General features: G+C 44.1%; 2 protein-coding genes and 1 non-coding gene across 38 annotated transcripts; 2 read left to right on the top strand and 1 right to left on the bottom strand.

The window, feature by feature from the left end:
• Positions 1-48,324: 48,324 nt before the first annotated feature.
• Positions 48,325-48,397, top strand: Trnak-uuu (transfer RNA lysine (anticodon UUU)). Its single transcript has one exon. It is a non-coding gene; the product is annotated as a tRNA-Lys (tRNA).
• Positions 48,398-60,531: 12,134 nt separating this feature from the next.
• On the top strand, positions 60,532-237,179 carry LOC4577453 (complexin). 32 transcript variants are annotated; one of them, XM_061652886.1, is made up of 7 exons: positions 60,542-60,682; positions 116,376-116,590; positions 192,583-192,594; positions 201,848-202,014; positions 225,263-225,395; positions 227,019-227,045; positions 230,529-237,179. In XM_061652886.1, the coding sequence occupies exons 2-7, from the start codon at positions 116,536-116,538 to the stop codon at positions 230,600-230,602; spliced, it is 468 nt and encodes a 155-aa protein (XP_061508870.1). In that variant the 5' UTR covers positions 60,542-60,682; positions 116,376-116,535; the 3' UTR covers positions 230,603-237,179. The 32 variants fall into 32 exon arrangements, with proteins under 32 accessions (XP_061508882.1, XP_061508870.1, XP_061508869.1 ...); XM_061652885.1 differs by having other exon boundaries at positions 60,582-60,751; XM_061652890.1 differs by having other exon boundaries at positions 60,624-60,648.
• Positions 80,041-85,158, bottom strand: LOC1270922 (nose resistant to fluoxetine protein 6). 5 transcript variants are annotated; one of them, XM_061652878.1, is made up of 6 exons: positions 85,011-85,158; positions 83,304-83,933; positions 82,936-83,081; positions 82,601-82,844; positions 81,752-82,425; positions 80,041-81,668 (listed from the first exon to the last, which is right to left on the bottom strand). In XM_061652878.1, exons 2-6 carry the CDS (start codon positions 83,416-83,418, stop codon positions 80,739-80,741), a joined length of 2,109 nt encoding a protein of 702 aa, XP_061508862.1. In that variant the 5' UTR covers positions 83,419-83,933; positions 85,011-85,158; the 3' UTR covers positions 80,041-80,738. The 5 variants fall into 5 exon arrangements, with proteins under 5 accessions (XP_061508862.1, XP_309648.6, XP_061508863.1 ...); XM_309648.6 differs by having other exon boundaries at positions 85,029-85,158; XM_061652879.1 differs by having other exon boundaries at positions 84,966-85,067.
• Positions 237,180-243,426: the final 6,247 nt, after the last annotated feature.

The following is a 243,426-nucleotide window of genomic DNA, read 5'->3' as shown; positions in this document are numbered from 1 at the left end:
TCTCGCTTCATATTAATATTTTTGTTTAAGGTAACGCTTCGGTAACGTTTCCTGCCGGTTACGGCTGACCGACACCCATCGACCGGGGAAGAAAAATAATAAAAAAGGATTGATTTCCGAAGGGTTAGTTGCGGATGGTCGATATGCATGAAGGAGTTTTTTTTTGCTAGGGAGAGTTAGCGTGCTCACTCTTCCTAGGGCGATCCAGAAATATTCCTCTTTGGGTGGTTTTTTTTCCTCTACTGTTTACTCCGATCCTCATGCAGAACGTTCTTCATGCTCGGGGGCATGGATAGGTGTTCCTAACAGGAAAAAATAGTTATAATCAATCTTCATTAACATTGCTCGGGTTAAAGGACATGGGGGAACGCAAAGTAGATAAGAAACTGAAAGAGAGGGAAAGCGTTCAAGCTGCAGTGGTGTCGGTAATTATTTACCACCCACATCCCGCTGCTGCTCCCGCATTCCATATAGTTCTCCACGACTCATTACATGTCTGATGGAACAGCTGTAATTGAAATGTATATTTATCAGCAGCGGAGCGGTGCGATAACTCAATTAAGAACCCCAAACATCTCACATCCACGTGTCCAGTGTGCCCCAATTTCCGGTGGTAGAATTAAATCGTTCTCCCCCCAAACGCCATGCCAGCTGGCAGTTGTCTTGTGTTTGATCCTTCCAAACACAAGCACTCAGAGGAGCGTCACCCTGTCACATCGCTTCAGCGCCACGCACCGAGGGGAGAAAAGTTAAAACTGTGTGAAGAGGGAAAACTTCGGTTGATGCTGCTGCTGCTGCTGCAGTTGAACGATAAATTTCCGCTTTATGAATGCTTCACTTCCGGCCTGTTTGTTCCGTCCGATAGGCCGTGCTGTGTTGCGTGTGTGCCATTAGTTGGGTGGATGGGTACCGGAAACAAGCGGCTTGTGCGGCTTGGACGAAGCAATATTCGATCGAACGTTGGGCGAGACCATTGCCGTCTCTTGACCCTCGTCACTCACGCAGCGTCCGGCAAGATCGGACCAATCGCACCGGCCAGAGACCCGGATCGTGACAATGATGTCGGTTACCGATGGTTTCACTTCATTCTTTCGGCTGTCTTGTTTTCTTCCGGAGTTTAAATGATATGCTGATTGGAGATGGAGCCGGTTCGGACAGCTGCAACAACGCAACTGCACACGAACCGGAACCGTTTGTTCGGTCGGAATCGAACAAAACGCAGCAAAGGAAGTTAGCTGTGGACATTTGAGGCAAAAACAATTGATGTACGAACATACTACGATGTTAAGCGTTGCCATTGGAACAAGAGCACAGTTATGGAGCATCGATCCTGCGACATGTCTCTGGGCGGGTGTGTCTCGGTAACCCAGAGCGCAATAAACAGCATTTATTTATTGCAAGGATTCACAGTTATTTCCATTCCAATTATGTCCGAAGACAACCGTGCCGGGTACAGTGCTTCCTAGCTGTAATGAATTTTCTATTTTCGAAAGAAAGGGCAGAACCGTCGGGCAGGGGTACGGCAAAGTTCATAAAACAATCCTAACTTTAAAGATGATATTTTATAGCACCACATGTCTCCCAGCCTTCGAGAGCCCAAATCACGCAAACCCTCCCAGTGGGAATCTTTCCACCAGTCTATCGCTTTGGTGTTTTCTTTGTTTCCTGGGTCACCCCGCCGTCTCTTGGCTATCCTTTGCTCGCACCCCGTTCGTCTCCAGCAGTGCCGTAAAGTGGCTCGATATGAAAGCGTTCAACTCTCGGTTCACCAGTATCGGGAAATGATTTACGGCCCCACAACAGGGCTGACAGCTTAAATTTAGTGGAAAATAGAGAAAATTTTATTCCTATCCCTCATCCCGCTGTGTATGTCTCCCCTTCAGCCTCCCAGCCAGTCGGCAGATCGGCTTCGATTGTTCGGTCGGCACACGCTCTGCCAAAGCAGACCGGTTCCGGTGAACAAGCTTTCAAATTAAACATGTCCCCAGCTTTCAGGAAAGCTCTCCCCTGGCCTCTTGCCGGCAATGGCATCCACCACGTACAGGGTGGGAGGATACCGATAAGATACAAACCATCTCCTCGCCTTACTGGAACGACTTATGGTGTTGGAGGATCCTTTTTTGAAATTGATTTTGTCCTCGCTGTCCCCCTCTCTCTCTCTCTCATTCTTCCCAAAAGACAACATTTACCATTGCGTCTCCATACCGTACCGCGTTATGAGGCAGGAGAAACGGTCGCTTTCCTCACTGTCCGGAGGCCAAAGGAGCAACGGCTACTACGAAACCGGTCATTTTATGGGTGGGCTTTAACTTCGCCGGACTCTCCATCCACCGTAGCGAACCGGTCCCGGCCGATAAGTACCGGGAAAGTGTAGCATTAAATTTCGTATTTCAGACCTCTCTTGCCATCCCTTTCTCCCCTTTTCGTCCCCCATCTCACCCCCCACAACCGCTCAAACGTTGGCTAGGGAAGGAGCAAGGGATGCTGGCATCGTAAATATGGCATTAAACTAGAATGTGTTTATGCCACGGGGTCGAAGCTTTCCAGACCAGAGCGGAGCGGAGGGTGTTGTTTCGTACCATCCCCTCTGATCCTCCCCACCTGTTCCGTTACGCTCTCAAGGGGGTAGGGCGTGAGAAAACGGGGAGCCGACGGGTACGGGAATGTCATCGTAATTCCATTGAAATCCTGAGTGCAAAGTTTCGCGCCTCCGCGTACCTGTCCGGTCGGTAGATGACCATCGGACCCGGTGTCCGTTTTGGGTTTGGCAGATTCCAACGCTTGATAGCGTTGTTTTTGTGTGAGTGTTGTGTTTTGTTGTGTGCTGTTAGTGAAGTGTGCCTGAAAAAGGAAGAAAACAAACAACTACACAAACACAATTTTTCTACTTTCGCGATACAACCCAATTGAAATATGAGGAGGAGAAGGATGGGGAGAGGGGAGGTGAAGAATGAGAGGGATGAAGGGAAGTTTCCTGGGAGGTTTATGTTGCATTAAACTCTTTTTTCGTTATTTCACCTTACGTGGCTGTAGGATGCTTTCCCACCGTGTTTTTTTCTGGGTTCCTCTTTTACCGATGAAAACTTTACGAGTGTCTATCCTGTCGCTTTAGGTAAGGTGTGTCCTTGATGTTGTTGTTGTCCGCAGCGTAATGGTTGCCGATATAAAGGGGGGGGGGGGGGGAGTTATTTATGCGTCAACGTTAAGGTAAGGATACTAATACTTCATTCCTTTAGCTGCCCTTGCTCGTTTCGTTCATTCATTAGGAGCATCTTAGTAGTGGCGGTATGAAATGTGGTCTTGTCATGCACTCAGACGGTTTAAAAGTTATATTCCATACAGCTCTGATAGCTTATTACACCCAGTTTGATATTGAGAAAAACAAACTTAAAATGAATTCAATTTTTTATGATCGCGGTGCTTTTGTTGTTTAAAAACAGAATGAGTTTTTCAAAACTTAATTTAATGAAAACAATCTCACAAGTGTTGTACAGCACGTTTACCTGAACGGCAAGTTTGCACTATCAATTTCTTTTTAATCATATTATACCCATCAAGCGTCCCACCGTCCTATGGGGCTAGTGACTCCAAATCAAATTTAATCCAGCATGTTTACCTTTTCTTAACTCAACCTTGAACGCTTTCCGTCCATTTCTTCTGACGCTATCGTATCGATTGACGGTCCTTCTCATGCGAAAAAGGGGCTACCGGTTAGAAGAGTTCTAACTTGGCTCTGACCAAAGGAGCGTACCAGCCACACTAGACACTAGACTGGCAACACATGGCATCCCGAACGTACGTTGTTCATGCATATAAAATATAGCACGTTTAGGTGAAAGCTTGGGAACACCCACAACGGTGGTGGCTTCCGGTCGGGGAGGTTCCTCATTGCCTCATAGTAAAAGGAACGTGTCTCTAAAAATATGTTTTTGAAAATGTTTTCATTTTTCCCTGCAAACCCGTGTGTCTCGTCGCACCGGCCCCTGTATGGGTTATCATTCGCTTTTGAAGTTAGTGATTAGATTGTGACCTTCAATATCTGAACCAGTATGTGCGTGTGTCGCTCGCTTCATTTTTGCTGATACTGTATGAATTCATTCGATCAGGGAGGTATCATAATTTTTGGTCATAATCTGAAAAGATACAGAAATTTCATTCCCAAACGAGATGGAAAATGGAGCTTTTGTGCGCTTTGATGCTCATGAAATGATCGAAGCATAAAAAAAAGGTTCATTCGGAAGGGAGATAGTAAAAGGAAGAAAGCACATCGAAAGCCAGCAGAGCTATAAAGAGGGTGAAAAAATGATGTGACTAGTGTGTGTGTATGTGGGGATTGAATAAATTGGGATTAATTAATTAAAACGGTCTGCAAATGGCACTCCAAAGGTGGTGGAGCACGTGTGTTATAATAATATATGCAGCTTTATGCGATGAATTGGCTGCTTATCGTATCGATGGGCTTTTATTAATGATTATGGTTTTATTTATTTCTAAGATTAGTTTGGATTGGCATTAAGCAGATTATAAGTGATGTGGGGGTATACATTTTCACATTTCTACCATCACCGAGACACAATACTTTGGCAGAAATGGCACTGTCTCTACTCATTAAGTAAACAAAGCAATGTTCATTGCAATTTTTTAAACTTTAATGCCATACAACAAGAAAAATGTTGCTAATAACATTGAATTATACCATTAAAAAATTAGAGATAATTTTTGAAAAGAAATTGTGGTTGCATTCCACGCATAATTTATGAAATAAGCGCATTCTTCCCTTTAATCCGCATTTACAGTTTCTCCCAGGGGCGGTCTCGTAGTACAGTTGTCAACTCGAACTACTCAATAACATGCCCGTCATGGGTTCAAGCCCAGAATGGACCGTTCCCCTCGTAGCAAGGATTGACTATCCGGCTGCGTGCGTGGTAATGAATAAAGTCTCGAAAGCCTGTATAGGCGTCCGCGTAGGGACGTTACGCCAAATAGAAGAAGTTTCTCCCAGAGAAAATTCTTATATTGCCAGTAGTATTACCAGTTTGTCCATTCCATTTGCCAGGCATATTTAAAGCCCTTTTTTAACTACGGGTAAAAAAAATGTTAGTTCCATTTGTAGATGACTGCGACATGGCGCTAACTCGGAAACACCCTGTCAGGAACAAAACCACCCTCTCGACACACACATACAATATCAGTGCACGCATTTCAGCGTTCAACACTTGTAATGTGACGTTTGGGCGCCATACGCATCACACGCTCGGCATGGTGCACGATCAGCACATCCCACCCGAACCCATCAAAAGCGGAAAAGGATCAAAGGCGAAAGCGATGCGGTAGCACTTTCGAGTATTTCGCCTGCTGGTGGTACTAAACCCTTGGTACACACCCGTCCCCTCTTTCGCCGGGTCCGGTTCGACTAGACTGTTTCCGGGCTGCAGAAAAGGGACTGTTGCACATTCCACCACGGAACTTTCCACTAGTCCCTCTCCCCGATTTCGCGGAAGTCAACCGTACGATCGGGTTGAGTTTCGAAACAGAAAGAAACCAGACCACGTCTTGTGCTTTGCGGGTGCGCTAGTCACAAAGGATGTCGTGGCGGGAACTTTGTTATTTCCACTTATTTACATACTATCCCGCCGTGGCGAGGGTCCCCATTTAAGTCGAGATGAGAAAGCAGCGAGGATGACGGTGGAGGTTGGGTGCGCATTGCAGCAATGGGGACTGCAGAAAGGGTTGTTGGTGGCTGTGGCAGTTTGGCAGGAAAAACTGTCAACCCGCATTTCTGTACTATGAAGAGGCGGCAAGTTGATTGGTTGGAACAAGGGCAGGGTACTAGGTGTGCGGTGTGCGGGCTGACGCCCGTCAGCTAGGGCAATAAACTAGGGAAACCGTGGTACGATGGGTTTAGGTCGGGTGGATCAAGCATTGTGTGGGGAGGGAAATAATATTAAGAAAAATGCCGCACCCAAAGATTCGCGTTTTGGGTTCGGTGGTGTAGCCGGTGGAGGCCGGAATGGAGAAGGAACTCAAACCTTAGAACCCTTTTTGTTTGGTGGAATGAAAACATAGGCAATGACATTTTGGGGGAAACAAAAACTGGAAATAGCATCAGCATCGGGACGTGAATATTTGCTCTCCTTGCATTCGAACAGACGGCACCGTAGAAAGATGGATAGATGAAGTAAGAATGGTTGTTCATTTTAGGTTATATTTCAGAGCTGGGCGACAATCATTCAGACAAAATGGAAAATGGCTAAAGGATATGATTGTTTTTGGGCTGAGAAAAGAAACATTCAAAGACCACTTCAATTCTTTGCTTTTTATGCTTCTTGATGCTTTTGGTGTATGTGTCCTTATTATTTCAAATAATTATCCTTTTTCTATTTTTTATTCTAAATAAAATTCTACCTAATCTTACCGATTCAATCCTAGGTATATTGATGTACCCCTGCATTGGAGATGGTTTTAGTTAGCTTTTATAGCCTCTCGCCGAAAGAAGCACATATGCGAAGGCGAACAAAAGTGTCAGTAAATGTATAATATATTTTGATGAGCGTGATCGGTTAACTGGGCGTAACTCGAAACGAAAGTATAAATGTGAGAGGGCTATAAGAAATGAGAATGAGAATAAAAGAGGGGAATAGAGAGAAATAAGAACATCAATAAACCTTCATGGCAGGTGTATCCTTCCAGTATCAATAATTTGAACAACGGATCGAAAGTGTCGTCAAGTAAGCTTGAATGCTCTATTTTGTTTGTTGGTAAAACGGCACATTGAGTTTTATATTCTGACATTATGGTAAGAAGTTCTATTAACTTCTGATATTCTTGAAATACTCAAACAAATAATAGTATACAGGCACATTTGGAGATTGAAAATCACGCTTTAAAATCAATCCAGAATTCTACCATCAGTGTTGTAGCTGTTCTGCTTTAAAGTAACGATCGGATGCTTTATCTCGGTTGAGTCTTTTCAACCTCCCGCTGAGACACACTCGGGGGAGGTGGGGCGTTGGGCGGCTGGATGATTTTCAGTTCCTTAATGACCCCATGGGGAGTGTTGTAAAGACCGCGGCTTTCGGCTGCTGCTGCTGCTGCTGCTGCTAGTGTGCAGAGGGGTAAAACCATCGAGTCGAAAGATTTTGTCAATCATTTGTCAATCAACAATCAGCGTGAAACCCGAGTGCTCGAGCTCCAAGCGAGCTCCACGCTCGATAGGAAATGAGCAAAACCGGTGAGTGCGCTTTGAGCGGCACGGAAGCTTACAAGGGAACAAGGGAACACGAACGCGGTGTCATTTTATATCTGTTCTACAAGCCGTAAAGTGTCGACAGCAACCGACGTGTGTGGGGGCCTGGTATGGTGGTTTGATGAAAAACACTCCACTCCACAGTAGCAGCGGAAACAGCAGCACGATGACATGCATTTGAGGCGAGTGGCGAGTGACACAAATCAATTTTCTATCCTTTCGACAACGAACTAAAAAAAAAAAAAACAAAAAAGCCAAGATAAAATAGAAACTGGCAGCAAAGTGAGAGCTGTTAGCGCATGTCCGCCGTACCCGTCCCATTCGCCCCATCACTGAGAACGATCGCAGGTGGTGAGCCGTGGACAGTAAATTAAAAGTTTACTCCCAGTGCCGGGCGACAGATGTGAAACTTTAATCGAAACAGGCAACGGGATGAGGCGGCCGGTGCTTTATTTTTTGTGCCAGTGTGCACTTTCCTGCCGTCGATCCTGGCGATGGGGCGATTTATCTATTCCATCCCGAGCAGCGCAAAAGGATTCATATTTAATGAACCAATCAAATATTATAATAGCCTATGACATCGAGCCGCCTGATCGCGTTTGGCTGCAATGTCACAGCGGCTTAGATGGTGTGATATCGAGCAAGACAAACAAAAAAAAGCCATCGCCCGACACGGGCAAAAAGGGGATTAATTTTGCCCGTGACGGTAACCGGGCACCGGTACTGCACGACTTTGACAGGAAGAATCTGCAAGCGTTGGGAGGAACATCCGTTCGGGAGGAGTGTTTCTGTCCTACCAACCCAGCCGCTTTGTCACTGTTCGATGTCATGTCGTTGTTTCCCGGTTCCGATCGAATGGACCGATCCGACCGGAAGCCGGACACGAGATGCTATTTATAAAGCCATTTATGCAAAAGCCCTGCCTCTTATCGGTTCGGATCTGAGTGACTACGAGGAGGCTACGAGAGGGGTATGGAAGGGAAGGATTTACTTTGCCCCGTCCTCCTGACACTAAATCTTTTGCGCTGTGTCGGCCTGTGTGGGGTTTGTTTTCCACGGGGAAGGGACGCGAGAGAGGAAGAGAGATGAAGTACTTTCACACGTTCTTAACTTCCTGGCGCCGTTGCTCCGTTGTCCGAATCGCGTAGCATCGCGATTGTGCTCGTAACACCGTTGAATTATTCAGCGAAAAAGTGAGAAGTGGGAAAATGTGGCCGCACACCGACAGGTAGGGATCATTAATTATTGTGGTTTCGAAGCGATTTTAAGGGCACGGTTGAATGTTTAAACGCAAGCATCGATCGAGCGTGACTTCGAGGTGACCTTCGTATCGGGCGGGAAAGAGGGTTGGTAGCCGTATTGGTGGTAGTAGATGAGTTTGAAGGAATATGCTCATTAATTAATTTTGGAAAATTCTGACCGATTTGCGATTCTGTTTTTAACATCCATCAATGTGGGCAGTGATGAGTGGTGGATAATGATACAATTGTTTTCATGCTGACAAGGTTGCGAAATGGACGAGCTAAAATTAAGCATCCATAAGAAAATGCCCGTTTATTTAAAATAAAATTTCGTATATTTTGAATAACATTTCGCAAATATTTGAAAGATTTGTGAGGCAACAACTCGTGAGATGTAAATGTTGCCATTTACATGGGAATGTTACTTTAAAACTTCTGCTTCGTTTTATGTGTTAATCTGATAAGGATGATCCAGTTACATGGAGAAGGTATGTAAGATCTTAGATGGACTATAAATAATAATTGAGTTAAATAGTATGACAAATTGCAATGCCACATCAAGCCAAAACAAAACCAAAAAAAGAGAAGTCAAAAACCTTTTTACTTACTTACTTATCCGGCGATACAACCGCTTTGCGGTCTTGGCCTGCCTCAGGAGTGTCCGAAACCGCTCACGCCCTCGCGCCTTCGTCTGCCAGTCCGTTATCCCGGCCTTAATGGCGGACGCTTCAACGCCATCTTGCCACCTCAGTTTGGCCTACCACGCCTCCTCTGTCCTTGTGGACGGCCTAAAAAGACTTTACGGGCTGGGTTGTCCGTTTCCATGCGTACAACATGGCCAGCCCACCGGAGCCTGGCGAGCTTTATACGCTGTACGACAGTGAGGTCGCCGTACATCTCGTATAGCTCGTCATTATAGCGGCTCCTCCATTGTTCTTCCACACATAGCGGAATTTGGGGCAAGTGTGCCATACGGGGCAAGAGTGCCACCAAGCATTTTTCCTTAAAAACTTTAGTTTAATGATCAATTGTGTATACAGTTGGTTGCTTTCCAATGACTAGGTATTCTGAGCCTAATTTCATATAGACCAATCGATATTTCCCATTGTTTTGAACTGATTTGTGTTGAGTTTCAAAATTGAGCAGAATACTATAATTTTTTAATCCAACCAAATAAGCTCTCACAAATCATGCGAACAATCAACCGAGAAAATATTTACACCACCGTATAGCTGAGAAAACGTGATATTTTTTGTGGGGTTAGTTGAAAAAAACTTTCTTTTTATCACTGAAAAATTCAATTTCAAAAAAGTTACAACTTTTGGGGCAAAAGAGCCATCTCTATTTGGGGCAAGTGTGCCACTATCTTTCATAGGCGCGAGCTGTCAAAAATGTAAACATTGTTGTAGCGTGCTGCGGAATGGTGCGCTATTGTGAGCGGATTCCACGCCAGAAAAACAGAACAGTAACAAACCATATTGTGGTACAATTGGTGGTCAAAAAGGGTTCATTGGTGACTAAATACATGTAGGAATACATACACTAGTGGTACAAACGTAATAATTTCCAATTATCTAAGAAATACGGTTATTTTAACCAGGTGGCCGTCTTGCCCCATACGAGTGGCACTCTTGCCCCATAGCCCAAAAAAGAACGTCTTTTTGGACCCTTTTTAAAACGCTTCAAAAACTGTTTTGTTTGCACATTTTTCAAGCGAAACGCATTTATAAGTGAGGAAATAGATGTAAAATGGTTATGAGATTTAAATCGGCTCTTGAAAAACACGTTTTAGTGAGTTATAACTTGAAATGCTTAAGGTGGCACACTTGCCCCAAGTTCCGCTACGGGGCCAAGTATCCTTCTGAGCATCTTCCTCTCGAACGCGGCTAAGAGGGTTTCGTCAGATTTGGACAGTGTCCATGTCTCAGAGGCGTATGTGAGTACCGGAACTATATAGGTACTATATAGTCCCAGCTTCGTTCGTCGCGACAGGTTCTTTGAGGTGAACTGATTTTTCAGGCTGTAGAATGACCGGTTGGCAGCCAGCATCCTTGCGCGCAACTCAGCTTCCATACTGTTGTCGTTGCTGACCTTTGACCCCAGATAGGTGAATTCTGGGACGAATTCAAAAGTGCGTTCACCTATCTGTACATCACGCCTACGTAGATTCTGATTATTTGTTGGTAGGCCCGCTGATGTAGCCACCATCAGTTTGGTCTTTGCCTCGTTTATCTGCAATCCGAGGCTCTCTGCCGCCTGCTCGATCCCTTGGTAGGCTTCTGCTACATAGGAGAGCCGCAGACCAATGATGTCTATATCATCAGCATATGCCAGGATCTGGGTTGACTTATAGAAGATGGTTCCCGTAGTCTCCACCCTCGAGTCGCGAATGGCCCTCTCTAGTGCCAGGTTAAATTGGAGACAGGCAAGCCCGTCCCCCTGGCGCAAACCCTTGGTGGTAACAAAAGGTCCTGAGAGTTTTCCATCCACCCTCACCTGGCATGTGACGTTGGTCATAGTCATTCTAACTAGCTTTATCAGTTTGGCCGGGATTCCAAATGAGCTCATAGCGTCGTACAGTTTTATCCTGGCTATGTTATCATATGCGGCTTTGAAGTCTATGAAGAGATGGTATGTGTCGTTTCTGTATTCAGCCATCTTCTCCAAGATCTGCCGCATGGTGAAGATCTGATCAGTGGTTGATTTTCCGTTTCGGAATCCTCTTTGATAGTTTCCGACTATCTCTTTGACGTGCGGGACAAGGCGATCCTGAAGGATAAGGGAGAATATTTTATAGGCGGTATTCAACCTTAAAACCTAAACCTTTTTTACATTGTGAATACAGTCAACTCTCTCTTATTTGAGAGGCGATGGGACTGTCGAATAAGAGGGGTTGTCAAATTACAGAGGTTGAAAATGAATGAAAGGTCCATGCAAACTAGAAAGAGACAGAACATTTAGTATGCAGCCTTAACCGTTGCTATGGGAAACTGCGAACAGAATCGCCAATTTGAGCATACATCTTTAAATAACCATGGCAACACCATACACAAATAAGAGTGTTGGAAACTGTTATAAGGTTCCAACGGATTGTCAGCCAAGGCGATGTTTTGTGCGCGCGAAAAGAGAAAAAAGGCAAGGAAATCACATAAACGGGGACAATAACAAGAAAATATCCAAAAGTGAATAAGCAATAGCAAGAATAAAAGTAAACTAATTTTTTGGTGCACCTGTAGTGCCAACCTAAGAAATTCATTTTATTCAATTTTTCCGAGTTAGAACGGCAGTTTTTAACAAAGAGGGATACAGATTTCAGAGGTTTTCCAAATTAGAGGGACAAAAATGTACTGGAAATCAAGGGACTGTGAAAAATGTTAAAAAAAAGAGGTTTCTCAAATTGGAGAGGTGTCAAATAAGAGAGGGTTCACTGTATTTCAAACAGAGATTTAGCTTAAGAATAAAATTCAAACCCCTTGAAAAGTAATTTGCAGTAAAGTTTTACGAGAAGAAAAGCATACTTCGGTGCTGCATTCTGATCCTAAAAATAGAGTGTTAAGCTGGAAGGTATTTGTTAGTTTGAGTAATTCCTGAGAACTTTTACATTGCTTGCTGCAGTCAATTTCATTCGCAAACGCATTTGCAATAGCCTGATGTATCAACCGATCGGTAATCGAGAACTGCAACACTGTACAAGTGCACTTAGCCGCACTGCCCAGCACACTGCACACAATCAATCAACGCTAACCGGTTCGATTGACGGTGAAATAGACTTAGATACTACCAGGAAGGAGGGAGGGTACTGTGTTCGCTTTCGAGCGCATTTCTGTTCGCATTGTTGCAGCACAAACACATTGGCTGGTTTGTAGAGTCGCTCTTCTATCTCGGTTCAATCCGGTACTACTGGTTCCGGCAGGCAAGTTTGTAGCGTTCGAACAAAAAGCTACCGCATCGAGAATCTTTTAACGTTTCGGGCGACCATTTCTTCTGATTTCCTCCGGCAAGTTGGATCGAGTAAAATCAACAAAATATCCCGTTTTCCCTGTTTCTACTGTTGCTATTGTTGTTCAGCGTTCTCTTCCTAGAGTTTGCTAGGACTTCCCTTTCTAACGGCTAGTTCCCTTTCTTCACGAATCTGATCGATGAAGTTACGTTACGGAAAGCTTCCTTTCGGCCGGGCCGTGTGTTTATTCAATGGATGGTCGAACGGGATCGCTTTTTACCGTACAGCACCACAAGTGTCGGTAACGATAGAAATAATTACAACGACCAACAAAACGTTTGGCTTTATAATCCATCCGTACCAGCCAGTAACCGTGCTGGGAAAGATGCGCCTTCTACGTGTCGTACCACCTTCTTGTGCCGGGGCTGGTTGGAAGGCAAGGAATAGGGTTTTCTTCATCGACCACCCAAACCCTAATCTTTGTTTACCATCCCACAATAAGTTTAGGTGTGTTTGCGTACACATGTGAAGCCTTGTCGTAAGCTTGTGGTTCCCCGCTGGTAAGGTGGATGTAATTTATTTTCCAACCCAGTTCAATTATTGTGCACTTATGGGGTAAACCATCGGTCAGCGTAGGATAGAAATGCGGTTGGGAAATGCGGTAAGAATCGGGCACCGTCCTTAATCGTGTGAATGTTTAGCAGAACTTAAAGAGCCTGCCTATGCTTTCAATACATTTGTTGTATTGAAATGCAAAAGAGCTGTATCGTTTCTTATCGTAGAACGTATAGAAAGTAGTCTAACCATGTATGATTTTAGTAACATTTACATAATTTTTAAAAAAGATAGCAATATGTGTTTGGAATCGCAACTGCTGTTAAATACTCCACACACCCTAATGCATCCTTATGGATTATACAGCTCGTTCACCAATCAGTGCATCGAGATTAGTAAATTCCATTGCCGACAAAATTCGATTTATCCTTGCATGGAAATCAGGCAAAAAGCTAAATCCATCATGATTAGCATCACAAAAAAAGCCTGAAAGGCTTCGTTCATGTTTTCAATTTACCCATGTGGTCACTTGCCAAATGCATGGAAACGTTGTGGCGCGTGTGTGTCGGAACACAAATGCACCAAATTCTATTTGCACAATAATCCAATCCACCGCAGCCATTAAGATTTGGCAGGTGTTCCAAGTGAGGCAGGAGGCAGGGCGGTGTAAAAAGCAAATGCGTGCCACATCGCGCGCATCGAATGGGCAGGGAAGAAGGAGAAGGAGTGTGATAAAATCGATATGTAATGTAAATGTAATATTAATTAACATATTGCAAATTGCATCCCGACTGCATGGGTTTGCCTGTGGGAGAAGGTACCGAGCAAGCAGCGGGAAGGGATTTACATGCGTAACCGTGTGCCAAAGTTTGAAGCTTTTTTTAACATACTTACAACTGAGAACACTTTATGTTGGCTACGGTTGCCACGCCGGGAGGTATCCGCGTGGAGTGGATCACAAATGATATTATAATGATCAACGTGCATGCGGATGACATAGCATAGCGGAGCAAGCGGTTGCTAATGGTACCCGATGGCGATGACGTTGGTCTGTGTGTGTGTTTGGGAAAAGGCAAAATGTATGTTGCTCCCACATTTAGGGTAGTGATTGTGTGTGAAAGTTCATGAAGGTTTAACAACCCAGTTTTTTTTTTCGTTCAAACTTTATCGACCAGGAAAATGTGCTGCATGTGCTGTTGCACATCAACAAGAGAGCTTTAAAAAAAAGTTCCCCTTAAGTGCAGGATAATTTCTGCATCTGTACAAAAGAGCGCCGCCTAACAAGGACTGCTGCCCTGTCGTGTGTAATTTGCATTTATCGCCCGAAGTGCTTTAAAAAGTTGTTCAAATGTTCAAATGCTGACCGGGGTGAGGTTAAACACTGTCGGCTAATGTTTGCTGTGTTGTATTAAATTCTGTGTAAATATGGCTCCATCGGCTTGTGTTTGGAAAAGCGTTGAACAAACCAGACTCTGCAAATATGTATGGGAAATTAACTACTACTTTTCGGTAGTTCGAGTGTGGGTTTTTATAGCTTGGATTTAATAAATGGTCCGTTGAATGAGGGTTTTACCATCCAAAGTTTTCCATATTGTTGTTTGGAAATGGAAAAAAATGAAGCTCTACCTTTATGTTTGATTCAAATGTTTGATAAATGTAGAGAATAAGCTCAAAGTCAATTCACCGATAAGAGTTTACTTCATTTTTGTAGCTAAAAACTATAAAATATTTTAATTTAGTTAAGTAAAGTAGAGTACAGATACAGAATGTTTCTATTGTCTATTGTTATCTTCTTACAAACTACACATTAGTGAGACACTACTAGGAGACAAAATTATTGGTTAAACATGATTCCAAAAACTATGTAACTTGTTGGCACAATAGAGAACCGACGGAAAAAAAGAAAAGCTTCTTGAGGCGCTTTCCTCCGGGTGTGAAACGAAAAGTGCCTACACAACACAAACGGTTGATGAATTTCGTCGATTCATTCCGGAAAGCAATAAATCTTTCCCGAAGCGTGATAAGTGACGTCGTCACCGTGAGATAGAACCGAGCATCGTTACCTCACCGCACCACAGGCAATCTAGTGTCATTTTTTTCTCTCCTCTCTCTTTCGTTTGAGACTCGTTCAATCATTCCATCAACCGGGGCGTTTCCCCCTGGTTTTCAAAACTGGGATCTAAACAGGATCCCGAGCTACGGCTTGCCCGGTGGATGATAAAGTAATGAAGTAGCATCACATATTTACCCGAGGTACGATCCCGGCCGGGCTGGAAATGGCCCGCAGCGAGCGCGTTTGCGTAAGAGCGAGTGCGACATAGTAGCCGCTAAAGGGCACGCGTGCGTCTAGCCTGATAGATACATTATCGTTATGATTAATCTTAATCTTTTTTATTGAATTTTGACATATTTTCCAGCCCGCTCGGGAAGTGCTCTAGCTGCCCCACTGCGCGCCCAGCAGATGGATTGGTATCTATCAGTGTTTCCACAAGCCTCTCGGAAAAGGTTTCGGGAAAGCGTACGATCGGTTGAAAAAGGCTGTGGCACGATACGGTTGAATGGTTTATTTTCACTTGCAGATTACTGGGATGGATGTGTGTCGGTGGGTGCGTGCTCGGTTGCGTTCCCCGGTCCCTTGTGCTGGTGGACAACACAGAGAGAGAAGGATATTCATTTTCATGTTGCTTCCCCTTGACAATGAACATTCGGAATGGCATCGGTCATCGTTTAGCGTTCTGGGCATAAATAATTGACTGCACTGCTAACCACCTCCACGTCGAAAGAATGTCACCAACCAGTCCTTGTGCCGGCCTAGGCCGGCCTTTTGTGGTGTGAAACATTCCATTACAGTGATGCTGCTGTCGTCGCCCTTTCAGCGGACTTGGAATGTTCGGTTGCTGTAGTTCTTTGCTCGAGCCTTTTTCTCCTCCTACCACTTCAGTGTGCTGTATTCTTCAAATCCATTAGAAAATACACATTTCTTTCGAGGTTTCCTTTCCATGTTCAGCAGAATGTGGCTCCCCATTCCGTTGAGGGATGGGGATTCGGTTACGTCTGAATTTATTCGCCCTAAAAAAAAGAGGAGAGAAAACAAGAAAACTCCAACCCATAATCCTGCGAGTGATGAGAAAGCACCATAATGCTTTTTGACTACCGCCACCGCTTTCGACGCGACAACTTTCACTGCCGCTTTTCTCCTCGGTGCATGCTTACAGCGCTCGCAGCAATATGATTCGAATGTGAATGGTGCTTTGTGGTGCGTGTGAGCACCACTGTCATATCACGTCCGCCATTACTCACGTCCATTCGCCATCGTCGGTTCATCAGCTAGCGGGGAGCGGGGAGAGGGAAGCCCAGCATGGGGCAGCATTCTCATCCTGGGCCACTCGGCACGGTATTAGCGCGACGTGCACAAGTTATGTAATCGTATTCGGTGTGGAAGGATTTTGGGGCATTTTAGAGCGAGCGAGAGCATCCGACTGGATGCATGTATACAGTATATATGTTTCTCCGTTATCGACCGTCGGTGTGATTTAGTACGGCAACAAGCTTAACGATTGTGGAGCCGACTTTTTTTTTTTGGTTCTTCCCTTGACACAATTGGGATGAATTAGTTCTATGCAGAAACAAAAGTTTTCCCAGACAGTGCTACGCAACGTTGTAAGTAAATGTTTTATGCTAATGGGTGGAAGGAATTAATTGGACGTTTGGGAGTGGTTCTAGGGAGGATTTTCCAGTCCAGCCTGATAAGCCGATTAACTTTAGGGATAGTTTGGCCATGATTGATATTTGAATGGATTGGCTTAGGATTAATTAACGTTGTTTTGGAAAAGAAAGGGAAGGCTTTACAGTACACGACATGAAGCGGAATTTCTGAGCACTATGATTTCATTAGTTTAGATGGGCTTTGAATTAGCGGAGATTTATGTATCGGAATAGAGTAACTGACTTTATTTTTTTATTAATCCGAGACTTTCAACTAATCTCACCCGATGCTAGCTTTTAATTATTTCATTAAAAAAGTTGATAAATAAAAATGTGTCAGATGATTGATAAGTTAGAAAATGAAATGAAATTGATGCAATCACTTTTCCACTTTGCATACTTTCAGGCGGTATGGAAATTGTATTTTATCATATTATAGGAACTTTAGAATTAACTGTAGGTATCTCACGACGTTCGAGCCACGATGGAGCTGAAATTGGTAACGAATTATTCTAGAGCAACTTACTTATTTACTTATACGGCGCTACAACCGCTTTGCGGTCTTGGCCTGCCTCAGGAGTGTCCGAAACCGCTCACGGTCTCGCGGCTTCGTGTGCCAGTCCGTTATTCCGGCCTTAATGGCGGACGCCTCCACGCCATCATTGCATAGCAAATCGCTAAGCTTAAACACTAGCTATTGACTGATAGTTATCCAAAGTTCAATCAATCAAGCATAAACTTTGTCGGTAATGCAGTTTTGGTGTGGAATGCTTTAATTTAGTTTAATTGATTCTCCGACTGGAATTCTACAACAACGTTCAACTCTCAAATGTTACATGAGGTAAAATATACAGCCTAATGAACTATTTGACAGGCGAAATATCTGTCAGATAACGCATCACAGCAACCAGGTGATGTGCAATGTAAACAAATAACGTGAACAAAATCGCAACTAAATTTATTAAATAACTTCAAAAAGTATTTCGTCAATTTTCAGTCAAAAATTCATCATTTCTTCCAATTAGGAAATGTTCTGCTTAAAAAGATATTCTTTTTAAGTGAATTTCGACAGCGGATGTTGTATCACCCCACCCATTAGCCGTATCTGTCAGAACTTTCACCTGTCAGTATAATTCATTTCTCTATATATTTCACCCTGTTTGGTCGTACGGTTAGAACATTTTAGAAGTAAAACTTTACAATTTATACCTTTAAGTTTTTTACAAACGAAGAGTTAACAAAAGTTAACGTTACGATGCTTTGCAATCGTCTCTATGTACAATTTTCCATAACTTTAAATGATAAAAAAATACATAATAATCACTGTACTGTTAAAGTATCCCATAGGCGTCTATATTGAATGATCATAATCCATCACCTTCTCAGCACAGTCGTTAGCAACCATTGTAAGCTGGCGTGCCTAATAATGTTTTATCATCCATCTAGGATAAGATTCATCTGCGCCGCATGTCAATTGAATGGGCTGAAAATCCCGGGGCTCGGGACATACCTTTGTCGAGCTTTCCCATTGCGTTATTGTTTATGAAAAGGTTCAGCTAAAGAAAGACATGAAACACACAACAACAAAAAACAAGCGCTACGATCCTCATTGGCGATACCATGGTTGATGATGAAGGTTTAATCGGGGTACAAAACAAAACAAAAAAAGCCTACAGTTTTGGGCGCAAAATTTTGGTTTTAATTTCACTTGTCCTTTTCCTCGCCTCCGGACAGGATTATTGCGTTGCTAATTTATGGAGAGCGCAGAAAAAGGATGCCTAATAAGCAATGGGTGACAACTCGCCGAGCCGAGCCAACTTCTTGGCCGTTGAGGCGGGTTTCCGTTTCCATCACCGTGGTGCAATCCTAGCTAGCAGAAGGTAGCTTTTTTATTATCATTATTAGGTGGCCATTTTTCGTTGCTGGCCCCAATAAGAAAGCACCCACACAGTAAAATGCAAACGAGTTAGGGAAAGCGATGCTGTATTATCGGAAGCAGTCACTTTCGAGGGGTGATAAAAACCTTGCCATAGATAGAAACAGGCGAATAGCTGACCGCTTAAGGAAAGAGAGACGGGGAAAACGACTGTTATGATGAAAGAACAATGTCGCAAAAGCGTTTCGCATTGCCATTCTATTCCGGTCGTGATAACAAGCAGAGCCTAATCTGTCCCGTGGTGGGTGTGGTGCCTTTTTAGGTTATTATTTCCATTTTTTTTTTGTTATTTTTGCAGCAGTTGCCTTTTCCCGCTGTTAATCTTTTCATCATTAAGGAACTCATTTTTGTTAAGCTTTCGATATTTCTGTCGCTTTTTCTCTTGTTGAAAAAGAAAAGAAAATCTTAAAGGTAAAACACTGCGAGGGTGCACAGCAAGAAAAAAGGGCAGAACAAAACGCCTCGATGAAAGATTTGCATGTAATCTATTATTAACATTCGAGTTTTGAGTTGGCGCGTCTTGTCTGGTGCTTTTCGCCATCAGTTTCTGGCCAATTGCTATTGTCATTATTTTCTATTTTCAAGCGATGATGAATATTCTTTCCCTTTGTGGAAATATTGTCTTTTGTACAAAAAATCCCTTCGCTTTAGGAAAGGAACCAATTGCTGGTTTGCATAGCCATCAGTTACATCCTGCACCAGCAAACAAGCGTGGTTTTTAATTCTTCCCACCGAAAATGTATTCTGTTCCGGTGGTAGGCGGAAGGTAACATAAACCTCATACCAGACTGTGGGTGAAAAGCCCGCTGCACACGCCCGGTGCCGTGTGCTGGTACGGTGTAGCACAACTCGCAAAGTATACGGCAATTAATCTCATCCTGCAAATGGTAAGTGCAGTCACTGGTGCTGCCACCATCGCCACCACGCCACGAAGTCCCACAATTGACCAACAAGCCGTAACCGATGCGATGACAGCCGGATGATGGAATGCCCATGATATTTCTGCTTTCTGCTTCGGATAAAATGGAACCGATTGTTCGGTGGTAAAGTGGAATGTAATGTCTCACGGGAGCAGCATTGTGGTTTTGTTGTGATGGAAGCATGCTGTGTATGCGAGGGTTTTTTCCCTCTTTCTACAGTACTCACAATTTTTCCCTTTCTCCGTGGTATGTTTTTGATGACAAATTACGGTCAATAATTCGTGGCCGGTAATCAACCAATCCTTTTCCTGGCACCCGGCAAGGGATTTCAAGCGTGACTTAGTGGGATGTACTTTCGCGTTCAGTAGGAATTGCTCAGCGTACTCTTCTTCTGCTTCCTGTGTGTGTTTTTTGTTGTTGTCTCCGTTGAGTTATGTTTATAATGCTGCACTTGTTTTGATTTCCTTTGAGGGTTTTCGATGCCAGTCTGCAACGACTGTGGGCGTTCGATGAATATGTCTTGGGCATAATCCATACAAACTGTTTGTCAGAAAGATCAGCTAAATCAGCAATGATTGTTATAAGGTAGTTACTAAAGCCGTCGAGTTTGGTTGGTAATAGATTGTGTCTCTTTGAGTTTAGTAAACAATGGCATTGTTTTCTCAACATTTCCATGAAAATAAGAATAAAAGTACATAATTATCTCAATACGGTATTTGAAAACGATTCAAACTAAATAAAAACCCATAATTGAAAATTATCACACCTTTTGTTCTCATAAAGTAATTCTGTGTGAAACTATCAAATAAAAAACAAAAATGCTTACAATTTGCTGCTTAATTGTACGTGAATGATAGCTGAGCAAGGACGCATTTCATCCCACCGGACAAACTTTTGCGAAATGTACACCCGTTGGTTGGTGCACACCAGAAGCGAATTCCCGGCAGCACAATTTAAAGTGTACATCAGCAAAATGGCAAGTGTCGGTTCCAAATGCGAAAGCGATAGTTCTCCCGCCTGTCCTGTCTTCCCTATGACCGTACCCGTAGGTGCGTCCTTGGTTGCTGAAAAAGAAGGGGCACAATTTGCGAATGGTGCCCATCTCCAACCGAGCCGGCTGTTTGTTCAATGATTCTATCGCATAAATCTACGCAAAGACAATAGTTTCAATTAGGATAAAGTTTCAGCTGCATACGCGTCGGAGGCGGGCATCGTAGCGCTGTAAAGAGCGAAGCTACGAAGAAGAAGGGCTGGAGGTCGTTAACTCTTTTCAGCTTGCGCTGATCTGGAAATCCGGACCGAGGAGATCAAGTTGGCAGAGATAAAACCCGGAACGCAGGCTCGCTACACCGACTCGCTACGACGGGTGGGTGTGACGATAAAGTTGAACCATTTTGATTGGTTGACAACATCTTTTCCCCAGTTCCGCATGGAACGGGGAAGAGCAGAGAGCGGTGGGAAGGCCGTAGGGCGGAAATCCGTTTTCATCCTTTTGTATTGGGGTCGCACGCGTTGCACAAAACGGCAGGCATAGTACACTTCCGTTCGGTTGGGTGCCGGACGGGCCGGAGTCGTGCCCGTGGCCAGGACAGTTGAACTAGTGAAAAACGCACCGGATCTGATGATGGCTATGTCACTATTCCGGTGCATGGTGAAGATGATGGCGTGATGGTGGCGTATTCTGTTGCGGATGCGGAAGCGTAATCGCACTCGAAAACTATCTTTTCATGATCGAGGGTTGGAGGGCAGAAAGTTTTGCTGTGCCAAAGTTGAAGAGTGAATTAATTAGCACACAGGATCCTGGGGAGGGTCCCATCACTAACCGTCCGATGTGCTGTCACATTCGAACGCTAGTGCAACGGGAATATTGAAGAGTATGATGTGATGGTTTTTGGTGTACGGCTTGGTTTCTAGTTTATCAAATTTAGTTTACCACAATCATCAATCGTGCTTGGTGTATAAGGTTTTTTTTGTTAGTAAACAGTTAGAATTCACCTAATTCGATTTATTTTAGGCTTTAGCGTTTTTGCTGTCTTAAACTGTGCTCGATGTCTGATGTACAAAAGTTTTGTATTTTACGGTGAAGTTTTTGTTTAACACTAACAGGACGGGTCGACCCCGTGGCCTTATGAGCTGAAATCATGCTCATCGTGAATCGTGCAAGACTTGGCCGACAATCGTTGTCACGTCGAATAAGAAAGATAGAAAATGCTTACACGTCAAAGTTTGTAGTTATATTTGATGAATATTTGAGATTGAATGCATCAAATTCCCAAGTTTATCCCTTTGCGGAAACGCTGGAACTGAGTATATAACGTTATCTGTTATTTCAAAATGTAAACGATACCATTGCATGTGGATTCACAAAATGACAATTTCAAAGTAATAAAATTGGCTAAAATAGGGCCCTTGCATAGCCTAAAATGTGGCCTTTGGTGATTTTGTAAAAGAAGTCTATTACTCTGAATAGTTTTACTTTTATTTTGAAGACGAATTATTTTAAGACGAAACAATCAAGCTACAATAATGTAAAGATCTAGAAATTGTATGAACATACCTAGTATTTTCATGTCAACACAGCTTTCAACAACGATAATGGCCATAAGGCCCAATAACTGAAAAGTTTGTAGACCACTGGCCTAAAAGACTTTCATAAAATGTACAATATTAATTATACAATTTAACTAATCCTATAACAAATTTTACAAAAAGGTTCTCATTTTCAATCTTTCACTATAGAGCGTTACTTTTTCACTCTATAGTGAGACGAAATTGGTTAGTGAGTTGATGTTAGGGGCGGATAGCTTGGATGATTTCTGTAGCGTGTTGGTTTTCTTGCACACTTTGTACCGACATAGCGATTCATCGATGTAGGCGTTGGACGAAAGACGACAAGGATGTTTTCGTCAAACGAACATACGAATAATAATATGTTGTGTAATGTTTATGAAGTGATCTAAATAGTTTAAAAATTAAATAAGTACAAGTAAGCATAACATTTATTGCTGCAGCTTCCATGGCATGTTTGTACGGGTAACCAGTGGATCACACACCGCTGCCAGACTGATATCGTTATTGACCGCATGGTGTACTGTTGATGTCTGGATTTTTGCAGGACGACACCAAAATATCCAGGAGCCTACAGGCAGCAGTTTCATTTGAAATTCTCAACATCTGCGTCACCTATTTGCCCTTATATTGTCGGAGGGAATGTCCCAGAATCCTCTTTTATTGTAGGACGCAAACGTCGTTCTGAAGACTTTTACCGGCGAAATCAGAGCCGGTGCACCGTACACACTCCGAGCAGAATCGGCTGCTGCGAGCTGTCAAGCGCCTCAAAGTGCTGCGACTCATTGATCAGCACCTGAGAGAAATAGCGCTTCAGAAGACGCTGACGATGTTTCCGAGTATGCCGCAGGTATCTGACTTTATGCAGATAGGACCAGACCTGCTACAATGCGCCTTATCTGTTAACGAAATATTTTCCCTGATGGACGCGGAGCACTCTTACAGGGTTTCCCACGATTTATTGGTTGGTTCCCACGATTTATTGGTGCGTTCCCACGATTTTTTGGTCATTTCCCATAATTTTTTGGTAGCAACCCACGATTTATTGGTCGGTTCCCAAATATTATTGGTCGGTTCCCAAATATTATTGGTCGTTTCCCAAATATTATTGGTCGGTATTATATTATATTATATTTGGGAACCGACCAATAATATTTGGGAAACGACCAATAATATTTGGGAACCGACCAATAATATTTGGGAACCGACCAATAAATCGTGGGTTGCTACCAAAAAATTATGGGAAATGACCAAAAAATCGTGGGAACGCACCAATAAATCGTGGGAACCAACCAATAAATCGTGGGAAACCCTGTATGCTATGGGTGTGCTGGACAACATATTAGTATACGTGAACCGTTTGAACAACGAATAATAAATTACGATGTAATTATCGCAGCAGTGGATAGTTACGGTTTAACAGAACATTCCAGCCGAGAGAAGACACATGGACATAACTTTTTCTTTGATGGACCTGGTAGCACCGGGAAGCCGTTTCTGTTCGAAACTATTATTGCGTACACGGGATGCCAATCAAAAATTGCAATCGCAGTGGCTCCAAGTGGAATTGCTGCTCTGCTACTGACCGGGGGACGTACGCTTCACTCTACATTCAAGCTATCGCTATACATGGACGCTAACAGTTCCTGTAACATCCATGTATAGTCAGCACAGGCTGAATTGATGCAAAAGGCATCACTGATCTTATGGAACGAGACATCAATGAGCCACGGCTATGCTCTAGAACAGGGGTCTCCAAACTAATAATAGGCTCTCCAGGGCCGCATGCGGCCCGTGGGCCGTAGTTTGGAGACCCCTGCTCTAGAGACTCGCGCCCTCTATCACGCCCTGCAGGACGTTATGGGAAATCGCCGAACGTTCGGTGATAAGGTGGTGCTGGTATGTGGCGACTTTCGACATATGTTGCCAATCGTTTCGCTTGGTACCAACGTTCAGGTCTTGCAGCAGTGCATCCGGCGGAGCATGCTGGGGAGCAAATTTAGGACATTGTGTTTGCGGGAAAACAAGCGTGTGCCGACAGCCCAGACTGTTCAAGATGCTGAAGAGCGGAAAGAGTTCGTAGAATACGACATACCCGGGATTCGATAAGGCGTATGCCAAGATACCACGGGACTTGATGTTACCTGGAACATATGATCCGAAAGATCAAATTTATCGCAAACAGTGGGCCTCATCGCGAACGAAAGTCGATAAAATTTATCCGATCGGTTAATTTGCTCGAATCCACCGGTGGAATTTATTTTCCACCGGTGGATAATTTTCTCCACCGGTGGATAATTTCTCCACCGGTGGATAACTCTTTCCGATTCGAGTAGCCATTGATTTTGCCTATCTGTCAATCACACTTGTTTGCATTTAGTGGTGTTGTTTTGCGGAATGAATAAAATAGTAAATTTTGCTTATTTACGGACCATCTAGTGAAGAATCCACACCAGGCCTTAGACAGTACTGACTGTAGGCCTATTCAAACAATCCGGGTAAAGTGTAAAACGGGTTGTAGGCTGAACAAATCTAGTTGAAACAAAATCGTATGAACTGGAGGACGAGGTTTGAATCCTTTCTGAGCTTGCCACCTTAACTGACGCTTGTCCTGCGCCATATACCATGTACGTCCATCAACTCCAGCCACCGCGAACGTTGGATCCGTGAATGTCCGTATTTTACGCCCTCGTGCAAAAATATATTGAAACAACGCGGTACACTTATTCCGTGCAATAAGGAGTGTCCGAAACCGCTCACGGTCTCTCGCCTTCGCCAGTCCATTATCCTGGCCTTAATGACTGACGCCTCCAAGTCATCTGGCCACTTAAATTTAAACCTACTACGCCCTCTCCGCAATTGCGGATTTAACCGTAAGCGGACTGATTGGCCGCAGGAGGCTCCGTGGATATAAAGTCCAGCATATATGGTGTGTACAGTAGTCTCATCGCGGGCCTCCATGAACGATAGAGGCTCCATGGACGAAGGGACTCAAAGACTACAGGGGCCCATATATGAGGGATTCCGACCAATACCCCCCACTCCCCCAAGAAAAAAATTAAAGTGTATTTGATTCAAAGCCAAGAGATGAAATCTCCCCCCACCCCCTCTCCCTGCACAACACCTGGGACGATCGTTTCCATGCCTTGAACAAGGACCGTCCACTGAAGACTGGCGAGCTTGATACGACAATGAGTGTGCTTCCACACGTACGATGATGATTGCGTCAGATTTGATAAAAATAAAATAACTACGTTAAAATTGTAATGTATGTGATTCAGAAGAGAAGCTATTCAAGTGTGCATATTCGTTTAAATGGATGAACAAAAAAATTCATTGGGTGACACGTTTGTCACGAGGCGTGGAACATAGCGATATGTGTGTCAATCCGAACACTCCCGGGCTGTACCCTTCCATAAGCGACCCTGAGTTTTTGGGGATAGTCCGGAAGGTACAAGTAGGCACAACACCTTCGATAGGTGCAAAACAACGCAAACGATTCCGACCGGAACTCACCGCTCCAACGGATATGAGTTGCATATAATTTCTTGTACCTAGTGATAATACTGGTCTTCCCAATCTCGTTGCATTTACGTGTCGGAACCGATTCTAACATGCCATAAAGCCATAACATAAGGTTGGATAAAAGAGAAGGATTAGCAGAAAAGGTTTTTTTTGGTTTCTTATTTCTTAGCTTGAACTATAAAAACTAGATACCTGTTATAAACCTAAATTTATGTGTTTTGATTATTTATTTAAAAAAAAAAACAGGTAAATTTATATTTTCTAAAAAAATAATATTTTAGCTAAATCGAGTGATAAAACATCTTAAATAACTCAAACAGCGATAAAACATCCTTTTTTGCGAGCTGTGAAACATGGTTTTTAATATTATTTAGTTTTCCACTGTTATATCAACTGGGGTGGAGCAGTAGATATGGCTAACCGACTGAAATGGTTTTTTTATATGAAGTTTTCAACTGCATATCCCACTGCTCGACTTTTTAACCACGTTGCTATGGCGGCAAACACCATTCCACTCCACTGCCAAACCGATCGGTTAGCGAAGATTCTGATTGAGAAAACGCAATTGGATAACATTGGAATTTTGCTAACCGATCGGCTAAATTATCCACTCCGTTATCGACTTTCGTTCGCGATGAGGCCCAGTGTGTAGTTTGATAAAAAAAAAAAAAATATTCCAACCGGTACTCCACTCACAATTCAATTTGTAGTACATTAAATAAAGAAAATTATCAAATCCTATACACTGCAAAGTTTGTTATAAATAATATTAGCACACAAAAAATTCTTTTACAAAGGATTCAAAAACAAAATGATTATTTGAAGTGCAATTCTTATATCGTTGATAAGACGTATATGCCCCAATAAACGTTGCGTAGCCCTGTAACCGGGCCATTTTAACTAGTAATATCAAACTTGAACCTCAAACATGAAAAATTTGATCATAAACATAACATGTTTGCTATATACTTCTTCGCTTGCTAAACATTATAATGCCTTTGAACCTTAGCAATACTTTCGTTACTATTATAGCTATATACGATAATATACATAAAATTGAGAATAGCTCAGAAGTGAGATATCTTCGAATTACTACCAACATCTGTTTAATTTATATTCCAACGTTAACAGGAAGTTTAACAATGTTTTGAATGTTTGAAATCAATGTTTATATGTGCATTTGAAGGAATCATTTAAACCAAATCACGCTTATTTCTTCTACTGTTTGATTTGAAATAAATTTTAGAAGTGAATTCCGAAACTAATAGGATTTGAAAAACAAGCTGAAAACAGTCTATTCCGGAGATACACAGAATCCGCGTAACTCGAATATCCGCGTATTACGAATTTAATGTTTTTTTTTCAGCTAGCTTTGATAACTTTGAATGTGATAACTCAGTACTTTGATTAAATTTAGTACTTTTTTCCACATTATCATTTATTTGATATGATTCGTGTACAAATTTCTGATATTTCGGACTTTTTAGCGGATAAAATTTTCTACCAAAAATGCAATTTTACTACAATAGACAATTTTTGAAGCAAATTGATGACAGTTGATGTGTCAAGTTTAGAAAACCGCGTATCTCCGAATTCGCGTTAGTCGAGAACAATTTAACTCGGGAACAGGCTGTACTGCCTTTGGAAATAATTTCAGTAATCCAGTAATTAGACACTTGTTAATTAATGTGCTTCCTTCAATTTGCCGAAAATTATACCCTCTTCATAACAGAACAAAATTAAAGCATAATAATATTTTGCACATCTTCGCAGCGTAGTGAATTCGCTTACCTTTGCTCAGCACAGGCAGAGCGAAACAAACATTACGGAAGCAAACGAATTCAGCGGCGCTTCCATTCACTTAGCCAAATGCATAAAACCGGTAGGACCGATCAAGCGGATCGGTAAAGAATGGTCTGTTTATGCGGGATTATATGTAACGGTCGTACAAATCGCATACATTTCCGTATCATTTTGTTTGCCATTTCACTTTAGAACGCGGGCAATGGACGGCGGCAGAAGCAGGGGACGCTTGAATTCATTAGATGTAATCCTCACACGACCGGGCACGCAAGGCGGCACACGCGCTAGGGCATAGTTCTTCCGCTAGTTGGCAAGTAGATTTATTCCAACAGCTTCTTCCCTCTTCACATCCCCAATGGTGTTGCCATTTGCACCATCCTCGTTTCGGTGATTTTGATCAGCATCAATCGTTCTTCGCTTTGTTCGCTCGCGTTCGTAGAGCTAGCAGCAGGGCACTAGTAGCGGTGGCTGCCTTCCTCACCTTTTTCATTAAATTAATGAATTTTCCATAAAAATAAGATTTATCTTTTACTTCTTCGAAACCGTACTGTGTGCGTTTTTTTCTGCTCTCACTCGAGTTTGTTCGTCTTTTGCAGGGCTTGCATGAGGCGAGCTATTAGATGCTATTTTTGTGCCACAATTTACGCCTGCCGAAAGACACACACACACACACACACACACACACACACACACACACACACACACACACACACAGATTGTTTCATGGCTTTCGGTTCGGGCTCACTCTGTGTTGGAGAAGCGGCGGTTTGGGTTGAGTAATTCCTTTCCTGTGGTGTCCCGTGGCGAACGCGGCAAAGCAGGAATCCAATAAAATGGACATTTTCTTCCACCTCGGCTTTGGTCATAAAGCGAACGTTAAGTGCGGGGGAGGGGGGGGGGGGTAGGTTAGAGGTGACGGTTGCCACATTGAAGCCGACACCAGCATTGAGACAAACGAAGTGCGCGTGAAAAAATATCGGCCCTTCGGCTTCAATTTCCGGCAATTGATTTTTATGGAGGTGTCCGTTTCGGTGCTGTCGTTTCCCATTAGCGTAAGGGATTGAGGTTGATCAAAAAGGTACGAGCTGTTGCTGTTTGCTTCTTAGTAGCAGATGTAGAAATAAGTAAAAGCGGGACAATTTTAATCAAGTTAGCAGCATTTTCAACTTGCAAGCGTTGGAAAGCGCCTGAATGTATGCTTTCTGTAGGGCAGTAGTGCGCGAATAACAGCATGGATGATTTTTTATCCAAAAACTTTACAGCACACCTAAAGCCACTGGTTTTCCTTTTCTTTTCGTGCACAATCAAGTCGCACACACACACACACCATCGAATGAGCTTGCGAAATTTCTCTCACAAGAGGGGTGTTGTTATAATGCGGTCCACTAGGAAATGAAATACGCATAATTTACACCAATAAAGCGTGACTTTTTTTTACGGATCCCCTCCCTGAGGTATAATTTGGTGAGGAAATTTTCACACCTCCATCTTCAACGGCTCGAGACGTTGCCCAAGTAAATGGAACATGGTGCATGGTTTGTAATGTTCGATAAATTATAAAACTTTCGCTAGGTGGAGAGCAATTCTGGCTCCTATTGTCCCCTCCCGGACTGAAATGTTGGGGTATTATTTTCAATGAAATTGAAATTTATCAATCGTTTAATGGCACCCCGCTCATTACTGGCAAATGGGCGCACATTGATTTGCGTACTAACATGCGTCACATTTGATGGAACAGTAAAACAAAAACAACCCACGTTACCATTACGATGTGAAGCGCCTCGTTGGTTTTTGCACCATTACTATAAGCATTATTGTGTTCCATTTGACTCAATCCGAGATACAATAAAGGGATTCAATAAACGGGCATTTCCGTGCATGCGTGTGTGTGTGTTTCGACATGTTCCAGCATCAAAGAGTAAGAGCAGGAACAGAGAGCTCGTTGGTCGTTTTCCTACCGCTTGTCTGTTCCGGGGTGCGTACGTTCCTTGCTTTGCATTTGCTGCTTCCTCTTCCAGTCACTAATGCGAGAGCTCACATAAACATCGTCCAGCGATTTATTTATCACCATGGTACGATGATTGCGAGCCACACGCTAGTCTGTCCTGGCTTTGGTCGGGCTTTAGAGCAATCGATTATGTTTGCCATTTGTACGGGTTCGTCGTCTGCTTCGTTCTGTGCCCCCTGGTGCACCAGCGTCAAGCAGGGACGATCAAACGCTGGGATGATATTTATCAATTTACATTCGAGCCACCGTGCCTAACCGGTATTCCCAAACAGGCACACATACGCACACACACACTCTCCCTCACATACACATACACGTGTGTGATCATCCGTAAATAGAAATCGGTTTCGAAGCGACTACAAAGCGTTGCCCAAATGCTTAACCATATCATCTAGCCCCGAAGCCCCTTTGGAGGGGGATGCGGTCCACGGACGAGAGAAGGCAGGACACAGTGGAACTTCTCATTCGAAGCTGCGTTCGCAGCTCAACTTTGAAACGATGTTCACAATATAGCAAATACGTTCAATCGTTCGCCTTGAAATTCATTGCCTCTATTTGTTTTTTCCGCCTGCTTTTTTGTATTGTTCTTTGCAGTTTCGTTATTTTCACGCACCACATCACTCCGAAACCGTTGCACGGGGGCTGAGTTTTGTGTGAAGAAAATGAGAACAAATGTAAACGATAAACGCGGGCGTACGGAGTACGTCCTGTTGGGATTGCGTTGAAGCTACCGGCTGCTGGTGGAACGCGATGCTTTGATCCGGTCCCGGGGGCTCCACTGGATTGGATTGCGGGGAAGGATTTTTGACTTCCGTCCGGCTGCAAACCCACTCCCTGCTCCTCGCTGCTTCCCACGTGCCCCGGAACAAACAGCGGCTGCCGGAAGCTCCAGGGCGGGCAATTTCGTGCCCGAGATCGTTTTCAATTTAATAAACGTTCATTTCGCTTGGCTACGAGCTTACGGTGGCAAGCGAAAGGCTTTTCCGGTTTTAGTTTGTTGCGGGGCGTTAACTTTTGGCTGCATTGCAAAGTTGGCGCTTTTGCTTCGTTTGTTCCGTCTTGTTCCATTGGCGAGACATTATCGACCTTGAGTAGTGTTGGGGGTAGTTTAATTTTAATAACTCCCCAAACTCCGCAACGGATTAACGTTAATTCTTACCACATTTAGGCAAAAGAGTGAAGCCGAAAAATACCGAGAGTGAGAGAGAGCAAAAGAGAATAAGAGAGAGAGAGAGATATATATAGAGAGAGAGAGAGAGCAAAACTACTTGCTTCGAACGCTTATTTAGTCATTGCAAATTAAATAACGAGCTTTTCCCACAGCTTTACTTCCAAAACGAACCCAAGCCGACGTATTCCGTCTGGCAGCATCAGGTCTGAGCGGATAAATAATGCGCTTCGTAAGGGTCAAAAGAAAGGGGCAAGGAAAACAAGGATGGATGAAAATTATGATCGGTGATTTTAAGTCGTTTTTCACAGCTCAAAAGCTACCATTTGGAGCGGGATTGAAGCTGGAAAGCGTTCAATCTGCCAACCGAAGTACGAAAAGGGGAGTAACAGTGCGCCGTGTTACTGTCTTCCACTTACGACCAACACAAAAACACTCACGATCATCACCATTATTATTATCATCCACACACACTGGATGGGTGGAAATGGGGCACGCCATCCACTGTATTATGTGAGATAAAAATCATATTTGTACCGGGCGAACGACATCGAAAAAGGCCCTTGGGCAAAGGGGTACCTTGCGAGACGGGAGGGCTACGGTCAAGGGGTCGTCGTCATAAATTATCTGTGTCACGATACAAATCCGTTATAAATTGCATGTTCCTTTTCTCTCTCGCGCTTTGTTTCGTCCTGCCGAAGGGATGCACAGGTCGCGATAGTGGCCGAGAGTGCGGTTGACAGTGTCGAAAATCCATTATCACCAGTCTCGGACCGCACACACACACACACACACCGTCGGTGGAATTCGGTCCACACACTCGGGCGTCCATTTTATTCCCCGGGTGTTGGCCTTTAAATTAGTGGAACGTAATCCTTCATCTTTTCCATCGGTAGCCTTTCGCGCTTTCTTTTCCCAGCGCTTTTCATTGACCGTGGGTTTTGCTGGAACGGAGGATTGGGCCCGCTTTAGCGTACGTGAGGTACGTGCGATGTGCGTGGGGACGTGAAAAGGGGTAGGGTAGAAAAATGTTGGCTTCAGCTCGTTTGCTCACCAAACGTATGGCTTCGTGTTTGATTTCACCCTCGTAATGCGCTTGTGTGTGGATGTATTTCCAGTGTTGTATCCTTTCTCTGGCCGTACGGTGCAGCACCCCAGTTCGCCTTATCGGGGTGTGATGGTTCTCCGCTTGGAAGGGCCATTTTTATTAGCAAACATTCACAAGGGAGCCCTTTCGCGACGGGGGCAGAAGTGTTTTCTGCCCCTTTTCCTCCCGCCCTGGAGGCTGGATTGCTTCAAAGCGTCCGACCAGGGCTGATTTTGATTTCTTTCACTTTATGTCGTTCGGAATGTTCGGAAGCGGCCTGCGGGAGCTGTGTTTCGTGAGCTGGATAAAAACGACTAACGGGCGGACGGTATTTGGACTTGCAGATAAATGGTTGCTTCACTCTTGAAAGCAGCTGGGCAGACTGCTTTTCCCGTTGGATTTAATATGGGCTATGGGGAAGGGAAGCATTTCTTTTTTTTTTCTGCTCTACATCTGTTCAATCCTAGTGAAATCTTGCACAAAAATTCCTTCCAGCTTAGGCAGTCGCTACATAGTTGCGGGTAGCGATGGGGGAGTATAATATATAGATTTTGATTATAACATTATCGTAAATCCTTCCTTCCCTTCGGCAAACGTAGCTTGCAGAGAGATCTGGAAGCTAGATTGAATGGATGGAAAAGGAAACACGGATCCACGATTCTGCAATCGAATTGTGCAATTGGAATACGCTTCGGTTTGCAATTTCGGCAATGATAGCTGTATCCGAAGGCCTCTGTTCCACTTTCTTGAACTCTGTTTGATTCTCTCTTTCCTTATAGCGTACGATGGAGAATGTTAAAAGCCGTTACGAAACTGAAACTGACTTTGCATTCATCGCCACGCGAATTTATGGTACTCGGTACTCCTGCTGTAAGAAGATTGTATGCCGCATGAAGGGTTCAAAAAGTTTTTGAAATACAATCTACACGGAATAGTATCGAATGGCGCTTAAAGCGCACCGGGTAGAGGTGATTACAATTGCAAAAGAAAAGCGCATACCGAGGAAGGCAGACTGGATAGTGTTTGGAATGGTGGAGGTGAACATTTTGGTGCAATGTTACAAGCACGGGTCTAGCCAGTCCTGTTTCCGGCTATTTGTTTTATCTTGGGAAAGCTCAGGTGCGGGCGATAGAAATATTGCCTTCTTTTAGTGTCCTCGATAAGGCAGACCTCGGTGAAGCGTATCGTTACCTTTGAGTGGTAATTTTTCTTGCTTGATTTTTGGGCAGAGATAGTGACTTTGTGGAAAACACTTTAACGTAGTATAGCAAATAAGATAAAATAGATAAATTGAATCATGTTTTGCTCCATTTCTTTTTAACTAAAGAGCTCTATTACTCTTCAATTCAATTTTCAATTAATTACAAATCAATTTCAAAAAATCATCTGTGTAGGTATTTTTAGTTTAGTTTGATAATACAAAAATAAATGATTCCATTGTGGTGTATTGTTTGAAAACGATTGTTTTGTTTATGACCGTTAACTCTTACGTATATACATAAAAATTATAAAAAATAGTATTTTTTACAAAAAATTTAGCTCCTCAATTGAACCTACATCATATTGAGGCTTTTGAAATAGTGGTGAATGTTTACCATAGCTATTTTTATGACGATAAGCAAGAAATCTGTTTCTTGCTTTCTGTTGTGTGAACCAAATGACTTTCATTTTAAACAATTCTATTCGTAGTACAAATGTTCCGGCCCGCGAAGAACTTTGTCGGGTAATTTAAATGAAGTAGAAATAGATTGTAGATTATAAGAACACATGTTTATCTAATGAGGAAAAAGGTTTCAACATTCAGTATCTTTAGTTCGATCAACGAAGTGTAAAGTAAGTTACACATTGTAGCATGTTTGGTAAGCATATATCTGGAGCATTGAATTCAAGCCTTCGCGGGCCGTATGTTTGGCATGCTAGACCTAGAGCACAATGTTCAGAGCAAAAAGAGAGATTTTTAAGAACAGAACTCATGCATTTTATAGTGCAATAGACAGTTGCCCTGAGACTGCGGAATATTTGCTTTATGTTCGCTATTTTTTATCACAAGCTTTTCATTTACTTTGTTATTAACATCGTATGTACAGCTGGGTTGTTTGAATCGCAAAAAAAAAATGAAATGTGCTATTTTTTCACAAATACTACTAACATTAATTCAACATTTGCTGTAGATAACAGGTCGGCTGATAAATGTTTGGGCTGACATATAGATGGCGCTGATAAATTTAAATCCATATTTTTTTTATTTTGTACCAACCTTGAAACGAGTTCTGTCAAAATTTGACAGCATTTGGACAATAACCTAGTGAGCTAGAGCATTTTGTATGACGCAAGTTTTGTGTTTCGATAAATCATGGAAAAGAAGGAATTTCGCGTGATGATAAAGTATTGCTTTTAGAAGGGAAGAAATACAGTTGAAGCCAAAAATTGGCTTGATGATGAGTTTTCGAATACTGCTCCAGCAAAATCAACCATAAAATATTGGTATGCTAAATTTAAACGGGGTGAAATGAGCACTGAGGACGGTGAACACAGTGGACGCCCAAAAGAGGTGATTACAGACGAAAACATTAAAAAAATCCACAAAATTATTAATGTGAAGTTGATCGAGATAGCTGACACCCTAAAGATATCCAAGGAACGTGTTGGACATATCGTTCACGAGTATTTGGATATGATAAAGCTCTGTGCAAAATGGGTGCCGCGCGAGCTCACATTTGACCAAAAACAACAACGAGTTGATGATTCGTAGCAGTGTTTGGAGCTGTTTGAGCGTAATAACTCCGAGTTTTTGCGTCGGTATGTTACCATGGATGAGACATGGCTCCACCACTATACTCCAAAGTCCAATAGACAATCACAACGCAAACGCAACAGCCATAAGCTGGCAAGGTTATGGCGTCAGTTTTTTGGGATTCGCAAGGAATAATCTTGATTGACTATCTTGAGAAAAGAAAGACCATTAACAGCGATAACTACATCAAGTTGTTGGAGCGTTTGAAGGACGAAATCGCTACAAAACGGCCACATTTGAAGAAAAAAAAAATGTTTCATCAAGACAACGCACCGTGCTACAAATCAGTGAAAACAATGGCGAAAATTCAAGAATTAGGCTATGAATTGCTTCCCTACCCCCCGTATTCCCCAGATCTGGCTCCCAGCGACTATTTTCTTTTTTCAGATCTTAAAAGGATGCTCGCTGGGAAGAAATTTTCGTCGGATGAAGAAGTGATTGCCGAAACTGAGGCCTTTTTTGAGGCAAAGGACAAATACTACTATAAAAATGGTATCGAAAAATTGAAGGACCGCTATACTCGGTGTATAGCCCTTGTATGTTGAATAAAAAAATATAAAATTGCAAAAAATTGTGATTTACTATCATAGGCCAAACAACTATCAGCCCACCTGTTAGTTATATATCTCAATGAAATGCTAAGCGTAATACTAAAACTAGTATTCCACACTAAGGGACAGTGATAAAACTCTATGCTGTCAATTTAAGCTGTCATGTTAAAATTTGTTCTTCATCGCCAGAGGAAAACATTCTGATCCATCTTCAAATGACAGCGTCAATTTCATTCCTACCGCAACGGCATCACAGCTTCAACCATAATCCTCTCGGGAGTATATAAGTAAGGAAGAATCTTTCCTTCCTAGTAACAGGCTGAAAAGAAAGTTTTAGTCGTAGGCACGAAAGCCTAAATCATCCACCTGCTGCCCATCGTCTGTGAACCGTGATTAATCATTAAGCAAGCAGACGCGCATAGTTGGGGCACGCGCTGAAGTTCGCCCCAAATGGTATTGTACTTTGCGTTCGTAGGTTGGTAAGTTTTTTGGCTACACAGTTTCTTATCCTACTTCTAGGAACGCTTATTTACCCCTACCGAAACAAAACCAAAAAAAAGTAAAAAAAACCCCATAGAACACCATCGCTTGCGTCAGACTTGCTACGGCGCTGGGAGGGAAAAAATTGGAGCAAAAAAGTAATTTGACCAATGCACATCACGAACGAAGAAGCCAGCAGTGCCGTGATGGGTGAACGGGGAAGCAAGTACACACACACACACGGCAAAGGAGGATAACAAGAAATGAGTACCATTGCCATCATTCTTTGTCGGCTTTCGGTACCTAAGCAACCTGGGGTCCCCCCTCTCTAGATGCGCGTAACCTAGATTGTTGCTGCTGCTCGGCTGGATTGATGCATGCGGATCCCTGGAGAGATGGAGCGAACGACGTGGGCAGTAAAAGGAAGGCTCTGGCAAAAATAGCCCTTCAGCAGAGCCCGGGCACACGGATGCGGTGGATATTTTATGCTCCCAGATAACTTTCATCCCACTTACGTGGCAGGTCATTGTTTATATTATCCTGCGCGTTTATATTGTCCGCTCGGTGGGGTGGTGTATTTATGGTTGCATGCATTTCAGGAGCCGTCGCATATGGTCATGTCCAGCAGGATCTGGGTGCGAAGCAGCGCTACGATACAAAGCGCCCCCTGCTATGGGTCCACATCGTCCACGGAGACCGGTATCGGAAGCATTGCCCACTGAAAAGGCTCCTCCTTTCTCCAGCGAAGGAAGGGTTGGTTAGATCACATCCGGCGGGCGGGATCGCTTGTTCGATCCCGAAGTACCATCAAAGGAATCATTCATGCGGAGCCGGTGCGATGTACACATCAGTGGCAAGGGTCGTGTTATGCAGTGGATGCTCACATGCACTACCATCCTTGTTGTGGATGTCTGTGGCGGAACGGTGTGGGCATCGTGTACTTGGTTAGCGTGCAAACAGGACAGTGCTTTATGGTGCTCTGCTTTTATCTCAGTTTTATTGAACACTCCATGGCATAACGTTTGCCAGGCATTGGAGCACACGGTTGGTCCGGGGGAAGTGTCCCTTCAATGATCATTGATGTTTTCCGCACCATTTTGCTGTTAGTTGAATAACTAAACAAGGATGAAGAAATATTTAAAGACAAGCAGAGTTTAAGTGCTGTACGTTTGTGCCCAAGAAGATGAAATAGAAAATTAAATTAATGAATGTTTTCAGCAATGCTATGCTTCATTTTAAAAACAATTCAATCGCACTTTACACGATTTAAACCGGACGCTGCTGCTCCGGAGCTTGGCATTAAGTGCTGAAAACATAATCTACTTTCAGGTTTTATAACTGCACGGTAACCGAGAGCTAAAGGATGAGTTGGCAAAGCAATGAACCTTTGGCAGCGCTTGTAATTTATGTGTAATGAAATGTTTTCCAACGGAACGCTTTGCCACACGTGTGCTTGGCGGAGTCATTCGTACCATTCCAGGAAGATGCCCGCGCGTTGTCTGCGCCTCACAAGCAGAGTGTGATAATGCTTGCTTTATTACGCCATTTTTCTCCCAACCCCTTGGCCGTTGATGGAATGAACGCGTATGTGTGGGAACAAAAAAAAACACATGTATGTTTGTGTGTGTATCTATTTCACCCTCTCGCCATGATTGTTATTCCCACGAAGTCCAGCATCCTGGAAGGTTTTGGCGCTGACCGGTAACGTGAAAAAAACGGAAGGAAAGAAACCGCTATCTGAGGCCGTATCAGTATGCTTCTCGTGTAGGGGAATGGTTTGGTTTGGCAGGAAGAGGTACACGATGTGTTATTTGAATTTTAGATTAACCAAACGATTGCAGCAAAACAAACAAAAACCCAGAACGGATATAAAACAGATCTGCCCGCCTCTCGCTGAAGGGTCGTCCAGATCGGACGGTATCGATAGGAATCATCAACTGGACCGGACTGGTGCGTTCGTTGGAATTGATGGGTACTTCCGGAGCGACAACAGAGCATTACACTCGTCCCCAGGAAGGGTGGAAAACGTTATTCACGAGCATAAAACGGCACTTTGTATGTTGTGCTGTGGCTGGTGTAAATTTCTTATAAATTAGTGCAATTACTTATCTCGACGCCACCTTCACCGACGGGGACGGGCACCGGACGGGATTGAGGCGAGGGAAACGGGGGAAGATGAATAGGGTAAAGCTTGTGGCGGGGCTATCTTGGGTCATATTGCTTCGTGGAAAAAGGAACACAACACAACAAAACCGTTGCTAAATATCTTGGCTGCTGAAAAATGGCTTCCCGAGCTAAGTTCACGGTTGGTTATGGGTATGGTTCTTGATGGTAACCCGATCGTGCGAGACCCGTCAAGAATGATGCTGTTAAGAGACAATGAAAAACACATTTTCTGACGTAGCAAAAATAAAACGAAAGAGAAGTTTTATATTTAAAGTGAAAAAATGTTGCTAAATGACATTGTTCTTGTAGAGTACAGCGCATACAATGATGTGAAAACTGTTGCTACTTCATTTACATTTTTTGTGTGTGTTCAAGGGTGAGTTCAGTGTCATTGAAAAATATTGATAAACATTGTATTTCATAAAAGTAATATTGTTTTCTTAAAATTAAAGAACAGAAGATACAGAAACTTCATATCAAATGCCTTATCAGTACCACACAACCTCGAGGAGGACGATTTTTGCAGTTTTTGCTTAGTGAATTATGTTGCACCGGTCTCGTGCTAGTGCGACTTAAAAACATACCTGTCATGTGTTGAAGACCCGAATGGACAGTGCCCCCGTACGTAGATCTGATGATCCTGCTATAGGTAATCACTTAATCACTGAAAGCCACAAGTCCAACGAACGGTATAGCCAGGCCTAGACCAACCACGGTTGTTGTGTCAAAGAATAAGAAGAATTATGTAGTAAAAAACATGAAATACGCTGCATCACTAAGTTGATAACCTAGGATGTAGACTTGGAACGAGAAACTGTGGTTCATTGGTGTAAACCCTTTATGACTATCTCTTGTTCCAGGGTAGCCAATTGATGTAATAAGCCTCTGATGTCGAATGTCTGTAGCTGGAAAGAGATTGATAAGCCATTTGTTAATCATTTAATTGCTTTGTTTTTGTTTTGTTCTATTGTTGGATATTGTACACCATTTCAAGGGCTTGTTTGATTATAGGAATTTTCAGACAAAGTAAGTAATAATCAACATTCATTTTGTGATGAAATTCAAACACACTTTAAAGTGAATTCTGAAGTAAAAGTGCCCTTAAGCAGCTTTGTAAAGAGGTGTCGGAAAGTCGGTGGTGTGAAAAAGTAATACCTAAATAAACAACTGCACGTTAATGTGTCTTAACAGATAGACAACCTCCAGCGTCATTTTTAACGCGTCTTAAAAAAAAACAGCTCCAGTAACAGTGACGATGCGTTGATGACGCTCGAAGCGTACTACCATGCCCATGCTTTCCTCTGGCAACCCGTACGTTCTGGCGGTGTGTTGATAAGCGGCAAGTTGCTTCCACCGGTAGAATTGGTTTCGAAGGTGATAGGGCAGCTGTAAAATAGCGTTCTTCTGCTAAGTGCTTCTCGCACCATGGCGTGTAGTGTGAGCGTAGAAATTGCGTACCATCTTCTGCCCTTCGTACACCCGATGCCGGTACACGGGCGACCGAGAGCTCTTTAGCTAGATTCCGATTTGCTGTACTTTGTAATTGGAACGCGCACAATAGCACTTACCCCTTCGCGTAAGATGGCGTTGAAAAGTCGCCTGACAGTTTGGCGCATGCAGTGTAGGGGCGAGGGCTGGCACAATCTGGCACAAGTGGCAAGCGGCACCGGGGCCTAGGGGGGGGGGGGGGGGGGTTATTATCTGCTTGATGGCTTCAAGAACCAGGCACGGTTCCGACCAATCCTTCTTCAGCGAAAGGCTGAAAATTACATCTTTTCTAGCTCCGTGCGCAAAGATAGTCGCATGGAGCGCTTGGCGCGTAACTTTTCCTCGCCCTTTCTTCCCGAATCGAGGTTCCTGAGCAGTAGAATGAAGAGGTTTTGCCCGACGGTTTTTGGGTAAGTGTGACGCGAAAAGTTTTGCCACACCGTAAAATTTGAAAACGGGGGGTTTGGGTCATAAATTTGAGATGCATTCAAGCAGTTTTTGCCACGGGAGGGCGGTATTTGAATGGAAATTTTAACTCGGTTAGCAACGTAGTCGTACGGTAACGATGAGGTGACTTGAAGAAATGAAACAAAAAACAAGAGTTTTAGCGAAAAGATTGCACTTTTGCAAATGGGTGAGCTTTTTATGTGTTACATTATGCATGGAGTGCTATGATCGAACGAGGTTGACGGTAATTATGAGCTAGTAGTTTAACATAGCGGTGCTGAAGCTTGGAGCTTTTTTCTTCCAGCAGGGAAAATTGATGTCGCTAAAATTTAATTGAAAAATGTATTAGCTCTTAACATTCAAAACAAGAATGAGAAATCTAAAATCTGAACTAAAGTGAACTATTAACTGAGTAGCGTATATCAAGCATATTTTGAGTAAAGTATTTAAGCGTGATACAAGTTGTAGTTAGTAGAGTTTCAGCAGTAACAGTACAGCTGTTTATTTCTACAGTGTTAATAATCTTGAACATACTTATTGCTACATGCCCTACAACACATGCACGCCATAACCAATATCATCAGGACATAAACTACTCGAATTAATCGAAATGAACACTTAAGAACAGAGAACTCAGAGTACTAGGTAAACTATGCAGCAAATCTATCATCAGCTAAATATGCGCTTTAAATACTGAATAGTAATTTAAACGTAGCGGTAAATTTATGACTCCATGTTCAATCTAACGATTTCGGTTAAAGTAAATAATTAGATAATTAAAGCAATTTATAAATTAGAGAAATTAGTAGAGAGTTTATTTCACGTAATACAATTATACTTATAAACTAATCGATCGTGCCCGTAGGTCCAAACTTGGACTTCAACTGATAGGGCTTTCATGCCTATGCTTGAACATTCCATAGCATTGAAAAGTGAAACAAGTAAAATCAAAATTTACATTAGTTGTAGCAGTATTTCAGTACTTTAGCTTCTAAAATTCCTCAGATTTCAATAACTGATGCAGAAATGCAATATAATGCATTATCATCTACTATATTGGCATCTGTAAAGTTAATACGACAGTAACATATTACACCAAGGTGCTTTAAGGGCAGATATAAAATAATAATATGCATATGACTTTTCAAGATCAAAATGAACACCAAAAGAATGTGTACACTAACAAAAGAATTCTAAAGGTGTAAACCACGCAAATATAATGACTCATTTGATTTTCTTGCACAAAAAGAACTAGCTGAGCTCATACAATTGCACATAAACGAAGTCTTAACCACATACAAAACCACAAACCACTGAAAAGCAGCTATCGATGCCATTAGGAAAAGACAAGGAGTGACATACTCTAGAGGACGCATCTTTAAAGAAGGATGAGATCCATTCGACGAAGAATGTAATTTGTCGGTGCATAAAAGGAACAATTCGAGTAATGAGCATTAACAATAGTACCAACGTATTTTTGCTGCAGTCCCATCCAATTGGATTTACTTGCAGCCCTTCAGCAAGGCGTAGTCTAAACGTTTTCTTCAACCCCCTTTGAAGCTTCCTTCCGCAGGCACACCGTACATACACTTAGTTCACAACAATAGTAAGCTCTGAAATCGGTGGTGAGTGGGGAGTGTCGGTTTTCTTCCCATTTTTTTGTGTCAGGTCGATGATGAAACTAGAGACCAAGCTGGCCCATTTCATTCCAACGCCATTGCCAATCATTACCACGACGATGGAGCCACTTTGGTGCATCATCACGAACAAAAAGTCCCTGCTGCTAGATGGATGTGGGTGTCTGCAATCATATTTTCTCCCTTCCTACGCTTATTTCCTATTGTCGGTGGGTTGTATCGTTATCAGCCCTTTCGCCGGACGCACTTCGAACCATCAGCATCAACAGCAAGCTAGTGTTTGTGTGTGCGCGTGTGTGTGTGTTGTGTTCGGATAAGCTGGAAGAGGCCGGGGCCACTTTACAGTTCAATTCCATTCCAATTTCAGCTTGAAAGGCCTCGGGATGGATGGATGGGCTGATGGGCCACGGTGCTGTAAATGGCAAACCGGATAGAAATCTCATTATTCTCGGTTCAACGAGCAGAATCAATCGGCAGCGACGAAAAATGGCGGAAATGGGTGGCTAAGAGCCCGCAGCTAACAGGGTCTCTCTATTGGAGCAGAAAAATGAAATGAAGGCTCTTACGGCACCGTCATCTCTATGCTTCCGTTCCTCTTCTCTTGCGTTGGTTTGCGATGGGACGCCCGATCAGCAGCTCGATCGCAGCCAAGACGCTGCCAGTGGCGCAACAATCTCAAGAGCCTTATCGTATCAGGCTGTGTTTTGCACAACCATCAATACACTACTTGATTGTTGACGGTTTTTGTTTCGACCGATCGTCGAGTTTTCTGCCAATTTTCGAACCATTTCGCCAGCCAACGTAAGTTTTGCTGCAGGGGTTCTCTGTTTGCGTTCGCGCACAACCGTCACAACGCGCAAGTGTGGTGTGGAAGGCAGAAAATTAATTAGCACACTGTCAAGCGTTTGTTTGTGCATATGGCAGCAAAGAGGTGTGGCAGGGGTTGGAGAGAAAAAAAAATCCAAGAGATGATTACACCGACCACAGCCAGCAGTTTTGCAAATGGCAAATGCCAAATGGTGCTAACCAAGAATTTCTGCTCTGTTCGCTTTCTGCTTCAATCAGCCAACTGTTCAAGGCGCTTTCGACAACTCATTGAGTTTAATTGATTTTTGAAAGTGAGGGGGTTTCGTGGTATTTTTCTCGCCCTTCCCTAATTGATTTAGAACACGTTCCTTAACACGTACTTTAATTGTGTTTAGTGGCAAAGGGACGTGTTCTGATAAGCGAAGCAGCAAGCAAGCAAGGGTTGGGTTTGGTGGAGTACAATTTAATACCCGTTTACGGTGATTACGGATGATGATGATGGGGCCTTACGGTCCTGCGAAACTAACAAACTCACCCACCGTTGGGTGTCTCCATTGAGGTTTGGTGTCTCCGGAATGGACCGGGCCAGCCGGGCGTCTCCTTTCAGAGTGTGTGTGTGTTTGTTGCCACAATCGCCTTACGATAATTGCCATAATTTTCTTGCCAGTCGCACTGCATAAATACACATAATTCTCACGCGTTAATGAGTCACGTGAGAGAACGACCAAAATGCGAACATGTGGGAAGGGGGGATATGCGAGGGGTATATTTAGGAGCTTTTTGCAAAAATGATACAAAAACATGTGCGAGAGTGTGAGAAGCATCCTCCGAGCGGGTGGGTCGATTTTCCATCACGCTTGTGTCGCCACACGTGCGCACACATATTACATCTCCACATTTCTTTCCCAGCTTACCGTCGTTTGGCACGTCGTTTACAGAAGGGCTCCAGTTCGCTGGCATTGGTTCTCTGACACTCAGGCTCCGTTCGCAGTTTTGGGGTTATTTGCATATTTAATGTACAATTTAACATCAACGGCGTTCCGTAGCCCTTGCCGCCGTACGCGATTTACTTCTCTCCAACGTAGAACGAGACGTTTACACATACACACACACAAAGTATATCTCACAGCTGGTTGGGTAAGGTTTTGTGGCAAGATTGCTTATTTTTTTTTTCTGGTTTCCCCATTTCAGCCATTTCTAAGCACTGGTTCGTGTCCTGGTACTTTACGTACGTATCACCACCACGTCACCATAACGAGCGCTTCGGAACAGGCTTAGGCATCGGAGTGCGAGCCGTACGACACAAGTTCCAGGTAAACATAATGAATTAGATTTTTATTCTACTAATTTTAATCATCATTACTTGCAGCACTTCGTTTAGTGCACTCGGTGGCTTGGCGTTTGTAGTCAGCGGGTGTCGGTGATGGTGGACCGTTGGCTGTCGGAGCGGGTGCTGATGATTTCTGGGAAAATTTGCCTCCCAGAACAGATTTATCGTAGGGTAGAACCTGGTGTAACGAGCTGGGTTTTAGTGTAAGATTTTTTTTTTCTAGGAGAACGTGCGCTTTTCGCGGGTCAACGCGTTAATTTAGGTGTAGTTAAATTTAACTTGTGTAACTGTCACATCAATAATGTTGGATGTTGAATTAAGAACGGATATGTTACATAACAGTATCACAAACCAGTATAAAATGTCACATGTTTTCTTGTTCATGCTATTGATCTGGTGAACCCGAATTAAAAGCTAAATATGAGAAGACTCCAAAAACTACACAAAAGTTATTTCTTTTTGGTTATCTAAAAAAATATCGCTTTAAAATATGGTATAATGCTAATGAATTGAATGTATGGAATTTAAGTAAATAAACTATAGTAAATTTGTTGAAATCCGAACATTTCATAAACTAAAAAAATAATAATAATTAAATCAAAATGGATAATTTTACACTGACTTATCACGTAACACAAAGGGGTCGAAACTAGTAGATCAGTCAAAATTAAAAAGTTAACGATATGAGGTTTTTGATTATATTTCTTAGTACAAAATATAAATAACTTATACAATTTAAATTATACGCTCTGGGCTAAATATACCAATGGTTAGGCAATTTGGAGTGACAATGATTTTTCTTCATATGTGTAGAAAAGGGTAATGTTAGCTATTCTAACATATTATGAGAAAATCATTTATTTTGTTAAAAAAATTGCCATGAAACACAACAAATTGATCGATTTTTTTCGATTGATCCAATGTACTCTTAACTGTCAGTAGTGAACCCGTCGAATTCTTGTCAAAATTGTATGAGTCTGTTTTATATTACTAGTCGTTCGAAGGTTTCGAGAGAAGAGATGATGTAGACAAATAGTAATGGGAGTGCATTTATATAGTGGAATTACAGGGTTTCCCACGATTTATTGGCTGGTTCCCATCAATTTTTGGTTAGTTACCATAAGTTTTTGGTTCGTTCCTACGATTTTTGGCCGTTTCTCGGATTTTTTATGGTTCAATTGCATTGATTCCTCTTGGACGATACCATTAAATTATGGGAACGAACCAAAAATCTATGGGATACGATGAATAAATCTTGAAACGAGCCCAAAAATTATGGGTACTGAACAATAAACCCTGTAATCAATATGACCGCATTATTGGATTTCCCCATTTGTGTACAAACAAAAAGGCATTTTTAAATTATTTCGATTGTTTCTGCTTGAAATGAGTTATAGTACTTTTAACACATTTAAAAATATCGTAACCGTTCTTAACCTTCCCTGACAACATATTTATCACTCATAAAAAAAAAATCATTCATGTCCTAACCCTATGATCGGCAAACCTTCCGACCAACAGAGTTCTACGTGAAGAGCCAAATCAATAACTCAACAGTTAAAATGTCTGAAAGTTCTATGACATATACGAACGACGAAGAGCCGCCATCTAGACAGCGAAGAGCCGCATGTGGCTCACTTGGCGTATTTTGCCTAACGCTGTCCTACTTGCTGTGGCCGAGCCAAGTGTCAAACTCAATATAAAGAAACTGGCTAGAATCATAAAACCGCACATAATGGGACTTAAATTTTGATGTTATTTCATATGAATAAAGAGGACTACTACCATAGTATTGAATTTGGCTAATAATGACTTTTGAAATTATAAGCAATCCAGAATAATGCATTAAAATTGCACTTTGTTTTCAGATTGTAATGTAATGGTAAACTTTATTTTTATTTTTTGAGTCCTTTGTGAAATACCAAATAATATGTTATACTCGAATACTAGAATAAGGCACATAATTTATTCCCATGTATAGTATTTAAGTGCGCTTCATCCACTATTGACGCTATCAGCTCTGTTGGTACGTTAACCTTATATCTCAGATTTTAAAGACAATATTTTCTATCTTTAATACGTTTGTATCAGTAAGCCGTATTCACTGCCGTCACTTGTGAGATCATTTTAAGGTAAACAAAAGTAGTAAAAAAAATTAATCACCTATATGAAAAAACAATCTCCACATGCGTTCTCCATATGGCCTCCGTTCATTATCCGTGCCATCTGAGTCCTTCATAAGCTTCGTCAATATTTCAAGTGCATATTGAACGGGTCACCCTTTCGGTAGGTATAATACAGCCATTCGGTGATATTTGCAAATTTTACATACATGTAAAAGAACCCCATTTTTTGTCGCTGTTCGCATCAGTACCAGTCGAGAGGATTCCAGTTTTTTTGGTACGGTCCTGCTACTTCATCGTTTTTTAATAACACATTACCGTACTTATCTATTCTTGAAACGTCTCCATTTGCAGGAATGGGTCACCGACCCTTATTAGTTGTGCAAAAGACTACTTATACAAACTGCTGCCTGGGTAATGTGGTACGGTACGGATCGATTGCCGGATATTATTGAATTTCCTATCGAAATTTAACCTCACTCGAAGGAAGGCGCTTTCCTGCGTGAAGGGGTTGTATGAAACGATTGTTATGCAGATGGCATGTACGTGGAAAAGGGATTGATGGTATATTGAAATTCAGAAATGGTGAGCACACGCATCACGGTTTTAATGGTACCGCAAATGTTAATACGCCATGGATTTGATAAACAAATGTTGCTTTTTACGATTTGTGTCAAAATTCGGTTAAAACCGTACAGATTATGCATCGGAATCCTGCAACGCTTTGATGCGATTACTTGGAAAACATGGCAAGCTAAACCAAAGTTTAACGCAAGTTATTTCGTTAATAAAAAAACATTTTTTTGTGCACATCCCTTTTTGTGCTCTCTCTCTCTTTCTCTCTCTCTCTCTCACTCTCTTTGAGGCATTATCGACGTGCAAAGTATTTGGAGTATGCCCTGCATTTATTTTATTTTTTTTCCTTCCCACTGTACCACAGCGTGTCATAGTGTGCGCCACATTTACGCGAACAAACGAACCCGAAAGAACACGTGGGTCGGCTGCTCAAAAGCGGCGAAAATATGTTGTCTGAAGAGCACCCATACCCGCTTGGAGAGGCTTTCAATGGCGTGTGCTTTTAAATCCAGTGCCGGCACACAACGGAACACACTGGTCTACATGCACAGGCGTACGGGGAAAAGTACACATTCCACGTTGCCCAGGCCCCGCCATCGCTTTCCCTTCCACTGCGCCGTACTTAAGGTCGTCCATTTTGTTGCTTTTGTTGCGACGCAGCTCTGGAAAATACATAGGGCCGGGCCAGCTATTGAGTTTATGCGAACGGTTCCTACTACGCCCATGCAGGGCTAACTGGTCGTTGAAGATAGTGGAACGGCGCCTGCCGTTAGAACCGGGCAAGCGGAAGGGGGAAGAGTTTGAAAAGGGAAAGGACACTTGAAAATATGTTTCGGACAGAAAGTACTGATATTTGCATGGAAATTTTATCTCCGGTTCGTATCTCCGACCTCCCGGAGCAAAGTTTCCGGCGGTGCGTCCTTCCTGCGCCGTCCTACTGGTGGAAGGTGAGTGTTTGTGTGTGTGTGTTTGTGTGTGTGTGTGTGTGCTTTTTTTGTTCAGTTGGCGTAGTTCTAACTGGTAATACGGACTAAAGCTTTTTTGGGTGCTTGCTAGTGGGTCATGGAACGCCCGCTCCCGGGTATAGAAATATGTGGAATATGTCAGACATTCCATGGCAATACGCTGTTGCGCGCCAAAACAGTGCCTGCGGACTCGAAAGTTAAGCAAAAGGGGTTTGTATGACGTTCTCTGGCTGTGAAAAGATGGGATCCGGAGGTACTGATGACATTTTGAAGCTGTGCTGCTGATAACATTACCACACACCGACACATACACATACAAGTACAACAGGCACGCTTAATAGCGTGTCAGGCGAAAGTGTGATCGAAGCAATGCTGCTGATTTCATCATATCGCGCCTGCACACATATTGCGATCGGTCCAGAGAGCGCGTATGCGTCGGTAGGATGGCCCTGCTGGTATGGAATGCATCGATGAAGGCCAACCACTCCATAATAATTGAGAGTGCCTGATTGCACTTTGCACAGCGCCAAACTGGCAAGCATTGTGCGAGTTTTCCCCGAGTGCGCTCCCAAAAGTCGAGCTAACACAATTAGGTTGACATTAAATTTTAGCTGACAAATTACGTTTTCCATGTCGGTGTCGGATGCCGGGTGATACACAGCATCAGCGCAACCGTGCTGCAGTCACTGTGGGAAACTGGTCGCTTCGAATCTCGATCCTGAGGGTGCCGAAAGACATCTGTTGATAGCGTAAGGGTAGTTAGTAGAGATTGTGTGTGTGTATGTATGTTTGCAAGGGGCAGCTGGTAGTGTCTGGGTTTGATGAAGCTGGTAGAAGATTTCTAATTCGAGTAATTGTTGAAACCTCGGCATATTTTCGATACCAAAGTATCGTTTTTCTCTTGTATCATACTCAACTCTCAGTTCAAAAACAGCTTGGAGACAACAGGAACAAAGAGCGAAGGACGACAAGCTTCTTTCAGGTTTAGTGTGATATAAGATATCATGTTTATGGAAATTGATACAAGGGATATGAAGACGAAGTTTCTTTGAACGCTGTTTCATGCTTCGTTCTGAGAGCTTTAATTTTGTAGTTCTATTTTGTCAATACAAACATGATAGATGTTTGGTCTTACGCTTTATAAAAAGTAAACAAAATTTGACTTAGGCAATACAGTAAAAACAGCATCACAGCTCCACTTGCGACAACGTCCCCGGTAACTTGAACCCTACTCTACCATTCCCTCTCTGCTTCATGTGCCCGGATAGCTCAGTCGGTAGAGCGTTGGACTTTTAATCCAACGGTCTAGGGTTCAAGTCCCTATTCGGGCGGTAATGAGATTGCTTTTTTATAATAACACATCTCTTGTGTACATAATATTGCCTTGTATAGCAAAGTCTAATTGTTGTAAATCACTTCCGTATCCACGACTGGACTTGTTTCTGAACCATAAACCTATTTAAAGTAAAATAAACTGAACCAAGTAAAATCAAAACAAAACTTTTCAACAATGATGCGCTTCATTTTAATGCCACCCGCAAAACAAAGGAGGTTTGCTAACTTTTTGGATCGAACAAACTCGTACGGAGGTTGGTGAAGCAAATAAATAAACACAAAACCCAAGTCTTCTTCTAGCATTGGTTTGGTTCTATTTTGTCTGAAAAGCTCAAATGCGTCGGCTTGAAAATCCCATGAAGGTAAACTGATTCTATAGGTACCGTCACCAAACACTACGGGCCCGACACTTCTTCCGCCGGCTTGTCATCTATTATTTTGGTTACATACGTTATTTACCGAACTTGGCTTTCTATATTCGTCTGCGGCTGGTTGAATTGATGTTTCCGACACGTAGTACGTGTGCGGTGGAAAACAAAGAATGGTAACGAATGGCCGTAAAACAAAAAAGAGAGAAAAAAACACCCAAAAGCCTTTGTGATTGTCGTCAAACGGATGCATGCAATATAATATCGACCGAGGAGAGACAGTACTACGTTGGGGGGAAAGTTTATCGAATTGGGATCTTTCCGATTCCGTGCACTCCGAGCATTTGGGGGCCAAATCCGTTTGCCACACCGCTTTTGTTCATAAATCGAAGCAGGAACATGATGATGTCACAACGAAGGAAGTCACCACAAAGGGATAATTCAGAATCGAAAGCTAGGCATGGGTTGGGTGGAGGAGTGAATGGAGCCGGTATTGTTTCGCTTAGCTTTTCGCGAGGGATGAGGAAGCAAGCACCTAGACGCAAACACGGCCCACAAATTTGTGATAGCGCCTGGTGGAGGCGGCCTGTGTGGGAAGTGGATAGAAAATGGAACTAAATCAAATTTCCGTAACAGTAAAGCCGCTTTGGGTAACCCGGTACTTCCTTCCGTTCGACATCACACTCCCAGCGGCACCCCGGCTTGAGTATTGACTTCGATTTCGATGACGGCATATCCGATTCGTGTTTCTGCTGTTTTGAATGGGGGGAAACCCGGAAGACGAAGGCACGATTCCCTCCCATGATGCTGGTGACTTATAAAATTTTGGCTCAATATCGGTGAAAAGAAAAAAAAAGTAAAATGTGGTTCATGCTCGGACAATGCTTTTGAATGTTATGGGACATTTTGGGGGGAGGAATGATTTTAGCATACGACGGCAAGTGTGTGTGGTAGATCATCTAAAGCAGTAAAATCAAATTTTGATCAATTTAATTTAAACAAATACTAATACCAATGAGGCCAAATGATGCTTCTTGCTGGAATCTTTCAAAATAGTTGTAACGAACGTTACATTTTCGATGGCAGTTCAAATGCGATTCCACCAAATCTCATACCTGCAGACGCTGAAGCGTAAACCAGCGTACATCGCCATACATTGTATCACTCATCCTGCGTACAATGTGGTACAAAATTTCGCAAAAAAAAAAACTCCACAGAAATGGTTATGATCCTGCTCCTGGCAAGCATAAAACAGTCGAGTAAAACTTTATTGTTCCCAAAAGGACACATGGAGGGTTTTGTCGTGTTCGTGTGTCCGTGTCTGCCACAGTCACCGGATTTATTTTGGACTCATCAAATATTTCATTTTATTGGTTCAATTCGGAAGATGATAGTCCAACAGAGTTTCGTTATTTTAGTTTTTTTCTGCTCTGAATTCTATCGTTCTCCTGCTCTCTCTCTCTGTCTGCTTTGTAGTGTTACAGGAACCAACTACCATTTGGTATGGATTTGTCATTTTGTAACAGCTGGTCGGTTTGGGAAATTCGGAACACAAAAGCAAACGAGCAATTGGCAAACGAGTTTCGATCGGTACACTTTGACTGGTGTCGTTTCCTGATACGTGTGTGCATGAACTAACACCGAAGTGTGGCTGTAGGTGTTTTGGGAGTGTTTTTAGTGTACAAAATCCAGTTACATAAGCACTGGTACACGAACTGGCCACACAACCGCAGCATGAATTCGCTTGTTAACCAGTGTCGTAATTTTGTACAAAGTATTCGAACGCCTTAAACCGTGACCATATTCCCTCACCTCGGATCAGGTGGCTTTCAACAAACGCTTTTGCTTGACAACATCATCATCATCCACCCGTCGGGATGGGCACGAGTTTAAATTGGTGACCATATACAGCGAGCACGTGTGCTGTTACGCTTTCAAGAAGTGAAAAATACTGCACACCACTGCAAGATCACCCCAGAAAAAGGCGCTCAGCGATGAAGCAACAAACGTGCGCTTACGATGTGTCCTGCTGAAACGGGAAGCGACAGCAAACGGTGCAGAAGCTGCCAGCGCGGACCTGAATGGCTATTGATATGATGAGTTTTAATATTGCGGAAGCTAACGAAGCGGAAGTGACGAAGCTCCACCGGGCATCTTGAACGGATGTGTTCGAAGCCCCTGATTGGGTGGTGGTAGTAGCACGATCATTGACGCGACTCGATGGAATTCCATTCCCGTGTGCAACTATTGAAGTACTATCAACTAGCTGCACTAGCTGCAGTTTTGTAACGAAGAAGCCCGGCAAAAAGCTGCTCGAGAAAAATAAGCCGGAAATATCGCATTTCGTTTGATGGTTCCCGCCGGTGCACAATGGTTTCGGTTTGCGCCAGGTTACACCGGGATGCATTATGAGTGCGGTTGCAATTGAAAGATGCATCGCCACGTCCTGTCTGTGGCCGTCCATATTCATTCCCGCTCTCTCCCGTTGCTCTTGTTTCCGTTTGTCCGGGTTTCAACCCATCCAGCGTTCCATGTTGCCTCGCAAACAATGTAAACTGAAGACGCAAACACGGTGGCGTAAAGCGTAAAACCTCCTGATGGAAGGATTTGACAAAGTGTGCACGGTGCCATTGTTGGTGTGCGAGGTGCTTGAATTGATGTTTTTTTTTGTATTGTTGTGCCTGTGCTGTCTATTTCTTTTTTGTTACTTTGGGTTTGCTACCTTACTGTTGTCCTTTTTTTAAAGGAGCTTTTCCCTCCATGCTGTTGTTGCCCAATTCTGTGGAGCTCCGTTTATTGGTCGGTAGCGAAAACTGCAGTTCAAGTGAGCGAACCAATTTTCAATTATCGCACCGTCACCCGGTTCTTATTGTGGAAATTAATTTGAGCATTTTTGCTTGATGCATTCGCCGGTGCCATTCGTTGGACGGTATCGTTTTATCGTACCGTTTTTTATCGTTCCGTACCGTTGAATAAAAAATGCAGAGCATCTTGGTACGGATGAGTAAGTATGGTGGTACGGTTCGGTAGTTTTTTTTATTGTTTCGCAGTATTGGGAAGGAAAATAATCACACAATTTAGTTTGAATGATTTTAGCTATTAAATAACGAAAATACGATTCATGTACTGTTTTTAAGAGCAAACTTAGTATGCTCTTAAATTCAAATAAGTATTTGAGATCAAATAAGTGAATGATTGAAAAGGTTATTTTTTCTAGTTTTATTGACTTTGAGCTGAATTGATTTAAAAGATAATAGAAAAATGTTTTAACAAATCTAAAATTTAAATATTTCATGTTCATATTTCGGAGAAGAATCTAAACAAATCTACCGACTAGTGCTAAAAAACTAGCTCTCCGATCTTCACAGCTCGGGATGTGAAATATTACAACTATAAAATCGATGGATCTTCTATTGACCAAACTGATCACATTAAGAATTGTGGAGTTATATTCCACTCTACGATGACATTTGAAAAACAACCAAATTAGTAAATAGTCAGATGTATTTAACTTGTGGTATTCTTGTTCCATTTTGGTAAAGGAACCGAGTTTTTGTGAAATTGTTGTTTTGTATAATATTTTATGTATTGAAATACGCTTGGGAAGTTTGGGAGCTCTCAATCTAACGACTAGAGTATACCTCTCTCTCTCTCTCTCTCTCTCTCTCTTGTTGGCCTGACCACGATAGAGCACGTCGGCCTGGTCAACAATCGTTCTCCAGGATGCTCGGTCGCTGACTGCAACCTACACCCGATCTCCGACATGTCCCGCTTCACCAGATCCAGCCATCGAGTTCGCTATGCTTCCCTGCTCCTTATGCCGCATTTGGGATCGGTATCGAACACCTTCTTGGTGAGGTATTAATTCGGCATCCTCAGGACATGCCCCAGCCATCGTATCCTGTCAGCCTTCGTCACCGTCAGGATGCTCGGTTCGCCATACAGCTCAGCAAGCTCGTGGTTCATCCTTTTCCTTCACGCTCCATGCTCGAACACACCACCAAAGATGGTCCGGACAATGCGTCTCCGGATTTCGCTGCTGATGTCGTTGTCCGAAGTAACGACCGTCCCGAGATAGCCGAACTCCTTTACTACCTTGAGATTGTCGCCGTCAACTAATACACTGCTTCCCAGATGGTCTGAATCTCTTGCAAGCAGGTACTTCGTCTTCGTCGCATTGATTCTCAATACAATTATTGCTAGTTCACGTTTGAGTCGGGTGTACGCCTCACACACCTTCGCTGTTGTCCTGCCGATGATGTCGATGTCATCCGCGAAGCCAAGAAATTGGAGAGACCGGTAGAGGATCGTGCCACGGATGTCGTTGTCTAGCTCCGCGCTTCGAATGACACCTTCTAGGGCGATGTTGAAGAGCAGACAGGAGAGTTCGGCACCTTGCCTCAGACCCCTGTGAGATTCGATCGATTCCGACGTCAAGTTTGATACTCTCACCTTGCAACGACTAGAATATATTCAACGCAAATTCTATTCAATGCAAACAATGTTGTGTTGTTATTTTAAAAATGGAATCTGAAACTACAGTCAAATGCAACAGCTAAATAGAAGTTGTTTTTGCCGATGACCCAACAAACATCCAAGTAAAGATTACAGCCAGAGAAATCAGTTCACCTGAAAGAAACTTTCGCGACGGACGAAGCTGGGACTATATACTATATAGTATATAGCACCAACATAGTACCGGTACTCACATACGCCTCTGAGACATGGACGATGTCCAAATCTGACGAAACCCTCTTAGCTCAGCTTCGATACGAAGATACTCAGAAGGAATCCTTGACTTCGTATGTGTGGAACGACAATGGAGGAGGTGTTATAACGACGAGCTATACGAGATGTACGGCGACTGCACTGTCAAGCTCGACAACCCAGCCTGAAAGACTTAGGCTGTCCACGAGGACAGAGGAGGCGTGGTAGGTCAAAATTGAAGTGACAAGATGGCATGGAGGTGTCCGCCACTAAGGCGTGGATAACGGACTGGCAGAAGGCGAAGGCGAGAGACCGTGAGCGGCTTCAGATACTGCTGAGGCAGGCCAAGACCGCTAAGCGGTTGTAGCATCGAATAAGTTAGTTAGTAATAGGAAGCAGAAAGCATCCAGAATTAAGGTATTCGATTTCATTCTAATCATATTTTAAACATAAAAGCCACCAACGCAAGGGCAGCAAAAACCCCGTCATAAAAATGATACATAATAATTTGTTGTGTTAATTTCTACTCATTATTAAGAAGTAAATTCATATTGTATACCCACCAATTCACAGTATATGTTGAACATTAGTCCCTTGGCTTGTTAGTTGTAAACGTTCGTTTTAAATGTAATGGATGCACTGAACACAATTTGGTTAATTATTTTAAACTACTCACTCGCGCGTCACTAATTCCGTGTCGTGATGCGTGCTAGATGTGCATCAACATTTCCATTCGATTCCACACGCCATCACACGGAAACCCACATGCCCGATCGCTCTAATGAGCCGTAAAAATTCAATACCGAAAATGGTGCTAATTGTGTGAATAGCGGTCACTAGCGCAGAAACGCAACCAAATACCGTCAGGACAGATGAACCTGAATGGCACAAAAAGCTACCACCACCGGAGACTAACCAATTGCCGCACCGTACCGATGCGAGGTGCAAATCCCAGTCCGATACATGCCAACTCTACCACGTTGGATTTCGGTATGTCAAACTTGCGATAAATGTCGTTCGAAACACAGAAACACACATATACACACACTCACAAAATATCCCGTCTGTTCCGAGGCGATCAGGGAGTACCAAAACATGGACACACAAACGAACACAGCGAAAAGGTCACATTTTGATGTTAACCAAACGCAGCGCCCGAATGGAGTGCAAATCCAGGTGAGTTTGAAAGGGTCGGGCCCCGTTGGGAATGATGCGCTCGCCCTTAAGGGGACAATGTCAGGGACAGGGGACATGTCGTATGTCCTACTGCGCCCGCTCGATGGTTGCAAACATTGCTGCGTATACAAATATTTCATTGTATCATCGACAATTCCCACCACATTCCCGGCCCGGACCGGTGCGCATTGGCGTACAGCGGACGGATGGTTTGGGGTATGTGTGTGAGAGTCTGAAGTTTTTTTTGCGTTCCTGGTTTCACATCCAATGTGCTTTACGGGTTGGGTTTTACGCAACGACACTCATTTATGGGTTAAAAAAAATCCAACAAGCAAAGAATACCAAGGTTTTGTGTGGAACAAAATGGCAATGGGCCGTCGGTAGGAAGTCGGTTGGGACAGTTGGCCGGATGTTGGCTAGTGGGGAACGGTCGTCGGAACGATCCTTTCCATAGTGTGGTGGCCTAGAACCGCGACGGAAGCAATTTATTTATTGCGTACACCGTCGCCAGACAAAGTTCTGGACCGTTTCTGTCCCGAACCTGGGAGGGTGGGCAGTGGCAAAAGTGGACCACGCAGCTGTACGGGATACGGTAGCCCTGCGAGAGGCTTTTTATGGGCCCCGTACAGGAGCAACCGTGATCCGTGTCGTTATCATTTGGACATGAAAATGTTTTAAAAAACTGTCGGAAGGAAGGATAGTGGCGAGAAGATTTGTTGGGCAGTAAAAAGTAGTCCTTCACAAAGAAACTCGAAACGGACGACCAAAAAAAAAAAAAGAACAGGATCGTAAACTTGTGCCAAGCAACACAGTTTTACGACGCTGCTGAATGAAAGTTTTGGGATGTGTTTAAAGTTGACCCAGTTTTGAATGGGTTTGAAGATGGCGATAATGTCCGTGTTATTATAATGAAATCATACGCACGCAGTTTTACTGGGTTGGATGTCCCCAATAGCTGAATAAGCTCATAGTATGCTGTTATATTTAAGATGTTATTTATTATTATATCTGAAGGTATCAATACTAAGCATTGGTTTTATTTCGCTGAGTTATTATAGACAATATATTAAAGTCCCTAGTAGTCAGTTACCCGTTTTACTAATCTTTACTCATAGGTGATTGTAGGTTCCGAGTGTTTCTGTTTTCATAGATAAAATGTATAAAAACTTAAGCTCTTTGCTGTCCAAAACTTCACCCCTTCAGGGGTAACAACTTAACGTTTTATTTTTGCTCGTTTATCGCTCTCAGGTATGCAGCATCACTCGTCCGAATGACAGCCCTGACCATTCCTGATACCTTTTCCGGTAGCGACATTAATGTCACTCACCACTTATCACCGCTGGAAAATGTGCTATCCGTTTGAAAAATCTTTAATTAGCAAAAACAAATTAAATTACCCCCCGTTGCGGCCCGCATTTCGCATCCCCCCCCCCCCACCACCACCACCACCACCACCACCACCACCACCTCCACGATTGCTTCAGTAGGACGTCAGCGTCAAAGCGTGTTTGACTTTATGATTAAATGTAGCATAACTTATACAGTGCACGTTAGCTTTTGCCAATAGAGTGCCCTCAGAGCGGCTAAGCAAGATGCTGGCAGACCATCGCATGTGCTTCGAAACAGACTCGGGGTGGACAGAGGCTCGGTGCGGGTTAATCCCCGTCCCCGGTAGCCGGCGTAGGAGTTTTCGGGGATGGATGCGATGTACCTTTTGTCAAGGAGGGAATAGCTTTCAGCCCTGTGTGACCCTAAGTGAACAAATGATGCATTAGTGCTTCAAAGACAAACTAGACAAAGTCGCTCATTGGCCCTGGCTTAATTGTGTTTACCTTCTGACCGTATGGACCCCGGAAAACAATGGATAGTAGCGATGCAAAGTACCAGGCCAGGCTAATGGTGAACAAGTTGGAGAAGATCGTTCGTGACCTCATGCGGGGGCAGAGGGTTTGTGATTAGATGATGGCTTCTTTAGAACATCAAGGGCTGTGTAAAACAATAGCTTAGCGTTGTAGTGATGGGGAACGGGAAGCGGCTAGTAGGCCTTTATGTTCACCATCCAGCCGACGGATTTGCAGCGAAATGCTAATTAATGTTCGCGTTTATTCGTTTGTAATTAAATCGCCTTTCTGTAGGACACTGGAAGCTATTATACAAAACCGTAGTGTGGTATAGCTTTCAACGAGCTATGCCGCTAAGCATTTCCGTGAAACAGGAACAAATGGGTGCAGATCTGTTTGTGTTAGGTTTGATTATGAGTGGTTAGAGTCTGACATAAATTAGCTAGCATTGTCGAATGCGTCAGTTGTAGAAACGGCAATCGTTGTGATTTAGTGAAGGGATCTCTCCGAATTGAGAATTTCCTCGAACTGCAAACAATTATTTTCCAATCGTGCAGTTATTGCTCATCACGATAGTTTAAAGATTCTACGCAGATCTACGCACTAATGTTAGACTCATACAAATGAATTAATTCCACATATTTAGCGCCTAATAGAGGAAAGATCTGGAAGAGCACTGAAGCACGTCTGATTAGATAAATTGTTGGAAAGTTTATTGTACAATCTTTTAAATTAAAGTGTTTTTTTTCTGAAAAATAAAGCACAAGTATCTGCCAAGAAGAACAGTTTCACGGGAAGGAAATGGTGAATAAAATCAGTAAAATATCGCATACAAAATACACAAATTATTATCATACATTAAAAAATCAAAAAGAAGTCGTTTGTTGAAATCGCTAAATCGCTGATTGTGACACTTGTTTGATGACACACAGTAGTGGTGGGAGCTCGGAATCGGACCTACCCGATTCCGATTCCGTGTTGGGAATCAATTCCGGAGCCGATTCCGATACTGGAATCGATTCCGATTCCGGAGCCGATTTCGGAGCCGATTCCGGAGTCGATTCCGGAGCCGATTCCGGAGCCGATTCCGGAGCCGATTCCGGAGCCAATTCCGGAGCCAATTCCGGAGCCGATATCGGAGCCGATTCCGGAACCGATTCCAGAGCCGATTTCGGAGCCGATTCCGGAGTTGGCTCCGGAGCTGATTCCGGTGTTGACTCCGGAGCGAAATCAGTCCGGAAATCTCCATGCGAATGGATCTTTTACAAGTAAATTTGGATTTTTGCGGTTATCAATACGTAGTATGATTGGACCCAAACGCCTTTTTTATGGCGATGCCGAAACTGACTCCGTTTGGTAGCCGATTCTAATTTATGAGCCATTTCCGATTCGATAGCCGACTTCGATTCCGGAACCGATTCCGGAGTCGATTCCGGAACCGATTCCGGAGCCGATTCCGGAGTCGATTCCGGAACCGATTCCTATTCCGGAGCCAATTCCGGAATCATCTTTGGAGCCGATTCCGGAGTCGATTCCGATTCCGGAGCCGATTCCGGAATCGATTCCGGAAACTGATTCCGGACCTACTAGCCGGAATCGATTCCAGATAACTGCGGAGCTAGCCGGAATCGATTCCGACAAAAACTTCATTTTTCCCATCACTAACACACAGCTGATCAATTTTATATAAAATAAAAAAATCGTAGTTTTTACAACATCAGCATTATGCATGCGATTTTCATGATGACAACTCGATCATGCCATTCATAGGAGTGATAAAACGCACTCACAAAAACACGATTTTTGTTTACTCTTCTCCTCAATACGTTTTTAAATACTATCTCAAACAAATCGAACAAAAAATATTGCTAGTTGATGATCTATGTAATACACTTTTCGCGTAAAACTTCCATGAGCTAATGTGAAAACGAAATGTGATCGAATGATAAAGCACAGCACAACTTCAAGCTAGCAGACACGGTGAAACGATGTAATTATTCATCTTCGTGATTATAGAGATTATGTCGTACGGTTCATTTTAAAAGGATTGAAATTAAACTTTTCAATTCATTATCGTCATGCGGGAGGCTAAAAAAATAATATCGAAACCTTTCTACAAATGTAGCCGAACAAAACCAAGTTTTCCCCCTTTTTTTACTCTTCTGCAGTGAAAATCATAGATAACCACACATTACACCCCTTTCATAGGTTCCCTCCCTCACACTCTTCGTTCGCAATGTACAATTGGAACATGCAGGACAAAACAACAAAAAAAAATGGTTCCCTCCCTGCACCAGCATAGAAAAATGACACAAAAGAAATGAAAATACTCGGCTGCACTGTGCCCGCTACCAGGTTTCGAGTGTGGGATGGAAAACTTCACCAAAGGGAAACCATTTCCCTCTCCCCTCGACATGAAAACCGATAAGAAGAATCAGTCCACTTCGAGGTCAGTGCGGTTGGGTTGTGCCGAACGCTCTTATCTAGATATGGTGATGATGATGTAGGTGGGAGTCGTTTTTTGCCTTCTTCTTCGTTCTGTGGTCCGCTTTTCAACGTTTCATCCTTTCCAGCAGGCCTTATCAACGCCCATGCCACGGTGCTCTCGGTCGATTAACAACTTTAGTTGGCGAGTTCGTTTCACTCCACGTTCGAAATGTGTGTGTGTGTGTGTGTGTGGAAGGGCAGCTCTAGCAGTAGTATTTAGTTTCCTGTGGGAACACACTGACCTTACCGTCCTCGGCATGTTCGGGCACAATGAATGAAAAATGAAATGAAGTAAGCTTCAGTGGTAAAAACTTTCCTTTCCACTGGAGTTACAACTCATTCCGAAAAGAAGCAAAAAAAAAACAACAAAATATCCTTGTTTTGTCCTGGTTTGAAACTCTTTTCCCGTAGCATAGACTGCCAGCGGTTTTGGTTGACAGGGCACAATGGTAGCACGACCATTGTGTGACTCGTTCTTTTTACCTCCTCCTTCTCCACGCAGCCCACCCCTTCTACCCTCGCGTGGACGAGCGTGACATTTCTTATCACGATCGAAACCAAACCACCCCCCCCCCCCCGTTCCAAGACACGGTTCACCAAATTGTGCCCATCCGAACGGGGGATACAAGGCTGTGCTCGATCGAAAAACTACGGGCACGGTAGAATGGAAAACGGTTCATGTAATCTGTGATAAGCATGGTTGGAGCATGCAAGAGGCGTTTGCGGGGAGCGCTTTATGGTTTGGCCAGAGACGTTGGGGGAAAATTTCCATCCGATTGCGCAACCGTTTGGTGCCGTGCGCTCTCCGCGCCAAAGGAAAAGCAGCAAGCGCGAGGCCGCCCCGTTATCGGGCTCGGGTTGTTGGGAGGATGGATTTTTGCCGCTTTGTTCGCGCTCGCAAACTGGCATTCGACTGCTTTCCTAACGCTCTCTTTTGTTCTATTCGGGCACGCTTCTCCGGTGCTGGCTTTCTCCGTGCGTCGTTAAAGTTCTACAGGGAATAAGCAAGCATCCTTCGGGAAGCATGTCCGAAGCTCTCGGAATGTGGATGTCGATTCTGGAGTGAACGTACGTGAGGCACGCCGAAGAAACGAACCCAACTGCCGATCGGATTCATCGGAACGAAGGAAACCCGATGCTTTGCGCCCCCCACGGTGTAAAGATTTGATGTGTGTGTTTGTGTGTGTGTGTGGTTATGTTTGTGTGTGTGTGTGTGTAAGAGAAAGCTCCTTGCGTACGAAGAAAAGCGGTTCGCTTCTCACGTGAGTGAGTCACTCATGGAAAACCGGGGGTGAGCCGCCCTTACTCGCTCACCAACGGCACTCGCAGCAGGGTACGCTTTTCCTGATCTGGAAACACCAGCTTTCGGTAGGAAAACCAGACCCCCGGGGGGGGAGGGGGGCGAAGGGTCGGCAAACTGAGGGGACCATACGCGGGGCGCATGTGGTGGTGCACGGTGCGCAGGCGCACCCCATTACGTCATCGTTTCGTTTAACGACGCGCCCGCAAGAGTGCCCCAAAAGTCGTTTGTCGAGGTGTCGTTTTTGGCGTGTGCATGTTTTTCGGTTGTCAGTTTATTCGGCTGTTAGTTTTACCGTTCGGTGGACACAATTTTAGGTTCCCAATTGTTTTGGGGTGCTAATTGAACTGCACCAGCTCTATTTGCGTGTACGTGTGTGTGTGTGTGCATCTGTGCGTGTTTGTAAGTGTGCGGGAAAAGCGCGTGTATGCGGATCGATTTCACCACCATACGTGCCCTCGACCGGGAAAGGTAGCGCCCTAACCCCGGTGGCGGTGGTGGTGCGCCGACCATCCGTGGGAAAATCTTACCTAATGAGGGGAAAGCGAAGAGGGATGGGTGGAGTGTTCGAACAACCCTCTGTGTCTGTTCGGTGTGGGGCTGTAGGAAATATAAACTAGAAAGCCATACAAAAGGACAAATATAAAAAGAAAAATAAACGACCGATCGATACAACAAGCGTGGCAAGCTGGAAGCCGAAGTGGACAGATTTGAGTGCGATTGAACAGTGTGCGCTATAGTTGGTCCAACACTAGTTACTATACCAACCATTGCTGTCACACACATCTCGGGTCTCGGGTGTGTGTGTCGTCTTCAGTAAGCGCCTAGCACTATCTTGCATTTCACTCGCGCTTGTTGTGTGCAGCGCGGTACGGCACGACAGTGGAGCATCCGCTCACGTTAGCGGAGACAAAAGAGCGACACTCACGTTGGGGAACTCACGCATTGGACGGGCCGCGGCTACGTTACGCTACGTTACGGGGGTTTTGTTGCCGTACTGCACGGGCTGCTTCAATCTGGTACCGTAAGCGAGCCGAAGCTTTCCGAAGCGAACGTGTGCGTGTTTTGCGACAAACCTACGTCGTCGTCCACCAGCACGGAGAACGGACGGTGTTGTGCTAGCAGGCGGACGCGCGGCAAGAGGTGACCGGGGCTCAAGGGAAACCAATTTTTCGGGTTAGTGTAGTGACCAACGCATCCGGGCGCTCCTTCAACTTGCCCAATTGTCCCCTGAAGTCAGTGCCGACGGCGAGCAAAACAAACTGTGCCCCAGCATTCGTGTGTAGTTGTTGTACGTGACCAATAGTGAGGAGTTTGTGGTGTGTGTGTGTATGTGTGTGGGGAGGGGAGGGGGGAGAAGAGTTGGAATGCGTGTGTGTGTGTGACTAGTAACAATAGGGTGTGACGAGAGTGGGGACGGTTCACACTGCACCATACGGAAGGGCAGCCGTGCATCTGCCTCGACCCGGCCGAGCTTGTGTAGACAATAACAAACGAATGTACAGCCACTTCATCACGTTCGGTAGCAACATTGTGCGGCTGAAAAACTCACATCACAAACCTGCCTTGTCTCGCCAGCGGTTGTGGTGGTGCAAAAATGCACCAGAAAATGCAAAAACTTGCCCGAAAACTGTGGAACCGTAAAGTTGTTTACGTTCTGCCGTACCGTACGCGCTGCGGGTGTCATGTTGATGCGTCAGATGAGAATGACAGTTCGCGCTTGTGGGAGAGAAGAGGGGGAGACCCACTGCTCCCCACCAACCAATGGTATGTGTTTGTATGTGTGTGTTTGTGTGATATGCTTTTGTAATCTATTTTCATTCTCCTGGGGGGTAGGATAGAGGCTTTTGTTTTTTTTTCCTGCACTTGTGTCGCACGGCCGAGTTTTGGGGTGTTTTCCGCTGAATTCCGTCGAGCGAGCGCGTGCTTCGGGACGCGTTTCCTCCGTTTTCCCAAAATATCGATCCACCGTTTGACAGTTCTCGGAAGCTCCATCTGCCAGGTCAAGCGCAAAGCGAACGGTCGTAGCATGCCGTGTACACCACGTTGAAGGTGTTTGTTTTTCACTGCGTACAAACGGCGGCGGTCCTGGTGTGTCCTGCAGTCCCCTCGGGCGAAGAGCATTTTGTGCTCGAGTATTGCATTTCACCGGCACAAAAAACAACCCCGTCTCGGGGTGCATTTTTGTGTGCATGTGTGTGTGTGTGCGTGTTTGAAAGTGTCCGTGTTTGTTCGTTACTTGCACTATCGTTCTGCTCGGTGAGTCTTAATTGAATTAAGTTTCAATTTGTGTTTCGTTATTCACCTCTGGTGGCACACAAACCCGTGACACATGGCGTCTACGCTCGCTTAAATTTGTGACACAACGCCTAACGCCGATGTGAATCATCCTCTTTTTTTGCGGCTAGTTGTTGTTGTTTCCAGTTTCTGTCCCACTCGATCGATATCTCGATTTTGTTCGCGTGATGACGTTGTTTTAGTAGGGTTTGGTTTAGGTTTTCCTACCCGCCGTACGGTGTGTTTTCCCGTTTTCGGCTGCCCCGTATCGTGAGCAGGCGAGTCACGTGACTGGTGGTTTAAATAGCAGCAGTTTATATTTGCGATGTACAGAAGGGGAGAGCAGATGATTGCAGACTGTGCCGCAGGGTTGCTCTGTGGGTAAACTGCGATACCGAAGGACCATGTACATCCTTTTTTGATGTGGAGGAATTGCAGTGATTTGATGTACAACTTCTATGCATACGTAACCACATTTGTGTAAACAACTGATGTCATTGGAGTTTTTCACACTTTCGGAATGAAGAGTCTGTGGCAGTTTTACTTTTTGTGCCATTTCTGTAAAGTGATACAGTCATGCAGGGATATAGCTTATTTATTGCACTGGTTCAAAATTGCATCTTGTTTTACTTTAATGCTTTTTTGTTAAGTTTGTTTTTACAAGAACTGTATATTAAACCATGCTCGAATGGCAAAAAAAAATTGGAATTTTGTAGTTCATATATCAAAAAGCGTCCGATGAAATGGTTCAAAAATGTATGTACTAGGATTATAACATATATTGAACATTTTTACATATTTATACATAAAATGTTTAATTTTTATTCAAATTAATAAAACATTTACAATTACATACTCAAAAAAGGATGATAATCGTGGCATTTAGTGAACATAACAATAGAAACACAACGTGTAAACAAAGCATGTAGTTTTTAGATAATTCAAAAGTAGATGAATTTGTTCTGCATGTTGTGATTAAAACCATTTAATTTACCGATTTTTGTGACTTGTTAAGTATACAAATTATTGTGCCACATACTCACGCACTGATGAGTTTTTTCATTATTTTGCCTGATAAACACATGACGTGACCTGATAAAGACATCAAATAAGTATAGGAAGCATTGTAATTTTTTTTGTCTATTTATCAATTTGTTTGATCAAATTAAAATTTTGGAAATTTTATTAAAAAAAAAACATATCCATACCAGAGTAAATTTGTGTTACTATGAACTGAATTGATCATGCAATATCATTCATGAAAAATTGTTCGATACAATGCGCCCAAATGTATGCAAACGGCGTAACATTGGTTCAAGTGTAGATCGTTGAAATATCCAAAACAGGGGTTCTCAAACTTTTCAGTTGGTGTATCGCATTGCCTCACGAATAAAGGGTCAATTTTTGTTAGGGCCAATTTGAAGTTACATTAGCTAATAAGTGATCGTTAAAATATGGTTTTGCTAAGCAAATACAAACTTACCAAATGGTTATTTCTTACAGTTTTCCTATTTAATGAAACTTCAGCTTTGTCTTAGAAAAAAATAATCGTAAAATGCTAAGTGATGAATCATACCAATACACAATTTAGGCAAGTGCAGCGCATAAAACAGAAAATAAATACCATGTTATGATAAAACAAGTAACGTTCATGTGCTATGTTCATGTTCAATAATCGAAAGCTAATCGATTCTGCCATTGGTACATGCTTCATTTTTTTGCGCCCTGCATTCATCTACCTTTCTGATTTGCCGTTGCAATAGTTGAATACATTGCACAGTGCCCTGTTAAGCGGACAGCCAATTAACAGCATCCCGATGTGCCATTAGTTCAGCGTACCGTGTTTGACTCTAGCTGGAATGCATGTAGTACAAACAGTATCATTTTTTACCCGATGATGTTATTCATTCCTGCTTCGTACAGCGCGAAAGAGTGCCTTTTTGTATACACTGATAGAACAACGAAACACTCGAAGCAAGCAATAAAAATAAAAATAACAAAACAGCCCTTTTGCTCATTGTTCTTTGCTTGTGTTTCCGTCGCCCACACATCATCCCTTGGCAAATAGATTCCATTTCTGCGTGGATCGATTGCTAGTTTGCGGGTGACTAGTTGGCGCATATCTAGCCGCAGGCACCACCAGCATCGGCCTTGGGGTGCCGTCTGCCTCCCGTTGGGGTTTCATTGTATGCGTCCCTGCTCAAAGACGATAATACAATAACAATGACAATAGCGAACCGCTTACAATCGCACCAAGTTGTCGTCGATGGAGCTCCCCGTTTGCCGCCACCCTGGCCTCATGGCTCATGCACGATCGAAGGGCCATTTTTGTCTACGTTTTTATTACTGTCCGCCGGAGGATGTTGTGAAGGATATTGCAAGCTAAAAAAAAACACAGAACTCGTTTATTGGATAAACAACCGATAATTGGACTCCCGGCGATTTGTATCACAAAGCTAGTGAGCGCCGAGGTTAGCAGGAAAGGTGGAACGCAAGTAGGATAGAGGGCGGGAAAAGCTGGAAAACTAGCAATAATAAATGTATCGTGCTGGAGGAGGATGATGGAAAGTGGTCGGTCGAGGTTCGACACGTTAGGGAATGTACCCGTTGTGGGAAATAGTATCGTAATAAATTAATACGCAGAACTAATTTCGTTGTGTGCCTATAGTGAGGTGCTTCCTTTAGAGATTGTTGTATTTATGAATAAAATTATTCTGGTCATTTATTTGATTAACAATGCGGGTGTTTGTAATTAAGACAAATATAGCTTGATGTGAGTTATACTTTGCTAGTGATCAATGCTGTTTTCAAATGTATTCCCTTCCTGAATATGTGTGGATTACAACAAGGCACAACACCTTGTACAAATGTTGTTAGGCTTTCCATTGTTTTATATACATTGTTTATGATGTAACACAAAACTACTCAACATTGAAACTTCAAAAGTTCTCGAATCAAGTAATATGTTAAATTGAGTATATTTTATTTGTAAGTTTCGAAGAGCACCACTTCTAGTTGCTTATTAATGCTATGAAAAACAACTTTACGAAGGATCAACAAAAGTCTTTTCAACCACAGAATGTCAAAGTCTGTCGGCTATACGCTTTGACGATGTTATGAGAATCCTTCAAAAGCTGCCAGACAACACCGGACAACGCGGAACACAAACAGCGCCACTCCAGTCGGAGTTGTTGACCGTGTTTCCCTTGGGCCCCGACGAGAGGGCCTGGTAAAGGTAAAGGAACAATGTGATTCTTTTGTTTTTCATTATGTAACTTGCTCTTGTCATATCCAATGAACGTTGCCCCGCTTGTGCCGGTCGGTTCGTAGGCAAGCGCGATGGCGAGCACTGAAAATTGTGGAAGGAAGTTCGACTCCGACCCTGTACCGTTGGCCGCCCGTTAGAATAATTTATAATGTGGCCCCAGTAGCATCCCTGTCGCTATAACGGACTCTCACTGTACGGTTTTGCCTGCTGTACTTGGACCAGGGCGTAGGTTAATTATACGAAAGTCTTTGTCATTGATTGCGCTTCGATCGATGGACCCATGATAAACAGGAAGGAAGGAGGTGTAGAATGGAGCTTTATATAAATTCCAATCATGGCTGCCAGAGATAGAACGGATGCGTGTTTGAGACACAAATTTCATAGCATTTTCTTTATAATAATACCCTGTATTGTGGGGCATTAGTCTCGTTCGAGTTTTTGTAGTAACCTTCGGCGATGACAAAAATAACACAACAATAATCACATGTCTCTCCAGATACCAGATTGGCTTGATAACGGTCATCTAGTGGTTTAGTATTTTTTTTTATAATTTTCCTTCATTTGACATTTTGTGTTTTTAGACCAAACAAAAAAGTTGTAGACTTTGGGTTGCTTGCCAACCTGAAACGAAACGAATATGCATAATTGAGTTACGTTTTGCTTTATTTAATTTAAAACGAAAATGGAATAATGTCCCTGTGAATTGTGAAAATCATCGTTGGCCATGCCGTTCCCTCTCCGTTCCACCATTACGAAGGGAAGCAAACTTTCGGGTGATGCGCTTTGAGCGGGAAATCGATTGAAACCGTCGTGGCATTACGTTGAACACATCGGTACGACCAGCACGTTAGCGCGGCTGACTGTTTCCTTGTTTTACACTCCAAAAATAACTCGACCGGTCCTGTTCGAGCTTGCCCGTACACACATTTCCATAGTCACGATGATGTTCCGTCACCGGGGACGAATGAATCGGGGTCGCATTCGTCCTGGCCGGGTTCGGACATGTCGATGCAAGCCGCCCCCGGTTCGGCGATGGCATTGGACGAGGGTGAACAGGGATCGTTTTTTGATGTAGTAAGCCATTCAGGGCAGACGGGGGCCCATCGACGGGGGGAAAGACGATAAACGGGGTGTGTAAAACGTGAGGTAATATAAATAAAGAATTAATGGCTGGACTGAGCTGGATACGACGGCTCTAGCAAAGGGCGTCCGAAGGGTCGATAGGACGCTCCTCTCGGCTGTTTGTCCTTTACGTCCACGTGTGTATGTGTTCGCGTGCGTGCGTACGTTCAATCTACGGCCCGTCCAAGGCTAACATACATGGAGCCGACCCGGAGGCAATCTGCCTTTGTGTGTGTGAGTCCTTCGTCGGCTCTATCCATAAAAAACACGAACGGATGACATTTGTTGGCCTCGTTTTCTCGATTACAAATTTCACTACAGCACCGGACCTGTCGTCGGCCAGGGGAAGCAGCAGGGACTCATAAACAGATTCCCTTGCTGCAGGGGATCATAGCAGAAAGCCTGAGCACAAGAGGAGCTTTTCTCATTTGAACTCGTGCCTTGAACACAGGGCCCCTCTGTGAGGTGAAGCTTACAAAACGGTTGCATAAATCGTAGGCGCTAGTGCTGGCGATGTGCGGTTCGGCATTCCTTCGGCACAGGAATTCAGGCGGTTGGCCGCAACAACGTTACGTACCGTTTGTATCATATTTCATCGGGTAAACATTAACCCGTGCTAGCGGTCGGGCCAGAATTTTGACCAAGGAGTGAGGTTTGGAAGGTTTTGGGATGCAAGCAGCGTTATCGTCGGTTGAGCATTTGATATGATAGAGTGCCGTGATTAGTGGTCGAAATGTTTCGTTCGAGGTTTGTTGACGTAAGGAATGGAGAGGGGTGGGGAGGGAGGGGGGGGGATAGAATGAACGGTCGTTTTGAAAAACGTTCCATTCAGAACTCTCGTTCTCAGAACGCACAAAAAATGGACAACATCTTGATGCCCTTTTTTGTGACCGGGTAGGATGGACGACTAATCCCGGTTCAATATTTCGGTTCGTTCGTTTTAAACACAGCCCGGCATAAAGATTGATAAAAAATCCATCTGGGTTGGGGGTGGTACGATTGGCACAGCCAGCGCGCTCATTGTTGGCAGTTTGATGGAGCGGTGCAAAACAACGAAAAATCGGCAAAAATTTCAATCTCATCCATCGTGATGTTCTGCGCGCGAGGACTTATAGATGGATTTGCGAATCGGTTGCCCTTGCTGAAGGAATTCATAACTCATAGCTCAAGTCTATGCTTTCCTCGAGCCGGGAAGGGTGTGGAGAGAACGTTGGAACAACAAAAAAGCACACTTCACTCGCAGGAGCTTTTGAAGTGAACGGACGGCTACCGGGAATGGTGTCCATGGTGTCGTTAGCTTTCGAATGACTTTGCCCTGATTTTGCTGGCTCTTGACGAATGGTTTGCCTAAGCGCTAGCACGATGGTACGAGGAATGGAGCTGAAGCTATAAGAAATTATCGACAGAATCATAGCTTAGCTCCGTCGTTCCGTTTATGGGGTCCTTTGAATGTGATCTTTTCTAGGTGCTGCTCAGTGGCCTTTTTTGCACTCGGTGCTCTGTTCTTCAAACATGCTTGCATTGACACGTGACTCCGGGGGCCAGAACGGCAAAAGCAGAACTTTAGAATTGCAACTAGAGATCAACTGTACCCGTTGGCTGGCATGCTTCTTGAAACTCGTACACCAGCCGCGTATCTGGACGGGGATTGGCTGACGGATTTCAATATTTCGAACCAGCTCCAATGGAGTATGGCGCGTTTCGGGTGGGTCGGGCTGTCACAGTTTTGCATCACGTCCGTGACGGGACGGCTTTGACGGGTGTGTAAATACCGCCGCTTCCCCGCTGGCCCTCTTTGTCTTGCTCGGCAATCATCACAGCATCAACAGACACACAGTTGGAAAATCTATTTTCAGTGCAATTTTGCCATGCCATGTCACACGACTCGATCGGGGGCATAGAATGATGGCGACGGGTTTTGGGCGCTAAATCCGATCCCAATCACGATTCGATATTACGTGCACATTCGTAAAAGCATTTCGAATCGTTTCAGTACCATTCTGGGCTGTAAAATTCATCCCCTCACATTGATGGTGGCTGCCAAAATTGGAAAAGAAAAAAAAAACAAACGAAAACCCAGAGAACCAGGAACAATAGGGCGCAGCACTGGGGACTGGATGGAACGTTATTTGAACGAAATCTTCATGTGGCGTGGAATTGAAACGAAAACGTTTTAACGCAGAGTGCAAAACCGTCACCGGCGGCAATCAACCTTTGCCATTCGGGGTGCCCTCGTCTATCCTTTCGTTGCTATCGCTGCCATCCTGGGAGCTAGGGCACGGTAAAAGCACCCTCACCCTTTCGGAGATTAGCGTACGAGACATGGCACATAAAATATGGGTACAATGTTGCGCGCATTAATGCTTGATTTATACCTTGCCTGCAAGTGGAATCTTGCCTTGCGAGCGGAAACTATAGCACGGTGCTTGAACGGTATTTTGCAGGCAACGCTGCATCACCCTCGCACGGTCTGAGATGCGCTGAAGTTTGCAATGCAAAAGCGTTCGTACTTTCGTCGAATCATCCGCGAGCATCACAACTTGAGACGGAATCGGGTGTGAAGTGTGATACTGCGATAACATCCTTCCCGGGTACGTTCGCGGAGATCGTGATAACAATCCAGCGCGGGGTGGGGAGCGATTTCATCACGTTTATTCTTCGTGAAGTGCGTTCGATCGATCGGGTGGATGCTTCTTGTGAAGTGTCCCGGTTGAGCATAGAACACATTTCCTTCCCGCTTCTTTGCACGCGCTTCTTCGTAGTTCAGTAGATGCTCTTGAATTTGACAATGACTTGAAGCTTGAAGGGCTCATGTGCTCTCTCGATCTTTGCCGACGGCTAACACACTCCGCTACGTAGACGGCAGGGAGAGCGGGCTAGTATTCGCGGTTTCGCTTGATGGCAGCTTTCGTCGATGCAGCTGTCGCGATGGAAGCGTAGTCGTATGTCATTGTCAATTCCAGACAGCAATGGATGTGGTGCGGTACGGCGTTGAAGGCGTGTGTACACAACGCGAGCGGGGTGAGTACATCGTCGATAGATCTTCGGGTCGCTAGAATAGATCTTCGGGTCGCGATAGAACGCTTTTCTTTTTTCGTCGACGTCGAGAGCGTGCCAAAGTTTCTTTCGACTTTTGCCTGTAAGCTCGGCAGAGCATGCAGATGCACCTTTTCGGTGGCTTACGCCCACAAAACCAAACGTTGAGCAGTTCTGGCAAGAATTCAATACATCTATTATTGGCCCAGCGTCGTGCTTCCGCGTGTGGGAGCTTAAAATCGATTTATCATGTCGATGGGATGCCGCTCGCCTCGTGAGTGCTTTATCAGGTGCTTTACGTAATCATGTTTAGGTGCTGCTCCTCCTGCTGCCGCGCACACACACACATCGCGTCCGACTTTTGCTTTGCTGCTTGCTAGTAATTGATCAAAACCCATCAAATATTTCTCGTCACTCCTATTCACCATCTACCTCGTCTTTGGGCGTTCTAGATGCCGCTCCTGCAGGGTAATGGTTCTTGGGCAACCTTGGACACGTACAAGGGGTGACTATTGATTAGGAAAGTTGGTAAAGTACTGGCGTTGGGATTACATAATTCACCACAAACTTTGCCTTGCGCAAGAAGGTGGCGGCCAGCTTGGTAGCAAGGCAGCAGGGTTCTTGCGTTGTCCAGCCTGAACAGAGCGGACAGAGAAGAAGGAGCGGAATGAAATATTCAGCTCTAGTTTCAGCTATTGTGCAGTGTGTTCCACGGATAACGATGTGGGTGTGCGTGTGGTTAGCGGTGTTGGGGGAAAATCGTTATCTATATTCCACGTCAAACTGCATAGAAGTTATTGACACGAGGATCGCATAAAAAAGGGTAATACTGTCTCAGTTCAATTAGCTTTACTCATGGGAGGTGGAAGAACTTTTAGAATGTATACCAATATGTTGCAGGTGAAATGGTTATCGAATTCGTTCTATTGGTTTCTTAAATTGGGACTAATTTATATCACTGGCTGAACTGTAGGATGACATCAATTTAACATAGTTTTCAAACTCCTGCAGCATCCAATGAAATAACTTTGCAAAAACTATCTCCGCGTACTTCACACCCTGCCATATTCCGTCACATGATTAGTCCTCATTCAAGGTTCGCGTCGACACAATAGCGTCCTCGTGGTGCTATGATATCCACATCCATCCACGGGCTTCCGGCGTGCGTCAGTTTGCATTTGGTGCGACAAACGAGTCCCATTTGTTCTTGGCAATAGCGTGTGTGTGTGAGCCCGCGCGTTTGCGTTAGCGCCGGAATGTATGCAAACTCATCTCACCGCCAACGTCGCGGGCTTGCGGTGGTACCTACGCTGAAGGTGTTAGCGTTGGTGCCTGCCAGCAAATCCGTACGCCGTCGAGTATGTGCCACTCGGATGGACAGGTTGCGCGTTTGCGCTAAACAATAGCTCATATAATACTTCCAGCACCAGCACCGAAAGCAACGGATGGTGCTGTGTCGCGCGTGCAAACAAACACTTTTACGCGTCAGCACACACACATACGGATAGGGGGGCTGGAGTGATCGTAATGCATCAATCCCGCACCGTCGCTGTCCTCTGCTAATGCTGTGGACGCAATTGCACAGGATTGGCATTGATGCGGCATGCTTGGAAATAATGAGCTCGGGCACTGAGTGTCCTGCAGTGTGTGTCAGTGTCATTAGGTTTGATGCTTGCCTGCGGGATTCTAATGGCACGATTTTACACCACCACCATGATCCTCACACGGATTTGAAGGGCATTCAACGCGCTACGGACATGGCGGTGTTTGCCGACCGCCATATGACGGTTTAGGTTTAAGTAGAGTTTTTAATCCAGATTATAGAGAGTGAGAAAATCCTCACCGTTAAACCATATTTACCTTGGGTGGAGTTTAAAGATAGAAATGTATAAAATAATCTAATGAAAGCTAGTTTTTGTTGTTGTAGCGGAACCGGTTTCCCTAGTGATGTTTGGGATGTCAATACCAATAAATGCAATATTTGGTCGAAAGACACGCCGCGTTAGCTGGTATTTATTCTTAATGCCAGACTTAATTAATGGAGTGGAAAAGGTAAACTCGTCTTAAATGTTTGCAACAGTGGAGAGCAGTTTTCGCACAACATCGACCACCATCATTTCGCGGAAAACACTGCGAAGCCATTCGTTTGAATCGTGCAAACTGTGTATCGTTTCAATTAACGGCCGACGATAGGTTTCGTTGAAAGTTAATCTTTCAGCTAAACCCCGCAGGCCGCTCCATGGGAAGGGGTGGCTTGACCACCTTGCGTAATGCGACACCATTTCAACGAATTTACCTCAACGTTCTTTTACACAGGAAGGATAATTATGATTGCTCCTTGAGTTGTGGGACGGAACTTTGGCGTATCGCTCTTCCGTTTTCTGGCAAAGGTGCAAATAACACTCTACGCTTATAAGGAAGAGTTTTGTGAAAGGTTAAAAAGCTCTATCCCCCATTTTCAACGGATGCTCCTTTTTCGTCCTCTAATCAAGCGGGACCTTTTTCTTCGAAACGAAATAGATGGCCATAATGAGCAGAAGCACGGCAAAAATCAGTGGTCGTTTGCTGCTGCTTGAAGCATTCATTCACGCGCCAAAAAGGCACATTGGAGTCGGCATGGGGAGGGTGTTGCCTGCAGGTCTTGCTTTACTTTGTTTACTGGCCCGAGCACAAGTGGCAGTGGGCTCGAGTTGAAGATATGATTAGACTGCAAAAGGGAGTGCAAAGTGAGCCATTATCGTTAGTTGCAATCGTTTATTGATTTTCGGTTAAGGTATTTATTGCTTCCGGGCACGGCATAAAGGCATTAGACGGGAAGGGAATCATTAAGATAAGTCCCTCAACCCGGGGCTCCACAGCCAAGGAAAAATACTGAAACGAAGGGTACGAAGGATGTGTTTACAAACTACTTTGGAGCATCGCTAATTGTGAGTAACAATATCGCGTTGTTGCTGATGCTGTTGTTTTGATTGCACGAAGAAGCTATCCGTGGCACAATTTATTGGCTTTGTTTGTCTTGTCCTGCCGTCACGGCATGAGGGGATGAGGGTACGAGTTTGATAATCTTACGCTTAATTAAAGATTAAGCTAAAGGCTTCATTCCAGCCTGCCTGTGTTGAGCAATGGGCGATCAATTTAAGCATGGGAATTGAATTTGGTAACGTAAAGGTGATGATGCTAAGCCAAAAAATGAAACTGTGCAAAATCCAATCAACGTGCCAAAAGTTGCCTCCATTCCTTACGGTAAACATCAAGAGCCTTGATGCGGCAGTTCAAGAGAGAGAGAGAGAGAGAGCAAGAGAGATAGCGTAAAAAGAAAGAATCCGTACAGTGGGAAAACGCAAACAAAATTGCTTCTCCGTGAATGCTTAGTCATCGCTACCGTTTGCCGTCCATTTCGTTTCCCCACGCCGGGCTGCACTACGCCCTTCCCACGCTCTCCTTTGGAGCGAAATAGTACCACCGGAGATGAAGCTGTCCGGCTAAGGTCATATCAGACAAGACACAGAGCGCTAGCTGATTGAGCGCAAATTCTTCTGGTTTCTTAACGGGAGAAGGGGCTTAGTTTTTGCCCCTGCATTCTGATCGGGCCAGCAACCATCGTCATGCTGCGCTTGAGTGCTGTAGAAGTATAATATCATTAGTGCACGTTGGCTCGCCTCCCACAAAGTCACAAATCCGCAACACGAACGATTCGACGTATCGTTCGTTTTTTTCCCTTGCGTTGAGTAATCAATCCCCGCACACACAGTGGCGGCGGTATGGTTAGTTTACCGAGCAAAATCTGCAACCGGAAGAAGATTTTGACTAATGGAACGCTGGGCAGGGCAGCGAAAGGATGACGATGGGGAAGAAAGTCTACTGCTACCATTATTGTGCAAGTACGTAAATGAGCACCCGAATCGTAGAAAAGAAACCCATCGCTTCCGAATGGCTGTGCACCAGCCATCATGGCGAACGGTATTAACAGAGCGAATGCTACTAATCTTTATCGCTGCTGGTGCTGGTGTGCATTATCGAGGACGGAGAGTGGAGGAAGAATCTGCTGCATCATTCACCGTAATCTTATTAGTCTCAAATGGTCCGTTCCGTAGCATCCATCCCGTGCTGGTATGCGGGTAGCGCCAGTAGTCGTGCGGAAGGGACAATGTGCTCCAGTTAGTAAATTGATACGGATGGTGATGCGTTGTGGGAAAAGTGGGAATTTCATCATTAAGTTTTCGGGGAAAAAGGACGAAAAAATGAACATTGTTCTAATTACCATTTCTTTTCGAGCACTGGTTGATGAGGTTCAACCTCGCGTAGCATTCGTTCGATGTGGCTCTGTGTGGGGAGTTTTCTGTTGATGGAACGAACAGTTACCAACGTACATTATTGATGACTGTCACATAGATTCTGAATGATGTAGGGGGGACAGCGTTATAGTGGCGCATTAATAATCTATGTAAATAACTGCAACCCCTCTAAAAGCAATCAATCTCTTATCTAGCGTGTGTATGTTACGTCTTAATCTAATGGCACCTCTTTTTCTTTGCTTCTTGCTTTCGTTTCAGGTGAGTTATCCACATGTTATGCCGTACCGCGCAAGTTCTCCGTGAAACATCCCAAATCGTCCTTCATTTCCGATCGATTCCCGAACAGATGGGACAGTGATCATCGAACACGGTGACTTGGCCATGTTTGATTCGACTCTCTCGTTCTTTCCCATTATCCCATCCCCCCCCGCTACCAATACCATCACCATCAAATGACAGGTAATTCTGGCCGCGCACAGCCAACCACCCACCAAATCACCCAATAAATCTTGTGATTGTCATTTTTATTACGGGCAACAGCCTTTGGCGCGTGTGCGGCAATCGCTAGCGGGGAAGTTGGAGACTTTTCGCTTCCTTCGCTTGTGGATTGCATAATGCGCCCTGTAGGGGGATGAAAGCTGGATGCGAGTTTGGGGTGAGCAGGCCTCTAATCAACTTGCTCGCTGCCGGAACAAGGGGAAGCAGGGCAGAGCTGGTGCCATTTTTCACGGCACTTGTTGGGAAGGACGGTTCGAACGGGGAAGGTGATAAAATAACATCGATTTTATGCCACTGCCGTCACGTCGCCGCGGGAACAGGTTGTGTTCGACATTTTTTCTTCAGATCGGTTGGAGAACGCTTCCAAAGTCATCCAGCCATTGCCAATCGTATGTGCGCGTGGAAATTGGGATCATTTTTAGTTTGCGCATAGCTGTGGGCTGTTAAAAGCTTTGCCGACTAGGACGGCCAGTGCCAGGGAAGGATTGGCTGTTGCCATCACTCACCTTACGCAAACTGCGCAAGGATGAAAACACAAAATTCCGTACGCGCGTGGGACACGAGATAATCTAATGGCAATATTATCAAGCACTGCCGCGCCGCGAGATCCGTGAAATCGATGATAATATTGTAGCGTGTGGTGCGGTGCCATTTATCTCCCTTCCAGACGCCTTCCCGTGAGTGGCCGGAGGCGATCCTCAGCGACGTGTCCTAATGGATAGCCTTGGCAGCCAATCAAACGTGTCAATCGTAGTTCGTGCACCTCGGCTTTTTTTTTTGGCACAAATGGTGGTGGGATACGATCGCTACCGCTCCTCGGGTCGGTCAAGCAACAGAGAAGGTGTCACTGCCAGGAGGCGTGTGTGTGTTTATATAAAATGGGCAGATCATGGCATTCCTACCGAAAGCAGAACGGTCGAATCGATCGCATGATAGCTTAATGAAGTAGACAACCACGCACGGGTCTGTAATGATTTTGTGTGCTTGTGTATGTGTGTGTGTGATTGTACACGAGCAATAATATTTGGGCTTTTTCATTGGCGGAAGCTTGCTGAGGGTTTGTGTTGTTGTTGTTGCTTTTGCTGTTCCCATCTAGTTCGTGCCCGTAATCGATGGTTTGTTTTTGTTCTGCTGATGATGCTTCGCGTGTCGCCTACCCCTGGGGTACGTTGCATGTTTCTACGCAAACATACATTGCGGTGACGCACGTGGAGCTGTTACGCGACCCCAAAATTTCCCTCCAGGGCATTCGAGGGCGGTCGAGATGAGATCAGCGAGGGGGAGAATGAACATCATCATAGAAATAATTATTTGACATTGAATTCATCAATCGAGCTTTGGGCGGGCGAAGGGAAGGCACTGTGCGTGCGTGAAGAAGGCACGAGCGGCGGGCGACGCACATACGCACATGTACAGTCCAGCTCGTTGTCACGCTGTGTGGTGCGAAAAAAAAGTGAATCTTTTAGCACCGGCAGGCGCACTTTTTCGTCCATACGTTTTGCGCACTTCGTTCGCTGAGCCGTGTATCGTGCGGTCATCTTTGCGCTTAGCTGGCGCTGCGTTTTGGCCCAGTGCGTTTAGGCGTGGAGAGGGAGCGAAAACATAACATTTGCACAAATAGCCTCCCATAAACCGTGAGAAACTCGGCTAACGGTCAAGAGCGTTGTGTGTGGTGGCTGTTTTTTTGTTTCGGTTGTTATAATTTAGCGTGACAAAGCTTAGCAAAATGTTAGCCAGTTTAATTTGCTCTCCGCGGCAAAGCTGATCTTCTCTCTCTCCCGCAGCGTAATAGTGTTATTTTTCATTAGTGCGTTAGTGAAGTCTTTGTTTTTGGTTGAAACTGAATGGCATATTAAGATGTTATAAAAGAAAGCAATAAATCGATGCGGGCTGGTGAATCGCCGTAACAAATCAAATCAGTTATAAACGGCTATTAATGCGGTTGTTACCTGGAAATATATTTCACATCAAATAGTGTGGTCAACTGGGGTTTCTCGCTGTTTTTTTCTTTAACGGCGATTATGTTTTGAGAGACATTGGCATCGGATTAGTACCCGACAAATCAATGTCATGTTTTTAATTGTACGTGGCTTTTCGCGAGATCCTTTTTAACGGCTTCTTTTCAATTATATTCCAAGAAATACAGGCGAATGATCATCAAACTACTTTGAGTGTATCAAGAATGCAATGTGCGATATAATTTGCATGCTATGCTCCATTTATTCGAATCTTCGTGGCAATCCGCGGAGGAATGAAACGTTATTGGCATTCGGTAACAAAGAGAGTTCGGTAGCGTATAATTGATCTCGGCCACTATTTTTCATACATTTCATGAGTGTTTGTTTTTGCCTATCACCGTAGCCTTGCTTGAAGAATAACGACGACGACGACCCATTTTCCCATTGCAGCAATTTTTTGCGCTCTATCCAACTTGCCCAACATTAACGACATGATAATCGATTTATGCGAAGGAAGTTTTCAATTTTCCCCTTTTTCTAGGTTACAAGTCAAGACACAGACAGGGGGGATTATTTTTTGTTGCACTCTTTCGTTCAATCTTTCTAGCGCTTATATTGCTCCATCATACAGCAAAAAGTAGCCAGTAATCTTCCGGGAACTATTAGCCCCTTCAGTTTGCACAACTTTTGCAAAAACGGACTGGGGCGTACAAGAACAGAACACACCGACTGCACAGTTAATGCTTTCGGTGGGGTAAAGTGTCGAGTGGTAGGATACGGTGTCGAGCACCGAAAAACTCGCTTTGCAAGAGGGAAAGATTTATGGGAGATGATGGAATGATTAATGGGTTCCCTATCAAGCAACCCAGTCGGAGTCGAAATTTTTGCAATCGCTGGAAGCACTTGCTGAAGGTTGCGGTGTTGTGGGTGAATTTAAAATTCAGTTTTTTTTTCTTCAATTTTTCTATCACTGTTCCTGGCTGCTTTGCTGTATCTACCCGTGTCGCTTGTCGCGGAGAGCTATCTGTCTTAACCGTGTCGCCTATCTAGTCGTCTATCGCTCGTCGTCGTGTCAATCAGTTGAGGTCGGTGGCAGATTGGGCGAGCGCTATGGTGTGCGAATAAATTAGCTAACAAACGTGAATTGAGTGAGTGATTTGCATGTAAGCATCGTTTGTGCAGATAACAGTTCGAATTGAGTGCCGCCGCAGCAGGGTGTGATACCGATGTCATCTTTGCAAAGGTAATGATTAATTTTGGGATATTTCTATTTTTGGGGGATCCCCCATCGTAATACCGACTCGGCCGAGTCGATTATTCGAAGATATGAATGAATTACACACATCAGATATCCATTCAATCATGCGCTGTATGTTTCCTGACGTCAATGAAAGTAGTCTTCCTATTTCTATACCTGAAATTATGAAAGTGTAATTTTAGCTTATGGTTCAGTGCATTCGGTAGGAAGATTGCCGTGTGGTTTGACGTCACTGATTTAGGACAGCGTGTACTGATGTTGTCGCCAAACTCGAGTCCCCTACTTAATGATACACCATAACTGAATCGGATTTCAGTTTCGTTCCTAATTTGTTTCATCATTGAGGAAGGTGAAGCTTTTTGACTCGTTATCTTTCGACCGATCGTTTGCTTAAAGAATTCGTTGGCTTTTGTGGTTGGTTATTTGGATGTAAAAAGAAGCAAAAATGTCTGTAATTTAACAGAATAGCAGTCAGATCAATTTGAAGAACTGAAAGAGCAACGACAGGAAGTGATTCTAACCTTCAAATGGAACTAGCGCCGTGCTTGCAACGACGGAGACGGTGGAATGAGTGATTATTTTCACATTAGCTGCGGTTGCCTTTTTTGGCGTTGAGCACTTTCGATTGTAAATTGCATGGCATGACAGGTCTCGTTCAAAATAAAGTCGACAGATTAGGGCACGTACACCGTTTGCAATCAAGCTCCTACGCTCCCGCAGCGGGCAGAGACGGTGTGCTGATTTTATTTCGCTCGTTCGCCACACCATCCATCCACGCGCCTGTGGTGTCGAACGAGCGACATGCGGACGGACAGGATTAATTATAATAGTTTAAAGCGTTAGTGCTGTGGTCTTTGATGTTTTTGGGGGAGAGCAGGATGGGAAGAGAATGAGGTTGTAGTGGTTTCGTGCTTGAGGTGGGCAATTTTTGACCCCTTTTGAAGCGTTGATAATGAAGACATTAGGTGTGCTGGTGCGCTTGTCCGCGTGACCTTACAACACTTATGCTATGAGCTGATTGACGTTTGAGCAAGATTTAATGCTGCCTGCTCATTGGCCTGGCATATTGAACAAGATGTTAAACTGCTCGCGGCATTAATCATTTTTATGTTTTAAAATTACTGAACAATTGGTGAATAACTCTATTTTCATGAATGTTTTATTTACATCTTCTGCTCATGACGAGACTATCGTTTCCGTACTGGTTCTTCATATCAAAACGATAAAATCGTACTGTGAATAAAAAAAGTCCGTACAACATATTCAGTAAATATTTGATCTAACTCATCCTCAGTTCTTGTCGCCATTGAATCGGATGTTTTTCAGCTCTATATAATCTATTTAAAGCCTTTGTCGGCTGACAAACAACTCGACCAGACCATTGCTTAATAATATCTGCAAGCGTGCACGGTGTACATCCTGCACGCGACAAATATGAACACATGCGAAATTAATAGCCAAGAGTGGCCTCGATTTGTTTGACCGGCTTAGCTGTGATTTGCGGTGTGCCCGGTTCGAACCGTCGGAACATTGCCGTGAACAGTAGAGTGTAGCGACGTAAAAATGTTAAACAAATGTTTACACGTGTTCGCAAAACGCTGGCGTCATTGCATTTGAAGCGAAGAGTGCGTTGCTACTGAAGCATGTCCGTGAAGGTCTGCGCAGATTATTCAGTAAGTGCTGTTTGACATGCGCACGCGTTAAGCGTGGGTGAAAATAGCAATAAAATTTAACACATCAATGAACCACGCTGTGCGCACCCGCCGGGTTGGATATGTATGATTGATTGGCTTGTTTGGTTGGTGCGATTGTTGAATTTATGGAAGGAATGCTGGTGGCAAATCGTTTACAAATGCTCAATTGTACGGCTATGCGGTTCATCGACGCTGGAGACATTGATGGCGCTGTTTAGATTTATGGTGTTAGTCTGAAGTTTCCGTTTCGGAGGAGAAAAGTATGAAAACAATTTAGATGTTTGTCGGACGGTCTTCATCTGAATCCAGCGAGTATTGTGTCATCAATTCACGTAAATACCAACTTTTATCCGATATGTTTTGAAACGTGTTGTTTATTCCACATTAATGCATTTATTCCACAATAATGCGTGCGAATATGCGTTTATCTAAGCCGGTAGTGTATAAAACCTTCAAAAGTAGCGATGTCGTTGCATATGTGATTCAAGAAGAAAACATGAAGCGGCAATAATAAACGCACACGAAAATATGCACATAACACGCACAGTAAAAGTCATAAAACCAGAACTAAAGCTAACGAATACTTTTGTTTAACGACCCGCGACGTCGTGGCTTATCTGTAAGGTTTGTTCGCTTTTGTACAGAGGGCTTGGTTTACGAGGGCCGTCCTATACCGGAAAGCGGCCGGTAGCGGATGTCGGTCAGTCTCAAACGTATGGTAATGGATAAATCTGAAGAATATTACTGCTGTGAGGAGCACTGTGGAAGTACCAAATCTGTGCTAATTGGTTGGTTGTTGTTGGTGTACGTGTGCGCTTTGGTGTAGTTTTTGTATATCTGGTCCATTCGACGTTTCCAGGAAATGATTGATGAAATAATATAAAAATGTGTGGTATAGTTTTTGGTTGCATGTGCTTTGAAGCGAATATAATTTAGACTGGTTAAAGGTATAGTTTACAAGCTCCACTCAATAGAGATATTCATTGCAGATTGATACTAAAGCTTAACCCACAATTATTATATGTTATCACAGTATCACCAGATTCCAGGATTTATCGATTTTGTTCCGCACTCGTCATAACTGCTGCATCCGAGGCTGGTGTGCCATTGGTCACGGCAGACGGCGGTACCATCTGATTAGAACCGATTGGTTCGGAAGCAGTATGCACTTGATTAATGGACGCTTTCTGAGCTCGTGGCTCGATCAGCTCCTTCAGCGCTGCACCAGTTGGTAGCTCTACCAAAACGCACAAAAACGCCCCCAGAATGTAGCTGAAGAAGAGCACCTCAACGGTATACCCGGTAACGATCAGCTCGTTGCTGTAGATGGGTGCCTTTTCTCTACCGTACACCTGCACAATCACAGTGAAGTGGATCAGATAGACGCTGTAACCTAGCTTGCCGAGCACGCGAAAGATCGGATGGCTTAGTGCCATCTTGATCCAATTGTGCCGGTGAAGCAGCGCCAATGCTAGCAAGATGATCGTATTAAACAGACCCCAGCTCAGCTTGAATGCACTTGCGTACGCTGCCAGACAGATGGCGGGCAGCCAGTTTAGGTTGGAAACGACCCACGATACGGTAGCCATGCAAAATACGTAAAGAAGTCCGGCAAATTGAGCCAGCTGGCGGAATGCCGCCACCTTGAACAGCTCGTTGCGCTGGTCCCGATAGTGATGGTACACAATGCCGGCCAGAATACCGAAGAAGTAGATACCGGTGTTTTGATGGAACGGGAAGTAAAGTATGCTCTGGAATTGCTGTCCGCGGATGTACTGCTCGGTATCCTTCATATCCACCGTCATGACGGGTGTAATGTCGTTCATCATGTAGGTCACAGCAGGGACGACGACGCTGTAGAGAAATACAGCTCCAAAGATGTACCGCCTGGTAGAGGGCCACTTCCAGAAAATCATCATGATCGCCAAACCAAAGATGTACAACTGTAGATCTGTTGCCAGATACCAGGATGGTATAAAACACTAGAGAGAGAGAAAGAAAAAAAAACATACAAAAGTTTAATCTCTACTGCCCATCACATACGTTGCTTCACTAGCACACCTACCGGATTGTCCCAGCCGATGTAGTTATTCACGAACAACAGATTCATCCACCATCTATCCTGGCAGTTGTTGGCCGATTCTCCAATAAACTGCTGCCCAAAGGGACCATCGATGAGGTGCCTCATAACTGATGCCTCTAGCAAAATCATGAACGCGTACGTGGGCACCAGCCGGCAGAGACGGTTCAGCAGTCGCTCTCCAAAGTAAGACAGTCGGAAGGTTGGATTTTTGCGCACATGATCGAGGAAGTTGATCGCCATCAGCATACCGCCGATGGTGAAGAACGTTTGCACATAGTTCTGAAACTCAGCAATGAACGTTTGTAGCGAGGCACCGTGCTGCAACTGCTCAAGGTACTCGGGATTGCGCTGCGGTATCTTCAGGTGGGCGATGGACACGTGTAGAAAGATGACACGGAACATCTGGGCGAACCGGAACGCTTCAAAACATGCCAGATCGATACGGGTTTGCGTGTGCATCGGTTCTTTCAACCGACGGATGTTGCGCGGAAAGGAGAATGCTGTGAGCAGTCGTTGATGGGCCTGTTTGGAGCTGCGCGTGAAGTAATCTTCGGGAAACTTTTGTTTAGCCTGCTGGTGCATATCGTACACTGTGGAGGCTACCACGAGTGCGATAATTGCAGCCGCCAGCATGAAAAACAACACATCCAGCCAATCTGTGCGGGATAAATGTAGGAGGAGCGATGAATATGATGGTAAATTGGTTCATCATTCTGCGATGTGTCTCATGATAAATTGAATGTAGGACAAATTTGGTACTAATCCACTAATTTTAATTATCTTAATTGCTGATACACATCACAGTAATAAACCGTCTGAAACAATTCATACCATATGGGATGTTCTCAGTGTCCCGAGAGTAGCAGTGCTCAATGCGTAACCGTGACGATACGATCAGATTGTAATGCGGTGTTATCTCAGCACTTATGCAGCGGTGTATCATTTCTTCCCGCGACAGTCGATCGATCGAACCTTTATCGGTCGCATTTTGCGTGATGGCATTACGACATTTTGGCACACACACTCCGCGCTCCAGCACCGAATGGTCGTAGTGATGATAATCGCTAGAAAAATACTGACAAACCCCACAACCCGTCGGAAAATTTCCGTTAGCTGGTCTGGTTTGGTATGCAGCTCGTAAGATTTTAGGACGTTTCTCTACTTACGCTAAGATTTCTCCACAGCGCAGACGAGTCGTCCGGTGCTAGTGGTGCTTTTACGATGCAATAAACGTACTCGTCCCGATACCACCGGCGGCAATCTTCGAAATCGTCGTACACGAACACTGGGGGAAACTTGAGGTACTCATCCACTGTAACAGCATAGAATGAGGAGAAATGAGCTTATTCTTTGGCAGTTTGCTATGTTCTATCTGCAAAACGTATAATGTAGAAGAGCAAATCTTCTTGTACACACACACACACTCGGGCATACACAAACACATACATGTACACACACGCATATACTTAGTTTTTCACACAAGCACATCCATACTCATTAACACTTAGTACCTCATGGTGTGTATGAAACTTACTTTGGAATGTTTCAGCGAACGAGTTCCCTGCTGCGGCCATGCTAGTAGTCAACAGCAACGAACCGTAAAGTGCAAATAAAATCACTCCGTGAGCCATTTTATTGCTCGCGAACATGGTGCAATTTTAGATGGTACAGCTTTCCACAAGTTGATGAAAACCACCTAAACCTGCTGCTATTAGAACACTTTAACACACACTTTAACTCGTTAAATAAGTTGCCCGTCACTCTGATATGTAATCTTTTCTTTCAGCAAAGCATAAATACTTGCAGAATTGCTGCAACACATTGGCTCTTGTTCATACGAATCAAGCATTTAACTTATGATTTGGATGTACCTCAGCATACGGGGGAATTAAAACCAACCACACCGCACTACACTCACTTCACGGCTATGCACAACAAGCGTTTTTACTTCATGTAGCTGTTTTTTTTTGTTTCTTCCACGATTTGGCAAGCGGTTGTCGTGCGCAATTATCATAAGCTCGCCATATTTTTACTGCTACGGTGTTTTACAAGCACTGACAGCCATCATATTCACTGCCGGATATCGTTCGCACTATTGGCCGTGGCCAAACACACTCTACCGACGAGCCGGTACGCAAACGATCGGGTAAAAGCTAGGCCGTTACTAGATTGACGAAACATTGGTAGAAGATAAAAAAAAAGATTATTAGCCTTCATGTACACACAAAACATACAACTCACAACTCGAGGAGAGAGTGACGCAAATTATAAAACCGTTTTGGGGCGCGTGCTTGCGCGCGCACATTGGGTTTTGTGATAAGGCGAAGCAACGAATAACCGAAGCGTTTTCGGTGTATGAAGACTGGAAGTGAGTCAGTCATTAATAGAAAATAAACGCACTGGCCTCAATATGGTGAATACTTGTTTTGAAACTGTACTTTCCAGTGCTCATTTCATGTTCAAATTGATGAACGTGAATCTATTTTCTAAAGTAGTTTAACATAAATAACATAGCTTTTCCTTTTGAAGGTAGCAAAAAATAACCTTTTCATTCATCTAAAACCAATGTGCATCTGCCGGTGAAAAAAGTTGGCGTCAAGATTCGCATTGAGTTGTCGATTCACGATTTCAGGGGCGCGCGAACTGTAAAGCGTGTCAAATAGATGTAAAATGCATCAGCCTAAATCATAAAGCGAACTAGTCCTCGTAAGATTGTTTGCGATTCGTGTGTTTGTAAGGACATGAAGCAGAAGGTTAGCTTCGCACGAAACTAGACGCTGTAGTTTAGTTTCGCACGAAACTAGACGCTGTAGGGCAGATTAACTACATATTGGTTCACATGATCGATCACAGATGCATCTTCCTTAATATTTGCTTATTGCACCGCACCGCAGTTTGTTTAATGTGTAAACAAAGAATGACTGTTTAGGAAAGTTAATGGCTCGTGCGCTTTTATTTGTCCAGCAACAGCAGAAACACCGGTGGCACTGAACATTAAACAAGCATTACACATTGTATTTCGCATTAACACGATAACGATCAATATTTGCACTTCTCTCGCACTGTGGTTTGCTCTGGCATGATGGTAGTAGCGGTGTATAGTGAGGGGTAAAATCTTCGCACTTAAAGAGTTTTAACGTTCGAAATGAAGTCAAAAGTAGAAAACACAAGCACGATCGCACCGTTTTCAGGTTACAATTATTTCCACCGAACACACGGATGCAAACATTATCCTAAGTACCGGTGAAAATTCACTCACGCCGCTAGCTGGAAGTATGTAGATGTTCACTCGATCAACGACCAGAGACGACTGCATTGATCAGTCTCAGAACGGTACGCAAAATGGGTTTTCGCCACCGACACCACCGTTGCCGTGCCGCGCTCGCTGCGCGTTCGTCGCCGATTCGGCCGTTGAAGTCTTTCGTCTCAGTTTCGGGTGCTGTCTAGCGTGGCGCGTCGCTCATGGGGCGTTGTGTCGATGAAGCATGGCGCAGAGTCCGGTGATCAGTACATGACGATTGTTACCGGCGAATCGTTCTTTCCTTGTCTTTCGCTAGTGCGTGTCCATCCATGCGATCTCATGTTCCTCGCATCACGCCGTTGAGACTGCGTAAAAAGGAAGGTGATGTTTTTTTTTATTTGCGTTACTTTACTGAACCCATGAGTAAGTCATACATCTATTGAAGAAAGCACTAATCCCAATTACCGCATCAAGGGTGAGGATCGAGGACGATCGCTGTACAATCACTTGCATCATTGACAGCGGGGTAAGTGTGTTCCTTAAGCTTGCCGCGTATGAACCTTTATGTGCCAATGGTACAGCATGTTGTTATGTTGTTGTTTAAACAGAAACTTAACACACCCCTGTCCATATGAGCCAAGGCAAAACGGCTTCTAATAAAATGAATGCTGGCTCTCGATCCATCCAGTGATGTAATGAGGTACCTTTTTTGACGTTTATTTAACCTTTCTCTGCCAAATGTGGAGATGATTCTTTGATTGTAGTTGTTAAAAGTGTGCAGTGGTCAATGCGTTATTCACCCATGTGTACCTTTTAGGTGGTTTGCCAAATACACCACCATCAGCATCGGCCACTGGGTGGGCTCAGATAATGGGCTACTGTCGATGGTCGAAACGGTATAGGAAGTAAAGATTTAATGATGCTTTAATGAACTATCGTTTCTTTACTATCGATTAATGCACTGGTCTGCGAAAATGTGTTTTCATTCGCGGCAAATTGCGTTTTGCGAGGCTTTGTATCGCGATCGTACGAAGAGAGTAGGGTGGGACAAGATAAAATAAGGTATAGTAGTAAGGTAAGCAAAAACACAGTCCCCTTGTGATCGGCATGATCACTTTTTTATGATTTATTCACCTGCAAAATCTAAACGGGGTAACCTTCCTTTGTGAAAAAGCAAGAACGTGTTAGGTTGAACGGATAGAAAAAAACATGTAGATAAAACCGATTACCGCAGTGATGTTCGAATGCCATTTTGGTCTGCCGGCTATTGGAAGTTGAAGGACTCAGGTGTGTGTCCATGATGCATTCGGCATCAACGATAGCTAAACAATATTTCCTCTCACCTCATAAAACTCGATGATCTTTGCAAAGATTTAATTGTCAAATGGATATTTATGCTTATCAAATTCATTAAGCCGCAGTAAATAAAATGAAGCCATTTAGATGAAACGAAGCCAGCCTCCTTTCGATGAGTTTGCAATAATCGGTAGTGAAGTGGGAGTATCACGATTCATTGCCCATGCGCGCTTTTGATTGCGAGCAAATGTATGACCGCTGATTGAATCGACAAATTTGGTACATTCTGCAAAACCATTCAGCGAACAAACCGTCTACAATACTCGTTTGATCTTTGTTTATTGGGCTGACAGGAAACAGAACAGGTAATCAAAGAGAGACAACAACAACATCCTGAAACTGCATGATCATGGTTATGTTTTGGCGTGCGTGCATTCTCCGTTCGTTTTGTCCAGTCATGGTTAAAATTGATTAAAGCAATTTCCATCTATTGAGCTCTTGTTTAAATGAACTTACAAGCGATGCCGCCACTGTTGCTCACCTTGTCTCTGCTGGCGCACATGTTCTATCAGCCGCAAGTGTAGTCTATTTTTATTGTTTTTTTTTTTCTTTGTAAGCATTCGATGCCGAAGAAAAGTGTATTGTTGATGGTGTTTTGAACGTGGAAGTATCGCAGCCACTCGAAATAGGAAGCAATCGATCGATCTTAAGGAAGTTTACTATCAGCAGCGTTATTCGTGCCCATTTATTAGCCAAATTAAACTTGCCGTAATGAACGAGAGCACACAGTGGTAGTTTCTTCTTTTGGGGCACCCTGTTTATGGATGACGGCCTTGCGGAGCGGGCGGAAAGTATGTTTGTTCGTAGCGGGAAACACGTATTACATCGACTGTTGACCCGGGTGACGTCAATGCAAGGGGGGGAGCATGAAGGCTGCGTTTGCTCATCTCGAACTTGTCGACCTGTGCCGGCGCGCATGTGTTTTGTGTTTTTCAGTCTGCATGAGAAAAATTACAGCAACTGAGCCAATTTTGGTGGGAAACCACATTGTCCATTTGCTTTCGTTTTCTGTAAGTCAGAAGTGTTAAAAGCCTAGGTAGGTAGCGTAGCCGGTTTAAATTGCATGCTTGCGAAGACGGTGTAAACAAAATCACGTGAATGTAGAAAAGCGTTTATCAAACAGCATAGGACTGCGCGTGTCAGTTAGGCGTTCGAACAAGTTCAGTCCGCGCATTGGCGTGTCGCGCGCGCGCGCTGGTAACTCTTGAGACATGGGACGCTATTTAAGTGGAATAAAATATATGACGGTTGTGTTGAAGAAGGGATATGAGGGGTTAAGCACGAACAAGAGTGGACAAAATTTGTTTTGTCTCGGCCTCATCAAATAGGCAATTAAGTGAAACCCTCGACGGATGAACAGACGAGTGGCGAGGACCGCAAGAGCAAAAGAGGCAAACGCAGCGCAAGGTGCGAGATGGATTTGATTTTTTGATGAGGGACAATAATTTACTAGATGCTAGACGAAACGGATCTACGTTTGAGAGCAAAACACACTCACGTTCACACTCCCAACCGATTGGTTTGATCAGATGCGGTGGGTGTTTTCGTCTGCACGTTAGCGGATCTTCCATTCAAATGAGCGAACGATGGGGAAGAGACTACCGTAGAGAAATTATTCGCCATCATTATAACTGTGTCAGCGCTTCAGACACACGCGTGATGATGTGTTTTGATTTATATGGTACCATTTATTCCAATTAACAACAGTGAGTCAGTGTTATAGGGGAGGGCACTGTGAGTGGCCGTTTTTAATTTATGCTTTATAGATGAATCTATTATTCTGTTCGTCTGCGTCTGTTTTTGACCTGTAGCAGAATACATCTAACTCATGTAATATTTCAGATAACTATGAATATGTGTTGAATGTCTTAGGACTGAAGTTTAAACGATACACGTTCTAGAGCAAAATATGTTTGTCTAGAATGGCTAGTACTTCCGGATGACTAAAGAAAAATAGGTTTGTTTTTCAACCTTGACCATTTTGAAGACTAAGCGATCGCGTATACTTCCGCACCGTGAAACATTGAGTTTATTGACCTACATTGGAAAAGTCGGAACTGAGCTTGTGTACCCTTCTGATTCCAGTGTATGTGATGATTGTCCTGGAGATTGATTAAAGGCTTTTAAAAGCTTTCGTTATTTGTTTTCATTAGCACAGCTGCTTTGTTGAAAACTGCTCCGTATGCGCCATAATTATACGGTTGTTTTGGGTGACCCTTTTTTAGAGAGCTTGTTGCTTTTGCATCCGGTTTGTTGTTGTTCATCCATAGCTATTAACGTATTCATAGCCGTTGTACGAAAGGTTGAACCGCGTGTACTGCCGCAAGCATGTGCGACGCTACACGTTGCAGGCGAGAGCGACTCGTGGCGATCATAAAAATCACCCAAAGCGTCCGTGCTTAGAGACACATTGCAAGAGGCTGCGAAAAGACGAAACGATTGGATTAGGTCGTCAAACTCAATCTCAACAATCAATCGGTCGGCCGAGAGTTTATCGATCTAAATGTATGTTAATAGATAGTGCTAATGCACAGCGGGAGCTGTTTGCCGTTGGCATTGAAGCATAATTAAACACGTGCCCGTTTGACAAATTGAGCTTTCTTTGGTTGGTGTTGTTTATGTCCCCACACACGATAAATGGTTTGCTTAGAAGCACGAAAGATACACTCAGAAGGTGTTGCAATCGAACATATTTTTGAACGTTCTTACTCAACATTTATCTTCGTAATAAAACATAATCAGCTCGCGCCGTCGTCTCATTTCATCACGTTTTGCGTAAAAAGTAACATTATTATGCTTGAAACCTATTGCAACCCTTTGAAAAGCGAGATTATTCATTTTAAAGCCAAACATTTGCAATCTTCTATTAAACTAATATAATTAAATGGTAAATATATTTTTTTTAAACACTGTCATAGAATCTTTTCATAATGCATCCATGCTAAATGCCTTAAAACGTGTGTAGGGGATAGGTAATCTGATCACGCAGCGCTCGGTTATGTATAAGCATATCTCAGCATCTTAGTTATCTTAGCATAATTCACTCATTTTCCATCCGAACGCTCTCCAGCAGCAAGCGGCGCATCGGACCGGTGGAATTCGAACTAGACTGGTGTGTGTGTGAGTTTTCGTCGGTTGGTGCGGAAAAGGGCAATGAACAGCAGCGGGCAACACTGACCATCAAAAGGGAAATGAAATTTCCGCCAATTTAGTTGTATTCAGCGCCGGTGCGTTCCGAACCATTTCGAAATTAACACACATAAACGAACGTCGCTTGTTGTGCGTTCAATTTGATTAATAAGCGGTGCTAAAAGTGTTTAGACTGTGGGGGCCAACCAAAATCAACACATGGTTGTGAACCAATTCCAGGTGCCCGGTCGGTAATCTTCGTGAGCTTTAAGGCCTGGGAAAGTGTGAGAATGGAAGCCATCTATGACTTTACTTGTTTCATTAGTGCGTTTCTCAGCCCCCTCAGCTTTGCTGGTAATAAATTGAAACTATTTAATAGCCACACGTTTATCGTTCGGTTGACGTCAGAGGTAACGTAAACCGCGCGAAGGATTTCCTGCTGTTCATTAGCAAGTGTCTTCGAAGCAACGTTTTGATACTTTAAATAAATTATCAATAAGCGTATGCGGCATATATTTTATCTTCGGCTCATTTATGACACTGACGATATTTATATCTGTTGGATTTGTGCAGCCAGGAAGGTAGAGCGACGTGAAAATAGAATAATAAAAGCATTGCAGTGTTTCATTAAAAATTCAAAGTGGGCCGAAACGACCAGCACACAGTGTGCTGCTTAATAATGCATATTAAATTAAGGTAGCAAAATAAGCTGTGACTAATGTGGTTCCATTCGTTTTAGCCATTTTAAACACAGAATATGTTTTTTTTTGGGAGGAAAATAAGCAAAAAAGTTACAAAACGGCAACTGATCGTTTGCGCCATGCGGTGTCAAATTGCTCTAGTATCAGCTGGCAGTGTGTGGAACGGTCAAGTTCGCTTCGGTCGATTGCGAAATAATGGCTTCCGTTGATGTTGGCAATTTTCAAGGGTAAGAATATTTCTGGTGAAATCTCGTCCCGCAAACAACATTTTGTTTGATGTTTGTGGTTGTTAGATGTGGTAATACCCGCCTCGATTCGATTATTGTAGTATAGGGCCAGAACCTGTTTGCAGCAATGGGTTGATAGTTCGGGCGAGGTGTAAATCGTTTTATTAAACAAAACGCAAAACCGTTCTGTTTGCGTCGCGTCTGTACTGCATTATGTTATGTTGGAAGTATGAACACTTTGTTGCGAGTACAAGATACACATACAAGATACATATTGGTGATCGTGTTACATATATTACCACAAATATATATATAAAAGTACTTAATACTTTGTAAGTTCTTGTAACAACGGTTTTAGAAGAAGAAAACTATTAAAAATATTTGTGATTTTACTTATCAAACCTGGCTGATTCAAAATATAATTAATCTAAAGATACTTGGCATGCAACACCTTTTAAGTTGTCATTCTAGTTATACAGTGTGACCTGTGAAAAACTGTTCGGGTTGAAAAGTGGCACGTCGAACAAATAAGTTTGACACATCCGCTCTAAATACTACAAACAACAACACGATTTCACAGCACGGTGTGTGTATGTGAATTATTTTTGAAATTAAATTACAGGGACACTAGGTCACGCAAGGCTAGAGCAAAAGGGTTGACCAGTTCATAGTGTCGTATTAGTGTCGCGAGTGCGGTGTGTTATTTTGTTTGCTGTTCGCCATCTCGACAAACGTGGAGATTTTCTCGGAATAACCCTCGGAAGTTGTTTGCTTAATGGGAATGTGTGCACCCTTGACGGAGCGGGAATATACCTATTTCCCGACACACTCGCACGTGTCCATCGGAGCATGAAGCAAACGGTTGCACAAACTAGGCTGAGCTTTGCCTGTGCTCCGGTGGGCCGGTTATGTGGGGTTTTGTAAACAGATTACAGCGCGTAAGCGGACTGATTATCACATCTGTCCGGAAGCTTTAGATCTTGCTGCACACCGGTCAGGAGGTTGGGTAAGATTATGTACGGCACAGGGCTCTGCTCTCGCTTTGCGAATGTACAAAGCGGGAAAACTTTGTGAAAACAATTTAACCTTCAAACCGTGCTCCGCCGTTGATCTATCCTGTGGCGATTGTTTTTCGGAAGGCGTTTTGTGGATCCCATTCTACATCCGCATAGGTGCCGGCTTTGCGAGAACAAATGAGCACGAAGGTGAAACCGGTGGATGACCCATTCTCCTGCACACATATCTGCAGATACGTCACCCAATTTAATCCCGGCACCCCGTTGGTAGCGAAACGATGAACCTTTCCAGCCAGCGGGAGGTTTAGTCCAAAAAATAAAGGAAACCTCTTGAGCCATCCTCTCGAGAAGACACTAAACAAAACACGAAGAACCCATTAACGAGTATCCAATTTTCTTGCTCGCCTTGCCGCCCCGGTATACACGCTTGAAGGACTTCCGAAGAAGTAACTGGACCGGAAGAAAAGCACCACCTCGGTGTGTGTGTTCGAGTTCGTGTGGATGAGAGAAGGATGAGCGGTTCAAGGCGGTTAGGCCTTTTGTCACTCGGTGCGTTCGGGACGGCCGCGGGTGCGCTTGGTGAAACGGTTTGAAGCGAAACTGAAGCAACATTCCGACACACTACCTACACACGGGTGTCGTCGATCGGGTTACGTACTAAGCTAGCACCAATCCCAGTCACAAATCGCGCACAAAGGGATAGGCATCGATCGCCATCTGTGAAGTGTGGTGCATTTTCTCATCGAATAGTGTATGTGGTGCTTTTGCTCCACTTCCTTCCTTTCGCCGTTTCTAATGAGGGAACATCAACAGACAGCCGACCGGGCTGGCTGGGTGCTAGTGAAGGGAAAACCCTTTTTCGGGCCGGTGAGCATTTAGGACGAGTTTGATGATTATTGTTTTCGTTTGCCATTATCCCAATAGCGTTGGACTGATTTGTGTAATTATTTGTTGAAGCACACGGTACGTGTGGGAGGGATGAAAAATCCGAGCAATAATGTAGGATTGTTTTGCTTTGCGCGCTCTATGTGTTTGTTCGGTCATGTGGTATGGTGTGTGGGGGAAATGTTCATCCAAGATCCTGGTAGTGTAAAGCCTGTTCAAAATACCACCCTAGAGAGTGTGTGGAAATGTAGTTTTTTTGCGCATATGTTTACTGACAGCACACAGCACCGCAACCGAGCTCAAAGCAAACCGGATGTGCTCAGTTTGAAATTGAACATCGAGCTCTGGGGTAGCGCAAAAAGGGAAATCTCTCCGAGCTCATTCTTTTTGCAGCTGTTTTTCCGTGTGCAATTATTGTGAGCTTTTTGTTTTTCTCCCCGACACCAGCTTCCACTGCGATTGTGGAAGCGCCTTTCGCTAACGAGCTCTCATTTGCAGGCACTGACCGTAAAACATTCGCCATTATTTATGAGCGCTGGTCTTTTGATGGCCGTTCTGTGCAGCGAGCGAAGGAAGTATTGCCGACTAGCTGCAAGAAAGTTCTAAAGGTACGCATATTAACCTTTTGTATGTGGGCTTTAATCGTGCGTGTATGTTGAGAAGTGTGTTTTGCCGGCATCCTTTCTTAAGAAAAACTGGCCTCAATTGCTGTTCGTTGTTGGTTGTAATGTTCAAACACTGCAACATATTTCACTTTGCGAAGAGTTTATCGTGGCGTTCATGTTACGAAGGGAACGGTTTATGGATGCGTACGTATTTGTTGCCATAGAGATCATTGCGTAAGGCTACATTTCCCTTCTTTCGTTGGTGGTGGGGTACGTTTATGCATTAAAAATATGCTCACAGTTTGTGGCTGTCATAAAATCCTATGGCCCTTTCCGCTGGTTTGCTTTCCCATTCACGATTCCAACAAAACGGGGGAATAGCAGCAGCATGCATTAGAGCTTAGCTTAACCGCATTTGCGGTAGGAAGCGAGATGCATCCGAAGCGTTTTGTAATGTGTAGGCCTTTGCTTGGTGGCGCGTTTTTTGGCCTGCCATTTTCAATCACTTATTCAAATCTCATTTTATCTTCTCATCTGCTGTGAGCGTACGCTGATGTGTTGGCTTCTACTTTATGGACGACTATGCTGGCTTTTTTTGGTTTGGTTTGTGTAGCATAAATTCTGTATCCTATATACGTACACATTCACGCGCACATGCAAGCTAAAGCTGCTGTTCCGGTGCCTCGCTTCGCGAGAATTTTTTTCATGCGCCGCCCCAAAATTACTTTACTCATCCGTTCACCGGAGGGACAGAGACATGTCGCTTGGGTGTTAAACCCATTACACGCAAACTCATCAGTGTAACGAGATTCTGGTCCGCACAGAAGGGTGGCGGTTTCATTTTTGCATTTTTCGTAGCAAAGCAAAACAACCACCGCGACAAACTTTTTACGCGATGACTTCCACGCACTGGGCATATACACGAATGTGCACATACGTGAGAAAAAAAACCTTATCGTTGTTTTGTTGCGCTGCTGGTGCGCGTCCCTCGGAGTATCGTTTTGCTCTCGCCAAATGGTGGCGCATAAAAAAGGACGAGCAGGAAGTGGCTTTGCGCAGGAAGTAAAAGCATCGAAAAGAACTCATGAGATCGTCGTACGATCGTACACCCATGAGAATGGGAGATTTTACTGTCAGTTCGGACCGAGATGAGTTTGGAGAAAATAATAGAATAAGAAGAAGAGTCAATTTTTTGTGCCAACTGTGCGTGGGGCACGGTTCAGGCTTTAGCATTCTGTTTGTGTGTGCTGCGGTGTGTATGTTTGTCATGATTTTCTAATGAAAATATTTTAAGTACTAATCCTTCCTTGAACTGTATTTTTTATGCGCTGCCAGTGGAACACATTTACATTTACAGCGATAGGCTAGAAAAAGGGCACCATGATGAAGCAGTAAAGCAGGAATAATGAAAACGAATGAGAATGATTTGATGCTAAGTGAACGAGTTTTATCGATCCGGCGATTGTCAATCGCTCGAGATCGTGCAGCAGGCGTGTTCGGCAGCAGTGCTGTGTATTTTGTTAAGAGCCGTTGCTACACTGTTTATGTTTCGTTGTACATTGAACCATCTTTGATTGATCGGTGAAGGTTTTTGGCTGGTTTATTGATTTTTATCTCCCTTCCGAGGAAGGAGCCACAGTATTCGTTTCTATCGTCCGATGCTGCTCGTTATTTTAGGGCAGTTTTGATTGATAGCCTCTTGTACACGGTGAGTTGGACGCAGATTGATTGAGCACATCTCACCGTCCCCACTCGGAAGCTCCGTCACCCGGAAGCACTGGTAAAGGGTCACATCGTAGCGACGAGTGTCCCTAGTATATATATATTGGTTCTTCATTTATTGAACCATTTCTGACATCATTTATCAAGGCAGCTTCCGAGTTTAAATGGCCAATCGGTATGTCCGGCAGTATACCTCAATACGATAGCGATTGTTTGACATACGGTGACAGTAGATATGCCAGTTCCGGGCAGCTGTGATGAATATTTCATCAAGCTCAAGATGCACTTCATCGAGCGTATAGCTCGTGTGTGGACCATGTGTGTAGACCAAGAGGGCTATCACGTGCGAGGCACAATCAACTGCATCCCCATATGTTCCTTTGCTTGCTTTGGCAATGTTTGTACATACACACCGATGGGTTACGGGGCCTATGTTGTTTCATTAGGATGTGCTTTTGCTGCTGCAAGAAGATCGGCACAGTCTGTTCCAAGCAACCGTCAGGCAATAAACCATGGCACTAACTGCCCTTTCGATGCGTCCCATCAACGAAACGGTAGCCTAATCAAAGTTTTTCGTCTTCACCCAGAATGATACCACGATATTGGATCGAAGATTTTACTCCAATTTTACTGCTTCACTCGTCGGTCCTGTCGCTGTGCTGTCGTCTGTAGCAAAATTGAAAAAGTTTTGATTGCATTCCACTCCCAGCATCAATGTGTCGCTGTGTGTGTGTGTGTGTGTGTGTGTGTGTGTGTGTGTGAGTGTGTAGCAAGTCTAATATGGCCTGAAGTACTCCCCCGTCCATTCTCTCCTTCGTTTGGGAATGCTCTTTGAATGTGTGGTTGATGACTTCTAGCGTGGTGAATTATGGTTTGGCTCGCTTTTGTGTGCCGTATCGCCATAAGGAGAATAGTCGCGGCTTTTTTTTTGTGACGCATTCTTCTCTTCAGCCTTGAACGCCGAAAGGGTGCACTTGACAGCGGTACTACATTTCGAGACTGACAATGAGATGAAATGTTGAATGGGGGGGAAAAATAAGCACTGAATACTCGGTTTGCTTTTCAAGTGAACCGGACCTGGTGGAGAACCTCTGTGCCCTTACCATTAGCACATAACAAAGGGCAATATGTCAAGCGTCGTGATGTGCGAGCGGAAATTGTGCTCGGACCAACCTCCGTGACCGTGCGGTTAATTAAATCGATCGCTCTGCCGGTGTCGATCCTTGGCATGCACCAACCCGGCGGAGATGCATGATGCGGTCCTCTTCGTGTGTGTCGGAAAAAAAACTGCAACGAATGGAGAATGTTAAGTGGCCGTTTGAAGATTGGAGGTCAGCTTGAATGACACATAAAGACACACACTCACATGCACTGGCACTGCATGTTTGACGTTGCATCCTGATGAAAGTGATCCGGGAAAAACGGAAAAGCGAGTGAGTTGTTTTTCCTGCAATCGACGAGTGTTGCTCAAGTGGTGTAGATGATGCAACCGGTATCATCTACTACGGTCACATTTCGCCACCATTCGACGTTAGCATACCAATGATGTTTGTAATGAAAGTACGTCTTAGAAAGCTTACTGGAAGAGTCCGTGTTGCCGTAAAAGCTTTGAAAGCGTTTAAAAAAAATGTAGTTAATACAAAAGCCTTTCAAAAGTTCATCATTTGGAAAAGAAAACAAACTGCACTCAGCACAAAGAACAACGTCTTACGAACACTTAGCAGATTTGATTGCAAAAAGGTGCGCCTTTGTGGGTAACTATTTCGCCATTTGTGAGTTTTACGGATCGTCAATGTTTTTTCCCATGCCCCAAAATGGAATGCTTTCTGTCGGCAAAATGTGTTTTTCTTTCCACTTTCGAATGGTAGCAAAAGAACGCTCGCACCCGACGAATGTATTGAAAGAAATGCGCCGGCAAACGAAAAACTCCATAAGACAATAATAAGATACTCGAAACAACATTGCGGGCCGTCCTCCCCGCTCCAAGGGCGATGCAGCACAGCTCACAAAAGGATTCGTCAAATGCACGGAAAGCCTTTTTGGGAAGGCACGCGAGCTTTTTCCGGCAGCGACGTTCGATTTTCCCATTTCTTTCAGCTTTTGTGTGTGTGTGTGTGTGTGTGTGTTGGTGTGCCAATTTTCCTTTTCGGGAGCTCATTTCTTGTTCTTTATTGGTTTTCTTTGCAAAAAAGGGCTTTTTTTTGTAGTGAAGGAATCGGTGAAAGGGAACGTTCTTCTTTTGGAATGTGCAAGCGGCAGAATAGGTTTCGAACTGATTTGGTGCCGTTTGGTGTGCTGGCGCTGTGGCGAAGGGGCAAAGAAAAACAATTTTCTTTTACCACGCTCCTTCCGCACGGCTGGCAGTGGTGGTCCGCTTCGCATCTCGGCATGGCGGAGCGGAAACCCATTCAGCCATGTAAATTTAATTCCATGAAAATAGTCCACAAAGCGAGGATAGGGCAAGCGAAGCGAGGATTGTGTGTGAGTTGAACCTCCAGCTGAAAAGCTCGATTGCATTTGTGTGTTTGTTTGAAGGTTTGCGAAACCGTCGCGCGGGATACAGCATCAGCCAGGGGGGAAGTATGCGATGTTTGGTGCAGCTACAGCAGAACCGATAAATAATGCACCGAGCTGAAGGAAAGGGCTTCATCTCGGTCGATGCGAATGCAGTTTGTGGAATGAGCCGAGCGCTTGTTTGCCGTTTGGCCCCGAGTCGTCAGATTGGTTTGTTGCCTGCCTGGTTATTGTGCTGATCTTGTTGTGGTGACCTGCTTTTTACAGCCGTGCTTCGTTTGCAGTCACTTTGCTATTGCTCCTTACTATTTCTTTTCCAATGGGAAAATGGAAAATGGCATTATCAGAAAGGGGTTCTTTCATTATCTCTCTTTCTCTCCCTCTCTTTCTCTCATTCTCTCTCTGTCTCTTTCTTTCTTTGTACCTCTCTCGATTTTTGAAACCGGTATAGAAAAAAAGGCATTTTCCTTAACTGGTGTACCGATTGCCTACGGCAAGCTGGGGAATATAATGAAACGCTGTCGTTTGTATGGTGTAGAATAAAAAGAAAACACGCGATTGAATCGTGTTTGCTTGCAGGCAGCAACTTGCCTTTAAAATTTTACAGCACCGACAGCAAGAGCACCGGTTTGCCGTTGCTCGCCGACAGTGCCGCATCAAAAGCAATTTCATGCCAAGCTTGCAAGACAGTGAATAGGAAAAAAAAACAACATTTCCTTTGCTTATCGGAAATGATTGGAAAATGGAAAATATACGTGCTATGGCGATAAGCCATGGTTTGGTGGCGTGAAGCATAGCAAGCGAAGAGAGATAGAATTGGAATCGCTTGAGAAAAGCCGACAGGGAATGCGGAAACCGTAAGCGTAACGTAAGGATAAGCTAATCAATATGAAAATGCAAAACACGAAATTGTGAGGTTTAAATCGCAACGGCGGCTGTGTATATGTGTATACAAGACAACACAGCCGTCCTTTGCTGGTGGCTAATTTTATTTATTGAAATTGAGTTGCATTTTTAAGCACGATTTGCATGGCTGGGCAAATGCTGAAATTGCTTCGAGCTCGATAGGATTGTTTATTGAACCACAAAAAGAGAGAGACAGAGAGAGAGAGGCAGGGAGATAGATATGGAATAATAAATAAATTAAAGCAGCGTTCAGCTTTGTGCAGTAGTTTCAGAAGAAGCGAAATGGCTAGAGATCGATTTTAAATAAATTACGGCGATGTTATGTTGTTTCTCCTCTTTTCGCTATAAAAATTCACAACAATCATACATAAAAGCTATTGTAGTTGTGTATTAATAATTGCGTATTCATAGCATGAAGATGATACAAATGTTAAACTACGGAACTTGTTTTTAATTATGTACATTAAAATCCATAATCAAAGGGCTGAATTGAACGACATTTCTTTTATAATTTTGCATTAAAACAAGAATCCTCAAGTAATGCTTCAAATAATAAAAGTGGGTTCAATTAATGCATTAGTTTTTTTGTTGTTGAAAAATTTAAATTTGAATAACTTGAGAGGTGTTTTGTGCTGTACACACAGCCACAAAACACAAATGTGTAAACAGATCGGTTTTATTCAGTCGACCAATCGGGATAGATGTTGCGGTAGTGCCGAGCTAATAAAAGCACACACTCGAAAACACTCGAAGATGAAGCTCAAGTAAATGAGTTTCAAACATTGCAACGGGATTGGTCCAATCCGTTCGATAGTTTACAGATTTGCGAAACTTTTTTGTCGTTGCTTTTTTACATAATGTCGATGTAATATGGTTTTTACTATACCATTCGCTGCTGCACATTGTCCCGTAAACAAAAATCAAATTAAAGCTCCACCCCATGCTCAGGAAAGATTATCCTCGGCTTTAGTGAATGCATTTTTGTTATCTATCGAAGTAGCTTTGGCCTGGGTATTGAGTGCGTTGCTATGAAAGAGCTAATGTGGTTGGGGCTGTGGCTAGAGAGTTGCCGTGCGGCCTGCTCTGTCGTATCGATGACAATAGCTGTAGCACTGGGTGTGAAGGGCAAAGAAAGTGCTACTTGCAATGAGCTGACCACCGAAAGGCTAAGTGTACCATTGGGTGTGTTCATCGACGCATGTGATGCTGATGGCGAACCATAGTGAAGCAACGTGGTATGACGAAAAACCGAGGAAAACTCATCACATCCGTTCGATTACGGTTGGGCGGCAGGGTGCGGACGATCGAACTCGATGTGATAACATCCACAGGAAACAGAGCTGTCCCGAGATACTGTGCACAGGCTGCTATACGCTCCGATAAGTCGTACCTAATTTGATTAAAGACTTGAAAATGAAAAGATAATTGCTTTGTTTGAAAGTCAGTAGAACTGGAACGTTCAGACGCACAGGCATAGGCGCACATCCATGATATCAAAGGCACCGATGTGTGTGTACATCCAGGGCTACATCAACTGATCGCACTCACTTCGCAAACCATCCTACTCAACTATCTCCGTCTGTATTCGGGCTATGTTTGGGGTTACTTCCGCCTGGCGAAGAATGGCGCACAGCACGGAGAGCGGACGTTCCTGGCGCACCAGTTCCCATCCTATTCCTATCCCGTTCCTATGGTGCTATCAATCAACGACGCTCTGGCTGCTGGTCGTGAGATGATGTGTTGAAGACGAGCAGCAAAACTCGGAATTACCCACGAGCTCCGATAGTGCCCGTGTGGTGTGCTCAAATTGCAATTTGTTACAGAAAATTAACATCGCATCGTGCACCCTTGACGGTTTGCGTCGTCCGCGTGTGTCGTCTGGTGGTGCGTACACGTGCGTCATCGGTGCTTTGGAACGTTCACGGGAAAAAAAACGCTAACACCACGTTGCTGCTACCACTGTCCGCTGGTGATGATGATGATGATTAGTGGTAGCCATCAGCTGCACTTGTTTGGGTTAAGCTTATTCCGAAGTGACGCTAGCCCGTGACAACTTATCTCTCGGTAGAGCTAATTTTCTATCCACCTCCACTCTCCTCCGTGTGTGTTTGTGGGTGCATGTGCGCATGTAAAAAGCCAAAAAGTCTATATATATCGCCGGACGGCTTATTGGGCGGGGATATTTGGTAATATGCTGGATGGCTGGTGCGGTTTTCTTTCTGGTTCTGCTTTTTTTTGTTTTTGCTATTGTATTCCGACCGATGGCTAATTCCAACCGCATGGTGCCGTTTGACGCAAACGAACACCTCATCAGTACGGCTATTCTCCATCCGCCGAGCATCCGCCTCGGGGTGATTTATCACACCTGAACGAGCACCCGATTGTGTCCGCCCGCAAAAGTCCGGGGTGCGGAGGCAGCGAAGGTGTCAAAGTGTTTGATTATCTTTTCAACTGACTGGTTAGTGACGTCGTGCTTTTCGGGGAGGCTTCGGTTGCGCTTCCTGGCCTGCTTGTTGGCGTGCAGCAGTGCAGGACACCGGGACTCGACGACACGGCCCGCGGCATAGGGAGCAATTAGTTGACGTACTTCGACCTCGACCTGCGTAGACTGTCTCAAGTGGGGCACGAGTGAGTGTTTGTTTCTCAAGATGCGTGTCACTGCAGGTCGATTGTGACGATGGAGCTGTTATTGCCATCAGGCGCTAGAAAGAAGAGTTGGTAACTCAAGCAAGCCATAGCCAGCAGGTGCCGTCAGCATACAGAGAAAAGGAGTGCGGGCTGAGAAACCAGTGATTGTAATTTATCATGCAGACGGTGGGTTTCCCCACCCTACACATATTCTTTATAGTTTCCAATCGTTGCTGTGCCAACATTCTTGTATGGGCCGTTGGAAGCCTTTTTTCCAGACCGTGCGTCTGACAGTTTCACCTCTGTTTCGACCTTACTTCCTTCCCGGTAATTTCCGGTGGCGGTGGTTTGCTTGGTGGCTCGATGGCTAATGATCATGCATCAACGTCACGTTTGCTCGTTCGCTACCTTCCTTATCGTAACTAATGCAAAAGCCATAATTAAAAGAGCGCCTCGGATGTGTATCAAAAGTGGCACGATAAGATTCTAATTGTCGTCAACTGGATGATTGGTGGGGAGGGTTGCCTTTTTTTCTGACTGCCGCTTGACGGACGTTTTGTTTCGGGCTAATTGTGTAAAACGATACCGATTTAAGTTTTCTGCAGAAAGAGAGAGGCTTTGTTTGAGTGACGTAAGTGTGTAGGAAAATTTACAACAATGAAATATTTGTGTTTGAATAAGAAAGATAATTTGGAGCATAACAATCCTCAGAAATACAAAAAAATATCCAAAGGGAATATTGTATTCGTCAACGACCATTTCTAGTCTTCAAAGCAAATAAACCACCAGAACTATCGCCATTCGATTCCTTTGGCCACTGCCAGCATAATTTAAGTAGGTCAACGATCATAAATTGCTTATTTCTGGCGCCATCCGAGATGGTAAGACAACATCTAGACCGTGTACTTCCCAGCAGCCCATCAGTATCGCGCTCCACCGGCCTTTTGCTACGTGAAGCTCAAGAACGTCTATTGCGGAGGGTAAGAAAATTCATTGATGACTAGCGTGCGCCATAATGTCTAGACATTTGACGCCTGCCAATGTGCTGTAGCGTTGGTGACACGAGATGACACGCTTTACTTTCCATTTGGGAAGCCTTTCAGCAGCAGCAGCAGATTCTGTTTTCCTTGCCAATGGAACGTTTGAAGGGCATCGCCATCGTTCGGTCTTACATGAGGGAAACGATCTGCAAAGAAGAGAGAAAGAGAGCACACTAACCGAAAAACATAACAACATGTTGTTCCGATTGTTTGTTTTTATTCTGGCCTCGCGATACACAGTTAGGCTGGCCGAACTTTTCCTTTCCATAAAGCGGATTAGAGTGTGTTTTTTTTTCTGACCTAGTTTATCTGTGTTACTGTTGTTTTTTTTGTACCAGGTGGCCAATAAGAACCAGCAGCAGAGATTGGGAACGTTACGTTAGGGAAATATTTCCTTTAAATGACCACCAGGGTACGTCGGTGGCTTACGACGTTGGGATTATTTTCCCAGCGCGTGGGACACCCATTAGGTAGACATTTTAGTACAGATGGTGAAACTTTGTGTTTTTTTATTTGCCGCACACCACTACGCGGGGTAACAAGATTATGGTTTATTTTCCGTTATCAACCTTATACCTTACTTTGCCAAGAACAAGGCCAAATAAATGATGAAGCAAAATATGTACTTAATCTTCGCTCGCACCGGACCGGACGGGAAGTTTTAAGTAAAAAAGCGTTTGTTTGAAGTTCAAGCTTTTCTGTTACTGCAGCCCGAAGCCCGACGGGCAAGCAACATGGTAACGACTTTGAAATGCAAACGCATTCGTTAGTTTCCATCTGGAGTCCGTGGATGGGGGTTTTTTTGTGTTACTGTTGTTGGCTTTGGTGCTGTTGTTGTTGCTGTGTTTCAGCTGTTCGCTTCCTTCCACTGGTGTGGCGAGACAAATGTAGCATAAACATAAATGAATAACAACACCATACCACCCAACGCCCCACCGGTACGGGCCGGAACAGCGTTAGGAGTGTTCGGGAAGTGCACGACGGGGTCAGCATTCACACGGGACGGGCAGTTCGCAGGAAAAAGTATGGAATAAAATCTACATATTTTGATTAAAATACATTCTACCAAAAAGTCATCCCCCCAACCTCGCCTGCAAGCGCAACGGGCAGCACAACTCGTCGAAGGTCGGCGGAGAAAGTTGCGCCGGAGCTCCCCCCTTCCCCCCGTTTGTTTGTAGAGCGGAAGGCGCCCAACCGCCTACCAACCGAAGAAGCTCAATTTCGGTCAAACAAACTTATTTCGTATGCAATCGTATACAGCAAGTTTTTGCGTCATTGCCATCGCAATGGATTACTAAAGTGGGTGGATGGATGCTTGTTTCCGCTCGAGTCTAAAGTCCGCCTCGCGAAGTAAATGAGGCGGGCGGAACGCTCGGGATGGGTGAGCGCGCAATTGGTGGTAGGAAAAGTTAGTCCTGCTCGAGCTTTGGTGATGCATCTGGCTTAAGCATGGATCGGTGTCATGCTCTTTACCGGAAGGATCCTGGGAGCGATTGCTTTGTTGTGTTGGTTGCGTGTATTGGAGCGACCTACACTGAGGCCAGGGGAGCAGCGACAGTTCACTGACTGTGCAAGGACAGTAATAAATAAGCGAACGTAATTCAATTGAAGCAATGGTACGAAACACAGCCGAGCGTCCTTTCCAGACAGACGGAAAGCACCGTAAGCGGACAAGTGAAGCCAAACTTTCTGGCTATCTGCCGGGTTGCGGAGATTGGATTGAAACTGACAAAAAAGATTTCTCACGCTCGGTGGAGGAGCAATTTTCCATGTTTGTTCGTTTTCCTTTGGCATGGTGTGTGCTAAATAGCGTTACCGCACCCGCCATCGGTAATGAGCGTTTGGTTGGTGTGTTTGAATGTTTGGTCGGTTGGAATTGTTTAACTGAAAGAAAATTTGCACAAACCAGGAATGTGTTTCTGGAACGGTACAACGAACTTTTCTCGGTCAAATTTCTAGACAGTGTGCTTGGCCTTGTGCAATGAATTGTGGATGATTATTACAACTTAGGGAGAAAACAATATTCATGGTTTTTTGGTAACAATTTCAATAACTGCTCTGGCTGGCTTGCACCCAATAAGCAATTATAATATTTTTGTGTAATATTCGAATTGTATTGAAGTATGAACCTGGTTGACGAATGCTCTCTTTTATGTCAAAATCTACGTTCGTAGTATGCAAGCTCTAAAATTGAAATACATTTCTACTGCATGCTCTGCATTATGTTAATCATATTTATCCAGAATTCATTGAAATGTAAGCGTGAAGCTTCGAGGAGGAAATTGCCATGGGAAAAACGTCAAAGACCACCCTACCCTCCCTTATATCGCACCCTAGCTTGTTCGCTCTAGGGCAAAAGGGCACCGTCATTAACCTGTCGTATGTTGAGCAGCTGCCCTCGATTTAACACCCCATCCCAGGCAGACACGATTTATCAACACATAAACTGTCAAAAGTCAGCCAACAGTCGTTTAGCTTTTAAAAGACACCATTTTTCGAGCAGCAATGTCTTGTACCGTGCGCCTCAGTCCGCAGCAGGGAAGGCAAGGGAAGGTCTCATGTAAGACAACACCCCATAATCTTAATTAAACGTCCTTCCTCCGCCATGGTGCGCGTTTGCCCGCGAGGCGAAAGAAAAGCCCGATGAAAAATCGCCACTTTGACCTGTGACTGTGGCTGAAAATTGGGATGGAGCGAGTGCTTTCGTAAGTATTTTATGTCTAGTAGATGATGTTGCTTTCGGTCCAACACCGTGGAGTTGAGCAGTCGGAACGGGAAATTTGCTGATATCTTGTAGCAAAAAAAAAAGAAAAAAATCGGTCCAAACGTTACATGACACCAGCGCAAATTGTCTTTCTTCCAATAATCGTTAAATCGTCAGAGGTCGTAATTAGAGAGTGCCATGCGCATGGTTTCTCCTTTGGTACGCCGTCCTCCCATACACGTGGAATACGAATCCGTGCGATGGGCTGATCCGAACACGGGCCCCCGAACACGAATCAACATGACGCGAGTCCTGAGCACTGTCGGCTAAAAGTTGGGTTATAAAAAATCACTTTCCACTTCGCAACACGCTCGCTGACTGTGCTCCGAGCTGCGGTGAGAGAACGTTAGCGCGTGAATTGGCAGGGCCAGCATGTACCAAGCGGAGGAGGATCGTAGACAATTAAACTTTCACCGGGAATAATCTTTACCATTAACATAATGCAGTCGTACTTCCGGCTTTGGTGACTTTTGCCAGCGCTCGTGGAAAGTGTCGTTGTACTGTGGAGTATTGCCGGCGGAAACGTCCCATTCTCGAATGTTGGGATCCTGTAGTTCGGTACAGACAGCAGTATCAACAGAAGCAAGAACCGCAGCGTCATTATTGTTGCATAATTTATGCTGCTGGCAGTGCTATCTGCATAGCAGGCAGGTAGCTGACTCCACGATCTGCCCTATACTGACTGGTCTTGATAGTAATAATGCGGAGTAATGTTCTAGCACAAGATACGTTTGATGCCTGAAGTTAAATAATTTTGAAAGTTACTTACGTAAAAAACAAAACGCTCGAAGGATAAAACAAAACGAAAGAAACATTTTTAAATGAGAATGAAATATTTCACAAAATTTGTGAGAACAGTTTCAAAAGTCGGACGAGTTGTATTTCATACCCTACCCTCCAGGGAAGTAGCATTCGTGCTGAAATACGTGTGACGTTCGTTTTACGTATGAGAATCTTCATACCCACAGGAGGGAGGTTCAATGAGAAGGAACCGTAAGGGACACGCTGACTATGAGGAAAGATCGACATTTTTCATTCTTAGCAAACTATTTCCGTTTTTCTACTTTAAATTCCCATCCGTGTAGCGAGGGGCAAGACATTCACTGGATGCTTTCTGTTCTGTACCGCGGCTGCAATAAAGTTAAGACACGAACGCAAGCGTTGGAATGCTCATTTTCTAAAACAAAAACCAAAGCGTAAGAGTTGTGCGGGCATGTCTACGTGAAGCTGTGCGTGTGTGTGTGTAGGTGTATGTGTGGTGGGCGGTGGGAAAAGTTATCGGCAAAAAGTGGGACACCAAATTCGGTACGTGATTATTTGCATTCTACTCACAGCAGAGGCAGCTTGGTTGAAGATTTTCCCGGTGTGTTTTTTTGTTGTTTCTGTTGCTTGTTCGTTCTTTTCGTTTCCTGTATGTGTGTAGTTTTGCCTGACGCCTGCGGGTGAAAATGGGGAAAAAGTAAGATTTAATAAGTAAAAACCCTCGCGCGCACGTCGTGGCGCATCGCCGTAACCTCCCGCAAAGGGCCTCAATAATTGTGCGCTTAAGTTTTGCGAGGAGGAAAAGCAGCCTCGTACGACAGTTTAACGGGATTGCTGCGGAACATAACACACGAGGAAAAGGAAACTTTTTAATATCTGCAAGCTACAGAGCAGTGCAGTCTCTGTAGTAGAGAGTGGGCTTGGCCGTACTCTTCCTTCTCCCTAAAAGTTCTAACGATTTCCGGACTATTAAAAGTCACCAGCAATGTAAGCGGATTCGAGGAACGTATCAGTGTGGGGTGCAGGAATTGAAGGGCAGCACAGGAAGGCGAATGTAAAAGAGCGCAGGGCAATGGTGTGGGAGAAAAACAAGATTTATTAGGCTGACATTAGAAACTTTAAACGTTTACATCAATCTCGTTCGACTTTTATAAGCATTCGCATCCGGTCAATAAAGGGGGAGGGTAGCTTTCGCGCGAGGAGTCAAAGCGAGTAACATAGCACACAGTGTACAAAATTAATCTTCCTGGTTTCTGTATGGAGATGAAGGTGGAACCTTTGAAGAAATGGACGTTAAAGTGATTGTCAATGTAAATGATTTTTTATTAAATTTAAGCATAAGTTGAAACTAAAGTTGAAGTTTGTGTGAAGACAATTCCTTCTCTTTCTTGTTTTGCGTAAGAACAGTGCATTTTGTTTATTTTATTATGCATTCTTCACCCTCAGGTTTTCACCTTTCATCTTTTAATGAGTCTCCAAACTCAAGCCCAAATTTCTAAAACCATTTTGGTCATATGTAAAACTATCTTCTCAATCATCTATGCATAAGACAATAATGATGATAATTAGAAACCATCCGATAACGAGCATAACGAATTTAATTAATTTAACATGAGGGCCAGTTAGAATTAATTCATGAAGTTGCCTACGAATTTAATAAGTAAGATAAATTATGAGTGCCACTAGCTGAGTTAAAGTAGCGTATAATATTGTCGTTACTTGGCTAGAATGTTGAACTAAAATCGCACGCTTGGGTAATATTTACGTTAAATTAGACTCACAAGAAGCTTCCGACCGTATAATGAAAAGGCCAAACAGCCAAAATAAAATGTAAATATCCGTTCAACATTTTAGTATTGAAGCGTCGGATAGTTTTAGATATTAGTATTTCAACTTGAATGAAAAATGAATTTTCCATTCCTGAGATGAGAACAAGCACGGATTTTATCGCTCTTGAAACACGGCTAAAGTGGAAGAGACAGACAGCTGCTCAGCTGTTGTCTATGCAAATTGTTTACATATTCGTTCTTCGAAACGTTGTGCTGTTGGGGACACACTGTTGTCTTTAGCACCCGTGGCCGCCTCCCAATGTCCGATTGCATTGTAATCGCCCGTCTGATCTTTTACTAACGGTGCTGCACCTGGCCCACCAAAACCAAACTCACCACTTTGACCCACTCGGCTAGGGGTTTTTTTTTTATCAAGAAACGAATTTTCGTCGCCTCCGGTTTTGTTTTTTGCTTGCTGGTTTGCTAGTTTAACAAACATTTTCAAAACTAACTACCTGCAGGTAACAACGAGGCGAAAGAACGGCGAACAGGCTATAGCAAATCTGCTCTATCTGCGACATGTTGCGAGCACGAAATTGTGCGCTGAAACAATAAGCTTACAGCGGATTTGGGTTTTTCTCGGGTTTGGTCTCCCGCGCGCGCACACACACACGCTTCCCCCGAGCAGCCGGGGTTGACCCAATGCCATCGCCAGCTTGATACGTGGGTGGGAGTATGGCTGGCAGCTAGCACCACACACGGGTGACATGATAGTATAAAAATGTTAGCGTAAAGTCGTTTCCGTTGTGTCATGCATCCTGTTCATCTCGCTGCCGGGTTGTGGTGCCGCGGTTGTGGCATTTCTTGCTGCAAAAAACAAAGAGCACAAGGAATGCAAAACTAGCTGATGTGGAAAGTTGAATACTTCTATTTCTGCAAAAGAGAAGCAAAAAAGGAGAGCACACAAAACGAACCTAACGGCTACACGGGGTGTTTTGGTGTTTTGTTGCTCCTGAGCGCGTGCCTTTTGCATTATCAGGTTTGTTACACTCGCACCCACCGGTGCGATCGTATTGCAGCAAAGCGAGGACAACTTTTGGTAAACGGAATAGCGGGAATGTTGAAAATGAAAATACTTGGCGAGGCTGGTTTCGGTTGTTGCTATTTTTTTCAGCTAGTTAGCAAAATTCACGGGAGCTTTTTTACGCTTGAAAAGATGAGGAGTCGGAGTGACAATATTTTATTCGAAATAGAATGAAACAGAAGTATTAAAAAAGTGTGATCGTCTGTTTTTTGCCCTATTTCATTGCTTTAAATTCATTCGCACGGAAGCACGGGCGAAATGTTGGACACGAGATGTAGTCACACAGTGGGTGCTCTGCTCCATATCAGTAGAATCGTATCGACGTGTGACCGGTTTCCCAGTTGGCATGCCTATGTATTCGCCCACCATAATTCCGTTACGGTCCCGGGCGTATGGGCCATGCACTTTATCAAACCTCCAGTTTGATACGTTGACAGATGACAGTTGACGGTCGAGTCTGGGTGTGCGAAGATATGACGGAAACTGTCAAAGAAATAGACTAATGGATCCAATGAATTCTGCGCTGCTGGACCGCCAACGTTGGGGATAGTTTTTTTTTGTGTGTTTTTGCACCGGCACACAAAACCGGAATCCAAGCAAAAAGGCTTCAAAGGCAAATTTGAAGCTCGGAAGTGCAAACCTATTGATTGATTACTTTTCAAACGCGTCGACAAACTTGCGAACGCACACCCGCATCATCAATAAAACGCTTGCCGTGTGTCCTATCCGACCGGTTTGGACACTTACTGCAGCTGGGTTGAAAAAAAAAGAGAGAGATACAGCACAGTGTCATGAAAACGAAAAAGGCATGCCACAAACAGTTCGTTAGCTGTGGTCGAAATTTGATTAATCAGCGCATCGGTGGCAGTATTACCACGTTGCGCACTTCCCGGCTGGCGGTTCCAACAAATTGAAACCGAACCTGGGCTAGGAGAGAATTAAAAAAAACACTTTAAAAAACAGCAACCAAAAGCACATCCCAATTGACAGTGCGTCACGTGGGAATGTAATTACGAGTTGCGAATTTGTATGCATAAATTGGCGCTACCCTTGTAATGGTTTTCCTATGAATGTGAATGATGTATGTGTTATTGGGCTGAAATTGGCCCGGTTATCGAGTGAGGTCATTCTCGGGCGGGGCTAAATTAAAACGCACACACGCATGCTGCGTGCGGAATGCTTCATCAGCATTCGGCGTTTCCGGCGAGGACGTGTGCAAATGTACCGAGAAATGCAATAATCGAGTTAACTGCCTGCACTTACACTGCGTATGCTGCGCCCGGGAAATGTTTTCCACGGGTAGTTTGAACTTCGCAACTCGTAACGAGATGAACAATCGCATGTTCGACAAAAGCGGGTTAAGCTAGTAGAAAAGTTGTCTAAAACCGAACCCTGTGATCCCAGCGTGCACATCGAATCCACCGTTTTGCAAACGAGCACACAGTTTGCAGCCATGGGGAAGTGATAAGAAGTTGAAATGCTTGTGAACGATAGCTGGGATGTTTTTTTTTTCTTCTGTTCCGGTCCAGGCCTCAGCGTAGATCCTTTCGCATCGTTACCTTCACGCTCTGTGGCGTTTGACGGTGAAAAGGGTTTTTGAGCGGTGTGGGTTACGTGAGTGTGTATGTGTGAGTGGGATGTCGTAGTCAACTCGACTATCTTACAAATTGACGGGTCGTCGATAGGAAGAGCACGATGGGAGCGTTGTGGGAAGGAAGTGAGCAAGGATGAATTTGAAATTCAGATTTTTTAAAACTTCTTCACTGACAGTGCCCTTCCACCTTCCAGTGTGGAAATAAAGCGGGTTCAAGTAGTGGGAAGCAGAAAATGCCGAAACGCGATAGAACAAGACAAGAGAATACCGTTTCTCGTGTAGCATGCTCGACGGGTAAAAGTTTTCCGGTTCCGGAATTTGTAAACAAATGTTACTACGGGCAAAAGTGCAAATCGGTCGAACGACATGGAAATTGGAACGGTGCTCCCTTCCCGATTGTTGTTCGGGGGGATTCGGAGGGAGATTGTCGGCAGAAGTGTTTCTTCTTTATTTTATTTCTGCATACAAAATCAAACGAGCATTGCTCTAGGTCACGAGGATAAAGCAGAGGTCATGGGGATGTCGATACAAAACCAAAAAAGTGTGCTTCACGCATGCATAGAATATATCGATCGTATGTTCGTGAGCGTGTTCTATTCGAACAAAGTCGTCACATTATAGCCTATATTTAATGCATATCAAATCAAGCAACATATGTGGGGAACCCTACATACCGCAGGTGTTAATTGTGGAATGCTTTAAAGTTTCTCCACATTGCGCATAAATAATCCAAGCGAACTCGTATAAATCTCGCCCCGTAATTGTCTTCATTCCGTGCGGGATGTGCTTCAATAGGAAAGGAGTTGAACTGGTTCAAGTTTTGCCACGAACTATCTGTAACGATATGGAAAAGGTGTATCTTAATTCGAATCAGCAAAAACTTTCACATGTCTGTTGCTTGAAGTAGGTGTTTCTTGGATCCTTTCTGGAATTATCAAGGACTGTATGTGTGCGTGCTTATGTGTATGCTCGAAGCCAATTCATGTACGAAAACTATTTCCGGACTATGGTGTTTTAGGTGGTTTGTACGGAATCAGGCTGTTGCTGGATGGGAAAGGAAAGTATGCGGCACGATTGAAGCAATTTATCTGCTCTGAAACATTCCGTGCATTTGGGCGATAATGTTCATGTAACGTTTGATAGGTGTGTGCGTTAGGACGATTGAAGAATAGTTCCCGCGTGAGACAGCTCAGAATTGGATTTGATTTTGGAATATACTATCCTTTTACATGCAACATGTTATGTGAAGAAAGATAGATATTTTGAAAAGATATGAACGACAAGCTGCTCTAGCAACACATAATTTACAAACAAAAAAATCGCAACTTCGATGACGCAGTAGTCCTTGTTTATCATCTCAAAAGTCAATCATGAAAATAGCACGCACAAAAAAAAAAGAATGTTCCATTAATCTTCCTTCGCTTGGCAGCAAAAAGGGAAGCATTTTTCATTCCTTTCATTACAGCAATCAATTATTTCTTTTCCCAACAAAAATCGTATTGAACAACTTTTTTTTAGCCCCGCCACCTTTACACACTCATCTGTTAACACCTTCGACAGGCGGACAGGCGTGATTGTGTTGAGCACTTTTTTTTTTGCTTCCTTACTTTGTGTATATCCCTTGTCTTTTATATTTCATTTAAAATCCAATACTGCTCGCTGCTAATGAGAATTGAAACAAGCACGACCCCACACCAAATTGACCCTAATGCAGGGGACGCAAGAAACTCGGACGAGCGTACGCAAGCAAGCATGCAATGCCACGAACCGTACGCAAACGAGCGAGAAAATCAAATTAAAATCTGAAAGCTTTTTTTTCCTCCCCTTCCGCCCAGATTCTCCTATCCTTCATTCGGGGGCGTTGAAGCTGGGTGGGTGTGGCTGGAGAAGGTGTCACTTTTATTTTATTTTTCCCGAACCTTTTGGCCCGCATTTGCAGGTCACGTTGGGAGGTTTTTTTCTGTCCCTGTATGTGCTGTTGCTATTTCATTGGTCAACTGCTACGACAGCGGAAAATAAAACAAAAAATCTGCCAGTAAACATACAATCTCAGATAGGCAAAACCACGATGCGGGACCGAGTGTCCGGTTTTTCCGGACGCAGGAGGCTGGAGAACCGGGCTGAAAGAATTGGATGGCAAAATTATGACCTTATCTTTCGCGTGTACGCATCCGCCTGTAACCAACCGCCGTGCAATGATGTGGGCTTTTGGGTGGTTTTGGGGTGGGCGGTAGCGTTCCGTCCCTTTTTGTTACGCTTCGTTTCGAGCCGGCTGCAAATTGGAACAATCGGGTAGCCCCGGGGCTACAAAATCAATACCGCTTGCCGAAGCAAAGACCGACCTTCAAAGACAATGTGGAGCAGCAAAAACCGGCAAAATGAACAGTGAAGAATGCGTGGACGAGTCTGAAACAAAATTACTCAATAAATTACTATTGCTTTTAAAATTCCATATTTTTCTTTTAGCATGTTTGTTCGCAAATTATACCCATTCTGCTTTGCCCAACCGAACGATCGATCGATCGATCGGCTGCGAACGTATTTTGGCGACGACTATTTACAAGAGAAATGGGTTTCTAACACAAATACGTACTGCCTGTTTTCTTAATACTTGCCTCGTATGTGGAAAGGAAATTACTTAATCCACCCCTTAATCCTCGCCAGCACCAGCATTGCGAACAATCTGCTTAACGATTGTAATAACAATTATTTCTCACTCGGCAGCCTCGTACGTCTTGTGCACGTAGCACAGTGCAGAAGAAGGAACGCTCTCGAGCGAAGGGTTTTTCGAAGGCGACTCGTTAACAATCGTTGCCCCGTTGCCAACCCTGGTACACCCTCGACCGCCCTAAAACGGTTGGTCTGGGTTGGTAATATTATCACCCAGCAGCAGAACTGTGGGTGTCACCCGGCAAACCCATTGCAAAAAGGGCAACCTACCAGCATCCGAACGGCGTGCCCTCCGGGCCGCTATGGAAGTAGGAAAGGTCTGCCGCAGACACAGATGTGTATCTTCGGCAATGGTGAAATTACAGAACGAATAGTGCTCCGTTGTCTGTCTGGTTCGCGCGTGTGTGTGCTGGCTGGGTGGCTGAAAGCATAATTTGATGTTGTCGTTTTTGGGTTTTTGTTTTTGGTTCGATCGCTGCTTTTGAAGCAATCTCTGAAGGCGTTAAATTATGTACGGAGCAGAGTCAGAGTTGGCGTTTTAATTAATTGCGCCAATGGCACTGCGAAGAGTGTGACGGGTTATGGTGTGTGCTGTGAAATGTCATGTATCTCAAGCGTGGTGCAAAAGGGCAACGAATCGAATGCAGCAATGTTCAGCATCGGTGTTACAAATTGGTGCAAATGAAATGAGATTGTTTATATTTAACCTCTACAAATAAATTTTATGAATTACGATATGGTATGGAATAACCTCATTTACAGCTTTTATCACTAAGTGCACTATACCTTAGCAGAGTAACGATGTAATAGCAATCTCCATCAAGTGGATGCAACGAGTTTTTTTTAAATAGATTCAAAATTCTCTTTGCTGGTATGCATCTTTAAATTGAATGGTTATCCCCTTCCAACTCCATCTCGTCCGTTTGGCCGCTTACGATACTTTAATTTGAACGATCGACCTTTCCCTTCGCATCAGATGGTGCTTTTCCTTCTTTTTTCTTCGACACGCTCATTTTCCCATTCGATCCTGGGTACATTTTCTCAGTCCGTGCACACATACACGATCGCCCGCTCGTTTCGTATCGTACGAAAGAATTTACTCACTTGCACTAGAAGGGAGAGGAATCTGATTACATCATCAGTTTTCTGCCACCGTTCCATCCGTCGCCGGGCAAACGGTTACGGTCACCCGTACTTCCTTTCGCACTGGTCCTTCTTCATCGCCCCCTCATCACTCCGGATTGTAGCCACCCGATGCGATTTGTTTGTGTAGTAACCATAAAATGTTGTGTTTGCGATTACCAGCCACCGAGTAAGGCAACACCACCATGGCCACAAAATATCGTCAAAAGTTCTTGCCGGCAATATTTTCTTCCCCAAACCCTGTGGACCCTAGAATATCATTCCCGAGGAAGCCCGAGAATGCTTGAGATTGAAAAATTTCGCCAATTTGTATCATCATTTCGTTTTGGGGGCTGCTACTGCTGCTGATGCTGCCTGTGCGGTGCTTAAACACGTATTCACGGAGGAACTGGAGGATGTTTCGCTCTGTGTATCGCTGTTTGTTGACGGTTGTGTTTGGTGCAGCGAAGCTGAGGTTTTATGCATGCCAAGGTTTATGCAAGGGGAGCTAGCATCCACACTCCTCCCGGTCACTCGTGTTCCTCCTATATTTATATCTCGCCCCTTAGCCATCTTCGCTCTACCGGATGTCTTTTATCGATTTTGGGAAGCTTCACACACACACACACACACACATACTAGTTAGAGCAGCAGGAAGACAGTGAAAAAAGAAGGAAAGAAGGGCAAAGAAAGTTTCGTCCCTACAGCACACGGGAATGCATCCCTGCTTGCATTGCTAATGTTGTACCGTCCCTGTGCACACACCGTCTCGTGTCATTTATGGTGCAGCGGGCGCAGTGCCGCTGTAGTGGTAATAGTGTGGCGGAAAATGTACTGGACATAAGCAAAATCAAGGACTTTTGGCTAGTGCCCAACATTGACGAGCAACGGCGTTGTGCTCTATTTCCAGAACCGTTCGCGCATCCGCTCTCTCGTCGGTCGTCGGGAGTGATGGAATATAAAGTAGGGTTTTGCGGGTTTTTTTCTTCCTTTTTCCATCGTTGCTTAAGGGCAAGACTGGTTCTGCACTCGAGTAGTTTGGTTTTCGAGTGGCGGTGGCATAGTGAAAGGAGGGTAAGAGGACGGGATAGCAAAAATAGGACAGCAGACATGCACTCGTTAAATATTTAGCCACTGCTTCTGGGGAATTAAATTTGCTTGCCTAGGCTTAACGTCGGCAAGCACAGGCATCGGGCCCCGATTGACGATTCCAGGAAGGGAGTGTGTTGCAGGGACACAGAAGGTTGAAAAATCAATAGCAAAAGACCTAGCAGAATGCTAATAAGTAAGGCCAACAAACAGAGATGGTTGAGTCTTTTATGACGCTGGTAGATTGCATTCATTATTATGAGAGCTTTCGTGGGGTTCGGGAATGTTGCTCCAAAAATGAATGCTAGTGTGCTTGTGTCATGAAAATGGAAAATGATATTTCATATTTATCAGAGCACTGGAACTCAAGTGCTTTGCTTGTATGGTGCTTGTACGGTCATAAACTTTGATCGTTACAGCCCTTGCTGGGACTTGTAATTTCAGGACGATTGATAATTTAGAGCGAATCTTTTATTCTATCATGAAGAACGCTTTGAACAACACTTTTTTTATTTGCTTGTTATGCTGTTATTAAATAATTCTCTTCTCAGAAAACCGTCAGTACTTAAAACTGAGCTCAACTTTGGTTGTTAAAAACTAAGTCCTAACAAAAATAAACGCTTGTTCTTGAGTCGTGAAACAATTTTAAAACAATTCACATTACATCATTATATTCCTTACTATGCACTACCCAATGTTCCTCTTTTCTTTTACCTGCAAGAACATTCCTTCCACCTGTCAAAACATTCGTCCCACTCTTTGCAAGCTATTGCTTGACAACGCAAAAGTTGTATTTAAAAAATGGCAGCAAACTATTCAAACTAACTTCAACCGTACTTTTTCTTCTTTCTGGTAAATTTCTTTACAGATTACCCGCATTCGGATTGGTGAAAAGACGCGCTCGTCAGTGTGAAAAACTTCAACGTTTTGTTAAAAGAAAAACGACAACATTAAGCAGAAGAAAATCAACGAAACATCATAAATAGCACCACCAATCAGGCTGCGGTCCGGTTGTCTACAGTTTTGAACCAGCTGCAAAAAAATATTCGAACAATTTTCTTCATCTTTGTGTGCGAACTGTTTGCGGTGGAACGGTGGTGCGGACGACGGAAAACTTTGCGCCTGCCAAAAAAGCACCACAAACCAGACATCGGACTCGATTTCAGCATTGGTGGGCTATGCTGCGAAACGAAGAATCGAGTAAAATCACATAGACAAAAATTCTTGCTGCTTCGTGTGCCTTCATCGACATCTAAACGTGAAACAGTTCGTTAAATTCTACGGCTTTGTTTTGGAATCCATCTTTTGAACGCGTGAATGGGTTTTGTATTTTGAAATCGTTCATACCTTCGCAAACGGTGGACTACTAAAACAAAGTGTGTGGAATGTGGCTGGAAGTGTAATTCTCCAAGCGACAGAACCGATCAGCAAAGAAAATCCCGCAACACGGCATCACAGCGGCTTTGGTATCCTCTTGTTGTCGTTTTGTAAGGATTTGTTTAAGGATGTTTTGCCGCTGTGCTTCCGTGGTTACGTTATTTTTCTTGAAAACTGGTGTTTCTTTGCTTTCACCGCTCGTATTGGTCAAACTCGTATCCTTTCTGTTGGCGGACGATACAGGTTGTAAACTGTTTTCCGCACTGACAAAAGTGACCACGAACAAAGCTGTGTAAAAAAACTCGTCCAAAACGAAGTGAAAACATTTTTCTTCCGTTTTGTAGTACACATTTTCTAGTGATTGTTATTTTACCATTATTCTTCGATGGCTCTTTTTGTTCGCAGTTCAAACAATCTCGTCGTTAACTAAGCAGTAAACTAACCCACACGAGAGTGAGTGATATTGATCGTTGTTACGTGTACCACAGCTTAGCGTTTCGGGAGTGAAAAAAGGCGTAGTGTTCAAACAAATTTAACCCGTTGTAAAAGGAAGCACCCGAGCAAAATGGCTGCATTCGTCGCAAAGCAAATGGTCGGCAATAAGCTGAACGCAGTTAAAGGTAAGTTTTGAAAGCGTTTGCACAAATGTTGCACACCAATCACCGTTAATGTGGCACATTTTATGAAATGCTTCGAGCGCATGTGTGTGCTTGCCACCTTGCACCTCGAACGATTGTTGATAAACACCTTAATGGAGGACAGGCGCAGGCGATTGGTTTGAGAGCGGGAGCTTTTCGTATGGAAGAAAATTCAACCACATACACACATACACACACCCGCACAGGAATGGTTGGGCAGCACGCTCACGTGGCACCCGTCATTAGAATCTCATTTTTCTCCCTCATTGAAAGCAATATGTGCAGCATAAATCATCGTAAATAATGGTCTCATAAATTATTCATAATTCGGCGGATCCGAGCTGGTGGATCTTCCCGGCTTTCCTTTCCCGGGGACGCACTGGCAGTCGCAGCACTGTTTGTGGAAGTGTTTTCTGTGCGTTTGGTTTAAAGAAGAAACAAAACAAAAACCGAAGCATGTTCCTGCGCGGATTGTCGTTTCATTATGGTGTGTTGTGTTTGTTTTTTTGCTGTTGGCTGCTGCTGCATCGCATTGTTTCGCTCCATTTGGCAGCAGCGCGCAGTTAAACCACAACCGGCTCAGCCGGAAAAATGGTTACCATGGAAGGAGGAGGAAGTGTCAGGGCCAAAATGGTAGCATTCACAGTGGGTGGGTGGTACACATTGCTCTTTAATTAAAAATGCGCCACTTTCTTTCGCTTTCGGCCGGCCATAGCATTCCGGCAAACCGGAAGCAGCATGCTGGCAGCACCAGCGCGAAAGGTGATGAAGTGTGGTGTTATATATATTTGGGTGTGTATTTGTGTATCTGTGTAATGGTGCTAGGAATGTTCGTTCGATCTCGGTTCCGGTAATTACGCGAAGGAATGTGCGGTTGGAATGCTGCTAGCCATCGTTTACGTTCGCAGCATAAGTGTTTCGTTCTCATTGTTCTGAGACATACGTTTGATCGCTGGTAATGACTTTTGAAAACTATTCACGAAAAGGGTAGAATAATTCTTTTTTTCGATTTCGATTTGAAATCATAATGAAACTCTACAATACGTCTAGAGAGTCTCAGTTTCAGATGTTGAATGTAAACAGTTTTGAAAATACTAAACATTGATACTAAGTACAAGTATCCTTAGAGAACATGTGGTTCGGCAATAGGTTCGAAGTTTCCTTCAGTTGCCCATTTCTAGAAAATAATAGCTACAAGGACTGGAAAAGCAATATCCTTTCAGTACACTGCTCAATCAACGTCAGTCAAACAGTTTGGTACACTAGGCTGGTTTTATGTTACCAGAATGCACAACATCCTGCTGATCAAACGCAATGTAATTCAATATTCACCGGAAAATCAAGCCACTCGACGTGCATCGGATGTTGCATGTCGCTAGGGGGAAACTTCCATCGCTGCGAAATGTAACAAAATTAAGCGACGATGTTAACGCTGACAATGACAGTTATTCAGTTCGCTTGACAACATCAACTAACAACACTTACAACGAAAGCATGTTCTAGTTGGAAATAGATTGCCTGTGATCGCACACATGACACGATTTCAATGAAAATACAATTTTAGTGTGAAATATCGATGGAATTTCGTTTCACTAAGGATTTTGTTAGCTCTAATTTTTCATTCCACTGAACGTGTGTATTGAAAAACGATGAATACAGTGTAGAAAATGATGTGGAAATATTGCTCTTTGGAATTTTTCCTTATCACGCGATAAAACACCATTCGTTGCCGCCAACCAGAGCCGGGCACAGGGTAGATAAGAAAATAAAAATAAAATAAAAACGTTTCACACAAACAAACCGTTTATTTAGCCGTCCGCACGTGGATGTGTTTTGGATGAAATTAACTTGCGAGCTGTGTTTTTCCACCCACCATAAGGATGTTTTTCCCGCTCAGCTCGCTAAAACAAACGGCTTGCCAATATTACCTTCACACTGTGCCGAACCTTTGTTCGTTTTCGGGCCTGCTGTGGGTGCACTCTGAAGTGTTAGCGTCATGGTTTTTGTTGCTAACAATTCTACAAACAAAACAAAAAACCAACTGCTGAAAATATCGACAAACTTTACGAAGCACAGCGGTACAGCCATACATACATGTGGAGCGTATGGCAGCATAGGAAAAGAACAGCAACAGAGTGAGCAAAAAACGGAGCGCCCGTTTCGGCTACTCGCTCGTTGGTGTGCTTTTTGCTTAGCCACTGCCGGACGCAGTGGGAAATCAGAAAGTTTTGTAAAATTCATGGAAATTTTCCTGTTCGATTGCTGGCAGAAAGGATGGCAGCAAAGGTTTGCTCACATGCTCGATGGTCTGAATGAAAAAAAAAAAAAAAAATTGAAAAAAACACCGGAAGAGGAGTATCCTTCCATTGTGTGAAGTGAGCGAGAGCCCGGTGTACGCATTCTACAGCGAGGAAACGAACCGTGGCTACTCACCGGCTGGCAGCGAGCATGATGCAAAGTGGACATATTCAAAGTTTGTTCCTCGCAGCTCATGTGAGACATTGGGAAGTTTTTACGAGCTGTGTATTTTTTACGACCTTATTTATCCAGTTTTTGTTCGGTGAACGCAAAATCCCCGAACAGGATGGCTAATATTTCGGACATCGTGGAAACGTTGTTTTTCCAATATTTTTTTGGGCGGGCTAGCTGAATTTCACAAACCGGAACAATTTTTTGCTAGAAATGTTCAGTTTTTGCATTTTAGTTTTGAAATATTTCATGACAGTTAAAAAATTGCTATAATAGTGCTTTGTGGCAATAATAAATGCTCTGTATTCGTTATTCACTCGTTCACTCGAATAGAAAGTTGATATTGAAACTCCTTTTAGTGCCTATCGATTATGCTTCGTTTTGTGACAAAACGTGACATGTTATATGTTTTTCAATTACTTTAAATGTGGTCAAATACACCCTTTCTGTAAGTGGGACGAAAATATTATCAGGAACAATGTGTATTATTTTTAAACATCATCTCACAGTGCCAATCTAGCCTAAATTGCAATCAATCATGGGTTGGTTTCATTTTCACACCTTATACAAAAACAAATCCTACAAAAAAGGATCTCATTTTGACCACTCTAATAGCATACCACCGATAAACAGTATGAGCTTTGCAATACATACAACGAACATCTCAACCTATCTAGAATTTCCGCACCAAAGCTTCAATTCAGTCACGTTTCCGCGCCCAATCGACCACCAGTCTAGCCAAAGCATCATGTTTCCGTGCACCACGGCCGCCTGTGGTGTTCTCTGCGTTCCCGATTTCTGTGTCTTCCAATACTGCGCTGGTTCTTTTGTTGTTAACCAACCCGAACGCAAATGGAATTTCGCGGCACTCTCGGCGGTGAACCGTCCCTATGCACTTCGACTGCTACCCAGGAGGAGCCATTCGTTGAAGCAGAAAACTTCATTAGAGTGGCTCTATCCCAATGCGGTACATTCCAGCGTCTTGCGGTCGTATCGAACGCCGAATCCGATAGTTGCATTATCGCCAGTCGGTGCATGCTGCAATGGGCGAATTAAATCACGATTCGGTCATTCCTCGTTGCATTGTTCTATGAGCGTTGAAATGCAATGGTTTGAAAGGATTTGTGTGTGCTTTTTTTTTGTTATCTGCTTTGGATATAAGTGATACCCACTCCTAAGGGTGGTAGAAAAGTGCTACTGCAGATTCCGTTCTCGCGGCAATGCGGTTGAAACGCCAAGATTGAGTATGGAGGTGAATTTTAAATCGAACAAATCGAGCTTTAAATACGGATCGTACATGAATTTGTTTGCTCTACACTCGATGGAATATTGTATTATCTTTCGTCGATTGTTCAAAGTATTATTTTGATCAAACTTAAGATGTCAAATGTGTACTATAAGTAAAATCATCCATTTTGCTTTTGTTATACTTCTTTCTTGAACATATAAAACATTCTCCGTAAATGAGTTTCTCTACGGCTCTAGCTTAGCTCGAGTTTCTTCCGTGTAATTCTCTGAATAGACAGCCGCTTTTCAGTGTAAAAAGTGGCACAGTTGATCTGTACCCAATGTCAACAATTGTTTATTTTTGTGCTCGTACACCGCCAGCGTATTGTGCCGACATCCTAAAATGAAGTAAGCCACAGTGCGCCCGAGGCCTGTGAGGGTCCTGGGTAAAAGTAAATATTGCCCTTGGGGATTTTGTTACTTGCTATTCGTGTGGGGGTTGCTGTCTCGATTCAAAATGCAAATAGGTCAAACTGATTAAGGGTTAAGGGTTAGGGGTAGGCTTATTGTGTTCACTGCACTGTTTATTTACCCTTTTGTTCAGCGGGGGGCACAATTTTACCAATAGCAGATCAGAACAACGTACTGTGCCTTATTGGAACTGTTGAATTAAAACTGAGTGATGGAAAGAGCTAAAATATTATATTTCTTCGTTTGTGGCATCACGACTTAGGCGCCTACGTTATGCAGTTTTATACAGACATTCGAGCCTTATTAGTACCACGCGGTCGGACAGTCGGACTTCGGCTGAAATAATTTAAGTACATCATTAATGAATTGCGATGAAATTATTACGGCGAAATTGTCCCTAAAAAACAGTGTATTAACGCTACATGTATAAAAGTTCAACAATTTTGAAAAATTCACCCTTCCTCCGCATAGTGTACCGTACACCGACTGGTGCTGAACATGTCTGAAAATAGTTCATGTGCAAAAGCATTTGTAAGCTGTCGGCGAAATATGCACCGAGTTCGGGCATTGTTTCTCGCCACCATTAATTTCTAGAAAGAACATCTACACGTTCCACCGGGACCAGCCATTCCATCGCTGTGCCGTTAGTGGTAATGAATTCTCGGTATTGCACTATCGCACCTTCCCTGGTCTGTGTTGAGTTGAGGGGTAGAGAAAAATGGGGGATAAAATAGAAAGAAAAAACTTCACCATTGCGCCCAGATTTTGCTCGCATAATCCCAGCAGCTCGTTTTACAGTAAGCATGTGGTGCACACCAACCGGCGGCACTACCTATTGTTTCCAATTCCTTAGTTTATTAATCTTCGTTCGTGTCGCTTACGCGTCGGTGTCCGTGTGTTCTACCGTGCGCTCCCATAGGGTAGGATCTCGGGTCTTCCACCAGGACGTTGGCAGTGAGCCTTTTACGATGCCTTTCAGTCACGTCGCGGATGGTACCGGTGCCTGGGTGGAGAGGGCTACAAATCTTGCCCGCTCCTTGACCTAGATGAAAGTGGCACTCGTGAGCGCGCTAAGTGGAGGCAGGAAACACGAACACTAGCACCCTTTTCCTATTGTGGACGGGAAGTTTCTGCGCCACTCGCAATGGGTTGGTTGGTTGGAGGGGTTTGAAGGTTGTTGTACCAAGCGGGATCTTTTTTGAAAGCCCAAGAGTAACGCGTTACAAATGCACAGGCGCCGCGCCCGCTCTGGTGTGATGGTGTGTTACACCACTTTCCTCCAATGTCGTCGTTTTTGTTTTTCTCGTAGATAAGTTTCTTCAGATGCATTCGAACCTCGTCACCTTGCCCCGGTGGGAGAAAGCAATAGCACTAATGAAAGTTTTTGGGGTAACTGGGGACACTGTATCTGTACCACCACGTTGTGCCACCGTTTTGCTTTTACGTGCTTCGCGTAGTGAAGCAAAACGGTGCAAAATCTCGAAGAACAGTTCCGTGCTTACTATAAAACGCTGTCCTTGCTAATCTTAGAAAACGTTTCCGGCACAATTATGCTTTTGAAAAGGGGTGCTTTTCTTTGCTTGCTGCTACGCTATCGCTGCAAAGTGCTGGGTGTAATTGTAATTAAAATTTTAACCCTCTTTGCTCGTGCGCCATATTTCATGAACCAACGGGCTGAAGTCCATTGTAAGCACTGGAAACGTGCTGAACGGGAACGGGCGCAGAACCAGGTTGAAGCACACCACTCAGCACCGTTGACTGTGTCAAACACGTCTGCATTGTGACGCATTTTTGTAAACGCGAGGTAAATAACGCAGAGTTAAGTTAAATAACGCCCAGTCCCATTTTTATGCTGCCCATGAACAATGAAAGAAACGCACGGTGCTGAATCGAAGGTGTATTAGATTTGCTACCAGCCTCATTAGTGGATCATTAGCGTATTACTAAGCGCACCTGAGTGCACTAGAAACGCGTTTGTGTGTATTTGAAACATTTATTTTGCTCAGCTGGGACATTACAATTTTATCCTCTTTCACACACCATACAACCTTTTGAGAAGGATTCGGTCTTTTAGGCCGCGGGGCCATGGGGCGTTCTCAAGCTGAGAAATCATTCTCAAACACTCATTTAAGTTTCTCAAGCACTCAAATCTTGTTCTCAGACGCGAGCCCGTGGCCGTCGTCAGTTTTTCTCACTTTGAGAAACTGATATTGCCACTCATGCTTTATTTGGAGCTTTAAATAGAAAATATATTTTTGATCGCATTTTTTTATTTTTTTTTTCAATTATAACCATTGAATACATTTTCCAAAGTGATTACCGAAAAGCAAATAGCACAATTGCTCATATTTCAGTTAGCCGATCGCTGCATCGTCAACTTTCTCAAAGATTCTCAAAACCGATTTTGTTCCGATTCGACAAACGCTGAGAACGAGGATTTCTCAAAAGCACTCATGAGTGCTTGAGAAAATGAGTTTTGAGAATCCCCATGGCCCCGCGGCCTTACATTTTCACTCGTTCCCTGTTTATATATGTTTATGTGTGTGTATGTGTGGATGAGTAAAGGGAAAGTTTTTATTAAAGGAACCGTTTTCAAGATCAGAAAATGGTGGCCTAAGAGCAGATGGAGGCACACGGTGAAGCAATGCTATTCATAACGCGTTCGCATGCGAAGCAATCATTACGGTTTCGGTGGGACTTTTGAAGGGTGGCTTAGTAACAGGCACCAGTTTCTTTTATTCTCTCGCTGTCCGTCGTGCGATTCAGCAAAAAAAGAAGAGAAAACAGCCCGTGGCCCGGTAAAGAGAAGGGCAAACGAGCTTTTATTTCAATGTGAATTTATTTATTTACAACGGCTAAGCAGCCGTCTTTATGCAATGCTTAAGAGACCTCTCCACAGTGCATCGTTTCTGTGCCGGTATACAATGGCGGACTGTTGGGTCGGGAACCACACTTTTATACAGATGTTACATATACATACAACCACCGACGGGCATCGGACATTCAAGGGGGTTGGTTCATGTGTGGTTTCTAGCGATCGCCTTACTTTAGCTACACTGTAAAGATAGAACGCAACATCTTGATGGGAGAACACTTCGGGCCATTCCCAGTACCCTGAAAAAGTTTGGCACCAATCCCTGCGCTAGTTAGGTTATATGCTCATCTTTATCCCTCCCTAGGAAAACACAACAATTTTCCTCCCCAGTTCGGCGGCAGCAAGCTTTACTTCAATCCACTTTGGCCACCCTCCCATTTCCCCTTTCCCATTGTTAGTAGGTGTGCAAGTACGCGCTCAAAGACGGTACGCTGCATTCGCTGCTAAATCCAATTCAAACATCATCAAGACTTATGCGCAGAAAGCATATACATGTCTGAAGATATCCCGGGCGGCTATGCGAGGAGCGAGAGTATGGTCCTTAAAATCTTCACAGCAGCCCCCGAAGGGTTCTACGATTATGGAAAGGGGAAGCCAATGCCAAACGGTAGCCACCCACCCTATTTCCTTCCTCTCTATACCCATTCATGGGGGCAAAGCTAGCGTAAATGCACTGTGTGCTGGTGGAGTCCACAGTAAGTGGAGACGGTTGAAATGTTCCATTTATTCTTCGTCTCACAGCACGGGAAAGTGGGCGAAGGCGCGGGTTCGACTAGTCGCGAATTTATACGAATTGTTGTGCTCTTAGTGGTGCTGTTCCTGCGAAACATTCGCCCCAAAATGGATCGTAGTTTGCCTGACGGCGAGGCGCACATTCGCGCATTCCCTCCGGTCGCCGGTCCCCGTGCGTTCCCAGGCAAAAGGGCAATCTCTGTGGGAAATTTATTTGCAAATTCAATTTATACGATCGAAATGGAGCTCACCGGGGGTTGGGAGGGAGTATGAACGGTTTCACTCGCGGGAATGGTTGTGTTATCTTGCCCCGGGTTAAAGTAAACAGTCACCATGCGCACAGATGGAGAGCTTTCAATGCTGCTGAGTGTGCGCGTTTTCGGCTGCTTTATTTGAAGCGCAAGTGCGCAATCAAACGGCGAACTGTCTGGTTGCCAAGATGGAGCCAACCGATGTAGAATTAATTTGAGCTCCGCAATATTGTAATAAGTGCGTTTTATTGACACTTTAGTTTTGCGTCACGCGTCTTTCTCGGAAACGCAGCTTTTGTGCGTTAGTTTGGGTGAGTCAGCGAACGTGCGTGGCTACATTTGATCTCATTGGCAAGGTCTCGCAACCGGTAGCAACTGTGACAAGTCATTGTTAACGCGAATGAGTTGCGGATTTGGTCCCCCTACCACAAGACTTTATTTTCGAGTCTTCTTTCTTTCCCTGTCGTTCTCTATCTCTTTAGCTCAATTTCTATCGGCATTGGCCAATTGTAGCCCTTGCTTGTGTCAATGTTTGATTAGTGTCTGCGTATCATCTTCAGCTGGCCAATACTTGACCTGGCTCAATGGGATCGGGTTGCAGACGAACTCGTCTGCTCCAAGCCAACACACACCGCCGGCCCGGTGAGTAAGCAAATGTTGAATCGCTGATCGTGGGGTTTACCGCACGAGGCTTTGCATTAATCAAACGACGTTATTGGAGTATTGCCGGACTCATCAAACAAGCAAAAACGTAGCTCGGTTGATACTAGGATAAAATGGACAACAACAAAAAAAAAATATCTAGCCAGCCACTGTACGCGTCACCCATACGGATGTTGGTGTTGTTTGATCGTGCTCTAGTGTGCGTGATTGTTTACCAACCTGTCATATTCCAGTTGGCGTGGTTCAAGAGATTCGCTCCCACCACTCTACTCATCGTAGCATTACAGAGCGCGAGCGATGGATAGAGTTTGCTTAACCGAGACGAGATCCATCATTTGATAATTTAGCATATTTTTTTCGTGCACCCATTTTTGCATAAAAAAAAGACATTCCCTCTCTGCCATCTATCTGTAGACAAATGGCAGTATGATGAGTTGTGGCTGGATTTGATTTCACCTTGCAAAAAGCTTGTTTTAATGAGCGGAATCCCCGAAATGGTACGGCAATAAGTACAGGCTTAATAAAATAAAAAGTATGCAAAACGGTGCTTTGTCATAATGTTGTTTAAACCACTTACCCTGCCACCTGGTGCAAAATGGCACACCTTTGCCTAGATTGCACATTTTGTGTCGGTGGGCAAGCACTATTTATCATTCGATAATTCATTTCCACGGCAAATAATTTGTTTCCTCCACAGCGTGAATGATTAATGAAGCTCGCTGCTTGTCGTGAGAAAGTGCTGGCAAATCATTAAAATTTAGCAAATGTCACCAGCGTCATTGCTGTATTGCGCTCTGTGTTCATTAGTGAAACTGCATTCGTCAGAGATCTGTAAAGAAATACCATTTTTATTTAACACTGCAAGCCAGCGACCTTTTTTTGTTCTGTTTGTTTTCTTTATTTTTTACATTCTAGCTTCATAGGACACGAAAAGGTTCTTTTCAACGAAAGAAAGATTGACTTTTTTGTATTATTTTACAACGCACTGAAGCGACTCTCTGTGGTGTCATGAAAAGTTCATTGCTTTGCACGCCAAACGGGGGTCGTGACGGGTGGTGTAGTTGGAGACATTTGTATTTCCTTTTTGCAAAGGTGTGAAAGGTTCGCGCGCTAGGTTCCGGAGCCCGAAACCCTCAATCCGCACACTTTACGATCGCTGTCCGGTCGGTAACCAATGGGCAAGAAATTAAAATGAAACGTCTAATTAAATACTACCTTCTTTTTTGTTGCTTTGCTTGCCTTTTTGCCTGGTTCCGGTTTTTGCTAGGAACGCGTTAAACTTACGGCAAAAAGAGGATGTTTTCTTGTGACATGAAAAAAGTTGTGCTTTCACTTTACAAGGACTCGGTCTTTTGCTTTTGCTCGGTACGTCCGCTGGTTACATTAATTGCAGCGTGGCAGAACAATTCTTCCGCCAGTACACGGATGGTCCCGGGAGTTTTTTTTTTGTCCCGCAGATTCCGCAAACAATCAGTCCTGCCATCGTTCCCCTTTTCGTTTCCTTTCACGCTTCAGCGGCGCGACTGAAGGTGATGCAGGGTACTAAAAAGAAACGTTGTTAAAACCTTTGGCTTTAAATGGAAATTTATTTTGGTAACCTGGGACAAAAACTACGATCTCTTCCAGGATTCTTGTACCATACTTCAGGTAGCCTAATGGGATATACACGAAACAGCCCGAACGACCGTTCACAATTAGTTACGACCGTAAAGTGTTCTTTGATTCCACCTTTTCTGTCCGTCGCTGTCACTCCAAGCGCCAAAAGTACTTCGAACTTTTCGCGGAAACGTCGGCAGCGAAGTCAACATCAAAACCCTCAAAATCACAAACCATTCAAGTGGACCGATTTTCACTAAACTCTTCGGGTATTTTGTTTGTGTGGCGTCGTGCAAAGAAATCTATTCCTGCAAGGTTTCCAGTTTCTAGGCGAAGGAGTAATTTGAAAGCCACCGATTACCTATTGTCGAAAACTTTGCCGCAACGATTCGAGTTTATCCGCTACACTGCAACACCACCAGACGGTTGGGAAATTTGCTATTGCCGAGGCACGAAGCGCAGGGTACGGATGCACAGCACTGCTGCTTTGCTGAAAGATCCTGGCGATATTTCGAAAACTTCAAAAGTCGATCAACACGGTACGGTGCGGTGTTAGCGGAGCTGGCGTCACTTCGGAAAGGTCAGCGCGTAAGAATGGCGAGAGTGGCGAGAAAGTCGTGACAAAAAGTGTTGTTTCTCGATTGCTCAAATGGACGATCCCAGCAGTTGTCCCATGTCTATCTTTGATTTGATTGAAAGCACCGCTGGGAAAAAGGACCCGGGGGTTGTTGCCGTTTTTGGGAAAACTCTCACAGCGGGACTGTGGAGGTTCGGGCCAACGGTTCGATTTTGCAATATTCACTTCCAGGGATTGGTACAATGTTCATTTAGGGTTTTTGGGGCTGACTGTTTTTTTTTGCCTGTTTCTTTCAAGCCCCAATGTCCATTTGCTTTTGGGGATTCTGTAGCCGAAGAGGGACGGTAAGTGCACGCTGTTTCGGAGCAAAATGTTACTTTACATTGTGAACGGCTCAGAAGGCAAGGTGATTTTTGGCATATCCACCCAATTCAGAGAAGTTTTTGTCATTTGTCAATTCGATTTCACTTTTAAGTGTGTCTGTATTGTACATTGTTGGATGGTAAATTGTACAATAACTAGGTTTTTGTTACTAGATTAGCTTTTTTTCGAGCTTTGTTGAAGGCTGTTGATCAACGTACAACTAGTAAATAATGTAATGAAATGTATATTATAGTTGTTAAACTATTTGTGTTTTAATACGTTCATAAAACTTCTAACAATGTTCTGCCTTGCGGTATGTTCTATCCAACCTTTGATATTCAGCACCCCTCTCGTTATTAGGTATGTGTGTGCCTCTTTGTTCATCCTCAACATTGTATACTTTAAAAACAAAACTTTTAATAAATAATCATAGAGCGACAAACAGCAATGACTCAAACTTTACGCTTCTGCCGCATCAAATAACGGAATAAACTGAGCATTAAATTACTCAATCTCTTGAAGCATGCTGCTTAACGAAGATGTTGTTGAGCAGTTGTGTTCGGGTGAATTATGTATGGCATACATTAACCTTGTCTGGGCAGTCGAGTAACTGCATTAATTGCGTTCGTTAATTAATATTAATAAAACAAGTTGCTCTGGAGGGTGTATAAAATTAAACAATCATAGTGCATGTTCACCACATTCCCAGCAGTGAAGATGGTTTTTGAAGCCCGTCACACTGCTGCAAACATGTTTCAAGCGATCAAACTGCATGGAGCACACAATAGAGATCAAAGAGAACGTTTCGGCGAATTGGTGGTGTTGTCATTTTTAATAGAATTTTAGCATTAATTTGATTTTCAGCAATTTCAGTGGAACTTGACGTCAATACCAAGCCACCTGCTATGTTGTTTTATAATTTTAATCTTTTTCATGCCTTACCTTACAACCTTCAATGTGCTAATGTTCGTATTCGGTTAGGGTTGCAATCGTGCTTACGTATGAATGCATAAGCCAAGCAATTATTATTGCATTCTGGAAACGAGCGCAATAAAGCATACGTTCACCCAGTTGCCATAAATTATTTAACCATAGTCCAACGATGTTTGAAATTGTACACCCTGCTACGGCCAAACAGGGATGAATCTAGACATTAAAATATCCATTCCTTACCCTCAACCATTTGTATCAAAAGCGCTGTTTTATGGTTAGTACTCCATTCCATACCTTCCACTGCCACTCGTAATGTTGATTGTGCAATAACATAGCAATTAAAACAGCAGCAAAAAGAATCCTTTTCAACCGTTAATGGTGGTTAACCATTTTCCATTCGGGTAGCGCAAATGGGTACCAATGGTAAATAATAAGCAGACCACATGTACTGCCGAAGCCTTTCCGTGCATTCGGGGGAGGGACGCTTATCAGTTATAAATTACGTTATTACATTTCGAACGCTTTTATAAAATGAAATAAGGTCCTTCAACGCAGCAGCCAGCCACACTCGCCAACCAAACAGGTAGGCATCGCAGTGCAAGATTAATGGCATCGCTTTCGGAAAATCAATTTCAGCCGTGCCGCGTTCACCGCAGCACTGCCGTGATCGAGCGTTACTAAATGGTTTGCAGCGTTTGTGCACCCACCCACCGCTTACCGTACGTAGGCCATGGCTAATCCTGTGTCACGCAGGTTAAACTGTGCCACTTTCAAGCCTTTCTCGCTTTTCCAGCATTGTACGCGAGCACGGCGAAAACACTGGTGTGTCACTGGTTTATCGGTGGACGCGATGAGCCGGTACACGTGGGTGTGTGCGTGTCTGTGCGAGTAGGTTTATGTATGTCCAGAAGGATATTTATGATACTTGCACGTTGTGACCATAGCGTAAGCAGAGCATACGAAGAACACCGAAGCACACACACACACATACACACACTTGCTGCTCGGATTGCCACCCTGGATTGGCGAGATCGGAACGTGGGATTAAATTTGATTTTTAACGCAAAAAGGCTATAATTCTTATTCCGAGTGCGTGGCCTTGGGGTTTGGCTTCCTCCCTTTTTGGCCAGTGCGGGAGGTCTGAAAGCTTCACTGCCTGAAAATGTACCCACAGCCTCTCCGTTCAACCTATCGGTCGTCCATGTGGCACCGCTGGCGCCTTTTTAATCGATTTTCCATGTTTCCGTTAAAAGCCTTCGGAATCATCTCTGACCTCATTTGTGATGCGACAGAATTGCACCAGAGGAGTTTAAGGGGAACGGTTTAGGATGTTTTTGCCGTTGTTTGCAATGCCTTTTTTCCGGCCGTGCCCTGGCTTCGGTGTCACAGCTGGCTAGCTGACGGGACGTGATTGAATTATGTATGGGTCGGGCGGTATGGGCTGCTGTGTTCGTTTGTTTGAAACAAAACGAAAAACCGTTCAAGTGTGTTTGTTGAGGATGGAAAACTAACGGTCCGGGCAAGAAAATCGGTATTCTTTGCATGATTTGATGCTCATTGTGGGTGAGTGTGAACACTCAATACAAACGTAAGCCAAAAGTTCTTTTCCTCATTCCACGCTGTACAAAAGCGAAAAACTCTATTTGTTGAACCACTCGGTATGACATCCAAAATTCCAAGGAGCGTGTCAATATTGGGCATTCGATTGATCCTTTTTGTTGGGCTGATATTTCTTCTCGACGGGGAGTCCAGCAGTGTGTGGCTTCGAGCAAAACTGTTTCACAATTTAAAAAATCTTTTGTCAGCGACCCGTACAACCAATCAAATGCCCTTCGGCTAATGCTCGAAATAGCTAAAGTACTTGGCAGTTGGCAAATATTTCATTTCTTTTATTAAAATAATTTCCCACCCCTGATTCGGTAAAGTATTTGCCCTACAATACTAGTCCCGGAATACTCCCAGGGTGGTCATAATTGCTTTCGCCAGACTAAATGCCATCAGCAAACCACCGCATGGTGTTCGTTTTATTTTTCGAAGAAAAACGGCACCTGTATACCACAAGAATTCCATCTTCTGGTCAAGGTATGTATGCAGTTCGCGTTGCTTGCACTCCTCGTAGCCTTTGCAGCCGAACGGTTCTTTGTTCTTCGCTTCCCAACAACTCTGTTGGTTCCCAAACGATCCAATCAACGCATTCTTTTCCCTGGATAGACTGCTGACAGGGTGAGTTAAGGGTAAATATTCATCCTTACAAAATATCTAGAACCAGAATGCGAACCCTTCCATTTCCTGCACAATCGTTTCACCTGCAAATCTAACGAAAGAAAACTAAAAATTAAATTCCATAACCGTTTCCCTTACCGGGAATTGGAAGGGATTTGCAGTTAGTGAATTCTTTCGTACCACCGGCACTCATCTCGAAGTGGTCGATGATCTCTTGTATCCGACAATAGCTTTGTGTGGAAAGGATAAATTATGGAGAAAAGGTGAGAATACGAATAGCTAGTACAGTAAAGATGTTACACCAACTTAAGATACATATGTAACTCAGGGAAAACTATTCGGTAATCAAGCCGGTAAACATATTAAAAATAAAATGAAGATATTTTTATGATTTAGTTTTTGTTTCTATTGTGTTTTTGTTTTTACGAACCAGTTTTGAATATTTGATCTTGATGATTTTTTTCTTGATATACCTAAAACACCAGGTATAAAACGCCAATAAACTCCGGTTGACCAATCAACTCCGGTAAACTCCGGTATAATGTTTAAACATTATATTGATGTTCAATATACCCAATGTTTTGTGAAGTATGCAAGAAATACAATTTCTCTTTTTGTTTTTGTATCCAAAAGTTTTGAAAAACTGCTACGGTTTGTATTAAAAAAATGTTATAAATTTCAAGGTTTTTTTCTGTGAACCTGAAGAGCCTTTATTGTGTTCATACTGAACTGATTTGATTCAAAAGCAAAAGAAAATCTAATAAACACGTAGCTTGCGAGTGTGTATTGTAGCATGATTTAATTTGTTTTGTAAAGTGAGCTCGTTAAAGCAAACATAATTTCAAAGACGATTGTATTTTTACGACCACACGACCATCTTTTCCTTATCGTTTGAAGGACACCATAAATTAATCTACCAGCAAACAAACGAGAACAGTACTCGCATTGGCATAGTGAACAATTTAACATTTTCCCAGCTAGTTTCTATTGCCCTAAAATGCAATAATGTCGAGTACGAGCCAACTCTCCATTGGCAAAAGTACCGAGCGACGTAAATTCATTTCCATTTAATCAGGTGTCCCTTTTGAAGTGGCTGTGGTTGCGCAGAGTATCTGCAGCAGAATGTAAAAGGGCACGCTTAAGGGAACGGCTGTCCGAATGCTGCTTATCTTTCGCTGGCTGTGGTCGCTGCTGGCACCCAATTGCTGCCGCTGACAGCACGATTATTTCCATATCATTCTAGCGGCCCGAGTCCAGGCAGGGCATCATCCGTAGTCTTATCGAATCGCTCGGTTAGTCCACTTTTGCACCATCGGATGACGCGCACCCGGTGACGGGACAGAGATAGCGTGGGAAGCAAGAATGTTGGATTTTTTGGTATTGTGTGATGGGTTTTTTGGTAAGTTTTTGTTCGTTTCCCTTGTTCTTCTATTTTTGCCAGTGCCCCTTCCCTACTCGCTTTGAAGTTTTGCTGTGGTTGAAAATGGAGGCAACAAAAAAAAGATGAAATAATAGTCCCTTAGTTCTGTCTTTATCTGCAGCTAGGATTCTTGGACGGTTTTCTCGCTACCAGCTAATTTGCCTCAAGTGGCCCAAGCACATTTGTCGCTGTCGTCTTTCTCCGTTCCTCCGCGTTGCCATCTGCGGGCGGCCCCCAGGCACTTACGGTTTCATTTGTTCGGCTGTCTTATTAGGGCGCTTTTGTATGCTTCCTCTTGGTGTTTTTTTTTCCGTCCTCCTCGAATCAGCGAATCTGTTGACAGCTTTTCGGAGCTTGGAGTTGCCGCCTCTTGCCGGCGCCCGCTCAAGTGGAAAACGCCAGAAACGCCCTGGAAAAACCTCCCGATTAGGACAAACTGGCCGACTGGCGAATTGTCCGGTGCGTTGCAACCGCACGTTCGCATGCGGATGCCAAATCAAAGATAATCATTTCGTAAACGAAGTAGCACACGGCCACAGACTTGTAGTGTGCCATGGTGGATCGTTTATTTTTGGGACAATTTCATTGCGTCCTTCCTTTTTTTGGGGGGCAGGGAAGGAGGGAACGGACTTTTGTTCGATGGTTCTTGATGATTGTGTTTGTCGAGATATAAACTCATCATGGTCAGAACTGTCTCTACCGTTCATCTACTTCGCCCTTCGGTAGTCGTCAAGACAATAGCAAAAAGTGGTGCAAAAACCGTCCCCCAAAAGTACAATTTCTACTCCTCGAGTAGTCAACGGTCGGCGGGCTGGGTGCAGTGTTTGGGGTGTTTGAACGACGCACGAAATTAAATTAAATGAATAATTCAACCAAAAAAGTAGGCACGGCACTGGGCGACGTGGAAGTGTTTTGAGGCACGCAATTTTACAGCCGTTTTTTGTTTTCAGCATTAACAAGGACAGTGTGGGAAAACTGGGCGGAAAAGTTTAATGAGATTTTACACCACCGTCGCTGGTAATAAATCTCAACGCATAAATATGAGCCTGCCAGCTTGCTTGAGCACACAATTTGTGCTGTGCCGTGTATTGCGCGTTATATTTTATTACATTTCCATTGCAACGCAACGATAAGTTGAATATATTTTCAATACAATATAAGTAACATTTCCGACGAAAAGGAGCACCAAATAATAATGCTGCTCTGTGAAACCACCAAACAAAATTCATCTTGTTTTCTCCCTTGCGCGTACTTGCGTAACGTTTCGTTGGTATTTCGTCAAGTTTTGTCAAACAAGTGATTAATGACTTCCGAGGTCAGCCAGCTAGGGAAGGAACACACTGCAGCCGTCCTGCGGTGTCCGTTGGCTGCGGCGATTGTACGTTGCGAAACAACAAGTCGTAAATTTAAGGATATTAATGGCTACATAACGCAGGAGTAGTAGAAGCAACCGAGGGTATCATGGGGGTGAGGACGTTTTGAGTGTTTTTTTGTTGCTGGGATTTTTTATTTTTCTTGTCTTACGATAGTATTCGTTGGTGGCCATTGGACACACACACACACCGTTGAGCGGACGTTGAAGAAACATTTGAAAAATAGCATTTTGATGCTCGACAATGGTGTCAACGGTGGCGTAGATTAGGGATTTTTAAAGGCGACTACTTTAAAAACGATTAGATGCGCCTGAGCGCAAATTATCTACACTTTGGCTGTTGGATGTTGGGTACCAGTTTTTTTTTTAAATCTTAAACTAAAGTAATTCTAATACTCAATGAAATATGTTTTTTTTTTCAAATTAACAGAAAACTCATTTTAGATGAGAATTCACAAGCGTAAACTTGTATTTCATTTAACACATACACTTCATATACACTCTGTTGATGCAGCACAATGCAGGAATTGAGACTTTCTATAGAATAAATCTTTGAATATGAATATGATTTGTTTGTATATAAACCTTCATACTCATTCTCTTTTTTCCTGTCCCTTTCAGCATTTTCATTTTCTTTTTTTTTTGTCCATAATGATATGCTCGTACCTGGTGCCTTTATTATAATTGGCATTGTACGTGAGCAGCTCGGGGGAAAATGAGATTTTTCAATTTCTTGCGAAACAGATTATGAATTATTCATATGTCAGGCAGGCAGGGCGACAAGAAGTATGCGTTTGCTCACTGTCACACACTTTTTGTCCCTCTCGTCAGTTCACTGCGCATAAATGAGCTTTCAGTACATTCAGTACGCCAGGCAGGGTGATAATTCCTTTCTTCTTTAGCGCAGCTTTGCACTAATCGCTTATAAATTTATCTGCTTCCCTCATACGTATCTTTTTTTTTGTATTATTATTATCCGAAAGACTATGAGTAAAGTGTTCTCTGCTTTGTGTGTGAATACACCTAATCATAAAGCGTTGACAATGTACGGTGGATATTATTATTTACTCTATGTGCGGTACGTACGTGTGTTCGATTTTGCTTTCTCCGTATCTTTTAATCTTTGGTGGAATGAAAAATTGATACACATTTCCAATGGCTGTGTGGTTGTACAGCTGGTTGCACGTATTCTGCCTCCTCGTGCGGAAGGATTATGGGAGGAAATTGGGCTTATGTGAGTTTGGGCCGAGCCATGGGGCCTGGTGGCGGCACCGGGACGGGTTTGCTGTATTGTGCATGATAAGTGTGCGAAAAATTGTCCCGCCTTTGTTGATGCTTCACGGACGGGACGTGAGGGGTAGAGAGCCAAATAATATCCTGCCATTGTGCCCAGCCGTATGGGTTGTGCGTATGGGTGCGTATAAATAAGCACAGGAAATCCGATTACTTGTTAAAATATGGCACAGGCCAGGCATGGGCGGGCCGGAGACAAGCCAGAAGGAAAATGGTTATAAATAAAAACCACTCTCACTGTTCTGTCAAAGCACGGCCACACGGGTAGGAGGAAGAGACAATAACGAAGAGAAGCAAAAAAACACAACAAACACACACACATCCCGATGAAAGAAAACTCGGGCTTGGGAGATTTTTTAGTGTTGATTGTGCTTCCTTTTGTTACAAGTAAAGGATTTCCTGTCACTTCGTCCGGGGTGCTTTCTTTTTTCTGTTTGTGGCGAAACCGGCGCTCCCATACGTGTCGTCGTTCGTTATTTGCTTGTGGCATTGATCTAACAGGCCCAAAGTGGAACGTCTTCCTTACAATCATCTGCACGCTACTGCTGCTACTGCTGCAGTGGCTGCCGTCACGAAAATTTAGACATTTTCGGTGAAAAGCGATAAATTTCCGGCACCGAAAAGTTGACCGAATTAATCTGATTTTGCTGTGTGCTACACGGTTCTGCATACACCCGTACCTTGGCGGTGGCGGAAGCGGACCGAAAATGAGCGCAGCGCAGATTTATTCGCTGTTTTCCATCCGATCTGTCATGGGTGGCGCACGCTGCACGAGAAGAAGCAAACAAAAATTCAAACTTACCCAGAATGTTTTACTTTCCAAAAAGATAGAAAAACGGGAATCTGGTACCATCCTGAGGTACATCGGATTCGAAAGTGGATGGGAGTGGCTGTTGTTGTAAAATTAAACGACACAAACATTGTTCGCAACTGTCAACCGTAAGATAGCGGAACACGTTCCGTAGTGTGCAATGCCGAGGAGAAGAGCACGGTGGGAGGAATATGAACCGGTTCGAAAAGCTCGTTTGCACGTGTTATATGCTCACACCCGGGGTAGAGGATGCCAACCCGACGGGGAAGTTTCTGTGTGGGTGGGTGTGTGTTTCTTAAATGGAAACTTTTTTCTAAGGGCGTTCTGCGATGAAAGATGAAGAAGAAGTGCCAACTAGTGGCCGGAAGCTGGTACAATCAAGACGGCCTGTGCTGGTGCCCTACGATATGCCGCGGAGTGGCGCTACCTAAGCGAGAGAGGGAGGAGGAGGGAGAGAGCGAGTGAGTGAAGAGTTTGCTAACTTTTTCCAAAAGTCCTCGTTAAGGGGTTTCCGGTGCCGCACACTCCACGCTTCAGTGTAAAGCTATCGTGCATGTGTGCTTAAACTCGTGTGTCATGTTCGGAGCGTCTAGCAAACCGGAATCTGGCAAATCGGAGGTGATTTTCTTCGTCGCATCTTTTTGTTTTTTTACTTGCTCATTCCTCACTTTGTTTGCAAGCCAAGGCGCAGGCAAGGTGTCCCGAACGCTTTTTGCTCCCATTTGGCCGAGGTGACTCTTACGAGCAGACCATCTGTTTGCGACAAGTTGTTTCGAAACAACTCATAAGAGCCCTGATGCTGCTGATGCTTACTTGTGCCGGGGAAAAGTTGTGACAAGGCATCGGCCGAACTGATGGTGCTGGGAGCTCGGAATGTTCTGCTTCACTAGCAAGTGTACACTGCATCGGAGATTGTAATGCTAGACGGGAGAAAATCTACTCTCTGCTACGGTTTAGGGGAACGCTCTATTCCAGTTGTTTCTACGAAGCAATGAAAATATTGTGCAAAAGCTTGGCAAATGTTTCCCTGGAACGTTTGGTCGGGTGAGTGAAACAGATTACAGAGCTATTATCGGAGACGGGAGAGTGTGTGTGTGTGTGTGTGTGTGTGTAGTAAATGAAAAGTCAACTGTAGGGTCCATTGAAATGAGAGTTTATTTGGACGCCAGTAATGTAAAGTAATAACCGAGAAAATCCTTTCTAATTTGTGTTGAGCTTTCGGGCTCACAAGCCATCTCTGTGCTGGGGTATTTGGTATTCTACAATGTGGTTGAACAAATTGGTGTGCATTTTAATTTTAAAATAAATTTAAAAAAAAGTTACAAAATATCAGCTGTATCTTACTCAACTTATCAGTTTCTGATAATCGTTACACTCCTGCGGGCAAAATAGTTTCCATCTCATCGATACCGTTTTTGCATCACAAACGAACCACAAAACCAACAAGCACATGCATGGAAACCATTTGACAGCCCGTTGGAACTAATCGTACCATTTCCTGGCATTGTTGTTCGCTCGGCATGACATTAGAACATCTACCAAACACGCAAACAATCACCAAGCCTGAGCTAGGAGAGATGACGCGTGGCAAGCTTGCCGGATGGATAAATATTTGACAATTGGTTTCATTTAATTACATTCCAAAATGAACCGTAGTCGGAACGATGTTGGCTTCGTATTGTGCGCTTAGTCCGTTTGGCGGGAGTAGCTGCACGGTACGGAAGGGAAGAATGCGTGTCGCAAGTCGCGACTCATCATCATCAGCCTAGGGATGGGGCGAAAATTGTCCCGGTGATGGTTGGGCGCAACAGAGCAAGGTTGGAATCACAACACACAACCATCATATGCCTGCGAGGTATATACTGAGAAGCTGCGCCAATGCTCGGTATCGGTAAAATTAAATTCTGATGAAAGGCAGATGAAAACTGGCTGCCCTGGAGGGAAAATGGTTCGTGTAATTAATCGCATTCGAATGATGGGGAGCGAAGTTTTCAAACCGGCGTTGCGCTAGTGTACGTTCGCATGTGGCTTGTCTTTCATCACACCCCGCTGGAAAACATAGAAGCCTTGTTGGTGTGCCCAGGCAGTTTATGGAAATGGAAGCAACCCGAACACGTATTAGCGCGTTACGCATATCTAATCTGGAATGGATGATGAATATGGTGAGCATTGTTCGAAAGTACATAGCAAATCATCACCATACGTACGTGCGGTTATATTTTCGCGTACTGCTTTCACTTCGTGAGTGATTGAAACAACAACGCGGGGATATCTTGACGCTTTTGTAATTTTGATTCTTTGCACGACCGCCAGAGCGCAAATGTGCTAATGTTGATGATACGGAATGATAAGAATGCAGTGTTGTGCTATGATTTCGTTAAAAAGGCTGATAACGACTGTTCTATTACAGGAGAACTTTGGGATAACTCAGTATGGATTCGAATGACACAAGTAAACAAGAAATCATCTCAAGACACGCTCAAAACAAAATTCCCAGACAATTGGCGATGTGTTTTCTTGCTTTAGCAAACAAAATAGAGAAGAAAAAAACGCAATACAAAATTAACATATAACATCAGTCAGGGTAGAAGCGCACGGAATATGGAAAAGGAGGAAGAGTGTTTATGAATATGAAGCTGTATATTTCAACGCGCGCGCGTGTGTATGTGTTTGATATATTTTGCATCATGCATAATTTACAGCCAGCTGAACGAACACAACAACACAGGACACCGTGGCTGTTGTGCGTACGGTGTTGTCTAGCTACCCGAAAATGGATCGCATAATTCAAGGGAAACGAGATACATATCCCGTCGTAGCATCCGGTGTCACTGTTCCTATCGGTGATACAATACTCTCACTCGCTAAATATTGACACAAGACATTCAAAATGCTAACAACACCAGCAGAGCGCGCTGCTTCTCCCGTCTTACGCTGCCAAACCCAAACCCACACCGAACGATCGTGTGAATCTGGAACGATTCTTACGTTCCCAGTGTCCATCATCACCACGCTTCCGACCCAGCCACGCTTGCAAGCACCGCAAACCGTACTGTTCTGTTCGGTTCGTTTCGCGGTACTGCTTGTGCTGTGGATAGTGTTGCCCGCAATGTTGTCGTTGCCCGTGGCATCATGCTGATGCAAACTTGATCCAGGTTCCTGCGGCGTTGCTCCCGACGGGCAATCCCGGGCTAATGGGTTGGATGTATAGTTGAGAAATCCTTGTCATAAGTTTTTGTTTATTCCACCCGCGAGTAGCGCTGCTTACCGCGTGAGATTGGGGGCACCTCCAATAAGGACCGTATTGTTAGTGTTTGTAGCACTTTGGTTTTAGAACGCAGCAAAGTTTCGAGAGCACGCGCTGCTTAGCGGTTGCTGAGGTGTAATTAAGCAACTATTATTCAATGTCCCTTCGTGCGGTCGTTGGAGCGGAGTTGAGCACCAAAAACTTCAAAGCCAGAGGGATTGTAATGATGTTGAGCAAAGAGACAAATAGATTTGTGTGTTTTTGTGCACTGCTAAACACACACTAGTTTAAAGTTGTGAATTGTTTAGAAATGTTTTATTTATTTTTTGAATTATGGTGCTTTTGATCATCCGAGTGAAAATATTCATATCGCAATGATTATTGTATTACGAGGTGTTTGCTTTGTTTATAAGTCAATGTTATCTGAAGACTTTAAGAAGAAATTCTTTTCAAAATTATTCAAATACTTCAAATCTTTCTTGTGAACGAAACGTACCATGGATAGGATTATTGTCCACATCATTTGCTTTATTAGCATTGCATCATAAACAAACGCTTGCTAATTGGAAATTTTAATTAGATCCACCACTCCGTTTTTCCCTCTTTTCCGGAGCAGCAATAACTTTATGACGAGATTTATTTATTTTGCAACGAAACTTTCACACAAATTAGATTGCTCGATGCTGCATACCGGCGCTTGTGAAGCAATGCTGCCACCGTTCTCGTCCCGATTTTCTACCGATAAATTGTTACGCGCTCTGTTTAATTCCACCAAAGCGAGAGCGACGAGGATCGTTCAAAAAACAATGCTCGCCAATACGCTGGTTGGTTGTTCTGCAGAAAATTGGCTTAATCAACGGGCACGACGCTAAGAGACACCCCTCATGGATTATAGCCGTCTACCGTTACCGTCCCCGGCACCGTTCCATACGATCGATTGCGGTGCCAGCAAAGGTACACCCACACGAATCTTTAATCTTTCTTCACGTCCCGTTCTACGCAACGGGCGAGAGCTTTGCGCAGGGCCCGCCGTCGTATGAAGGATAATTTCGCCTTCTGCTGCTCACTGCTGATTGTTTGCTTTCGATGTTGGTACAACAATTTTCCCGTTCCATTCCACCTCCAAGCCAAACAAAGATCTGCTATCGCTTGTGTCACTGTTAAACTCGCAAATACACGCAGGACGAGAGAGAAAGCGAAGGACACGGCTGGGGCTTCACATTTTTCGTGTGAGCTTTCTCTCGATAGATGTGTGTGTGTCTGAGAGAGCGAATGTAGTATGGCTTTTTTTTAGTATTACACAAACCTGCACCCAATACCGATACCACTGTGCTGCACTCCTCCGTCCTCTGCTGTAAGAAAGCAATCATTTTCATCCAACATTGAATGTCCTTCGAGTACACCATTAGGGGTAAAACAGAGCACTCTGAAAGGATGGAGCGAGCGCCATAAGTTGTTTGTTTGTTTGCACATACATGCACGTACCCGGGTACACGGTCCGTCGGCGACATCCTTTGTCGCTCTAGCCGTAGCCGGCTCGTTTGCCATCTAAATTGGATTCCAGAGTAGAAACTTCAAGCTGAGGGGAGAACCAGCAGGCAGAACCGGTGCTAGAAGATGACGGCATCTCGACGCCCAGTTCCAGCCAACCGCTGGCGTCTTTCAGTCAGCTTCTTGCCGGCGACACACTGGTCAGTCCGAGGCAGGCAGTTCAGATCGAGATTTGCCCGTTACTCAAATGGACCTGGGGTGACTCTTTACCAGCTGAAAGTGATTAATCCTTCGGATGCTGGCGTTGAGTTAGTTGATCGTTTTTTGTTGTGCTGTAGCGTGTATTCCGACCGCCTTCTCGTCGTTCCCGGTGCATTGCAAGATGCCGGCGAAGTAGCCACCGGTAAATGTAGACACTCGAGATTCCGGTCGGTCAACGGTTGTTGGAAGCATTCTAAGTAACGTATGGATGCTTCAGTATAAATCACAAACAGGTTTCCCTAGGCTATGGGAGCCGCTACCGGGTTTTCTTTTGCAGCAAAGCTCGAAAGCCACCCAAGGGCATCGATCATCCACCCGTGTCCTGCCGGTGTTTCTTCGAACCGGTAGTGCAGGGAAACCCGGTCAGCTATAATTGCTTCCCTTTCTGGATGGCAAATTTGCGAGCCCATGCAGAAAGTGGAGGAAGCAAAATTGTCCATGTCAGCCAATAAATCATACCGGTCGGCAGAAATGATCGAGCTGAATCGAGTGCTCGGCCCTCGGACCATGTTTTATCGGCGTAGATTATTGTCCGTGTGTGAGCATTCGGGTGCTTAACCGGAACCGTACCTCTTGTTCAAATCTACCACGAAATAGGTCCAGCGTTTAGTAGTTGAAGGTCGCTACTGGGCTTCGGGTTGCTTGGCTGGGAGTAAAACTTCTGTGCCACCAAAACAACGGGTCGTGATATATGGAATAATAGCTTTTTTGAACGTAAAATATTGCTGCGACGATACTGCATGCAAGCAGTTTGGAGTGTTTTTTGGTTGACCCTTTTGACTAGCATTATTTGCCACGACAAACCAATTTTGTATGTTTTATTGGAAAAATAGGATGTTTGAGATCCATTTGTATTAAAGACAAGAACTATAGAATGTAGATGGAGACGACGATTGTTTTCAGGAAAGGAACATGCAAAATGAGTTTAATCTTTCTTCATAATTAGCTTTAACGGCATATTTTGTTGATTGGATATCTCATCAGAATTTGATGAAGCAATTTGATTACTAAAGACTCCAAAAAATAACTCATAGTTTCCTTCCCATCCAATTCCCATGCAAATCTGCTGAGTAGGAAAAAAGCGTCATGCCGCACGGGTTGCCTACATTTAGGCGTATTATCGAACTCAGTCACTTGAACTGGAGAACCTTTATCATATTTTGGCACGCAATTTCCTGCGCCTTTATACACCTCCCTCCCACTCTCCCGTGATACAAATTTCCATCCTGTCTACAAGACACCGTCTAGATAAACTTACCATCAACAACGGGGCCGAGTTCAAATTCCTGGCCTCGTAGGTTGGTCGCAGCTTTTTGATTAATACCCGCAGGCTTGGGCACTAGACGGCGCCGTTGAAACGATGGTTTCTCCCGAACCCGAATCTCGGGGGTGGGTTGGGGTTTATAAATTTTCAATTTCGATCTCATTGGAGCGTAGCAAACTGATGGTTTCGATTAGCACAAACTCCCTTGCACCCACCCGCACACACTCTGTACTAATACGAAGCTCTTTTTGTTTACGTTTTTCTCTTTCTAGGTAAGGCTAGAGCACAATGAACAACACACACACACACACAGGCAGCTGTGGTTTCAGAAGCACTCGACCAGACGTTAGAATTTGGACGCGTTTGAGACCCCTCCCCCCCACAGATGTTACAGGGAGGTGATGGAAAGCTGAATCCGTAACACCGTCACCGTGAACTTACTTTAACAAAAAAACATAAGCTACACATTGACGCCCATCGACGGCCGGGTCGCATCCGACCGAAAACCAACCACAATCGCACGCACGACTGACAAAGCTATCGATCGGGACACCCGTTCCTCGAGTGTCTTGTTCTCGGGGGAAATTTCGTTTCGCAAAAGGTGAAGAAATTAAAGGGAAGACAACGTCTCCTTCACCTTGCCTTTGCTCACAGCGCACGCACGCATGTAGTATTCAAATAATTTCCCGCTGGTGCGGTAAAGCCGGGAAGACGCACGGCAGCCGCCCAGCAAGGTAGTTCATGGAGCATTCTTGCGAAACAATTCCGTTATAAGATTTTTTCTTTTCTTTTTTTTGTTTTTGCCTATTTGCAAGTCAACCTCCTTTGTCGGCTCGCCTCGCCACACGCGGTCCGTTCCGGACCGTCTCTCTCAGTTGTTCCGTTCTCGGTTCGGTTTACTTTCGGCGGATGCCCATCGTAGCGTGGATAATGCCACCCTCCCATTGCCGCTGTGGAGCGAGCGATGATGGAGACAGATTTAAGCTTCCTTTTTGCTATTTGCATATCTTACTCACTCACTGGTCGACTCAAGCTCGTCCTCACCACGGAGCCACTCCTCCTCGTGCTGTCTTCGGGCGACGGGAAGTAAGAACTAAAACCAACAAGAATTGTTCAAATATTAAAACAACGTCTCAGGCAGCAGGCGAAACCATGCTCCCTTCCTCTGCCGTTTGCATCCGGGCGCATACACAACCCACACACACACACACACACACATTCACTCACACTATTTCGCTCCTTCTGTGCTGTTTTATACGGGTTTTGGCTTGACGGGTAGGCATCGATGGGTATGCTGGCAAACCATCGGGGGTAGTACCGGGCCGGGGTCGCCGCCTCTCGCCGTCCGGAATGGTTCCGGAATTCCGAAGATGAAAAGTACGATCAAAAGAATGTCATTGTCAGAGGTTTTTGCCTATGTTAATGGAAAACTCGTCCACACTGACTGTCGCCCGCTGCCGCTTCCATCCCTCGACCAAGAACCGAACCGGCGGGAACCGAACACAAACACATCCATCCATCCATTCCACCCCGTCCCCGGGCAGTGACGAAGAGTTTCGGAATGGCATTCGCTTTCTTCCACCAAAAGTTGGCGGTTTTTCACCAAAGTTAGTTCGTCGCAGTGGTTTTAATTGTTGTTCGTTCCCTTTTCTCCCGGTATGCTGATTTGCCCGACCTGTCGATACCCGCCGATCTCTCTCTCTCTCTCTCTCTCTCTCTCTCTCTCTCTCTCTCTCTCTCTCTCTCTCTCTCTCTCTCTCTCTCTCTCTCTCTCTCTCTCTCTCTCTCTCTCTCTATTCCCTCGGTGCGCGGGCCGGGACCACACCGGTATTGCTGTGGTATGAATAATTTAGCACGATCACGACAAAACGATATGCCATTGTCGCATCCGACGGGTAACGGGGTGGTTGTTTCCCTTTTTAGCTTTGGCCAGGGGAAACAGCTAACAGCAGTGGAAGGTGATTTTCGAGTCGCTTCCCGTGTGTCACGTGCGTCTCGTTGCGCATTCGGTCGCGCTAGGAATGCTGGGATGGGATGCAAAATATGATGATGCGAGCAGGGCAGAGCGCCGCGTTACGACTTCCGGAGAGTTTTCCTTTTTCCTAACAAATGGACAAGTCGATCGGCTGGGGCAGAAGGTGGAAAATGGAACTGGCAACGGGCAACCGATAACAAACTAGAAATTGTAAGCGACCATGCGCCTCCATCCGGTGCCAGCGTGGCAGACGGGGCGAGCTGAAGTAGAATGCCTGCGTCATCCACTTGGTGTGCCGTGTTGTTTCATCCCCACACACGATGATACCCGTGATACACAACATTAAATTACTTTCATTGTAACCGAGTCACGTACGCTGATTACAAACTTTTGTGCTTACGCTTCTTGTGCATGTGCTCGGCGCGGGGTTGGGTGGTTCCGGCGGTGGTGTGCTCGTGTGTACACGTTCGACGTCCATTTCTCCGGTCGCTGAAACTGCTGCATTGCCACTTGCTTTACTGGGTGCTCGTTTGGTAGAAATCCGGTGTTGGTGGGTCGCATAATGCTTCCCCTGGTTCATCACACGTCTTCGTTTGCCTATGCGATAAAACATCTTACCCGACCGCACGTTGGTTGGTTGAAGATGTTGATAGCCATTGTGCCATTTGACGAAGCATGTGACTCCGAGATGTTCTGCTTCCGAGCGGAAGTCGGGACAAACCCGCACTCGTCCAGCCATCGCAATTGGTGTGTCTCTGTGTGTGTGTGAGTCAGCTTTTCTTGCTTGCTGACTTCCAGTTTCGACGTTCTGCCCACTTTGGTCGCCTCCTACACCGCACTTGTCACTAGCTGGGACTCAAATCTGCCGACGATTGATAGTGGTTCCAGATGCTTATCCACGTTTGTCGACTGCGTAACATGACCGATAGCTTCGGTGGTCATTGTTAAGGCAGAAGATCGGTCTAACAAAACGGGAGTGGTCGTCTCTCGTCACTGCTCCACTTCACCCCCGATGTCTATTCGCTGTGACACTGAGAGGTACGTCTTCGGAAATCATCACTTTTCCGGAAAGGATACTTACGACCCGATGGCGTCAACGGTAGCATCATGATGTCAAACATTTACCCGGCGCTGTACGGCCGCAGGCCAACACACACGCTAATGACCGAATCGTCGTTGCTCGGTTCGCATTCAAAAGGAAACAAAACTCCAGTCATCCGGTAGGTTTTGTTCCGCGTCGCAAGTGTGACCCGATTCTTATCGATGGGGTTCGTATTTGGTATTTGTTCCGTTAGCTTCGAACTTTCTTCCTTTGTTATCGCAGTCATTTGCGGCTTTTGTCTCCTATATATCCCGCCAAAGAGTGCTTTCATACTGCACCATTCATCAATGGCAGTTATGAAAGTTCGAGCAGCGAGCTAGAACAAAAGTCTGGCATGGCCTGGATGTTCTTTGTAATTAAACAAAAGAAAAGGATCAAAGGACATTGGCCTTTCAAGTATGTTATCAACTCTCTGGCGTAGTATTTCCAGCATCTTGTTTGGTTTCCATTAAATAAAAGTATTCGTGCGGTGCATTATACTTTTCTTTTCAAACTTATATTTGAGGCAAGAAATGAAAAATATTGTAACACGCTTTAAATCTAATATCATGGCCCTTGATTTAACCACTCTACCTCTTACTGCCGAAGAATACCGAAAGATCTTACCTTTGATCAATAATGATGAATTCAATCCTACTCGTGTACACGTGTACACTGTTTGTCTCGGCCGGCTATTGAACCAGGTTAAAAATACCCTTTGCTTCGCAATTTCCAACATTTAGGTTCTTTTGTCTGTCGGGTGAAAGAATATGCACTAGTAACAAAACACCACAAAAACGATCGCAACTTTTCGCTCCATCTACAAACGCCTCACCTTCCGCTGGATTGGATCATCATTCGTGCCAAGTCTGCATTTACAGGTTCAAATTTACATAAATGTTACCTTTTTGCTTCACCGGTAATTTCACCACTTTCTCGTGTTCGCCTACCGGTGATTCGGCACACTTTTCGGTATCTCCTGCAAAGCAGTCTTTCATGTTGTGCGCCTGCCTCGCAAACATCCAACCACACCGCAGCGTTAGCAGCATGAAATGAGGCGTAAGTAATACTATCTTGATGTTTTTTTGCGTTTGTGTTTTTTTACTGCCTTGGTCGATTTCCGTTAACCTTGTGCATCGTTTGGTGAGTGTTATTGTTTGTTTTTTTTTGTATTCCTGTTATTCATCCGCTTTCGATTTCCATCGTCAGCACTGCTTCACTGTAGGGTGGTGGGTGGTTGGTGGAACATTTCCTTCGTTTTGCCGTAGTAAAGTGAAGTGCCGGAAAAATACTGATTACCATTTGTTTTCGATTTATTACTTACTATTTGTTTCCGCCTGTCTTGACCGGGCATGGCAAATACAATGAATCTGCCCACCTTACGGCTACGCCCTGAACGGTGAATGTCAGACAGAATGAGGCGTTGGGTGATGAAGAAAACAGTCCACAAAAAAACACAACAACACTGGTTCACCGAAACGCCAAGGAAGCTCTTTAACCACGTGCACCGCGCTTCGTTCACGAATTGGCACACGTTTTCATTTTATACGTAGTAGCAGCCCCCCCGATTTCGATTCCTTGCACGTTTTATGCTCGAATTCCAAGCGCTACAATCGCTACAGTACACGCGGGTGCATAACCGTTCCGCCAGCGTGAAGCGTTACTTTCACTGGAACAATAAGTCGGAAGCTTAGTAAGTGAAGTTGATGTGATTTATCCTCCCGGCTTCTGCTGCGACTGCTCCTTACTGCGTTGTCCAGCTCTTCGCTAGGCATTTCCCTAGGGTGGAGAATGTGCTCCTGTCACATATGGGAAATCTCTGATTGTGTGGGTTTGTTGAGAGAGCGGGAAAAAGAGCGGAGGAATGAAATAAGACGACCTACTGAAGAAGAGGGCGCGCCTTTATGCAACACATCGCACTGCGTCTTTCCTTTTTTTTTCTTCTATTTTCGGCTTGGTGCTGAGCCCCAAGCACGAACCGTAAGTAAATGGTAGAAAGATTTATATTTCAATCAATTTTACTTGCCTCACTTTTCCGCTGACTGATTCGGAGAAACGGTGTCCAATTTGCTTCCGGTTGTGAAGTGTAATAAAACAAGTGAGCCATATATGCCGTTCGCTAGAAGGGAGAACATGTGTAACAAAAATATTTGTATAATGTGTTTCAAAATCAATTTTAATTTAGATAAAAATGGTGATTACTACCAGTACAACTATTTCTATACTCGTATTCCCACAATGTGTACAGTGTTTTTGTTGGTTATTTAGAACAGGGGTCTCCAAACTACGACGCGGGCCGCATGCGGCCCACAAGAGCCTTCAATGCGGCCCGCGAGAACTGGGTTAAGGTTAAATTAAATAACTTTCTTTTCTAACTGATTATTTTTTTAATTCTGAAAGATGAAATTCAAGATTCACAAAAGAAAGCTGCAGAAATTTGATATATTTCAATAGTTTTGTCTCATTAAAACAAGATTTTAACTTCGTTTAAGTACGTCTTCGGAAATCATCACTTTTCCGGAAAGGATACTTACGACCCGATGGCGTCAACGGTGGCATCATGATGTCAAACATTTACCCGGCGCTGTACGGCCGCAGGCCAACACACACGCGTCAAAATGGCCCTCAACAAGGATGATTGTGAGCAATGCGGCCCGCGAACTGAAAAGATTGGAGACCCCTGATTGCAAAATGTCTACAATTGGATAATTTAAAATATTTATAAAACAATTATCAACCGAACAGATCAGCCAAATTGTTCATTTTTCCCCCTTAATAATAGCAACCGTCCCAATTTACCACAATTTACTATCCAACGAAAGGTGATGTGTGTATTTTACTTATTTTACCTCAGTTTTGTTGGTAAATATTATCAACGGCTGTTATTTTAGCAAAACAGTTATAACTATAAACGTAAATCGCAATCAACAGCATGAAAAATATAACGCATCTCGTTTTGATTGTAGTTCAAGGATGTTTTTAAAGCATCTAAAGAAACATCATTTTCCTTTGATCATGCCTGCACATGGTTCGTTCCCCAAATTCATCTCGCCATAAATATTGGAAAAATCGTTTTGAAAAGATTGATCCAAATATTTGGTCTCACTTGGCAAATAAACCACTAACAAGGATTGATTCTTCCACGAATGTTTCTGGGAAAAAGGGAAACGTTTCGGGGTCCAATCATAAATATGATGCTTCAATCGTGCATTACAAAGAAGTGCAAATTTGTTGGCATTCATCCTTCTTGCAAAGATATCGTGCGTAATTTATCTTTTGACGCGTGAACACCAATTTTCCACCTCATTCACCATCGTGGTGCCGCACTTGGGCTGAGCTTTTTAATCGCTATTCTTACCCCCGCTATACCGGGGTGGCTAAATGTGTACCATCAAATTTCTCATCACTTGCTGTGCTATGTTTGTATACATAAAATTGCTGATGATAAGAATCCATTTCGTTCGCTTCGTTTGCCCTTTTTCCATTCCATTTGCGGATGGTTGCTTGCGTAAAGTTTCTTCCAGCGGTGCGATCTCGTCTCGAATGGATGTCGAAATTACCATATAACGCGCACGCACACACACACACACATACACACATGGCACGGCATAATAGGAGGGTAATTTTCTCGCGAGTTCACTAAACTTTGCGCTGCTGCGCAGCGATCCTACGCTCGATTGTCCGATAAAGTGAAGAAATTCTTCAACTTGGGGTGAATATTGAAGCGGATCGATGATGCCGCCTAGAGTGTTGGAGGAGTTTTGTGAATTCCATGGAACAATTCATTGATTCACCCACCACATTGGTCTTTGTTCACGAATTATGGCACGCACGGATGTGGCTGCATAGAGCTGTTCGACAATGCTCATGCTCAAGAAAGCTGGTACCGTAAGCTTCTAGGTCCAATTTAACCTTCCACGAGTGAGACGATGTAGGTGAAATGAAAGATATTGAATGGAATTTAAAATTCAACCATATTTACATGAATAATAGCAGATTTGCTGGGGCAGAAAAGAGCAAAGACCATAGTTTGGCTACGAGCCCGAACGGGTGAACGGGGCTCTGTGAAGCAGCATGCGAACGAGGCGTATAAGGCGCATTTGGGTTCGTTTCGTTGAGCTGTTGAGCTTAAATCTTGCCCTTCGAAACCATACACTCGAACACTTTGAGCGTGGCGATGCTCGTAAGATGTTATGCCTGCCTGCCTGCGTGCGTGCAACACAGGAGCACAAACAAAAGGGCACTTTCAAGTGCAGGAGTGAAGGGCTGTGGTTTTCGGGCTAGAATTAACAATAGCGCTGGCCGCAGGGAGACGTTGGCTGCACGACTTGTGCAAACATTGTTAGAATGTAATTAAATTATTGTTAGTCTTACGTCACGTGTTTGAGCTTTGCATAAGGCTGTGCTTGGCGATTGTTCTCGTGTTTGCGTTCCCGTTTTCGATCGCTTGTTCATTACATTGGAATATGCCCGAAAAGCTCATGCAAATTGGCTAGAGCAAGGAAGATGAATGTACATAACGCCGCATCATACGTTCCCTTTTTCGTAATGCTTGAGTTGAATAATTTAAATGTAGAATATGATTGTGCTATAATAAAACCCTGCCCTGTTCTAGTGCGGAGTTAGGGTTTAGACTTAGTTTACTATTTTACAGCAATTCCAAATTAACGTCTTTCTGTTACACACTATTACACATCAAAGGATTTATTACCTGTGATGACATATTCGAACTGATGCATACATTTTTAATAAATTCAATGAAAATAGAATCCACATGCCAATCAGATGATACGCACGTTTCATCCTTTATCCTGTACTGTTGAAATGTTATCAGTTTTAGTGATCATTGTTGGAACCGAGATATGGATTATTGAAATGAATTCCTCGGTTAAGCTTTATTAGACTGATGATTTATTCCAGGAAAATTCTCCCTTTCATGGAACTTTACCTGATCAGAATGAAATCGAATTTCAATGCATCGCTATGATGATGATAATTTCTCAACGGGATAACCTATTTCTTACCATGAAACGATAAGCAAGTTTCTATTGTTTGAATATCAGTGATTATGGTATAGGTATTTGAAAGAAATGATTAAATCATTGAAAAATCAGTCGACCAAACTAGTTGCGTCACATCAACTTCTATAGTAAGTGGATTATTTTCTTATAAAATATGAATCCGCATTTGCAGAAGTAATTGTTGTTAAAAACTCAACGTTTTCCCCATAAAGGATAACGATCTCGGCCCTGCACAATGCACATGAACGATTTCTTCTCATCCCGAAGTAATCGTTCTAAGCGACTGATAATGAAAAACACACCAACCGAGTAGTACTTTGGCTCGCCTAAATTGCCTTATTAATACGTTTCGCTTTCCTTTGTTGCTATTATTCAGTTGGTTTACTTTACGTAGAACTCGCTGCACAACGGCAGCAAGCGACCCAAGAGTCGTAGTGAGCAGAATTTTAATCAAACGCGTAAGCATTTCTCCCAGTGCCGGGTTGCTCGTCCCATTGTTGCAGAAAAGACCGTCCTGCGTTGGTCAAAACCTTCCGTTTACAGCGGAACCAACCAGCGGCTCTGGCGTTGTTTTCGCACGATTGCATGCGTTAGCGGACGGAAGTTGTACACAGCGAGGCTCAACATCGTTGGAGAAAATGCGCTCAAGCGTACTAGTAGCGTAACATGGGCTTCTGTATAGGACTAGGGCTTGCCCTGAGTCAACTGTTACCAGTTATGTGTGTGTGTGTGGGTTTTTTTTTGTGTCTGTCCTTTTCTGCGTCATGAATATCCCAAACAGCATAGGGTTGGTTGCGAAAGACGGATAGATAAAACAAAAACGTAAGAGAGCCAGATTCGTCCCACGCTCAGTTGGCTGTGTGTGCGTGCGCGCAAGTGTGTGGCGGTGCTGTTGAAGGAGCAGAGCAAAGAACATTTATTTCGTATTAGCAGTGACAGCTAAAGTGGTTGCCCCATAATTTATGTTTATAAAAAGTGATCATCATCTTCATCATCATCATCATCATCGTCGTCGTCGTCGGTGCTGTGACCGTTGCAAGAGCTTAGTGAAGAATGCGAACCCCGGTATGCTCTATACTCAACGCATTGGCTCCGGTGCAATAGTTGACTTTCATAAATACAGCTCATGCAAAGGAAACCCCTCTTTAAATGCCTGGAGAAAACCCGGTGCACGGGAGCGGATTGTCCTCATCCATCTTCTGCGTCTAACGACGCGTACCAAAGGCGAGGGATTAAAGTAGGAAGTTGAATGGAGCTCTGGATCTTCGGATCGGTGCAGATTAGAAGTACGACGGCCAGGAACGAGGCTAAAAAGGGCACATGTGAACACATTCCACCACCAAGCTTTCGCCGTGTTACTCTCACCCTTTCGCTGTTGCTGCTTCATTCTCCATTTTGTGTTTTTGTTCTTATGATACACTGGACGCAGCCTGACATATGCTCGATCACGAAGCTAGCGAAGCAGGCAGGCAGGCTGGCATGCATTAGTTTCGAATGATCATGCACCAGTGCACATCTAGAGCGCTTATCTGCACATCTTATTCAACTCACATGCTTGGAGTTGGTGATTACTGAAAATGATTTTAAATTTAGTGCAATCTATCTTTATCCTTCGCACCGGGTCCATACCTTCTGACATCTGAAAGCATTCCACGCAACGGGCGAGCTTATGTGGCCACGTGCTACCGGACAAGTGATGATGCAACTCCTCTGAATTCTAGCATGCTGGACAAAAAGCCTCCAATAGTTCCATCTGCCATTGAGAGTCGTTCCATCTACCTAGCAAACAGGACATTTGGGAATGATTAATGGGCAGGCTGTTGTTTTAATAACGGTGCGTCACAGCACGAATTCAAGCGTTCGGTGTTCTCGATCATGGTTCAAAATACTTGACACAAAGATTAATCATTTTCTGTTGAATAAGCATTGAAGTAATTATGTTTTAGTGAAATTTAAGTATAAATAAGGAAACAAGGTGTAACAATCCTTACATCAACAGTTTCTTAGTGTTGGTGAGGACCTATTTATGCAACTCGGCCCTTATGAACAGTACCAACACTGTTGAGTAATCTCTAATTGTACGGTGACTTCATCAGTGCACGGTTGCCTGAACAGTACAATTAAGCTGACCCACTTTCACAGCCGGACAACATGCAAGAACGTTTAGAATACGACAAGAATGCATCCAAAACAGGCTGTTCAACGTTTCCCATCGTCATCTAACGTCGTCGTTCGCCACCGTCCTGTGCCGATCTGTTACGCCCGTCGTTCAATCGGGTTGGGCCCATTTTCCAACCGTTTAAGCCGACAGTTTGTCCCATGAATCATGTTGCCGGGGTTGAACTACGTGCAGCTAGCCCACGTAGAGTGCTGAACTTACAACGGAAAACTGTATCATAAGTCATTCTAGCTGTGTCACCTCTTACTTCAATGCACATTCCTGCCAGCTTCGCGTGAGAGCAGACTTAGGCTTTTTCCACCTCTTTCCATTGCTATGACGAGCTCAAAGCAACAACGGTAAATAAAATCAAGCACGTCCTGATTTCGAGTGCTAACGATCAGGAAATTTTGCATTTCGACACTGCCCGGTAACGCCCTCCGCTTACTCAACAGTGCTCGTGTCAAATTTCCTTTTCCACTTCACGGTGTTTGACGAAATTCGACAGCTTCGATGGTGCCGATGGATGGCTTTTTACGAGCGAACTGCTCCGCCTTCAGCTAGAGGCTAGCAGAGGGACCCAGGTTTGGTGCTTGAATACAACTGTTCGCCTGGTTTTGCGACACAAGTGAGTTAAAAGTAAGCCAAATTGATGTAGACAAAAAAATCAACCACCCAGCAACGTATACCACACTTACATGCAGGAACCTTCATCTTGTGCAAAAGGAACGGAAAGGATCCGTTTACGTCCACGGCACCATGAAACGAACACTAGGGCCCGTGCTGAGTGTGTTTGTTGTACCGCTGACACTCACGCAAGCTAGCACCTGCACGCCCGGGCTCTTGAGCTGGCGAGCCCGGGAAGCATTTACCAAGGTGAGTCTTTTTTATCGTGCCTAATTGAACGAAACTGTCACTCTGGCGAAAGTATTCGGGGTTGCTGATGCCCGATGCTGTCTAGCAAACGTCCATCGTTCTTTCCACTCTGCAAGCAACATTCGTTTCCATTCGCTCACGCGCATTGATTGCTCATTTTCGTAGAAGTAGTATGTTTGCACGAAATTAACTCAACCATCCTTTGCAAACATTCCACCGACAGCTCGCAATGCGGAGCTCCAGCAGCATCGACCGCAGAGCGGGGACAAAAAATCCGTTCTCCCGGCTGTCAAAATGTGACGATTGACGATGATGGCAAAGAGACGCCACCTCAAGTTACCGTAACACGATGCTCGTCGTCGGCAACGGCAAAGCTTGTTGGAAGCGGTTTGTTCTCTCCCAGCATAGTGGGTAAAAGTGTGGGAAATAAATCAGAGGGCGGGGATGGAGGAGTGACAACAAAAAAGCATAGAAACAACAACATCGCGGCATCAACAAACCACACAAAACCGACAACAAACGGTATGTAAATAAATCAGTTTGACAACACAAACTGCCAAACGCTGTGTCGTGTGCTGCTTGTGGAGGAAATGCAAACACACAAACACAAACACACACACGCGCGCCAAAAGGTGGGGAAAAAGGGAATGCAGAAACAGGAAAACGATACCAAATCAAATGTTGGTGAATGAGGATAGTGAGAACGCCCGGATGAGGTGTGCATGTTGAGGAGCGTATCAAATGATCGGCTGGATGGTTGGTGAACGAAAGCTTTTCACTTAATTCTCTACCGTGGGGACAATTTTAAAAAGCTTGTGCGCTTTTATGAAAATTATTTTGATTGACTTTTTCCAAAAATTTGAAGAAAATAGCACTAAGGAGCAACGATTTATTTACTCACTTATCATTAGTACGGTTATGTGTTAGATGCTTTAGTTTTAGATTCAAACAAAGAAAATGAACAGACTACAATCTCTAAAAGATTGTTGGTTTTCGTGAGCAAATCTTCAAGTTTGTAAAATTATTGAAATATTACTTCGTTCAAAAAATCTTGTGTTTATATTTCTTATTCATTCCTTCTTTTACACATAAACTCGCACCCCGGAAACATTTTTGACAGTTTTGAAGTCCGATTTTGCAATATTCATGCAAATTTAAATGAAAACATTCTAAACTTTTGTTGTTGCCACGGCATGTACACAAAAAATTAAAGCTTGCTTACTTCTGTCAGCGCGGTATGTCGCTTATGATTAAAAATGTACCAAACACCAAACAGTTGACACCGACCGAACAGCAGTACAACGCATCCTGCCACAGCCGTAAAGTGGTGGTAAAGTTTTATTCGTTTAACTTTACGAATTAATATTCAACTAGTACCCATGTACTCAGTACATGCCACCAGCAATACACGTACGCTCACACGAACCTGCACACCACTGGCTGGACTGCGAAGAACGATCAACTTTACCACGGTAGACGTGGGAGCAATCGGGAAGAATGGTGATCATAAAAATATGCACACGAAAAAATAGACACGAACAACAATGCAACAAAAAGCGTACGGCATTGCCTGCCCCTCCCATCGAGCCGTTCCCTCCACGTTCCCGAACGGTTCCGGCGCACGTCCCCACGTTTGAGCAAGCCAAACGAGCGACAATCACGACAATATGTTAGCCCATTTTAAAATGTCGCCTCGTGCAGGCTGCCTGCAAGCCACTGTATAAATATTAATGCACCTCTATCGACCCGGACCCTGACTGTCGCACATATGCGCGCAGACAGTCGGGACGAACCGCTAAAGTATGATGATGCTTGGGGCGGGACACAAGCCCTGTAGTGACTATTTCAATTCCAATAATAATGATGGCCGACACGACACGACACCAATCGCTTTGCCCCACCAGTCGACTTCGCGTCGGTCGATTATGTGTGTGTGTGTGTGTGTGTGTGTGTGTGTGTGTGTGTGTGTGTGTGTGTGTGTGTGTGTGTGTGTGTGTGTGTGTGTGTGTGTGTGTGTGTGTGTCGCTCGGGCATGAATGCAGGATGTCAACGGAGAGAAGAAATGATAATGGTTCCCGGGTATCGCAAGAACAACAACATCTCTACCGATGTTCTTTCGCTCGCAGCACAGGTGGAGTGGACTGTGGCTGTGGAGAAGAAGAAGGCGCCAAGGCTTGGCCAACTATTTACAAACACCCACCATGGTATGGCAAGGTCCATTTACACACACACCCGGCACAGTAGTAGTTTGATTGTTTCAGTCCGTGTGTCTGGATGGTCTCTGGTTGCAAACGTTTTGTAAAAAGACGCATTAGCATTTCAAATGATGTGCCAGTTGTAGAATTTATGAAGCTTCCAGCATTCCCATCCCTTGTGTAGGGCGCGTCTGTCTATCCTGGGGCGGTGGTGGTTCGGTACACACGTTTCGAGCGCTCGATTCCGGGTCCCATCGGTGTGTATCAGGCAATAACATCCCGCTCTCCGGTCGAGTTTTATGTGCACCGGAGTGCAACGGAAAACAACACACTAAGAAAGACTGAATCCATAACAAACAGACAAACACCACACCCCCACTCACGCTCGATCTGTCGAGCGCATCCTTTTTACGGGTGCTGCTAGTATATTTTCCGCACCGAGTCTGAACTCGTTGGGAAGCGCCAAGACAGGAGGATTTTACCGTCCGACTTGGCTTGGAACAGACAAACAACTTAGTCTTTGAGTTCTTGTGCTTGAAAGTCGATTTATTCATGCTTATTCCTAACTTATATACTAATTTTCTGCTGATCGATCGCGATCAGCAGTTTTTTATTTGGTCGATATTGTTTACATTAGATTTGCTTACAATTGTTTTCGTTCGGTCGGTCAGTTCCCAGGCCGTGATGACCTAATTATGCGGCGCTGTCATCAACATCCTGACCCCCGTAATTCCTCGTAGAGGGGTTACTATTTGGTGACGGTTTAAACGGCGGGGGGCGTAAAGTGTACATTTTAGCTCGTACTTGTTTGATAATAAATGCTATGGTTATTCCTAATATTAAAGTGGCGACGCAGGCTATTGTACTTGTAATTATTATGAGGTAGAGCTGATCCATATTTGTTTCTTCTTTTTGCTCTGCGCTTAAATTCAGTATTTTGGCCAGCGGCTTGAAATACATTTTTGTTTCTACAGCTTCAATTTTCATGGTTGGCTGGATTTCTATGTTCTTGGTCTGTATTTTACAGTCTTGGCTAAGTGTTATTACCCCAGCTTGATACGCGGGATGTGTCAGTGTTTTGTTACATTTGAGGTATATTTCGTTAGGATGAGAAGAGTAGTATAGGATTTTGTTCGGCTGGGAGAGCTTTACAAATTTGGTTATTGAGTTTTTAATTGGTTTTATACCACACAAGCATTCTGTTTTTATATGTCTGAAAGATGAGGATATACAATCCAAATCTCTTCTAACGGCTACATCGGAGGACACGTGATGAGTGCTATTGTATCGCGTAATATCTGTAGGGTATATATAGTGTATATCGTTTATAGCTATTACATTTTCATCTAAGTCCAGAGTTGTAAAGTTTTTTAGGTTTGGTATTACAGTGATATGGAATATTTCGAATCTCTCTTGCGAAACGATGACGTTTTCAATATGTACTATTATTTCTCCCCTAAATAACTCTTTGCTAGAAATTCGGGGGTGGTCAAGAATTATATACCCATCGGGTAACCTTGATTGTATCTTCTCGGAAATTTTCGTCGAGTCGAATATGCTAAGGGGCTGGATTTCTAACTCTAGATACCTTGTCGTAATGTATTGTACTATGTCTTCAGCTAGCATGATTGTTTCTGTGACATGCTTTATAAGTACGTTTTTTTTGTTTTCATTGAAGCTTTTATTAAGACTCTTAATACCTTCGTTCATGTGGTCTATTTTCATATTAAGTTTGTTTCTAAGTCTGTCACCCTGCTTTATTTTATGAGTCATGTCTTCCGATATATGTTTCAATTTCTGGTCTTCAGAAGCTCTAAAGAGGGCTAACTGTTCGTCAATATCGTCTTCTCCAAAAAGAATACCTTTCAAAAATCCAAATATGCCGCTAGATCGTTTGGTTCGTCTTTTTACTGCAGTCTGTGAGAGTTGAAGTGCGTGTCGAATGTTTTGTTGTAATGTCAATTTCAAATTTAGAAGATTAGTGTCCATGTCGCTCAGTGCCTTGAATACTGTGGTCACCTCTTTCTCCATTGTCAGTAAAGTCTCTGTGTCATTTTCGGGGTGTATTTTCGTGTGGAAGGTTGTTTCCCACACACCCCTTTTCAAGAGAAGCGTTCCTTCGTGGTCGAAGAATATACCAGCTTCTTCAACTGGTTTAACTGAAAGATTGTCTGTTAGTTTCCATGCGGCTAACAGGCTTATAATGCATAGATACCGGGCCATTATAAGGTTTTACGAGATGCTTCCTCCTTTTTGCAGGAGGAGTTTTTAATTGTTCAGCTAATTTCTTGACGTAGGCGATGTTGACCGATTTTTTAGCTCCCCACGAAGGTACGTCTGCAATTTTCTTGCCCTTTACTTCTAGTACTGATAAGTTGATCACAGGGCGTTTGTATTCGCCGTTTTCAACTTTAATCTTTGCGGATCTAATTTGCCCGTCTTTAGCGGGATAAACTTCTACTACCCGGCCCTTTAACCACCTACCAACGCGTTGTTCGTCTGGGAAGACGACTATGTCATCAGGTTGTATTGGGTCTGAGCGTTCTATCCACTTTTCTCGTTTGGCTAATGTTGGGAGGTACTCCTTCAACCAACGTTCCCAATAGTTTTGGGTGATAACTTGTGCCTTCTTCCAGTTGTTTCTGCTAGCTTCAGCTGCTGAAATCCCGGCTGGCGTAGGTTCGGCCTCTCCGGAACACCCTATCAAGAAGTGAAACGGTGTGAGAGGTTCGTCGTCTTCAGTTTCGAGGGGGATGTGAGTAAGAGGTCTATTATTGAGAATAAATTCGATCTCGATAAAGGCCGATCTTAATACTTCTTCTGGCATATTATCATTATTTGGCAGCAAGCTCTTGACCTCTCGGACCATTCTCTCCCATACACCTCCAAAGTGAGGCGCGGCCGGGGGATTGAAGTGCCATTTGATACCGTTGGTTGCACATCTTTCGATGAGTTCCGTTATTTGCCTGTTTGCCCCAACGAAGTTTGTACCATTGTCACTGTATATGTGACAAATCTTTCCACGCCTATGCTGCACATTTTTTAGGCACATTATGAAGGAATTTGTACTTAAGTCTTTAGCGATTTCTAAATGTATAGCGCGCGTTGTCATACACGTGAATATCGCTCCCCATCTTTTTTCTACCCTTCTTCCGATTGACACTGTCATGGGTCCAAAGTAATCTACACCTGTATGGGTGAAGGGTTTTTTGAACACAGCGGCTCGGCTTTCTGGAAGGGGGGCCATCATCGGGGCAATGGGACGTGCGCGTTCATTTTTGCAACGCTGGCATTTGCTGATCACGCTTCTTACCACGGCCCTAAGGTCGATTACCCAAAACCTTTGCCGGATTGCCGCAATAACTGCTTCCATTTTTTTATGCATGTAGCGTTCATGATAATGCTGTATGATCAATTCTGTCACGTGATGCCTCTTAGGTAATATTATGGGTTGTTTCACGTCATCGGAGAGGTAGCATATATTTGCTAATCGTCCCCTTGCTCGTAGTAGTCCTTCTATTACTTGTGGATTGAGATTCTTTATTGTGCTGTTTTTAGAGACTTGTCCATTGAGTGAAAGCTGAACTAAATCATCTTCGTATATCTCCCATTGTGCCTTTTGCAATAGGAGTTTTTCTGCTTTATCCAGGTTTTCCTTTTCTACTATCGGGGAAAATGCTAATCGCTTGACCTTGCTTTTCAAAAATTCTATATATTTTAAATTGATTGCCAGTGATCTCTTCAGTCTTAGCCAATTTGAACACCATTCGGTTTTTATAAAGTTGAATGTTCTCTTCTCTATGGTTTTAATCATAAGATTTGGACGGATTTCTTCATGAGTAATGATTAGCTTGGGGTCCCTATATTCAATTTCCCTTTGTTTAAGAAATACTGGGCCATTCAGCCATATAGATTTTCTTGTAACTACCTTGGTTGCTTCGTCTGCAGGATTACTTTCGGAGGAGACCCACTTCCATTGACTAGCATTGGTAGTATCTAAAATCTCTCCAATTCTTACCGCCACAAATTGTTTGTACTTTTGTGGATCGGCATTGATCCATCCTAGGACGGTTTTGGAATCTGACCAATAATAGTCCCTATCAGTGGTAATTCTTAATTCCTCCTTAACAGTCTCGGCGAGTCTGACTCCGAGTACTGCTGCTTGAAGTTCCAGCTTAGGAATTGAGAGTGGTTTTATTGGTGCCACTCTCGTTTTTGCCGCCACTATGTTTACGTCAATCCCCTTTTCTGTTAATGTTCTTAAGTACACTACTGCTGCGAACGCTTTCTCCGAAGCGTCAACGAAAGTGTGTAACTCAGTTACTTCGATATTGCTAGCCACCGAGTAGCATCTAGGTATTTGTATGTGTTCTAGTTCCTTTATTCTTTCCTTCCATCTTTGCCATTGTTCCATTATGCGTTCTGGTACTGGGCTATCCCAATCCAGTTCTGTTTTCCAAATTTCTTGGATGATGACCTTCGCTTGCGTAGTATAGTTTGCCGCTAGCCCCAATGGATCATATATTTTCATCAAGTAGGCTAGCATTTCTCTTTTTGAAATTATGGAACACGGGGTATGCTTAAGCTTATACCTTAACACATCGTTTGTTTTGTCCCAGTGTTCGCGCCCAAACGGTTCGCTCCGACAGTGAACCAGTTGCAGCGCATGTGAAACACGCAACAGAAGAAAGAGAGAGAAGTTTTAGAACTCTTCACGTTAACGTTTTTTATTCTTCTCGTGCGCGATCGAATTTATTCCCTCACACCCACACATATGAATTCTTGCGATTCTCTCCCATGCGCGAACGGTTAAAAGCGCGAGCCAGCGCTGAGAGAGTTGTTGTTGTTTTAGAACTTTCGAAGCAGACAGACGTGCAAACGGAAAATAAACACAACCAGTCCTGTTTTGGTACTCCGAGTGTATCAATTCCTCGTGTTAGGCAGAAAGAAAATCGGTCTTCCTCCAGGCTGAAGCTAGTGCGCTTCAGCTCTTTTTTCATCGGTTGTTCTCCGCGAGGTGGAGGCCTTACAACCCTCCACTGTTTTCTGCCTTTCCCACGTTGGGGCAGCGCAGTCCCCAACATTTTGGTCCAATCGAACCGCATCATTGTGATACCGGCTTACAGTCCCCGGCGTCAAGGCGTTCCACTGGAAAACAGGGAGACCAGTGGAAGCGACCATCTTGTCCATTCTGGTCAACCAGGCGACCAGCAAGGTGGAACCACCGATCGCGCAAATCGGTACAATCGACCGTCGGTCGAACCCAACGCGTGTCCGTGTTTCGCGTGTGTGTGTGCGCGGAGCAATCCCCACGAGAGGAACGCGTCAAGTGTTTCGTGGTCAGTGCGGAACATTCCCGAAAAAACCGTGCCACTGTTTCATGAAGTGACAAAGCTTCAGTTCAGAAGCAATTCCTTCTAAAGTGCAGGTGCCAAATTTGTGTGTGTGTGTGTCCATGCACAAAACAAGTTATTCTCAAGCGCGCGAGACTTGAGCTTCGTGTGTGTGCGCACGCGCGAGGAAAAGTTCGCGAATTCGTGCTTGTGCGTCCAAACGCAAGCAATTCCTTCAAGACGTGCCCGTGCTTCGGGTGTCTGTGTGCAAAAAACGGTCCCTACCTGAGGGACGCGTCCTAGTGTTTCGTGTGAGAGTGTGTGCGAAACATTTCCGTTCTAAGCAAACGCGGCTTTTTTCGTGTGTGCGAACGCGAAAAGAAGTACGCATATCCGTGTTTCGTGTGAAAGCCGGTGCGCGAAACATTTCTTTCCAAGGTGCGTGTAGTTTTGTTTGTGTGTGCGAGCGCAAAGCAAATACGCGCATCCAAATTCGTGTGAAATTTGTTCGCGAAACATTTTTCTAAAGCGCGTAGCTCTTTCGTGTGTCTGATCGCGATAAGTGCGCGTTCCGTTGTTTGTGCATGTGTGTGTGCGCAAGACAGTTTCATCCAAGCATTGCATGTGCCTGAAATTCCGTGCATCCGAGCGCGAGAACAATTCCTCTGTCTGGCGCGTGGCTTTTGTCTCGTGTGCGTTTGTGTGTGTGCGCGAGAAGTAGCGCGCGTAGCGAAGTCGTGCGTCCGAGCGCGAAAAACAATTCCTTAGTCTGGCGCGTGGCTTTTGTCTCGTGTGCGTTTGTGTGTGTGCGCGAGAAGAAGCGCGCGTAGCGAAGTCGTGCGTCCGAGCGCGATAACAATTCCCCTCCCCGGCGCGTTGCCTTTGTCTCGTGTATGTGTGTGTAAACGCGTCGCGAGAAGTGCGCGCAGTAGTGTTTCGTTCGTGTGTGTTCGAGACATTTCCACAAAGGCGCGAGTTCCTCGTATTTTGCGTATGATCCCAGACTCGTGCGCACGCTGTTGTTTCATGCTTTGTGAGTGTGTGTAAGCGTTAGCGTGGCTTAAACAACGCTACCTAAGTGCTTTGAATCCAATTTCTGTTGAATTTCGCAAGCCCGCTGTCGGCAGAAACAAGCGTAAGCGTGGCTTAAACAACGCTTAAGAGTCAAGTGATTCCTTGAACTTTTCCGTTAATTTGAATACCGTGTTCGGTGCAAGTGTGAACAAGCGTGAGCGTGGCTTTGACAACGCTTTCCGGGTAAAAGTGTAAATAGCTTCATCGAAAGGCATACGTACCAAGATGGGTGGCCTGGATCACACTCCGAAGAGATCCCAGGATGAAGCTACCGACGCTAAGGTGCTGATTCACCAGCGTGGCCAAATCAAGCGCAGAGTTACTCTGATTAACAACATACTCGAGGAAGCCAAAGAAGACCCGACGAAGGTGACTCAAACGCAGCTAAAGGTGTTTGCAAAAAAGCTCGATGTTCATTATCAAGAATACTCCGCCGTGCATCGTGAAATCTTGGAATCGATTCCATCGTCAAAACTCGATGAGCAAGATGAGATGCTCACGGCATTCGATGTTCTACACACCGAAGCCATGAACACAATCGAGCAGCTATCTGAAGCGCGGTCGCAGCCTATGGCCCCAGCAGATAGCACTGTTACGCAGCAATTCATCGTGCAACAACAACCATTGCGAGCGCCTATTCCCAGTTTCGACGGAAGGGTGGAGAACTGGCCCAAGTTCCAGACGATGTTTGAGGACATTGTTGCTAAGGGCAATGACTCCGATGCCATGAAGCTGCATCATCTCGATAAGGCTTTGGTTGGAGATGCTTCTGGTTGGATCACAGTGAAGATGATCCAGGACAACAACTTCGAGCAAACGTGGAAACAGCTGAAGTCCCAGTTCGAGAATCCCCGAGTCATTGTTGACACCCATCTGGCTGGTCTCCTGGATTTGAAACCTGTCCTGAAAGGAAACCACAAGGAGCTGTTGGAACTCTTGAAGACAGTTCAACGGCACGTTGGGGGTTTGGAGTATCAGGACATCAAGGTCGACAAATTGTCTGGTTTGTTGTTAACAAAGATCATCACTTCACGGCTGGACGAACAAACTGTTCGGCTGTGGGAACGAACCCAGGAACACGGAAGGTTGCCCGACTTTAACCAAACGCTTAAGTTCCTGCAAAGCGAATGTCAGGTTTTAGAACGGTTCCAGAGTCGGCCCCAAGCAACTTCCGTGAACCAAGGAAGCTCTAAACCATCATGTTCGAAATCCACAAGCCAGAGAGTACATGCTGCAGCACCTACCACAACTAGCCAGCTCTGCCTCTTTTGCAACAGGGCACATCGTCATCACGAGTGTCCCACAGTTAAACAGTTCACACTAGCACTACGCAACGCCAAGGTGAAGGAGTTGAAACTGTGTTACAACTGCCTTCGACCCGGTCACCGTTCCAACAACTGTTCATCCAACAGAACGTGCATTAAATGTCAGCGGAAACACCACACATTACTACATGAGGAACCACCAGAACTGCCGGATACCCAAGCACAGATGGCAAGCCCCATCCAATCCATGCGGTTTGAGCAGCAGGCTCAAGCATCGAATCATCCAACGTCTAACGCCGCCGTTCCATACAGCCGACCGTTGGAACAAAGGACGGCCATGCTTATGACAGCTCTCGTGAACCTGAGAGACGAATCCAACAGGACGATCCCCTGTCGTGCGCTGTTGGATTGCGGCTCACAGGTGAGCTTCATCTCGAAGGCGATGGCCGATCGCCTCCTCACCCCGCGTATCCCCACACTTGTGCCGATTACTGGAGTCGGTACAGTTAAGACGTGTGCCCGGGAAAAAGTCGTCGTGAACATCGAATCTCGATATTCAACCTTCTCAACAACCGCCGAGTGCCTCGTGATTCCTAAGGTCACAGGAATCATCCCCACAAGCCAGCTGAACGTGTCGAAATGGCCACTACCGCCCGATATCTTTCTTGCCGATCCTGAATTTCATACGCCTGGTCAAATCGACATGTTACTGGGTGTGTCCCATTTCATGCGTCTTCTCAAGTCAAACAGAATGCAGCTACGAGAAGATTTGCCTGACCTGCAAGAGACTCATCTTGGATGGGTCGTTGCTGGAGACGTCGAGGACGAGTCGACCAATCAGCAGAGCTTCATCGCTACCACCACTACGCTTTCCGAGACCATGAATAAATTTTGGGAAGTTGAAGACATCGGAGATATAGATGAAACGACCGAGCATGAAGAATGCGAAAGGATTTTTCTTGCTACCCACCGACGTGACAATGATGGAAGATACATTGTCGCCCTACCATTTCGTGAGTATCCACCTGTACTAACTAACAATCGAGAGCTTGCTTTGCGTCGTTTCCTCTCTTTAGAACGGCGAATGAAGAAAGATCATTCCCTGAAGCTCCAGTACTCCAAGTTCATCGATGACTACGAAGCTCTTGGTCATTGCCATGAAGTCAAGGAGGAATCCGACGAACCGAACAAGGCTCGCTACTACCTACCTCACCATGCTGTCCTACGTCCATCGAGCTCCAGTACGAAGCTGCGAGTGGTCTTCGACGCAACCGCCAAGGCTACAACATCCGATGTAGCTCTCAACCAAGCCCTAATGGTGGGTTCAACTGTGCAGAATGACATCTTTGTCATCCTCGTCCGTTTCCGGAAACACTTTGTTGTGTTCACAGCTGATATATCGAAGATGTATCGGCAGATCAAGGTCATCTCCGACCACTCGTGCTTTCAACGCATCTTCTGGCGTGTTGATCCAGCACTTCCTCTTCGCGTCTTAGAGTTGACAACCGTCACTTATGGAACATCGTGCGCTCCTTTCCTTGCGACTCGGTGCTTACTGCAGTTGAGCATCGACGAAGCGTCATCGTATCCGAAGGCAGTCAACATCATCCGAGACGACTGTTACGTTGACGACATCCTATCCGGAGCCAGCACTGTGGCTGAAGCAATTGAGTGTCAAACCCAGCTCCTAGGGTTGCTCAATTCCGCTGGGTTCCCAGTTCACAAGTGGAGTTCGAACTCTCCAGAGCTCCTGAAACACGTCCCCGAAGCTGACCGTGAGGAACTGGTAACTCTCGGCGACGAAACTGAAGGTGTCTTGAAGACACTCGGATTGACATGGAATCCACATTGAGACGAATTTGCATTCGTCGTTGACCAGTTCATGCAACATTCCAATCCACCAACCAAGCGATCCGTTCTTTCCGAGATAAGCAAACTATTTGACCCGATTGGCTTGCTCTCGCCAGTCATTATCATTGCGAAGCTTATTTTGCAGAAGATTTGGTTGGCTGGACTTCCATGGGACACCAGCCTAGAAGGAGAACTGCTGCAAGAGTGGCTGCAGTTTCGTACATCCCTGAAAAACGTGAATGGCATCAGAATACCTAGGTGTGTGGTGCTTCCTAACCACATTGCTGTTGAAGTGCACGGTTTTTCTGATGCATCCAAAAGAGCCTACGGAGCAGCGTTGTATCTTCGCTGCATCTTTCCTGATGGAACTGCAAGTCTTCGTTTGCTTTGCAGCAAATCGAAGGTTGCACCAGTAAAACCAGTAACCATTCCGCGCATGGAATTGCTAGGAGCCTATCTTCTCGCAAGATTGATCTCCAAGGTTGCTGGGTCCATCGATCTTCACCTCCGCAACATCATACTCTGGACTGACAGCCAGATTGTCCTTGCTTGGCTGAAGAAACCACTTGCAACCCTGCAAGTGTTTGTGCGAAATCGAAGTGAAAAAATTCGCAACCTTACCGAACCGCTGGACGTACAATGGAAGTACATTTCAACGAAGGAAAATCCAGCTGACATCGTGTCTCGAGGTCTTCTGCCAGAAACCTTGAAGACAACCACTCTCTGGTGGATGGGTCCGACGTTCCTCCAGAGAGCCGATTACATCGTAGAAATTCCGGAAGATCTTCCTGACGAAATCGTTCCAGAATTGAGAGCACCACCCGTCGTTGCAGCGCTGGTTGTCAATCAAGACAAACTACCCGTGTTCTTGAAGTTTAGCTCTTTTCGGAAACTGCAACGAGTGATTGCTCTAGTTCAACGCTTCATCCTGAATTGTCGACAAAGAGACGTTTCAAAGCGTGTAACCTGCCAACATTGTACCATCACCGAACTTCGAAGCGCTTTAAACGTCATTGTAAAGGTCATTCAACATGAGGCTCTTTCTGACGAAATCCACCGAGTGAAGGCTAATGAGCCGTGTAAGCGGATTCAAGCTCTGCATCCGTTCATCATCGACGAGATTCTGCGAGTCGGAGGAAGACTCCAGAATTCCAATCTACCACTGTCCAGTAAACATCAAATCTTGCTACCAAAGCATCCCATCACCGATCTCATCATCTTGACGTTTCACCAAGAGCTCATGCATGCGGGTCCCTCCGGTCTCCTAGCGGCGCTTCGATTGAAGTTTTGGCTGCTAGATGGACGATCATCAGTCCGTAAGATCACCCGATCCTGTGTCCGTTGTTTCCGATCGAAGCCTCGAAGTTCCAGCCAGTTGATGGGCATCCTGCCGTCATGTCGAGTGACTCAAGCCCATCCGTTCGAGAAAACAGGAATAGACTACGCTGGTCCGGTATGGGTCAAGGAGGGCCGATACAAACCTCGCCTTGTGAAGGCTTACATTGCTGTCTTTGTCTGCATGGCAACGAAGGCGGTACACTTGGAGTTAGTCTCGGACATGTCGAGCGAGACTTTCCTTGCTGCATTTCATCGATTTACTAGTCGACGCGGCTTGAGCAAGGAAATCTTTTCGGACAATGGATGTAATTTCAAGGGGGCTAGTTCGGAACTACATGAGCTGTACCAACTATTTCAAACCCGAACGACCGTCGACGAGATCGAGAAATATTGTCAGCCAAAGGAGATCGTGTGGCATTTCATCCCACCCGAAGCGCCAAATTTTGGAGGTCTTTGGGAGGCAGCCGTCAAGAGCACTAAGTACCATCTCAAACGAACGCTCAAGGACGCTAAACTGACATTCGAGGAGTTTGCAACGGTCCTGACTCAAGTGGAAGCTATCCTAAATTCGCGACCGCTGTTTGCGATCTCCGCTGATCCCTCAGATCCAGAAGTCATCACGCCCGGCCATTTTCTTGTTGGTCGTCCTCTGATTGCTACCCCCGAGCCAAGCTACGACAGTACTCCGATGAATCGACTGTCTCGGTGGCAATACTTACAACAACTGAGGGAGCAGTTTTGGAAGCAGTGGAGAAAGGACTATCTTCAGAGCCTGCAACCACGCAGCAAGAATCAACAGACACTTCCAAACATTCGCCCTGGAATGATCGTGTTAGTTGAGGAAAGAGATTTGCCTTCGCAGACCTGGAAGCTGGGCAAAATCGTGAACATCTACCCGGGACCAGATAACCTCGTACGAGCTGTGGACGTTAAAATCGCCGGAGCGATTTATCGACGAGCCGTATCCCGAATTTCCATCTTGCCAATCGAAGACAACTGCAAACCTGATTGCAGTGCTTCAGAGGATTCTTCTCAGCCCGGGGGTGCATGTTCGCGCCCAAACGGTTCGCTCCGACAGTGAACCAGTTGCAGCGCATGTGAAACACGCAACAGAAGAAAGAGAGAGAAGTTTTAGAACTCTTCACGTTAACGTTTTTTATTCTTCTCGTGCGCGATCGAATTTATTCCCTCACACCCACACATATGAATTCTTGCGATTCTCTCCCATGCGCGAACGGTTAAAAGCGCGAGCCAGCGCTGAGAGAGTTGTTGTTGTTTTAGAACTTTCGAAGCAGACAGACGTGCAAACGGAAAATAAACACAACCAGTCCTGTTTTGGTACTCCGAGTGTATCAATTCCTCGTGTTAGGCAGAAAGAAAATCGGTCTTCCTCCAGGCTGAAGCTAGTGCGCTTCAGCTCTTTTTTCATCGGTTGTTCTCCGCGAGGTGGAGGCCTTACAACCCTCCACTGTTTTCTGCCTTTCCCACGTTGGGGCAGCGCAGTCCCCAACACCCAGTATTGCCCCAAAATTTTCTCAAAATTCATATCTTTATTAGAGATGTGCAGCAGCTCTTGTGGTGAGGATCTATCATCTGGGATGCTTCTTATTACCTCCTGACAGTTAGAAACGAAATTTCTCATAAAGAAATGCGCTCTATCATGTATGAGGCAAACCTCGTTAATAGTCTTGATTGCATCATTGATAGTCCGAAAACTATCAAGATAATCATCAACATAGTGGTTTTTTACTATTGCTTCCACTGCAGTGGGGTATTTGTCTTTATATTTTAAGGCGTTTTCATTTTTAACGAACTGGGCACAAGCAGGAGAGCATGTGGCACCGAAGGTCATGACGTTCATAACGTATACTTGGGGTTCGTTGCGTGGATTATCCCTGAATAAAAATCGTTGAGCCACTTGATCTTCTTTGCGGATCCGTATCTGATGGAACATCTCCTTGATGTCCCCTGAACAGGCGATAGGGTATTCGCGAAAGCGGATTAATACTCCAAAAATTGACGTAGTGGCGTCTGGTCCGGACAAGAGAGTAGAGTTAAGTGAAATCCCTTCGTTCTTTGCAGCTGCATCGAAAACCAGTCTTGGTTTTGGAGTTGGCTTATTTGGATTGATGACCATAAAATGGGGAATGTAATTGATCTTTGGATCTCTATTCAGCAATTCAAATGGTGTTAGTTTACGAGCGTAACCTTTCTGAACATAATCAGTAATTTGATTTTTATACCAGGTTTTCATCTCGTCATTACCTTTCATTTTCCGTTCTTGACTTTCGAGCCTTCTTAGCGCCTGTGCGTAGCTGCTTGGTAAGGATACATTGGGATCTTTCCAAAGTAGGCCAATCTCATACTGATTATTTGTATATTTCAGTGTGTCATTCATTACACTTAGGGCTCTTTCATGGTCCTTTGATTTTGGGGTGAATTTGGTTTCCCTTACGCCAAATTCTTCTGTTGAAAAAAACCTTTTCATCAGGTCCCTCATTGACTTTTCTTCCTCCTCTTTCTTATCCTGTATTGTGAAAAGATGTTGATTTTCTTTTGCATCACCATCTCTGCACTTTCCAAATACGACCCAACCAATGCGTGTTTTGTGTGCCACTGGTTCATTGGGCGCTCCTGATTTGGACTCCACAGCTTGCGTGTAATAAGCATGTGGAAGTCCTAACAGAATGGTGGGTTTAGCATTTTTGTAGCTTGAAATATTTACCGTCTTTAAGTGGGAAAATTTTCTCTTCAACACGTTTGCATTGATGCTTTGAGTGGGTAGGTCCAGTTCTTTTACTGTCCTAATGTCCTTGACATAAAGCAGCCTGCCGTTTGGACCTCTGAGTTTCAGAGATACCGACGTGCTTGTATCCTCTACCTGGTTGCATCCATTTGTCCACGAGAGTGTTAACGGCTTCCTTGGGCCATGCAGATTTAGTTTCTGTCTTAGGCTTTCTGTCATGAGGCTCGTTGAGGATCCTGGGTCTATCAATGCAAATGTTTCGATGGAGTTGTTTTCGTTATAGACAGTTATTGGCAGAACTTGAAATAGGTATTGTTCCGAGTTTTGATGAAAATTTAAATGTGCTTTTGACGCCGCGCCCATTGAGTTGAATTTTTCTTCATGCAATATGGTGTTGTGTCGTCGTCCACAACCATCCACTGTACACTGCGGCCTTGAGCGACAGTTAATGGCCGCATGGTTAGAGAATTTGCAGCAGTTAGTGCAAACGTTTTTCTCCTTCAGCATTTTCCATCTTTCGTTTACTGAGGCATTCTTTAGCTTGTAACAAGATATGGTTTCATGAGGACGGCTGCAAATTAGACAGCCTTTATTTGAAATTTGATGGCTGGCTGAATAGTGAGTATTCAGCCTCGCCGGTCTGTCTCTTTGACCACCTTCCATAGCAAGAAGTGTGATCGCCACGTCTTCTGTTGGTTTCAACCATTTGCTGAAATCTTTCAAGGTTTTGATTTTGTCACCTTCCTCGTTAAGTGAATCTCTGAGCCACCTGTTTTTAAGGTCCGGAGAGAGTTTTGCGACCAGATCTGTAAGGAGCCTTTGGTCCATCAAGTACTCCGTTTGGTTCAACATGGTCATATTTTCCACCATGTTATTCAGTGCGTTACAGAACTCAATAATCGACGATGGATTTTCCAAAGATGCCCGTTTAACCACCATAAGGTCTTTTAGTAAGGCGTTAAAAATGCTAACTGGGTTGCCATATAACCTCCCCAATCTTTCCAAGATTGCATCCACGTTACTTGGGTTCAACATCAACCCGCTAACGGATCGCAATGCATCTCCCTTAAGGTGAATTTGGAGCCGTGTAAGGTTTTCCAAATTCGAAAATTTTTCTGTTCGAGTGGTTTCTTCGAACAGTAGTTTAAAACGAGGCCATGTTCTATAATTGCCATAGAAATCCGGAAGTTTTAAAACTGTCTTCTTGTGTGGAGCAAAACCCAAGTTTGCCATTTTATTTACGTTTGTTGTAAGTGTCTGTAGGTCGTCTTGTAGGTGAGTTGTGTCCGATTGGTTATGTATTTCTTCATTTCTTAATATGTCTTCTAGTCTTTCGATTTCCTTCTCACACCTTTCGTTTTCTTCTCTAGTTCTTTTTTCCGCTTCAGTTTTTTCTTTTAGTAGCCTCTCTGTTTGCATTAAGGCCTCCCTATTTCCCTTGCGTTCCTCAGCTATTGTGTAGCATTTTGGACACACATATTTTTTAACGGGACCTTCTAGCTTCAGACATTTGAGATGTAACCATCTGTCACACTCAATACAATTAACTTGTGTGTCCCACTCATCGGGGTTCTTGCATAGCTTGCAATTGCCTTTCGGGTTGCTTTTAAATATGATATCCATACTACTCACTTTGCGTAACCGGTGGATAAAGTAACTGGGCTGTCGCTGCCGATCTGGATGGGTGTCGTCGTGCCGTTGCTGCTCTTACAACGCCCCTGCTTGTCCTCCTCGAGGTCGTCTTCAGGTGATCCCCCGCGGTGTCGTCAGTACCCCTGTCTTCTGGTCGCCTTCAGATCCGCTGCTTGGGTAGTATTGCCGCCACGCTTTTTCGTTGGATAATCGGGTCTTCAGGGGCGATGACCATTGGCTACCGATCACCGTATCAACACACGTCAATAAGCTGGACACGTACTACTCCACTAGTTCGCACTCTTATCAACACCTTTATGTTTGTGGTTTCCCGGAAATGCTAAAGCCGGATACGGTTTAGCTCGAAGATTTCTTTTTTGTATGCACGTCCCGTATTGTTACACTCCCCAACTGTTGATCTTTTCTTGATCCGCACATTTACTTGTGTTGTTGTAATTGGAGTACACTGCCGGTGCTTTACGGGAACGTCCGTAAACCGCGGTCGTTAGCGTCTTGTGGGTTTTATTACGTTCTCACTGCGAATGTGTGCCACACGCGTAATTGTTTACACTGCACTTTGTTACTAGTACGCTACGTAATGATTTTCGATCAGATGTTCTCAGGTCGTCCGTTTTAAACGCCCTTTCTGAGGTTGCGTTTCACTGCACACACACACCCTTTTTGTTTTGTTTACAAACCTTCCTCCGTTGGAGCGCTGGTTGTTTTTCTCTATCGGTCAGGAATACGTTCGTCAAGATCGGAAGCTAACCTCCGACTTGTATGTTCCTGCCGACTCTGGGTTTCAAGATCGGAAGTTAACCTCCGACTTGTACGTTGCGAGGTCTCTACTAGTCCTCTCTGGAGCCACCATATATTTTCCGCACCGAGTCTGAACTCGTTGGGAAGCGCCAAGACAGGAGGATTTTACCGTCCGACTTGGCTTGGAACAGACAAACAACTTAGTCTTTGAGTTCTTGTGCTTGAAAGTCGATTTATTCATGCTTATTCCTAACTTATATACTAATTTTCTGCTGATCGATCGCGATCAGCAGTTTTTTATTTGGTCGATATTGTTTACATTAGATTTGCTTACAATTGTTTTCGTTCGGTCGGTCAGTTCCCAGGCCGTGATGACCTAATTATGCGGCGCTGTCATCAACAGCTAGTGAAGCACATTTCGGCACAAATAAATGTTATCCAAACGCAAATGCAAATGCAATCGGGTAACTGCAGCAGCAGCAGCAGCAGCAGCACGATATCGATATCAGCGAAAACCGTTTCAGTGTGCATTCGAAATTGCTATTTTGCCAACGGGAAAGCGCAGGGTGACGATAAATTTGCTCGTAATAGAATGTAGCCGCCGTGTGATGCGCTGTGGCGCTCTCTGTAGAACATAAATCTGCTGTTCAAATGTTTACAGGGATGTATTGCACAGCAAATTAAATTTTGATTGAAGTGTAAAGATTTGTATGGAGCTATGAAGCTACGAGCGTTGCTTAAAGCTATATATCTCTTTATCGGCTTAAATGCAATGGAAATTGTAATAACAAGTAGATAACAATTTCATTACATCATACAACTTATTCTCCTAAAAGGTGTTGATAAAGAGTGTCTCTTTTGGCTTTTCTCAAACTAAGTTCATTAGCACCATCCCGAGCAGGCTAAAGGGCGCTAAGAAGCAGAAGAAGCAGCTCAAATATGATTTCTTCATTTCACCTCCCGTGTGCATCCCCAGTGAAACGTTCGTTCGGTACCCTTCAGGCACGTATTCATTGCATGCTCTTAAGAGCCTGATCATCACGTGCATGGTATCACATATATTCATTTCTTCAGCGCCGAATGGGATCATTTGTGAAATTCAATATGAATGCGACGCTCGACTTACTGTCCTGCTCTTCAAAACATCTCTGTAGTTGGTAGCAGTACTGACGACTGTTGCCACGTTATTCCTTTTTTTTATTTGATGGTGTACATTTCTATTTGTCTACCGCCTGCTGCTTTCACTGCTTGCTTTTTTCTATCTAGAAGAGCTTCTTCAAAACACCTTCAGTGCTCGTCCCCTTTGATTGAGCTGTTTTACCCATTGCACCGAAACGAAGGATGATGATACAATACACCCTGTGCCATTTTTCTACACACAGCTATACCGTGTGAATACGTGCCTTGAACAAAAATACACACATACACTCATAGAACTATACACGTTCTCCCCGAAGGCGGTCGTTTTACAGACTTCCCAGCGGGGTAGTTTTTTTTGTTATTATTGTTGTTGTTTGCGTGACCGGTTACGGGTGAGAAAATTTACATGCTACAGCAGGAAGCTATAATCCTCCCACCCTCTCAAATCCTTAGCAAAAAAAGAAAAAAAACCTTTGCCCTTTGCTTATGTGTGGCTCGCAATCGGGGAATATAATATCATTCACTCACTCACTCAATGCTTGGAGTTCGGGGGAAAAAAGGGACCATTTCTTGCTTTCATTTATTTGAGTTATTTTTATTTGACGCGCCTCTTCTTTCTAACGCGCCCGTCCAAGGATGAACATGTCTAGCGTCCCCAAAAATATGACAAATTATTGAGCCTGAACTAGGGGAGCTGGTGCCACCGAGCAGGGGGTTACTTTGCTATGGCGCTTTCCCGGAAGGAACATAAGTGGGTAGGATAAGGGAAATACGTTCAATGGCACTAGGTACGACTAGTTTCGCTAGTGAAAGATGGTTCGAGACACTTTTACACAGTTTGCGCGTTTGGGGAATCTTCAAGATTGCCCTGACCTAATGGTGAGATATTACACTTTTCAAACATGGGAAGATGTTTTTAGGTCACTGAGAACTGAGGTAACTGAGCGCTTAAGTCGAGGGTGTCTTTGGAGAAAGTAAAAATATATCTCTCGAGTAAGGACACTTCAATAAATCGGTGGAATGTAGCAACCGCTTAACGTGTTTTGCGATTCCTACAAATATGCGTAATTTTTTACTGACACTTTTTCTGAGAGATTGTGAGTTTTTATACAATTTTTTTTTTGAATATTTAGTCAATTTTAACCATTTTCCGAGTCGGAATTGAGCCGAGCCAGCACATTTCATTTGGAATCGCTCTCCTATTTAAGATGCGGAAGAGACACGTGGTGGCTTGTGCCTAATCCAAAATATATGAACATTTATTTTTGCTCTGCCCACTGATTCGTTAGCTCATGTCCCGTTTAGAATCCATGTCTTTTTCCCATCAGATGAGAACGATGTTCTCTCTTGGATCATGTTTTCATTTCATATTTGACAGCAATTAATGAGAAACATCGCTTTCAAGCAGTGTAAACACCATTACAAACAAAAGCAAGGGTATTTATCATCTACCTTACAAATGTGTGTTGAATGTCATGTTTAAACGATTACAAACAACATATCACATTAAACTTGTACTCCCGTTGTAGCTAAACTCAAGTCGACTAATTAATATCGGATTAAGTTTAATCATTATGAATTACATATAATTATGGATTTACTGTCATGTATGAATTTGAATTTTATGACCAAATCCAATCGATTTGCTTACTATGCATTTTAACAAACCATTGTGGAACTTAGAACGCCATGTTTCATTTTCACACACTCAATGAACATTCCCTTCTACCACCCCTTGACGCCAGTGTTTCTCACCTCCATTCACATAAATCAGATAAATCAAAACCGTTAATGGACAGGCGTCAATTGTCGTTCCGTGATTTTCTCCGCGGCCGCTGCCGTGCGTAGCAAGATGTGCAGGCAAGCCAATCGAATGGTAATTAATTTTCTCGATTACATGACCAAACGGTAATGCTGTTGGTAATAAATCAGTACCAATTAACTGCAGCATCAGTCTAGACGACGGTACTGCTCGCTTCTAACGGCAACGCAAAACGATACGGCACTAGGGATGTTGCGATTGTATCTTACTCGCCGTAGAAAGCCGCTTCAATGTGGCGCACATCGACATCAACGACGCCGAACCCCGCTCTAAATTGACAACCCGGGGCAGTCGAGATGCGGCAAAAGGCACTTTCTGCTATACCTGGCAAAACATACTCCATGCACACACCCGTAGGCTTACCGATAATGAATTGCAGGCATATCATGGCCGGAGCGATGGAGGGCGATTGTAATGCACCTAATGGCTCTCCAAGGTTGGTGACTTTGTTTTTGCTCGGAAAAGAAGCAACGCCAACGTTAACCCACCCCTACCGTGCACTGGGAGGCTGTCCGAGGATGGACAGGACCGTAGGGAATCTAGATTACATTCTAAGGGGCGGCTTGCTTGTGCGTTGCTGGCAGGATTCTTTAGCGAGCGAGCGAGTGTACTTCACTAATTAAGCAACTTTTTTCCTTGCCGCAAGATTTCTTGCAAGACGGGCCTGTACGGTGCCAATATCCTGGACAAAAGTTCATGTCCATGAGCCATCGCCTGGTGCTCATCTGTCATGGTACAATTAACTCAATTCTCTTCGCTTTGCTTGGTTGCACTTGGGAGTTGAGGTTGGTTTTTTTTCTCCTCTTTATCTCCTTTCCCTGTTCCATGAAGGATGTCTCGCAGACCTTCCGTAGTACCGTCTTGACGACTATCCCGAGAGTACCTTCGGGACCTATTCGAAAAGGGGCAAATCACTACGGACAGGCGTGTTCAGAGCTACTGACACCAACCAGCACTCCAACAACTACCAGCGTCCACGAGCAGTCCCGTCCAACGTAAAGGTGACTGCGTAAGGGTAATTGACATAACGAAACGAACCGAACCATCCACGGGTTCGTCCAACTCGTCCAACTGCACGTTCAAGGCAGCACCGAAGCACCGCCGGTGCTCTATCCGTCTTTGCTCGATTTATCCCTCGCCGCTTCTTTCCGAAGAAGCGTCACCGTAACGAGAGTGGCCAGCACTATTCGGAGTGCCACTGTTTCCTGGGCAGCTAATGAAGAGGGTTGTTTCCATGTCTCGTGGTCAATCCTCCACCAAGACGAGACCGGCACCGAGCTAGCTTCCTGATCCTTTCTTTCTTTTTTTTTTGTATCGCGGGCCACCGGGCACAACTGGGAAGGGTAAGTCTGTTCGGTGAAAATGTTACCAAGCCGGCGAGCGAAGATTGAAGCCGATTTGATTACGCTGTGCGTCGTCGTCTTAGTCATCTTTCTTGGGAAGCATCAGCCCGGCACTGGACATTGACCGTTACAGGGGTGGTAGCGTAATTAAATTGCGCCCTGTCGTAAGCAGCTTAAATTAGCTTATAATTAAAAATTAATAAACCCCAGCTGCAACACGAACTTTGCACGCTTCAGCAAGTTGAGGTAAAATATTTCTTAGTAGCGTTTTGTTATCTATAAGTTACATGGGGGAGATAGTTCATGCAACTACAATCTGTCACACATCAAATGTCAAAACGTACAACTAGAGACTGACAAACTTTCTAAACATCTTTGACTATAATTCAATAAATGTATATTAATAATGCTGATACACTTTCTTATCCATTTTTTTCTATTTTCTCGTTTTTTTACAGGTAAGTCAAGAACTCACTCTTCAGTGGCCAAATGGATCGCCACCAAAACATCATCCAATGAGCGCTCCAGCATGTTTCTCATCATTTCGCTTCCACCGACATTTCGTCAAACTGTGCACTGGTAGAGGAGAGGTGCAAATAACGCAGTAATTATTTCAATCGTTATCATCAGCTTTATATCGAGTTTGATGCAATTCAGAGCTTTTCAGATAATTCTGCCGGTACCATTTCATTTCAGCACATTTGAAATCAATTTGACATTTTTGTTTTAATCCGACAAAATGTGCAACCCTTCAGTTTAGTTTCATCTCTTCAGTTTAGAAGTGTAAACACAACAGTTGAAAATCGTTTTGTCTTGCTTCCCATTTAGTAGTTTATTAGCAACAACTGAAAAGCTGATTATTGTCAATATTTGCTTTATTTATAGATCTTAGCGCAAGTACGCAGTTTTATCGTTTCAATTAAAACTTTTCCAACTTATTTGTTCCTTAGTGAAACATAATTAGTTCAATCAAAACTCCATTTATAGAAGCTTCATTACACTGGGTCTACCAAAACAGAAAACCCCCCATCAGAAATGGCGTGGGGTAGTATTGTGGTGCTTACCATACAATGTAATGAAAATGTGACTATACACCGTCGTATTTCACGCCTCTCCAACCGAACCATTTGCGCGACCCGCTGCGGTACGAAGCAAACCGGACAGAATCTGTCGCTCGGTGCGAATCTCATTTGCATTTGCAGATTTTCCAATTTTCTACCTATTCGCTCTTTTATTAATCTTAATTTTACGCTCTAGCGAACGAGTGCCGTAACTGTTTCGACCTTCCAGGAGAGCCCGCTAGGGCGGGCACTCTCTGGGGCGATTGTGTAAATTGAGTTGTGACTAGTTGTGGTGTGGCGTGAGGAAACTGATTTTTTGCTACCTTGAAACAGCTGAAACCACGGTTGGGTTTTATGGCAGCATCATTTCTGTAACCAGAAAGTTGATGCTTTGTGTCTTATCTACGGGAAGATAGGTACAGTGGTAAGCAACAATAGCAAGCAAACTAAACTGACATCTATTTGAGATCATAATGTTTTAAAATGTCATGACTTGTTTTATTTTTTGAAAATCGTTTTTTGAACGTAATATTTCTAAATATTGCATTGAAATGCAATAGATAGCTCTACAACATTGCACGGCTTAGCAACATGCCCGTCGTAGGTACAAAAAAAAGCCTTAAAAGGCTATATAGGCTGGCATGTCCGCGTTACGCCAAATAGAAGATGAAGTAGAGGAAGCTCTACAAAATAATTAGTGACCACAGAAGACTGACCTTAGCACAAGAACATCATTGCCATTTGGCAAAGCTGCCACACTTTCGTTCGCTCCATTTCTATGCAGGTTTGTAGAGGGACGCTCGCACTGTACGGACGAGATCAGCTCAATTACACTCTAGCAATGCTACTAGCTTTTATCCCTGGGGCAAATTTGCAACAAACTGCAACCATCCCATCAGCATGGAGGCGAGTGTAGCGATGCTGCATTCAAAGCTCAAGGAAGATGGGAAGTAAAACTGCATTTCAACCTCGGAGAAACTAATGAGACTTTTCTTTCACTTCGTGGCTAACCGCTAGATTTGTTTGCGTGGTACTTTTTTATTGCATCTCCTAAGCAGGAACCTTCTCTTGGCGATGATGGTTTTACTGGGAGCAGTGAGGTTGAAGGAAAAGAAATGTACATTTCTTCATAACTCTTTTGAACATCTTAAAACAAACCGAGGAGCCAGATTTAAAAAAAAAACCGGATGAAACGGTTTGGCAAATATTTGTACAATGAAAAATGTCCCCATTATGGTCAAGTGCCGATGTAGATGCCGCTCTATTAGTATCTTTGAAATGATTTCTGATTAATGATATGTTTTATACTATCAGCCTGAAACCCGACTTTTTTAGGGCGTTCTACTAGTGTGAGTAGGATTACACAATTTTCTAACATTTCTTAGTAATTTTAAATGATCTATATCAATCACAGTACATGAACTCTCTCGAACATACAGCAAATGATCGTTGGTTTACATGTATTTTGTCTGAAATAATAGTACATTTATCCGACGCTACAACCGCTTCGCGGTTATATATATATATATATATATATATATATATATATATATATATATATATATATATATGTTACTTAAAACGATTCAGTACGAGTGTGGTGTTGTAAGTATTGTTACAAAACCGTATATATAATGTATAAATGTTGCTTAAAGAACACAGGGCTATGAAACATGATATGATATGATATTAAATTCCATAACTATTGCACCAATTCAGGACAGAAGAAGTTCGATAACTTATTGGAGTTATCCAACAAACTTCACTTGCCACGGGTACGTCTCATTTCCATCTCGCGCATCCAATCCCGTAATCAATATTCAATGAAGCAACCTTACCTATTGCGTCTTCATTCACACCTGTCCTGCACAATTCTGTCGTGTCGCCAGACTATAGTACAACCTCGTCGCTATCAAACCCCTCGCTGTCCACAGCACTGTCTGTCCGCCTGGCATAAATGCCTTCGTTTTCCATTTCACAGCTATTCGTTTCGAGCAATTTGACTTTTCCATCCATCGGCCAACGGTACGGCACCCACAAACAACACAAAATTGCGCTCCGCACCTCACCACGGGCGTTCCACCACCATACCACCCCGAACCCAACCCGAAGGTCGGTGTCCGGTGTCCTCAAGAAAAGATGATGGATAGCAGATCGTTCGGCAAATTGTACCTTTGCAAATAGCGGCACGATTTACACCGAGCCTTTTCTCCTTTTTCTCCCCTCCCCATCGCCTCCGTCAAGGCTTTGGGGTTTGGGTGAAGAATTAAAGTGAAAAAGAAAAACTAAATGCGATAGAATAAATTATTCAAGAAATGTCACATCCTTCCGATACAGGGCGATGTAGAGTGGGAACAAAAAATATAATCTCTCCTCGCACCCTGGCACGCACCTGCCACGAGCCCGGTCATCCGTCCGTCAGTGTTCCGGTTGATGGAACCACTTCCGACAAGTCCGGCCGACAGTCTGCGTGCGTTGTGGATTTTTCGTCGTGTCTTTTTTTCTGCCAATTCTGGGATGTGGGCTGATGTGGGCTGATCCTATGATGTGAACTGATAATAATATTGTTCGGATCGCTTTTTCTCCATCCCCCAATCCTAACCGAACCATCAGTCCCTTTGCCTGTTATCGCTCGACCGTCGCGGCCGACGTGTCTTGCGAGGTCTTGCGGACGAGAAAGAGATAAAATATGCATAATTTTACCGCAGACCAAGTCAAGTCGAGCGTTCCGTTCAAAACAATTTCAATTAATCGCAAGTATTTGCCAACTGTGCGAAGGGGGGAGAGGAGTGTGCCGCTCGGGCAGAGGGGACCGGAGGTGCGCGTTCAAGCGGATAAGGCGTTGAAATCAATAATAGTGCAAATGGATGGACGAAAGGCATCTCAGCTCAAGATGCCGGAAGAATAGGGTACCGAATTGAAGGAATGTGGGAACGGGGAAACGGCGTTGGGAAATGGCAGATGGGGAAGGTTGATAAGTATGTGGATGGAAATCGAGGCACGGTTCATCTCACCATCATTATTACCGTGTTAAGGATAATGGGGATTACGATTGATGCTGAACTGCTGTTGCTGCTAATGCTGTTGCCGGTGCTGCTTTCGTCAGTGGCAATAGGGTGATGTGTTGTTGTTGGGTTGGGTGGATGGCTGTGTGTATGTGTGGGAACGGAACCCTAGTAGGCGCTGCTAGAACGTTGCGGTATGTAGGCGACACCACCCATACGCTCGAGTGTGCTTATCAGGGTGGAGGGTTTCAGGCAGGCACATTCCAAGGCCGTAAAGCATAATGGCGAATAGTGCAAAAGTCGACGAAGCGGAGCAGCGGAAGCCACGGAACGAACAGGCAGAGTTTAAGAATAATGATACCAATAACGGCATACACAGGGACACTGTCACTGTCCCTGTTCTGCGGCCAGGGTTGGATGGAATCTTAGGTAAAAAAGATGTACCCCCGACACAAGGGGATGCAATACAATCTCAAGGTTCATTCGAACGTTCCTTCGAGCCGGTTTCTTTCTTTTAATGCCATCCCCCTCCCCTTTGTTTTTTTGCTCTTACATCTTACACTCCACTCCTTTACCGTAAGCCATCGAACCTGCCCATTAGTCTGCATTCTTGCGTCCCATTCCTGCGGCCCGGGTCTCCCATGCAATGGGCCACGTCTTTGTGATGGTAATGCTCTTGACGTAAGCTTCTTATTGCTTCCTGAGAGTTACCATCCGGCCAGTCCGTGCTGTAATTGAAAATGGTTTCACAAGAGGCTTCCCATACCTCACACTTGTCCACCGGCTTGCGTTTTAGACAGCGCCACCAAACGTACGGGAAGCGTCGGTTTTTGCCACTGCACGGCATGGCCCCGATCTTTCACAAGAGTTGGCGAAAAGAGTTGGCTAGTGACTTCAGGCGACATTAAGCATAATTCGCCATAATTCAACGGGGGAATGCGAGTGTGATGCCGCGACCACCTGCCCCCGGCGCTGGTCGTTCGTTTCGTGCGCGAAGAAATTGACATCTTCGCTAGATTGCTAGGATTTATAGCATCCTAATGATGTAGAACCATTTTCCCCAGGGCGCTTCACTGCACCTTCAGTGCGCTGGAACGGAAATGGAAAAAAGATCCACCGCTGTGTCCGCTTATGTGTGTGTTTGTTTTTTTCGCCCATTTCTCTTTCTACTCTTACTCTCCATCGACAAGAATGTAAAAAGTTTTCCGCGCGCGCACGGTCAAGTAGTTCCCGGCGAAACAGCTTAAACGTAATAATTCCTCGACACTGGGCAGGACATGACCGTGTTAGTTAGTTCGCAAACTGTTTCCGGTACCATCCGCGCTGGGAACTATCAATTGGATTTTAGCTCCATTTCCAAGGGATCCGGTACATGGTCATTCTTTGCCGGAACGAAATTATTCAGAGTTTTGTTTTAGCCTTACTTTGCCCGATACAACTGAACGCAATATGCGTCATGCGGGTTTTTTTTTCATGAAAGCTGCAAGAAAATGGCTCATTTATTTTAAATGTTTCCCTAACTTTTGTTGGGAATTTCAAATAAAAGTTATACTGGTGTTCTTGTGTTATAATAGACTGAGCATCCTATAACAAAATAAAGATGACTATTCTGCTGTGGATATATCAATGATATACATGTATCAACAAATCAAATAAAACATCCTGAGTGAATAAGGCAACCTAAGATTGAATTCAGTCGTCATGTCAAATAATAAAAATGGATTGAGGGCAAAGAAATGCCTTCAACAAAATTTACATTTTTTTATACATTAGTTGGACATTACTTGGACATTTACCGATGCTGGTATTGTGATTGTTTAACCTGTTTTTTTTATGATTTAAAGTAATTTATCAGAAATGTCCCAATGTACACTTCATTTCTTCCACAATTCAATGAATTCCCATAACTTCTAATGTACGCCTATAGGGGGATGTTAATATATTCATGCCGAGCATTTAAATCGATGATCGAAATGTGGAATTCCCATCCCCTATTTACACCCTTCACACAAAAAAAAAGCCTTCCACCGTCGCTCAAGGCACGATAAATTCGAATACGACTCTTCCATTCAATCAAACCCTAATTTGCGCGCGGGAGTAATCAAAGCGGCAGCAGCGCTCAAATTTATTCCGTTTACGACATTGCCCCAATTAGAGAGGATGTGCGTCTTTTATCGACCCCCTGACGAAGCAGGGCGAGAAAGGCGTGGGATGTAATGTTCGATGTTCCGAAGGGAGTCTATTCCACGGCAAAATAGCAGCCTTCGACACGTGTAGACCCTTGCCGCGGCCAATAACACACGCACATTTCTCCCACAAATCCCGTATAAGTCACCGTCAAATCCACACGGGAGCGCATGTCAAACGAAAATGTACTGCCTTGGCTAGGTTGTGTTTTATTATCTGGCGAAAATCTTACCCAGGTCATTAGGCTAAATCCTGGCCTCGCATTTGGTTGGGAATCGTACGAACGGTGGCATTCAAGATGGTACAGATTTTACGGTTTGTTGGGACAAATGTGATGTACCATTGCGAATGCTCGGACACGATGATAATCAATCCAACCTTTTGGATGACACTCTCAAGTCCAGCTGACTCTACTAATACGTTTATTCTATTTAATGGTAATTTATCGATTAGATATGTATGCGTTTCAGAACACCTTCCGACAGCGGGAATGCTTTAAGCAAAGGTCTCTGGTGAAATGAGTATCGCTTCGCTGACTTCAATACTTCAGTTCATTAGATCATTAGAAATCCTTGCTTAGAGCTTACAGATAAGCCATTGCCGCGCACTGCCGATGGATGATTCCGCTTATCCTTCAAGCTCAACCTTCTGTTCGGTCCATTGGTCACGCAGCGACCCAGGCCACTGGGTCAGTTGGTATATTCCCCCGTGGAACCCCCTTTGTCTGGCTGCGGTTTCGATTGACAATCTGTCGACGCCAACTGCACCATCCTTCCCTTGCGCTACCCCACTGGCATCGGTTTCCGATCGGTCGTCCCATGCCCGCGAAGCAGCTCGTGTTCGGGCATCCCCGAAGGAGGAGTAAATCTTGGGCGCGATTTTCCCACTGGTATTAATTTATTCAAACCCATCCGAAACATCGATAGTATGTGTGTGTGTGCGTGTGGCCTCTTCGATGTCAGCGCGCCGAAACCGAGGTGATAGCACTTCCGGCTAGCTTCGGTCGCCATTGAGTGCCAAAGCCGAACAGCAAAGCCACTGCTATGTGTGTGTGTGCATGGCTCTCTCTCTCTCTATTTCGAGGAATGGAGTCTGCGCAGGTCCAGGATATCCGCTTCGGGTTTATGGGAACTCACGCTGCACTACTGTCCACGTGAGCGAAGCGAAAACTTAGAAACCGAGCAGGACAGCTTGCTGCCGGGTTTTGCTCGCCAAATCCAGCCGCCCGAACCATTTGTGCGTGCGTCCTTTCTTTCTATGTATGTGCGCGCGTTTTTTTTTTTCTTGCGAGGGGGTGTCTGTTTTTACTGACAACCGAACTCAGGGGCCCCTTCGTGTGGGTACTTCGGCCGCTGGCTGAACGGAGGGCCGACCAGCTCCTGCGGACGGTCGTCCGGTCGCATGCTTTGGTAAGACGGCGAAGCGACTCGAGAGTTCAGTTCAGTGCACACAGCGCGTCAGTCAATACCAGCGTGCGCTGCTGATCTCCCTGGACTCGGAGGGGGCCTGCTGATCTCCAACTTGTGGTTGTGGTTCGGTTGTTAGCACCCGCCAGAACGGCCAGTGTGTTTACGTGCGTGTCCGAGGACTATCGCATCCCATCACCCGCAAGTAACCAGTGCCTGTGTGTGCCTGTGTTTGTTTGTCTGTGTTCGTGTTGCGGCTGTGATTTGAAGCTTGAAGCGAACTGCACACTACATTCTAAACCTAATCGAATCAGTCGAGCATCTTCTGACGCTGTTGGACGACGGAAAATCAACCCAAAAATACACTCCGCCGGCAAAGACTTCACGTAGTTAAGCCGGACTATTCCGACAAGAAACAGCAGTCGTAGCAGCAGCAGCAGCAGAAGCAGCGAAGGGACACCCAACAGTCACCGTGCCAGCCCGACGGTAGCTTCACCTGCCAGCCAACACGGCGCCCAGTGATAGATAGTAGTTAGTGAAAAGCAACAGCGCTTTAGAGAAAAATGAATTTTCTCGGTACGGTAGGGAACATTCGATTTTTCATGCTCTGTATCAATGTCTATCATACAGCCAAACAGCCCGTCCCGAAACTCCTCGAAACCTCGTCCTCGAACGTGTCCCTTTTCTAACCCTCCTAAGGGTTGTGCTTGTGTCTCGACCACCCTTGATCACTAATGCTCCTCTGTCCTAGCCTCCCCTTCCACCCCTCCATCATGCTGTAACGCCCGTATTGATAAACATCGATCGTACTTAACACCTGCGACAACGAAAGCGTTTTCTCAGCTCGTCGTTCAAGCGCACAAGACACCCCGCGATTGCTGCTGTACCATGTTGGCCTGCGTCGTTGTTTGTCCTAGTCGTAGTCGTATTTGTATCTTACTCCACTGCTGTAAACTACTGCCTGTAGGCTGTGTATTTTGATGTGTATATGCGCGTGAGTGTGTGTGTGTGTGTGGTTGTATGTACGTGTGTCTGTGTGTATGTGTGTCTGTACCGTATCGTAATTCATTGTGCCGAACTCTTCCCCACATCACTCCGTGCAGTAGCTCCGTTTTGATGTACAATTTTGATGGGGCAATTCCTTTAAAGCTAACAGCGCACACTCCTCGTTGAACTTCAGTTCCCTTCCCTTTTGCAAGTGTGCGTAATTGAATCTAGAGCAAGCTTCCCAAATGAACCGCACTGCAGTGTGTAACGTACTGCAAATTGCACCACTCCACTCCACTCCGTAGTGCTTTGGTAAGCAATCTGCGCGCTACACTATCATCCCCCCTCCCCGTCCATACAATCCGTTCCTCGAGCTCCCCGGTAACATCCACGAGAGCGCGTAATATCATCCACTCCGTGTAATGTCAGTCATATCATTCCGCTAGACACACAAAACAAACGAATGACCAAAGGGAATCGAGGGGGTTTTTGCTTGCCCAAAACCAGCTTGACTGGAACGAGTGGGGATAAATGCCAGGCGCTTCGCCTTCTCGTGAGCCTACGCGACGAACGAACCCAGTGTCACATGTTCGCTTTACCGCACTACTGGCACACATTACGGCATTGCGGCATTGGCTGGCAGGCTCGCTGTCTAGAGGGCCGTGTCCGGACCGGCCGTGGTGAATCCTTAGTCACAAATTCACACCGCTCCGTGCAGCCGACCCGTGACCGATTCGGCACTCGCTATCTATCCTACTCTTTCCCGCGGCTCCCGCTTTTTTCCACGGGCCGCGCACCCACTGTTCCTAACGATGCTCGACAACCCGTTCCCGACAGCGCTAAAGTACACATTTTAACGATCTCTTGCCCTTTACTTCAACATAAGCATGCCATTGTGTGTAAGTGTGTGTGTGTGTGTGGCTGTACTAAAGCGAAGGCTTAAAAGAGATAGAGGTTGTGGAAAGAGCACACGAGAGCGCTACCACCGTGAGCGTGCGGAAACGAGACCCATTTGCTTCAATGCGGCACACGTAGGGCCGTATGCGCGCCCTACAGTACGCGCCACTGTCCACAAACGAGCGAAGGAAAATCGATCAAACAGAATCCATCCTTTAGCGTTTCGCCTTGCGCGCGCGTGTGTGTGTGTGTCGTAGATTCGACCGTGTACGGAAACGCTACGGTGAATCAGCGCCTTGCAAGACTTGATCAAGTGAAAATTCCGACAACGGTGGAACGAACGATCTTGCCACGGCACAAACATAGCGAGCGACATTTCCACGACCCAGTCAACATGTGCTTTGCATTTCCCTTGACGGCTTGATGGGTTTGGAGAGGGTTGTTGGATAACGGCGTTAACACTGCACGCATTATCGCTCAGCAGGGAGGGCCGATTGCATTAGCTCCATTCCGGGGAGACGACATGCGCGGTGTCGCTCGGTTTTGCAAATTAGACAAATCACACCATGCTAATTGCTGTCATCGGGGTGACCAGCGTCGGTCGTTTGGAAAGTAGGCTGGAAAAGACTGACGTAGAGCAGCAAACTTGTCCTGTTTGTGATAGAGCAGTTACTGAGCGTTGATTATAAAATATTTTAGTAAGTTATTATTTTTTATACAGCAATAATACTTGATATAAAGTATTAAAAAGTTACTCTTGTTATACGTTGGAAAGGCAATCAAATAGAAATAAAAAAATATTTATATGTGGGTCAAAATACAATAAAAATTACCTGTTGCCTTCTGTCAAAACGAAGTGTCAAATACCTGTTGCATTAACTGTCAAGGTTACTACGCGTTTGACGTTTCTAAACTGTCAGTGACAGATCTACTATGTTATCGTTTAGAATACCACGCAGACGGCCCTCGAGAGTCTATTTTGAGGCCCGCGAAGACTTTCTAAAGGTTAAAATAAAATGTGTATTATAACGCATGTAACGTAGACCAAGCTTCAGTAATAGAAAGCTATAGCTATAGTTTTGTATACTCTGTTACTAATTTCTCATAAAGTGAGATTTAAACGTTCGTATTTTCTAAATGCATGCGAAGCAATGCGGCCCGCAAACTTCAAAGTTTGGAGACGTCTGCTCTCAATAACTCGGCATTTATAACGATTCTCTAACGAGTATGTTAATTTAAATGTCATTTCACGCCTCGTTTATCGAGTTTTGAAATCCACTATTGTTCCATTACATAAGTTCTGCTACGTCACTTTGTCATAAATCCTGACCGCTTTTCGTACTAAGCTGGCAGATTAACTGCAAACCATTATTTTCACCTTCTTTACAGTACACCACTCTGTAAATAAGCTGTACCTTTTTTTGCAAAAAAAGTCCCCTTCTGCGAACGTAATTAAAACAAAGTACAACTAAAGAAGTACCGACGCTGCGTGTATCGCGGCTAGTAGTGCAGTGCAATTGGCAAAGCGCACAGCAGATCGTACCCTACTGACCACTTGGATAAAGTGGGAATTAAGACGGTGCAAATGAAATCTCTCTCAAATTAGAGCGATGCTATGAAAACTCCACTCAGAAGTGCTCTGGCAGGCAGTAATACCCTCGGGTGGCTTACCTAAGCTAAGTAGAAAAGACGCTTTCCGCCGGTAGGGGGTAATGAAAATGAAAGATTCCACAAAACGAGACGCGCAAAATGTAATCCTGAGCAGAGCGCACTTGCTATTAGTATCGTTTCCGATCGGCGCTCCAATATTTCCCAGGAAAGCGGAATGAATGCACCAAAGGCGAATTGATTCCAGCGAAGGATTTGCAGTGGGATACCTTTGCACTGCTGCATTCGCTATGGTTGCCGTTTTCAAAGAAACTCAAAGCCAAATAGAAGGTATGAAGCGGTAACCGTCCCTTTGAGGAACCAGCCATCGTTCATCGAAGCAGCATCGAACAGATCGACAGTTACACTCTACGTAGTATGTTCTTGTAGCCGAGCTGAACGGCCAACGTTGCAACACTAAATCCCCCCGAGGAAAGCATACCTATTCGTTACAAACTACTTAGCAAATGAGAAAATAGACAAACTTTTTTATTTCTTCCTGTTTGATGGGCTCCTTTTGGTGCAAACTGGTGGGTAAGAACTTTTCCCCGCCCAATCCCTACCTCGCACTGGTGAATGTACTGGGTTGGGGGGAGTACCGTAAGCCACTGGTACTTCTGAGAACGTATTCTGGCTTTTCGTGTTTTGTAGAACGTTGCTAAAACGATGAAACTCTTTAGCCCCGTTCTCTTTGATCGATACACGGATATCGATCATTCGTTTGGGGAAAAAAGTTGTTTCTACTAACTGCTACACGCTGGTGGCGTTTGTTTCGTAGCTTCTTCCACACCAGCGGGTCGATGTTGATGGATGCGAGTACATCAACTGCATAGGCCGAATGATTCATTTGCTGGCATGGAAGCGTATTTGGAGCAAACGCAAACTGTTCACTCGAGTTCGTTTGATCCTGCATCAAAGTGCATTACAATGATGGTTGAAAAAAAGGGTAGAATATAGTAAGAGCTTTGCTGGTGATGGTTTGGTTTGCATGATTGACTGGTAAATTATTTTATGTCAAAAAAACTACAAACAAATATGCAAAACTAGCTACAGGCATGATGCTGTACTGTGCTGGATACATCCAACCAATCAAAAAACTTTTAAGGGGGAAACATTCATTCCTACAGTTATAACCATTGCAGTGTGGGCTTGCTTCCCTGCGTTGTAAACTGCAAAGGTAGCACAAACAATCATACATCTCTCCGCTCATCTATTCAAATCCCACGACAGCAAGCAACACAATTCTACCATTTGATGTAAATAACAGACACTTCAGACCCATTTTCCCACCACTTGGTAATTATGTTCCCACTGCAAGCTTCGACGATTCGACACCGCTCTCCCGGCGGTTACGAGCTGAAATTCGTCGAAATCGGAAAAGCAACTTTTCCTTCTCGCTATCCCTATATCTCCTCTTCTCCAGTAAACCACAGTTGTACAATCATTCCCATTCCTGCTGGCTGCAAACTTGCCGGACCTGAAACGCTGAATTTCTGAATTAAAGAAGAAGCGCACCACTTCCAAGAATCGCTTCCCTGTCCGCGTTCGCGTCCCTCGAGGCACGTCGAACGGTTGACATTTTCGGAATTCTTGTTTGCCTGCTCGTAAGTGTATCCCACACAGAACTGTACCGCGTTCATCTTTTTGCAATGGCCGGGCTTTCTTCTTAGCTTGCCCTTGTCGTTATCAAAACATATTTTCGGTGTTAAGCGTGTACTCTCGTGGGGGTAACGTTCGCCAAAATATCGGCCGGTCGGTTCAATGATGCATAAATACGGCGTAAATTCCGCGAATGCGATCCAAAATCCTGCCAAAGACAGTCGTGTGACGGACGCTGGGATGCGGCCGAGATCGCAAAATCGCAAACTTTTTCAATTTACTTTTCCAAATTAATTGCGACAAGCGGCTACCATCGGGCTAAAGGAAGTTGCCTAAGTGCCAGTGGAAGCAACATCGTACTCGCAGGGACTCGCAGGGCCATCACTCATCCGTATACGGTGGATGAAATGATGTTGCTACTGCTGTTTGTTGATGTGGATGGATGAGAAAGTTTTTAATTCGTCAAGATTGTTGCTTCCTCCCTGATTCGTGGATAAGAGGAAATAGGAACAGATAGAGTGGCCCACGGTTTATCCGCTGGTCGTTGGGAGAGGGACAACCCTGGCGCTGTATTTAATAAATTCTTTTCCGTCCAGTTTCTAGAACTGCAGCGTCCTCAAACACTGCTAAAGTTTTCGGGGCCGTGGGAAATGGCCGAGATGATTCTCGGCCTCGATCGACGATGGACGATGGCCGATGGATTGAAATCATATTAGCAGAGGCATTACTTGCGCTACATGCCGTCAATAATAATCAACCCGAGAAGCGCTTCATCGGCTCGGGATGGGGGCGGAAGTAAGATTTTTAATTGAATTTCAACGTTCATTACTTGGTAGCTGAGATTGAGTTTCATTCCAGCCTGGAATCGGGTCTGTATCCTGGGGATCTGGGGGCCAGCCGGTGCAAGCGTAATGTACCGGAACTATATTTTACGTTCGATTACTTATCCACTTCAGTGCTTCGGAGCGTGGAAGCATGGCGTTGGTGAAAGTATAATTCACTTTGCAACAGACTACATTGCTACTGCCCACACACACACACACACACACACTCACACTGTAATTCACATTGTTGGGATTGTGTGTTGACGAGATTGCATCTCCCAGCATGGCTACGAGTGCTTTTAACCATCTTGAAGCCATCGAAATGGTCATTCAATTTGTGCCAGTTAAAAGCACTCTACCACTCGAGCTGCGTTGCCTGCGGGGATGATTGTGGATGCGGATGTAATATGATGCTTTCTCAGTATATACCGTGATCTCCCCACCATCCTCAAACGCTATTCTGTGACAATCTTATCCAGGATGGGAAAAATCAAATCCAACAGGAAACAACTGACGGCAACCGGGAACAGCAGTGATGGTTTCAATGACACTGAACTGGTTTCCCTTTCGAGCCATCCCGTCGCTCGAAACGCGTTAGAAAGCTGTCGGAAACAGTTTCATTTGCAAGTACTGGATATGAAAATGTGTCATGTTCTGTGCTGCTTCCGGGTGGCTGGTTCCGGTAAAAATACCACATCATCACTATCCACGCTCATGTGCAGCGTGGTAGTGTAACATTTCAATAATTATACGAGAAAAACGAAACCGTGCTTCAGCCGATGTGAAAGACAGTCATTGCCGGCTTCCCTTGGGGTGGGGAGGTATGTGTAATGGCCTGTGTGCCTCATTAAAGCTTCTCAAAATCCCCACATAGAAGCACACACAACATACTGTGGAGGTGCATCCAATACCTTCGTTTTACAATGTTGAAAGTAGTAGCAAAAACAACCATGTACGTTCGGGAAGCAACCATATTGAACGATGACAACCGACACCGTCTTTCTCTCAATGATACGCCACTCTGCCAGTGTGCTCGAGTGTATGTGTGTGTGTGTATTTTACTTTATTATAACATCTTCTCATGCCACCACAGCGCCTGACAGCGACACCCGTTTATGTCGGCGGGGTGGTGCAGATGTTGTTTAGTGGCGGAAACAGCATGACACACATACACACACACACTTAAACGCATGTAACACGACTCCTAGATGTCTGCCAACAGCTGTCACTGTCGTCTATGGCGTCGTCGCCAAAACGGTGGATGAGAAAAATACTTAACATTATGAATGTCCCGTCTGAATGGCGCGCCCGTACAGGAAACGGCTCCGAAACGGTGGAAGAGAGAAGCTGTTTTACATGCAAACTTATGTTACACCTCCTTCCCTCCCCCAGTCATGTACATATCCTTACACAAAAAGGAGTTTGCGGTTTGAGCGTTTTGGGTACACGGGAGGGGGTTTTAATGACATCCACACAAAAAAAAAAACAACTAACCACCACCATGACTTGCGCCACGCTGGCGACTTACGGCGAGCGTGTAATGTGAGATGCGTAGGTTCTAAGCGTACACCACCACGGAAGCTGAAGTCTATGTGTGTACGGTCGTTACGGCGCATTATGATGCCTTCCAATCCGACAGTACTTCAGAAAGGAATCAGTGTGTGTTGTACCACACAAATCACTCTTTTTTCTGTGGCACAATCTTTCTACTTGCCGGCCAAAAAAAGATATTCAAGGTATATGTGTCTTGATTTGTAGACCCACCAAAGGTATCACTACGAGCCTTGTATTTGACAGCAATATTTTGTTCATTCTTCTACTGATTCCGTTGGTTAAAGCTCTCCGATTTCTTCGTGTTACAGAACTGAATGACATACCTTTCTGATATACTACAATTTGTATGCGTAACAGCTTCATCAAAATGATGATGGTTGAATTTACATACTCCTGTCACGGGCAGCCCATGTTATGATCGCGATCATACGTTTCGTCCTCCATAGCATGGGAAAGGGCCATAGCGTATTGCTTTAGCCTTCAGCCCACCAGAAGCATTTTCTCAATTATTTATATCAAATCCCGGTAATAGTGAACCAAGGAGGTAAGATAAGGGTTTCTTTACTATTTTAATCGTTCCATTATTCTGTAGCACCACTTCAATCATGATGGTTAATGCTTCCAGCATGTTGTCGGTGAAAAAAAAGAAGAAAAAAAAACATGTAAAAATGATTCCATCTTCAGTTTTCATTAGAAAGTTTTTCCCTTTTAGTTGTTGTACTAAAGTATTCTTTTGCGATGTAGTTGCATCCCTCTTAAATAACGCTTTCTCTCTATATCGATTCTATCGGCTTCTATTCTACATACTATCTAACTATCCAGCTCTATCATCTTTCACTATAGTTTGCTACTACCAAAATATTGTACACTGTTTTCAGGAAACAAAGCATCACACAGCTAACACACACTCGTTCATACTTATCAATACATACTATGATCTTAGGTCCTGCGTTTATGCGACACCAAGCGTCTCCATCGTGTTTCGATGGGGCCTATGCATGGTGTCCTAACCTTGCTCTTATGAACAACATTTTTCCATCACACCATACAATTATAGTTGCTTTCCATGCTTAACAAAACGTTATCTAGATCAAACTATATTAAAGTATCATTAAACATCTACCTTACCCTAACACATATGTATTAGTTAGCAAGTATTGGAACAAACTAAACTAAAACGACACGTAGCTGCTAGACAAATCAACACAACACCACATCACATCACACGACCGAATATATTCGCTTTCCTCTTTTCGCTTCCATCCATAACCTTCTCATACTAACCGTTTTTCTTCAAATACTAACGAACTTTTCTCTTCTCTTTCTCTCCCTTCTATTTTCCTTATTTCCGTTTCCGATTAACCTGTGAAACTGATTTTCGTTTTCTATTTTCTGTTTTTCTATTATTCTATTATGATTGTGTTTAATTTATTGTCGATTGGCACCACTGTTTGTATCGTATTACTTTCCCTATTATGTTGTTTTAATTGTTTTATGATTTATCTTCTCTAATAATCAATATTACACTTTCAATAATAACTGTTTTTATGTTTAATCCTTGTTTTTTGTTTTCATTTTTATTTCATTCCCATATTTTTGTTTTCCTCCGTGATATGTTTCCATTTTGTTGTTTTTCTTTTTGTTTTTAACAACGTTTAGGAGCTGCTGGAGGTAAGTCTCACTGCTTGATATCATTTCGATCCCAGCCGACCGATGGAGATCGAATGAAATCGGGCCTCAGCACTGTTACGGTTCAAATAGTTACATTCACCAGCTCTTTACGAGCAGCTTGAGCGTTATGTTCAGCTGGCACAGGTGGTCTCACATCTTATGGGACGCCTGCTTTTTCGTATCACATTTCGCTGTTCGTATCGTGGTTGAATGTAACCAATTAGCTAACTGCATCGTCAGCAAGTTACACAAGCTCACCACCCGTACACGTACGACATGGATCGATACCGATTAACATTTTTACGACCGAACCATTTCGTTGCGATCGTTCCACTGTACCACCAACCGGTCGTCTTTCGGCATTTTTCGATCGTTTCCTACAGAACCCATTAATGGGCAGAGCGAATGATTTATTTTCCCTCGGAAACATGCCGCACGTGTTCAGAATAGAACGCCCAGCGAAAAGTGCGCTGCCGCAAAGGAAAGAAGTAAGCTTAGAAAATCGAATGACCATGCCTCCCGAACCGACAGACGAAGAATGTACCCATTCTGCATGTCTTTCCTTTCAGTGTCTTCATTTTCAAAGCTGCTTCTTCTTGCGCAAGTACGCGCTTCTTCCAAGAAAGCGTACCAGTGCTGCTTCTAGTCCGTACATTCTTGCCTTTCAGCCGGCATTACAAATCCACTAGAAGGATCACATTCCTTAGCACTATACTCTTATCGCTCGAACGAACGAACATACACATACTGATGATACCAAGAGCAATACATACATATATACCCGTTCGACATTCCATCTCGACACCAGGAGAATGCTGCCCTCGCATTGGAATTTCCAAGATGAGCAATCAAATTGTTATTCAAACGAGGGCGAAATGAAATTGATTAATGCCATTTTTCCTACCAACTACGTCTTGCTTCCTCGTCCCCTTTTTACACATACCATTCCCTTCCCATCCATCTGCCGAATTAAATGCGCAAACAGCGCTTCCATTCGTTGGTGCTGCTGTGAAAACGGGCTCATTCTACTGCACGGGGCATGGTTTTATTTTCGATTATTGACTAAAGAACTTTTAATGTCATTCCTGAGCGCACGGAACTGATCAGACCGCGTCAGACCGTCTGTCAGGCGGGCTGCTGATGTGCTTTTCCACTGCTGTCGGTGATGCATCCCCGGGAAAAACCGGGAACAGGATGAAGTTTTTGCACACTAATAAATGCCACTTCGTAAATTGCATAAATTCGAGCGGAATGGTTGGAATTCAATTACTCGATGTATGTTTCGCTGTATGAAATGCTCGAAAAAGGGCGCTGGGCTTCTTGTTAGCTGCTGCGCTGCGCAGGATAGAAGATAGCTTGTTTTTTACCCCCGTCCGCACACATTTCCTTTAGGGTATCATGTATGGCGCGTACATCGTATATCATCAACTTATCGCCCTGCGAAGGACCGTTGTGCTCAACATTATTTACAAACCCCGTACGAACCTCTCGCCGTACCATCATACCATTCCCGTCGTGTCTGACAGATGGCAGGAGATCGTTTGGTCACATTGTGCTGGCCGTAATTGATAGGGAAATTAATACAATTTTGATTAATTGAGTTGTGGTCGGACATGTGCGCCCTTATGTCGTTCGGCCACCTTCACGGACCGCCACACTGCCATAGCCTTTGAAGAGAGATGTATTGTAGCAGCAGCAAGATAATGCCGAGTGAAGTGATAGTCTTTTCGGTGAATGCAGTAAATAGCTTACATTGGAATAAAACGAACTTTAGCATGAAACATAGGTTCTAGGGATTGTGTGAATTATTTCAAATTTCATTCTGATTGATGATGAAATAATCAAGACACAAACTGCTCAATTCCCTTATTTGGTTGATTGAACATCCTTTTTCTTCCATATCATATACAAGATTCGCTTTATTCTGTAAATGTGAGGAACAACTTTGATAGAACCTTGCACTAATTGAGTTTAAAGGCACATAGTATCGTTGAAAAACAATTGCCTTGTACACAATGTAGCAAGCACACATCGATCGCATAAAGTGGAAGTTATTTCAGTCGAAGGTAATTGCTCCAGAGCTCCAAATGAATCGACGAAAAATCTTGTCTTCGTTATTTTTTCCTATCCCTTTGAAAAAGCAAACACTGCAAAATAGCATGAAATTCTTTCGTAGATGATAAATTATCTGCTTTCATCTGGTGTTATGCCTTCACTGAGATAGCTCTTGACTATCATGGAGTAGCAGAAGCTCCACCGTACACGAAAGAGCCGTGTGTCCAGGGTACGTGACTCGGACGATCTGGGTACAATTTTCCGGACGAAAGTATTTAGCTGCTCACTTTAATAATTATAATTAATTTTTAATTACTTTTATTAGCCCTTGAGTATCAGGCTAGCTGAATCCTAGCGTTTTTCTCCTTCCTCCCTCACATCCTCCCATCCGAATTGGGTCCTTTGGCCGGGCCCGGTTTGACCCTCGTTCGAAACGACAACAGCCCGTATCTCTTCTGTCAACACAGCAGCGCGGCAGTGGAGGGAGGCTTTAGAACGAGAAACTCATCGAACCTTGTCGGAATTTGGGTTCACGGAATTGTGACATACGGGCATCCGGGGTGGCGGCATCCTTCAGGTCCGGGGACGCTATTCGGACGCTGGCAAACTTGAAAGGGTGTACATTTCACCCACACCTTTACGCTGAAACGATGACGTTCGTCCGAAGCCCCTCGGAGTTAGTGAGCTTGCCCGCCTCGAAGCGCTCTAATCTTATCAGGACAGATTCTCCATTAATTCTTCGACACTCCCGTTTAAACGCCCATCCCACATCGCTGCCATCGGTGAAGGAAGCTGCAGCAGCATATCCCGCTGGGAAGATCGACTAATAGGATGAAGGCGTCCAGAGCGGATCCAAGTTCGGGTCATCCACAGCTACTGCTGGGCCGTGTGTTCTCCAACAGAGCAAAACAGATAAGAACACACCGATCGAAAACAACCGAAGCCATTGTGTGCGATGTATGCGCAGGGAGTGGAGCGTGAATCAGCCTTACACGCGTTCCTGATGCTTCCCGATGAATATGTATGACTATCCGGCAGCTGTCAGGCGAAAGCCAGGAGAACGCCCTTCTGGTACCACTTAACGCAGAGTGTCATTCTCTGCTGCCATAAATGTAAGGGCGCGTGTGTGTGTGTGTAAATGTGGTCAGCTAAATGTCCACATCCTTGTGAGCAGCAGCACCGACGTGGTCCTTCATTGTGTAATTTCCTGCCGGTCTGATTTAATTCTGTCCCGCGCTCGGGTTTGAAGTGATGATATGAGATAGCATTGGAAACAGGATCCATTCAAACTGATGCAAATAGCACACCCTACACACCGACACAAACCTATGCACCTAAGCTCGCTTTACCGCCATGCGAAGATTAGGATGGCAAGACAGTATGCGACCGGAGACACTGGAATCTTACATGTAATCAAGTAAAACGTTTTCCGATAGCTTCTTGTGAGGCGGTTTGGCCGGGTTAATGAATATTTCATGTCACCCCGCTAGGGCAAGGGTAAGAAGAGACGGCCGATCATCCTTCCGGGCATTAGCACTAAACAAAAATCCCTTGAAGATGTCTTTCGGGATGAGTTGCTTCTCGCATCCCCATCGTTCTCGTCGTTTAAAGGTGAGCTGTAATTTTATTCCCAGCTATCAACAGAATGGGAGGAGAACCGAATTCCCCGCAGACGAATTCTTTGAAGGACCTTTTTTACCATTTACTAAAGTTGTCGAAGTTTTTTGGTTGAACGATCCATACAACTACTTTAGTCTCTTGTGAACCGTTTTTATAGCGTTAGCATCTCATCGGGAATGGGACAGGTTTGTGCTATACATCCGGTCCGGTTGGATTGATCGAAAAGTTTCGTTTCTATTTAACCACTGTGGCTGGGGGGATGAGTCTGGACATCTTTCAAACTAATGCACCTACCCACCCCATCATGAGTTAGTTTGTTTAATCTACGTAAAAGCTTGACCCCATCAAAGGTCACATTTTAAGTTTAATCAAACTGATTTTCGTCGTCGAATGTGGCTCAGACTAAGACTATGAGTGGTTTCTATTGTTTCATGAATGCCACCACTCCAACTAAATGCAAATGCCAATAACCGATTGCTGCGTGCCTCAAATGCGATGCTGTCCAATAGAACAGAACATAAATTAACCACTTTGCCTTTAATAGGTGTCGGGCATTTGCATCGATGAATAATTTATCTTTTCAGGTTCTACCACTCCTGTTCTACAAACTCACACACACTCACCGACAGCCAATTGGTGCGAATATTAAAAGACAATCTAAAACAAAAATCTCAACCCTCAGCCGATAATTGCTTTATCGGTTGATTAGATTTTTTGCTTCAATGCATGCGTTCTCCGCCCTCGAAAATTGGCCGCGTTTTTGTTACGCACACATTTCCATTTGTTCGCATTGTCCGTCGCTAGGTTGGCGGCACTGGCAGGGCTAGCTAGGTGGAGACGAGAATAAAAGGAAGAAAGTGTGGGCTCTACTAATTTTCATTTTCGATTCGATTCGCACCACACTTGCTTGTGCTTGTGGGGCACGGGGCAAGCAAAATCAATATTCAATCATCATAACAGCAAATCAACGCTCTTTGAATCCCGTTCGTTTCAATTAGCGCTCGTTTGTATGTGTGTCTGTATGTACCATTCGCATCCCAAAAGGCATAGTGACAATGGTGACCTATTGGTTCTCCTTCCACCATCCAGAAACCTCGGCCAACAGGATTTGGGAGTTTGGAAGAACAATGATAAAGCTGGATTGATGTGTGCGGGCGAAAACGTCACAGGATCAATAATCTAATGCAGCCAGAGGAGAGTATGATTACCGGGATTATTTGGCCGTGTGGCCTCAACTATTACCTACACGCGGTGTGATGTTTAAGCCCCGGCTAACTCAGCTCAGATGGCTGGTCAGAAAATTGTGCTGGCCTGATTTGATATTTTGTTGCTGCTGCTGCCGCCATGAGGGAAGAAAGTGTGCCAGAATCGGAAGGCCCGTTTTGTACGGAACGGAGTGGAGAAAAATCAATTTCGAAACGATAAAATAATGGCCTGACAATGGCGGCGACACATGGTCGATGGTCGGTCGGCTGTAGCCGCACCGTATGTGTGTGTGTATAAAGGAACGATTGAACGAACGAACGAACGAACGAACGATACGTCAATGTGACACAGACAGCAGCAGCTCACATGTGTTATGGTCTCCCTGTTCCCGGTACTGGTGCCGACCATAAGTGTGGTTGAGGTGAAACACAACTCGGTAGATAAGGGACGGTAGTGAAAAGGGGTTGTGATGTATTTTGTTTGGCCTTGTTTCTGTTTTTCTCGACGGTTTGCTTCTTGTTGTCCGATCGATACGATGTGTTTTCACAAGACGAAAAACGAAAGCTCACCGGAGGTCGTTTCCTTTTTTGTTGTTATTCTCGTTTGCGTTGAGCTTGAATCAATGCCACGCTTCCTGCACCACGAAACCACGCGCAAGCAGAGACAAATGATGTTGCCTTTCGAGCGGGAAGGCAGGAACAATGGTGTAAGCTAGGCACGCTGCTCGGGCAGGGAGCAAATGTATCTATGTGAAACTTGCCGTGTGCTTTCTTGACGACAAGCCCGCTCGAACATCATAATCGAAACGATAATAACGATTATTATAGAAAATATATGATTGGAAGGAGCAAATACAAAAACGTGCTGTCACACACACACACACACACACATAATCGGGAAGAATGATTGGCATTATGGGCAGGCGTTGTGACAAGCCGTAAACGCTACGGCAGATTCAATTACCGGCTGGAAACGACTGAACGCTACACGTAACACGCAGCACATAGGCCACCAATCATCCAGCACAGCATATTTGTCCAGGGGAGTGCTAGAAAGAAAAAAAAACATGGAATTTGGCTTGGCTCGATTATGGTTTTTGGCTTTTAAACAGCATGCTGAAATGCATGCCTCGACGGTAGTTCATTCGGCTACGCTCCATAGAGCGCCATCATAACCGTTTACAGCCGCGTAGCGTAAATCGCAAACATGCCCGGGAGAAAAACGAAATTGATGCCCAACAGTTTTTTCCCTTTCCAAGCGGTTCCATTTCGCAATCTTACAATGGCTATAACGATACGAGATCGCTCCCCTTTGGCAGCAAAACTCCTGGAACGGCAAACGCCCCTTAAACTACCATTGTAAATTATTTCACTGTTCAAGTGTGTGTGTGTCTATGACTAAAGGAAAGCGTAGCAGGTGGCATAAACACTAATGGAAGGTTGTTGAGCCCATGTGGGTTCATCTTTCACCTTCTGCCTATCAGCCTAACGGTTCCCAAACATGCCATCGATCGACGTGTAGCGCTCTCCCGTAGTATTTGGTGGTCATTACGCTTGCTGTAACTTTTTGCCCTTGCTCTGTCGATGGCAGTCGAAAACGGTTCGATACATAACAGCGAACACAACACAGCCAGTAAAAATAACAGCAGCATGTTAGCGACTTAGCGCTCTGGCGGGCTCGTTCCACGGTACGCTCCCGTGGTCGTTCCTGATGTGATTTAAGATCAAATCGATGAAATAAATCACACGTCCATTACACACGCGCAGCTCCGCTCAGCAGTAGGTGGGTAGGTTGGAAGCGAAGTGGGGCGGTTTCCCTTGCCCTTTACACCCAAGGCACGACGCACTCCACCAAGCTACCGCTTCCGTTCGGTTCTAAATCACCCGCCGTGTCTTGACCGTGATTTTTCGCCAAGGTTGAAATATTTCCTAAAATCAACTTGTCCATCCGGTGGGGCGGAGAACTTCATCAGCTCCAGCGTCCAGCGGCCATCGAACGGAATCCATTTGTCAAACGGTCCATCGGCGTACATCCACGGTTAAACTCTTCCGAATGGATTCCCGCCCGCACCAGATAGCCTTTTGATTGATCGACAATCTGCGAGATTGATGGGAACGAAGGATAGACAGCGTCAGAGATGTGGCTTGTCCGCTTGTTCGGCCGTCCGTTTCGAAAGGTTCGACGATTTGTCAACAATCGCAACGCGTACCAGCAGCCGGAGTCGGTACGTGTTGGTGTTACGCGTAATCGCGTGCTAAAACGGAGGAGAAACGGACGAAGATAATCCACTTTCAATGCTCTCCGGCTAATGAACTAATCCTGCAATCCTTCTACGCGGAGAGTCTTGCTAAAAGTGGTTAGTCCCAACTCAGCTGTCACAGCTCGATGGATGCTTTCGCACATTCAGTCGGTCGGTCGTCGGCCCGCTGTGTGACACTAGTTCCCCGTTCCTACTACGGCCTAACACTGTTTACAATGTAGCTTTGATGTTAGGAAAAACCAACCGGCCCACGGCAGACAGTACCAACCCCATTTTGTTCTGCACTAGCCATTTACAGCATTAAATATGCAAGTGGTTGTCTTACTGTAATGGGTACGGGTTTGCTACAGCGCACCCGGGAAGCATGTTGGGCTCCAAATTACTGTTTTGTACCGCAAAAGTGAAGCGCCAGCAGTGCCAGTGGCAGGTCCCAGGCTCGGGTACTTTCCCTTAGCCAGAGCCGAGGCAGACCCAGGCAGTGTACACGCTTAATTGCGGAGTAAATTTTTCATTAATATTTCATCTCACCGTAATTAGGTAAGTCGGTAATGGAGAACTACACTCGCTACTCGCTCGGTGGTAGGGCGGGCATGTGTATTCCACCAGCCTACACACAGCACCGGTACACCATCCACCAATCCACCACAGGCACGCCATGTTCCATGTCGCCCAACAACAAAGCCCCGAAACGGCTCGTAAATTGACTTATGAAAAGCTTTTAAGATGCGGTTCGGTTGTCGTTCCGATGTGAGTGAAATGATAAGAAAAGGAGGCGGCAGCGTCTTCGTGCGAATGCTTGCCCTCCGTGCGGAAGAAGGAAGCACCTTTGATAGGATCACCTGTCAGGGATGACCATCATGGTACGAGCCGTCCGTCGCCCGGTCGGCCAGTACGCACAGTTGTGTGTAACTCAATTTTTAGATACCGCGTTTTGGGTTTCGCTGAAAAAAACACTTCATTTCCTTCCACCTTCCGGTGTGCAGTGTCCGGTGTAATGAAACCAAAATATTTTATCCAATTTCCTTATCGCACCGTCGCAGCACACCTTCCACGAATGATAGGAGTTTTGAAGGGCAGATTTTTTTTGTATTCCGCCACATCGTTATAAATAGGCGAGGAAAAATAAACAAACCAAGAGGCGGTGGTCACAAAAAGGAGACACAATGATGCATAGCCTCCGTAGTTGTGAAAGTATATAAATTCATAGAACTCTCCTGTACACGTAAACCCAACGAAGTGACGTTGTCTCACCGCACAGCGTAATCGTTCGTTATCATTCCAGGGGGGTTGACATGCGTACGTGTGAGCAAAAAATACAACACAACAAGCATAAGCAAGTGCCAAATTCCAAGTGCCATTCTATGCGTATAATTCTTAAAGCCTAAAGCGCCAGCCCGCCGCCAGCCTGACGGTGATGATGGTGCTGCCTCGTGATAGCCTGCCTGCAGGGGTAATTGAATTATTCACTTTCGCATCGCACGTTTCTCCTCCTCCAAAGCCGTTCCGGCGCTGTGTCCGTCTAGCGCCATCGTCGTCGCCGTCGCTCGAAGTGGCAGGAAAACGTGCAACGGCGCAACCGTCTCCCGCTGTCAGCAAACGGGGACACCCGGCGAGAAACGGCACCCAGCTTGACAGGGTTCTTCCATTTCAATAATTAACTTAGAAATGTTTCGAGTGTTTCGGGTGACTCGGGGATTTTTTATTTTTTCGTGTACCGGCCCAATCTTCACTCTCCATTGCCTGGCCGTATTCACGACGGTGGTAAAGTATTGGTTATAAAATTAGATCCCGCAGCTTTCTCTCTCTCTCTCTCTCACTCTGTCTGTCTCTCTCCACGTATCCGGCAAAGTCTTAACGCCTCTGGCCCCACATACGCAATCGATCACATACACAGTCTACGCGCGCAGGGGCTTTTGCCCCGATCCCAATGATCGATTTTCCACTCGCGTGTACTCGCAAACAATCGAACGCACCTCGTGTGCGCCTCCGCTCCTGGGTCCGCGCCAAGAGTAATAAACAAAAACGCTGTGCTGAGAAAACGCTGGGGCCCCCGCGCAAGCCGATGCGCTTCCATATTGTATTCCCCCTTGTAATGTGTGCTATAACTTGCAGGCGCTGTTGGAGGTGACGGAGGCGACGATGAGAACGACAAAGAGAAGGAAGAGGAGGCAGAGCGCGAACGCCAGGAGGCGATCCGTGAGGCCGAGGAGCGTCGCAAGGAGAAGCACCGCAAGATGGAGGAGGAGCGGGAGAAGATGCGACAGGAAATCCGAGACAAAGTAAGTACCACCCACCCTCTCTCTCTTTCTTCACTGATTGTGACTTTTCAGTAATCAATATCGAAGTAAATCTTTATGTTATTCATCATCACCCTCCCGTAGTGTGTGCGTGTTTTTTTTATCTCGAGCTAACATCCCAAGAGGGTGAAAAGTCTTGATGGCATTAGACCCAACCCCTCAAGGGTCCTTTGGGACGGGAGAGCTTATTGATTTAAAGCAGAGACTGACAATCTGTAGCAAAATTAGCGCAGAGTGGATGGAGAATGTGTCACACGGGTGAAATAATGAAGTTGGGGAAAGGAGAATTGCATACATTTGGGCGTTAAAGCAGCCTGAATGTATGTAAATACAGTTTCGTTTTAGACTGCTTATAGCAGACTTTAAAGCACTTTAAAATGCAAGGTGCCTTTAAATTTCTTTCTTTTGTTACTAAATTTCCATCAAACTGGTTCAAAATAAAGCAACCCTTAACTTTGAGGCTATCTCACAAGTTTCTGTTCAATCAACGTTTAATTATGCAAAAGCGTGCAACGGACAGGAGTTTTCAGTTTGCTTTTAGTGAACATAATACCTTCCTTTCAGAGTATTTTTTCCATGATTCACTCTAGCTCTCCAACGACCAATGCTAGAACCAATGCATCAACCACCGTGAACAACAACTTTTACAACCACTAAACTAATAAAACTTTGCTCACACTTGGCAGAATAATTATTCAAATGGTTAGCTTTCCCACACGTGTGCTTGCTATGAAGCACCACTGAACGCTCGCTGTAGAAATAGTTAATTACTCCAAAGCCTTGCCAACTAGGTCACCGACCGGGACTGGTGGAAAGGTAGGAAAGAAAAATAAAAGCAGTTCTGCTCTTTTTTCTCACAACGGGGTAATATATCTTTACCTCCCAGCTCATGCTCACGGGCCGTCGTCGTGTTAGATTGCCGTAGCAAAAGCAAAGGAACTCATGACCGCGTTTGGCTAATTGCTAAAGCTTAGTACGAACTGAAGGTGACACACATACTACCTACTAATGGAGTCGTAAAAGACTGGAGTCATTCGTTGGCGGTGTCTTGGCCTGCGATGGAACCATAAAGGATCGGAATCGTAAAGGATGATGAAAATAAAGAGCAAATGTTTGTGGCCAGGGTTTCCTGCACACTGAAATCATACGCACGTTGAAGGCTTGTAGGTTTGTATAGGATAGGGTTTGGCCATTTTTTCTCTTAAAGTGTGCGTTTGTGGGTGAAATGACAAGCTGTAAAATCAATATCGGCCAAGCTCTTACCCTTAGTGGTGGCAGTGCCTGCGAGTTGACCAGCTTTATGCTAACGAAGGCAGTTTTTGTATACTTTCTCTTCACTTTTCTTTGCGTGCGTAAAGTTAAACCACGTTCGCAAAAAAGACACTCTTTGATTTGTGCCACTGTCAGCAGTCGGAGCAGTCGATGGGCGCTCCGAGCCCAACTGCTTACAACGGAGTACACAATCCAAGTGAATCACAAAGCTTACTGTAAAACTTCAAACTCTTCTTTTTTTCTTCTTTTTCTTCGACATCCCTATTGAAGCTAAGTGGATTGCTGTAAGAGGAAAAGCTTACACAAGAAGAATGTTGATCCTTTCTTGCGTGTCGCTGATCCAGCGTACATTTCAGCGTACATTGCGAACTACAAAGTTACGACCAGCTTGCGTACAAGTAAATGTTTTATTTCTTTTGCTGTTTTTTTTAACGAAAACCTACGCAAAGAAGTTCAAACTTCCGACTTTATTCATCGCTCCGTGCTTTGTATGTCTTTGGCCCATTGTAGAGTTTAGTGAGTTTGGCTTCTTGAGCAAAAGTGGACGTAGTGGAAAAAATGGAAAAATGGTTTGTGAAGCGTTTTTTTCACCTCCCTTGTGCATACTTTTTGTCCGCTCGTTGACCTTCTGCAACTCATTTGCACAAAGATGAAGTTCTCTTTGCTTTACTCTCTTTCGCAACGCTTCCTGCATTGCCAAAGAGGTGCCGGTGTTGTACAAACAGGGGGGGGGGGGGGGGGGGGAGAGCAACAACAACAACAAAAATGCTTTTCTTCAAGACGACAAAAAGAGAAGAAAAACAGCACAGACACATTGCCGGACACCGGATGGTATGGAATTAAAATGAAAACCACCCCGAGCCCCGAGTGGAGTGGCAAGATGGAGACGCGTGCCAGTGGAACCGTGTGGTCTTTCCGCTTTATCGCTGTACACACACTTTATTTACATGCAATTAAAAAGTTTCACTAACATTAATTTAGCATAAAAGACGTGCAGCACTCGGCAACGGTGGCGGTGGTGGTGGTGGTGGTGCAAGCAGCCGAACGACGAAGACGCCAACAATAAACCTCCGGACGGGTAGCAGATGGACTGAAAATGTGTAAACGAACGAACGAACGAACGAACGAACAGCCCTTGCGAGCCAGTGGTTCCAAAATGGCGTCAAATCTTGGCGCAGGATTTATGGACTTTTCCATTACAGTGACAAACAGTGTTGTTCGCTACTTTTTTGCCTTTTACGTTCAGTCGACGTGGTGCTGGTCGTTCGTCCAAGTCGCCGTAACGAGTCGCTTATTAATGCTGCTAAATAAACGTCTCATAATTGGAGTGTTTTCGTAGCGGTTCTTTCGTAAATTATAGCTTACAGCAAAACTATCGACAAAACTTTCCTTACCCTTGGGGTTGGTAACAGCCAGCAATGTATGGAATGGATTTTTCCGTCCAGCCTGCCCATACTTCTTTGGCTCTTTGAAGCCGACGCTCCTTTTCCCCTTTTCGGGCGGGTCCGATAAGCATCAGTCGCTACTCGCGTTGACCCACTTGATTAGGCCGCGTGTTTGATGGCTGCGTGCTGAAACGTTGCGTGCCTTCGTACCGTATACTTTCGACGCCTTATCAATGTCAAAATCTCACAGCCTTTGCATACGCGAGTATGCGGACCGATGGGGTTTTGCGATGGAGGTTTCGATAAAGTCTAAATAATTTGCACAGGACGTCACACCACATCCTGCTTGCTGAGTAATTATTAGTTCGGCCACTTTTTAAGGTTTGCCTTGCGTATCTATTGTTGTAAAGCTTGACGCCCGCTTACAAAAACAAACGTATTCCCGTTTTGGTAAGCGAAGCTTAAAGCGACCAGCTTCCTCCAGAGAAAAATGTATCCTTTTGTCACTTGTCAAAATATCACGTCTACCTTCGCACTCTCCGTAAAATGAACCCTGCTATCGTCGAAATTGTAGGCACACTCGCGCTCCATGCTTTCGCTACGGCACGTTTTAATAATGCAAATACCAATGACTAACGGCTGCAAGCGAGCGTGACTAAGCACTTAAACGTGTGCAACGAGTAGCGTAGCTGGCTGGCTGGCAGGCGTAAACTCTTGCCCGTTCGCTGGCGCCGGACACAAAGCTTATTATGGATTTGAATCTCTCCCCCTGACCGAATCCATGCATCTTTTTACCCTATGTTCTTTCCCTGTGTCTCTACATTACTGGCGACTGGATTTGCATGGCGTGAAGTTGATGAAGCTCAAAGTGCACTACTGCGAATGGTACGCCCTTTCTTTGCCTCTTAAAATGTGCCGGAAAAAGAGTTTAGTGCTCCCATACACAATGGCACCATGGACATGGACATAGTGTGCAGGATGTCTCGTGTACCTATTTCGTTTCCGGACTGTTTGTAAAAACCCCTGGTGTGTAAGTCTGTGGCACTTTGTCGGTCACAATTAGTTACCTCTCACTCTCTCTCTCTTTCTCTATTTCTGTGTGTGTCCCTCTCTCTCTCTCTTTCTCTCTCACTCGTATCCCTCTTATGGGGTAAACTGAACCGAACCATACCGAGCAAACAGTGTAAAGTTAGTAAGCAGCTTTGCGACCACCACCAAACACCAACATTTTGCGTGTTTCGATGAGCTTCGCTTCCTCTTGGTGAGTCGTTTGGTTTCACCTTAGGGCGACCTCTACAGCAGCACACCAAACATTGTGTGCCCCACAACCGAAACAAGGCACCAGCGGCACCTAGTAAACTGACCAACGACCATTGCAAGCACCATGCTGCTGATACGCAAGTTCACTCAACCGAACTAAGTCGAGTGGCGGGGCAGGGAAAGATTAGAGCACGCCATCGTTTGCGGTGCATTGGGCTGTATGCACCGACACGAGCGCGCGCGCTCTCTTTCTCTCTCTCAATCGCTCTGATTGCGTTTTGCTGATGGGAAGGTGATGTACTGTAAAATTTTACACCTACTTACCGATTTTGGGCCGTTCCCGTTCCACTCAAGCGAGGGAACTTTCCCATTTGGTTCGCCCCTGGTCGGTCGTAAGCACACCGTCGTCCGACATTTTGGCAGCATGTGGGGCAAGGTGGAGGCAATGTGGCAAGCAAAGTTTATCTGCTGGAAACTCCCGCTTTGCTTAACACACTCCATTGCACACCAAAGCGAATGGTGACGGCCGCCCCTGTTGGGATGCTCGGGAAAGAAGATATTTCGTCCGGATCTTGCTGCCGTGGCTGAAGCACCCTCGGGAGACTGGTCATCCTGTTGTGTTAGATAAGCCGAGCCGTAGAGTATAATGTCCCACGCCTCCTCTCACTTATATCACTCCTCTTTGCCCATCTTTGATTGAAGTTGTGGCCAACTTGGTCTGTGTGTGTGTCCATTTTCCAGCTGAACGCATTTGAGTGCAGCTTGGTCCACTGAGACATTTAACAAAATCTTATCGTGGCAGTCCCGCACGCCCCAGGTATGCTTACAAGTAGACGCTTATTTATGGCTCAAGAGCTTTCGTGATCTCCATTCGATTATGTCCTTCAAGGTGCCGTGGGCTGAACTTCCTACACACACACACACACACCATTGCCCCTTAAGAGCGTTTCGAAAGTCAAGCAACCTTGACTTGCCCGGCCACGTTCCATTCTGTCACCGCCTGTCTATGTACATTCTCATTTCCTTGTGACCTGCTCTCGCACTCCACTCCTCCTCACACGACCACGCATCTCTTCGGTATGGTTGTAAAAATTAATGACTAAACATTATCCTGCTTCAGCACCGGCCGGCGACCAGTCGACGACAACAGCCCTCGATGATCGCAACGCATGGCGACAAAGGTCTACCATTGGACGTTCCTCGCCGGTACGGCCGTTAGGCCGCTTTGCGTGCTGATGTGCTGGTGTACCCATCGGTTCCCACACTCTCTACCACCCACCCACCGCTACCCATTACTGGTGGAGGAGGGAAAAAAAGTTCCTAATCAAATCACGTAACGAAAATAATCGTAGATTTGCCATCGTTTCGTAACAAACGCTCAAATGGTGGCTTTGCTTTCCTACTTTTACCGCCACAAACATCTGCGACCATGGGCAGGATAGAAATCCACCTCTCCCGCAGTAGGATCACCACCACCTTGCGGAGTATATTGTTTTGCTTTTCCACTTCCTGCCACCAAAACCACAACAACGCACCATCCACCGCAGTACACTGGTGTACGCGCATTTTCCTATTCGATCGAACGATGATTATGGCCGTTGTTTGGCAGTGAGTGCTCGAGAACGTTGATTTTGTTATCTCACGTCATTTTGCAACGTCTTTATGATTGTTACACAAGACGCTCTTCACTTACTGCACTTGCCACTAATCGTACGTAAATGGGAGCGCGATAAAGGTCACTCAGAGGGCAAAGCCGAGCTTATAACCATCAAGCCACGCTGTCAAAATTCGACATCTTGTTTGGCAAGTTTTTTTCTCCATTTTATGCTGACTTTGTAGAATCTTCGGGCACATCTAATTGCCATCACGGGAATGCTTATCCCTCCCGCTTTGGGTCGATAAATTCAGCATTAATAGCCCCAACCGTATGTTGTAGCTTCTTCAAGAAAACATCAAAAGAACTGAACGGGTGCGGTGGCCCTTGGTGCCGTGTGGGTACCGTTTGCCCGAGGTGGTTATGCTAAGAACTAAGCTTCAGTAAGTCGATTGTACCGCAAAAGGTATCCATAACCGGGACCTGCACCGGTTGGTCTACCATTCTCTGGTACAACGGGGGACGGGCGGACCGGTTTCGATAGTTCGAGCGCATATCAACCGAACCCGTATCTCACACCCTCCAAACCATACCACTGTAGACCCCTGTGAAGCCTTCGGGCGTACTTCCCGGAAGGAGATCGTACCAGGGTATGCGAGCACGTGTGTGTGTATGTTTATTTGTATGTATAAAACCGATCGGTACACGTACTCAACGATGCGTAGTATGGTATGCAAATGGAATTAAATTTACAATCCCCCTCGAGGCGTGCCTAGGTGCAGCTGACTGGCGGTGGGACGGAACGGAGTCGAAGGTCGATGGATGGACGGACGACCCCCGGACGGGCACCAGTGCAAACAAACTAATCGAAACGTTCGATCACAAAAACCTGAAGCCACATCAAACGATTGCGATAGAGAACGAATGTGGGCCGCTCTCGAATCTGTTTTCCTCGTACACTTTAATCCGATCAGAAAGAGTTTGTGAGCTCTACAGGGGACGGCAGCCGTCAAAAGGGGGGAAGAGGAGATCGGTATTGATATTGCCAGCAAATATTTACTTTTCAAAATCGGATGCACTTTACAGATTTCCTTGAAACTATGCAAACATTGCAGCACTAACGTATCACAAGCAAAGGGCCACTCCGTACGTCCCGAGTATTTTACGTCCTGTCACAGATTGTTGCAGTTTTTTATACACACTGGCAATTGTACGGGCGGAAATGAAAGCGACCTCAATTATTATGTTACTCGAAGTAGCATTAAACCTTCCAACCATCCCCATTACCAACCATTTACTGCGATTTTCATCGCAAACTGATTGGCTGCTTAAACCCTTTTCACTACCCACCGATAAGCTTACCGCTCTCGATCCTGCCGACCACAAACAACGGACCGCGGGGAACGCTGTGAAAATCTCCCGGAAAGTTTGCAGCGGTTTGCGCTGTGTGGCGATGGCGAGAATGATTTTGAAGGATTTCGCTTTTGCAATCCTTCGTACCGGTTTGGGTGGAAATTAAATTAGAAAAGGGTTTCATCAGACACTTGCAAAGCTTCTACAACGGTGCAGCGGTGCTCTGCGGAGAGCGTGGCATCAGTGGAAAACGGTTCCAAAACAGTTTCCCCTTGCCCGAACGAAACACGAGCAAATGTGCAAATGTGTCAGACCGATGTAGTAGTAATTGTTTCTTAGTTATTTGTAGAAATGAATCGCTCACGCGCTCTCCCAGCTCGGTCTGTGAGTGAGTGGTGTAGATTATTTGGAATAACACGTATGAAGGAGGGCAGTTTTGGTTACAAAGCTACAACCATAACCAGGGGGCAAATGCTCTCCTTGGGATGTGTGATAATACAAAGTCGGAGTGAGCGAAACCTTGCTATTGTTAGGCTGGTTCGTAGAAATCCTCGTTAGGTGAATCAATGCCTGGAACCGGATTACTTTCCGGCTCGAGCTTTGGAGCGAATTTCTTCCAAATTTTGATCGCGTGCCAATGCGCAAGAAACAGGTACAAAATTCCTCTAAATTGTTGGGGGGTTAATCCGATCTTAGGCACATGAAAATAATCTGCCTTTTTTGTTGGTTCGCTTCTGCTCGGTAAACCCACAAGAGGGTGGTTTTCTTTGTTGCATTGTTCTTGCGGGAAATTCCTAATTAAAGATAATCTCATTTAATACAAGAGGATTTTTTGGGATTGTTTTTCGCTTACAATATTCTTCAATTTCTGCATAGTCGCAACGATGGTGATTATGGTCGTATTTTACTTTGCATCAAAAATACAGTAATACAGAGCTTTGTAAACATTTCTACATTGTAAGTTGTATTTTTGTTATTTTTATAGTTTTTTTTGCCTGACAATTTATTGTATCGAGCTCAAAATATACCATTCCGGCCACTTATACTGAATTAATCCTGCCAATCGTCAATAACAAGCATTAACGAGCATTACGCACCATCGTTCCCTGGGTGCAGCTGTTATCGGGGATTAAGAATGTCTCGATGGTGCAATTGCTGCTGGTCTCTCGAACTCCCTTTCCCACGATATTTTTTCCTCTCTATTGAAAGTGATATTCTGCATTTTATTGCTAAAAATCGTATGTCGGGTAACCCCACTCGATCAGTGGAATATTTAAAATACACTAAATGATTCATTGCTCTGTAATGGGATGGGATCCGAAGCCCTCCGAGGGATAACATAGGCTCTCCCATCCAACTCCTATTCCGACACGTCCTCGTCGTGCAGAGTGGTAACATGTGCCTCCATATATCCTAGCTTGGGTACACGGGCTAGATCCAACCCCTTGGGCGGATGGTGGCATATGGCGAACCAGGAGGGGGGTGGGTATCCCGGGAAACTGGGTGCCTGAACGTCGGGGGGGCAACCCGACGCAAAATAAAACGGCCACGTGGGCGCAGGGCCAGTCACCCAGTCTCACGTAACAACTGACTACAGAAAGCATCAGAAGGATACGAAACGGACTTAACGATACCGACCCAACGCAATGCCCCCGGACAACGATAAAAATGGGCTCATGGAACGTACGCACTCTTAGCAAAGCCGGAGCCTTGAAACAACTTGATGACGCCCTAGCCACACTGAGCATGGACCTCGTAGCTCTACAAGAGATTCGGTGGCTAGGGAACGGTGTGCACAACAGGCGTGGTAAGCAATGCTACGACATTTACTACAGCTGCCACGACCGCCACCACGTGCTCGGAACGGGTTTCGCCGTAGGTCCCCGGCTGAAATCCGTAATCATAGATTTCAAGGCTATAAGCGATAGGCTATGCACCCTGCGCATGCGAGGCAAATTTTTTAATATAAGCCTCATAAACGTTCACGCCCCTACCGAAGATAAAGAGGAAGAGGAGAAGGACCTTTTTTACGGCCGCCTCGCTAGAACTATAGATGCGTGCCCCAGGCATGACCTCAAAATCATCCTGGGGGACTTCAACGCAAAAGTCGGTAGGGAGCCAATGTACCGCCAATACACTGGCTGTCACAGTCTGCATGAGCACAGTAACGATAATGGTAGTAGATTGGTCCAGTTCGCCGCAGCGAACAATCTGGTTGTAGGAAGTACCAAATTTGCGCGGAGGGACATCCACAAAATGACGTGGGCGCACCCGGATGGCGAATCCTTCAACCAGATCGACCACGTGTTAATAAGCCGCCGACGACAGTCGAGCCTGTTAAACGTCAGAACTTATCGAGGAGCCAATATCGATTCCGATCACTACTTGGTTGGCTTAGTGATACGTTGTAGAATCGCCCGCCCCCGCGCCAATGGGGGCGGAGAAAACACGCAGCCTCGGCTCAACACGGACTCTCTAAGGGACATTACTGTCCAACAGGAATTCAAAGCCGCTTTAGACGAGTCTCTACTACCAGAAAACAGATATGAAACTACGAGCGAGAGGTGGAACGCTCTAAAAACAAAAATAATAAACTGTGCAAGAAATATACTCCCACCACGTCGTGGCAACACCAAATCTGGCTGGTTCGACGATGAATGCAGACTAGTGACCGAACGTAAGAATACTGCATACCGAGCAATGCAGCAACGGCATAGAACGCGGGCATGCGCAGAGGAATATTCACGGCTCAGACGCGAAGAGAAACGAGTTCACCGCTCCAAGAAGCATGCTTTGGAAGAGCAAAACATGCGGGAACTCGAGCAAACCAGAGAGGCGTACGGACCGACACGAAAGTTTTACCAAGCGATAGCAGGTCACCGAAACAACGTTGTACCTAAGGTAACCTGCTGTCGCAACAAGGATGGAGATCTGGTCAGTAACCAGCCAGAGGTCCTCTCGCGGTGGGCTCAGTACTTTGATGAATTACTCAATGACCAGTTTAGCGAACAGCTAGAAGCGCCACTAGCAGATAATGTCATGCTACTGCCACCTAGCATAGAAGAAACACGAAAGGCTATCCGTCGGCTGAAAAATAACAAGGCACCCGGAACCGACGGAATTGCAGCCGAACTGGTCAAGAATGGAGGTGCACGACTAGAAAACGAGATTCATCAAATTGTTACTGAGGTGTGGGATAGCGAATCGATGCCTTGTGATTGGAATCTCGGCATCATCTACCCCATATACAAGAAGGGAGACAGGTTGGACTGCAACAACTACAGGGGTATTACGGTGTTGAATACTGCCTATAAAATATTCTCCCTGATCCTTCAGGATCGCCTTGTCCCGCACGTCGAAGAGATAGTAGGAAACTATCAAAGAGGATTCCGAAACGGAAAATCAACCACTGATCAGATCTTCACCATGCGGCAGATCTTGGAGAAGATGGCTGAATACAGAAACGACACATACCATCTCTTCATAGATTTCAAAGCCGCATACGATAGCATAGCCAGGGTAAAACTGTACGACGCTATGAGCTCATTTGGAATCCCGGCCAAACTGATAAGGCTAGTTAGAATGACTATGACCAACGTCACATGCCAGGTGAGGGTGGATGGAAAACTCTCAGGACCTTTTGCTACCACCAAGGGTCTGCGCCAGGGGGACGGGCTTGCCTGTCTCCTATTCAACTTGGCGCTAGAGAGGGCCATCCGCGACTCGAGGGTGGAGACTACGGGAACCATCTTCTATAAGTCAACCCAGATCCTGGCATACGCTGATGATATAGACATCATTGGTCTGCGGCTCTCCTATGTAGCAGAAGCCTACCAAGGGATTGAGCAGGCGGCAGAGAACCTCGGATTGCAGATAAACGAGGCAAAGACCAAACTGATGGTGGCAACATCAGCGGACCTACCAATAAATAATCCAAATCTACGTAGGCGTGATGTACAGATAGGTGAACGCACTTTTGAAGTCGTCCCAGAATTCACCTATCTTGGGTCAAAGGTCAGCAACGACAACAGTATGGAAGTTGAGTTGCGCGCAAGGATGCTGGCTGCCAACCGGTCATTCTACAGCCTGAAAAAGCAGTTCACCTCAAAGAACCTGTCGCGACGGACGAAGCTGGGACTATATAGTACCTATATAGTACCAGTACTCACATACGCCTCTGAGACATGGACACTGTCCAAATCTGACGAAGCCCTCTTAGCCGCGTTCGAGAGGAAGATGCTCAGAAGGATACTTGGCCCCGTATGTGTGGAAGGACAATGGAGGAGCCGCTATAATGACGAGCTATACGAGATGTACGGCGACCTCACTGTCGTACAGCGTATTAAGCTCGCCAGGCTCCGGTGGGCTGGCCATGTTGTACGCATGGAAACGGACGACCCAGCCCGTAAAGTCTTTTTAGGCCGTCCACAAGGACAGAGGAGGCGTGGTAGGCCCAAATTGAGGTGGCAAGATGGCGTGGAGGCGTCCGCCATTAAGGCCGGGATAACGGACTGGCAGACGAAGGCGCGAGACCGTGAGCGGTTTCGGACACTCCTGAGGCAGGCCAAGACCGCAAAGCGGTTGTAGCGCCGGATAAGTAAGTAAGTAAGTAAATGATTCATCAATTTAACTAAAAATAATAAGTTCCACATACTAATACAACGGTCGTTAAACAATCATCAAATAAACCACACCCATCACAACCATATGTTTTTAATCAATTTGCAGACCTTCTAGTGATAGTGATATAAGCGCAAAACATGGAATGTCTGCTTTCATCCTACAAACCCCGTGTAACTACTGTACACCCTTGTGGCAGTGCAGAAAAGTGCTCTAAATTAAATCAATAGTAGAGCCTATCTAGTGCCACTGGCATCCCGCCAATGGCGAACGGGGCAGCTGTCAAATGCAGCGATGAACGGCACGGATAAAGTACACAGCGAGTGCGGGCTCGTTTGCCCCGGCATGCCCCGAACTCTATCCTAAATTGGCCTACATGATGTGCCTCGTTGGTAAATGCATTCCAGCGAAAGAGGGATGCTGGTTGAAATATCGTATGTGAAAACCCAATTTACACGCTATTCACAGAATGGTGTGTTTGTGTGCGTGTGTGTGTGAGCTTGAATTGCTGTAAACTTCACAGTATATAAGAGCGGTGCTGGTTAGTTGCACCAAAAATACCAGTGGCCCTCTCTCGGTGGGGTGTGCTGGGTAGATTTCATTGCGGCTCGTAATTGCATCGAATCACTTTGCCATCGTACCCTTCCCAGCGGGATGCGTAATTTGCCTTGGAACCGGTTGCCTGTGCATTGCTTGTTCTGTTGCAGGCATTTAGAGTTTTGGGAAGCAAACTGAAGTACATTTTTCCCCGCTTTCCGGATATCCTATTGGTAGGAATTTGGGCTGAAATTGATTAAGGATTACTGTTGGTGGGGGACCGTAGATTAGACAAGCCGGTCCAATTATATTGCCGGTGGTACTGTGAATTATTTTTACCATCTGGAAATTCCATAAGTGGTTTGTTTAATTAAATTTATTTCATTACGCAATATTTTAATGATATACATCTGTATACATCTGAAATAAATTTGTAGATAGTAGTAGAACATTTTTAAACATACATCACATCGCACGCTCCCAAAGTAGTTCCGAGAAAAAGTGCGACCCCAGCACGATACGCTGATGGTGGGACATATTTTTATCGTTTGCCTCATCACTTGTCAACGTAAATTAACTTAATTTAAACGCACAGAATGCTGTCAAATCAAAAGCTGCGCCCAAATTGTCTCCCAACCATTACTTTTCGAGCGAAGTAAGGCGGTTTTGTGCTTGCACAAGAACAAAGACTTGCCGCCGGTGCGTAAAAGGAAACGTACACTTATTACGTGCATGTTTCCGCAGAGGTTACACAAAAAACACTCACACACACACTCTAAAAAAACGTACCATAACGTAAGAAAAGATAACGAACCCGTGGTAGAATGTGGTTAAGGTACGTTGAGCTGAATGACACGGAAAAAAGAAGAAAAGAAAGATCAGCAACGTGTACGTAAATTAAATTTTCTCACCCATCATCCCCATGTAGGCTTTCTTTATTGCCCTACCGAACCAGAGCTGGAGTCTGGTGGCACACAGCTAAATCAAAAACAAAGCAAAAAAAAGAAGCCGTCAGTCAAAGGCAGTGGCACGGAAACTGTTCCCCGTTCCGTTTAACCTGTCCCAAAACGCCCACTCTGGAGAGTTGTGCAGCTTGTTATGTGTTTTTCATATTTCACGTTTGCTCCGCATCTCCGACTCGTTGGGTTTTTAAAGGGTCGGGGTAAACTCAAACCCCGGACACCCCGGTTTCCGTCTTGATTTGCAAAGGTTAAAGTTGGCTTGATATTTTGGGGAAGTTGGACGCACATTTTGTTTCCATTACTTTGTACCGGCGAGCTTGAACGGGCGGGCCTTTGCGTTATTGTGAGTGAAGTTTGTTACAAAACTGTTAATTATATGTTCTGTTCCAATTCGCACACACGACACGATGTAGGTGGTGGTGCAAATTTGTCCGAGACTCTACTTTAATGTGTTATTTTCATCCCAATAGCACGCGATCACAATGGGTGTGCAGATGAAAGTGCAAATTGAAGCGAATAATCAAACTTAATCGAACATGACGCCGGCATTTTGACGATGGCGTTAAAATTCAGAATAATCTCGCCAGTTTCCTATGCTGGAGTGATAGAAGTGAATAAAGAAAAAATGGTTTCACAGCCAGAGCAGGCATTATTTGGCTCTCGTGCTCTTGCTCGAAAGCCGCGCACCATTTTCGATCGGTCTGGTGGAATAAAAAGCTTGGATGGAATTTTATCGCCAATAGAGCGTTAAAATGATCGGAGAAAGCTTTTGTGTAAGCGGATGCCTCTGTTTTCTTTTAGTATAAATTGTGTAAAACATAAAACAAGCTTATTGAAGGTAAGAGTTATCGCTAGCCTTTCCTCTTCAAGCACGAAAGCTTTGATAACTATTTTTTCAACTTATCTCAATAATATAAGCTCTAAATATCTATCTCAAAAAAGTACCACTTACTCGTCGCTTTTGAAATCGTGTTAATTTACAAGTCAAGATTTTCTGCGAGTAATTGAGTTCCATTGTAAGGCATAGGTCAGGAAGCATTATCCGCTCGCAACAATACGCAACTAAAAAGCACTTCCTCACTCTGCCTAACAGCAAAGCTGAAAGTTTGATAAATGTTTTTGATAGCTCAATTGAAAGTTTACGCCACACGGCTGCTGATTGTGTGCAGCGGGCAAGCATCATCATCATGTCGCCAGAATTTATGGCCCAATAGCCATAATAATACCGTACTGCTCTCCCGCGCTGTGATACTTTCATCCGTGCTCTATTTCGATTGTGCTATTTGTTGGCCGCTGGTTGTGCTTTTACAGGGCCAACTTTATGCCGAGCCCCGGTCAAGTCAAGATCGTCGTTGATTAATGACTACGTACCGGGCGCGTTGGGCGAGTGGAATAAAACGAACGGAAATAGAAGGAAAATGTTGTGGTGGAGAAAAAAATATATATGAGCGAGACAAACAGAAAACGGGAAACGCTTCCCCCACTATACTGAGAAACAATTTCAATCCTCTTTTGTCTATCCTTTTTTGTTTTTTTTTTTGTTTAGCCACGTGGTTTTGTAGACGGTTTGTATGAAAATTAGAATTAATGGTTGAATGGTGCCCGGGTGAATGCTACCCTTGGGGGTACCGCACCGGAGCACAGGGGGGCTAGGGGGATGTGGGGACGAGTTTAATCAAAGAAATCAATTTCTCTGCTTTGCAGATCAACAGAGAGAGAGAGAGAGGGAGAAAGAGAGACAGAGCGAGAAAGAGATCATAAAGTACAAAATAAACCGAAATAAAGCAAATGGAAATTGTCGGCAACGCCAATGAACGGTCACACCAGCCCCCCCCCCCCCCCCCCCCCCCCGCGCAACGTGCTGATGCTGCATGGCATCATCTTCTCTTTTCATAGCATAAAACCATTCCATCATGATTAATAGAGGTGTAGAGGGTGGTGTACGCAACCTCGCCAAAAAGCACACGACCACCGTAGCACGGTACCGTTCCGAACCGTACCTGCAGCTGACTTCATCCATTTGCGAGCACTTTTTCATCCAATCAGTGTGAGAAAAAGTGAATACAACCTAACTGTACACCCAAAATTTTAATACGACACAACGAAAATAGACTTCATTTCCCATTCCGGGTGGACTGCCACAGCGGTTGCCGGAGCAAAAAAAAACCCCGAAACCACCCTGGCTCCGGATGCTTCGATACGTTATTTACAACCAAACACCTTGCGCCGGAACCGCGCTCTTGCTCACTCTCTCTCTCTCTCTCTCTCCTCTCTCTGTATATGAATATTTCTCTCTCTCTATCTCCCCTCATGCCATGTAACCTTGGCATATCCGAAAATCGCCACGGATCGTTGAATAATTTATCGCAATCAAGCACAATTCGGTATCGGCTTCGGAGGCCTTTTGCCTTATCATATTCGTCGCTCGCTCGTCCGCCGTTAGCCCCACCCCTAGCTAATACCATTTGTCTTACCGAAGGGTAAGAAAATCACATCCCTTGTGCTTTTTTGTTTTGTTTTTGGTTCTCTTCTTCCTATTTTCTCTAGCTTTTTGAAGGTTGTCTGGGCATGGTGCGAATGGTGGCGATAAATTATTCTACAGCATTACACCTTTTTCCCTCAGTAAGCTCAGGCGGGGTGCGCGTATTGGTGAGCGAGCTGTCGGTGTTTTAAATATGTAGCTGCCCTGTCCCCTGACCCCTGGGCGAAGCCTTTGCTTTTATGAGGACGAGCATTTTTATTTAAGAAAAAAAAAGTATTATGTTGCTTTCGACCACCCCCCGGGCAGCGGGGACCGTACACCAAGCGAACCGTTTTATGTTGTGATAATAACGCAGCAATAACCGTAAAAAAGCGAGCCCCATAAAGCAATGTAAATTACAAAACTTTACGCAGCGCTTTGATAATGCCGGTGCCCTCAAAACAAAACCCGCTCGGTTGCTCGATGGACACACAATACTCTCTGCGTGCCTTTGACTGATAAAAGGATAATTTCTCTTTTAGCACAAAACGCTGCAACACGACAGTTCGCGACATTCCTCATTTTCATTGCTATCATCTCAACCCTTCTTGTATTTGCAACCCCCAAAATTTGCAGGACAAATTACCTTGAATCTTTCTAGCTGTATTCTTTACAAAGCTTTTCCTCAAAGCACAAACATGCTTTAATAAGCTATATCATCGACAAGGGAGATGTTTGTTTAGACAACGACTACCTCGAAACCAACGGCTAAAGAGCAAAACGCATCCTACCTAGCTTTGCAAACCTTGCTCTCAGCGCGCTAGTTGGCTCGTACGTTCACGATCCCCAACCCGGAATGCGTCCCATCGGGATCGTTTAAGGTTAACTTTGCAATATTTTACCACGCTTACAAGCCACATTCGCATGTCGAAGTACATTAATTTTACTTACCTGTACACAGCCACGCACAGTAACGTAGTACCGGGTTGTTTCCTTCGTTCTTCGTTCGCTCGTATTACTCCGGGATCGCGACTGTGCTTGTGCAGCCGTACCGCAAAGGCAACGCAATGGTTTGTAATAAAGGACAGCCTTTGTTTTACGCTGTCCATTTTCATCAACGCTTTCTCCGCTGCTGCTGCAGCGTTGCCCATTAAAGTGGGTTGGTTGGTTTGGTTTTTTTCACTTTCGACCGTTCTTACGTTACTTGTACATTAAAGCCCACCCAGGTTGGGGTTTCTTCCTCCACTTGCGCCGTGTTTGTTTGTGTGTATGTGTATGTGTGAACAACATTTGTAGCAACGATTCTCTGTTTTGTAAACTTTTTTAAAGTATTTTTCTTTTCGTTGCTATTCCCTTGTTTTGCTTCCTTCTTTATGCGGCTCTCCGTGTGCCCTGATCCTCCTGGTGAAGAACTGTGCTGTATTATCGTTTGGGTTTGCCGCACCTTTTTGTTTTTTCCCTTAAACTTTCGTTTGCTTTAAATTTTTGTTTCCATTCAGTGCAAAACAAAAAGTGAAAGTTTAAAGTGAAAGTTACTGCAACGGAACTGGCGGTACGAAATAGAGACAGCAACAGTGCGCCTTCAGTGTGACGGTATCCGCCAGAATGTAAAAAGAAAAACGAAAACGACAAGTTGTAAAAGTTCTCATCCAAAGCAGCCACAGTACGAGTATGAGAGAGAAAGGTGTTTTGTGTTTCTCGTGTATGCCTACGCGTGGGATTAAATTGACTCTAGTAGGGAGTCCTTTTATACGAGCGACTCCCTAACGGAGTCAGATTGATTCCGGTAGTGCACCTGTCGACAGCAAGCATCGTAAATCTGGTGTGTAATGTTCGATGATTTTTGGTTTTCTTGCTTGTTTGTTTGTTTTTGATGTTTTTGTTTTGCATACCATGCATTGGCACTTTGATTTTCGATAAATATTTAGTTATTTAGTTAATATTTAGTTTTACAAAACCAACAACACACGCAGCGAAAATACAGCTACAAACTGCAATATTCAAACTCAATTATATCGTAATGGTTTTTGATTGAAATGAGCTCCACATAAACATAGATAATATTCTCCCACTTCTCACGCGGGGTCCTAATGGAGCCGCATGGTCTTTGCGGTGGAGACGCCCAGTGATTTTCACATACGGTAAAGGAGACGCCCGGTGTTTCAAAGCCAAACATAGATGGTTTACGTTGCTGCTACACATACATACGCCCCACGCACAACGCATAAATTTTATGATGATGAGCTTTATTGATGGGATCCGGAAGACATAATAGGCCTAATTTTATCCTACCTTTCATCCGCCCGGTACCTTTGCTGCCCCACCCATCTGTGCCTGTGCGTTACCCATCTGTGCCGAAAGCTCAATTACGCAAGAGTTTTATCTGCGACGTAAAACAGCGCATCACGGTAATCCACCAAACTTTTGCCCGTACGCTTTACGCTAACGCTTCGGTCAATCTTATTATCTCACATTATTCATTACATTACTTGCGGCAGTACTTAGGGCACATGTTTGCCTTTAAAGGTCATGCCACGGTGAATTTGTGATGATGGGACATACCTTCCCCATCGTAAAACATTCGCCCGCAAACCCGCCATTTAGTAGACAACGACTGCCAAGACATCTTGATTAACGGTGCAGCTCTCGCACGGTTGGCGGCTGTCATGATGGGCAAGCATGGGGAATGTCTTGGAAAGAAAGCATTATCGTGCTGAGTAATGATGCAAAATTTTGTATTCATTAAATATTTAACACATTAATATATCGTATAACCATTTTTGGGGTTCTTTACAGAGAAATGAGACGCTAAATCGTATATTTGTTCTGAAACCAATTACCTCAGAGAAAATGTTGCAAATGCAGCCTTTATTATATGTTCGAAAATATCACATAAATTCTCCTTTTAATCTTAGCTTTCCAGATCAACAAACTAGCTGAAGGATCTAGTGAAACATTTCACAGAACCTACAATCCAAAAGTCCTACCCATCCTTCCCAATGATGCACATTTGCACTTTGAAAAGATCACGCTCGAGAACGTTTATAGATTTATCTCGTTTTCTCAACACCCCCAAAGCGCACCGCCATTGTAACTTGTGCCCTATCAGGCAGACAAGTTTCGCCAACGAGAAAACTGTACAGCATACCTTGCCGTAGACCACACCGGATTGAAACCAACCGTACTCAACATGGAAAATGCTAGCCCCCAATCCGGCTTACCGGTGTATCCTACGCTGGCGGTGGGATTAGGTCAGAAAGAAGAGCAAAATTTGCCGCCCATTTTCAATTCCGTACTGTCGGTGAGGCCGAAACAGCAACGTGCCAGCTTTTGCAGCAACGTGCAGATTGTTGTACCGTTCCGTTACCACTTTTATTGCCTTCCGGGGACATGATGCTTCTCGTGGATTACGATAATCATTTTAAAGTTTTAGTTAGTTTGATAGTTTGCTTACAATCGCATCGCACTCGTTTTTTTCTAGGAGTTTTGATTTATATCTTCCGGCATGGCAGGAGCTTGCAGAACAAGGCCAACACGAAGTAGATGGTACTGATTTCATTGGCAAAACGGGTTCCTTTTGTAGAATTTATTTTACGACTATTTTAACAAAATCGGCTTTTGATCTTTAAAATGTAAAACAACATGTCCACATAAATCCCGCTTTTGATCAAATGGTATAGAATTATAACAAGTTACAATGCTCTCATATAAGTTCGAAACTTTCATTATAGGTGGAATCGTACGAAGCAAGTGGCGCTAATTTTTGCTATCTATTCCCGTGCTCAACACGAAGCCAATTAAACGCAAACGCAATTTTCACGAGCAAAAAAGAATCATCACAATTATAGTGATTGTCGCATTATTTTTACACCGACACATTCGAATGGTGCAATTAATTAACGGCACCGACGGACAGTTCATTACCGTTAATGAATGTGCCACGCACACCTCCCGTTGTTTTCAATTACTTTGCACCGTTGTAAATCAGTGAAGTGCACTCGCTTGATTAGTGCAGAAGCGTGTGACAAAGCACACCAAAGCACATGAACTATTCGCGCCATTACAAATCAACCCTCACCACTCCAGTTAGCATCCATGATCGGCAACTAACTATCACTATGGCAACCTTTGCCGGATCAACTTAAAGGGCGGCACAGTGAACTATGTGCACGATCGAACAACTGGCACAATGCAACCGAGCGGAAATGGTGCACCCATATCATCATCATCATCCACCCTGAGAGACGGGAAGCGTTTTGAAAATTTGCATAGGAAATCCTTCCCCAAGTTTGGTACTCCCGCCTGAGGTACTCACTCATAGGTAGGCGACGGTAGCTGAATGTATGTATCCAACAGCAAAAGCTGGGCTGAGGGCGCTCAAGTGGACCTGAACGAGTGTATTTACATCTGCTGCTCTTCAGTCGAGTAGCTTCTTCAAACGGAAAATGGGCCGGAGCCGTCAAGTCCCGGATGTCTGTTCCCTAATGATTTCTGCAATCAAACCATTGTCCATTATGTTGCGCAAAAGCGCCCCGCAAGCCCTTGCAAACCTTTAAAGGATGTCTGACTCCAGTACAAACATCACCGAGCGAGCGCTACTTTACCAGGGGTTGGATGGGCGGTATTGCATTGTGCAGATTCTGCGTTGCAAGCTGCCATTTACACATGCTGATCTTGTGTATTATTCGGTTGCTACACTGGTTCTCATTTATAACAAACCGATACGAATCTTATGTTATTTTAGAAGTGTATTTTTTTCCTTTCTTATACTAGAAACACAGGTTGCGCTAGCTAGCAGCTTTCAGTTTCCACATGTTGTATAATTATTTTGCCCATGAACCATGGGCATGCAAATGTGAAGCAAGATTAGTTGATCATTTTGTCTTCACTTCGCCTCACATACATTTCCCCTATCCAAACACAAACAATCTGACGCACGCCGCTTAACGATGATAGCGTGTTCATTAGCATCGAAGTGGCGTGGGCTACGCTTGCTGCTACAAATTGCATCCGACAACGACCGATGGAAAGCTGTTTTCTATCCATAAAACTTGTCTGCCTTGAGTCTGGCTTGCAGAGAATCACGGATGGCGCCAGCCTCGTGCAAGCAGCATCGGTCGCTAGATGCTTCTGAAGCCTTGCTAAGCCATGCAGAGCATTCGTCCGCTATGCTGCCAACATCTCTTATCTAACAACCTACATTCACCGAGTTTGTGTGAGTGTGTGTGTTGTCATGTTCATCGGGCACGCGTATACGTACGGGGCTTGCTCACCGTCAGCCACGCGCGTGGCAGTCTAATTTAATTATGAAGGATGTGTAATTAAAACCATCCCCATACGGTTGAGCCACCGCCTCGACAGCCCCGGGAAGTGATACAAAAGGAAACAACTTTTGTCACCGATGCATTCGACCGCACTGGAGCTTATCAGCGAGGACCGTCAACACACGTACACCTGCATACTCGGGTTAAATGAAATGTGTGTTCCGTCGTCTGTTTTTGCGGGACCGGATTGCCAGAATGTCAACTAGCAAAAGCAAACAATGTTCAGCGATATGTTGCTTTTGTATTTTCTTGCTGTCTCTCTGTATTAAAACATAAACCACTGCTGCAATCACACCGAGATGCTTCCATACCCTTTTTCGGATCATCCCCGGGCTCCATACACCTAGTTAAGATAATGAGTAAGCCCGGCTGGCATCATTGAATTGGACTCGGATCGGTTACAACGGCAACGGCAACCAGCCACGCATTACAACTGGGTCAATTATTTTCATCATTCTTTAGCCCTCAATTTCGATTCGCAGCACAGCGCACTGACGGTGAAATTAATCTCTACTACCGGGAAATGTGAAATGGGGTTTTAACGCCTCAAATGGTGTACGCAAGGGAATATGAATTTAAATAACACTACTGAATCTTTTGCATTCTGACTTTCGCACGCGTCAAATTGCTGTACTTCTGCGTAGTGCGATTTATTCGGTGTCTTTATCCCGCAGCTCAAATGTTAATACGCTTCGCGGGCAGCCAAATGCAGCGTCCATCAGCGTCGAGTTAAATTACAGCAACGGGAATCGGTTTATTTTTTCCCCCCACTTTTCACTGCACACTGGTGAAGTAATGGACAATTTTAATTAAACCCCTTCCAGAATTCGCCAGAGAATGCTGTTTGTTTTGCTTTGCTTTACGCATCGTCACACACACAAGCATCATCGTGATGCAGTGCTGTGTATTTTAATATAAAAGCAGAGTAAATAAATCGTAGCATCAAGTGCGTGAAACCGAATCCAAACACACACACACACATTCAATAATCTTTCCTCCCATTACTCACTCGTCGAATCAAAAAGCTAAAAGGGATCAAACGAGCTGTAATCAGTAGCGAACTTTTACGATTAACTCTAACCACCATCGTTGGACCACTGTGTGCGGATAAACGGCAAAGTCCAGGACAAAGTTTTCCCCCATCCCACAGTTCCCCGCAAAAAATCGTAAACGAGAAAGAGGGAAAGCTATCAACCCCAACAAAAAAAAACCCTATACACACGCAACCCACGATTAAACTAGTCGATTGATAGCAAATCACACAGTCTGTGGGCAACGAAAGGGCAAAAAGAATAGCGTTCAATCGTTCCTCTCTCGTTAACTTCCCCTTCCCTTGCTTGCGCCAATGAAAGTGAAGGGCGCTAGCCATCCAAAATGGTGCCAAACGGTGGAACGAATGTCGCTAATGTGCCGGCAAAAGTGCCGCACGGCACGTGATTGCGTAATGTGATCGATTTGGCCCACGACGTGCACCAAATGAGGCGGAATCCCGCAGCAGCAACTCCCAGCACTGGCACGCTAGGATCACTACTTAATCGCTTTTCGGCCACCTTTCGGCCACCGACACCGGGGAATAGCAGCGCAAGCAGTGGTGCGAAATTTTGTCTCCAATCAACATCATTGCCACTTGGTTGAGCAGATAAAAAGGTTCGAATCTTTCGTTTTTTTTTTTGTGTGCTTCAATTCACACCTGTTCCTTCCACTTAATTTCCACCTGCCAGCAGCGTTCGGTAACAAGTTAGCTTTCTGCCGGGATGCGCCATCATCCTCGATTGACTGTGGTAATGGGTCATCCGTACAATGGTTTTGCGACGCACCGTGTGAGGGGGCTGAAAATGTGCGCCTTTCCTTTTTTTTGTTTTGTGGAAAACATTTACCGCCATAATGAGCCATCCGTGCTCGGCTCAAAATATGGTAGCCCTGGCGTGTGCTTCCCAGCACCACACAGAGTTTTGCACCAAATGACGTCTATTTCTCAATTTTGGGAGCACAAAGAAAAGAATAGAATGTGGATGACAGAGGGAACATTTGCCGAAACGGGGCCCCACACCACCAATGATGATAATGGTGATGACGAACCTCAAAAACGACAAAATCAGTCAAAAATAAATCTATTCACACTACAGCACAGACCTCTAAGACACGTTACATGCCCTGTTGGGTGGGAGTGGAAAATAAAGAATGAATCTCGGCACCTTCTTGCTTCAACCTTCCACGCGGCGAACTGACATTCGGTGGTGGTTCTACTAAGTCGCTCATAATAGCCAACAGTGCAAGGAAAACGATGCACACTGATTTACGGCAATCATCCGTAATTGACCAATTCCATGAAGTCCTGCCCAAAGCCACTTTACCGCAAACCGCTTCTCCACAGCCACACATTTTGACACGTTTCACTACATCTCTTTCTTATTCTCTCTCTCTCTCTCTCTCTCTCTCTCTGTTTCTATTCTTCATTGCAGTATAACATAAAGAAAAAGGAGGAAATTGTCGAACAGGCACCCCAGGAGGAACCAAATCCACTGATGCGGAAGAAGAAAACGCCCGAAGAGCTTGCGGCCGAGGCGGAACAGGAGGATCTAGACGACTTCACGAGTAAGTATTGCGGACGTGCACGTACCCTGTTTGGTCGCTTTGCCTGCTGGAAGTAGGATGGGAATGGGTGGGAGGGAGGGGGGAGGGTATCCAGGACGAGGAGAAACAACGAAAAATGAATCACACAGCGCACACACAAACACACATACACACAAATACCTTAAAAAACAGTTGGTCCTCGGGCTTGAGAGAACATTCTTTTATACGATGCATTTGCTAACGTTGAGATGCATTTGAATGGCGGAAAAAGAATGTACAATGTTCACATACAATAACGTGCTAGCTGTAGTGGGAAGTGAATGGATGACCCACACGGTGAAGCAAAACAGCACAACTCATTTACCTCAAAACGATAATGAATGACAATAGCAACGGCATCGAAATGTACTGAGTAACCTCTTATTGCGTCGTATTCGAATATTACCTTATGTATCTGTTGTATTATGTTTGTCCATTTTTTTTTTAATAAAATTGTATACTTTTTCTTATCATTTGGAGATTGTTTCTTTCCCATTTCTTCTGTTTTCTTTTTATCATTTCTTGCTTTAATACTATTGTTTCTTTTCGCCTTCCGTTACATTCATCATCATTTTACCATTCATTTAGTGCACAGTTAGTGCAAAAGATCTCTTTACAGATAGTGCGGTGTATTAGAGTAAAACGATATGGCATTTATCTATACAATACAAAGCATATATGTGTTGCGCACCATTATGGATGTTGTTATGATGCATCAGTATGTAACTGATAAGGATGTTAGCTTGTATGGCAAATTATTCACAATACAGTAGATTAGAAGGTCGAAATGTCTCTCGATGTTTAAATAGAAATGTGTAACAGCTATAAATCGCATTGGTAGAATCATTCACATTCACTCGATTTCTGTTACGTTTGTGTCGTATGATTTATCAGTTTCAATAATGACTTTTATTGTTTTCATACTTTTTTGATTTTTTTTTTTGTGTACAAACACATGATCATCGACAATCTTGAAACAACAATGATAAATCGACAATACATTCGAAGTAACACCTACAAATCAAGGAGCTGTAATCCTTCTTATGATATGAAATAACGTTTTCCACATTGACGGAAAAAAAACATTGCAAGATGTCATACGAATAAGTACGTATGAGTAAGCACGGTATGCAGAAGAAAACTACCTTTACTCTCTTCGGGCTGAACCGTCTTAAGCCACTGTAGCGCAATCCACTGCATTTGGCTCGTGTCTCTGTCCTTCCAAGCATACCATCTTTATCTTTTCCTTTCGTCTTTCGCTAGTACTACTTACAAACCGTAGTCCTCTCAGATACTGATAACCCTGTCCCGTTGCACCCGGTAGGAGAGCTGCTCAGCGTTTCCTAGCCTCCGACCATTCCCCCACAGTGCACACATTCTGTCCGGTCCGTTTGTCACATTCACGCATAAACTGCATACACCCTCAAAAACAACCCAATCTCTTTCCTTTGCTAAAAAGAGCAACAACAACAACAACAACAACAACAAGAAAAAACAAAACGATAAGACCATTACCACCATTCCACCACACCAAATCAGTCACATCAGCTCTTCATCGAATGAACTACCCACCAAAGCAAACCATTTTGATCCCGTTTCTTGTAGATGGCGAACCGTCAACCGGTAATCGAAGTAAGTAGCAAGATATTGTGTAGTGTAACAAAAAACAAGCACTTTCTGCTAACAATCAAAGAGATGTTGTTCCATTTTTCTCTTCTACTTGCCTTCTCGTATGTTTTTGTTTGTTTGTTTTAATTTAAATTCTCCTTCGTCCAGATCCCACGTTGTTACACGTAAACGGTTCCGATGGATAAATACCATGTTACTGAACGATTCTGAACCCTTTTTAATATAAGGATAAATGTTTGTTTTTGTGTGTAGTTGTTAAAATGGCAATGCAAACATTGCGTTTAACCCATTACCCAGCTAAACGTGGCTACTAAATTCAAACCATCCTCGCCCTACTAAACACACCTCGAACGGCATCATATATAGCCGAGAGTGCGGCGCTAGATCGTGCTGCCTGTGAAAGGATCTGTACAATATACTTTCTATCGTTGTGTCGATGTTCTTATCCTTATCATGTGTTTTCCGTATTTCCTTCCTTGTAACTATGATGTCAACTATGTGTCTCGATTGCCTTCAACGGTACGATGTGCTATCGTTGCTAATAGCAACTATTACTAGCATTGCCCGTAATACGATCGCGATTTTCTAGTGCAACAAAGCATCGACTCTACCAGATATTCAGCCATCTGGTGGCATCTCTTTCTCTTTCATGTGTGTTGTTACGATCTAAGCGCTCTGATCTGTTTCACTCGCTGGCAGAGTCGCTGCAAATGCGACCTCTAGTGGTAAAACAGATGGAAGATGCATTACGTTTTCCTTTAACAGTCAGACTTTCTTCTTTTGTCTTTTCGTTCCTTACTCTCGCTTCTACCTCCGTTGCACTTTCTTTCACAAATATCTCTCTTTCTCGTTCTTTTAATGTCTCTCTCTCTCTGTCTACAAACATGAGTGTACGTTTTTCCTTTTTCCTAGAACTGCTCAACTTTTATCACATGCTAGTGTTATGTGCGATGATTTATAACACGATTTCAATCTTCAAACATTTTTTTTCTCTTCCATTGTTCAGCCATAAGCTGCTCTCTGTGTACGTGTTTGATAGTTTAACTAGCTTTTTCTTACTATCCGCTTAACACTTACTCAACACACGTTTAAACTTGATTTAGTTTCAATACTCAGTTTTACTCAAACAACTGATTTAGTTGGCTCCACCTCTTACCAAAACAAATCTCACACGGGTCAGTAATTGTAACAAAGCTATACTACATTAAACAAACTTTCCTACGAGCCTTGAGTCGCGCTGAATCATACACTACAAGTTTACACCTATACAAATATGTTTCCTTCTAATCTGTTCCTTTGAGCACTTCCTCTACAATAGTCTTATTCTCAAAGAAGGTGCAGCCTTGTTTTGTTTATCTTTTTTTTATTTTGGATCATAAGTTTTAGTCAATAATTAATCAGAAAAATGAAGTCTACTGAAATATGTTTCAAATTTCATTAGAATAGCTAGAGAGAACACAATTTAATTCAAAATTTCTCAACCATGTGGACGACTCTCAGATTACAATGAACATGATGAAAGAGAGAAGAGTATGCAAAATACATATCAAATGATACGTTACGCGTCCTTGGATAGAAAAAAAATAGCAAATAAAATTATTCTCAAGGCAGCACTTTCTTTCGAAGCAATTTCTTCAATATCTTCCTACTTTCTTCCAAAACGTTGGTCCGTAATCTACTAATGCCATTACACCATTCTTGTCACCCTTCATCCATTCATGCGACCGTCATGCACGTTTCAACATTGTTGTTTGACACTTTGCTGTGTCTTTTCAAAGGGCAAACATCTTTCAACATTCCTCTATAACAACTATTCCTGACCGGCAAACTGTCTTTCAAAACGTCACACCTAAAATATGCATTAAACCCACTCAACTCTACCACAGCTAACTTACTCGACAACATACCTGCTGACCCCAAAGCCTTACCATGTAGATGTATAAACATTTCACTTCATAGTTCACCACAGAAAATCAATGTTAACAAACACTACAAAGCTACTACACTATTTAGTCGTCCAATGAATATACTATAATGATAAACAAGTACATTGGTTATAACACTTCATCCATAATAGGCCTGGGTCGCGTGCACTGCAACCCAATTGTGTGTGTTTGTATGTGCAACAGCCATTCGATCCTGTACTGCATTGGATGCTTTTCGAGGTGGAGATCGAAGTGAAAAACAATACCATCATATCAATCATGGCTGTCAAGTAGCACAGCGCAAGAACTGAGGGTGCGTTTGGGCTAACATGAACGCTGACATGAATGGTACGGACAGCGCCTGTCTGTTTAATTCACATCAGCTCCAAAACACAATGTAATGCAGCAGCCCTTCAGCAGGGTTGCCCACAGCTTGTTTGGTAGGCTAGCGGGTCACACCAAAACTGCAACCACTCCAGCCACTCGAACACAACGCAATCGAAACACAGCTCAAGTACCCGTTTACTACTCGAACATATGATCCTCACAAATGGTTCTCATTCCCAATGGAATGTGGGAATGATAATAGCAACAGACGTATACCACAGCTAACACTCAACATTATCGGGAGTAGCTTTTGTTTAAACAATCATAGACGAGCTATCAATAGGAGATAATGTATCAAAATAGTCAATTTGTGCTGCGGTGTGCCTGCTTTTAGGCAGTGAATCATGCAAATCGCAATTGAATAATTTCAAAAGTAATATCTTTTTGTCACGCAGAATGATTGCTTGTATTGGTGCGTTTACTTATTTAAACAAGATGTGCTCCCCGTCATACGCAAATGAAACAACGAAACATGGTCTAAACTCACAAACAATGCTCACTGTACGTTTTGTGTTACGTTTACACAATACTATACACCAGTTCAATGGTTGGCTGTATTACTGTCGCTGTTATTCTTCTTCTTTTGAGTATTAACAATTCTCTACCCTCCACCCAATCTGTCTTCCACCACTATCACTATCTCTTGTTCTCTAGTTGTTTATATGTCTGTAATCAAATATTTATCTGCAATATATATATATATAAATAAATAAATACTTGCATATGTTACATCTAGTCTGTTGGCTGCCCGTCGCATCTGGCTAGCTTGTGTTACATACCCACCTTGCAGACAACATCTATATAAACCAAACCAAAAAAAAAGGTGCAAAAGACTGTACACAGACGGCTCCCAAACGTCGGGTGTGCGCCACTAATGTTTCACATTATATTACAGCGCAATGGTGCAACCGTTTTGCTAATGAGTGTATGTATTATCTTCTCTTTCTATCTCTTTCTTCGTACTACTACCATTACTTCTACTACTACTACTACTACTACTACCACTACTACTACCACCACTACCTCTGCTACTCGTCCTTCTTCAACTACTTCGCTACTACTAACTCAACAACAACACTAACAACGCACGCGCTTATCAACAATCGAACGGCGACAACCCACCCCATCCCATCCATCGTGTGTGTGTGCTGAACGTTGATACGGTACCGCGCAGAGTTGAAAAACTCCATAGAGACGCAGGTGAACGAGATCAAGACGCAAATCGAAGGCAAATGCTCCTTGCAGTGATTGTGCAACGTGCCGCGCGTGCTCTACCAACCAAGTATTCAGTAATATTTGAAGACGACGACAACCGTCACAACAACACAACACCTACACACCATAAACACAACGCGTACAGCGTGTGAGAGCGATATAGCAATACTTCCATCCCGCCCAACACGACCACCATTTCCATTACCATTGCAATGGCGCTGCAGCGATAGTCTCCGGTGCACCACGCTGGAAACTGAAGAGGTAGTGATCACCGTAACGAACGCAATTATTATCCAACAAATGCGTTAGAAGACCGTAAGAGTGTGTTCAGCGAAGTCACACCAGTGTGTGTGTGTGTGTGTGTCTCTGCGGAACGGCGGATAGACAGTCAACGTCAGCGTGCCGCTCTTGGTCGCCAGCTTGATTCGCAATGTAAAGGGAAACTGTATGCCTACTTCAACTACCATCACGTACTGAACACCTGAACCTGCGTAACCGACGGAAGGCCAACAACCTTCCGCCTACACACACACACAGACACACCAACAAGGAACCACTCAACCACACTGACACGAACTTCAATGTCGAGCGGACAACGGACGACGGACGGTAATGGTTGGCTTTCGGGATGGGCGCGTACATTCCACCAAGAAGTCGTTGTGAGTAGTATCCCAGTATGCAAACGGGAAGAAGAGGAAATGATAAGTAATAAAAAAAATATTCCAAAAAATTGTTAAAAATATTAGGAGCTCTTTGCGAAACAAGGATGAAAACAAGAGAGAAAAAAAAACAACCCACTTAGCGAAGTAAATTAAAAAAAAAACAAACAAAACAAATAAGTAAATTAGTAGTGCAGTATAAAGAAAACAAGTATTGTAATGAGTACGAAACATTAACAACACAAAAAACCAGAAAAAAGACAAACAAAAAATTAAACTTACATCAGGCAACCAATAAGCAAAAATTGTGATTAATCTCCCCCTGAACAAGAACACATACATAAACACACACACACACACACACGAATGCTAAAGAAAACGGCAAAAGCAAATAAACCCAGTAGCAAATAGCTACACTCTGTTCCTTTTCCGATACTTTGCAAATAAACAAAATCTCTTTTCATCATCCTCTTTCCCTGTTTCCTCATACATTCAACGAAAGACTTACTCAATCACACACTCACACACACACACACACACACACTGTAGTATGAAACATGTAAAGGTTTTTGTTTGTAGGGAAAATTGCATTACTGCATCATGAGCATCGTATTTAGCGAAATTTGTTACGTTTAATCACTGTTTTCCGCTTTCCGCACGTTCGGAACCGAAGCGTTGTTGTTAGCCGTGTTTTATTTTTGTTGATAATTCTTGATCAAAACAAGGGACTCTCTCTCTCTCTCTCTCTCTGCAGGTCCTATGCATGTGGAGAGTTGTCTGCTTCCGATGAAGAGGAAGAAAAGAATAATCAGAAGCAGATGTGAAAACTGCATCGATCGGTTTCAGTGCGTTACGCGGTTTGGGGTTCCGTACTAATCCGGATCCGAAGTTGTGGAACGCTTTTCCATTGTTTCCGGTGATATCGAATCTGAACACTTGCTGAGCTGTGTGTGTGTGTGTGTTCCTGCTATCTTTTGAATGCGCTCGCATGTATGCGTGTGTGTGTTGTGTTGTTCTATTGTCAAAAGGCATTTAAAAATACCACACCATACACATGTGTCCCAAACTAACTTCAATGTAACTGTTCGCCCCACTCATTTTATTCTAAAAACAAAGTCTCTCTATCTCTCAATCTCTCTCTCTCACACACACACACACACTTTTACTATCGGTCTGTCTTGCTGTCCTTTTAACCGTAATCACGTGGTAAATGTTTGTGATAGAGTTCCAAAGTGATAATTAACAAAAATAAATGAAGCAAAAACAGAAAAGTGCAAAACGTTTGGTAACGAAAGGCAAAGCAATGACAGTGTACACACCATGGCAGCTTCCTTTCTCATTTGGATGCTTGCAAAAGTGTGTGTGTGTGCGCGAAAAACGCATTGAAACAATTCCTTCTACGCTGTTTAATAGGAAGAGAGGGAAAACCGGAAAGGAAACAAAACTTCTCCGCCCCTCCGTCTGGCGTCGGTATAGGGAGAATCGTTAAGCAGCATCACCTACAGGAACAGTGGATAGCTCCCTCATTATGTGTGCGTACGTGATGGTTTGCTTGTTGTGCCCGCGGACAGCACACTTCGTGTTAGTAAATGCAATGCAAAACAAAACCAACAACAAAAAATGCATATTTTTCGCGTTACCTTTTTTGATCGTTAGCCCAGTTTATTGAAAAGCGTTAAGAATGTAATGAAAAGCAAATAAATACATAACTAAACATAATAATGAGATTGCAAACAAACATGTTTTAACTTTAGCGACATAAAAAAAAAACAAAGCATCAGAAGCAGCGGCAGCAAGTACTTAAGCACTTTATCAATGAAGTAATCATACAAAAGAGCGAGAGAAAGGAGAAAAACGAACCCATTGAAACACGCAAACACAGATACACAGACAAACACATCATCCCAAAACCATCGTTGACAAATGCAGACAATTTACTCACATTCGTGTGAACAGAAAAAGGAAAGTAAACACACCTTCAAGAGCCACACGTTACAGCACAGACACACTCGTGTGCTCGGGGTGGATATAGCACGAACAAGGCGAGAATGAGAAAACAAAAGCATAATAAACATGTAAAACATTTAGAAGCAGAAACGTACACAACGTCATTGGCAGTAGTGAATGCAAGTGTGAAGTAAAATGTATATTTAGATTGAAGCAAATACCATAGATAAACGAAACAGAAAACACACAAACACACAAAACACGACAACAACAGCAAATAGAATGGAGTAAAGCAAAGCAAAACCGAACGAGAAACTTTAGCATTATTGTTATATATATACAAAATTATTGCTTCAAATTCGTTGAAAGTTAAAGTACGAAATAATTAGCAAAAAATGGATGAAATCATCAACAAAAATGTAAAACCAAAGTTTCAAAGCTAGAACAGCCCCGGAAGAAAATGAAAACGATATGAACTCATCGAAAAAGAGCACCAACTGCTCTGATCTCTCAAACGCATACACACATACACGTTCACTAGAAAAAAAAAACAAAAACCGAGTGGCGTCTGTGGAAAAAAGGTGCAAGCGGTTGGGAAGTTAAAAGATAAAAATGTCAGAAACAGCTGGAATACACCAGGACGACGATACAATTCGCGATGGATCGTATGATGGTGGACGTCGAAGGATCTTGTTTGCTCATACGTGTAACTGGCACGAAACAACACGAACCCCGTTGAGCTCACTAGCCACCCACCGCCATGCAGGAGGAGTAGAATATTGAAACAGGAAATCGGGTGAAAATATAGCGCTCATCATCATGCTAATGTTCGAATAAACTTCCCGTTTTTTTTTCGTTTTTTTTTCTTTGTTATGCTGAATGGTCGAAAAAGAGATTGGATGCAGGGTTTTTTGTTTTGTTTTTGGTAGGATCTTAGTGTATGTTGTGTATGTTACAGGCACCTATAAAGAAGGGCACCTGTTGGGCTCTTTTTTCAATGTTCACTCATGTGTCACTATCTACTCGCCTAATGTTCTGTTTCACCTTTGTGTACCGTGTTTTGCTATTGCTGTCGTATGTCACTGTGTTTATCTGTGTTCCACCATCGTCGTGTCTGTCGTGTGTGTATTGCTTCTCTTTTTATACATTTTAGCTTCCTTTCTTCTCTATTCTTTCCCCCTTGATGATGATCGATCGTGGATACCGATCAATACACACAAACACACACACACACACACATCCAAAACAAACAAACAAACACAAAAAAACATCGAATTGCAGCATCTTCAAGTGCACTTCCGAAAAGAGCGATAGTAGTAAAAAAAAAATACCCCCGAAAGAAAGAAAAAGCTAAAGTAAAGCTTAGAAGAACTTACAAATTGAAACGAGTGATAATTGCATTGGTGGAAGATGGTTATTCTCTAAGCCACTTCTCCTGTCGATCTGTCGATCAGCTCATTGTTTATTCAGTGTGTATCTGTGTGTATCTGTGAGTGTAATCTTCCCCTCCCGCACTGTGCAACAACAAATGGTTACGCAGGCGCGACTATTTTTCGATATGTGTGAAATGTTTCACAGATAGTATACATGGTCGTGAAATATTTCAACTGCTCTTTACTTCAAGATGGCGGCAAACTGCTCGCCTGCTTGGTGCTGCAATTCAAATTCAGCAATAACATGGCTTGGCTTACCTACTTCTGTGTACGTGTGTTCTCCTTCCCTGCTCTCCGTCTGCTCACGTAAGCACACTCACACACACACACACATAAACACACACGCACTTACACTTACATACGCATACTAGCACACGTTGGTGCAATTGATGTCATGTTGATTGTTTTAGGTTTTTTGTTCGTTCATATATAGTTAAATACGATCAATGTGTAAAAGAGCAATAATATATTACAATCGATATAATCGGGTTTCCTGCGAAAGGGAAACATAATATAATGTTACGTTAAAATATGAAACAGGAAAATAGAAGTAAAAACTACATGGAATCCCATCAAACACACGGGCGCTACCAAACATGCAAACACATACACGTGCACAACAACTACAAAAAACGGTGACACATTGAAGGCACACATTGAAAGTTGAAATAACTGTAGCTCTCTTTCTATCTGGTTTATTTTTCCCCCTAAATGTTTCTGTTCATCCTGTTCCCTGCATTTCCATCCTCTTCTCCTTCTATCTGCATCCTTCGCTTTACTTATTGATCGTCCTGTATATGTGTGTGAGTGTATGTGTGAGCGTGTGCCTGTGTATGTGCTAGTAGCGAATGTATATTATAAACAAAAACGAAACAAACATAGACGTTGCAAAAAATAAGACACGAATTAAAATGAAACGAATCTAACACGTTGCATCAACTCACTGTAACTGCTGCTTAATAAAAACAGAACAAAATAACTACAGTAAACAAATGACAAACTACATCTCTACATCAACAAAGCGTAAATGTGCACACATTTACACAGATGTTGTTCACACTACACACCGGATAAAGCAATACTTGACAAGAGCTAACACTAATAATCATAGTAAAACGTGTACCAGTATACCTTTACAAACATTCACACCATCCGAACGCGATCAGTCTCTAAACATACTCGCCAACACACACACATACACACACACACACATCCACATACACTCAAAATCAGTCAATCGTGTGCGAGAAGCGTATTTATCTTTCTCTCTATCTCACTCTTTAAATCACATTTATCTAGCTTAAGTGGAAGAAAACCAAACAGAGGATTGAAAGAAAGAAACTAGAAGAAAAAACTAGTGGAAAAGCAATGTAGTAAAGTAAATAGAATATGCAGTAGAAAAAAAAAACAAACAAAAAGGCACGGGAGGATGGTGAAAGTAACGGCTGAAAATAATGGCATAATATTTACTTTACATTAATCAATCGAATAAGCTACATTATTGTACATCCATTATTGGTATCTTTGGTTCTTACTTACATATATTTTGTTTTTGGTGAAATGGTTATAGTTTACGTTGATTATGATTACCTAGCTACTAAGCTATTTATTATAATTCATCATTGAATTACATTTTTACGTAATCTATTACAATACCATTGGTACTATTATATTATTCGATATCTTATTCACTTTTAAAAGAGTCAGTTCAAAATTGCACCCCTTTTTGAAAAAGAGAGCTTTTGTTAGTATGATTCAAAAGAAATGCAAGTTTATAGTTTTTTCCTAACTATTTTATTGTACACGCTGCTTCAACAACCTCCCTTGAAATATAGAAGAAACAAAACTATATAAATATACATAACCATATACATATATACTACATATATGATCATGTTTAAACCCCACTACTATTAAAACAAAACACACTCACAAACACCCATCATCAGAGTACAGTAAGTACGCCAATCAGCTCATGTGTGAATGTGTCTGTGTGTGGGTGTGTAGTCATGCTTTAATCCCAGTAGGCTCCTCACTCACGCGACACTCTCACGTCTACCGCTGCATAAACAAACATAAGCACTAAACGACTAAACCATTTCAATCCTGGCATTTGCTTCCAGATTTCCTAACACAAACACACGATAGACACAGCAAAGTGAAAGTGAAGTAAAAATGTTAGACAACTAAACAAGCTGAACAAATCTTTGAGGGTAAGCAGGGTTTGCAGAAATATATTGAATGCAATTGATCACCAAAATGAACCAACTAGGCAAACAAACTATACAAACAAACAAACAGCATACAGCAACAAACAACAACAACAACAAAAACACATTAACAACAGCAACCAGTAGGACGCATCTTCAATACAATGAACAACAATCATCAACATCACCACCACAACAACCACCAACAAGGCATTAGGCGTCGTTTGTTTATAATTGTTAAAAGAAAAGAAAAATGGTTTAATGAACAAACAAAAAAAAAGAAACAGCGTTACACATTGAAAATGAGATTAAGAAATTAAGGAATAAAAACACAGAAGAAAAAACTGTTGAAAACACTCAATGGCCTTTTACTATGTGCTTATTATTGTTGTACTTTTTTGTTTCTGCTATACTCTGCTCCGTTCGTCTCTTTTACTCGTGCTGTCATACTCTCTTTCTTTCTCTATCTTTCTCTCTGTATGTCTCTCACTCTTTCTCCCTATCTTTCTCGAAAGCTATTTATGCCAAATTTTTGGTATGACGCAAATATTGTCTAAATACACTTTACATACTATGGTCAGCAACGATCAAATTCAACCACGACACGTCAAAGCAGAAACCTTTGTTTATCGAACATGGTAAGCTTGTACTATTTTATGTTTCGTTTTATTTCAAATGGACTTTCTACAAACATATAATCCGATTGAAATAATAAGATCACAGCCACACATCAATACCAACACGTGCATGTATAACAATTTATGTTCACTTTTGTTTCTGCATATTGAATGTTAGTTGATTATTTAACTTCACTTTAAATATCATAGCCTCCGCAATGAAACAAACAAAAGGGAGAAGTAAGCAAGATGGGAATAGAAATAGTATCATCAAATTATCAAAAAGCATCTTTAGAAATTGTAGCTACAATAAAACCAAAACCCCTGCTAAAACAGTAGAAATATTTATACACCGAATGAACAAAAGTAGTGCATTGAAGAACAATTAATAAAGCAGAAAGCAAACACAAACTGCTGAACGTAGCGTGATGTCGATAGAGAAAAATATTGATAGGTAGAAAGAGAGAAGAACACTTAAAATGGAAATGAGAAGAAGAAGAAGAAGAAGAAAAAGAAGAATAAAATGAAGAAGCAAGCGAATTAGAAACGGAAGAAAAAAGTATAAAAACGCAGCACAACGATGAACGAAAATGCAAAGGAAAACAATATACATGTCAATTACTGAGGAAGGAAAGCCGATGGAGAGTTAAGAGTTAATATGCCATGCTCTACCTAAAAGGGTATGCAAACCATATACAACACACATATTTAATGCATGCAAAATAGTAGAAAAAAAACGAAAAGATTCGTATTGAGAAACGAAAATATTTAAATCTAACCATTCCGGTTTCCCAAACCGTTGTTCTACAAAGGAGAAGTACATGCGAGTTGATAAAGTGTAGTGGAAAGTGTGCGTATTTTTTTCGTTTCTTACTTTGGTTGTATTTTTGTTTCATGTAGTTGTTTGACGATTCTTTGACCTTTTTGTCCACTGAATTGTTTTACAAATTTAACAACGATTTCAAAAGCAGTGTACTTTACTTCCAAATTGTTTAAGATATGTGAAGAATTCTGAATGTATGTTCTTTATTCTATATGTATGTTGTTATTCTCTCTAACAATTTCTACAATCATTTCGCTGGAGGAAAGCAACATGATGTCGCAGTAGTGACACCACTTCCTTGTAAACTTTTCTTCTAGCCGTTGTCTTGTTCAACAAATACTAATGAATTTCCATTTTCAAGCAGAAAATCCTTAGGATTTATTGTTTCTCTATCTCTATCTGTCTCTCTTGAAGCACACGGCTATCTTTACTGCAGAAAGATATTTACAACCACTTCACTGAACATACACTAAATGCTAATTATTGCTAACCATCTCTATCTATCGAATCGATTAGTGCTATCTCATGCTTAGAAACAGGGGCAAAAATAGACAGTCGAAAGCAAGCGGTCGAACCCCATCAACGGCCCATACACTTCGAACGTATTGTATAACCTACTTAAAAGAATGTAAACCCTATATCATACTACTTAAACGAAATGAAGCTCTAGTGTTTGAAGAAGCTGCTACCCATATACTTATACTCATCGTTGCAAATCGTAAGCAATGGCACAATAAGAAAGCAAAACAAACCCCAACAGTGCAACACTTCAGCGTAGACTTACTTCTTCTTCTCGTGTGCAAGCGTGATGTATGTAGCAGCAGTTGTGTGATTAGTTGTTCTGTTTTTACGTTAGCGAGGTTGCAAGAAGCTCATCATTTTCAAGTACGATATATCAACAAAACAGAAAAGCAAAGCAATGAAATGAAGTAAACACATACCACCAGATTGATAAATATGGTTACCGAAAGAGTTGATCAGAAGAAAAGCGAAGAAAACAGAGAACAAAACAACGCAAAATTAAACACGGAACCAGAAGAAGAAAACAAAACATGTTTAAGGAAAGAACAAAACAAAAACCCAATAACTTCATGTGTTTGTTATTATGTGTGAGTGTGTATGTGTATTAAGTGTGTCGATGTATGTCTGCTATACTGTCTTCTTCTGTTGTTCTGTACTGTGTGGGATTTTCATTATTTTTTTTTACTATTTGTGTTTGTTTTTTATTCATAACTGTGTCTAAATGTTGATGAATGTGATTTAGTTTCATCATCGTTGTTCTACTTGATGTTGTTTGCTGTTGAACGGTGTTATTATAATGTAAAGTTTTTGTTTTTTTTCTTATTTAGTCAATCCGTTTTTTTGTTTTCATTAAAAAAAACATAATTCTAAAATTGTTTAATACTTCACTCTAATTGATGTTCAATTTCTTCTTTCGACAAAATCGATGCATAAAGGAACTCTGTGTTATGTTTGGTATATTATTTTATAAATTATGGTTGAACTCATGATATGTATGGTAAGGTAGGTAGCCTATCCGAAAGCATGTAAATGAAAATTCTTCTCTCTCTCTCTCTCTCTCTCTATCTCTCTCTCTTTCTGTCTCTCTTTTTGTCTCTCTATGTCTCTCTCTTTCTCTCTCTCTATCTTTCTTTCTCTCTGTCTTTATCTCTTTCTCTCTCTCTATATCTCTTTCACTTTCTCTTCCTCTGCCGCTCTTTTTATCGATATAAAAACACACAATTGAAATAAAACGAACAAAAACACATACTTTAGTTGATGTCTATATGTGTCTCTATAAATGTGTTGTCGGTGGAAAGAAACAATATTGGATGTACAATTTCTCACAATATGCACACATACACACATATATATTTCTGCTTCCGATCGTCATTATATCTGTTTTTTATTTGCTTTTAATGTATGTGTCAATAACTGTCTCACCTTTCGACCATTTATCGTACTACCGTAAGTGTTATCGTAAGTGTGCATTAGCTGCTAAATGATCGGTCGTTTTTTCAGCTGCTTAATGCTACCTTTTTACTGTACTATCCTTGCTATGCTTCTTTGGGTGTTTAACGTGACCCTCAAACATTCGACCTGTTTCCACAACAATATAAAACCGTTTGCGCATTTGGACATACATTTGGTACAGTTTGTTAATTAAATATCTGCCATTTACTGCACCGAGCTTAACAGGTGGTTAGTGAGTACGATTAAACACATTGCAAGCTGTGTCACCTTCTGAAACCATCACACGATCCATCACAGTTGAATAACAAACCGCACCCGTTGCAGAATGCAACTTTTCACAGCGCCAACTGCCGAACTGAGTCATTAAAAGCAAACACCTGAACCACCTGAACACCGCCGCTACGAATGGTCTGATATAAGCTGATAAGTTAGTGGAAAAGTTTTAAACGTGTTCCCCGTTTTTGCCCGCCTGTAGCCAAAACAAACCCCGGCCCAAATTCCGCCACAGGAAATAGAACCCGTAGCAAGCTAATTACCTGGTAAAAAAAACTCACACGACCAGCAGTAGTAGCACTAGTAGCAGTAGCAGTAGCAGTAGAGTCAATATTGAACGTTACCATCTCCCCCTAGCTGTAGAATAATCGAGTACTGAGCACGCATTGTTGTAAGTGGTAAGGTGCAGACGGCAGAAGTGATGAAATTCGTAAAAGCAATCGTAAACATTAAAAAAAACCAAACCTGAACCAACACATAATATGTTAAATGCAAAAAAACGAAAAGAAGCTACTGCAGCTAAATAATGCACAAAACGATGGATTTTGAAACCGCACCTGATGGATTGATGATAGAGTAAGCAAAGCGAAGTAGCTGCGGTGATGATAAAATAAACTAGTTGAAATGTAAAGGGTGAACGCACACAGTTTTGCTGTGATTCCATACTGAACAGGATACTCTCTTCCTTCTTGCTAGTGCATGCCCATGAAACATATCTAGCAATTGCAGCGCGATTGCAACACCACTCAGTCACCTAATCTCAGTCAACCGTTTTACCAATTATCAGGTTTTTCTAATCACCGCACCAAGTATCATCAATTTACTCTATGATATCTCTGTAGTCTAGTGTAAGTCCCATTTTAGCATGAGCAACCAAACAAGTCACCGAAATACGGCAAACAACCGAAACAAACAACGACATACCGTACTTAGAAGTAAGCATACAGGCAAGCAAACCAAAACAAAGCAACCCCATCCCCCCCCCTCCACCTCCTTTCTTTTAGTAAACCCAAGTGATAATGAATAAACAAAATGTAAGTGCAACTAGAGTGTGCTTCGGTAAGGATAGGTAAGATGCTGACAAGACACCGATTAAATGAAGAGGCTGAAAATAGAACAACGCGACTAGCACGCACAGCGTCGGGGCGATCCCGCCCCACTTAGTAATGGAAACGTAGTCCTTGTATTACAATAGCGAAACATTGACTAAATTAACCCCACTAAACAACTCTTTGTGAGGGGCAGCATACACGACCTCACAAACCTTACAATGGTTCAGATGCAATCTGCTAACCCGATTCGAAACTTTACCACCATGCGCCGCCGCCAGGAAATTCACCATGGGGGCAAGGGCAGAACGTCACCTCGTCGTAGTTATTGTTGATACATATATACGCTACAATTAATATACATAATGGCATACATACTTACATACGAAATGGTGTACCTTTCCGCGTTTATCGTCTGCACACAGCTCCAACACCTTTACCACCACCACCACCACCATACAACCCCGATCGCCATGACAATGTCGACCACTCACACTTTAAACGCACTATACAGTGAAAAACCTGACGCAAACTTAAACGGAAGACTAACGAACGTTTTCGAACGTTCGAGCAGTATACTGGCACGAACGATTTCCGGCCCATCGTCTGACACTGAACGCTTCTGTGCCTGCTATCGGATCGAAATCGAATGGGACGCCATTTTCGCACCGATCGGAGGCACAGAGTCGGAAGGGACGACAGGCTAGCCCGTGCGCAAGCAGACAGCAGGCGTTGCCTCAGTTTTGATAGGTATTCGAGTGAAACTTACCTGACATCGCTTCCGAGCGGAACGGCACACTAGTAAACGGACCGTACTACACTGACAGCACACGCTTGACGGGTTGATGTTTGTTTTCTCTTTTTTGTGTTTTGATTTACCATTTCCGTTGAAGCACAGCCACATTGCAACGACATTCAACGCTCGCATGTAGAGAGCTGTGTGCAGGAGAGATAAAATGAAATGATAAAATTAGATTTACTGCAACTGTTTTTAACGAAACTTCATAATGTTTAACGATAAGAGCTATGCAAAAGCATTTACTCCCCCGCATGGATGGATGGTGACGATACACGATTCTAAAAGATAACACTTAAAGTACTGCTGTAAAACATGAATTAAGTTTCCATTGCATCGTTTCAAAAGAAGTAGCGTGCAATAGGGTGAAGTCATGCAAGACTTGAGCAACCGTTTTTAACTCTCCAGTAACCGAACAGGAGCCATTAAGTTGTGCATGTGCTGAATAATGTCGAAGCGAAAACCATCTTCAAACTGTTAAACAAAGTTGAACAGCATACGCACTGCTAGACAAATGCTGAAATGCTTTCAGTGCACAGGAAGAACGATCATCGAGTTAATAGTTCTAAAACTTATGATAAAACTAAAACAAATGAATAAAAAAAAAACAAACTTACATGTAAACTTATTCCCAGTTTGGAAAAGAAAAGACAAACCAGAGAGTGATGATAAAGTGAACCGACTAGCAAACAAAAAAGTAGCAAATCAAAGACATGATATAAAGAAGAAAAAACGGGCTTTATCCCCACTGTATCTGCTCCAATGGAGCTTTCCTCTGTGTAGGAACACACGTACCCACACACCTCCCATCTGCACACACACACAGAGAGATAGTGTTCCACCACCCGGAACGACGACAGTGCAGTATGTATATCAGTATGTAAACACTAGTTACACCATTTTACGAACGTGATTCAATAAAATCAAATGCCATATCGAACCTTTTTAGTGTGCTTTTTTTTCGCCAGAGCTCAAATCCGTTATGTCCCATTGGTCAATTATGCAATGGGTACAAGCGCGTGACATCAATCACGTAATTTACTAACGACACTTCCATTGTTGGTGTTAATGGAGCA

Source organism: Anopheles gambiae, chromosome 2 (genome assembly GCF_943734735.2).
Source record: "Anopheles gambiae chromosome 2, idAnoGambNW_F1_1, whole genome shotgun sequence".
NCBI lineage: Eukaryota > Metazoa > Arthropoda > Insecta > Diptera > Culicidae > Anopheles > Anopheles gambiae.
The sequence above is the reverse complement of the archived record's forward strand: the minus strand, read 5'-3'. Positions and strand labels throughout refer to the sequence as shown.

Coding starts and splice junctions, on each gene's coding strand:
- LOC1270922 (XM_061652878.1), bottom strand. CDS start 83,418: ATGTTCGCGAGCAATAAAATGGCTCACGGAGTGATTTTATTTGCACTT. Junction 83,082..83,303: donor GTTCGCTGAAACATTCCAAA/GTAAGTTTCATA, acceptor ATGCTGTTACAG/TGGATGAGTACCTCAAGTTT. Junction 82,426..82,600: donor CACTGAGAACATCCCATATG/GTATGAATTGTT, acceptor TATCCCGCACAG/ATTGGCTGGATGTGTTGTTT.
- LOC4577453 (XM_061652886.1), top strand. CDS start 116,536: ATGGCTGCATTCGTCGCAAAGCAAATGGTCGGCAATAAGCTGAACGCA. Junction 202,015..225,262: donor GACAGGAAATCCGAGACAAA/GTAAGTACCACC, acceptor TCTTCATTGCAG/TATAACATAAAGAAAAAGGA. Junction 225,396..227,018: donor GGATCTAGACGACTTCACGA/GTAAGTATTGCG, acceptor CGTTTCTTGTAG/ATGGCGAACCGTCAACCGGT.